We start from the raw sequence: 288,358 nt of genomic DNA on the forward strand, positions 1-288,358 counted from the left end.
GAGGAGTGCGGTCAATTTGATCAAGCAGCGCATTCTGCAGATATCATCCCCTCTAACACCACCACTCCCGTCACCTTCATCACCTCCGACTTCGCCCACACCACCTCCACTGAACCAACAGTTTAGCATGACGAGTGTGATCAAGTTGCCTGTATTCAGAGGGGTAGGAAACGAAGACCCAGATCAGTTTTGGTTCGTAGTAAGAGCAGTGTGGGAAGCACACGAAGTTACGGATGATAACATTAAGAAGGTCACATTGGTAAGTGCACCACAGGATCGCGCACTGACTTGCTATATCAAGCACTCGAATGATCATTCGAATGTCGGAATAGCCGAAATCCAGATTTCATTAAACAAAGAATTTAGCCGGCCAAAATCGGAGACGCATTCGATCATCGGATTCAAGGAGATCGCATTGCTTCCAGGCAAAACCCCCTGGGATCTGGTTTAGAGACTAAAGAGCACGATCCACGAGGCTAACATGACACTGACGAATACGCAACACCATGCGTGGTTTGTGGCATCTTTGACACCACATCTGAGGACGACGCTATCATAGCAGAAGCTTTCAACCCAGGCAGAAGCATTGGAAATAGCAATGAGGTTGCATGAAACTCCGATACAGGATCCTGGGTTGGGAGTCCAACAGATCCACGTGTAACTACAAAACCTATGCTTGGAGATGCAGAGTTTGAAACAGGATAGGGCGCCCCAGCCAAAAGCGCGAGAAGAGGTGTGGTGCATAAAATGTAAAAGCTAGGGACACGATAAGGATCATTGTCCGGTATTCATGAACCATCTAGCAGGGGGGGGCCAATGCCATAAAACCAGAGGCACAGGCAGGGCCAAGTGCGGCACCCGCGCTCTGGTGCGTGATCTGTCAAGTGGGGGGAAAGCACACGACGGACAACTGTCATCTATTGCAGAAGTTTACACAGACCCCCCAGCAGCTATTTTGCAATTTTTGTAGATCGGTGGGCCACGATGAACGAAACTGTCGAAGTTATGAATTGTTGATGGATCGAACACCTGCCTACAAGATGCAGACTGAGGCACGAGGTCAGAATCCAGCCGCAACAATAGTGCATGGTGGGTTCTAGGGACGAGGACGGGGACGAGGAGGAATGGGACCCAGACGAGGTTGTGGATAATTAATCTGCTACAATTGTGGAGGACCTAGGCACTACGCGGGTGACTGTACGAACCCGACCAAAATATCTTGTCTGTATTGTGAGCAGTTTGATCACAAGATGGTAGACTGTCCTACACTGATCACTCAGATGCGTGAGAAATGGGTACTGCAGCCTACTCTGACCAAGAACATCCAAATGATGAGGGTTGAACCTCGCGAAGAAGACCCCAGCATAAACATGGTACTCAGAAGTGGCGCGACTAGAAGGGGAGATAAGAGGAAGCAGCTCGGAGAAGATTCGTGGCTTCGCGAGGCTCCTACAAAGAAACCTGAGTCTGAGTTGGAACGCGTGAAGGAAACGTTTAAGGAAGCTAAGAAGAGCTTCACGGAGGCCTCTACTTCAGCTATTAAGGGTCAACCTGAGCCGGGAATGGATCCTTTTATGCTTACTACCTTTTTAGAGACATGTATGAAGCTGCTACGTGACAATAAGGCAGTTAAGGGATTACAAGAGCTGATCACTAGGTGCACGGGGTTAGGTGAGCCATGCGTGGTCCGGGAACTTGGAAAGCATGCTTTGCGCACCAAGCGGGAAATGCGATTGATAGCGCAAATTGGTGAATATGAGATGGATCAGGTCATCCTGGACTTGGGGTCAGATGCGAATGTGTTACCAAACAGACGTGGGAACGCATGGGCAGGCCCGTGCTGCAGTGGTCTCCTATTCAATTACGGATGGAAAACCAACAAAAGATCTTACCCATGGGAAGGTTGCAAGGGGTGACAATGGAAATTGAAGGTGTAAGTACGCAGACGAACTTTGAGGTAATAAAAATTGTTGATGACAGTAATTCATACCCCGCGTTGCTAGGAATAGATTGGGCCACGGACATGAAAGGGGTCATCAACTTAAAAATACCGAAGATGATATTCGAGAAAAAGTCGCTCCGTGTAATAGTTCCACTGGACCCAGTCGAAGGAGCGCGCTACACTGAACCTGTGTGCGATGAGGACAATGACAATGAATTAGACTGCATCTACCAGATAATGGTGCAAGACCAGGATCGGGTGAATCCGACAACAGACGAGAGAATCTCATGGGAGCGCGACAGTTCCTGCACGTCGGATTCAGATGAAGAAATAGAGTGATGGCAAAACCAATTGCATGAAGTAACAATGCTAAATTGTAATATGATGATTAGATCACTGCGACGCATGATGACCGAAGTAAGGAAACTGCTAGCAAATGATGGCGCAACAAACGGGAAGGAATTCGTAGACCACTGTGGAAATACAATAACGAAGCAGAAGCGGCACAACGCGCAAAAAGGGGCACTGCGCGCGACAACTACACAAGGGTGGAGTACACCTCAGAAGACTAGGTGGAACTGGCACGAATGTAGAAGGTGGTTGCATGTACGGTTTGGAGGTCCCCAGCGGCGAACGCGATCTGGGCAGCAAGGAAGAAGCGGATTGGGTACCCACCTGTGGCGAAGGATGCAGCCGTATGTTGTGCAACCACATCCCCAACTAAGAATAAAAAATCAGAACCCGACGCAACAGCAGGGAAGGCGCCCCACTCCATCAATAGTTCGCAACAAAGAAATCGATAAAACATGCGGGATCCTGAACAGAGTTCACCAGATAAAATGAACCCATTGGAATTTGTGCGTACCAATGGCTTGATGGTCCTATAGGACCATAAGAAAAAAGAGGAATGCGAAGGTAATTCTATCATTGATAAAACAAGATGAAACCAGGAGGCCAGAGAGAATTCCTGAGACCACAGCCCCCACAATTCGAACGGGACATGAGGACCTGGGTAAAGGAATTCGGCAGTTACAGGAAGCCATTCGACGCAGGAGCTTGAAACTTCACGAACTTGATGAACAATGGGTACAGATGAGGAGGAAAAGCGTGATATTGGATGAAGAAATCAGCAAACTGAAAACCGAAGTCGCACAAGTGGGCCGTGCGAATCTAAGAATAAGGGGACCAGGCCTGGCCGGACTTAGTACTGCATTGGAATGAGCTGCGACCTTGCTATCATGGCTACGACCGCACCTTACTAAACAGGGGAGCGCACCATACACAGAAGAGCGCGATGCACTACTGGATTCAAAGGTACTCGAAAGGTGCTCGTAGCCCGAGTTAGCAGTGAAATTGAAATCCTGCACCAGGGGTGTGACCACCTGACTATCCGTAGGAAGGCCAGTCTCAGCGCTCCAAGCAGTTGGAAGAGGGCGCGGGACTATAAAGGAGTTTGTAGCGGAGTTTCGTGGCCCGGATGCAGCGCGCCAAATCAGTATAAAGCATAGAATGCATCCACGTACAAGGGATTGCGCTACCGCGTGGGCAGGATGGAAAGTGACCGTTGCAAATACTGTTCATGACAAGATGTCAAATTTAAGACACCGAGGAGTGAACGACGGGCAATTAAGACACAGGGTCAGAACTAGGGTTGAAAGGATCTACCACCAAAATCGCATTAATGGGCCACGAAAGGGGGAACGATCGAATTTGAATTCAAAGAGGCCTATAAAGCACAGGTGGCCCATCACCAAACAACCCTTGGCATGTTTAACTTGTGGCGTTATCAAACAAGCAGGAACCTGATGAACTTGGAAACCGTAAAAGCAAGTCTGTGGTTTGAAGCATTGCCAAAGGATACCCAAGATTCCCTGATCAGAACAATGACAAGAACCAGGGGAGCTGCCCAGAGTTCTACACTGCCAGCGGGTGATACACCAGAAATCCCTAGATCACCCCGGACGCCGAGGCCCAAAAAGGATCCCCAGGCAGCAGGACCAGTGCGCATGTCTCCACGAAATCCCCGGTTTGTCAAACTGTCGATGGAAGAGAAAGGTAAAACGGTTAATATTAAGAGCGACGATGAGGAAAAGGACCCTCCAACCTCTGTCGAAGAAATAGAACTAGAGGAAGAGATAGAAGAAGACATCCAACCAGTACGCGCCACAGCGAAGCTACCCAAGTACATCCCTCCACGAAAAGGGAGGGTAAAGGTCCCTAAAGATTTGGACGTTGTGACGAGCACACTCAACACCTCGTTCCTCCCCGAAGGGGTTCTATTTTAGGGTACAGCTATAGGTCGCGTGCCCACTATAAAGTTCGAAGACTAGGACCTCGCGGATACTGAGAAGTTCCCACATTTTAGAAACTAGCGAGCTGATGGAACAAAGCACGGAAGGGGCGGTTACCACTCTGCAGCCATGGGCATGCTGCACGGGGTGGAGGAGGTCGGGCTACTCCATCTCCTATCAATTCCCCACTTCCATCGGCCCCCAATTACGATATTTGTTATCAGACAACTGCTTTGCCTGGTGCATGATGGGTAATTGTGGCTGGAGGAGCCCATTCCCATCACAATGGAGCTCATTCATAAGATTTCTCGACTTCCCTGTTTGGGAAGGGACCCTACGGAAATTGCCAGCACTGGTGGGGACTTGACACTTGTGGAGGCTATGAAAAAGAAATATAAGCTAGAAAAGAAGCGGAGGGGGTATGTTATTACTAGTATTCAGAAAAAAAAAAGGGTCCACATAGCTACCCAGTTATTGACAGGAAAGATGATAAGAAAATGCAGGGGCAACGAGGTACCAGCCACAGTCATCGCGCTGGCTGAGCAATGTGCAGAAGGGGTACAGTTCAATTGGGCATAATTCCTCTGCAACGAGTTTCTGACAAACTGCAGGGAGGCCCAAGAACAAGGTAAGAGCTTCCACTACACAGAGTTGCTCTTATCCATCCTGTTGGTTATCGGCGAATTACCTGAGGATAGTCAGTTTCCTTCCCTTGACCAAGACTGGCCAGAGGCAGCAAAATACGCGTCGCTGTGGGCAACGAAGGACGCTACGCGAATCAGAGAAACCAAGATCTTCTGGGTGCTAATGGAGGAAAGCATATGACTATGGATCAACAAACGGCCATGCTTGTCTACCTCAGTATACGATAGTCTAAAGAAATTTGTAGACTTTAAAGCGGATATGCACAATGTATATATCAAGGCGTGCAGGGATCCAGAGCAGAAGTGGACCACACTCCCCTTCATCACCATAGATGATGTTGTTTTTACAGTGATCGATACATGGCCACCAGAATGGCGCACACCATATGTGGTAGTGCGCGACAAAACAGAGATCCAGAAGCAAAAGGTTGTTGCCAAGCGGCTAGCCCAGCAGAAACGGAACGAATAACTAGCTGCGAAAGTATGGGCATCTCGGGAGGTAGCGAAGGCCACCACGGAAAATATTGCAGCAGCCAGAGCCACTACGACGTAGGAAGAAAGACGCCCAGACATAACAAAAGAACAACGGATAGAGGCGACAACGGAAGGCCTGGACCCAAGCACCACCTTGACACAATTGAAATGACCGCGTCTCCCAGAACGCACTAGGCCACAGAAGAAGACCAAGGCTTCCAAGTTGGAGGGGGAGCGACCGAGGGTGACCTATACGACATTGGCGACCCAGTTCATGAAGCCACTAGGGAAGTGATTCAAGAAGCAATGATGAAGCAACAGACTGTGTTGGGGGCGTTCAGGACGCAAATCCAAGATCTTCAAGTGTGGGCCCCACCGCAGGGAATGGTTACTGCCCAAGGGACCACAAGTACATCAGCAACCGAGCAGTTGCTACAAGCCAAAATGGCTAATATCGTCGTGCTGCCAGAGGGGGCACTGATAGCGGATAACGCGGAAGACAGAGCTGCGGTAGGCCGGCTCAAGGGCCTTGGAATAAACTTGTCCGCCCTTCCGCATGAGATATTATACCAGTTGCAGGATGGAGCCACAACAGAACTTTGCGCTAGGAAAGGACGCGCAGTACAGATGCTCAGTGAACAGCGGATCAATATTGAGCAGTTGAGCCTCTAACGTGGCGAAGTGGTAGCTCAGACTCAGCAGTTGGAGCAGATCATCGAGGATGCATGTCACTGCGTCCCCAAACTCAAGATTACAGTAGACTTACCAGTGGGTATACGGATCCACAAATTGTCCAGTGGATTCCACAAGGTGAAGGAAGAAGCAACAAGGATCCAGTGGACCTTGACTTGCAAATCACGGAGCTAAGACTGAAGGCGCAGCCCTCTACACCACCAGAGGTCAGAGAGCAGCGACAACGCGCCATTCAATCCGGGCGGGAAGCAATAGCACGTGCCATGCAGGAGTGCACTGGCTTGTTAGATCAATCACTTATCACGGTCATTTCACTACAGGAAGACCAAACATTACAACGGTTAGAGACAGAAGCACTGGAGTTGCACCAAGGCTATGATAATGTCTGGGGGACCCCACAAACATTTTCCATTACTCAGCGATTGGCCAAGATGAGGGAGGCCTAGGCTCTCAAGGCACAAGTCGATGTCGCTCGCCAGAAAGAAGCAGTGCTTAAAGAATGCATCCAACCTTGGCTTGATGAGGCATTCGCGGTCACCGCCAACATCGAGGGAAAGCTAGCACATATGCAGGCATTATACGAACTCAAACAAGCAAGTGAAACTGATTATGACGCATTGGAGGCTCGCACACAACAAGTACAACAGATGGTGGAAGAATGTGTTGCGAAGGTAAGCGAAGCGCAGAAGTTGTTGGATGACCTCCACGTGAAGATCACTGCACCAGCCGAGTGACTCGGGACGAGTCACGATGATTGTGTTGGGGGCCTTTTGGGCAGTGGATCTCCCGCGTAACGGTTTTGGGGCTTAAAGCCCACAATTTTGGGTATTGATGTAGTAAAAGTTCTGTGAAGTGCGCGGAGCGCGAATTGTAATGGGTCAAGTCAAAGGGTTGTCCACCCGAAAATAATGTAAAATAATAGAAAGCGAGTCGGCCTACCCATGGTCTGCGGACCATGGGAATGTATAAATAGAGCGAAGCTCTAAGGGTAGAAGGTATCTTTTTGGTTCTGATCTGAGTATTATGGGTTTATGAATGCAATATTCGATCTGAGTCTGTAAGTCCGAGTCAGGGTTGATAGTGGTTAGAGAAGGCTCTGCAGCTGTGTGCGCAGAGGCCTGGTAGAGTCCGCAGCTGTGTGCGCAGACCCCTGCAGCTGAGTGCGCAGGGCAGAATTGGATTGTACTGAAACAGAAGATTAATAAAGATAAGCGTTTCTGAATTATTGTGCATCTAGTCACAGATCTGTATGTTTATTCTTATGTTATGGTTTTATGCATATCTTTAAGATTTATGGTTGCGCGCGCTGGTTATAACTATTAAATGCTTGATTAAGACTCTAAGAATTAGATCAGATCTATAATAATTGCAATAATAATAAGGGATCTTTTTAGATCGACGTTTCAAACCAGCAATGGTGGTTCATCTTCAGGATGAGAAAGAATTAATTGAAACACTAGTCTTATTTGTCAAATATATATAGAGATGCATGAGATGCTTAGCCGACAGATCTTTAAATTATTTTTTAATTGTATTATTGTTAATTTTATTAGTACTAATTATTTCATGTTTTAATCCTATCTATTTTAATTATATTTTCTTTAATTAATTTTTAATTATATTTATTATTAAATTAATTGTTTCATTAATTAATTTTTAATTATTTTAATTTTAATTAAAAAAATATGTATATGTACATATACACATTAATTAATTTATTAATTAAAATTAAAATTAATTTTAATTAAAAAAATATGTATATGTACATATACACATTTAATTTTTAATTAATTAATAGATAAACATGAATATGTATTTTAATTTTAATTAATAAAATAATTAAAAGAAACAATTAATTTAATAATAAATATAATTAAAAATTAATTAAAGCAAATATAATTAAAATAGATAGAATTAAAACATGAAATAATTAGTACTAATAAAATTAACAATAAAACAATTAAAAAATAATTTAAAGATCTGTCGGCTAAGCATCTCATGCATCTCTATATATATTTGACAAATAAGACCAGTGTTTCAATTAATTCTTTCAAATCCTGAAGATGAACCACCGTTGCTGGTTCGAAACGTCGATCTAAAAAGAAATTGAATGCGATGGATCCGAAAGAAAATCTACACAAACATGTGACTCGCAGAAACCTCAAAGACAAAATAAGGGATCTAGGAAGTACCTTGTCGCCGAGCTACACGAGGGCCAGACAACGGAGCAGAGTAACGCGAGTGCGCAGATCGGTTCGCGACCCCTCCAAACCTCATCAAGACATCCCTAGGGTGCGGAAACCTGGTTCCAACACCCTCCCATACTACCTCAGGTGAGACTTCAGTCCGCGCTTCGCGGATTGTTGCCGAAAGGGCCGATAGTGCGGGATTTGTTTGGCTAAAACACTTCCGAACCTGGGTCAGGCCCCAATAAGCCAACATGCTTTATCTTCTTATGAATTTCCTTGCAGTTATATAAACATGAATCTTGAATTTAAGCTCTGTTTATGTGGAATTCATACTTGTGTTTCTTTTCTTCTAAAGCTAATGAATTCATGCTTTCACATGCTCATTAGGCTCTCTTAAACTCACGAATCTACACTGCATTGACAAACACTCTAAGTGCACCATAACACACTAATATCTAGCTCCTACTTATACTTGTCTCTGCATACTTCACTCCTAGACCTAATTACCTACTCTAAACCCTAGTCTGGCAAACTTAAAACCCTAAATACACAAGAATTCAAAGCAAAGTCATATATCTAGCCTAAAACCTGTCTCTTTGCATATTTTCATTGACAAATCCTTTGAGAGGTTTCTCTTTAGTTCAATAGGGCTAGCTACTAAGCTAAAAGTGGTTCAAGGTTACCTCTTTCGATCTCCTCCTCAACCTAGGAAATTGTAGAGGATAACAGGGTCTAAACTAAAGGTTTTTCAATTGGTTTAACACTTTCCTTAGCTCAACTCCTAAGTGGATTTCCTTGAACCCCTTCTTTGAATTCCATAGTCATTCCATACTCATGCACATGTCCCACCTCTACTTCTCAGGCACCTACACACGAGTATATCTCACCCCCTCAAATTCTCTCAAAGGGAAAAAATTCTAGAGGGTTATGGTACTCAACCTATTCCTCTCATAATTGTAGAAGGTGGTCCTTACACCAACTATATTTAGTGATTGGATTGTCAATTCATTGAGGGGAGGTACTTCCCAAAAGTTCTTTTTTCTTGAAAAAATAATTTGACAAATGTGGATAGGAATAGTTTGGCATATTGAAATGCCTTGTTTGCCCCCTCACTATTCCCTAGTCGTGGTATCATGGTTCATGTAGTCTCTCGTGCCTTAGTTAGTTGATTTGTGTCTTCAGTAAGTAAAACAAAATACATATACATTGCCTTGATTGATCCAGATCAACTTGGCATGGTAATGAAATATTCATGTTGAAATAAAACAATCCTAACATAGTTAATTACAAGTAATGAGGGTACCAAATAATTAAGGACATGACAATTGGTTCTATGAAAAGCTCGCGGTGTTGTTGTAGTTTTATAATCACAAAACACTCTAATAAATGATGATAACAAAGATGCCCATTTATTTTTCATCTTTAGTATCATTATGATGTGATGTGTTCTGATTATTTACTTTTCAACAGAGTTATATTAAATGGATGATGTATGTTTATGCTAATAATGTTTAAGACTTGCATAAATATAGTTGGTTTTATGTTGAATATATATGAGTTTAACAATGAACCACTTTCCATCCTGCAACTGCTCTTTTCATCATTAAACTTCTAAGTAGTGCTTTGGGTGAGATATTCCCTTTCGAGGGTTGAAATTGTTTGCATGCTTGAATACAATTTATTGGACACCTAGAAAGAACCTTCGGTCTCAAAAAGAGACAAAATATATCTCCAAGGTTTAGGTATAGATTAGGCGGTGGTGGCCTAACACCACCTCCCATGCTTGGTTGTGGATAGGGACACATATTAACTTCCTTGGATATTGACATTTTTAGGTTGTGTCATTTTTGTCGCGAGTACTTGTCAAGGAGGTTACGAGAAAGTTGAAGTGAATGATTGTCCCAGTGGTTGAGAGAAATATGGCATGTCTACTTGTCCTTGGGGAAATGTTGAGATATGTTCTTGTCCTTGTAGAAGCAATGCATATGTGATTATCTTTGGGGCATCATTGGGATGCGTACTTATTTTTATCAATTACATATAAGGCATGAGCACTTGTCTCACATTATGCACATTTGTTGTATGAACACATAACTAAGGATATAACCTTAAAAGGGTTGAGAATTTTGGGGTAAGATGTTTAGATTCCCTTGGCTTTTATTATAAGAGGTTTGAGGTTTTTGCTAATTCCATTATTTGTGTACTTTAATTGTCTACATATAGGTTTGTGGTAAGGTTTAGGGAGCTTATATGGGAGCACTTACACATGGAGATCCAAAGGAAAAAGGAATAGTTGTAGGAGGGACTTGAGACTTAATTGGATCCTAACTATTGATTAGAGCAGTCACCCAAGGTGAGGGTTGGAGGAGGGACATCCCCTCAACATGAGGGTCTATTCAAGATGTCAAGAGAGAATTGATAAAAAGGAAATACCCATTGGTTTGAGAGGAGTGGATTTCTTTGGAAGAGGGATGAGCTTTGACACAAAGAGGAGGGTGATAGTGCCACACGTGATAGCCTCATGAGAAATTAAATCCTTAGGGGAACTCTTGTTCACACCTTAAATACATGTTGAACAATGAAGTTGGGAAGAGGAATCATGATAAGCCACATAACCTACCATGTCAATGTTGCTAACATGTATGACCATCCAGAAAGGGGGCTAACCTCCATCTCTTAGGGTAAAATGATACAATACTCTCTATGGTAGGAGTGGGGGTTGACATGGAAGGTGAAAGGGGGTATTTTCTTAAGAGAGGAAAAACCTCATGAGAAGTCCTTAGTGGAGTTTTCAACATGCAGCGTAATACTAAGGATGGGAACCACCCTACCACAAACACCACCAACAAGAAGAAATGAGAGAGTGGAGTCACCAATCGATTTGAGGGAATAATAACGACATTGTGGGAAAGAGGAAAAAATGAAGAAAATATAAGGGGGAAATCCCTCTAGATTGATTATATTTTTAATCTTAATAAGTTATCAAGGGATATATGTTAATTAAGGTATTTCAATTAAGTTTATGCATAAGTAACTATAACAAATTAAGAAAGGAAATTTAAGTTAACATAGGTCTCATTCCCAATTTTTTGGGTGAACAAATCAAACTATTTGTTGGAAATAATAAAGAAAGGAAAGGGATAAAGATCACTTAGATGGGAATTGTCGTAGGTGTTGAAGCTTATGGGGATGGATATGAGAGTTGTGATAGACCTATAGGAAAGTTTTACACCTTTTAATGAACCTCCACACATAACTTATCCTCATGGAAAACAAACTTGCATTGATCTCTAATACAAATTAATGAAAACACTAGACCAAATAGTGATATAACAAAGTGCACTAAGATTTGTGTACCATGCCTTGGCGTGTGTGCACAGTGCCTCATGATATGTTTGCCTGCATTAGGATCAATGTACCTATATGCAACTATATTTGATTTCAATGAGATATGTGTTAGAGTTTTTTGGGATGTGTGGATTTGTTTTAGTTGACATGGATGCCACACCATCACCAAAGGTCTGCATCAACATTCATGTACACGTAGCATTATTTGAGCATAATTTTTACTCATTGTATATGTCTTATTTGTGCATATATGAGGGGATTCCCCATTTTCTCATATCCATGTTCATACATGAGAGATTATTTGATGTATTAGTGAACCAATGTGTCATATCCATGAGAGTGAACATAATTAGTCACCACTATTTCACTTCTAGATGCCTTTGGGAATTGGTTTGACCATTTATTCATGAGTATTTACTTATAAAACTTCTAAAAAGGGAGAACAACTTTAGGGGAAATTATGTTTTGACAAAGTGCCTAGAATTCCAATAGATCAGTGTCATTAGATGTGGAATGATTGCGAGACTTTGAAATGGGGTCATAATAGAAAAGGGATAAAAATTGACCAATTTACATATTTTTTTCATTGTAACTAGTGAATCGGTAATTTGGAGGTTGTTTTGGGAAAGACACATGATCAAATCACAATGACTGCCACTGTTCACCTCAATACCAAGATATTCAAATTTTCCTAACAGGTAAGGATTGTAGGATTACTCATCACAATTTTCAATTTGTTCAAATTTTTGCCACACAAGCTAATATGTCTCTCGATAGTAGAACCCGAGTGAAGGGCGAATTAAACTCGCTAGGTAACACTTGAGATATTGTCCTTTAACAACCAAGTTACTTTGTTGCATGAATTTTTGCGCACAAATTATCATGCATTTTTATTGTTTGACTTCAACACTTGTGGACCATTATTGAGGTCGTGCGCCACCATTTTTATTATTTTTTGACCTCATCCATCTTAAACATGTGGACAAAAATTGGTTGACTACTACTTGTATTGAGCATCTAGTTTTATTAAACACATGAATTATAATTAACCGTTTGAAGGCTTCCTTCTCCTATAAAAGGATGGCTCTCCCACCCATTTCATTAGTTGGAGATCAATAAAGATTTCCTTTGCACTACTATTTTAATTGGGGTTTTCTTATTTCCTTATGCTTTCAAGTAAATTTTAATGTGAGATCCCGATTTATTGTCTTAACAAGGAAAGAAGTATTGCGCTTTGATGTTAATTTTTCAAATGATATGTGTCACACTACTCTTTTCTTTATATTTTGAATTATTTTGAAGTTGTAGAGTAAATTGTCCATGTAGGAATTAGTTCCTTATTTCAAGTTATTTGATGGTTATTTTGCTTTTGAACTAACCCTCTTGTGAAGGCATATGTGATGGATGTTAAGCTTGAAGTGCTTCAACCATACATTTAGGTGGTGAAGAACTTTAACATGCAAATCCAAAAGATAACAAGGGAGAATAACATTTAAAATTTAACATTAAGAAATAAAAGATTAATCTTAAAACATTCTCGCTAACAACTTGAATTTTCCCTTCATTAATTTATATTCTATTTTATTTATTTATTTATTATTATTTTTATGTTTTATTTTAAATAAGTTAAATCTTTCAAGGATAAATCAATAAATAGCTTGTTTTCTTTAGTTTAAGTTAGTATGTATTCAATTTAGATTGTTAGTTGCTAAGTTGAATTAATTCAATTTCCAAGCTATAGATTTTCCAATGTTTTAAAATAATTCTTTTCAAAACGATCTGAAATATTCATTAATAATTTAATAACAAGAGTATTTCTATGGCTTAAACAAAGTTTTAATTTCATTTCAACACTTGGTTAAATTCAAATTTGAGGTAATCTTTAATCCAAAAATTGCATTTTTGTCAAATTAATATATTTCGCATTGTCTTGTAGATTAGATGAGATTTCTTGATAATGGTGTTATAGTCTCGAGCATTTTATTTATTTTAAGACATCGTTTTAATAAAAGCTTTCCTTTTATGAAATACATAAGATCAATTCTTTTAATATGCTAGCAATAATAAAATGAATGAATGCTCATGTGACATAGTTTAGCAATATAAGTTTAAAATTTTGCAATTTATATGCTTTTTGTCCACACATTTTATAAGTTAATTTATGAGTTATTTCATGGTGGTAATGTGTCTCTAAAATGGTTATCTTTGTTGTAGATTTATTTTGGCACATCAAATTTATTTCATATTAATATTAATAAAACATAAATTTAAGTGTTTGATTTCAAAATATTCTCTTTTACTTGCACTTTGATTTCTAGTTTATATAATTTTGGGTACTTCATTTCAAATGCAAGTTTTATGGGCATTATAGTGATGGCCATTTCTATGGGTAAGGCTCTTAGACATTTTGAGGCTAGACACATGTTCTGACATCTATAAATAACAAGAGGGAGTTGTCGTTAAGCATATATAATTGGGGCTATAGAGAAATACATGCAGGGATACTTAATATTTTAGAAGGCTTAAGCTTTGGTCTTGCCTTGTTGGAAGTCTCGGTAATCCCCGTTGGTATCCTTTCGAGTAGTATTGCAATAAAGAGCACCTAAACATTGACTTTTTTTGTGAAGTTAATTATATTGATTTGTCATAATATTACATTTTCAATTGGTACAAGTTGTTGTTCTACCATTGGGGAAAATAGATGATTGGTAGTGCATCAGGGCCTTTGTCCTTGAAAAGTGAAAAATCATAAATTTTGCAAAAAGCGATTATATTAAAAAGCCATGGTCTAAGAAAAATAAGAGTTCTTAAATGGTTGAACTTGCCTTTGCTATAAAATAAAATGGAACTAGAAAATAGAGAAGCCAAAGGCTTATAAGACATCAAACATTAAGAAGAATTCGAGAGCTCCACCTTGATAGGGGTGGTTCTAGCTTGACTAGTTGCTCTAGGGCCTACTCTTGGTGCTATGCTAGCCTTAATTCAGTCCATACGGTGCCCCAAGTATTGCATCCACAATTTCATTTCGTCCAACATGAGAAGTATTTCGTTTTTTAGATTGTTCCTATCAAGCAAAACTTTGCCCATTAAAGACTTTATGTTCCAATATAAATTGATGGTGTAAAGGTGTCGATTATGCTAGCCACAACTGTGGCCAATATCAGGCACCTAGGCTGCCATATCAACAATAATCTCATAGTCGTACTGAACACCATGCTCCTATATTATTTTCTCCTTAACTGCCTGCAAGCCTTGCTAAATGTCTTGTGGCGTCTTCTCCTGAAACTAGCGAGCTAAGGAATCAACTCGATACTTGGCTTGCGAGCCACCTATAGTACCACAACCACCATTTCCCTACAAACAAAATCCCTTTTCCCTAACCATGGCCAAGGTTGGAAGCACCAAATATGACTCGGAGAACAAGGTGACGGGAAAAGAGAGGCTTAAACTAAAACCAATATGGGAGAGGAGGTGGCAGAAAGAGGAATGCTTCTCAACCCCACTCTTTGCAAACCACCTTGGAAGCCAAAAATCCAAGTCTATCACCAAGTAAACAACTACAATCGTTTGTATAAAGGTTGATGAAAGTGAGGGAGTTGGAGGGAATTAATATATCACACTGAAATGACGAGAATAAAAGGCCAAAGTCCATCATGGAAAGCAGTGGAATGATAATTACAAGCACCCAATAGTAAATAGGCCTAGGCAGGCCACAACACAACATAATTGATGGGACTTCCTGGTTTTTTAATGGGCATTAATGAAGAATGATCTGACATTATATGACATGTATACGGTTGATGGGTGGGGGATGTCTGGCATGTCTCCTCCACTTGTTGTGTGCTGTGATGGAGGCCCTGTCTATTCTCCCTATGTATTCCCCCTTCTTATCCCATGGACAAAACCTAAACATGGACATTTCTTCCATGTACCCTCGAGTATATCGAAGGTCCCATAGGAATACTGAAACCAACCATTTGATTGTCAAACTATTATAGTGCACTGTGAACAACACTCAAGCAGAGTACTCTCTTGTACAATGGTGATCAGGTATACCTAAGTGTACAATTTATCCTTCTTGGTTGGTACTCTATAATATTAGGGTGAGTACTACTTTATGAGCTTGTCAGTATATTAGAGAGTTGTAACATAGGGCATACCTTAGATGGAAATCCATATTTTCTTATATTCTCATGCCCACAAATACTTTATTTTTAATAAGCACTTGCATAACCCTCAATGAATTAATCTTTTATGCATATAAAATCATTACAAACCATTTTTTGAAATACTTCACCATTTGGTATTTTGATATTTAAGTCATTAATCATTGAAGAAGCCTTCCAAGTATCCTTTGATTAACCTCATTTATATAATCTAATCCTATCCACCTTCACTCATCTGTGCTTAAACAACAGACTTAGGATTAGATATATGGAATCCCCCCTTAGGTGGGAGACCATCTTTTGAACCTAGAAGTGAGGGGCAAGGTTGTCAAGGTGACAATGGGTAGCTTGCCTAATTGTTTTGTTTGCTTTTACCCCCAAAGAGATTAGGACTTTTCCTTTGGGGAAAATCCAAGAGACAATAGAGACTATATATTCCCCAACAAGTCTATAAGGAATCTCATAGCATGAAGTCCATTGAAATGAGTCATTTTGACCATCTTAGTTATGTTGGGCATGTGGGAGAAGTATTATTTTTCATCAACTTTAGAACATGTGCATGAATGAGGATGTACGATGATGGTGGAAGGGGTATAAGGTCTAACTTGATGAATTCAATGTAGGGTGGTGTTGAGCCACTAACATGGTTCACCAAAGTGTGATGTATGATGCAATCATCAACTAGGTATCATGCATATGAAAATAAGAGGGAGGGGCAGTGCTAATTAACAAACACATTTGATAATGTGATGTTGAAGCAATGCCAAAGGGGGGGCTTTTCATAGCAAGTACCTATTGCCATAAGGGCATTCCTTGGTTGTTAACATGCTTCAACTAGAATTAGTAAACAATAATTATGCTTGTAAAAGTTATGAAAACATTCACTACAAATTTAAGACATGTAAGTGGGTATAGGTAATTATTGAAGATGTGTTGTAAAATAATCCTTACTGAATAGGATAAGTGCAAGGTTTGAATAACTCCCTTATATTTGCAAGACATCCATGAAACATAAAAAATGAAACTCTATTTTTTTCACAACACTATCCATTGCTTTTTTATTATTGGAAATGCACACTTAACTTCTTCGAAATCCCTCTAGCACCCATTATATAAATCTATTATCTATCAACATTGAGGTCAATTGGGGCTCGAGTTAACTGAGATATCACTTTTGGGACATGTCACTTTGGGGATTCTTAGGTAGAGGCTGAACAACAAAAGCCAAAAATTGATCTTGAGCTAGTTATGCTAAACTCTCATTGATCACATTGGACATAAAAGAGTTGATCTCAAGGAGAGAAGGAAGCTTGTCCACTATATGTGTGTCAAGAGTGTAATGCAAGCTTCACATGTTTGACCAATACTTCCATGTGCCCTCGTAACAAACTTAAGGTCGTTGGTCAAACTAATTGCTCAATAATTCCAACATAAATTATCAAATGGAGGTCATAGATCTAGAGATGCTACACTATATGTGCAGAGTTTAGGGCATTAGTAGGCTTTCTAACCTATACTACAAGATGAAAACATAAAGGAATTCATATAGAAAGTAACCTAGGAGATGTCCACTATATGAGGCATCAATGTAGGGTCTCTTCACCATAGGTTGCAATCTTTCACAATGACCAAATAGGGTGTTCATGTGGTTATGGAAGAAATACCATGCATATAATTTCCCTTCACAAATAAATCCCACTTCTACTAAACAACAATTTAAATGCAAGAAAGGAAAAGAAAAAGAAAAGAAAAAGATCCTAAAATCTATCATGGTCATCGAGGTTGTCTACAAAGCCCTTGATTGACATGCCATATGCTTGTCACATTGGCTGAACCAAATGGTTAAATAACCAGGAGGGTTGCAATGCTTGACATTTCCCTCCAATGCTCAATCTTCACACTCTACAATTCAAAAGTAAACTGGCAAGATAAAATGAACTCTATGGTAAACACACCAAACTATGCAAGGAAATGAAACCTATATACATTTGCATGTAAAGAATGTCCTGGCTTAGGCTTAGTCTCATGAATTCATAAATAGTTTGGTCATATGAGTTTCATACTTTGTTTTGGCAAGAGGCATGGGTTTATCTTGTTCACTTGTAGACACAACATGGTTAGCACTTATATTCATGCAAAATATCAATGATATGAGTGATGTTCCTCACCTGCAACACAAATGTTAGGACACATGTATCAATATGTGGCAATCATACAACAATATCAAAGCATACGACGACATCAATATCAATTAAGATGCACCAGACACATAATGATACCATAAGTGTTAACAATGCTTATCAATGATACACAACAAGCATACATGATCAATGTCAACAATGCTTAACAATAATATGCATCAGATACATGATAACATAAATATTGAGGACAATGTTCAATAATGAGACATAACAAGCATATAACAATATTGGTATAAAAAAATATGCCATATAGATACACAATGAGAGTAATATAAAAGACAATATATGCAATATATTAATATAAATCGCCAATCCAAAGACACTACACAACAAACATGTATCTCTATATTGCTATATATGTAGTTAAGTCAAAACAAGGTACATAAAACAACGTATTACCACACACATTCTACAAGAAATAATGCACAATAGATGCAAGGCATGCATGGCTGGGTTAGTGGGCCCTCCCAACTAGCCACACCATCTATGATATAAGATTAAATTGCATGCAAAGACCATAGATAAAAACACGAATCACATTGACATATTAAACTTTGATCCCTAACTTTTACATGTCAATAGAGCATTTATAGACCCCATAATGAGTTGATCTATGAAATAGTCCATGAATGTTTAAACTATCCTATTTCCCCACTCTCATTGATTAACCTTTATAGTGCACCCCCATCCATGTCTCATGCATAGACACCATCAACCAGCTCAAAACAACTAGAATATGGATTCCTTGACACTTAGGTTGAGATTTGAACCATACAAACTACAAATCATTGAGTCCAAGAAGATTTGACAAATTGTTGTGTAAGTGCTCCAAATTTGGGATGCGGCTTAGGAACGACCACAAAAAAATGCCTCTTAGAAGAACCACATGTAGTTCCCAAATCACGCACTTTCGAGGCAAACCAATAGTGGGTTACCTAATTGAGAATGTTTTGCACAAAACCCATGTCGCCAAATTTCTATATTCTTCTTTGTGGATTTGAAAATCATGTATGAAGTTAGTTAATCACTCATTTTTGTTTGACACAAGTTTATTGAAACATAGATCATGAGCTGGAGGCGCGTGGAATCGATCTAGGTACAACCTAGATAACATGAAACTATGCCATCAACTTTAGGAACAAGACCCATGTTCCAAAATTTCCCCTTGAGTTGCATATATATGCCAATCTTGGAGGTCGGTTTCAGGAACTACTTGAGAACTACAAGAACTAGGCATAATCGTCATTAGTAAAACCAAATTTAATCCTCTCTAATTCATTAGAAATAAATGACAATTAACTACTGTAATGCTTGTAGACTTGTTGCAGTATATTCATAAAGAAACACAGTAGAAATAACAATGAACAAGTGAAATGATAAGATAAAAGGATAAAAGTTAGATGTTTTGAATGGTGTAAGAGATGACAAAATGACAACTCAACAAAGGCATTAGAAGAGCCACATGCGATGTGAACCTTAATGAATGCTAGCCTTACCATTCGGTCCAAATTCTTTTGTCGACCACATCAATGTTTAGTCTCAAGGATGATAATGTAAAGGGGTTAGATTTGGTCTAACCCTCTAAGGTTGCCATGAAGATTTTCAAAGGTAATATTGGAAGATGTGAGATTTACATTGCACTCATTATATAGAGATAAATAGATCAAAACCCACTCTTAGATAATAGTGGAACAAGTGAGATTTGCATTGCACTCTCTCTACACTAAATAAAGCCATAGTCTGCCTTTTAGACATTTTGGAGTTTTTCTAGCTATATTTTGAGGTCCAAATTGCACAAAATCCAGCATAGATATTTTGAAATCACAAATTTAAATTGTGAATTCTCCATAATTCAAGTGACTTAGGAATTTTTCAAAATACATTACTAAACCCAGCAAAAATTCCCCAAAAAACCTCCCTAACGAGAAACTCCAAACTTTCTTATCATATTGCTAAATCGAACAAAAATTCCACAAAAACCTCCCAAACCTATAATAGTGAGAAAAACTCCCACCTTTCTTATCATATTTACATTCCGCGATCACTACTATGCTCGCAAATGCTCCCTAATAATTTACTTCAAAACAAATGGATTTTATTATTGAAATGGGATTGCACTTCAAAAAAATTAGAATAGCATATTTTGTTCTATGACTCAGCGGATTCTCACACGCCCATACAACACAGTCAATCCATGAGAGAGGTACGAGATAGGCATATTGCAACCAGGTAGGCACTCATATTTATGGTTGGGGTTGGGATGGGCGGTTTCTCAATGGCGTCTTTGTTGCTTCCCCCCTCTCCTTGTTGTTGGTCATCTGCAGGGATTTTATTTGAAATCACAAATTTAAATTGTGAATTCTCCATAATTCAAGTGACTTAGGAATTTTTCAAAATACATTACTAAATCCAGCAAAAATTCCCAAAAAAACCTCCCTAACGAAAAACTCCAAACTTTCTTATTATATTGCTAAATCGAACAAAAATTCCACAAAAACCTCCCAAACCTGAGAAAAACTCCCAACTTTCTCATCATATTTACATTCCGCGATCACTACTATGCTCACAAATGCTCCCTAATAATTTACTTCAAAACAAATGGATTTTATTATTGAAATGGGATTTTACTTAAAAAAATTAGAATAGCATTAGCATATTTTGTTCTATGACTCAGCGGATTCTCACACGCCCATACAACAGAGTCAATCCATGAGAGAGGTACGAGAGAGGTACGAGAGAGGCACTCATATTTATGGTTGGGGTTGGGATGGGCTGTTTCACAATGGCGTCTTTGTTGCTTCCCCCCTCTCCTTGTTGTTGGTCATCTGCAGGGATTTTATCATCACAACAATCTACACACTCGAGCGTTACACTGCCACCATCGCCATCAAATGCTCTTCGTTCACAACTCACGAGCTTTGGAACCCCTACCCTCTCCATTTTTCGAGCGCCACCCAACGTAAGTTTCTTTTTTCTCGTTTACTTTTGGCTCTTCTACGAGTTCAAATAATCAGCCTGAGCGGATTCTGGGATCCGAAACCGCGACCTCAATTGCCACCTCCCTTCAACATTTTTTCTTTTCTTTTCTTCCAGAGATCATATTTGAAATGCCCTTGGCTAGCTATGGTCAGGGCCGTTGAATGCAGAGCATTGGGAGCCACAAAGGACGCGGAGCCTAAGAACGAGAATCCGCAGAGAAAAGATGTTGGGAGTGGAAGGAAGAAGGTGGCCGTTTTTGTTTCCGGTGGTGGTTCGAATTTCAAGGCTCTGCACCAAGCTACTCTCAGAAATGACATCCCCGGCGATATTGTTGTTCTCGTCACCGATAAGCCTAGTAAGTCCTTTTCCAATAACTTTGTTCATGCAATGTTTGTTTAATATGTGCATTAGTTAGATGGATAAAACTGCGGCTTTCTATCTCATTTCACAGGGGTCACCTTCCACTGCCTTTAAAATGAAGATAAATTTCATCCGATTTAGAACATGATTCTGTCAAACGACAATGTAAGAAATTCGACTGGAATCTGTTCTCTTACCTTCTTTTAAAAGTAGTCGGAGATTTACTTTAAAGATTTTGCAGGTAGCATCTTCGTTTTAATCTATACAGAAATATCTAATGCAATTCATGGCCGCTTTGCACGGACTGTTACACTCGATACTAATCAAAACCGGTTTGGTGTTTCTGAGTCGGTTTAGCATGATGTGTTTGTGTAAGCTAGGTCTGGTCCTTATTTTGAAATACAGGGTATATGTAGAAATGGCATTACTAGCATAATTCAAATTTCATAGGGGAAGTTAGTCACCTTCTCAGCACCAAGATGCACATGCCAGAGGGATTCATTTCCATTGTCCGGAACCAAGATGGATGGTTTTTTTTCGAAAGTAAAATCAAATGTTTCTATTTCAAGTAGAAATGAAAGATACATTTTGTCCTTTAATATGTTATAAGGACATATTTTCAGACTGTAGTCAGCTATATTGCAGGTCTCTGCCCAAAGAGACATCAGCAAATCCATGTAATGAATCATTGCTTTGGTTGTCCCTATGATGGACTGGTTTTTCATCTGTTCAACCCCATTCTGCTGAGTGTTGTAAGGTACTGTCAGCTCTCTCCTCTCTTCTCTGCAAAATGCACGAAAGCCCTGGAGGTATACACCCCTCCATTTTCAGATTTCTAACACTTTGATCTTCCTGCCTTGTTTGATTCTCAACCAAGGCTTTGAATTTTCTGAACTTACTGAATACTTCATCCTTAGTCTTCATAAAATAATCCTAAGTCTTATAAGAGGAATCATCAATAAAAGAGACAGGGTACCGACTACTCTTCAAAGAAGCTGAAGTCATCGATTCACACACATTCTAATGAATCATATCAAGAATCTCCCTTGATTTATTCTCATTGCTTGAAAATGGCCCTTACAGACTCTAGTATCCTTGATCTTGAAGTTCAGCATGTTGAAATTTGGTACCGCAGGGCAGGTGGTTCCCTTAGGCTTTGATCTTTGGCCTAGGGAAAAGTGTCCAAAAGAATTTAATTTTTCTCCTAAAGTGACTTTATAATTTTATAAAGTTAAATCTAATTTAAAAGTGACTTTAAATGATAAAGTTACTAAGTTTAATTTTAAAGTGACTTTTATAAAGTCAATGAAAAATTAGAAAGGAAAAGTGACTTTGGAAATAAATGACTAAGTGGGTCTTTATTAAAGTGGGGTGAATTAAAAAATAGAAAGTGAGATTTAAATGAGCATTTAATCTCAGTCATTGATCTAAATCTATTTCAGCCATTGGATTTAGAGATCACCCAAAAGTCACTTGGATCACCCAAAAGTCACTTGGAGTTATATTAAAGGAGGAAAATGAGGAAAAGGTCATTCATTATTTCATGAGCAAATTGGGAGAAGGAGAGCAAGAGAGCAAGAGAGATTTCTGAGCAGGGAGGAGAAGGAGACAACAGCTTGGCACACATTCCAAGGCAGCAGTTGAGCAGATTTGTACAGCTGATTCAGCACATATTGAAAGACAGATTTTTGCACAAAATCGAGGAGCAGTTTGCTGATTTTTCTGCACATAAAACGGAGGCCGTACAACATTTATTGCTGTCCTGTTTGCTGTAATTTCCAGATTGCTGTGAGGCACGGGAAAGGAGATAAGTTGTAAATTTGCTTGCTGATTTTTTGCTGAATAATTCTCACTGTAAAAAGGCAATTTTCAGAAATAAAGAAGAGCTCTCAAACTGGTTTTCCCCAAGAGTTGTAGGGGGTTTTTCCAGGGTCAAGTTGACCAAAAATATCAGTATTTTAATGTGTTTTAATGGCTGTTTTTGATTGCTGATTTTTAATTCTGCAATTTCCAGCATTCTGAAAATTTTCCAGAATTTGTGTTTTCAGCAATATTTATTTTTCAGTCTGTTAAATGTATGGTTATGGGAATGGGCATTTAACTACATGGGAGAAATAAGGAGAAACTGAAAACCGGGGTGGGAAAACAGAAATTTCTACACAGCAATCCTTGCATCATGTCCTTTAAGAGTGGAGGTACTCCATAATGCAGGTGATCAAACTGCTGCACATGTTGTCATTGTAATGCACTGAAGCATTGTGCTTCCTCAAATCTAGCCGTGGCTTGTAAAAGGCTGCCTTCACATGCTTCCTTGCCCAAAACTTGAATAGGGCTAGTGCTGCATTTTCTAATGATCACTTGTTGATCGTCAAACTAAGCCACACACTATAGATTTGTCATGCAAGAAACCGAAAGGATATTCTCAGTCAAACTGAGAAGATACAAGACATAAGTGAACTCAAGAACATCACTTGAAGGCATGTTGAAAGAGATAGAGTCCAATTTGGTAATTGGATGAGGGTTGTCATTGCTCAACTCCACTTGTATGCCATCATCTTGTTTTGGAAGATCACATGTTAAAATTGGCAACTAGAGCCAAATTCCACCTTGGGACAACTCATTTGATGGAGGTGATGATTGCATTGAATTCCTCTTTTCGAGAGGACCAAAACTGATATAAAGATCATCTAATTTGGACAAGCAGAAGTGTGTTTTTAAATTTATGCCAACACATGTGCAAATTGTTTAGGTCGGCCACATCATCATGTAGGCTCATGAAGCCCAACGGTTGTGTCTCTTCACCCTCAACAACTTGTATAAATACAAGTGTCCTCTCACCTCATTTGGCATCATCATCACTCGCACATTCTTCTGTCTCCTTCTCTCATTGGTTCGTACAACTATAGGGCATTCTCTTTCTCTCACACGTGTGGCAAAGGAGGTCGAATTTCAAACAAATTACAGGGCAAAAATTTCAAAACTGTTGCAAGGTTTGACCAACGTTGACCGAGCACTTTGATTCATCCTTTGACTTTGATTTTTGTGGGAAAATTTCACTTTTGGCAGGCCGTACTGTTTGGCACAGAAACCCATAATTTCTGGGCACTTTGACCACAAGGATGACTGTAGGGTTGACCGTAGACTTGACTGCAAAGTTGATCGCAAAGTTGACTAAGTTTGACCATAGTTTTTAGGACTGTTTTGGGTTGACTTTGACCACCTTATCAAGCCGAGTTTGGCTGGGTATGATCGAGCTCCAAAGTGGAAGATTTGCCGCTGCGTTAACCATCTTTGACTTTCTTGTTAGGGTTGAATTTGACTGCAAATTTGACAGGGCTGTTTTGAGTCTTCACTGTGATTTTGCAAGTCAACTTTGACTTTTTGTACTCACTCTGTGCTAAACATTTGATATAATAATAGGAAGAATTGATCAAAGGGTTTTCCCCACATTGGGATTTTTCCTTGGCATCCGCCAAATCTAGTGTTCTCTTGTCTTGGCTTGTCTTCTGCATTTTGTTTCATGTTCTATCTACTTTTACTGTTTTAATGGTTAAAGTGATCGCAATTGGAAATCGTCATTGGGTTGCTAAAATACATTGAAGTAATTGTGCTAAGCATAGAACATACCATTGCTAACAAAATTTAACATGGTATTAGAGCCCAGGTGAAGACAAATCCCAAGCAAGAGAGAAAAAATCAATCACAAAGAGAGATCTGTTGGACAAGGACAAGCCTCAATGGCTTCTACATCTTACTTCAAGGTTGAGGATAGGCTGAATGACAAATCTGAGTATCATGCATGGAAGATGACTTTGGAATTGACTTTGGAAGAGCATGATGCAATGGACTATGTGCAGGGAAAAGTGGTGGAGCCTCCTTCAAATGCATCTGCTGCTACGAGGACAAATTATAAGAAAGGTGAGGTCAAAGCTAAGAAATCATAAACTCCATTCAAAAGCATTTGGTTGCCTATATTGCTGATTTGGGAACATCTAAGGAGATGTATGATAAGTTGGTTGGGATGTTCAAAGTGAACAATGCAAATCAAATCTTCTTTCTCAAAAACAAGTTGAAGGATATTGAAATGAATAAAGGGGAGTCAATCCAATCCTACTTCATGAGAATAACTCAAATCAAGAATGACTTGCTATCTATTGGAGAAGTTATTTCTGACAGGGAACTCACTCTCATTGCTCTTGGAGGTCTTCCAAGACCATGGGATGTCTTTGTCACCACCATTCTCAACAATGACATGATACCTGGTTTCGATGAATTATTGGCTAGAAGCACTTAAGAGGAGTCTAGGATGATTGATAGAGATAAGCGACAAGCCCTCCAATAGAAATGAACCTACTGCTTTCTCCGCTTATGCAAAGAAGAAAATTAATGCTGGTCTAAAGAGACAGGGTCATGGATCAAGCAGGGATTCAAAGAAGGAAGAAAAGGAAGGTGCTACAATTACAACAGGTTCAACCACTATGCTAGAGAGTGTTCTCACAAGAAAAATTCTCCAAGGGATGATGACAACAACAACCACAACAATTTCAAAGGCCATGGCAATCAAAGGAACAATAGGTTCAACAATAAAGGAAAGCGTAATGCTCCCGCTACTTGATATGGAAATTGTTGACCTCCCAAAAGAACGAGAAACTCCAGGTATGGGGATAGTAATGTTGTAGAAAAACAAAATGAATTTTATCTTATTTCGCTTTATCTACTGCCTCTCCTCTGGACACGTTGGATCATTGGTTGATTGATAGTGGAGCCTCAAGGCACTTCACTGGGTACAAGGAGGCCCTCTCAAATTTGGTTGAAAAGAAGACTAATTTGGAGATCATACTTGGAGACAATGCTACTTACTCCGTGAAAGGGATAGGTACTATCACTCTTCACTTGAATCAAGGTCAAATCATTCATCTACAAGAAGTGTTGTATGTCCCTGATTTGAAGAAGAAACTGGTGTCTATTTCTGCGATGGAAGATAAAGGCTTCAAGGTAGCATTCATTGATGGAAAGGTATGTATTTGGCAAAGAAACCCTAAAGATGCATTCACTCTTGGATTTAGGGTTGATGGTCTATATGAAGTTGGAGGAAGTCCTTTGGGAGCCTTGACTTGCGACACCTCTCTTCAATCTAAATTATGGTAACGAAGATTTTCCCACCTTCATTACAAAGCCTTACCCTAGGAAGATGGTCACAAGCATGCCCGAGTTCAACATGAATCATGAAGGAGTTTGTCAGGGTTGTGTAGCTGAGAAACTTACAAGGGGACCATTCCCTTCTAGTGAAAGCCAAACTGTTGATGTTCTTCAATTGGTCCATTCTGACCTATTTGGTATGTTGCCCGTGACATCATTGGGAGGATACTTATACTATGCAATCTTTGTGGAGGACTTCTCACTTAAAACATAGATCTATTTCTTAAAGAAGAAGGATGAAGTGTTCAAATGGTTCCGTTTTTTCAAAGCATTGGTGGAGAATGAAACAGGGAAGAAGATCAAGGTATTGAGGACCAACAATGAAACCGAATATGAATTCAATGATTTTTGCAGAGAGGCTGGCATTAAGAGGGAGACAACTGTTCCATACACTCCTGAGCAAAATGGAGTTGCTGAAAGGAAGAATCGAACAATCATAGAAGCCACTCGTGCCATGCTCCATGATTAAGGCCTACCGAAGTTCTTATGGGGAGAGGCTACCAACACTACGGTGTATGTTCAAAATAGGAGCCTGCATCAAGCACTGGATTTCAAGACACTCGAGGAAGTTTTCACTGGTAAGAAACCTGATGTTTCTCATTTTAGAATATCTAGTTGTCCTCTGTATTTTCATGTGCCTAAAAGAAAAGAAACAAGTTGCAAGCATTTGGGAAGAAAGGTATATTTGTTGGCTACAGTGAAAATTCAAAGGCATATAGAATTTATGTGCTTGGTCAAAGAGATGTGGAAGTAAGCCATGATGTCACCTTCGATGAAGATACTGCCCTTGGGAAAGCTAGTGATCTCCCTATCCCAAGGAAGGACAATGATGATGATGCGGAAAAACAGAATGAACCTCCTATAGATGAGCCTATGTGTGATGTTGAAGGTCCGATGGATCCCATTGATCCACCTCCTAGCGATCCCTTTGCCTCAAGGAAAAGACCTTTGTGGCTCAAAGATACTTTCAAAGATGTTGAAAGACATACTGCTCCAAGGGGGACATTTTGTGAAAGTAAGAAGCCGAACAGGTACCAAGGACATTTCGTTGTTATGAGTACTATTGTTCAAGCTAAACCATGCACGTTCAAAGAATTCGTAAAGCACCAAGTATGGAAGGATGCGATGAATGGGGAGTACAAATCAATCATGAAGAATGATGTCTGGGACGTGGTTCCTAGACCCAATGACAAGTTTGTGGTCACCTCTGAATGGCTTTACAAAATCAAACATGGAGCTGATGGGAGTGCGGAAAAATATAAGGCCAGGTTCGTTGCTAGAGGCTTCTCTCAACTATGACGAGATATTTGCACCTGTTGCCTAATATACCACTATCTGATCTATTATTGCTTTCGCTGCTACTCAAGGATGGAGCCTACATCAAATGGATGTTACGACTGCTTTCTTGCTTGGCTCGCTTAAGGAGGAAGTATACTTGGAACAAAATCAAGGGTTCGAAGTACAAGATCGAAGGACACACGTGTGCAGGTTGAAGAAATTCCTCTATGGGTTGAAGCAAGCTCGTAGGGCTTGGTATGAGAGGATTGATAGCTATCTTATGAAGTTGGGATTTACAAGGAGTGATGCTGATTCTAACCTATACTTCAAGGTTGAAAAGGACATGCGTCTTATTTTAGTCCTTTATGTAGATGATCTCTCTCTGATAGGTGTAGACCCTCTCATTTATTAATGCAAGAGGGAGTTGGCTTCCGAGTTCGAAATGAAAGACCTAGGACTGATGCATTACTTCCTAGGCCTGGAGGTTTGGCAAAAGCTAGGTAAGTTTTTCTTTTCTTAAGGAAAATACATTGTGAAGTTGCTCGAGAGATGTGGGATGGTGGATTGCAAGTCTGTGTCTACTCCAATGGAACTCAACTTCAAGAAGTTATGTGGTAGTGCTGCTGGGCTTGAATTGGCGAACCCTTCCGAATATAGACAACTTGTGGGGGCCTTGATGTTCTTGGTAAACTCTCGTCCTAACATATGCTTCGTTGTGAATACGATGAGTTAATTTATGGTCGAGCCTTATCACATTCATTGGATTGTTGCTAAGAATCTCTTGAGATATCTTCATGGCACAATCAACTACGGATTGAGATACATTGTCGGGAATTTGAGGCTACATGGATATACTGATGTTGACTGGGTTGGCAGTGTGGTTGATTGCAAAAGCACGTCTGGATGTTGCTTCTCATTGGGGCCTACTTCAATTTCTTGGATGAGCAAGAAGCATAAATCAATTGCTCTAAGCACCCCCGAGGTCGAATACATTGCAGCTAGTATGGCCTGTTGTTGTTGATTTGGGGTAGCATCGGATGTGTTGTAAGCCTCAAATTTTGCAGGGAGGCTTGGGAAATTCCAAAGAACCCAAAAAACATTTTGGGAAATTCCACCCAGAAGTGATTTTATTAAAATAATTAATATTTTTAATGGGGTTCCTGAGTCTAAACTTAGGAAAATTAAAATATTAATGGGTATTAATCTATTCAGGGGTGAAACTTCTAGAAAAAGCCATGGATCAAGTCAAAACGATATGAGGCTTTGATTATGTTTTAATCTAGGCCGTTGATTGCTCAACAAGAAGATATAAGAAGAGACTTGAGGGTCATTTGGAAAACACACCAGGCAGATACTCAGTTGCCCAAGAGAAATCGATTTTCTCACTGGTCAAAGTTCGACAAGAGAAAATCAATTCAAAGGGAGAGTTGCAGGTGGGGGAGAGACAAAGAGGGTTCAACATCAGTTAGGGAGACAGGGACAAAGACACATAGCAGCAGAAGGAACAACGTTGGGCGGATTGACCCTGGGTGAGGTAGCGCTGGCCTGAGTGACGCAGGCACTGCGCAGGCCAATCTAGAGGCCAGAGAAATTGACGGTGGGCAAGCCAGAGAGGCGCAGAGGGTCAAGGGACTTCTCTCTCGGGTTAGACACTTGTTCAGGAACGTCTATAAATATTTCTCAGTTCTATACTACTGGGTGAAATTTTGTACATGTTGATTTTTGCTGAAGAATAATAACACCCTCATCTGTTGCACCGATTTTCCCGCATTAGGTTTTTCCAGGGACAAGTGTCCAAAAATAACTGTGTTATTGTGTTTGTATATGTGCCGACATTTTACTTTCATTTAATTTCTGCAATGTATTAATTGTGAAGCCTGCAGTAGAATATGTTTCAATATCTGCTGTAAGAATACAGTAGATAACTTATCTCTGAAGTAATAAGTAGAAGAAGTCATATTAATCACTGCAGTAGGATTTCCATTTTAGAAATTTTCACATGGTATCAAAGCTACAGGGAAGCAGAAGAGAAAAGCCGGAAGATCCAATGCTGAGAAAGGAAGGGAATTCGAAATCCCTGCAAGAGTAGAAATTCGAATCTCCCAGAGGGTTGAGCAGTTCAAACCAAAGAGATTGGACTTCGTGTGAAAACTCTCTCTAAGTGAGCTGACAGAGAGGTAAGTCTTTTCCAGTCGAAATTTATTAGTGGTAGAAGGAATAACGCAACAGAAGACTCAGCAAGGAAGACGCAGTTTTTCCTACAGCAGTTGCTGGGATAGGTTAGTGTTAGAATTTGGACAATATGGATACTCAAAATATCCAAGATTTGTCTACCAGATTAGATGAACAATTCACGTGCTTAGCTAATTTGGCATCAGTGGATGTTTGGTACATTGATAGCGGGGCTTCAGCTCATATGACTAGAGTACGAGAACATTTCTCGAGCTATCAAGAAGAACATATGGACTTCCAAATAACTATGGGAAACAGAACGAAGTGTACTCCCATAGGGAGTGGCACCATAGCTTTTCAGACAGACGCAGGGACTGGAATCCGAGCCACAAATGTTCTACATGTGCCAGGATTAGGGATGAATCTAATTTCAGTGTCCCAGTTACAGGTCAAGGGATATGATGTATACTTCATCGGAAAGAAAGTATACGTTAAGCATCCAGGCTGGAAAAGGAAAAAGCAAATTGGGGTTCGTAGCAACAAGTTGTATAGGTTGCAGCTCGAATCACCAATGGCACTGATAGGTAGCAACTATAATGGTGAGAAGGAGCGGAATGAATTGTGGCACAGGGGAATGGGGCACTTACACCATGGAGCACTGAGGATGCTCAGAGAGATTGTTACAGGGGTACCATTCCTAAGCAATGAACATGATTACTCATGTAGAGGATGTGTACTAGGAAAGTACGCCAAAGCAGCTTTTCCCAGAAGTAACAATAGGGCAAGGGATGTATTTGGATTAATATACTCAGATATCTGTGGTCCCATGTCCACAAGGGCTCTTAGCGGTGGCGAATACTTCATCACTTTTATCGATGATCACTCTAGAAAAACCTGGATCTATTTCTTAAAGACCAAGGATGAGGTCTTTGATCGTTTATGAGAGTTCAAGGTTCGTGCTGAAAATATGACAGGGAAAAAGATAAAGGTATTGTGTTCAGATAACGGTGGAGAATATACAGACAAGGATTTCACAGATTTCTGCGCAAAGGAGGGCATCAAAAGAGAGTGGACAACTCCATATAATTCGGAGTAGAATGGAGTGGTAGAATGGAAAAACCGAACTATTGTTGGGGTAGCCAAAGCCATGTTGTATGATCATGATCTACCTAAGTATCTATGGGCAGAAGCTTGCAACACGACAATATATATTCATAATAGAACTCCTCATAAAGCATTGGGGAAGAGAATGCCCGAAGGAGTATTCACAGGGAAGAAGTCGGAAGTCAGTCATCTCAGGATATTCGGAAGCGTGGCTTATTGCCACATTCCAGATGAGAAGTGTAGCAAATTGGATCAAATTGCAGAGAAGAGCTATCTCGTAGGATACATCAAGACCTCAAAGGCATATAGAATCTACATTCTGGACAACAGGAAGATTGTAGAAAGACGAGATGCAAAGTTCATGGAAGATAGAGCTTTCAGGAAATCTCGTGAAATGTCTGTAGAAGATCAGTCAGGAGATGTTCTGTTAGTCCAAGAGCAGCAGGGGCGGCAAGAAGGACAGGCAGGAGAGCATATACCTGGGACAAGTACAATGACCAGTACAAGTATTTCCTCAGGGAGGAAATGGAGATGCTTCTCAACAGATGAAACAACGAAGTGAGGAGCAATACTTGGTTGAACCTCCCATCACCAGTGGTAGAACAAGCAAAGAAGTGTGGCAGACACTGAGGGATGCAGAGGAGTTTGTTGGAGCTCCTAGAGCTGAGAAAAGGTAACACAAACAACCAGATAGATACCAAGCATTGGTAGCTCAGGTTGGAGAACCCTCTGGCTTTCAGGAAGCTGTTCAACACTAAGTGTGGGTGGATGCCATGGTGGAAGAGTACAACTCCATCATGACAAATGATGTCTGGGAAGTAGTACCTAGACCGGAAAATAGATCTGTTGTAGGTTCGTGATGGATCTACAAGATCAAGTATGTCCCAGACGACAATATAGAGAAGTACAAGACAAGGTTCGTGGCAAATGGGCATGCTCAAAAAGAAGGGATAGACTATGAAGAGACCTTTGCCCCAGTTGCTCGTTACACCTCTATCAGATCTGTTATATCCCTAGCAACTCAAATGGGATGGGAGATTCTCCAGATGGACGTCAAGACAACATTCTTGAACGAGGTGATAGAAGAAGAGGTGTATATAGAACAACCCGAAGGCTTCAAAACTCATGAGAAGAAGTCTCATGTTTGCAGGTTAAAGAAAGCCCTGTACGGGCTCAAGCAGGGACCTAGAGCATGGTATGTTGGAATTGATAGTTACTTGTAGCAGTTGGGATTTGTCAAGAGTGATGCTGATCCCAATCTCTACTATTTACTGGTAGAGAATGAGCCACTTATTTTGGTACTATATGTAGATGACCTGTTTCTAACTGGATCATCTAGGCTCATCCAGGACTGCAAGAAGAATCTTGAAGTCGAATTCGACATGAAGGACTTGGGATTGATGCATTATTTTCTGGGGTTGGAAGTTTGGCAGAAGAATGGGGAGATCTTCCTTGGTCAAGGAAGATATGCTACAGAGATTTTGAAGAGATTCAGAATGCAGGATTGTCAACCCATGGCTACTCCTATGATCACCAACTGGAAGAAAATAGATGCATCAGAGGATAAAGAAGTAGATCCCACCTTGTACAGACAACTCATTGGGTCACTTATGTATCTGGTCAACACTAGGCCAGACATTTGTTTTGTGGTTAACACTCTTAGTCAGTTCATGGTGGAACCGAAAAGAGTGCATTGGGCAACAATTAGACACATACTTAGGGATGTACGAGGAACAATCAGATATCGGTTGAAGTACTCGAGAGGAGAGGATGTCAACTTGAATGGGTTCACTGATGCAGATTGGGCAGGTAATTCAGTAGACTGAAAAAGTACCTCTAGGTACTGCTTCAGTGTTGGATCAGGGATGATATCCTGGTGCAGCAGGAAGCAGAAATCGGTAGCACTGAGTTCAACAGAAGCAGAATATATGGTAGCCAACACAGCTACGTGCGAAGCCATATGGCTTAGAAAATTGCTTGTGAGCCTATTCAGGAAAAGGATGGAGGCGACCAAGGTTTACTGCGATAATCAGAGTTGCATCAAACTCTTTGAGAATCCAGTATTTCATGATTGGTCGAAACATATAGATATTCGTTATCACTTTATCAAAGATTGTGTTCAGCATGGGGCAGTACAACTACAATATGTTCCCATAGGAGAGTAGGTGGCTGATGTACTCACAAAGGCTCTCGGAAGAGCTAAGTTTGCTCAGTTCAGAGAGCAGTTGGGTATGATTGAAAATCCGTTTCAGTAGCAGGAGCAGGATGTAGTGCAGATGTAGTGTTGGGTGGCAGGACCAGCAGCAGCACAGATGCAGAGGGAGCTGCAGTACAGATGTAGCATTGACAGTAGCAGTGTCAAAGGTAGCAGTACAGTTGCAGCAGCAACGCAGTAGTTGATGGACAACATGACAGGCATCAATAGCGCAGATACGATGCTTTAGAGTCAGAGCAGTAGGATTTCCATTTTAGAAATTTTCACAGTTGTGAGGCTATTTGGTTGAGGAAGCTCTTTAGTGAGCTATTTGAGCACGCGCTGGATACCATCGTGATCTTCTGCGACAACCAAAGTGGGATTTGCCTTTCATAGAGTCTCGTGTACCACGACTGCTCCAAGCACATTGATATCAGGTACCACTTTATTCGGGATATGGTACAAGCTGGGAGCAATAAGACTCAACACATCAGGACTGATGAGCAGGTCGCAGACATCCTCACCAAGCCCCTAGGGAAGGTCAAATTCTTAGCATTTCGAGAAGGACTTTGAGTCCTTAAAAGTCTTTTCCATGAGGGTCCCGCTTGAGTTGGACATTGAGCTCCTGGGGGCTTGGGGTAATTCTTGGAGCTATGAGCAACCATAGGGTGAGTGGTTCACCTTCCCCTATTGGTGCGCTGTGTACAGGGTGAGTTGTTCAGTTTCCCCTGTGATACCCCATGATGGTTGACATGTGTGTAGGGTGAGCAATTCACCTTCCCCTATGATTGATGATATATGCATAGGATGAGTGGTTCACCTTTTCATATGGCATATGAGCAGGATGAGTGGTTCACCTTCTCCTACGAATGGCCCAACATACATCTTACCCATGTAGTCCGAGATTCATGGGAAGTACCTCTCATCTAGCCAATGAGTTGGGAAAAGTGGAGAGGGACCATAACACTACTGATGGACGCATTGTGTATTGCTGTACTCCTTATGTCTAAGATGCATGATGTTCAAAAACTTGATTTGGGATCAAGTTTGATTGAGGTTCTACCTCTGGATTGACTTTTGTCAGTGGAGAGAGGTAAGGTCTTGTGATCTACTCTCGAACGATTCTTCTTCATTATTCATATTAGTGTTCAACAGAGCAGAGATGAGATGAGATACAGAGATGGTACATGACAACAGGATGGGATGGATTGGCAGGTGGAATTCTCCCTAGTTGAGAGGGAGTGTTAAAATTGGCAACTAGGGCCAAATTCCACCTTGGGACAACTCATTTGATGGAGATGATGATTGCATTGAATTCCTCTTTTCGAGAGGACCAAAATTGATATAAAGATCATCTAATTTGGACAAGCAGAAGTGCGTTTTTGAATTTATGCACACACATGTGCAAATTGTTCAGGTCGGCCACATCATCATGTAGGCTCATGAAGTCCAATGGTTGCGTCTCTTCACCTTTAACGACTTGTATAAATACAAATGTCCTCTCACCTCATTTGGCATCATCATCACTCACACATTTTTCTCTTGCCTTCTCTCGTTGGTTCGTACAACTATTGGGCATTCTCTTTCTCTCACACGTGTGGCAAAGGAGGTCTAATTTTAGATAAATTATAGGGCCAAAATTTCAAAACTGTTGCAGGGCTTGACCAGTGTTGACTGAGCACTTCCACTGCAATTTTTGTGGGAAAATTTCGTTACTGGCAGGCCATATTGTTCGGCACAGAAACCCATAATTTATGGGCACTTTGACTGCAAGGTTGATTGCAGGGTTGACCATAGAGTTGACCAAGTTTGATTGTAGTTTTCAAGACTGTTTTGGGCCGACTTTGACCAACTTATTAGGCTGAGTTTGACTGGGTATGACCGAGCTCCAAAGTGGAAGATTTGTTGATGCGTTGACCATCTTTGACTTTCTAGTTAGGGCTGAATTTGACTGCAGATTTGACAGGGCATTTTTTACTTTGATTTGGCAAGTCAACTTTGATTAGAAGAATTGATCAAAGGGTTTTCCCCACATTGGGGGTTTTCCCTGGCATCCGCCAAATCTGGTGTTCTCTTGTCTTGGTTTGTCTTATGCATTTTGTTTCATGTTCTATCTACTTTTACTGTTAATGTGATTAATGGTTAAAGTGATTGCTATTGGAAATTAAATTTGAAATTGTCATTGGGTTGCTAAAATACATTGAAGTAATTGTGCTAAGCATAGAACATACCATTGTTAACAAAATTTAACATCGCAAAAAGCCTTCTTGTTGAAGATCATGTTTTTGGATGCTCCATTATCCACATACCTTGTCAAAAATAATGTTAGTGAAAAGGCATGATACCATGGATAAACCTATGCCAAATTTGGATGCTAACTCATCCACTCCTTGCAAATTACTTTTGTTATTGCTTGTCTTTCTTCCTCTTAGCACCATGAGATGTGTATTGCCCCATTTGTGGCACTTGAAGCATTTCAGTTTACTCAAGTTTTTCTTGCACTTGAAGCATTTCATTTGACTCAAGTCTTTCTTCTCCTTATTTGAGGAATACGATTTTTTCTCCTCGCCCTTTCCTTAGTTACCTCCTTTCCTCAACTTTTGAGGGCTAGGTTTTGGATCTCCTCCACTTTGGCATAGACTCTCTCTAGCCTTGTCTCCTCTTGGATGAAAACATCTGAAAGCTTCCTTCCTAAAGGTCATAGACTCTCTCTAGCCTTGTCTCCTCTTGGATGAAAACATTCGAAAGCTTCCTTCCTAAAGGTTGGTAGTGTCTCATGAGCATAAACACCTTGTACATGTTGAGAAATCATTGCAAGCAGATTAGGGTTTGATTCCTCTTACTTGATAATTACTTGTGAGTTATGGTGGCTTCTTTTACTTCTTTATTATCTTATCTTTCATCAAGCAATTACCATATTATGTGTGTATGAAGATCACAAAAACACAAGACACAAGATGTAGGCACTATGCTAGGGCAGAACCCCCCTCGATGAGAAAACCCAGTAAAAAATTCTCTTCCTTTAATAGTATTCTTTGAGACTCTTCAACCTAGACATAGGCCAAACCTTCCCTCCACACCAAGTCAACCCTTCCAGATCTTTGGCCCCTTTGCAGCAACACTTCTACCCCAACAACTTTGACTATGCAACAACTTACGACATCAGGCAACAACTCACAACAACAACACTTGGAAGGCTTCAGTCTCCCAAACTAGGGCACGAGAGAGAGAGAGAGAGAGAGTAGCACCAAAACTTTGATTTCTTCCTTCTCCTTAGACTTGACCCAACTCGCATTTCCTTTAGACTTCTTTGACCCACTTCACACTTTTTCAGCTTCACTAGAGATATCGAACTTGCTTGAGATGAGATGCTCCAAATGAATTCAATGTCCTTCTATTTATAGACTTCAAGTGAGGTCAAATTGGTGTCCCTTAGGCTGACATGATCTCCTTTAGGCCGACTTGGCGTGGAGGTTACATAAATTATATTTGACTCAATAATAAACCTTTTACATGATTCTAAAGCCCAAGAAGGGTATCTTTAAATGTATAATGACTCTATTGACTTAATATTAATCCTAAGATTCCACAATGGGGACTTTAACTAATATAATGATGACCCAAGCATGAAACCCATGCTTTAATAAGTCATTGATGCAATAATAAAAATTCTTTTCTTTATTCTTTTGACAAGTACATTTCATGATGACTCAAATACATTAATGAAGACCGAACCTAGTTACATTTTCCAACACTCCCTCTTAACTAGGGAGGTATTCATAATATACAAATACAATGGAAGATCTCAAACTATATGAACAATGAAGAGTTTAGGCACTGCAATGCCATGGACTAGATCCCTGACGAGGGCAATCTATCCATTCGTCTCTCAACAGTTTAGGAACCACAATGCCACCGACTAGATTCTTGATCAGGGCAATCTATCCAAGTGGGAATAAGGTGGACTCAAGCTTTCAGCCTATCTAGGTACCATCAGGCTTACTTGCTAACCACCAACCGAGGGACCTAAGTGCGTATCCATGGTCAAAGCTCTACGACCCACACCACCCTCCCTACTTTGGGACTTAGACATCAACACAAAGTGCCGACCAGATGTCCTCCCAGGCAATACTTCATTCGCATAGCCTGAACAAATCTCTTTCAATCTCTTATCATCAATACAATCAACAACATCTACTAAACCAAGCATGTTCCTTAGATATTCAAACTTCTTATTAGGAAGAGCCTTTGTTAGTATGTTTGCTACTTGTTCATCTGTCGAGACATACTCCAACTTCACGATCCCATCCTGCACCAGGTTCCTAATAAAGTGGAACTTATTGTTGATATGCTTCGTTCTAGCATGAAACATGAGATCTCCAAACATCTTGATACAACTTTGATTGTCACAATTAATCACAGTAGGACCCAAAGACTTCTCAAACAAATCTGTCAAAAGCTTCCTTAACCAAACAACCTCCTTTCCTACTTCACATGCAACCACATATTCTGCCTCAACACTACTTAAAGCAACGAGATCTTGCTTCCTACTCATCCATGAGATCATAGCAACTCCCAGACTAAAACATCCTCCGGTAGTGCTCCTTCCATCGGTCTCACTGCCACCCCAATCAGAGTCTATGAAGCCAATTAGCTTGACTTCCTTACTATCATACTTTAGGCAGTGATGTATAGTGCCACAAAGATACCTCAATATGTGTTTGGCAGCTATCCAGTGATCATGACAAGGCTCCTACTGAAGCTGACTAAGAATGTTTACTACAAAACATATATCTGGCCTAGTATTTACCAGATACATTAGGGAGCCCATCAACTAACGATAGGAGGTAGGATCCATGAGACTAGAGTCAGAGCCCCTCAACTTTTTGAGATTGGTAATCATAGGAGTAGTCATCTGCTTGGAATCCATCATCCCGAATTTTTGCAATAACTTAATGATGTACTTTCCTTGCCCCAAATATATCTCCCGAGATCTCTGCCATACTTCTAGACCCAGGGAATAGTGCATCAATCCTATATCCTTCATTTTAAATTTAGCTGCCAACATCTTCTTGCATTCTTGAATTCTTCATTCCACACCGGTGATGAATAATGACGAGCTTATGATTCACGACCTTGATGTAGAGATTTGGATCAACATAACTCTTTATGAACCCAATTCTAATTAGATATGCATCCATTCTTGCATACCATGCCCTAGGTGCTTGCTTCAAACCATACAAGGCCTTCTTTGAGTCTGCAAACATGAGAGTTCCTGCTATTAACTTCAAAGCCTTCGGGTTGTTCGATATATACTTCTTCATCAATGGTCCCATTCAGAAATGTGGCCTTCACATCCATTTGATGGATATTCCAACCCATTGTAGCAACCAATGAAACCAAAGATCTAATGGTAGTGTACCTTGCTGTGGGTGCAAAGGTTTCTTCATAATCAATGCCTTCCTTTTGAGAGAAACCCCTTGCAACGAATCTAGCTTTGCACTTGTCTATACTTCCATCAACAATATGTTTGATCTTATATATCCATTTGGAGGTGACTACCGATTTGTCACTAGGTCTAGGAATTATTTCCCAAATCCCATTCTTCATAATGGATTGATATTATTCTTGCATTGCTTTCTTCCAAATCTCTTGATGAGCAACTTCCTTGAATGTAGATGCTTCAGATTCAATTAACTTCGTCATATATGTAGAATAACCAGAGTACTCTTCGGTCTTTTACTTCCCCTGAAGGTTCCTTTCGTAGCTTCATGTCCTTCATGTTATAGACATTTTTGTGCCTCGCAGCATGGAGCATGAAATGTCGATAATTACAGGGATCCTCAGTCCCTAAACATGTTGTTCTTACCCCTAGAGGAACAAGGTCAGCAAACCACAACACTTCCAATCAGTTCTCCACCTGAAAACACTCAAAAACAGGCAATTTTAAGTTCATGTCAACTGCTCCACTGAGCATCTGCGCTGAATGTCAACTGTCCCACTCTGTACCTGCGCTGAAATGCAAAAGAGCTGAAGGCTACCTGCGCTGGGTGAGATTGGCCAAGTGGCACAGTCATTCTGCAAGGTGTCAGATGCCCAGGAAGCTTCCAGAAGACACTTGGATCAGCAAATTCGCCCTATGATGAGTAAGAGGTACTTGATCTCCATGTGGAAGCAAGGATCTCCAAGTGGACTCAAGAACTGAAGTTTAACTGAAGAGGGAGAGGACACAAGGCAGCTTCATGTCAGTCTCAAGCTGACTCATCCTTTCTCCATTTACCCTATATATAGAGCTCTCTTATGAGGTCTAGGGGGGCTGGAATTTTGTGCAAGTAAGGAGGTGCTGTTGGTTTACAGTTAGAGCTATTGGGTGATTGCTTTTAAAGAGGAGAAGAGGAGATTTCTTGCTGCTGGGGAGGTGCTGCTGGATTGGGGCCTTTATGGTTGTAACCTTCTCAGAACCTTTTTTTTCTATCAATAAAGCTTTTGAGGTTCTTCTATATACTTGTATTGCAATGATGTATTGTTTCTATTTGTATATTTGATCCATCCTAATCCATGAATCAGTTATGAGTACATGTTTCTTGTAGTTTCCCTCTCTTGTTTTGCAGGATCTTTGTGTAGCTGGGCCGGCAAAAGAGTAAGGAGCTAGGAGCAAGAAACCAAGAGAGAAGACATGATCGACAATAGCGAAAGACATCGGTTGGTCAATCTTTTCTTCCTTCTCTGTACTTTCATAAAGAAGAAACATCAAAGTTTTACTTTCTGTTGTTGCTAAGGAACTATCACCCTTAGAGTCGGGATAGGGTCATTCCGAGTCGGATACTTTTCCCCACAACAAATTGGCGACTCCGCTGGGGAGGAGCTGTATCTTGTTGGTTAGTTGTGTTTCTTGCTATTCATCTCATAAACAAGGAGAGCACCAAATCGAACTGCAATTGAATCCTTCAATTGCAAAGTAGAGGGCAGCTGCTCTGGCTCAGTTTCTGGGCAAGTTTATGATTTGAAGAGCTAATCCACAAGGACTCTTGAGCTCTTTGTGATAGCTGTTCATCCTCTTGATCATCCCTTAGCTTGTACTTGACCTATAGCTTTTGATTTCAGCAAAAACTGTGAATTTTTGAGCTTTTTATAACCCGGAAACTGTTGTAAACGCAACTCTCGTTCATCAGTGCAGGCTGCCCAAAGGCAGTCTGCATTTCAGCGCAGGTCGCCCCTTCGGGAACTGCGCTGAATGTCAACCTGACAGACCAGAGCCTGTGCTGAACCAGTTAGGCAGTGTCCTACTGAGGTTTCCCACTGTGTCTTTGCCCTGTTTTCACTGTTGTTTTGCTGCTGTTGCTTGTCATTGTACCTTGCTATAAATCAACTGTCCTTACCATTATTCCGCCTCAGTTGTGTGATGAAACTGTGATTGTTCTTTCAGTATTTCTTGTTTCATTTACAGTTTCCCATTGTAAAAAGCAAACTAGTCTAGCTGTGGCCTCTTAGATCCATAACTGTTAAAGTGTCTTAGTGGTCTTAAGAGCTAGTTTTATTGTTGTTCATAGTTGTTTGAGTTTGTTTGCTTTCATCTTATGGTTTGGATCTATACATTTCCAGTATCGAAACAAGTCGATCTTAAGGTGTCTTTTGATTTTGGACAAACTTGTTTATTTTCACTTGAAATTAGATTCAGAATTATACAACAGCTTCTTTGTGTAATACATCAACATTAAAGAAGAAGAAAAGAAATACCTGCATTGTGCATGTGCATTATTGACAATTTGCATGTTGATTTAGGAAAAAGTGCATTTAGTGTGTGTTCTATGATCTGTGTGAAAAGTTGATGTCTTTCTTTTCCCTCAGTAGATTAAGGTTTTCAAAGTTGAAAGATTGAAAAGCTTGCTTCTCATCTTAGATTGCATCTAGGAAGTTGTATATACATCTCGTGGTGATCCTTAAAGGCAAACTGCTAAACAAGATCAACATTAAAATGAATTGAATTTACATAACAACGCATTGAAACATAACGCAAACACATAGAGGTCTAAGCTAGAGACGTGTTCCGGCGTCGTTAAACGTGATATCTTAGCGTTGAGTGGTTGGGTGATTCCTCCACGGTGAAGCGATAAGTATCAATACGGACTTGTGCTCCCGTGTATCGTCGCGTATATTGGGAGACCCCTATAGGAAAAAGCCTTTATCCTTAGGAAGCCGTGTCGGCCGCCCTACTGATCGCGATGCAGTGAACACAGCATTCACGAAGATTGACCACCCGTACCGTAAAACGTATTCTGTGGTTTCGCGAAAGGTTTGGCACACCCTCTGCCTAGATCTCCAGAGCAGTTTCTTTTGGCCTTTTTCAAACTCTATAACTGAAAAAGTCCAACCGAGCATTTGTCACTTCGGGCTCGTTAAAACATCGAAGGAGACTAGAGTCATCTTTAGCTTTTTCTCGACTCTTAAAAAGTGAAAAAGCAAGTTGTGTCTAAAAAGCGTCGTTATAAAATTCATTTTAAACGGAACATAATCACCTCTTATTCCCACGTTGATCTGTAGGTTGAGAACATGGAATGCCCCAACCAAGGAAGTCCACAAGATGGAAGTCCTAGTCCTTTCTCCTCTTGGGGAGAAGTTGGTGCGCCCCATATGGCCACATTGTCGCTTCCAGGACTGACAATTGGCCTGCCAGTTTGGCTTTTCTCAACCAATGTAGTTCAGGCCACCATGGTTCCTGATCAATCGAGTCAACTGTTAGATCAGTCTAGAGCTGCCCACCAGCCTTCTACTTCCAAAAGCTCTTCCTCCAATCCTTCATCTTCGTAAGGTAGAGCCGGCAAAAGCCAGCCTCCCAAGGAGAAGAAGGAAAAGAAGAAGAGAGAGAAGAAGAAGAAGGAGCCTAAGGCGACTGGGGGCAAGCAAAAGACATCTGACAAAAACCCACACACCGCACAGACCGGGCCTAAATCGCCATGTGTCATATGTAGAGGAGACCATTTCCATAGAGATTGTCCCTGTATTCCCCGGATACTAAGGGACTGGTCCCCTCGTCTGCACAATTCGGGGGCATCAACCTCTGACAGTCAGGTTGATTGCTTACCGTCAACCAGCGAAAGTGAAGGATCAAGACAAAAGGGGGGAGTAAAATTCCCCTGTAGATTGTGTGAAGGCGGTCACGCCATCCACCGTTGTCCCTTCTTAGACGAAGCGAAGAGAGTTTTGGAAGATCGTCCGGTTTCACCGGTAAGACTTCCTCCTGGATACAAAAAACTCGTACCGAGTCCTTCGTTGGTTGAAAACACAGCTGGCCCGCTCAAGTGGTCAGCTGAAGCGTCAGTCACTGAAAATGAACCTACTGAATCCAGACCGGACGAAAGTCCAAAGGTCGATACAGCAGTTGACTCGGTTCTACCTTCAGAAGTTTCATCTTCAAATGACACCGTCACCGAAGAGTCATCTTCAAGTGACACCCTCACTGAAGAGAATAAGGATGACACCATCCAGGTTCTTTTCATCAGCACCGACTCTGATGAGCGTTAGGGCAATGCGCCCATTCCTTTATCGCAGGAAGGAACATCATCAGGGTCATATCCGGCCGTATATTCGGTCCCACCACCAAGCAACCTGGTTGTATCCTTTGATTGGAATCAACTAGGCAGACCCCGGTTACCAGCCAGTATACCATTCAGAATCATTGTCCAGATCTATAGAATGATTATGACTGGTACTATCATTGATGAAGGGGCGTCTGTGAGTATCCTTTCCTCTGTTGCTTGGAAAGCACTGGGTTCCCCGACGCTTTTACCTGAGTTAAGAAATCTCTCAGGTTTTGATAAAGGAACCAGTCGACCATTAGGGATCCTCCCCAATGTGCCTATTACATTGAAAGGGAAGACCGTTAATATGAACGTGATGGTCGTCCAAGGACCCTTGGATTATAACCTACTCCTTGGACGTGACTATATTTATTGCATGGGAGCGATAGTCTCCTCACTCTTTAGAGTAATGTGTTTTCCACGCGAAGGAAGGGTGGTCAAGCTCGTAGACCAACTTTCATTTCCGGGATCTCGCATAGCAAATAGTCAAATACCAATCCTAAATGGTCTATTCACTCAAGAAATGTCTCCACCCCCAGTCCTCCTTCCCGATGAGTGCGAGTGATTCGGAAAGAGGGACTGGAACCCAGGGGGCATGCATCCTGGTCTGCTTCGGGCAGAAGAAACCCTGGGTATAAGGTAGAATTTCCGCAGAAGAATATGACTAGTCCGTACCCCGTCCGTGGATGGAAGAGGGGTTGTTTTAGAACAGGATTCTTTTGTTAAAGTTATGTGTTTGACGATTTTTAGTCATTCACCTTTGTCTAAATAGGTAGGCAATACCAAAGAAGGCCATTCCCTTATTGCAACGATCTTTGGGAAAAAGGCAAGCCTCACCCATTAAAACAAATGTTTTAAAGGATAAGTAGGGGCAGCCTCCAAAGAAAGGGGTTCCTTTGTTGCAACAGAGGGTAACCATCTTTGAGTAACCTAATGATAGACATCGCCGAAGAAAGAGATTGATTTGCGGCAGCAAATAGAACCGTCTTTGGATAATAAGAAAGAGGCAAGCCTCCCTCAATAACACCAATGTTTTGTCTTTGAGTAGTGTTCTTCTCTTGCCACAAATTGATGTTCATTAAAGTTTAAAAATAACGAGAAGACTAGTATCGTTAACATTAGATTGACAAGGTGACAAGTAGCTGGGAACACCCAAAGAAAAGCAGAAGTGGGGGAGAGGAGGGGCAGCCTCGAAATTCTATCCTATACCTGGGGGCATGCAAGCCTTTTTGGAGTGTAAGCTAGGGGCGGTTATTTATCTGGTTTTAAGATTAACCGTTTTCCAAACTTACATAAAGGAAGGGTGAGTTGGAGCATAGCTTTGGTAAGGCGCAAGCTCTATAAAAGATGGAATCTTACAGGAGACATTCTTATTTCATGACTGGTATATCGAGCAGTTTTAGCACATAGTTCATGCTCGTTAAAAAATAAACGCAAGATTCGAGCAGTTTTACCGCGGAATTTATGCTCGTTAAAAAATAGAAAAGCGTGAGCAAGAGTTTCCACCAGAGTTCAAGCTCATTAAAAAATGAACCTATCCCGGTAAATAACCATTGCGATCGTAAATTTGTTAGCCTTAAAAGCCTTGGTCGTGTTTTCATCCACCACCTCCACCGTCATTTGGCCGATCGTTCACCCCCATATGATTGTTTACCCATTTTGAGGAACATCTGCGAAGAGTGATTTCACCTAGCCATCCTTGTGACGCTGCCGTGATTGGAAAATTCCAACTTGTACCTGGAATCAGTTGCTATCCCTGTTTATCACTCGTTCCTCAAAAGACGAGTCCTCTTTGAGCTCTTTTCAGACTCGTAAAATATGAAAAGTTTGCCGAGTTTCGGCCTTCCAGCTCGTTAAAGGGACCGGGAGAGCTATCCCTCACTTAGACTTTAATCTTTTTGGACCTGAGGGATTATTACACAAAAAGATCGAGCGCTTGTCTTGTTCGGCTCGTTAAAAGTACCGAACACCCATCCCTTCTGTATTGTTTTATACTTTTTCGGACTTAAGGGATTAGATGACGAAAAAGGAATTTTGGAGTTAACTTTCTGTACCTTTTCAGACTCTCTAAAAATGAAAAGGACCGAGTTTTCCTTGTCGTTAGACTCGTTAAAATGATTAAATAGCGACAAACTTGTCTTTAGACGAGAACGAGTTTCCCTATCACTAAGCTCGTTAAATCATAGTGATGGGCTTGCCCGAAGGGCAGGTTATAGAACAAGCATATGTTATCCTCCTCAAGCTTGACAAAAATAAAGAGGTACTGGTCAGAAATGACTGGGGAAAAATTGGGAGAACCTCAAAGCTTTCAATGGTAGCAAGTCGCTCTTGAACATGACACTTTTCCTCCGTACCACATCGGGTTGGGTTGATTCATTCACCGGTCTCATCACCATGGTCCTCGCCAAACCATCCACATCTGGGGTAATGCTACCGATCCATCGCATCAGTGTCGTTATATGTTCAAGAGAGGTCATTCTGAAAGTGTCAACCGTGTCCCATCCACTGCCATACATTATCCTTCATCCGTTCATGATCGCCACCCTGAATCATATGTCACAGTTTGTTCTCACCTCCACTAAAATCATTAGCTCCGTTCCGTGTCATCGATGTGGGATTCATTAAGGCCCTCCTTTGACGGATCGCTTCTTGTCGACTTCAGCTCATTATCCAAGAAGTTGATCTAGGAACACCCCCTTCAGTACTTTGAAGCTTGCATGCCTCAATGGCAAGTTTCTCACTTCCAGCGACAGGTATACATCAATGACCTTCGACCAGAAGATTTTGCGTGGCGTTCGACGCCAAGTCCTTTATTCACGCCACGTGAATTGTACTGCAGTACCTTGAGGGTCATTATCATTATCGGTGATTCCTCTCGCGCTTGTTAACGGTTTTCATCATTGACCGGTAATCAAGCGATGTCTTTCCATGTTCGACTTCAGCGCAATTCTCACATGGATTGACTTGTACTTAGAGTGAAGATCGAACGAGTTTTGAAGACCCCGGATCTAGTTTCATCCATCCGGGCTGCGATATATATTCAGGAAATATAAAAGCATTTGTCATGTACATCATGGCAGCAGATGATCATCCTATTCAAAAGGATGATAATTTCAGCAGAGAATTATCAGTCTATCATCAGACGATCATCTGTTCTATGTACCAAAATGTATTTATAAAGCTGAGCATGGGAATGCCCGCCTCAGCTAGATCATGAAAACAGAATGAAAAATAATATATTGTATTGTATTGTATTACAGGGCACCTCTCAGCACTTGAATGAACTTCGGACCCTCTGGATAAAGCATTTCACCCGATAAACGACCTCATACTTTAGGGGGCAACTGTTATAGACATTTTTGTGCCTCGCAGCATGGAGCATGAAATGTCGATAATTACAGGGATCCTCAGTCCCTAAACATGTTGTTCTTACCCCTAGAGGAACAAGGTCAGCAAACCACAGCACTTCCAATCAGTTCTCCACCTGAAAACACTCAAAAACAGGCAATTTTAAGTTCATGTCAACTGCTCCACTAGCATCTGCGCTGAATGTCAACTGTCCCACTCTGTACCTGTGCTGAAATGCAAAAGAGCTGAAGGCTACCTGTGCTGGGCGAGATTGGCCAAGTGGCACAGTCATTCTGCAAGGTGTCAGATGCCCAAGAAGCTTCCAGAAGACACTTGGATCAACAAATTCGCCCTATGATGAGTAAGAGGTACTTGATCTCCATGTGGAAGCAAGGATCTCCAAGTGGACTCAAGAACTGAAGTTTAACTGAAGAGGGAGAGGACACAAGGCAGCTTCATGTCAGTCTCAAGCTGACTCATCCTTTCTCCATTTACCCTATATATAGAGCTCTCTTATGAGGTCTAGGGGGGCTGGAATTTTGTGCAAGTAAGGAGGTGCTGTTGGTTTACAGTTAGAGCTATTGGGTGATTGCTTTTAAAGAGGAGAAGAGGAGATTTCTTGCTGCTGGGGAGGTGCTGCTGGATTGGGGCCTTTATGGTTGTAACCTTCTCAGAACCTTTTTCTTCTATCAATAAAGCTTTTGAGGTTCTTCTATATACTTGTATTGCAATGATGTATTGTTTCTATTTGTATATTTGATCCATCCTAATCCATGAATCAGTTATGAGTACATGTTTCTTGTAGTTTCCCTCTCTTGTTTTGCAGGATCTTTGTGTAGCTGGGCCGGCAAAAGAGTAAGGAGCTAGGAGCAAGAAACCAAGAGAGAAGACAGGATCGACAATAGCGAAAGACATCGGTTGGTCAATCTTTTCTTCCTTCTCTGTACTTTCATAAAGAAGAAACATCAAAGTTTTACTTTCTGTTGTTGCTAAGGAACTATCACCCTTAGAGTCGGGATAGGGTCATTCCGAGTCGGATACTTTTCCCCACAACACTTCAACATCTTTTAATGTAGCTTTTAACCAATTTGGCCTTTTCCTTATGGCTGGGATGACCACAGATTGAATAGGCTCACTTGGTCCTTCTTCTTCTTCTTGATTTGTAGTAAGGTTTTCATGATGATATTGGAACTTCTTCGTCATCAGAATCAATAGGAATATCCTTTGATTTCTTGTAGGCTTGATTTTCATCGAATATGACATGCCTGCTTACTTCGATATGTTTTTCTTCCTTAATGTAGATTCTATATGCTTTTGAGGAGAGACTATATATAATGAATATTCCCTTGAGACTTGTCCTTTCGCTTGTCCTTTGGAACATGGATATATGCTGGACTTCCAAAGATTCAGAGGTGATCCACACTTGGCTTCTTTCCTGTGAATACTTCTTTGGGTGTTATATTATTAAGACTTCTATGAGGACTTCTATTTTGAATGTACACAACTGTCATTGCTGCTTCTCCCCATAAGAATTTTGGTAGGTCTTGATCAAGGAGCATTGTTCGAATGCCTTCTTCAATTGACCTATTCTTCCTTTCGGCCACTCCATTTTGTTCAGGATAATAGGGAACAATGAGCTCCCTCTTAATTCCTGCTTCCTTACAATATGCAATCAATTCCTTAGAAGTGTATTCCCCACCATTGTTAGACCTTAGAGTTTTTATCTTTCTTTCGGTTAGGGTTTCCACTTCAGACCTAAACTCCTTGAACTTTTCAAATACTTCATCTTTTGTTTTGAGAAGGTAGAGCCATGTCTTTCTAGAATGGTCATCAATGAATGTTACATAGTAGAGATGACCTCCAAGTGATTTGTCAGACATGGGCCCACACACATCAGAATGGATGAGGTCTAATATCTCTTTAGACCTAGTTTCACTATTCGGAAATGGCTTTCTTGTATGTTTTCCCAAAGAGCATCCCTTGCACACACCTTCATGATCTAACTTCATATTGGGGATACCATGAACCAATTGACTAAGAGTAGGGATGACCTTATAATGTAGATGACCATACCTCCTATGCCATAGCTCAATGGGATTGATCTCCATATGAACCAAAGCTTGAGGAGGTGGTGTAGTAACTCTCGAAAGGCTTCCTTCACGAACTCCAATAACCCTAGCTTTATCAATGCTAGAGTCTTTTCCCCAATCCAATACTTTTCCATCAACAAAAGCAACTCTATCCCCTTTATCTTCGAAGCAAGAAATAGAAAGCAAATTCTTTTTCAAACCTGGAACATATAGAATGTTGTTGAGGTGCAACTTCGATCCATTTTCTAGCTTCAACGATGTTGATCCCAGACCTCTAACAACATAGATTTTGTTGTTATCCAATTCCACTGCATGAGAAGATGGCTACTTTGATAGTGTATGAAGTTGTTTACTTTCTCCTGTCATGTGCCTTGATGCTCCAATATCAATGATCCATGCATTGTCATCACTAAGAGAACCTGTAAGAGCAGCTAAGAACCCTTGAATTTTGACCTTGTTAAATAAGTAGTAGATGACCTTCTTGATCCAACTTTTAGTAGTGTTGATACCCATTCTCATGTAGTTCATCAAAGAGGGAGAATCCATGCCAACAAATTGATCTTCAACTTTTCCTGAGCTTAACTTTGATACCATGTTGAGAAATCAATGCAAGTAGATTAGGGTTTGATTCCTCTTACTTGATAATTACTTGTGAGTTATGTTGGCTTCTTTTACTTCTTTATTATCTTACCTTTCATGAAGCAATTACCATATTATGTGTGTATGAAGATCACAAAAACACAAGACAACAAGATGTAGGCACTATGCCAGGGCAAAACCCCCTTGAGGGGAAAACCCAGTAAAAAATTCTCTTCCTTAAATAGTATTCTTTGAGACTCTTCAACCTAGACATAGACCAAACCTTCCCTCCACACCAAGTCAGCGCTTCCAGATCTTCGACCCCTTTGCAGTAACACTTCCACCCCAACAAATTTGACTATGCAACAAATTATGGCATCAGGCAACAACTGGCAACAACAACACTTGAAAGACTTCGATCTCCCAAACTAGGCACGACAGAGAGAGAAAGTAGCACCAAAACTTCGATTTCTTCCTTTTCCTTAGACTTGACCTACTCGCACTTCCTTTAGACTTCTTTGACCCACTTCACACTTCTCCAACTTCACTAGAGATATTGAACTTGCTTGAGATGAGATGCTCCAAATGAATTTGATCTCCCTCTTTATAGGCTTCAAGTGATCTCAAATTGGTGCCCCTTACGCTGACTTGATCTGCTTTAGGCCGACTTGGTGTGGAGGTTACATAAATTATATTTGACTCAATAATAAACATTTTTACATGATTCCAAAGCCCAAGAAGGGTCTCTTTAAATGTATAATGACTCTATTGACTCAATATTAATCCTAGAAGTCCACAATGGGGACTTTGAATAATATAATGATGACCCAAGCATGAAACCCATGCTTTAATAAGTCATTGATACAATAATAAAAATTCTTTTCTTTATTCTGACAAGTACATTTCATTATGACTCAAATACATTAATGAAGACTGAACCTAGTTATATTTTCCAACAGTAGAAAGTGTCCCCAATGTGAAAAGAAACCATTTAGTGTTATGGGCACCAACTTCTCATTCGTGGCAATAATTTCAATAGCCATAAGTTGGTCTCTCCACTCATGTGCGTGCTAGTAAGCTTGTTCTTTAGAACCCTCTCTTAGGAAATATTCATAATGGAATATAAAGTAATCCATGTTTGATTTCCTGCGAACCTAGCACCTGGTATTTAATTCCTAGTAGAAAAGTGATTCATCAAATAAACAACAATTAGGTTCCTAACAAATTCAATAGGAGCAAATATAATGATCTCAATCATAATGACATACGCAAATTCTGCCCAATAAGTTTTTCATTAAAAGAATCCAAAGTTACGTGGGCTCCTATCTTGGGATAATGGCCCGATGAAGAAATAGAGAATAAAATAACTTGGATCTGATCCAGTAGATCTGCCCTAGATCAGTGCTCGATCTCTCTTGCAAATACAGATCTCCAGCCTCTCGACACTCTCTCGGACCCAACACACCGCTCACTGAGATGCATCTCTCAATTTTGTGTTGTAGTGTGTCTTTCGCCTCTCCTTAGTCTTGCTTTTAGGCTTTAGCTATATCCCTAAGCATAACCCCAATCTCAAAGTAATTAATGACCGAGACTAGATCTCGCCCCACTTCAGATCAATGACTAAGATGAAACTTACTAAAGTAAATTACTTTACTTTTTCTAAGTTTCTTTTAGCTCAATAAGCCAATATATTAATATGTGCCAATTTCTAAGCTAGACTCAGGCTAAGTTACATTAGCAACTTGCTCACACTAGAGCAAGTGTTCTAAGGAGAATGTGGGTGTCTTCTGCACACCTAAACACAAGGCTTGTGCAGAAGTACCTATCTGAGCTACAAAAATCAACACTCCCTCTTAGTGAGGGAGGTACTTCTGGAAGAACCTCCTCCACTTGGATCTGTCTCCAATCCCACCACATCATCTGTTGCTGTAGCTACTCCCTCTAAATTGGAATACTTCCTTGCTACTTGCTTTGGAATCTACACCGAAGACCTGTTTCTCCCAACCATGCTCCTAAGAGGCTGCTCCTGAGCATCCATCAATGTTAGCTCATACCAATTGCTCCTAACAGATTTGGAAGAGGCCCCTTGCCCATCTTCCATATTAGAAAACCGAGTCAACAACATCAACTCAATCTTCAGAGCCTCCTATTCATTCTCTGTCACTAACATCGATCCCTAATCCAAGATCCCCTTGGATTTACTTACAGCTGGCCCAACAATTGGACAACTTACCCTTCTTGATTCCAAGCCTTACTGTTGTGTCATGGGTAACTCCCTTTTAACTTATGAATACTTGTCCTTTCTGGAACACAACATCATACCTTTCGTCCTCCAGAGCTGAGACTGAGAGCAAGTTTGTCTTCAGATCTGGGACATATAACACCTTTGCCACCTCCAGAGATCCTCTTAATTCTAGATGGAATAACACTGTTCCAACCCATTTCTTTGTATGTATGGTATTCATACCAACTTTCACACGCATGTTTGAATCTGTCTTTGAAACACTAAGGAAACACTTCCCTCATTTGCATCATATGACGAGATGCTCCACTATCCAACCATTGTTATGCAACGACTCACAAAAAGATAGATCAACGACTTAAAAATTATCCTCTTCGAGGGGGAATCCTCCTTTACATTACATAAATGAACAATTTTTGGATGATACAAATGACAAGAACTCCTTTGTATATATAGGAGTCTAATGGGTCACAATATAATCAGAGCCTACATAACAATAATAATGTAAGGGCACAACAATAACAATAGTGGGCTTCTATGGGGCACAACAATAACAATATGGGGGCTACATGGGCACAACAATAACAATAAGGGGGATACACTAGTATTATAGGGACCTAACATGCCCCTCTCCTTCAAAAAAGTGTTGTCCTCAACGCTTGAGTAGTTATGGATGCTTTTGTATAAAATTCTCATCCTCCCATGTGGAATCTTCAGCGGGTAAGTTCTTCCACTTAATGAGATACTCTGAAATTGATCGATTCCGTAGCTGTCGGGTTCTTGTTTCCGTGACTGCTTTAGGCTCAAATATGATTTTTCCTTCTTCGTCAAGTTCTAGAAACACTGTTTGAATTGGAAGCTTGTCATCGATAACCTTCTTTAAGCATGAAACATGGAAAACTGGGTGTACTCGAGAAGATGCAGGCAACTCCAATTTGTATGCCATAGTACCAATATTTTGCAATACCTTGTAAGGATCGTAGTACTTGGGTGATAATTTATTATCCTTCTTAGCTTGCTTGAGAGACATTTGTTTGTATGGTTGTAGCTGTAAAAATACCCAGTTACCTACATCAAAACTTCTTTCATTACGATGCTGATCTGCCTGTTGTTTCATTTGATTTTGCACCAGAGTGAGGTTATCCTTTAAGAGTTGGAGAACTTGTTGTTGATGCTCGATGTGATCTTCCACTGCTTGAACTTTAGAATTTTCTCTTAAAGATGATGTGATGGATGGTGGATGGTATCCATAAAGTGCCATAAATGGGGTCATTTTTGCTGCAGTATGAAAGGAAGTGTTATATCACCATTCAGCGAGAGGTAACCACTTGACCCATTGTGTTTGTTTATCAGATACAAAGCAACAAAGATATCCTTCCAAACATTTGTTCACTATCTCAGTTTTCCCATCAGATTGAGGATGATAAGATGAGCTATGAGCTAATTGAGTACCAAGACAAGAAAATAATTCTGTCCAAAAATTTCCAGTGAAAATGGGATCTCTGTCACTTACTATAATCTTTGGATTTCCATGAAGCTTTTGAATTGTTTCCATAAATGCAGTAACAACTGTACTGGCTTTAAAAGGATGAGATAATGCACAAAAGTGTGCATACTTGGTAAGTCTATCAACTACCACCATGATGACACTCTTTCCTTTAGACTTGGGTAAACCTGTGATAAAATCCATTGAGATCTCCTCCCAACGCTGACTTGGAATGGATAAAGGTTGTAACAAACCCGAGGTCTTAATTGTCTCAACTTTATTTTGTTGGCAAACCAAACATTCTGCCACAAACATATGAATATCGATTTTAAGGCCATCCCAAAAAAATTCCCTCTTGACTCTATGGTAAGTTTTTAAAAATCCCGAGCGCCTTCCTAAGGGAGAGGTGCGCAATTCCAAAAGAATCTTTTGTTTGAGTTGGGAATTCTTACAAAGATACAAGTGATCTTTGTATCATAATGAATCATTTTTCCAGCTAAATGTATCATATGTTCTGGGATCTTGCTGCAACTTTTGAATGAGTGACCACACCTCTTCATCATTCTTCCATTCATCTCTTGCTTCGGTTATCCACTCAGGTTGGATAATAGAAATGACACAAAGCAATGCTTCCACATCCTCATCCTTTCTTGAGAGTGCATCTGCAACAACATTTTACTTATCTTTTTTGTAGATGATTTCAAAGTCATAACCTAACATCTTTTTCCCCATCTTTGTTCCAAAAAGTATTTAAGACTATCATGATCTGTTTTTACCTTGAAGTGTCTTCTCATTAGGTAAGGTTGCCATTGCTTTAGTGCATGCAATATTTCCAACATTTCCTTCTCATAAAAAGGTTTGTGTAAATACTTTCCTTTGATTGGATGACTTTCAAAAGCAACGGGTCTTCCTTCTTGCATTAAAACAACACCAATTCCATTTCCTGAAGCATCACATTCCACAATAAAAGTTTTTGTGAAGTCTGGTGTAGCTAAGACTGGTGCTTGGCACATTGTCTCTTTAAGATGTTCAAAGGCCTTCGTTGCTTCTGGAGTCCAAGAAAATGCATCTTTCTTTGTAATGATGTTAGAGGTGCCGCTATTCTCCCATAATTCTTAACAAACTTGCAATAATACCTTGTCAACCCGAGAAATCCTCGAAGATGCTTTATGGTTGTGGGGATTTTCCATTCCTTAATGGCTTTAATTTTGTTAGGGTCTACCTTAACACCTTTATGAGATACATGACCCAAATATTCCAGCTCCTTTACTCCAAAGAAACATTTGGAGGTTTTTGCATATAATTGTTTCTCCTCCAATAGTTTGAGCACCCTCTCAACCTGTTGAACATGATTCTTCCAAGACTTGTTGTACATTAACCTGTTGAACATGATTCTTCCAAGACTTGCTGTACATTAGTATATCATCAAAAAATACTAACACAAATTTTCTAAGGAAGGGTTTGAAAATGGAATTCGTCAAACCTTGAAATGTGGAAGGTGCATTAGTAAGGCCAAAATGCATGACCAAAAATTCATAATGACCCTCATGAGTTATGAATGTTGTTTTTAGAATGTCTTCAGTCTTCATTCTAATTTGATGATATCCAAAACGAAGATCCAGCTTGGTGAAGTAAATTGCTCCATGTAATTCATCCAACAATTCATCAATGACAGGAATGAGAAATTTATTTTTAATAGTGAGCTTGTTGAGCTCCCTATAATTGGGACACATATGCCATGATCCATCCTTCTTGTGCACCAATACTACTGGAGCAAAGAAAGAACTCTAACTAGGTTGAATTATGCTGACCTCTAACATTTCTGCAACCATACGTTCAATTTCACTTTTTTGGGCATAAGGATATCCGTAAGGCTTGATGTTTGGAGGAACACTTCCTGGGATCAAGTGAATTGCACGATCATGATCACGAATATGTGGGAGGCTTATGGGAGTCTCAAACACTTTGGAATGATTGTCCAAGACATTTTGGAGATTTGGAGAAATAGATGATTTTGATGTTTGAACCCTTAGTGAGCATAATTGTGCAATTACGCCCCATTGTTCTTTCTTCAAAAGCTTTGTCATGCCATTAGAGATGATTATCTTTCCTGGTTTCCCTGCGATACTCCTTAATTCAACTTCCTTTCCCTCCCAAAAAAAATTCAAGAAAAGTTCTTGAAAATTGAAAGCTATTGTCCCCAAAGATTGTAACCATTGGACCCCTAGTACACTAGGCTGAATTATACTAACCTCTAACATTTCTGCAACCATACGTTCAATTTCACTCTTTTGGGCATAAGGATATCTATAAGGCCTGATGTTTGGAGGAACACTTCCTGGGATCAAGTGAATTGCACGATCATGATCACAAATAGGTGGGAGGCCTATGGGAGTCTCAAACACTTTGGAATGATTGTCCAAGACATTTTGGAGGTCTGGAGAAATAGATGATTTTGATGTTTGAACCCTTAGTGAGCATAATTGTGCAATTACGCCCCATTGTTCTTTCTTCAAAAGCTTTGTCATGCTATTAGAGATGATTATCTTTCCCGGTTTCCCTGCGATACCCCTTATTTCAACTTCCTTTCCTTCCCAAAAAAAATTCAAGAAAAGTTCTTGAAAATTGAAAGTTATCGTCCCCAAAGATTGTAACCATTGGACTCCTAGTACAACATCAACACCACCTATTGGAATGGAAAAATGATTGGACTATTCAATACATATTCTCCCATGGTTAGCTTGATATTATGATACTTTCCAGAGCAATTTATAGTTCCTCCATTTGCAACCATCACTTGACACTCTGGTGTTGGATATAGGAAACAATTCAATTCTTTGACTATCTTACAATGAATAAAATTATGGGTACTACCTGAATCAATCGACACTATTACCTTTTTCTTCTTGATATATTATTTTATCTTGAAAGTTTGAGGATTGGTAATTCTTGCAAATGCATTACAAGATATGGTCGGATTCATTTCTTCTTTCTCTAGGGTTGGTTCCTGGTGTATATCCTCTTCTTTTGATGTTTCTTGTTCCTTTTCTTCCTCCTCTTCACAACCTATGTAGAATAATTTCTTATCAGTACACTTATGACCTTTAGTGTATTTGCTATCACAACTGTAACAAAGCCCTTTTGCTTTTTTTTCCTCAAATCGTTGTGGTGTCAACCTTGTAGGTTCTGGAATACTAACACTTCCATCTTTATAATTGTGAGTGGTAGACTTCCTTGTTGCCATAATTTTGCTTTCAACTTTTATTGCCACCCTGAATGCTTTTCCTAATGAATCGGATTCTCGAAGGCGAACCTCGTGTTGGATGTTATCTTTTAAAGTCCCTATGAAGACACCAATCCTATGCTCCTCTAGAATATTGGTTACCCTAGTATTCAATTTTTGGAAGTCTTCAATGTGCTTCGCCATTGAACCCTTTTGTTTGAGATTTATCAATTGGCTAAAAAAGGTGTTTCTTTTTGTATCTTCATAATATGCTATCATTTCCTCCGTAAAAATTGATCAGGTAACATGTGGTTTACGAGAACAAACCCATCTATACCAAAAAACTGATTGAATTCTAAATATAAAGATGCAATGCGTACCTTTTTGAGGGTTGCACATCCTGTAGATCAAAATATTGCTCCATTTGTAGCATCCATGTTATCAGATCCTTGCCATCAAACTTCCTCATATCTATCTTTGGAATGTGGTGGTTCTTAAACTTCACATTGGAGTCTCTAAAATTGTAATTCATATTCCTTTTGTCCTCATGATTTTCATGGATTACCTTGTGTTAAAATTGGCAACTAGGGCCAAACTCCACATGAGTCATCTTATTTATGATAGCTGATATTTTCCTCGGATTCCTCTCTCCGAGAGGTGTAGGATTGATCCAAAGATCATCCAATTCTGACATTTACAAATGAAGTTATGAATTTATTTTGATTATGGTCAAATTGTCAAGGTTGGCCAACAAATTTATGTAGGCTCAGAAGCCCAACAGTCATGTCTATTCATCCTCAACGTTGCATATAAATAGAAGGTGACTTAGCCTCATTTGGACACACTCATCTTCACACTTCTTTCTCTCTCTCTTCATTGATTGGGTACGGATTTCTGGGCCTCTCTCTCTCCACACATCTGAAATTTTAGGAGTTCGAAATTTCAAGAGGTCAAAATTTCAGGAGAGCGAAATTTCAAGAGGCCGAAATTTCAGGAGAGCGAAATTTCAGGAGGTCGAAATTTCAGGAGACTAAATTTCTGGACAGTTTGACCAAGCGTTGACCAGCATGCGTTGACCTCCTTTGACTGCGTTTTTGGGAGGGCTATCTCTGTATGGGTAGACCGCATTTATGGCCACAGAAATCGAGGCTAAACTTTGATTGTCGAATATAGTTGACTGCAGCTAGGGCTGACCGCGGGTGGGTTGTTTGAACAAACTATCACTGTTTTAAGGGCTATTTTACCTTGCTGTTTGGAGGCCGAAGTTGACTGATTTGCTGAGGGTCAAATCTGCGCTGTTGACTAGCGTTGACTTTTCTTGTTAGGGCTCTTTTGTTTCTGTTATAAATTATCAGATTTGTAAATTGTACTATCTCTCTTTGTTGAATTATTGAAGACTAAAAGAAGATTTGATCAAGGGTTTCCCCACATTGGGGTTTGTCCCTGGCTGGTGCCACATCTTGTGCCCTCTTGTCTTGGCTTGTCTTCTACTTTTTATGTTTATGTTCTATCTGCATTTTACTATCATGTTGATGTGATTGCTAATTTGAATATTGATATTGGGCTAGTAAAGAAATTGAAGTAAAATTGCTCTAAAGCATAGAACATACCATTGTTGCCTAAAATTAACATGGTATCAGAGCTAAGGTGAAGACAAAGCCCAAGCAAGAGTGAAAGAGAAATCACCAAAGACAGTTGGACAAGGACAAAAGGTTCAATGGGTTCTTCATCCTACTTCTCGGCTGAAGACAAGCTCCATGATAAATTTGACTATCATGGATGGAAGATGTCTCTTGATTTGACCTTGGAAGAAAAATGAGTGATGGACTATGTGTTGGGTAAAATCCCTAAACCTCCTTCAAATGCACTGGTTGCTGCGAAGACCAAGTACAATAGGGCTGAAGTCAAAGCAAAGAAGATTATTAGGGATTCCATTGAAAAGCATCTGGTCGTCTACATTTCCGAATTGAAGGCCTCCAAGGAGATCTATGACAGGTTGGTCGGCATGTTCAAGGTTAGTAATGCTAATCAAATTCTATTTCTCAAGAATAAGTTGAAGGATATTAAGAAGGGTAAGGACGAGGATATTCAATCCTATTTCTTGAGGATTACTGAGGTCAAGAATGATCTACTCTCGATTGGAGAAGTCATTCCTGACAGGGAACTTACTCTCACCACCCTTGGAGGACTCTCACCTGAGTGGTATGTATTTAGGACCACTATACTTAATAATGATCGAATTTCAGGGTTTGAAGTATTGATGTCGAGATGCATTCAAGAAGAAACAAGAATGGTGGAGCAAGAAATGCCTTCTAATAGAAGCAACCCCACTGCATTCTCCGCTCATGCCAAGAGGAAGAACAATGCAGGTTCAAAGAAGCAAAGTCAAGGAAGACTGGGATTCAAAAATGGAAGAAAGGAAAGATGCTTTGTTTGCAATATGTTTGGGCACTATGCAAGGGAGTGTCCTAATAGAAGGGATACACCTTGAGATGATGACTATCATAACAACTCCAGGGGAAACTTCAACAACAACGATCAAAGGAATGGCAGGTCAAATGGCAAAGGAAAAAGGAATGCGGGACATCAAGGAAATGGTCGACCCTCCAAGAAATCAAGGAACTCCAGGTATGAAGAATCAAATGTTGTTAACAATAAGCAAAAATAGTATTATCTTATATTGACCCTCTCCACTACCTCTCCTCCAGACACTTTGAGAAATTGGCTTATTGATAGTGGTGCTTCAAGGCACTTCATCGGATACAAGGAAGCCCTCTCTAATCTGATAGAAAAGGAGACAAACTTGGAGATCATCCTTGGAAACGATGCCACCTATCCCGTAAAGGGAGTAGGGAATGTTACCCTTCAATTGAATCAAGGTAACACTATTCATTTGCAAGAAGTACTATATGTACTTGATCTCAAGAAGAACCCGATGTCCATTTCAACAATGGAAGACAAAGGATTCAAGGTGGCTTTTATCGATGGAAAGGTACGTGTTTGGAAAAGAAATTTTAAAGATGCTTTTACTCTTGGGTTCAGGGTTGACACTTTGTATCAATTTGGAGGAAGTCTATTGGGAGCCATGTCTTGCGACACATCTCTACAATTTGGACTATGGCATCGACGGTTTGCCCATCTTCATTATAAGGCCCTACCCAATGTGAGACAGATGGTGATAGGTATGCCCGAGTTCAAAGTAGAGCATGAAGGTGTATGTCCGGAATGTGTTGAAGGAAAACTTACAAGGGGACCATTAATCAGAGATCGCACAGTTAAACACATAAACACAGAACTTGTTTTCATTCGATGGCTTGAACAGGTTTTTATACACAATAAAGAACCTTTTGGAGTCTTTCTGGAGTCGGTGGCTTCTCCAGGAAGCTATCCAGCTCCGCCGAATTCTAGAAGAAGCTAGACGCAACATTAATGGTGGTGGTTGGAATTACTAATATTTTCCAACACTCCCCCTTAATTCCAACCATATGACAAATATACTATAGCACAATTTATAAAACATTGTAAACATACTCTTAATTGTCATGCCTGCTGATCTAAGTCTCAGCTAGGCTTACAATATAATCTTGATTTTCTACAGCACATAACTTCTACAAAACTCAAATTTTGCCTTTCCAAGAGGCTTAGTGAATATGTCAGCTACATTCTCATTTGTATTACAGTACATTAGAGAAATTTCTTTTGATTGGACCTTTTCTCTTACAAAATGATATTGTGTGTCTATATGTTTTGACCTTGCATGACATACAGGATTGTTCTCCAGTTTGATGGTTCTTTGATTATCACATCTGATCACGGTAGGTTCTTGTTGACCTTCACCAACATCTTCAAGTATTTTTCTAAGCCATATAGCTGCACAGGTGCCACTACATAATGCTTTATATTCTGCTTCAGTTGATGACAAGGGAACTGTTGCCTGTTTCTTACTGCTCCATGATATAGCTCCCGATCCTATGTTGAAGGTGTATCCAGTGGTGGATTTCCTGTTATCTGGATTTCCAACCCAGTGAGAATCAGAATGACCTGTCAATTCAACATTACAAGCATTAGTATATTCAATACCAAAATTGATAGTTCCCTTTAAGTATCGAAGGACCCTTTTTGCAACTATCCAATGGCTTTCATGAGGCTTAGCCATGAATTGACTAAGTTTGCTTACTGCATAAGCAATGTCTGGTCTAGTGGTAGTGAGATAATTCAGACTTCCCACTAATTGTTGATACAATGTTCCATTCACCTTTTTTGTTCCATCATCACTTCTTAATTTGATATTTTGTTCCAATGGAGTACTCACTGCTTTACATCCATTCATATGAAATCTCTTTAGTACTTCGTTTGTATATTTGCTTTGTGTTATTAAGGTTCTTCCATCATTTCTCCATACTTCAAGACCGAGACAATAGTGCATCTCACCAAGATCCTTCATCTCAAATTCCTGTGATAACTTCATTTTTATATCTGTCATTAATTTATCAGCACTCCCTGATATTATTAGATCATCAACATATATAGAAAGTAATGCTATATCCCCATTTCTATCTGTCTTGACATACAAATTAGGATCATTTTTACTCTTCTTAAATCCTTGCTGAAAGAAGAATTTGTCAATTTTCTCATACTAATATCTAGGGGCCTGTTTTAGTCCATATAAGACCTTTTTTAACTTGCATACAAGATGTTCTTGACCCTTTTTTACAAATCCTTCTGGTGAACAAGATAAATCTCTTCTTTTAAGTCACCATTTAGAAAAGCTGACTTTGCATCTAATTGATGTAGCTTCCAATCATATGTAGTTGCCAATGCTATCATTATTCTGATTGTATTCATTTTTGCAACCGGAGCAAAGGTATCTTCATAATCTATTCCTTCTTTTTGTGAATAACCTTTTGCAACCAATCTTGCCTTATACTTGTCTATGCTACCATCTGCATTAAATTTTGTCTTGTACAACCATTTTGATCCTATAGGGACTTTATTTTCTGGTAGTTCTGTTAATTCCCAAGTTTCATTTTTCATTATAGAATCATATTCTTCTTTCATAGCTTCCATCCATTCTTTATGATTTTTGGCTTGTTCATAATTTAAGGGCTCAAAAACAGTGATTACTTGAGACATTAAGGCATTAAGGCTTCAGAAGGAGATTCCACATATTGATCTAGGATAGGGATCGCCCCTTCAAGATGTGGAGAATCTCATTATCAAATTCTTGAAAAGATTTTGCATGCTCGAATCCGTCTAAGCGATCACTCTGCTGCTTAACAACATTGTCAGTGTTGGAAGATTCAAGAAAAATTACATCCCTAGATAGTGTAAATTTCTTATTTACTTCATCGTAGAGATGATATGCTTTGGAGGTATTTGAGTACCCCAAGAAGATACACTTTCAGCTCCTTGCACCACCAAGTTTGTTTCTCTGTTCCTTAGGAATCAAGACATAGTAAGTGGAATCAAAAACCCTGAGATGCCTCACCGAAGGAATGTGGCCATACCACATTTCATAAGGAGTCTTGTTTTTGAGAGCATGAGATGAGCATCTGTTTTAATATAAAGTGCATGTAGAACTACATCAGCGCAGAACATCTACTTAACATTTTTGAAATTTATCATTGAGTGAACCATATTTAAGATTGTCCTGTTCATTTTGTTAGCTACACCATTTTGTTGAGCATTATAAGGCACGATTGTTTGATGTTGAATCCCATGCTGGCGAAGATAGTTTTCAAATTCATTTGAAGTATATTCTTTCCATTATTAGCATGAATAGAGCCTATGCGAGATTGTGTATCGTTTTCAATCCATGCATGAAACTTTTTCAAAGTTTCAAAAACTCCAAATTTGTTCTTCAACATATATACCTAACACATTTTGGTGTAGTCATAAATTAAAGTCATTATGTATTTATTTCCATTTGCAGAAGGGATAGGCGTAGGGCCACACAAGTCAAAATGAATCAGTTCAAGCTTTCTACGTGCTCTGGAAAGAGAATCAAGAAATGGTTGTTTGCTATATCACATTGCTTCAGTTTCCTAGGAATGGTTGGCAAACTAGTAACACCATTTCTCTTCAATAAATGAAGACCATCATAGTTCAAATGTCCAAATCTAGCATGCCATAAGAGACAGGATGTCAATGTATCTTCATCATACTGAGAACTGTATGCATAGTTTTGTGCACGAGCTGAGGTCCCTTGCAGCGTCAAGAGTCTTTCTTCTTCTATCTCGGTCAGGACAGTTGAGTTGTCTGATGCTTTTCTCACCTCAACTTTGCCATCAAACATGTGAATGGAGTGCTCTTGATGGCGGACGTGAACCAAGGACAACGAGTTTCTCTGCAACTCCCAAAGGTAGAGTACATCACGCAGAAGAAAGTCAGGGAGACTAGGTGAGCTTGATGGTGCTAAGTCTGGATGGCTTGAGTTTTGATTTGTCTGCTAAGTACACTGCTCCATCTACATTGTAACTGAAATCTTCAAAGAAGTAGTTTCGAAAGGTCATGTGGCAGGTTGCTCCTGTATCAAGCAACCCTGCATCTTTCCACGAAGCAAGTGAAGTATTGAACAAGTCTTCAGTCCAATATTGCAATGGGCCACAATATAATGCGCGGATTCAGGTGCTTTACCTTCCTTGGATCTGGTGATTTTCCTTTCTTACTTGATTCTGCCCCATGAGAGCTTGCATGTGGAAGCATCATGTCCATTTTTGTTGCAACATATACAATGAAGATCAGGGCTTCCTCCTTGGTAATGTTTTCCCCCCTGCCTCTGTTATTCTTCTTTCCACGACCTCTTATAAGTTTTCCACCTCTTCCTCTAGAAGAATCTCGTGTCTAATTCTTCTCTTTCTATGCAAGGCACACATCTTCTTCGGAAAACTGAGCAACTATCTACCTCTTCCTAAAAGCTCTCTCTCTTTTTGCAAACTTTTCCACAAGAGAGTCAAAAGTAATTTCTTTAAGTTTGCCACTATTCAAGGTAGTGAGAATATGACGAAAGTTGTGAAGAGGAACATCCATTTTAACAACAGTGGCTTCAACATCATGCATAATAACTCTGATTTCAGAGGCTAGGGGAAGGGGATCATCATTTTTCAATTCTAGATTGAAGACTTTGATCATTAGTTGAACTACCTCAAGCTTTGAGTGTGAGTCATATAAGTCTTCCAACTTCTTTAAAGCACTAAAGGCATTAATAAATGGTGCAATGTGACGACTCACCTCTTCATTTACTGATGCATCAATCAAGGCATAGGCCTTGCTATTCTTATTCTCCCATACGGTGAGCTCTTTGTCTGATTTGGGCTTTTCTGGTGGATTCTGATTTTGTCCTTCACATACTCCTTTCCATAGTTCATTGAAAATGAGTGTATGCTTTATCTTTTTGGACCATTCATGGTAGTTCTCTTTGCGAATGAGAACTACTCCAACAATGGAAATAAGATAATGCATTTTCAAAAGGAACTACTTGTTGACAATTCTTCTGAATGGCCAACGTAAAAGCTTTGGCTATAAGAAGCAGTGTGGAAAAAGTCCTGAAAAAATCGCAATTTATTCCTAAAATTCCATTTTTTTGTGCAAAACGATTAAATCGCATGATTTTTTGGCGACTTTTTGGTAAACGAAAAAATTGCGAATCGGGAGTCGACCCAAAAAGTCTGCCTCCCTTCCCAACGCGTGGATAAAAAGCTGGCAAAGGTTAATTTCGCTTCATTTTCGCTGTGTATTTTGGCATTTGGCGCTGTGGAGATACAAGGGTTTCTGTTTGCCATTGCGTTAAGAGGAGCCCGCTTTATTAAGGACGAAGGTATGTTTCTAATTAACTCGAGACACCTGTTTCTTAAATCTTTCAGCAGATTGTATCATTGTAATATGTATAATATATATGGCTATGCGGAACATAGCCATATATGTATAATATGTATAATATATGTATTATGTATAATATGTAATATGTATTATAATCTATGCAATTGTGGTTTGTTGCCTTCAAACTCAGACATAAACTTATATCTACTCTCTGTGGCATGAACAGAAAATAGTTGGATCAAAGGCAAACTTAGTGAAAGATTGTCAAGACTGCAAAGCATCACAACACTTGATAACAGAGGCAATGATAGTCCCTCTCATATTCATATTTTTCAAGTTCATTGAATCAGTTCTAAACGTGTCAAATGTCACAAAAGTTTCATGTGGTGCAGTAGTCTAGACTCTAAACCAGTCGTGGTAACAATAATTCCACACTAAATGATAGAACTGAACTCAGTCGACTACAAGTAATTGACACCTATGTTATAATTATGTATAATATATATAATATATATGGCCTTGCTGCTCCAAAACTCTGGCCAAAAGGGATAGTCAAAAGGGAAGTCTCAAAACCAACACTCACTGCCAGTGAATCTACACAGTACACAGTCACACTGCACAGAGCCTAAAAATCTGTGGGCTGTAGCATATAATTTCATAATCATAAATGATAAAAGTTTTATCATAAAACAGTGACATGTCACATAATCATAAATGATAAAACAGTGACCTTATAATGACTGTATATTGACTTGATAATGACAGTGTTCATGTGATGATAGCTGCAGTGTTCATGTGACTTCAAAATAGCTACTATGTATTGTAAATTTGTAATTTAAATTTACTAATTTGTTTTTGAGTGCAATACAAATTATATTTTGCTGATTTGAAGGCTGAAGCAATTTAATTTGTTTCAATTTTTTGTTGTGCCCAGGTTTAAATTCAAGTTCAAAGTTTAAAACAAAATGCCAAGGATTTTGGACGCTATGTGGGAGTTTGGTGAACCTGATACTACACCCGAAACTGGGGGGGTCAATAAAATGTATTTGACTTGCAAGTTGTGTGGCAAGCATATGCCAGGGGGTAACAACAGATTAAAATTCCATTTGGGGCAAATTCCGGGGCAAAATGTTGACCTTTGCACAAATACAACTCCAGAAATCATCTGACGGGCCATTCAATCATTGATGGATAAAGAGGACAGAAAGGACACCAGGGCAGCACTAAAAAGCCAACTTGTAGGGGCCTCAAGAGTGGGGGGAATTGAGAGTGGCAGTGCTTCTTCAACAGCATCACCTTCCTTACCCATAGGTCCTAGCCCCCCATCTATCTCATCTTTTTTTGTTCTTAAAACCACAGCTGGTGCACAACCTGGGATCAAATCAGCAATGAAAAAAAAGGAAAAGGCAGAAGCTGACAGGTTGGTCAGTAAGTGTATTCTATAAAGTGATGTTCCTTTCAACATTGCCAAGACAAACCCATTCTACCAGCCTATGTTTGATGCTGTTGCTGTCATTGGCCCGGGGTACAAAGCCCCCACCTTTGCAGAATTGAGAGGGCCTCTTCTTCAAGTTGAAAAGAATGATTGCATTGCTAGATTGGCGGAGTTTAGGGCATCATGGGAACACACTGGATGCATAGTCATGTCAGATGGTTGGACTGACCAAAAGGGTAGGACCCTTCTTAACTTCTTGGTAAGTTATCCCAGGGGGACAATGTTTATGAAGTCTGTTGATGCATCTGCATACATTAAAGACGCACGTACATTATGTGAGTTGTTGGACATCTTCATTCAAGAAGTAGGCCCAAGCAATGTTGTCCAAGTCATAACGGACAACGCTGCAAATTATGTTGCAGCTGGCAAGATGCTTATGGAGAGGTATCCTAACTTATTTTGGACACCTTGTGCTGCTCATTGCATTGACTTGATGTTGGAGGATATAGATAAGATTCCTATTGTGAGGGATATTGTTGAATCATCCAAGAGCATAACAAAATTATATATAATCATGCATCTGTGCTTAGCTTGATGAGAAAATACACCAAAAACAAAGAGTTGGTGCGTCCTGCCATTACACGATTTGCCACTACTTTGATATCTTTTCAGTCTCTATTGAATTCTATGTGGGATGTGAAGACCATGTTTCTCTCAGCGGATTGGCATTCTTTATCTAGTAGCAGCAAACCAGAGGGAGAGGGCATATGCAGACTAGTTTCATATGATCAAAGCTTTTGGGAAGGAGTAGAGGAGGTGTGTGCCATTTTAGAACCTTTGGTAAGGGTTCTTCGGTTGGTTGATGTAGACAAGCTCACAATGGGCTACTTGTATGAGGCCATGGATAGGGCCAAAGAAGCCATTCGTGCTTATTATGCAGATAAGGGAGACGAGGGGTTAGAGAAACAACAGGTCATATGGAGAGTGATTGATCAGCGATGGAACAATACCCTCCATCGCCCCATTCATGCTGCAGGTATCTACCTCAACCCTGCATTTTCTTACGCCTGTGGTTTCAGATTTGATGCCGAGGTGATGGATGGATTCTTCACTTGTGTCGAGAGGATGGTGTCATCTGAGCAAGAATGTGAAGATATTTCTAAAGAAATGGAGGTCTATAGGATGGGAGGTGGCACATTTGGTTTTAACATGGCTATTAAGAATAGGACGACCAAAATGTCAGGTAAGCTTCAGTTTGTTTCAAACTTTCAAGTTTAGAATTTCAATGTTTTTTTTATGTTTCTCATTTTTCTTTTAACTTGTAGATGCTTGGTGGACAAGCTATGGTGCCAGAGTACCCCATCTCCAAAAGCTTGCCATTCGAGTGCTCAGCCAAACATGCAGTTCCTCTGGGTGTGAGCGCAACTGGAGTGTATTTGACAAAATACACAACAAAAAGCGCAACAGGTAAAAAGATTTCAAATTAAATTTTTTGAATTCATTTGATTAATTTTAATATTTAAATTTTCTAAGTACTAATTTACAATCTATGACCCTAATACAGATTGGAGTCCCAACGCCTTAATGACATGGTCTACGTTTATACAATGTTTGATTGTGGGTGAGACAGCTTCAGAAACCTATTGATGTGGAAGCCATCTCATTGGACAATATTGATACAACCTCTTCATGGAGAGTCGAGACTGAGAGGCCGATCATGGACTCGATCCCGGATTGGTTAGGTGTGGATCTAGAGGATGTAGCAGTTGCAGGGGAGGGAGGCTAGAGGTAGAGGAGGAGGAGCAACATCAAGGTCAGGAGGCACTAGCAGAGCTGGATGAGGATGATGAGGAGGAGCTGACACCATCTAGGATGGGCAGCAACAGCAGTGGCATAAGACAGAGGCCACCTCTTCCATCAACTTCTAGAGGACGATTGAGTCCATTTGTATCCCCAGGGGCATGGCCTTCTTCCTCTAGAGGAAAAGGCAAAGCCGTTCCCTATCTCTGTAAAAGGGGAAGAGGATCTCAGTGACTGTTTACTTGATGAATTTTAGATGACTCATGATATACATTTATTATATTTTTTGTTGATATTTTGACTCTTGAGATTTGAGGCTTAGACAAGACTCAAAATTCAGGAGTTGATTCACTATTTTGATATGTGATGTAGCACTAGACTTCATATACATATTATATATTAGCTTTCTTTACATGTTTATGTGGAAATGCATTTATTTGATGTTGTGGATACTCTAGATGTTAAAAAAAATAAAAAAAATTGAATAATATTGTGTTTTTTTAATTTTGCCGACTTTTTCAAAAAACTCCCGACTTTGCCGAGTTTTTCAACTTTTGGACCCTTGCCGAATTAATCCCGACTTCGACCTTTTCCACATTGATAAGAATAGCTTTCAGTTATTGACTGAAAAGAAAGCCTTATTCTCTGCCTCCTTTTTTGTTTTTGTTATTATATGAACAACATTCTTGATACCCTTTCATTAAAATACCAATCCAATACAATATGCGTAGATGCCAATCCTTATATAACAAACTAATTCAATACAATATGTGCAAATGCCAACACTTATACAACAAACTAATTGGCATATAACCAACGGATATGAATATAGTTCATAGCGAATATGATCCAACATATATGAACTTAAACGTTCAATGCACATATAAGGTTAATAACAATGCACATACCATTAACTATGAACGAATTTCAAAGCACAACACATAGAGACTGTGAACTGAGAATAGACACTTTAATACATAACCAATTCCAATAGAACACCAATCGCATAGATTCGCATAGAATAGCATGCGATTCAACTCACTACTTTGACATTCAATATAGTGCACATATAATCCAACACACATAATTCAACACATAAATGAATCAATGCTAGAGCTTTGGTAAGGCCAAACAAAGATTCAACGCATATATGTTTAGATAAACCCACTGCTTCATACTAGAGATTCAACGCATATATACCAGAGATAAACTCACTGCTTCATAACCAACACACAAACTGTTGAAAAGTGTAATTAGGTTTGGCCTTCATAATGACATCTAATTGTGACTTTTGTAAATGATGTAATAAAGGAAATAAAATTATTTTTATAAGCCTTGCTTCATGGGTTTCATGAGCAAGTGATTTTATTTTAGATGGCTCCCATTGACAGCGTTAGGATTTGTCATTAAGGTCAAAGGATTAATGTCATGCATGAAGAGCTCTTCTTGAGCGTATGTAAAATGTATATGAGTCAACTTAGTGTCTAGAAAGCCCTCCAAAAATACAAGCACAGTCCTCTTGACTTAATGTTGGCCTACAATATGAAGAAAATAAACTTATGTCGGCTCACCCAAATGGCACCCATTCGGATGATCAAGTCGGCTTAATATATGGTCGAATTACTATATAAAGGAGGCTAGGCTCCTCGCATAAAGACAATGAATAGACTTCGTAGATCTGAGTCCTTCGATGGAAGAGACAGAGAACAAACTTCGCATGTCCGATTCTTCCGGTGGAGAAGACAAAACAAAGTTTGCAAAGGTTTCAGATGGGTACATTATATTGGATGAAATCACAGTCAAAAGACAATTCGGATCCCTCTGTGATTTCAGAGAACTAGGGCAAAAAACAGTTCAGATCTATCCATTTAGATGGACTAGAAGACAATTTCAAACATCTCTATATTGGAGTGACAATGTTTCGATGTTGAGAAGAGTCTACAGTTCGATGATCTAAGAAGACTATGGTTCGGTGTAATTTCTAGATAAAGGAACCTCGGTGCTGCCAAGGAAGAAGGATCCAGTGCTAAACACAATCTCAATAATGATGCAATTCAAACATTATTGCAGTACAGTGATAAAGTCTTTACAGTGATGGATTTCAGAGCTCTCTCATTGCTATCTCAGTGAAGGTCTCTAGTGGTGTAGTCTCAGCGGTGGAAGAAGAATCTAGAAGACAAAAGCAGAAGATGACTCGTGTCTTGATCATAGAGTGGATAATAGGTTAAGGGTCTTGGTCTTGGCATTCGTCAGTTGGAATCTCTAAGAAGAATTTGTGTGGGCTTTCCTCTCAAAGAGTGGGAGGTTTTGGCCCTGGCTTATAGCCTACATGCTGTGTTTCTTGTCTATTTATGTTCTTGCATTGGTTAGTGTTTGATGAAGAAAAACACTAAGAATCTAACGTAAAGAATATCCTAACCTAATCATGTAAAAATCATTCACAAGCAGTCAACAAAGTAGAGAAGTCATCTAATTCTAATGCCCGAGATTTCTCAACATGGTATCAGAGCTAAGGTGATGAAGTCAAAGGAAGGGCATCTAGTCAAAGAGACATTCAAGGATTGAGTTTCAAGAAGGGCATCAGAGAAAGTTGAAGGTTGTCACAACAAAAGATCAAGATCTACATTGAAGAATCAAACCCTAGATCGAAGAAGCAATCTACAACAACAATAGATTTTGTTTCTATAGTTATCATCAAAAGGCCACAAAGACCCTCATCAAGTTGTCTACAAGGCAAGATAGCTCGAAGGACTTTAAAGATGAAGATCACATCATCTTGGAGAAAGTCGAAACCCTAGAAGCATTTCTGATCTACACTACAAGAGAAGTCGAAGTATATTGAAGGCGAGAAGGCATTGTCATCATCTTCAAGGTTATAAAGCAAGCAAGGATCCTCTCCTTGTCCTTGAAGAAGTTCATTCGAAGAAGCAACAAATCATCCTCATCAAAAGGAGCAACCTTCTCTATTGAAGAAAGGCTTTTTCATTTGGAAGATCATCCAAGAGGGAGCACTAATACATCTTCTTCAACCATCATCAAAGTGATCAGGGTGAAGATTTCATCTTCACTTGTCAGGTAAGTATCTTTCATTCTTTAATCAATTTGGTAAAATGACTTCGTGTTTGCAAGGAGATCTATAAGTTGGATGGGTCATCGAAATTCCTTGCATGAAAAAGGAGGATAGACATAGTCCTCTAAGAAGGTGAAGTCATTGAACATATTAAAAGGTCTCCTCTGAATTCATGGAAAGAGATTCTTATGAAAGATCCCCTCATATAGCAATATTGGAGACATCAAAGAGATGTATATGATAAACTCTCTGAAGATGTGGTAAAGAAGGTCACATGACTTAGATCTGATCTACACAAAAAGTAAAGGTATCGAAGGATGAAGGATATCTTCATAAGATCTCATCTACGAGATCTAGGAAAGAAGATAATCATCATTGATCTATAATGCACTAACTGATAATCAAGGTAACAGATATCCATGGGGATAAGAAAGTTACCTCATTCGACAACTTGTGATTTCTATGCAAGATAGAAGAAGACAAGTTGAAGGCAAAAGTGTTGAAGGTCAAGAACTCAAACATTTGCTGGAAGGAAAGGAAGTTTGGAAAATTCTTGTCCTCAGAAAAAGGAAGAAGAGCATAACTGAGATTCAATGCTATGGAAGTAAAACACTGTACTTTACAGGAAAGATTGTCCTAAAGGGATTGTTGACCACACCATGCCAACTACCCCATAGCTATATATCTTTTTGCGCATGGATTTCCATCATGTTCGAGCATCCAGATGATCCACAGATTCATCATTATCAACTATATGTACATTGGAGTTTTGTAAACCCATTCTGCATTTTGTAATGTAAATGATCCTAGTAAGACAAATGTATGTAACAACCTTGGTAAATTTATTTTTCTGATGATGATTTCAGTATTCCTAGGAGGTTTTTACTCTCACCGATTCATGTGTGTTTCTAAACACAGATGATTGGCAAAGTTTTTCCCTTTAGCCTCACCCTAAAGCTAGGGTGGATTTTGTCATCAGGATTTTAAATGAGTCCTAGTGTTATTTATCGAGTCTCTGTAAAAGTGATTTGGGAATAATTCTAATTATTTGGTTAGATTATTTTATTACAAGTCACTTAGTCTACTAGATCATATTTTGTGTTGCAAAAATGGGTAATTATTGAGGGTCTATAACGAATGGGTGTTCCCCCTTCATGGGTTAAAAATGTAATATTTCATGTAAAAAAATATTTAGTGCGTGGTCTCTCATAGTTAGACACCATGGCTAAATATTAGAGGGTTGGAAAAAATAATAATCCCCTCACGAGTCAATTAATTAAAATTTCTGGTTAAAATAAATTAAAATGTTAAAGCAAGAAATTTAATTAATTTAGGTCCTAAGAAAAATTAAATTCTCCAACATTTAAAATTCGTGGGTTTTAAAAGTTTTTAATTTTTGGAGGTCCCGTGCCAAGGGAATATTGAAAATTTCAAGATATTTTGAACCCTTTGGCCATAGTAGTTAAGTCAAAGTCAACGTTTTGCGATAATTAATTCAAAATAATCATTTTTGAGTTAATTAAAAGTGAAATTTGAATTTTCTCAAAAATTAACTTTATTTCAACGGTGATAATTAAAAGATCATTTGATCTTCATCGACGATTGAGATTGCTTTGACGGGGATCAAGCCAACTAGTCATTGGAGATTTTTTCTATAAATGAGAGCCCTCTCTCCATTATTTGGATCCGATTTCTGAATTCTATACTTGCTTTAAGAAAGCTCTTGTAACTTTTTATGGTTAAATTAAACGCAAAGACTTTGGGGTTTCAGATCGTGGTGTTTCTCTTTCAGATTTATGTGGTAATATTGTTCTTAATACCTGCTGCTTTTATTGCATTTGCTGGTTAATAGCCTTTGAGGATTACTCTATGTACAGGTATCTTGCACAGATTTCTGGGTTTTTAGAATATCATTTTAATTTGATAGAAGTAGCAGGTATCTCTATTTTTTGATAATATTATGATCATTTTTTAGATCTCTATTAATCTAACAAGCAGATTTAAGTATGCAGAAGTTATCATTCAGAATTGGGCGTTTGGGAAGTCCTCAGCTGGACCGACTCTCAATTTACAGAACCTAAAAGAGCCTACTATCTTTTTAATTTCTGAAGTCATTTTATAAAATATTTTACTTGCGGGGTTTTTCTTGGGCTTGTGCCTCTTTAAAATTTCACATTTATTTCTAAATATTGTGCAAAAATTTATTTAAATTTGGCTAATAGAGGGCTTTGATCTGCAGATCTGTTAGATCTGTAGAATATTATTGTAGCTGTGTAAATAGCAATTTTCTAATTCATTGGTGTTCTGGGTATTTCAATTTTTGTATATACATGCCTTGGGGTTTTTTGTCTTTTATTTGTGCAGGAAAAAATTTGAAATCGCAGGTGATTTTAGTGGATTTTGGAGAGAGATCTAAGCCCTAGAGTGCATCTCCATTTTGTTTGCAGGTTGAGGAAAAATTCCAAGAAGATAGTGGGCAAATTTTTTTAGGGCCTTCAGGCCCTGCGTTGGCCATCTCCCACCTCCTTACGACCTCTCATCATTCTCCTTTCAGCCTCCCTTTCTTCACCCTCCTTCATCACTAAATTTTCTCCATAAATTTCCCTTAAAAAATTTAACAAATTTTAACAATTTTTTTTTGAGTTTGGCATTTGCATAGGAGAATTTTCAGTGACTTGGGCAGCCCATCTACATGTGTCTTCAAGCCCCTAGGGGCTGACTGCTGCACATCCTCTAAACCCTTACCTCTTTCATTAATCTAATTGAAAGCAAGATTAACACTGACATAAACTTTTAGTTATTTGAAATTTATCAGCAAATTAGTTTGCATCTTTCACTGCATTACATTTCAGAATTATAATTACTTTCAGAAACTTTTGCATGCTATTTTCTGAATATTATTTCACTGTTTTTTAGTAATTTTTTGAGTTTTTAGATCAAATACATCAATAGATCAGAAAGGATTAAACTCAATTTTTTTTTGAATTTAGCAACAAATTTAATTTACATTTTTACTATTGTTTAATTGCAGAAATAGAAGTTAGTTTTAGTAACGTTTGCAAACAAATTTCTGAAAATTGTTTTACTGCTTTTCAGTAGTTTATTTATGAGTTTTTTAGATCAAATACATCAATAGATTGGAAATAATTAAATTCAGAAATTTTCTGAATTATAGTTATCAGTTTGTCATTTAAAATTTTCTGCTCTTATACATAGAAATTTTTGAATATTTCATGGTCATTGGATTGCTGATTTAAAATATATTGCTGGTATTAACACTTGTGAGTGGATTTCTAGACTAATATTTCATTGATGTAATTTGAGTTTAAGCACTTAGTTTAATTTCTGGAGTTCATTTGTTTTTTACATGCCTATGCAAGTAGGACCAATCTAGTTTTACTTATGCATCTAATCATCTTGATTGAGTATTTCATACAAATGAATTTTTGAATTTAAAGGTTTTTTATTTCATCATTTTACATTTTAGTCCGTTGTGCATTTCTGTAATTATTTGTGCAGATTTTACATTTTACAGTGCTGGTATAAGTATCTGCGTTCACATTTAGATTACCACCTTTCTGAGCCTTAGGTAACATTTAAGACATATTTCAGAAATAATTTTAGGCCCTCATTTAACTAAAATTAACCAAGTCGCTGCATTTCACATAGTTTTAAATTTTGCATTTGCATATGAGACGGTTGAATCTTTTCAGCAGCAGTTTCCCATCCTTTACTTGAACTTTATTTTCTTTGCAAGATAGTTGACTTCACAAGGCATTGGTGTCACTTTCTTCAAATCATTTTGAATCTTTAAAATCTTGCGCAATCTAAAACAGTATTGGTTGCTTAGTTGTGTCTCCCAGGTTGGTTGGTTCCCAAGTTACAACTAATATTTCATTTTTCCATTTCCATAGGGTCTATCCCCCTTAGTTTTCTATTGGGAGACAAATCAAATGGACTGATTGGGGATCAGTGTGACAGCCCCCGATCTAAGCCGTTGTCGCGGTGCCTAGACATTCTGCGCGAGAACATTTTTTGGCGTCGTTGCCGGGGACAGAGTTTTTCTGTCCTTGGTCCTCACGAAATTTTTGTAATCATCTAATCTTACATCATTTCTTATCCCATCAACGCCATGTTTTCTAGCGGCATTTCATCTCTTCGTTGCCTTATCTTTTTCCTCTCACTAATCCTTTTATCTTCTCTATATGCATCTTTAGCACTTGGACATTTGGGTTGGTTTCTTGTTTGGGTGGCGACTCCACTTATCCATCCATTATTTCTCAGACAAGAAGCCCTCTTTGGTATCCATTTGCTTCTTCCTGACTAACCTTTCGGTTTTTGCCTTTTTGAAGCTTGGAGATGGATTCATGTTCAAGTGGTGTCTCTACTTCTTTCATTTTTTTCAAGAATTTTTGCTAGAAGCTCGCTTCTTGTGGATCTATTGATTTTCTTGAGCAAGGATCTCTCTCTTTAGCATCCATTTGGCTCCTCCTTTTCCCTTTGAGCAAGAAATCATGGACTTGTTCACCCCTTGTAACTTTGCAAACATTCAAGGTTATCCAAATAACCTTCCTAATAATGGACTTGACAAGTTGCCTTCTTTCCATGGAAACAATGCAGTTAGTGCTACGGCTCATCTAAAAGCTTTTAGCTCTTGGTTGGGTAGATACGCTGGAGGTGCTGACTATAATCATGAAGATGTGAAAATGAGCCTCTTTGTTCTTTCCTTAGAGAAAGATGCTCTGGATTGGTTTTTAGAAAAGCCGGATAATTCGTTTAATTCATTGCAATCGATTATTAATGCCTTTAAGACAAGTATGGAGACAAAACAGAAGAAAGACATCTCGTTAAAGCTATCAACGTCATAGAGAAGAAAGAAAATGAGATCGTAGAGGAATTTAATAAGAGGTTTAATTCTATTATTAAAGAATTACCTCAAGATTATAGACCTCCTGCTAGGTCTCTTTTGGATTTTTATATTGATGCCTTTGATGCTGATACTTCTTATGAGTTGAGGCGAGCTAAAACTAATGATTATAAGGTTGCCTAGGTTTTAGCTGAGGAAATTGAAAAGGATAAGAAAGCATATGGGAAGATTGAAATTTCAGGTTTTGATGAGGGTCCAAGTAAATCAAAAGAATCCAATGAATCCGATGATGACCCTATGCAAAAACTTGAAAGCATGGAACTTAATCAAACAAAGTTAATATCTAATCATGCTAAGGAAATGAGTGCCATGCAGGCTAGGTTGGTCCAAATGGAAAGATCTCAAGCACAAAGTTTCCAACCTAGAAATAATAATAATGTCTGGCATAAGAAAGGCCCATCTAATGAGCAGAGACCACCAAATCCACTTGAGTTTGCCAATATTCTGGATGAGGCTCCACCTTATTGTAGGGCTTGTGATGCTCTTCATGAAGAGGCTACTTGCCATGTTTTCAAAAGAATCATAGATAGTAGAATGGCAGGGGCGGGCAATCAAATCAATGTTGTTGGTAAGGAATACCATTTGCCTATAGAAGATCATGAACATCCTTAGACGATTAAGGACATGCAACTCAATTATACACGAATGATTCAGAACATTGAAGTTAACCAGATCAATCTTCAAAATAGGATAAAAGCCATGGAAGCAGATCATGGCAAAGAAAGGACTTCCATGCAAAATTGTTTACTTGTCATGAGAGCAAAACATGCTTAGGAAATGGAAACCATAAAAGCTAATCATGACAAAGAAATGAGCTCTATGCAAAATTGCTTGATGACCATAAAAACAGATAATGATAAAGTAATAAAAGATATGGAAGCTGGTCAGATATGTCTTCAGAATAAGTTATTGACCATGGAGGAAAACCATGCCAAGGAAGTCAGTGCTATGAAGGTTGAACACTCTAACTAGATGGATGCCATAACAATTGAAAAGATCATTCTTCAGAATAAGTTGCAAGTAATGGAAAAGATACAGATACAGGGATTTCAGCATGGGTTAGAGGATGAAAGAAACAAGGAAACGTCAATAGATCATAAGCTTCTCTGTCTGCTGCAACAAGCTCCATCTTACTATGAGGAGGTCATTTGTTCCATTGAAAAGTGGCTAATTGAAGGTGACCTAGATAAAAGGGAAATTGATAAGAATCAGGTTGATGCTTACGAGGTTGATCCACTAGTCATAACAGATCAGGTTCATGAAAATAAAGAAGCGCAGGTCACAGAAGTCTTGAACATTCCAAATTTTCCATATGAGCGTTTTTCGGATCAAGAAGGAAGTTGTGCGCCGACCACATCATCATCAACATCACATCCTAACGAAAGCAAATGTATAAAGCGGAAGAGAAGAAGGAAGAGGTTTGATACATCTGATGGCCGAGAACAACACAACATTGGGATAAGTCGGAGTCCTTCGATACGTAGGATTGGGTATGGCACATCAGAGAAACAACCCATTGATCTGCCTAAAAGTCGGCAGATGCTCAGTATGCACTATATTGAACACATCTGATGCCACAAGGGCATCCTTTGTATTGTATCTCTAACCTTACACCTTGTCATTTTAGCATTTATTTGTTCTTAGATTAAGTTTACATTTCATGTTTGTAGAATTGTTAAAGAGCTTCTATTTTATATAATGTTATATGATGATTTTTGGATTATATTTGGATGGACGCTACTTATGTCATTCTGTGTTTTCTTTGGGTGTAGATTCTGGGTTTTCACATTCCTTCGATGAAGCAACATGTCCCCAAGTAGGGCCAGAGGTTGACTACTCCATGTCAACTACCCCATAACTATACATCTTTTCGCGCATGGATTTCCATCATGTCCGAGCACTTAGATGATCCACAGATTCATCATTATTAGCTATATGTACACTGGAGTTTTGTAAACCCCTTTTGCATTTTGTAATGTAAATGATCCTAGTAAGACAAATGTATGTAACAACCTAGGTAAATTTATTTTTCTGATGATGATTTCTATCCTAGGAGGTTTTTAGTCTCATCGATTCATGTGTGTTTCTAAACACGTATGATTGATAGAGTTTTTCCCTTCAGCCTCACCCCAAAAGCTAGGGTGGATTTTGTCGTCAGTATTTTAAATGAGTCATAGTGTTATTTATCGAGTCTTTGTAAAAGTAATTTGAGAATAATTCTAACTATTTGGCTAGATTATTTTATTATAAGTCACTTAGTGTACTAGATCATATTTTGTGTCGCAGAAATGGGTAATTATTGAGGGTTTATAACGAACGGGTGTTCCCCTTTCATGGGTTAGAAATGTAATATTTCATGTAAAAAAAATTTGGTGTATGGTCCCTCATAGTTAGACACCATGGCTAAATATTAGAGGGTTGGAAAAATTAATAATCCCCTCATGAGTCAATTTATTAAAATTTCTGGCTAAAATAAATTAAAATGCTAAAGCTAGAAATTTAATTAATTTAGGTCCTAGGAAAAATTAAATTCTCCAACATTTAAAATTCGTGGGTTTTAAAGTTTTCAATTTTTGGAGGTTCCCGGCCAAGGGAATATTGAAAATTTCAAGATATTTTGAACCCTTAGGCCATAGTAGTTAAGTCAAAGTCAATTTTTTTGCAGCAATTAACTCAAAATAATCATTTTTGAGTTAATTAAAAGGAAATTAAAAGTGAAATTCGAATATCCTCAAAAAGTAACTTTATTTCAATGGTGATGATGAAAAGATCATTTGATCTTCATGAAGCCGACTAGCCGTTGCAGAAATTTTCTATAAATGAGAGGCCTCTCTCCATTATTTGGATCCGATTTCTGAATCGTGTACTTGCTCTAAGAAAGCTCTTGTAACTTTTTCTAGTTAATAAAACACAAAGACTTTGGGGTTTCAGATCGTGGTGTTCCTATTTTAGATTTATGTGGTAATATTGTTCTTAATGCCTATTGCTTTTATTTGCATTTGCTGGTTAATAGCCTTTAAGGATTGATCTGTGTACATGTATCTTGCATAGATTTCTAGGTTTTTTTGAATATCATTTTAATTTGATAGAAGTAGCAGGTATCTCTATTGCTTGATAATATTATGATCATTTTTTAGATCTTTATTAATCTAACCAAAAAATTTAAGTGTGCAGAAGTTATCATTCAGAATTTGAGTGTTTGGGGAAGTCCTCAGCTGGACCAACAGACTCTCAGTTCACAAAATCTAAAAGAGCCCACTATCTTTTTAATTTCTGAAGTCATTTTATAGAATATTTTACTTGTAGGGTTTTTCTTGGGCTTGTGCCTCTTTAAAATTTCAAATTTATTTCTAAATATTGTGCAAAAATTTGATTAAATCTGGCTAATAGAGGGTTTTGATTTGCAGATCGGTTAGATCTATAGAATATTATTGTAGATTTGTAAATAACAATTTTCTAATTCTTTGGGGTTCTGGGTATTTCATATTTTTGTATATACATGCTTTGGGATTTTCTGTCTTTTATTTGTGCAGGAAAATATTTGAAAATTGCAGGTGATTTTTGTGGATTTTGGAGAGAGATCTAAGCTTCAGAGTGTATCTCCATTATGTTTGCAGGTTGAAGAAAAATTGCAAGAAGATCGTGGACAAATTTTTTTAGGGCCTTGAGGTTCTGCGCTGGCCATCTCCCACCTCCTTACGACTTTCCGTCATTCTCCTTTCAGCCTCCCTTTCTTCACCCTCCATCACTAAATTTTCTCCATAAATTTCCCTAAAAAAATTTAACAAATTTTAACAAAAAATTTATGAGTTTGGCATTTGCATTGGAGAATTTTCAGTGACTTGGGCAGCTCATCTTTAAGTGTTTTTGAGCTCCTAGGCGCTGACTGATGCACATCCTCTAAACCCTTACCTCTTTCATTGATCTAATTGAAAGCAAGATTAATACTAGCATAACATTTTAGTTATCCGAAATTTAGTAGCAAATTAGTTTGCATCTTTCACTGTATTACATTTCAGAATTATAATTACTTTCAGAAACTTTTGCATGCTATTTTCTGAATGTTATTTCACTGTTTTTTTTAGTAATTTTTTGAGTTTTAAAATCAAATACATCAATAGATCAGAAAGAATTAAAACTCAGAAATTTTCTGAATTTAGCAGCATATTTAATTTACATTTTTACTATTGTTTAATTGCAGAAATAGAAGTTAGTTTTAGTAACGTTTGCAAAAAAATTTCTGAAAATTGTTTTATTAATGTTCAATAGTTTATTTCTGAGTTTTTTTAGATCAAATACGTCAATGGATCAGAAATAATTAAACTCAGAAATTTTTTGAATTGTAGTTATTAGTTTGTCATTTAAAATTTTCTGCTCTTATACATATAAATTTCTGAATATTTCATGGTTACTAGATTGTTGATTTAAAATATATTGTTGGTATTAACACTTGTTTTAAGAGTAGATTTCTAGACTGATATTTCATTGATGTAATCTGAGTTTAAGCACTTAGTTTAATTTCTAAAGTTCATTTGTTTTTTACATGCTTATGCAAGTAGAACTAATCTAGTTTTACTTATGCATCTAATGATCTTAATTGAGTATTTCATGCAAATGAATTTTTGAATTTAAAGGTGTTTTATTCCATCATTTTACATTTCAGCGCATTGTGCATTTCAATAATTATTTGTGCAGATTTTACATTTTATAGTGCTGGTATAAGTACCTAGTTCCCAACTAATATTTCATTTTTCTATTTCCATAGGGTCTATCCCCCTTAGTCTGCTATTGGGAGACAACTTATACGGAGTGATTGGGAATCAGTGTGACAACCCCCGATCTGAACCATTGTCGCGGTGCCTAGACATTCTGTGCGACAACAGGGACAATATCAAAAGAAGAGAAGAAGCCCATATCACCAAAGAAGTGAAGGACGCTGAAAAGAAGAAGTCCAAGAAAAGAGGAATTAAGAGATCTCTTCTAGGTCTAATATAGTCTCCCTCTCAAAGCGACCTGACATAGCTTCTAAATCTTATGTTATAGGATATGGCTATAAAGATGCATCGTGGCATCATGGAAGCATTAGAAACAAGAGCTCATGACATCACCATAGGAAACATGAAGGATGTATGATAGTCAACTTTGTAAGATATATCTCTTGGTGACCTCATTGAAAGATCAAAGGAAGAAGTCATCTAGGACAAGTCTCATCATACCTCTGTTTAAAAGGGAAACATTTGCCGAATAAGGATATGCGAGATGAAATCCTCATTGCAGAATTCACTGATCGATAGAGGAAGCAAGTGTTTCATTAGGAACTCCAAACTTGTGGAGTTCATGGGATGATGGTATGATGACATGAGAGATGAAGTAGATCAAGGGCTTGAAGATCTTTTCAATCAAGGAAGCTACTGAAAGAAACCTAGATGACCTAAAGGTAAATAAGGTATGTATGCTTGTATTTAATATTATAAAGTCGTGTCGTATGGTTGCAAGTAACAAGGATCACTACTTCTATTTTGAAGCATGATCAATGGAAAGGAATCTCCTCCTATGAAAGAATGTCTGATTGACTATGAACGAAGGTGGCTGACTACGATTGAGGAACTCTGATTGGAAGCTCCTGGGAATAAAGTGTGTGGAAAGATAGGGAGAGGTCGTGATAATATGCAACGAAGGTAGAAGACATTCAACATCCGAAATCCAAGAAGATTTGACTAGAATATCTCCCTGAAGGATGTGAAGACTCTGATGGAAGTCAGAAACAGATAGAGACCTCTGACACTGAATATCTGTGGGAGATGTGTCAATCTGAACGCAGGATGCTGATACTTACAGGAAGATGTCATGGTGAAAGATCATCACAAAGGTAATTTTGATTTGAAGTGTTCATTGATTATTTTTGAACTAACATCTGGTTGGGCTTATGTAGGATTGTCAAAGGGAAGATCTGTGTATGACTTCCAAGCAGACCATATAGAAGGATGTAATGTCCTTCCGAAAAATATGGTAGGAAAGTAGAATAACATGAAGCAAAGCTAGATGGAAAATTTGATGATCACTTTCTAATGAGTTGAAGACATGACTGACTCATGGACAAAAGTGATGGATGATATGTGCCCCATGTAGAAGTCCCCCAGAAATGAAGACTCATTGACAAAAAAGAAATTCATGACATCGAAGAAAGGAGATCTTCAAGTAGCTGATTGTTTGAGGATCTAAACATGAGGACCTGCGATAGGTCCCTAGTTAGGAGGGAGATGGAAAATGAAGTTTCTTACTTGGAAGAAACTTGGGAAAATTCCTAAGCAAGAAGCTTAGGTATATTCCTCTATGATATGAATGAGTACATTCTCTAATGGAATAAAACCTCTTGGTTTAAAAGGAGTGATAGACATTTTGTTATGATCTTCACCTGGGAAGACAAAATGGAGGATTGTGTAATCATTTGGCATCCGATACTTTTTGGAGATGAGATAGGGCATCCTGTGAAAGAGTAGTTGTGGAGAATTGATATTCTTTGAGGACTAGGGAGTCCAAGATAAGAATAGTTCTCATGGAGCATATCTTGAGTGAACCCGGGTAGGGCATGCTCCTAGAGAGACAATGATGAGTGTGTCTATAAATCATAGGTCTCGCCAGCATTGGGCTCAATATCTTGTGGAGAGATGGAGATGATAGTCAAGGCCTTGCTATATAGCAATGTTGGTTGATATGATGCTATACAAATGAGTTACAAATCCGAATTCTTCTTATGAGAAATTCTCCAGATTGAGAATGACCAAGTACCATTATGAATACCTCCCTAGTTAAGAGGGAGTGTTGAAAAGTGTAACTAGGTTCGATCTTCATAATGACATGTAATTGCGACTTTTGTAAATGATGTAATAAAGGAAATAAAATTATTTTTATAAGCTTTGCTTCATGGGTTTCATGAGCAAGTGATTTTATTTTAGATGGCTCCCATTGAGAGCCGTAGGATTTGTCATTAAGGTCAAAGGATTAATGTCATGCATGAAGAGCTCTTCTTGAGCGTATGTAAAATGTATATGAGTCAACCTAGTGTCTAGAAAGCCCTCCAAAAAGACAAGCACAGTCCTCTTGACTTAATGTCGGCCTACAATATGAAGAAAATAAACTTATGTTGGCTCACCTGAATGACACACTTATTCGGATGATCATGTCGGCTTAATATATGGTCGAATTACTATATAAGGGAGGCTAGGCTCTTCGCATAAAGACAGTGAATAGACTTCGCAAATCTGAGTCCTCTGATGGAGTAGACAAAGAACAAACTTCGCATGTCTGAGTCTTTCGATGGAGAAGACAGAACAAAGTTTGGAAAGGTTTTGGATGGGTACATTATATTGGATGAAATCACAGTCAAAAGACAATTCAGATCCCTCTGTGATTTCAGAGAACTATGGCAGAAAATAGTTCGGATCTATCTATTCAGATGGACTAGAAGACAATTTCGGATACCTCTATATTGGAGTGACATTGTTTCGATGTTGAGAAGAGTCTACTGTTCGGTGATCTAAGAAGACTATGGTTCGGTGTAATTTCTAGATGAAGGAACCTCGGTGCTGCCATTGGAAGAAGGATCCAGTGCTAAACACAGTCTCAATAATGATGCAATTTAGACATGATTGCAGTACAGAGATGAAGTCTTTACAGTGATGGATTTCAGAGCTCTCTCATTGCTATCTTGGTGAAGGTCTCTAGTGATGTAGTCTCAGCGGTGGAAGAAGAATCTAGAAGACAGAAGCAGAAGAGGACTCGTGTCTTGATCATGGAGTGGCTAATAGGTTAAGCGTCTTGGTCTTGGCATTCGTCAATTGGAATCTCTAAGAAGAATTTGTGCAGGTTTTCCTCTCAAAGAGTGAGAGGTTTTGGCCCTGGCTTATAGCCTACATGTTATGTCTCTTGTCTATTTATGTTCTTGCATTGGTTATTGTTTGATGAAGAAAAACACTAAGAATCTAACGTAAAGAAGATCCTAACCTAATCATGTAAAAAGCATTCGCAAGCAGTCACCAAAGAAGAGAAATCATCTAATTCTAATGCTCTGATTTCTCAACACGAACCTTCAACGAGAATCATCCTTCTCACGAATTGATTGAAACTTCGCTTAGAGGAATTGAATTGATGCACAAAGAAAAAGAATGGAACATGTACACCAAAATCAAAATAGATTCAACTATCCCTATGTTAGTCGCATACAGAGAAAACACTTAAGTTCTGACAGGCGTTAGGGCAAAACTGACAGGAGTTATAGTGGCAAAAGAATGCCAAATTGAGACCTGCGGACCTGTGCTTTGATACCATGTCAAGCTAGGTTTGGTAACTCCACGAAATGTTGAATTTCTATTAAGAATGACTTTAGTATATACACATTGAGGAGAGACTCTTGGGATTCATATTTCAATGTCTATTCATCTTATTTTCATATTTACAATATTTGCCCAATCCTGGAGAATTAGGTGTCAACATTGAGCTTGGAGATCACGCCAAGTATGCAGTGAGGGGATAGGGGAAAATTCATTTCTAGCTTGAGCCAGGAGGGTCCTTTGACGTGCAAGAGGGACTCTATGTACTAGTTTAAAGAAGAACCTTTTGTCCATCTCAGTCATGGAGGAGAAAGGTTATGAAGTTAACTTTCAGAGGGGGCAAGCATTCCTCTTCCTAGAGGGAACTAGTCCAGACATTGTAGTGAGGATTGGAGTCCGAGAGGGGAACCTTTATAGACTTCAGTGTCAGCCTGCTCAGGCACTAGTGCACACCAATGAGAGCACGAACTTTGGCACAAGAGGATGAGGCATCTCCATCACAAAGCTTTACCATTCCTTGGATGGATGGTCACTGGGCTTCTCGACTATAGTCTGGACCAACAAGGGGTGTGCACTTTGCAAGAATGTCAAGGCATCTTTCTCTAGTTAAGAGACTAAATCCAAAGGCATTTTGGATCTGATCCATTATGATTTAACAGGTCCTATGTTAGTATCTTCAGTAAAGGGCACATCTTACTATGTGACCTTCATTGATAACTTCTCTAGGAAGACCTAGACTCCTTCATGATGACCAAGAGTGAGGTCTCTCCAGTCATTTAGTGCTCCTCCTAATAGTGGAAGGAAAGGGTCTTAGGGGAGGTTACACCGAACTTGGGGAAAATGGTAATATTCCCTAGGTGAAGTATGGGAACAAGGGTATAATCAAGAGCAGTTAATCATTCAACTTCGCTTGTGATTCATATTAGTATGCTCCAAACATTAAATGAAAGCACTTGATTACAAAAATGGTTACTGTACCTTTTGATAGATGACTCACCTTCCTTAGAGAAGTATACTAGATGGGAGAGAGCACTGATCGGAGCATAGGTGCAAAGCTCTAAAGTAAAGCTATCAATGGGTCATCACAGGGTTGCTACTTGGCTGGTTGACCAATGGGGGGGATTTTTTTTCCTAGGGGTTACCCACTTTTGATGGGTAACAGGACCAATTAGGTATTAAGCTATGGATCAAGTGCCCTTAGTATTGAGGAGAAGATGAATTGTTGGATCACTTTATGTCTATAACATCACTGTGATCGTTGGTTTAGTTAGTTACAAAAGGTCACTAGAGAAAGACACTTCATCTAAAGAGACATCATACTGAGTTGAACTAAACTTGTAAGTGTCTACAGATCCTATTAGCGTTTCGTCATGAACCCGAGTGTTTAGTGTCTAGGGTTTTCTTATGTACCCTTATGTCTCCAAGACAAGTACAAGGAAGAGTACAATGATGATTATGAATGTAATAGCTCTCTTCTCGCTTATATATACCAGTGGTTGAGAGAGGCTAACATAAATTGAGGACACAAGTCCACACAAATAACCAATAAGGCAACCCCACATGGGGCACTCTACAATACAAGGATATACATATCTCAAACTAGGATTTATCTAACCCCCAAAATGAAATGGCTTCCAAATCACGATATTGGGCTCAACACCCCTCCTCTAGGCAGGTATACTTTCCAACAAGATGTTAGGTCCATTTCTCCCTCTTCCATCATGGTCTACTATCTCATTTCCTCATGCAAGGCTTTCGTCTAACTATCATTACTATGTGCTACAAGTCCTCACATGTGTCTAGTGCTACTCTAATGTGTGCCGATTTGGTTAGAAGGCTCCGTTGTTCCTCTTGAACCTGTGTTTGGGTCCATCACCAACCTCCATAAAATATGCTCCTTGTTGACCACTACGTGTCAACTACCCATTAGCAGTACACCCCCTTTTTCGCAAAAGGGATAGCGTTTGAGCGACGTGTCCGTGCCTATCATCATCAGCCCAATCATATTGTTTTGTAAACCTAGTCTGCATGTGTAAACTGTAAATAATCTTAGCAGATCTGAGTCATGTATGTAAATTGCCTAGGTGGACCTAATTTTCTAGTGATATTCTACGTTCCGAAAGGTTTTTTGTCTCACCGATCCATGATCGGCAGAATTTTCCTTCAGCCTAACCCCAAAGCCGGAATGAATTTTGTCATTAGAATCTTTGAGGAATCCTAGTGTGTTAATCTGCTAGATTATATTTGGTCACAGAATTGGTTGGTCTATGAGGGTCTATGTCAAATGGGTTTTCCCCCTTGAGATGTAAAATTGTAAAAGTTATGATGTAAAGTGTCTTGAAGGTTAGAAAATGTTTTAATCCCCTCTTAAGTCCTAAGCCCTAGGTCCTAGGTGATTTTTCCAAAGGCTAAGTTCGAGGATCCAAAAATAAAAAAAAAAGAAAAAAAAACAATAAAAAAATATATATCTATAAATAAATAAATAAATAAATTAAAAATTAAAAATAATTAAAAAAATAAATAAAAATTTGAAAAATAAAATAAAATAATAAAATAATAATAAGTCAAATTTTTGAGTAAATAAATGCACAATTTTAATTGTTTAATATATTAAAATGCATTTAAAATTTCGACGGATGAGATTAAAAGAGATCTTGATCCTCATCGACGGTCGAGATTAGTTTGACATGGATCACTCGAACTAGCCGTTGGGAATTTTTCCTTTAAATAGGGTGTTAGGGGTCACTTGAGATCAGATTGGATTTGAGAGTCTGGTGTTAAAGAAAGCTCTCTTGTAGTCATTTTTTGTGCAATAAAGAAAGACTTTGGGGTTAAAAATCTCGATGTTGTTACTCTTCTGGAAGTGCTGTAAGATGATTTATTTTTCTGCATAATTTTATTTTTAGCCATTGATATAGCTTGATGAAGATAGATTTAGGCACAGGTATCTTCTCTGATCTTTGGGGTTTGAATGATAGTTTAGATTCTGAAATATAATGGCAGGTATCTCCATTTGATCTGGATTTCACTGTTGTTTTCTCCCTCTATGTTAATGGTTGATTTTAAGCTGTGCAGGAAATCTTAGTTTTGAGTTTACTGGGCGTTAGGGGAAGTTCTCGGCTGAACCAACCAACTCCCGGACTGCGTTTTCTGAAAGAGCCCAACTAGTTTTAATCTCGGGCTTATCATCTGATTTTTTTTTTTTTATGAATGCATGCAGGGTTTTCTAAAGTTTCTCACATTAAGTTTAAAATTCTAAAAATATTACTGTGGATTATTGAAAAATCTGGCTGCTTAGAGTCATTAATCTGTAAATACTGTAATTATTCAGCTGATTTAGGGTTTTTAGTTTTGTTTCCTGCACATTATTTTTGGGTGTTCCATTTCTTGCCATTGCAGGTTGCAGGGACAGATCTTAATTTTTTTTTTTCGGGGTTTTCATTAGACAAAACTGAGTGCAGGGCAATTTAAAACTTACTGGAGAATTTGCAAGTTTTTCTGAAGAAATTCGAGGGTTTTTCCAGGCTATCTGTTTGCTGCCTCAGATTTCATTTTGACAGAAATTTTCGATTTTTTTTTTTTTTTTATGCTGTGGCATCCTGGGGTTTCTGGGCCGTTAGTTTCAGTTTCAGCCGTTGCTTGGGGTTTTATTTTTGCAGGAAATTTTTTGAAAAAACTGCTGCCAAGCCCTCTTCTTAGCAATCTAAATCACACAGTCAGCCAGCTCCTTTCAATCTTCTGCTATCCCATTCTGCGTCCATTCAACTTCAAAACCTGCAAAAAATCGCAGCCATCCCTGTGGCTTTCCCATCAAGCCCTCTGCGTGATCCCTTTTCCCATCTACGTGCTGCCAACAAACCCTCATTCCCCACGCTGCATTTTGTTGTCTATTCTAGTGTCACGCAGCTCTTCGCTCCAACCTGCAGATATCTCCCCGCAGCTGCCTTTTTTCAAAATCAGTCCACTAGACCCGTGGCTCTCTACACTTTAACGTTTTTTGTTTTTGTTTTATTTCTCCCAGCTGCTGCAAACTGTCATGCCCATTGTTGTTTGCACCTGCAAAATAATTTACCTGCGTCTAGCTTTCCCTTGCTGCCGTCTTGCCTGCAGATACTCCAAAACAGAAGTGAAAATCCGATTTTGGTAGCATATTTTGATGTTTAAGCCATCCGCTTCTCCAAACGTTGCTACACCCTTCCTCCATCGGCCATCAACCTGCGTATTACAACAACAAAAAAAACAAAAAACTCAAAAAATTCGATTTTCTATTATATGCGGATGGGTAAGTTAGCGTGAGTTTTTTCTTTGTTCTTTTTTCTATTTGCTTTGGTTAGTTTTAGCTTAGATTTTTTATTTTTATTTTTTAATTTAGATTTGAGTTTTGTTAAATTTTAGATTTTATAAATTTCAGCCTTTTTATATACATACGAAATTGGCATTTTAATTTTTGTAAAGTTTAGATTTCAGATTTGATTTTTTATTTTTATTTTTTTTATTAGAGTTCATTTAGAATTTAGGTTTGATTTTTTCAATTAAAAAATAAAAATAAAAATTGGAATTTCCCTTTTCGTTTGTTTTATTTAGTTTTCATTTACATTAACATTCATAGTTTGTTCATATGGTTATGGTAGAGTTAGATTAGTTTAATAATTTGATTTTAAATTTTATTTTAATTTTAGATTTATTTAATTTTGTTTAGTTTTTTTTATTTAACTAAAAAAAATTAGAAAATTATTAAAAGCAATAAGAGTTTCTTTTAGTTTATTAGATTTTAATTTTATTTAGGTTTTTAGATTTATTTAGTTTTGTTTAATTTTTGACATAAAATAATAATAATAATAAAATAAAAATAAAAAAAATAAAAAAATTTCATAAAACATAAAAAGTTCATTTTTTTAATTTTTGTTTTTCATAAAAGATAAAAAGTTCATTTTTTTATTTTTATTTTTGTTAGACTTTAGTTTAGTTCACGTATTAAAATTTTTGATTGGTTTAACATTTTGTTTAGGATTTGTTAGGTTCTATTTTCACTTAGATTTTAGTTTAGTTTTATATTAGTTTTAAATTTAGAATTTTAAAATTATAAAAAATAAAAAAATCATAAAATCATAAAAAAGGTTTCTTTTTATTTAGTTTAGATTTTAGTATTATTTAGATTTTAGATTTAAAAGTTTCATTTATTTGGTCTTTAGTTAGTTTAATTTAGTTTTATTTGAAAATACAAAATTATTTTGGAAATATTTTACCAGATTTAGTCCTGGCTCAAGGCTTCGCCATTTTTGCGATATATCTTTCCTGCTGAAGCTAAATTTTTTATGTAAGATTAATATTTATTATTTCTTTATGTGGTTAAACATGCTTAAATGTTCATTTGAAGATTAGCTACATGAATGTGATCTCTGGATAGCATTTAAAATTACGTGGTTATTTAAAGTATTTAATCTTTCGAAATTTTAATTGCTGGAATATTGTTAAGCCATTGAGCGTTTGTCGATTATCTCACATTTGGTAAAAGTTAATCTTTGATTGAGTTATTTGATGGTAAACGATTGTTAATGAGTTCATGTTTCTGCAACATTTGATAAATAATCGTTTAATCATTAATTTCATAAGGCATTGGTCTATTAACTTAATAAATCAATCAAGTGCTTGTTTCTCCTCGTGTCTCCCAACCCAACTGATCCACAGTTGGTCATCCATTGTCCCAAAGGGTCTACCCCCCTTAGCCGTGGGAGACAGGCTTAAACGGAGAGATCGGGGATCAGGGTGACAGCCCCCGATCTGAGCGTTGTCGTGACAATCTGTGCGACAACACTCCTCAACCCAAGTGTCCTCAAGTTGGGTGTCCGAACTCCAACGAATGTATACCATGGTCCCAAGCTCCAAGGACTAAGTTCTCTCCTCCTCCTAGGTAGGTACCTCCCCTAATAAAGAAGTGGACTTTCTCATTGTGTACACGCAATGGGTTAGTCAACATGTTGATCAGGGTAACAACCTTCTAGGCAAGGTTACCATGTCAACACTTTAACCAAGGTCAAACATCCATCCAAATTGAGCCATCCATATGTTCAAGAAGCATTGCATAGGGGCTAGGTGACCTAGCGCTCTCCTAGAAAGTAAAAACACATTTGGACTCTGGAGTAACCCCAAAAGTCAACATCCTAGTGTTTTGCTAGGTATTAAAACCTATATGGGTCTCTTGACTTACATAATGTTTTCTGTTCATTTTCAACACGAGTATCCCAAACTAAAGGAAGGGGTTTGAGTGAACCTAAGTAGCACTGAAACAGATACGAGAATGGATACAGATACGGGGTTTAAAATGGATACGACAAATTTTCAAAAAATCCGGATACGATATGGCAAGGAAACGACACACACACACACACATATAACAAAATAATAATTTCATATTACTATTTATGTTTTAGAATCTAGATTCTATATCTAAAAACACATAATCATCTAAAAATACTCAGTTGGCCCGCTATGCGTTGGGTGTATCTCCCTTCGGCTCCAAGTTCCAACTTTCGGTCAGTGCTTGGTCATCTAAGTCTAGTGTCCAAGTCATACTTGTTAAATTTTTAACTGATAAAAATACTGTCTTGGGCCTCTCTCAAGCACACCAATACTCGTGCTAGAGAAATTTTCATTGAGTTTTTGGGTCTCTTGTTTTTTTAATATAATGGTGTGTGTATATTTGTCATTTCGCCGCAGTTGTTCCAGTGCAACTTAGGTTGTTAATTGAGAGAAATCCAAAGCACTTGAAAACACTCTTCATAAACATAAATTGCTCTTAGATACATGCTTTACTTGAATTCTATATAACCATCACTTGTTAGTAAAAGCTAGGAAGGTTTAGTATTCATAAATTCTAGGTGGTCACCAAATTCATGTATCCTAGAGGAACACTCATAATTATAATACTGAAAATTGGAATAGAATCGAATCAATTTGAATCATCTATGCATCATTTGGACAAATCACAAAATGTATACAAGGTTAAAGCACTGTTACGTAATTTCACATAAAATAATGGCAATGACAATTTTAAAAGAGAATCTGTCTTCATATATAGGAAGGAGCATGCTAGTAGTGATGTTTTTTTTTTCCATTAGCGATGTCATCGATGGCCATACAACACCCAACTTCCCAACCATTAATGATGTCATCAGTGGTTGGACAACACATCATATTGAACCTTGTTATTCTTAACAAGATGGTTCCAGAATTGTGCGGTGATTCTAGAATCCAACTCCAGTCTCCAAGACAATGCTTTTAATTGTCGAGCCCTCAACTCAAAAAATCGCGGTCTGTTCCCAGCAGTTGGCCTTTTTTGCGGTGGAACTGTTTCTGAAAATCCAGAAATAGTTCCAAAAAAAATTGCATCCTAAAAAACTATTTCCAGAATGGATTTGTTGTTTCCGAATTGTTGGCATGGTTAGAAACGTTTTTCTGGCGTTTCCAAGGGGATCGTACGAGAATCATACCCTTTTCTGTTTCAAAAACGGGGAACAGTGTTTGAGGCAAAATCTGTAATATTCCTAATGGAAATATACAATGATAAACAAAGCAAACATAACCAAAAACACAGAAAAATACTCAAGCATCAGAACACCATTTTAAAGCTAGAAACTGCATTGTTGAGCCATTTTATTAATAAAAAAGAGGTAAATGAGGTGTTGGAAAGAGTGCACTTGGGCTTGCTCAAGGCAAGCTAGCTAAGCCCAAACGAATAATAAGAAGTCCCCCTCAAATATGTTGTTGCTCTATCTCTTGGCTCTATGCTGAACTACCCATAAATACGCTACTGGCTGAATGGATCTGCTGCTAGGGCCCTCTCCGGTGCTCAGAAAATTTTGGGAAATTAATCTCGGCCTCTCCACCAAATACTCATAATAACCCACTAAGGAAAAGGAATTGGCCAATGCTTGACTTCGGAAATTCGGCCCTATTTCCCCTAGCTCCTCTAGCTGCTGGCTAAATCGGGACCCTTTTTTGACACCTCAAATCTACCCAGAAAATTCTGCCAAGTTATGTCTGAAGTCCTTGTCTAAAACCTAGAATAAACCTAGAAAGGGTTTGTCCTAGTTTTGACGCTCCAAAATTGACCCCAAATGCTTGGCCCTCCTCCACAAGCAAAAGATGTAGCCTGTAGCAGATGCTGTATTTGTTGCTCTGCCAAAATGGTGGAAAAACCCCTACAACACTTCCTCGGACTCCACTTCAAGTTTTAGGCCCAAAATCTCTTCACTCCTCAACTCCCAAGTGGGTCTCCTCCAAGCACTGCGCAGTCCCTGCACTGCTACAACTTTCCTTGCTGCTGTAACTCGACCTCCTTGCTGCTACTTTCCCTGTTGTTGTAACTCGACCTCCCTGTTGCTACTCTCTCTGCTGCTGTAACTTGGCCTCCCTACTGCTGGTACGATTTGGGACTAAGTCGAACTCACTCCTTGGATTGGCACTCGAAGTCCACCGAAGCAAGGGTTGAGATCTCCGCTCGGAGACACTCGTGTGCTAAACAACACTTGTAGACTTGGCTTCCGCTCAAGCGTGCTATGTCAAAGAAAAGTTTCAGAATAGATGAATGAATGCCCAAAATGGGTGCCTCTTGCTCTATTTATAATTCATGGCTCCTCTCCTTGTGGTCCCCACTCTCTCTCTCTCTTCCTAATTCGTACTCCCTTCTCTTTCCTCTCCCTTCCAAGAGTTTGAGTTCCCTCCTTGGGTCAAATTTCTCTTTCTTGTGGTCCCCACTTTCCACTAGAGCCGCAATATTCTCTTTTCCTCCTAAGTCCCAATGCCGGAATTGTGTCCTATCTCCAAACTCATCTCTAATGCTGAAAATCAAAATTGGGGATATTACAAAATCCCTAGCCGTTTCCAGGAACTTAGGAGTGAACCTCAAATCATCAGCAGAAAACAAGTCTCACACAACATGACTCCAAAGTGCATATCAACATTAATTATTTGCCATTATCCCGGAGAGAAGGTTCCCCATGTGTCGACGCAAATTTGGTTTGATAGTCAAAGCAGGTGAACACCAGCATCCACATCATGTGCGAGTCCACAATGGCAAGGAAAAACTTAAATAGCACATCAAGGCATTAACTACCTACTAGGCTAATTAAGATTATTTTATTGAAACTAAAAATAAAACAAAAATGACAACTATACTAATTGGTCATGGAATGGGGGCATTACACTAACATCAGTTTGGTCGCTTCCATTATTTGAGTAGTAGTTCTCATATCATCTTGGGCTGAAGTCCCCATTATGGAATAATTAGTGATAACTTGATAAGTGTTGAATGTCTTGTTCGGAGGATTTGATGCTTATAGCTTTGCTGGTACCTCCTGGTATCCATGCATCCTGCCTCTGTCTAGCATAAATCTTTGGACAATGTCCAACATCCTTTTGGATACCAAATATGTTTCAGAAATGCTTGTTGTTTTCTGATGGCACCATTGATTAAAACAAAGATGTGATAAGTTCCTTCTTTTCTGCCAAGTCCTTTCTCTCTACAGTTGCTTTCTATGAAGGAACACATCCTTAGGTGGATTCCACATCACTGATCTGCATATGAAGGAATGGTTCAGAAGGATCCCTTTGGTTCCTTAAAGCAGGTAGTTCTGTTGGTTTCCAATCTTGTAGGAAGCTGGGCACTGGTGGATTAAATGCTCCACAATTTTATTTCAGATGAGCCTAGTTGATAAATATAATTGTCTCATTTTATAAATATTCATTCTCCAATTGTCCTCTCTAAGGTAATGTATTGGTATATAAAGCAATGCATATTGGATGAATTTATCAGGATAAAATTGTATGAATTTGTATATCAAGTGATGCATGTGGGATCAGTTTTTCAGATAAAATTGTATTTTTACAGCTTTGTGGTCCTTAAGGAGTATGAGGTTATATACATATCAATCAGCTCCATCCTTGGGCAGCAACTTTTGTTCTGTACATGTAACCAAATTGTATCATCTGAATATTACTTGATTTCTCCGTTGGTTACAATTAGTTTGTTTTCAGTGAATTGACATGACACCTTTCCTTTTGGCGGGAATGTCATGGGAAATTGTATTTATAACATTGTATTAATGGGATGCTAGTAGTAACCTTAATTTTCCACAGCTGGTATAATCTGATTTCTGTTTTCTTAACTGGCGTCAGAGTTTTCCATTCTGGAGTAATTCTTGCCTCTCGATTTTGCAGGATGTAGAAGCTGTGATTATGCAAGGGAAAACAATATTCCAATTGTCATCTTTCCCAAGAGTATCTCTGAACCTTCTGGACAATCTTCGATGGATCTTATAACCACTCTCAGGTGCAATTTTTTTCATAATATTTTCTTCTGAAGGGTATGCACAATGTTTAGAGAAGGATCTTCTATATTGGGAAACTATGTTCGATCTGTAAAGCAAGGGAAATGGGAAAAATCTGCATGATTTTACCACGGGACAAGAATGCCAGAGCATTGGCATGTTTCACATGAACAAACATGTTTTGGTAAATCTGATGACTTCATCAGAGGGAACAGGTTTCCTCCGATGTTTGATATAATATGGGAGATGTCCCATAGGGAACATTTGTTGTAAAATGTAACTAGGTTCGGTCTTCATAATGACATGTAATTATGATTTTTGTAAATGATGTAATAAGGGAAATAAAATTATTTTTGTAAGCCTTGCTTCATGGGTTTCATGAGCAAGTGATTTTATTTTAGAAGGCTCCCATTGAGAGCCTTAGGATTTGTCATTAAAGGTCAAAGAGTCAATGTCATGTATGAAGAGCCCTTCTTGGGCATGTGTCAAATGTATTTGAGTCATAAGCATTGTCAAATAGCCCTCCAATGACAAGCACACAGTCCTCTTCTTATGTCGGCCTCTAAATGCATAAAGGAACTCATGTCCGCTCATATAATGAAGACACAACGGTTCACTTTCTCATGTCGGCTTATTATGGAGACAAACTACTATAAATACCCAGCTAGGATCTTCGCATAAGTTCAGTTCAGGAATTTGGATCCTCTGCAGTTTCGGTGGGTGATTACAGTGAACAGAACTCAGGCCAGATTACAGAGAACATGTTTCGGATGGCCTCAGACAGGAAGCTCGGATACACTACAGTCAATTACACTTGGATTCGGATCACAGTCATTACAGTCAATTAAGCTTGGATTCGGATCTCAGAAAGGAAGGCAAGTTTATGAAAAGGAAGGGAACTCGGATAAGGATAGCGAAGGTCTGTCATATAAAAGGAATGACAGTTCGGATGAGTCAAGGGACAGCAAGAAGTGATGAAGGAACAGCGAAGCTGTGCCAAGTTAAGAAACTACTGTTCAGTGTTGTATCACTGTGTTTTGGTGATACTGCAGAGGTCATATTTTAATGACAATACATTGTCAAGTTTCAGTACCAAGACTAGTATATCTACAGTTCGTTGAAGAGATAATCTCAGACCAAAGAAGGTCGAAGAAAAGGAGAAATTGAGAAGAAGAACAGAGGACTAGTGTCTTGGTCTTGGAGTGGCTAATAGGTCAAGGGTCTTAATCTTGGCATTCATCAATTGGAATCTCTATAAGAAGAATTTGTGCGGGTTTTCCTCTCAAAGAGTGAGAGGGTCAGGCCCTGGCTGAGAAGCCTACATACTGTGTCACTTGTCTCTTTTATTATGCATGTTGGTAATTGTCTTGATGAAAGAACACATTAATAAGCTAAGACAAGAAGTAAAAGTGCATCACAAGCAATTGTCAAGCAGAGAAATTGTTAACTTTTAAATGCCCTAGATTTCTCAACAACATTCTGTTGGGAAACGTGCTTCCTAAAAAGAGGAAGTAGCTATTTGTAGTGTTATTAATGCAATCACAAGTTGCTGCTTCTTTGTTCAGGTTTCCCAGTTTTTATAGAATGCAAAATGCAGAGGTATCTTGCTTCTCTAGAAATTTTCAGATACAAAAGCATGCCGATAGCATCATTTTGAATAGAAATATATGCAAGTTCTTCCTCCAGGATAAAACTCAATGGTACAATGCTGATGAAATTAGAGCCCTTTGACATGTGATGAACAATCTTGAACCTTTAGAGAAAGCGAAACTATTTGTGTCGATTTGACATAGCTCAACTATCTGTCTGAAATTTGAATAGGCAATTTTGCAATTGTGTATCAGAAAAAGACTTAAAAGCTACGTTAATTGACACCATAAATGAGGGGAAACTTGTTATGTGCCCAATGTGCCTGCTTTACAAGTTTACATCAACAAATCCCATATAATTTTTTTTACATAAGACTCTTGAATTTTTGTTTGTCTAGCTTGTTTCATATTCTATTATAAGCCTGCAAAGATCTCTATACAAACCTATCAATGAAAAACTGATGGAAATGAGAAGAATTGTATTGTCCCCAATTTTTGGATTGCCTTGTGGTGAGCATAGTTTTTAAAACCGGAACCGGTGACCGGACCGGTCCACCTAATGAACCGGTTTACCGACCGGAACCGGTCTAACCGGGACTGGTTTGGTCTAAACGAACCGGTTTTAAAAAAAACATTAAATAATTAATTTTTAATGAAACAAAACTATTTTTAAGATGTAAAACCATGATTCCAAGCCAATAGAGACAAAATATGCAAAGTTTGCTCATTTATATACCATGTAAAGGTGAATATATCAAAATGGCACCGAGTGCAATACATATCATCGACAAAATAGCAAAATACATAAGAAATGAGGCTCTAAATGGCCTATAAAGTCCAAAAACAATGGTGCAAGCTATATGAGGCCATTGGCCTACAGTCCTTCCAATTTCACAAGTTCCTTTTTCACACCCAAATGTCAAAACCCTAGAGCCTTTGCTCATGTGATGAAGTCCATCACTGCTTCCAAATCACTGTAGCAACATTTTGTGCAAATAATGATCTTCATTATTCAGGCCTTAGCATTAGATTTCAGAACCTAAGTGTTCATAGTAGTAAATGCATATGGCATCAATCTTCAATCCAACATGTCCTTTATGTCTTTGGCCTGCTGCAAAAGATTTGACCTGTTCAAGGGAGGACCTTTGATTTCTCAAGTTTCAACTGAAGAAGTACTTGGTCTCATTTCCACTGTGATAGAACTCCCTTTACCACAATGTGCTTTCTCCAAAGGCATGCTAGTGAAAGTGATCCATTTTCTATTTCAAGGGTGAGCATCACAGATACAGTTCTTCAAATACCCATCAGTAATCATATGCAATGCAAGATTCACAGTATAATATTTCCACACTTCAGTCTTTCAGTATATGAGTAAAGATCTCACATTTCTTATATGTGGCTATGACTTGCTTTGAGCCACAATCCATATTGTACTTCTTGTCATTTCTTCTTGCTTTAGCACTATTTCATTTGGCATGATTGAAGACTGTTCATCGTTGTCCTTAAGGATTTAAGGATACCTTACAGTCCCTGATTAATCTATAATGAGTCTTCAAGTTCAAACTTCAAGATATACTGAGACCAATAGTTCTGATTTTCTGCAGACCTATACCGGTCCACGGACAGTCTACAAGAATGAAAAATCACTGATAGCAAATTCAGTGATTGCTTCATATGTTTTACTTTGCAGACACATACTGTTGATGTAGATCAGGCCTCATATTCATCATAGAACTGTAGATCAATCCTTCTTAGACAATGCAAATTGTATCATCCAGAATACTCATATAGGGTCCATGAAACACTTACGAGATATTAGTCCAAACTGTGACATCAACCCAAACTCTTATTTAATGTATAATGTCTCACAAAGGATGACTTGTTCACAATGCGTTTGTCTTCAGACAGAAATCCTTTCAAGCATCTTTTGGATGTTATCTCCAAGGTGATACTAGCTTGGCTTCTGAAAATGCTTTCAAATTTCAGACTTTGTAGCAATTGTTTTTCTTCATAGATATTTCATTGTGGAGTGATTTAAAACTAAAAGGTATAGTCCTTTAGCTGCTGGCTTTTGTATCTGAGCCTTAGAATGATAGTGTTAGTACACCTTTCAGACTTCATTGTAATTTTGATCTCTGGCTTCCTGGTTCTCATTATTGTACATGAAAGACAACGATTTAGCTTGCTTGTCTTCAGACTGAGATCTTCTTTTGGCTGCTTCCTCCACAGAGACACCAGCTGAGCTCCTTGGCTTTGTGTTCACAGATCTCATCACCTTTTTGCTGGCATGACTTCAAACTTCAAGGTGGCATTAGATCAGCTTCTCAATGAATTAAAGACTTGGCTTCTTCAGTCACCAGTGGTATTTTATATGATCAGTAAACTGTTTCGTAACTCGTTTGAAGAGCATGCCTAAAACCGGCCGGTTTAGAACGGAACCGGCCGGTTTTTCACCGGTTAGGGCAAAAACTGGGCGAAGGGGGCCTTCCAACCGGGTTTTTTGGCCGGTCTAGACCGGCGGCCTTGCTAACCGGCCGGTTAGACCGGTAACCGGTTTTTTAAAACGGTTTTGAAAACTATGGTGGTGAGGTTAGGAGGGATTTCTAGAGCTTATGTTGTTGAAAAGTGTAACCAGGTTTGGTCTTCATAATGACCTGTAATTGTGATTTTATGTAATTGATGAAAAGAAGAAAATAAAAGTGTTTTTGTAGTACTTGAATCATGGGTTTCATGATCAAGGAAGTTTATTTTAGTTAAGGTTCCCATTGTGAACCTTGAGGTTTTGTTATCAAGTCATAAAAGTCAAATTGAGTCAATGTCATGTATGAAGGACCCTTCTTGGGCATGTTACATTTTTGTACGAGTCATTAAATAAATAAGAAGACCCTCCAAGACCAAGCAAAGGCATCTCCTTCAAGTCGGCTACAAGATAGAATGAATGATCTTCACCAAGGACATGTCGGCTCACCCTCGAACAAGTTGGCTTATAAGCATGGGAAAATCATTATATATAGGCAGCTCGTATCTCATTTGAAGACAAGTAATTCGGTGAGGGATAAGTCTGCAATAAAGAAGTGTGAAGATCCTAGAAGGAGACCTATATCCATGCGAAGGAAGGAGTAACATCATTAAGATAATTTCTGATTTGCTTTTGGGATAGTCTACTTCACACGTGTGAGAAAAGAGTGTTGTCCATTGTAGAAGAAGTCGAGTTCTTGTTGTGATACTTGTAGGTCATAATAAGGAGAAGATCAAGGTGCATTACAAGCCGAGTTACCAAGGAAGAGACCTCCAACTAAAGTGAAGGAAATCAAGGCACAAGAGAAGGTCATTTGCATGAGTTAGGGTTTTCAAATTAGGGTCGAAAAGGGTTGCAGGTTTGAAGCAGTGTCAAGGAAGACGAAATTCTAAAGAGTAGTCGAGAAGAAGGAAGGAGCAGAGGTTTGACTACTATTAACTAAAGCAAGAAGGATCTCATCAAGGAAGCTTTGTGACTTGGTCTTGGAGTGGCAAATAGGTCAAGGGTTTTGGTCTTGGTATTCGTCAATTTAAGTCTTTATAAGAAGAAGAATTTGTTCGGGTTTTCCTCTCAAGTGGGAGAGGTTTTGGCCCTTGCTGATAACGTATATTTTGTGTCTCTTGTCTCTTTATGGTTTATGCATTGGTAGATGTTTGATGAAGAAGAACGCTATAATAATCTAAGTAAAAGAAGATCCTAATCTAAGAAGTAAAAAGCATTCACAAGTAGTTATCTAAAGAAGAGAAATCACCTAATTGTTTTGCCCTAGATTTCTCAACATATGTAAGCCAGGTCACAGGAGCAAGATTATATTATTGGTGGGCCTAGAGGGTTTTGAGGAGTTTTATGGGGGGTGACTAGATCGCTTCCCATTTTTAATCATCAGGATCAATTCCGCATAGTTCGATTTTTGTTCCATTGTATTCTGACGATTTTCATAAAACAAAGTTATTAACGGGCATATTTTAATTAATTACGCTTAAGGTGTTGTTTCAGGCTGATTACTTGGAGAAATGCCTTAGTGTAATAGCTTGTTGGTATTGGGGCGAAAAGATCTATAGGCAGGATGATGATAAGGGGCTTTGGGTTGCTGGTGTGATCATGGAGGCGAATTAAGCATTTTCGGGGTTAAAAGTGGCTTTAATTAGTTAATAAAAGTCACTTTATTAAATAAAGAAAGGAAAAGTGCTTTTATTATTTAATTGGAGGGAAAAGGTAAAAAGGGTGGCAAAAAAGTCAAGTGTGTTATAAAAATGGAAATGAGGGGGCCTCTCTTCATTCTTGCATTCACTCACATGGAAAATAGAAATTTTGAGAGCTCTTGAGGAACAGTCTAGGGTTTTTGGAAACCCTCTCGCTGGTTGCTAGTTTCGGTGTTGAAACTATACACCTTAGCTAGTTTGGGAGCGAGATCACTCAGATTCCGATATTATGCTTCAGTGGAGAAGAAGATTTGGGGCAAATGTGTGAGTTCTCAGTGTTATCAATTGATTTTATCTTCTAATATTGGGCATTCTGTTATATTTTGTAGGCTGAGCTATCTATGGTGGTTGAAGGCCAAACCTAGGTTATATTGAAGAGGCCAAAGCCATTTCCTTTGTTGTTCAGAGTCTTTGCTTGAAGAGGCCGAGTTCTGTACCAAGTGACTGAGTTTCCATTGTCAATAAGAGGCCAATTTCATTATTTCCCCTTATCTTTGCTGGAAGAGTTCTGTACCAAAACTGTGGGCTGCAGTGCATATTTTGTCAGTTATCTTGGCATTATAGGAAAGGGTTTAAGTGCTGTTCAAAGGGCACATTTATGGGCTGATAATCGTGTGTTGAAGGCTGATATTCACTATTTTGAAGAGCTGATTACCATCTTATATCAGATTGAGTTTGCTGTTATAGTAATCACTATTATGGGGCCGAGGTGCACTCTTTGCTGAATATTACTTGGCATTATATACCAGAGGTTGAGTGGCTGTTCAATAATACTATTTCTGGGTTGTATTCATGTTGGGATGCAAATTTTCTGTGTCAAAGAAGCTGTGTGTGGGACTGCTGTGTGGTGACTATGATTTCTGAGTTTTCTATACATCTTAAGCCTAACTGTTTGATGAAAGGTCGATGCCATATCTTCACATAGTTCTCTCTATTATTACTGTAACATGCTCCTATCAGTGGTATGTGTAATTCTTGAGCTTAATACCAAATACATACTGTTGTTTTGAAGTGTTTCTTTGAGATATGTTTGACATTGTGTATATTTAATTGAAATAAAATACAAGAAAAAAACACACCTACAGCCATATGCATGAAAAATGTCTGACGAAAGAAGGTTTGCAGGTTTAAAAGTGTCCAAGGTTGCAGTCATCAGGTAAGATTGTGGACAGCAGTATGAACAACGTGACAGAATAAGCGGTTGAATCAATCACTGGCGAGAGGATCGAAGGCTCTGATACCAATGTAATGAACAAAGTTCGTATACTCAGAGGAATGCTCTAATACCAATGTAACGACCAAAAGTCGTATACGCAGCGGAGCGGAAATCTTTAAAATACTTCAAAGATGTAAATGTCCATTGTAAGACATGTAACTGTATATTGAATTGATGTAAGATATGAGGTGATTACAATGAGGTTGGGGGCCTGCTTCTATACCTTATGCAGGTACATTTTCACCAACGGTTATGTCCTTAGGCACATACCTTTTCATTAACTAGTTACTAATTAATCATTATCTATTATTATTATAGTTTTACATCATTTATATTATTTTATATATATTTTTATTCATAACAATCCACTATCGCTTTGGTAGCTCTTCCTCTTTAGTTAGGTTGGCTTTCTCCAACACAAGGGGGGTATCCCTAAGTAGGATTTGCCGATGCTATGTAGTGGAGTCTAGGGGTGCCATTCTTAAGCATTTGTTGTGAAGGTGATTTCATGTTACTATAGCAACAACTAGGTTTATTAGATGCAATCTTAACACAATAACAATAGATATAAGAGGAATTAAATTCTCGTATTACACCATCCAAATGATAGATGCTCCACTATATAGGATACTACAAGGGTTTCCAACATCAATAATCAACCCGTGAAAAAGTTGCAAATAGAAAAAGGCCTCACATAAAGTAGAATCAATATCTCCAATCTTTCATAAAGCTTTCCAATAAGATGTACAATGTAGCCTAAGGGGATAGCTCTTCAATCCCCAAATTCTCAACAACCTTTTCAAATGGAGAGAACACTCCTCTTTATAGAGAATGTTTCTTTTGTCTTACAATAAAATCTATAATTTGTTAACTAACTCCATGACAAGTCAAAGAAATAATATAGTAATGGAGTAGTTAGATCCCTCCGCAATCAATGGTTGACCATATAAAATGGTATGTGGACTCAAGCCTCTCCAAGAAAGCTCACATTCATCTAAAAAAGGAGAGGATGTACTTCTTAAATAGGTTTTACTACATAAAAAATGCTAGATGGTCCATAGAGAATGTGCCCTCCAATGTGCTATATAAAAAATACACATAAAATTATCCTTTACATAAGAGAATGTGCTCCAAGGTCCACTTATAGGAGCTTACTAAGTGCGCCCTCCAAGATGCAAGGGTGAGAAATGTTGAAAACAATATAGTGATCTTCCTAGGGGAATGCTTCATAACCACCACCCCAAAATAGCAAGTACTCCAGAAGATGCATGCAAGCAACCCACACTTGTGAATCCCAAAGTACTCAACTCCATGAGACTAGTCAAACAAATGATAAAATAATGAAGTGGCTACAACGTCCAACATGTAAGGCTCCATGAAATAATAAAATATCCTCCATATGTGTACCCTCCAAGAAAGGAGTAAAATAATCAATGGGTGCACCACTCCAATATAAATTCTCCACAACTAGGAAAAAGAATGTCTCCATGTGTGCCCTCTAAGGAAATGCTCTAAATATAGAAGTAAGACCAAGGAAGTAAATGCAACAACCACTCATGTGGCCTTCCAAGTGCAACACATCCCTCAAGAAAACTCCTCCAAGGTGTGCCTGCCAAGATGTATGTGCAAGAAAATGATAAAATACTCTCCCTAGTAGAGTGCTCCTCAATAACCTCCTCCAAAAATAACAATGTGGTCCATAATCAACACGAGAAATTGTGCAAGAACTCCACGAGTGAATCCCAAGGCGGGGCGCTCCAACTAATTCCATGAATAAATGTGCATTGTGCCCACAAAGTGGAGTGCTCCATAAGAAAAAGAAGTGGTCAACCTCCCAACATAGCAAGTATCTTGATGGGATCCTCCAGGCTCCACCAATGTGCAACGACCTCTATAATTGCTTCGACAAACTTCCTCAAGGTGGACAATGGTGGAAAAATAAGGGGTTGACCATGTAAACCCTTTCAAATGGCACCTCCCATAAAACATGCACTTGTGTGTAATAAATGATCCATACTAGAAAGAGAGGTGGAGAAAATTAATGATTTGACCATATGTCAAAATAACAACTATGGTAGGTTGCCCTCATAATACAACCTCCAATACATAACAACCGTCTAGAAATGTGCACGCAAGGTGTCAACAATAATAAAGTGATCATCCTCAACTAACTTCTCATGGGTGCATCCTAGAGAATGTGCCCATCTCCAAAATAAAAAAAAATAGTCTCCAACATGCCATAGATCCATGTGCAACCCACCAAACTCCAAGATCAAGGGGATGGCGCCTTTACTAAAGCCAAATGGCAATAAAATAATGTGATTTGCCTCAACATGTGTTCCAATAAGCGGTTGCACTCCATCAAAGTGTTGTACCATGTAAATAAAAATTACATCTCCTTGCAAAGCTCCACTGGGCCACCATGATAACTACAAATATAAGATTTACTGAGGCTTAGAGTTAGGGCATGCCACCATCAATGGAATAAAACCTCAAATACATTATCCAACCTTAGGAAAAGTTGAAATCATCAAGTACCCCCCTCCCCTCTAACTAAACTTAAGGAAAAACTACATCAACAAGGGTACTAACATCATTAAACAAATTTCTCCCTGGTGATGTCTAATATCACAATGTTATATCACCTAGGAAAATCACACCAAAGGAACATGCATTACCCCATCATATGATATATCAACATCGTAAGAGAAAGGGACATAAGAAAGTGCTAAACCCATCCAGTCAAAGTGTGCCTGCCATTACACATCTGACCTAAGGATTGTTCATGTGCTAAGTTAGTTTATTTGGTATTTGCTTCATTGCCCCTTGTTAAGCTAAACCTTTTTTCCAAGTATTTGAGGAATAGAGATAGCTTTTTCTTTCCCTTAATCATCTAGAAAAATTGAGAACATTTATTTCAAACCCTAGGGCAGTTTACTTTATTTGTTGTAGTTTTTTTGTATCTTGTTATCACTCCAAGGAAACCCTAGAATTGTTTGAATCCTAGACTCCATATGCCCTAGATTGAGAAGGTACTAGTCCATCTCTCTTGTGGTAATGTCCTAAATTATAGTGTCTTTTTCTTTTTGTTTTATGGTAACTTAGGATTTTAACAAAATATAATATTTTCAGCATTTAATGGACCTTTTGATCCATGTCCTAGGGTTATACATTATTGAAAAGTGTGTTGGATAAGTAAAATTGTTGTTTAGATGCATTTTCAGCCATTTTGTAGGGCTAATGCTAAGGATTTATTTGTTGTTATAAACTTATATGCCTTATCAACTAAGTCACAAGACATGACCCTTAGTGGTCCTGTGTCTTGTATCCCACGTGTCGTACACAACACGACCCTTAAAACGTGTCTGACACGTTTTTCAAGGTGTCCTAAAACCAGGACACATGTTTGGGCCATGTCGGACACGTGCCCTAATGTGTCTCTATTTTAGGATGTGTGTCCCACTAAAATCCCAAAGTAAAAAGTGCCACGTCTTGATTGTGTTTCATTTTTTCTGTCAATTTCATCCCTGTTTGTGAGAGGAATATTGCTGAATGTGCAACTATCATCGATTCGTAGGTGGACGAAGGGATTTGTGGGCGGATTTTCACACAGTAAAATAGATCTGGACGCTACATACTTAATCATGGCACATGGGTTCACATTGGTGTCTGGCAGTGTGACCACTTGTAGCACTACAACCTACAAGGAGATTGCTCAAATAAGTAAAATAATAATTTAATAAATTATAACAACAACCTTCAAGTGATTGGCAGCTCCAAACTTTTGGCTGCTCGACACCCCTATTCTGAGATATCATTTTCGGGATTCAACTGTGTTAAGTAAGTCATTCATCTATGACCATTTCCATGAGACGTAGTCGTAACTGACTAATTTCTCATGATTTTTGAATAGTCCACTTAGCGCTCATTGCATCGGGTGATGCTCACAGGGGTGAAAACCCCCAATACTTAATTAACCCTATTCTCGATCACTGGTAGCAACTATAGTGATGGATGGGCTCCACCTAAGCGTATGTTGCCTGTAATATGAACATGAACCATAAATTTGCCCCCATTAAAATTTTGATAGCTCCAAGTATGAGTTTAAGTTACCAGAACTATCAGGATTCGTTTTTATGACATGGAGGAGGACTTGGTCTATTGATAGAGTTGTGACTAGTGAGTCATGACCTGTGCCACTGATGAGCTATGATATTCCTACCTATTTTGTATCCACTCTATTTTGTATTTTCCAGTGGCATTCACTTGGTATCTATGTAATACATTTTGATTTTGATGATTTAATGAAAAATTTGCAATTTATGGTTTTAATATCTATGTTCTACTTCTAAATTTCTAGTTTTATTTTATCAATCATGATAATTCTAAATTTCTAGTGTCTATTGTGCTTGAAAAATTGTTAATAACATGAACAATGAACTTTGAACTGTAAACAACATTGATGTAGTAAATTAATAAACTAACTAGTTCTAAAATTATAAAATTTTAAATAGTAAATACTAAATTGGTAACTTACTAAATAGATATCATCATGATTCATATCTGTAGATGTTCTAATTTCTAAAAAATATGGATCCGACACTATATATATATAGTGTCCCCCGTGTCCTGTTTTTAGAGTTGCTGTGCCTCATGTCGAATACTTGTATTTATGTGTCCTCCATGCCCCATGTCCTCGTGTCATGTGACTTAGCTTATCAACCATCAAAATTTGCTGCAACTTGGTCCTTTGTTTACTCTTTAATTTAGCCTTCATTTTACATTGCTTACTCATAATTTAAATGGCTAAATTTGCTGTTTCCTTGATTTGGTGTGTTCGGGAACCCTATATAGTTCTCTTTAGTTCAACCATAGCCTTTAGATTGAGCCATTGCTATCTTTGAATCCAAATTTGGAATTTACTCTTTTGTCCACCTCAAACCATAATTTGTTATTCCTTTATCCAGTGGATTTTCATTGCAGGATCCTTAATGGGCACTTAGCTTAAGATCTCTGGGTTATTTGATCCCTAAGCCCTACAAGGGAAGCTTCTCTTATGTTGGATTGTCTTCATCACTAAAGAGAAGGGAGTGGTTGCAGTGGTGACAATGGTGACACTTGTGTTGCACATTGTCTAGGTCATGTATTGAGGCTTTACACTAGGTGCTAGATTTTGCTGTAACGAGGACCATGCAGAACATCTCCTAGTGTCAAACCAACATCATGGCATCAACACACCTAGCCATTAGGATGCTTCATGAAGAAGACAGCACATGAAATAACAAGCATCCATGTGTCAAGAGAGTGATCCAAAGGCATGAAAATAGCATCCTCAGCCATGACCATCCACATAAGAAAAGTGTCGTCTCCAACCCAAATATTTTGGATATGGAGAAGAGAAGAGGCTCCATGAAGGTGTATCTCCCCCACATGCATCAATAAATCTAAGTTAGCAGCAGAAAACTCTAGCAATATGATTGAAAATCACAATATGGAACCTCATACAATATGAGGTATGAAAAAACACAATGGTCATGAGATCAAATCTCATTGAGTTGCGTATTGTATATCTTGTGGGTGACTGGCATATGTTGTTAATTAAATAATACTTGTTACACATAATTATATTTTATCTCAATTGGTTAAATCATTTGATTGTTAAGAGAGAGGTTGGAGTGTCAAAGCATGTGGAGTCAAAAGGAATTTTTGTCTCTTTGGACCAAGAAAGGTTACAAAGAGGGTGAAGGCTTTTTTATTTGCATATATTTAAAACTGATGCTCTATGACAATTGGTAAAGCATTTTGGGTGCTATAGACAAGACCCAAGTTGAAATTCCTTTGGGTCTTTTTTTTCAAAAGAAAAGCGACCTATTTTTAAAATTGAAAAAGTGGGGAGCATTACATTTTCACATTTTATTTTTAAGGTATCAATGAAAATTGCTCATATGGTTTACTTAATTTTCTGCAAAGTAATATATTCTCAAAACTCTTTTCAAAATGCTGACTTGCTTAACTTCTCTGTAGGAAGTTTGAGATCAACTTTCTTCTACTGGCTGGTTACCTGAAACTGTTACCTATTGAACTTATTCAAGCATTTCCAAGATCAATTTTGAACATTCATCCATCTCTTCTTCCTGCTTTTGGAGGCAAAGGTTATTATGGGATGAACGTGCATAAAGCTGTTATTGCATCTGGAGCCAGGTTATAGATTTTTTGATAGCTTTTAGCATTTTTTTTTTTTTTTCTTCTGTTTCCAAATTTCTTTGTGATTTTGTAAAGGGACTGCCTTATGATATAATGTTTGAGACGTTAATCTTATGTCTAGATGCCTTTCTAATATTTGTGTCTTTTTTTTCCTTCAAGTATAGGCAATAAAACGTTTGTTCTTTTGCAAGAATAATCCAAGATTTGCGGGGTGACAAGACAGAACAAAACACATTAAGTTGGTGTTTCATAAAGTGTGATTTAGCAATGATTGTGTATAGCACAGAGGATTAAGAAATATAATATTATAGACCATGACAGATATTCTGATCACATAATCGAAGAAAAAGTATAATTCAATGCTGTAGTATTCATCAAATGTCTTGGTTTTATGAAGAGTGCAATTTAGCAATGATTGAAGATGGCACACCATATAATGAAACAAAGTATTATTGTATACCATAAGAGATATTCTGATCACATAATTCAAAGAAAGAGTAGAATTTAAAGCTGTACTATTCACTAAATATTTTTACTTTTATGAAGAGTGCATTTTAGCAATGGTTACAACTTACAATGGCACAGCGGATTATGAAACAAAGTATTATTATATAACATTAGAGCAACTTTAATCAAGTATTTGCAAGAAAATATTATATTTGAAACCTTCAGTTTCACCAATAATATCTAAATATGGTCTACCGTCTACCTCTTTTTTCAAAATAACAATTATATTTTGTATTAGAAAGGGCTGTTCTGAACCATACAATGGTGTAATAAAAATGAAATGAAAGGGCTACAAACTATTGTCAAAATAGCACAGGTTTTCATTCAAAATTTTCTAGTTGATTCTACCTGAAACCAACAAGGGAACTCTGGCAGGTATACTGCCTTACAAACTAGTATCTGAGAAAACATTACTACTAACAAAAGAGGAAAACTTGAAACTTCTGCCCATTCAGGCCCGCTGCCCACCTGAAAATTCATGTTTGGCTCCACAGAGGCACCTCAACTTCAGCATGCTCCATTTGGTTAGCAGCTTCAGATAAATCTTCCATTGCTTGTGAAGAACACACAGCGTGCCCCTCTTCATAAAAGGACTTTGACCATCCATTTGCTGAAGGGTTCCCTCTTGACATCAATGTCATGGGGCAGCAAGAGCAAACCACTTTAGGAGGAATTTGCAAATGGGACACAATTTCGTGGATGAAGGTAGAGAGATCCCCAGTTTGGAGTCCAGTTCCAAATAGTGTCAGCATGAGATAACCATGAATGCAGGGAATTCCTTGTCCCTTCCCCTCATTTCAACCTGCTGCACCATTGTTTCTATTTCACAACTGTCTCAAACTTTGTGGTTTGCCCTTTGCTTCCAGTCACTTTGTTCTTGCCAGCGGCTCCACCTCATTTTGGCATTTGCCACACTACCTTGTGTTGATTTTTCTAGGTATCCTCTACACTGATAATTACTTATGATTTACTTAGGTCTACCTTTTCTTGCTTTTCATTATTCATCATCTCGCATTCATTATCCATCATAAAGCAATTACACAGAATATCAACAGTAAAACTAAAATGCCAGTAGGATCATGTAGAGACAGCCACACAAGAACACAACAATTTACCCTGGGAAAACCCACATGGGGTAAAAACCCAGCAATCCTTTCCTTAGAGAATCTATTCAACAAGAGACATCAAAGTCATAGACAAACTGACCAGCATAAGATGGCAATCCACCAAGAGCTAAGTCAACCCTCCACCAAATTCCAAGTCAAAACGTCCTCAATCTGTCCACAAGTGCTTACAGTCAAGGTCTGCTACAGGTCTGTACTAGGGCCGAATTTTGGCCTCCTCTGCACAGATTCCAGAAAGCTCGGTTTGATCACAGCCACAGAAAACTTAGGATCCACCTCAGAAAAGCATCACAGAAACTCAGACTGATCTTGGCCTCCTGTATTCACTTGAGCGAGGGCAGAAAGATGACTTGTTCTTCTTCTTTTCAGCCTCCTTATCTTCTTGTCTTCCTTCGTTGATTGCAGAGATATACTTGTGATTTCATACGATACAAATTACCTTGAGGGAGTACGAGTTACTCCAATCTATAGTCTTCTTAAGGACTGAATGGGTGTCTCCTTTGGCAGGCTGACATGATCATAGGAGGGCCGACTTGGTCAACTTGTGGAGCCAAAAATATAATTCAAAAATTCAAAATTTCTTTTGCAAAGGTCATGAAGAACATGTCTTTCGGAAATTTTCTTTTGACAAATACATGAATAATAAAATTTTCTTTTGAGCATGAAGAACATGCTTTGCATAAATATCAATGATAAAAATATCTTATGAAGACTACCAGAGCTACAAAATTCAACACCTTGCACCTCAACCACCTTCTCCTCACACCTTTGCAATCCATGCTGAACCTCTTTGAGGTTGCATAAAACACGACAATAATTCATACAATGGCAATTCCTTGCAGCTTTTGAGTGTGAAGTGTTAATTTTAGATAACAATGGTATGTTCTATGCTTGCAACAATTATTTCAATATCTTTTATTAGCCCAATGTCAATTTCACTTTAATTTCCAATAGCGATCACATAAACCATTAATTCACATTGACAGTAACTATAGATAGAACATAAACAATAAATGCAGAAGACAAGTCAAGACAAGAGAACATCAATATTTGGCTAAAGCCAGGGAAAAACCCCAAAATGGAGAAAACCCTTAATCCAATAGAGTACAATGATGAGAGTCAAAGTCAATGTAACTTGACTTTTGTAAATTACCCAAACCAATGAAAATCTGATCAGCTTGATGAAGGACTGCAATTATGAAAAGTCAACAGTAGTCAACTTTCCCTAACCAGTCAATAGTCAACGGTCAAAACAACACTCAAACCTGCCTTCTTGAGCTTGGCCAGCCTTAGTCAAACTCGACCTTCCTTGGTGGTCAAACAACAGTAAAAACAGTCAACAAATCAGCGGTCAAACCCAGTGAAATGATGAAGTCAACCTGTGGTCAAAACAGTCCTGCAACTCTGTGGTCAACTCTGGTTAAACAACTCCTTTTGCCTCGGTTTCTGTGCTAGATAATGCGGCTTGCTTGGACAGACCTATCCCTGGTCAAAACGCAGTCAAACAGTCCCTTAAGGTCCAAAATCAATTGTTACGAATACAATTTATATAAAAATAATAAAAATGTAAACAATAATAAACATAAATAATGATTAATTAACTAGTAGTTAATAATGAAGAGGCATGTCTCTAAGGACATGATTGTACGTGAAAAGGTACCTGCCTATGGTATATAAGCAGACCCTCACTCTCATTTGTATCATCATTCTCATTCATACATTTTAATATATATTCTTGTATCCTCAATGAAGATCTTCATATTCCAAGTCTTCTAGAGTATTTAACTTTTGAGTATACAAACCTTGTTCGTTACATTGGTATTAGATCATTCATCTGAGTATACAAACTTTGTTCGTTACATTGGTATTAGAGCATTCATCTGAGTATACGAACTTTGTTCGTTGCATTGGTATCAATGCTGTTCGCTCCTCTGGCCGCTCAACCGCTCACAGGTTCAGTCTGATTTGACCTTTGGCCATCAACCTTTTGTCAACCTTGTTGTCATGCAATTGAAGCGTGTTGCTACACAGAGCTTGGAATTTCTCCATTTCGCCGTCAAGCCTTTGGCCATTAAAAAAAGAAAAAAAGAAAGATTAAAAAAAGAAAAATAAATTATATACCAAAAAAAAGAAGAAATATATATATATATATATATATATATAAAGAGAATTAAAAAGGGGTCATAAAAAAGAAAAAAGAAAAAAGAAAAAAAAAAAAAGAAACAGAGTAAAAAAATGAGTATATAAAAAAAAGTAACAAAAAAAGAAGTTGTACTTAAAAAATACAATAAAAGTTATATTTAAAACTAAAAAAAAAGAAAAATGACGACTTACCTGGCTGTGGCCCCCACTACCGGTAGTTGCAGTCGCCACCGCTCCTCTACTATCTCGCTGACCGCACGGTGTAGCGAAGGCCCTCCATATACTTTTTTCACCACTGTAGACAGTGTTCATCCTTCCTTGTTGCCTGACGTCTTCCAACCGCAAAACTGCTGCTGCAAATTCTTTCCCATCACATTGTACCCAATACACATTGCTAGCAATTGATCACAATTGCATCAATCGCCTAGTCTAAGTGTACAACTGTCGTACCATTTCTGCATTTGTATAAAGTCTCAACCATCAAGTAGTCGTCGGGAAAAACAGAGAAGGGCGTTGACCACATGTCATAAAGACGTGCCTTTTGAAATCTCGTAAAGCATTGTGCCATATGAAGTTGTGTAATATAAATATTCGAAAGAGAACACTATTAATTAAATCTTCGACAAGGCTATTGTATAAATCTAGGAAAGCGCTTAAATAAAAGTGAAGCCTAAGTATTCTACTTCTTGGCGTATTAAAAGAATTTAGAGTTCTAAGTGCTAAGGCACTTTTAAGATCGAGGAAAAAAATGTCAAGCATAATTTTATGAAATTATAAAATAAATATATAAAGAAAAAGAAAGAAGGAGGTTATAAAGGTGGTATTAAAGTTCAATTAGGAAAACAAAAAAAAGGTATTGTTATTAAATATATATATATATTTAAAAAAAAAAGAGAAGTTATAAAGGTTAAGTGAATTATATATATATATATATATATATAAAGGGAGTGCTCGAGTTAAGTTATAAAAGAAAAATATAAGTCGCCTATTGTTGACATCGTAGTATTGTTAAACTAAAATTATTAATAAGGCAAAATAGAGTCAATTATTAAAGAGAAAAAAGGAATGGAGTCTAACTTGAAAATAAAGGAAGGAAGATTTTTAGGAACCTCACGTAGCGCTGCTCTGGTGCTATTTAAAATTAAAGGGACTCTTGTAGGAAAAGATGTTATTATTTCTATCTCTCCCACCGAAGGAAAAAATTATATAAGCTCTAAACTTGTTAACCAATTGGTGATTCTCGAGTCAAATGTAATTGAAAAGTTAGACTGTTGGGATAGAAAACAATATGACATAACCAATTTATAATTAAACATTGGGGATTATACTTTTATATCACAATTATCTGTTCGATCCCTGTGGGAGTATCAAGGTGATATTATTCTGGGATCACCTTGGATGGAATTACTAGGATCTTTTATCCTAAACTTTTCCCTACATGAAGAAAAAAAATAACTACTCTCGGTCGCACCGTGTACTTGCCTGGTCCTTTGGCTCCCGGTTTTCAGTTTCTCCTTATTTCTCCCATGTAGTTAAATGCCCATTCCCATAACCATACATTTAACAGACTGAAAAAATAAATATTGCTGAAAACACAAATTCTGGAAATTTTTCAGAATGCTGGAAATTGCAGAATTAAAAAATCAGCAATCAAAAACAGCCATTAAAACACATTAAAACACTGAAATTTTTGGTCAACTTGACCCTGGAAAAACCCCCTACAACTCTTGGGGAAAACCAGTTTGAGAGCTCTTCTTTATTTCTGAAAATTGCCTTTTTACAGTGAGAATTATTCAGCAAAAAAATCAGCAAGCAAATTTACAACTTATCTCCTTTCCCGTGCCTCACAGCAATCTGGAAATTACAGCAAACAGGACAGCAATAAATGCTGTACGGCCTCCGTTTTGTGTGCAGAAAAATCAGCAAACTGCTCCTCGATTTTTGTGCAAAAATCTGCCTTTCACTATGTGCTGAATCAGCTGTACAAATCTGCTCAACTGCTGCCTTGGAATGTGTGCCAAGCTGCTGTCTCCTTCTCCTCTCTGCTCAGAAATCTCTCTTGCTCTCTTGCTCTCCTTCTCCCAATCTGCTCATGAAAGAATGAATGACCTTTTCCTCATTTTCCTCCTTTAATATAACTCCAAGTGACTTTTGGGTGATCCAAGTGACTTTTGGGTGATCTCTAAATCCAATGGCTGAAATAGATTTAGATCAATGGCTGAGATTAAATGCTCATTTAAATCTCACTTTCTATTTTTTAATTCACCCCACTTTAATAAAGACCCACTTAGTCATTTATTTCCAAAGTCACTTTTCCTTTCTAATTTTTCATTGACTTTATAAAAGTCACTTTAAAATTAGACTTAATAACTTTATCACTTAAAGTCACTTTTAAATTAGATTTAACTTTATAAAATTATAAAGTCACTTTAGGAGAAAAATTAAATTCTTTTGGACACTTTTCCCTAGGCCAAAGATCAAAGCCTAAGGGAACCACCTGTCCTCCGGTACCAAATTTCAACACTCCCTCTTACCGAGGAAGGTGTTCCTCACCACACCCATCTTGTCTCTGAAGTAGACATGCTTGCCCCGTGGTAAGGCTTTGGTAAGGATATCTGCAACCTGCTCATCAGTGGAAATATACTCAAGCTTCACAACTCCCTTCTGAACATAGTCTCTGATGAAATGATATCTGATCCCGATATGCTTTGACCTGTCATGAAATACTGGATTCTCCGTGAGTTTAATGCAACTCTAATTATCACAGTAAATCACTGAAGGTCTCAATGGCTGACCAAATAAGCCAAACAACATTTTGCGAAGCCAGATAGCCTCACAACTAGCTAGACTGGCTGCCATATACTCTGCTTCCGCTGAACTCAGTGCTACTGACTGCTGCTTCCGGCTGAACCATGACACTACTGCTGAACCCAACCCAAAACAGCACCCTGAAGTGCTCTTCCTATCAGAAGCACAACCTGCCCAATCAGAATCAGTGTATCCTGCCAATCTCACTCCATCTCCCTGCCTATAGTCCAGACCATAATCCACTGTCCCCTGCAAGTACCGCAAAATGTGTTTTGCAGCCACCCAATGAACCTTCCTAGGCTCACACATAAACTGACTCATCGTGTTGACTGCAAAACAGATATCTGGTCTAGTGTTGACCAAATACATCAAGGAACCAATCAGCTGCTTGTACAATGTGGGATCCACCAACTCGGAATCCGAAGCATGAAGCTTCTTCCAGTTGGTGATCATCGGTGTCGACATGGGTCTACAATCCTCCATGTGGAATCTGCTAAGGATGTCCACAATATACTTCCCCTGCCCCAGGAAGAAATGCCCCTCCTCCTGCCACACCTCCAAACCCAAAAAGTAATGCATCAAGCCGATGTCCTTCATCTCAAACTCCGCCGCAAGATCTCTCTTGCAGTGCTCTATGAGTCTCTCTGCACCTGTAATGATCAAGTCATCCACATACAGCACCAGAATGAGAGGCTCCTCACCAATCACAATAAAGTAAAGGTTCGGATCTGTCTCACTCTTTGTGAAACCCATCCCCTGCAAGTATGCATCTATCCTGGAGTACCAAGCTCTGGGAGCTTGCTTCAGGCCATAAAGGGCCTTCTTCAGTCTGCACACATGGGACTCCTTCCCATGCACCTCAAAGCCCTGTGGCTGCTCAATGTACACCTCCTCCTGTATGAAGCCATTGAGAAATGCGGTCTTCACATCCATCTGGTGGATCTTCCAACCCATCTCTGCTGCTATCGATATAATGGAGCGGATCGAAGTATATCGAGCCACGGGAGCGAAGGTCTCCTCATAATCAACTCCCTCTACCTGGGAGAACCCTCTAGCCACAAACCTCGCTTTGAATTTCTCAATGCTGCCATCTGCAGCATGCTTTACCTTGTAAAGCCATCTGGAAGTAACCACGGATTTTCCCTTAGGCCTCGGCACCACCTCCCAAACATCATTCTTCATGATAGAAGAATACTCCTCCTGCATGGCCTCTCTCCAGACCTGATGGCTAGCTGCCTCCTCATAGCTAGAAGGCTCAGAGTCAAGGATGCTGGTAACCATCGCCATATAGCTACAAAACCTCTCAGGTGGTCTACTCTCTCTGATCGGCTTCTTCGGCTCAGCAACAGATGTGGCATCTCTCAAGGTGTCCAAAAGCCACTTGGGCTTCCTCTTCCCTGAGCGCACTTCTCCCACCGGAGAATGAAACTCCTCCTCCTCATCATCATCAGTAGCCTGAACTCCTGACTGTCTGTCTGCTGTCCTCCTGCCTGCACCTGAACCTGTAGAAGCTGAGGTACCGTGTGAACTGTCCATCAATGGACTCCCTAGTGAACTGCTCTGTGAACTGCTCTGCATGCTGCCCGGAGCACCACCCCTCTGGCTCGGCGAGCCACTGCTCACTGACGGACCTGACATCCTCATAGATGTACCTCCGGATCCTCCTGATCCCTGCCCACTGGATCCCTGCGACTGACTCAACTGCTGCTGAGGGTCTGGCTGATCCAGATACTCTAACTCCCGTGACCTCCTAAAGGCCCTGTCCTCCTCGAACTTCACATCCCGTCTGACAACAACTCTCCTCTGTGCAGGAATGTAAATCCGAAAGGCCTTTGAGGTCTCACTGTAGCCCACAAAGATACCCTTCTCTGCGGTGGGCTCTAGTTTGGTCCTCTTCTCCTTGGGTATATAGGAGTATGTAATGCATCCAAAGATATGAAGATGACCAAGATCAGGCTTCTTCCCAGAGAAAGCCTCCTCCGGAGTCATGTGCCCCAAGGCACGATGCGGAATCCTGTTCTGCAAGTAAACAGCTGTGTTGCAGGCCTCTGCCCACAAGAACAATGGCAACCCCTGATCATGTAACATGGATTTGGCAGCCCCTATGATGGATCTGTTCTTCCTCTCCGCAACCCCGTTCTGCTGGGGGTTGTAAGGAACAGTGAACTCCCTCCTAATGCCTGCCTCCGCACAATAGTCAACAAACTCTCCAAGGGTGTACTCTCTTCCATTGTCCGACCTCAAGGACTTGATCTTTCGACCTGTCTGAGTCTCCACAAGAGCTCTGAACTCCTGAAACCGCTTGAAGACCTCACTCTTGGTCTTCAAGAAATAAATCCAGGTCCTCCTGGAGTGATCATCAATGAATAAGACATAGTACTCATATCCACTCAAGGAAACATGAGACATCCGACCGCTCACATCGGAATGAATCAAATCAAGTATCCCCGTCGCTCTGCTGTCACTGCTGGGAAAAGGGGATTTGGCAAACTTGCCCATTGCACAACCTCTGCAAGTATCAAAGTGATCAATACTGAAATCTGGCACACCTGTGGTGATCTCCCGCAATGTCCTCAAGGCTCCATGATACATGTGTCCCATCCTGCGGTGCCAAATCTTACATAGCTCAGAACTGCTAGCTCTGCTGTCGGTACTACTGCTCAATGCAAAAAGGGGTTGGAATGCAAACTTGTACACCTTTGCATGGCGTACACCTATCACTCTAGCTGAATCAGCTGGAGTGTCCCTGGGATACATCAACACTTGTCCTCCCCTGAACAATACGTCATATCCTCTGTCCTCCAAAGCTGAGACGGATATGAGGTTCTTCCTCATCCCTGGCACATAAAGAACCTCTGACACCTTCAAGGGAGGTTTGGACTCCCTCTGAAATGTCACTGTCCCCACCCCGACTGCTCTAACAACTCTGTCATCACCGAGTACTACCTCAATATCAGTGCCACTCTCTGAAAGCTCTGAGAAGTACTCACGGACTCCTGTCATGTGACGTGAAGCCCCGCTGTCCACATACCAAATACCTGTAGATGCTCCACTAATCGAGGGAAAAGCATGCTCCCTCTGAACCTGTGTGGCAGGTGATCCTGCACTAGAGGACTCACATGTAGTGAATGCAAACTCCCGGTCAAAACGACCTGCAAAGTCCTCAATCTCAGCTGAAGCTGCCACATCCTGGTTCTTCCCCTTCTTCTTCTTCTCCGGACACACAACTGCATAGTGTCCCATCTTCTGACAATTCCAACACTTCACCTTGGAATAGTCCTTCTGTGTGTTCCCCTGTTTACCTTTACCTTTGCCTTTGCCCCCACCACTGCTTGTGGAAGCCTGCTTCTTCCCTTTGCCTTTCTTGCCTCCTGCCACCAGTGCTACATCCTCATCCTGCTCAACTGGCTTGGCTGCCCCAAGCTGTCCTTTCCTGATCTCTGTCTGAATGCAATCATCCCAAAACCTCTCCCATGTGGGAAGGGTCTCACGTGCACAAACCCCATCAGCAAAGTTCAACCATGAACGGGGGAGGCCATTCACTGCAATACGCACCAACTCAGTGGATGGAATGGCCTCTCCAATCGCTGCCAACTCATCTCTCACATTAGTAATCTTTGTGAGATATCCAGCTGCACTATCATTACCCATCTTAATGTTCTTCAGCTTCTCCTTCAGGACCATCTTCCGGTTCTCATTGGTACTCTGGTAGAGATTGGACAATACTGTCCACATCTCATGGGCATTGCTCTTTCCTCTCACATGAGGAATGCAATGGTCTTTGATTCCGTCTAGAATCAGCCTCTTACCCTTATTGTTCTTCTTTTTATACTCAGCCAACTGAGTAACATCAGTGGGCACAACAACAGGGTTCTGTGCGGTATGCACCATGATATCCCAGACTTCTGCCTCCTCAAAGATACTCTGCGTTCTCTCCTTCCAAACACTGTAATTTGTATGCCCATCCAACCTATCCTCCACCCTCAATCCCAATGACATCCTGCTGTCCTAAAACTGAAAAATAGCACTGCTGTAGTAAAGATAAAACTGCTGTTTATGAAAAAATCAGCTTGCTGGAATTTTCTGAGTGAAAAATCAGCAACTGTAATTTTTCCTTTTGCTGTCCCAAACTGCCCTTCAGCACTCAAGCTCCGATACCATGAAGAAATTTCTGTTTTCCCACCCCGGTTTTCAGTTTCTCCTTATTTCTCCCATGTAGTTAAATGCCCATTCCCATAACCATACATTTAACAGACTGAAAAAATAAATATTGCTGAAAACACAAATTCTGGAAATTTTTCAGAATGCTGGAAATTGCAGAATTAAAAAATCAGCAATCAAAAACAGCCATTAAAACACATTAAAACACTGAAATTTTTGGTCAACTTGACCCTGGAAAACCCCCCTACAACTCTTGGGGAAAACCAGTTTGAGAGCTCTTCTTTATTTCTGAAAATTGCCTTTTTACAGTGAGAATTATTCAGCAAAAAAATCAGCAAGAAAATTTACAACTTATCTCCTTTCTCGTGCCTCACAACAATCTGGAAATTACAGCAAACAGGACAGCAATAAATGCTGTACGGCCTCCGTTTTGTGTGCAGAAAAATCAGCAAACTGCTCCTCGATTTTTGTGCAAAAATCTGCCTTTCACTATGTGCTGAATCAGCTGTACAAATCTGCTCAACTGCTGCCTTGGAATGTGTGCCAAGCTGCTGTCTCCTTCTCCTCCCTGCTCAGAAATCTCTCTTGCTCTCTTGCTCTCCTTCTCCCAATCTGCTCATGAAAGAATGAATGACCTTTTCCTCCTTTAATATAACTCCAAGTGACTTTTGGGTGATCTCTAAATCCAATGGCTGAAATAGATTTAGATCAATGGCTGAGATTAAATGCTCATTTAAATCTCACTTTCTATTTTTTAATTCACCCCACTTTAATAAAGACCCACTTAGTCATTTATTTCCAAAGTCACTTTTCCTTTCTAATTTTTCATTGACTTTATAAAAGTCACTTTAAAATTAGACTTAATAACTTTATCACTTAAAGTCACTTTTAAATTAGATTTAACTTTATAAAATTATAAAGTCACTTTAGGAGAAAAATTAAATTCTTTTGGACACTTTTCCCTAGGCCAAAGATCAAAGCCTAAGGGAACCACCTGTCCTCCGGTACCAAATTTCAACATAATTAACTAGTAATTAATAATGAAGAGGCATGTCTCTAAGGACATGATTGTACGTGAAAAAGTACTCGCCTAGAGTATATAAGCAGGCACTCACTCTCATTTGTATCATCATTCTCATTCATAAATTTTAATATATATTCTTGTATCCTCAATGGAGATCTTCATATTCCAAGTCTTCTGGAGTATTTAACTTCTAAGTATACAAACCTTGTTCGTTACATTGGTATCAAAGCATTGCTCTGAGTATATGAACTTTGTTCGTTAAATTGGTATTAGAGCATTCCTCTGAGTATACGAACTTTGTTCGTTACATCAACACTGGTCAAACTCTTCTTATGAATAGAAATTCAATGCAGGTCAAATCAACTCCAAAACTCGCACGTGTGGAAGAATAGGCTGCCTCAGACTTGTACGACCCAATCAATGAAGGAGAGAGAATAATATGTTGTGTTGTTGATGTGCCAAATGAGGATGAGAGTCTCCTATATTTATATGCAATGATAGGCGTTCACTGTTGTTTTTCCACGATCTTGGTGTCTGAGATAGAATATTAAATCTCTGACGCTACCAAACCAAGAATCACAACGAAGCTACTTTGCACAGTGGAATATAAATAACAATAAATCTACTATTGCACAAAATATAGACAACTTTTTACAATTTTCAACCCAACTTCTTTATATTAATCAAACTGAATAATACAACAGTCTAGGGCTCCTGTACCAGGGATAATGGCCCAACCCCTCATGCATTAGTACAAGAATACAAAACTGGGGCTTGGTGTCAGTCCATCGACAACCAATCTACCCTCAACAAGATACTCTGACCATCTGGCTGTAGCGTGCTCTCTCAGCTACTCTCGGTCGCACCGTGTACTTGCCTGGTCCTTTGGCTCCCGATCTGCAACACCTACCTCTATCAATGCTCTAAGGCCATTTGGCCACTGAATCTTGGCTCAACAATCTTCTCTCTCATTGATCTGTTGAAATTTGGTACCGGAGGATAGGTGGTTCCCTAAGGCTTTGATCTTTGGCCTAGGGAAAAGTGTCCAAAAGAATTTAATTTTTATCCTAAAGTGACTTTATAATTTTTTATAAAGTCAAATCTATTTTAAAGTGACTTTAATTGATAAAGTTACTAAAGTCTAATTTTAAAGTGACTTTATTAAAATCAATGTAAAATTAGAAAGGAAAAGTGACTTTGGAAATAAATGACTAAGTGGGTCTTTATTAAAGTGGGGTGAATTAAAAAATAAAAAGTGAGATTTAAATGAGCATTTAATCTCAGCCCTAGATCTCAATCTATTTTAGCCATTGGATTTAGGGATCACCCAAAAGTCACTTAGGGTTGGATTAAGGGAGGAGAAGGAGGAAAAGGTCATTCATTCTTTCATGAGCAGATTGAGAGAAGGAGAGCAAGAGAGCAGGGGAGATTTCTGAACAGGGAGGAGAAGGAGACAGCAGCTTGGCACACATTCCAAAGCAACAGTTTAGCAAATCCGTACAACTGAGTTAGCACACAGTGAAAGACAGATTTTGGCACGATTTTCTAGAAATCCGTACTACAGAAATCGAGGAGAAGTTTGCATAGAAATCGAGGAGCAGTTTGCTGGCACATTTTCCAAGGAAATCTGTACAGCGTATTGCTGTTTTTCGGCACGCAAATCGAGGTCTGTACAATGTATTTATTGCAGGCCGTACAACAGCATTTAAGGCTGAAAGTGGGCACGAAAATCGAGAAGGCCGTACAACATTTATTGCTGTCTTGTTTCGCTGTTTGCTGGTGTTTTTCAGTTGGCTGTGAGGCACGAAAACGAGATAAGTTGTGAAGTTTGCTCGCTGATTTTTTGCTGAATATTTCTCACTGTAAAAAGCATTTTTTAGAAATAAGAAGGAGCTCTCGAACTGGTTTTCCCCAAGAGTTGTAGGGGGTTTTTCCAGGGTCACCTTGACAAAAAATTACTGTGTTTAAATGTGTTGAATGGCTGTTTATATGTGCTGATTTTTATATTTCTGCATTTTCCAGCATTCTGTAAAATTTCCAGAATTTGTGTTTTCAGCAAAATTTATTTTTCAGTTGTTAAATGTATGGATATGGGAAAGGACATTTAACTATTTTGGAGAAATAATGTGAAACTGAAAACTAGGGTGGGAAATGAGATCCCAAACCTCACTTAGGATTGCTCTCTCTGAGGTTAGACTCCCTCTATTGGAAATACTGAGAGGGGGGGTTGAATCAATATTTCTTTTCCATTGTTATTTTTACTAGTTAGATCACTTATAATTAGAACACAAAATGAACAATAAGAATAAATACTTTTATTAATCTATTCTTTACAATAAATTCAATACAATAATGTGTAGGGCTCCAACCCTAGATAAGACACCAATCTTCAATCTCCCAGGCTCCAACCTGTAGTTTGCCAAGCACTGGCTTGGAGTTCCCAAGGCTCCAACCTTGTCACTTTGAGGCACCAACCTCTAGGGCTCGAACCCTATCTCTGGTACAAGCTCCAACCTGGTCTCTTGAGGACTCCTATCCTCTAGGGCTCCAACCCTAAGCTTCAATTTATCAAGATAGGTTTAATGATTCTTCACGGCTTCCAATATCTTATTCAACGAGCCCTGTCTATCTTCAGCAAAGCCGCCTCCAAATCACTTCATCAATGACAACCTTGTCTTCTCAGAAGATGTCACCACTGCTCTTCATATTACCCAAGCAAAGATCTCCAAGGGTCGCCTCATGATGGCTTCAATGCATCATTATCTCCAAGGGTGTCTCCAAGACTTCAATTAATGCTTGGTCTTGCCTCAAGATGTCTTCAATCAGTTGTTCCAAGAAATGCCTTCAATAGTTTGCGCAAGTTTGCATCTATCAACAAGTCTTCCCAAAATCTACATACTGGATTTAAAGAGACCTCCAACAATACTAGAGATTTTCCAAGATTCTTAAGTCATCAATGCTCTTAAGAAGTTGTCTCAAAAAGACTTGAAGGATCCTTCCACTCTCCATTCTGAGCTGAGCCTTAACTCCAGCAAGTCCGAGTACTGTGGTAGGTTCAAGGTTGCAATAATAAAAGGTCCGAATTGTAATGTAACTGAGCCAACCGTGATGTAGTAGAATCCCTTAACAAAAGATCCGAACTAACTGTAGTATAGTTCAGTCCTTAAAAAAATTTGAATTGACACTGGTGTAGTTCAGTTTCTAAACATGAGATCCGAACTGACTGTGATATACTTCAGGCCCTTAACAAGAAGATCCAAACTAACAGAGGGAACAGGTCCTAGTCTGAGCCTCCAAACAGGTGGCTACCTCTGTCAATGCAGCTTTAAATGAGGACTCTTATTTCTGCACTAAAACAGGTCCGAATTGCTGTAGCTATCACTCAACAGATCCGAGGTTTGGTTCAGAGGTATTGTCACATATATAGCCCCTTGTCAATCTGAGCCTTAACATCCCAAGTGCAGGTTCGAGAAGAGGTGTCACGGCTGTAGGTGATCCAATCTCCACCAACCACAGATCTGAAGTGTTGACTGTTCCAATGGATCCGAAATCGTAAAACTGTGGTTAGGTCCGAGTTATGTTCACTGGCTCACTGTAGTTCCGAGAAGAGTGCAACTCACCTACAGATCAACAAGTCTGAGCTAGAAGAGATGGTATACCATAAAAAATTGCTCAACCAGTGATATCCCTATTCTCTAAATCCACAGATCTTCTCAAGCTGTTCGGAAATTTGCCTCTGCAATCGGAGTTCTGAAGATGACAGTCCACCACTGTAAAATTAATTAACCCAAACAATAAATCTTCAAGTTCTCCTCGGCTTCCTGTAGTTTCTATCTGAATTTCTGTGTCTTTCACCGAAAATTGCTTAGTCAAATGGATAGTCCGAACCTCCTATTTATATGAGTTTGACATTAGAATGAATGGACATGTCTTGAGGGAGGCCGACTAGATTAAAAAATAGGATATGTCAACTTAAAAATTCGATTTCTCTTAGACTATTGGAAGTTAGTGGCTAAGTGAGGGCTCATTGGAAAGAGGGAAGAGTCCTCTACAAGATAGTCAAGGAATCATTATGATATGATGTTTTCAAGATGTCAAATAATAATTTTCTTTATGGCGGTTTGGAATTTTTAGTGCAGGCCTTAGGATGACTGTTTTGGAATTTTTAGTGCAGACCTTAGGGATTTAGGATTCTTCATGTATAAGGGTGAGGGTTAGGGTATTTTTATTAGGGCTTCAAGTATGGTCTTCCATCATCATCCATTGTCATCAAGTGTGCCATTATGTGGTATCCAACCGTCATCCATCTCATCAAGTCCATATCATCAAGTGTGTCATCATTCATGTCATCATCTTGTTAAATGTCTATGATAGAGTTTAGGGCTTCTTCATCAAGAGCAAGGATATGACATTAGGTCTTCAAGAAACCTTGATTCATAATATACACGAGGTTATGGCATCTTCATATTCCGACAACAAGGTTAGTTCTAGGGCTTGCATCACTAGGATATCATGCATCACAAAAATTTGTCATCACAAACAATTCCATATTGACATCAATGACAACCTTGACTAACACCCTCTTCGCCTACACGATATCCACTGGCTCAGTTTGTAAGCACTCATCCTCCTGAATCAAATACCACTCGTGCAAATCCCTCCAATCTCGGATATGCAACATCATGATCTGATGAAGACTCTAGCCTGCCAATCTGTAATCCATCACATGAAGCAATCTCGATCAAGCCAATCTCGTCCATGCCAAACAAATCCTCGAGCTGTCCCAACGATCCATGACAAATCAACGGAAGTTCATGATCAACAATCCGCCCTACAACAAACTATTATTCACCAGGCTCTCCGCCAATCCTCCAAAACTCCCAGCCAACCTCGTTGCCAAGCCAATCAAGACCACATCTCCATGTCTTTAGCTGAACCCTTTGCTCCATGATCTAGACACCCACAACTCTGTCTGAGTTGCTTTGTTGTGCACACTCTGATTCATTGTCCCTCAAAGTAGCTCAGACACGCTTTGATACCGTGTTGCTTTTCCACGATCTTGGTGTCTAGGATAGAATCTTAAATCTCCGACGCTACCAAACCAAGAATCACAATGAAGCTACTTTGCACAACAAAATATAAACAACAATAAAACTACTAGTGCACAAAATATAGACAACTTTTTACAATTTTTAACCCAACTTTATATTAATCAAATTGAATAATGCAACAGTCTAGGGCTCCCATACCAAGGATAATGGCCCTCATACATCCACTAGTACAAGAATACAAAACTGGGGATTGGTGTCAGTCCATCGACAACCAATCTACGCTCAACAAGATACTCGACCATCTGGCTGTAGCACGCTCTCTCAGCTACTCTCGGTAGTACTGTATACCTGCTCGGTCCTTCGGCTTCCGATCTACAACACTGCCTCTATCAATGCTTCAAGTCCATCTGGCCACTGAATCTCGGCTCAACAATTTGCTCTCTCGTTGATCGTTCATCCATCAATGCATCAACACATCGAGACTCTTGTTGAGTTGTTCAGAACTCTGTTTGTGAACAACTCACAACTGCCCACTGCTTCTCCTCAGCTACTCAGGGACTTCAACCCAATATTGTCTTCTTGCGCTGCTTCGATGAAGGCTAACATAGGGCAGAGAGGGTTGCCACCTATCACTGCAAGATGTCCATCTCCCACAATGAACACGGGCTAGTAGGACTACCATCATCTGTTGTAGAAGTGCTTCTCCACACACAAGTCTAGGGCTGCTCAACTGCTCCTCTGGCTCTTCAAACCTTGAGCTCAGCAACTGCCACTCTTGCAACCACCTAAATCCATGAAGATGGTGCACATCGGGCTCCAATCTTGGACACTAGCACGCTGTCCTCCAACAGATAAAAAATGCCATTCTTTTTCCACACTTGGTCCACTCTCACGCTACCCTCCAACAGACCACGAGTGACCAATCCTCGCTGTAGCATCTGCTCCTAGTTAGGGCATCCAACACCTATGAAGCCCTTCCTCTTGGCTGCCAACAGACTTCTCCAACACTTCCTTACCTCCCACACAAAGTGCCCTAGAGCTGCGGCTTTCCATCACAGAGAAACTCATCCTAAAAACAGAACTAATCCTCCCAAAGTCTTGTGTTCTAGCCCTTGTGTACTTGCTGCCTCCTTCTCTGTCCGATTTCAGAGCTCTTCCTTTGATTTTGATGCACTTGGATTTCACAATGAGGTCTCACAAGGTCTCTATTTATATGTTTCATGTGGGAATCAAAAAACCCTCCAAAGGGCAACTCTAACACAAGGCCGACTTGCCTTCATGTCCCTCCAAGCCCACCATAACACATAAAAACTAATATCTTCACTTGTAGACCTTGGAATTTGATGATTTTCATTGCGTTGGATTCGTCTCAATGTCCTCTATCATCTCCATCCATCACATGCCAAATCTTGTCATGGTTTTGGCCCAACAACTTTGGGTGCAAAACACCAAGCTTGGGTTTCAAGCCCACAAGGGCACTTGTGGAGCTCCTTCCTCCAAACCCTTGACCCTCAAGGCTTGGAGTACCTCCCAAGTTACAAAAATCAACATTCAATTTGTCTAATTGACCCCAAGCCAACCTTGACCAATTGTACTCTTGTGGGCTTGACTTCAAAAACATATTTTTCCTTGTCCGAATTTAGTGCTTCCAAGGTTGATTTGGTCCTCTCGAAAAGAGGAATATCGTCCAATAATCATCTTTGGCCAATGAGCTTCCCAAAGTGGAATTTGGCCCTAGTTGCACATTTTAACATGAAGACTAGACTAAAGGGGATATAACAACAAGATTTCCGAAACTAGATGGACCCACAAAGTTTGGGCACCCTTTGCTTTGCTTGTGAACCCCCCAAATGAAGGCCAAAGGTGTTGAAATTGTAACTAGGTTTGGTCTTCATAATTATGATTATACTTGTATCAATATGTATTTCATGTAAAAACAAAAAGATGAAAAAAATATTATTATTATTTTTATTGTCAGGCATGTTCTTCATGCTTTGTTTTGGTCAAAAGAAAATATAAATGGGCATGTTCTTCGTGGCCAAAAGAAGAAAATTCAAATTTTTCTAAGTGTCATTTGTCCCTCCAAGTCGCCAAGTCAACCCTCCAAAAAGACAAGTCGGCCTGCCCAAAGGACGTGACTCTTCATATGAACGGACAACTATATATTGGCGCATATCCTCCATCATTTGGCATTCAACTAGGGTCTCTTCTATGGATAGCAATTTGGATCTGTGGCATGGATTCTAAGGCACCTTCTTCTGTGGTATTAGATCAAAGTGTTGAAAATGTAACTAGTATCGGTCTTCACAATTGTTGTTTGGCTCATGACATGATGTAATTCTTATGTATTTGTAAAAAGAAGAAAATAAAATCATTGTAAAAATCAAAGAAAATTATTTTTGTAAGCATGGGTTTCATGCTCTATTTATTATGTTTATAGGAGGTCTAAGCAGCCATTGAATGCTTTGAGGGTTGTGTCATGAGTCATTATACTTGTCATCATGTTCTAGACCCTTATTGGGCTTTTTGTATCAAAGAAGAAAAAATATTTTTATGTATAATGGTGATTCATACCTCCTGCACCAAGTTGGCCTACCCTTCCTTCATGTCAGCCTCATAAGGATGATTCAACCACACAAAGAAGACTATATATAGGTCAACATTTGACCTATTATGGACAAGCTATTCAATCTGCTATTCTAAGATAAGAAGAAAGTGCAAGGAGCCTAGAAAAAGGAATTCATATAATTGCAAAGAACATAGCGAAGGAAGAGACTCTTATCTAGCAAAAGGGCCGAATTTTTTTGTGTATTTTGCCACATGTACGAGAGCACTGAGATAAATTGTAGTGCCAAAGGTATAGGCCGAATTTTAGGAGTTGCAGAGAGGGGCGAGACCCTTGTTGACTTGCTTTGGAAGGATGGACTTGCGTTGGCTTTTGGAGAACTTGACTAAAGTTTGACTCATCTTCTTCGAAGGCTGACTTGGTGGATTGGAGGTGGTCTTGTTGGGTCTTGGTTGTCTCATTTGATTTGGTTCTTGAAGAAGAGAAGAGAATTTTGTTGGGTTTTCCCCTAGGGGAGCGGTTTTTCCCTGGTTGAGAGCTTACATCCCATGTCCTTGTCGTTTTGATCTTCATGTATTTATGTTTTGGTAGTTGCTTGATGATAAGAAGATAAAAGAAGACATAAAGAAGATCTAAAGAAGATACCGATACATCACAAGTAATTATCAAGATAAGAAAATCTTTCTGCCTTTCTGATTTTCTAACATGGTATCAGAGCTAAGATGAAGTAAGAAGGGACAAGGCAGCTTGAAGATCAAGTACTCCCATCATCTTTTGAAGTATTCCAATTGCAAGGAAGAAATAAGTCTTGGTGGTTTTTAAAAGGATCTCTTTTATGGCAAGATGATTTGGCTTTGTGGTATAAGTCTAAAATTCTTTAGAGAAGTATCCCTATAAGCAAGCAGAGAAGTAACCTTATAGGAGGAATTGGACCGTACCTAGTAAAGGAAGCTATAAATCTAATCTAAAGGTCTTTTACAGTGAAAATCAATACCCTAACAAGAAGACCGAAGTTGCAAAATATGTGCTCAAACCAACAATCATAAGAAAGGCACCAAATGCATTTTTAAGGATAGCAAATCAAGGGAATGATCTTTTAAGGGAACTATGAAGCTAGCAACAACATAAAAGGTATAGTTTGAAGTCTTGTAGCAGCACCTATAGAAGTCAAGCAGCTTCTTGTCATCTTGGAAAAGGAATCTTAGTTTGAAGTGTCATCTTTTAAGATATTATAAGAGCATCTTGAAAGCAGCAAGAAGATCATGACATCTTGAAGAAGCCTTTGTAGCAGACTTTTTGTGATCTTGGAGGACTTAGGTATGTAGTTCTTAAGGTACATATAATTGTTTTTATTTATATAAGGTCTAACTCAAATTGGATTAGGGTTTTGAGATCTCATTTTTGGTTCTAGGGTTTGTAGCCTTCATATTGTTGGAGGTTGTTGGCATCTAAGTTATTCTAATCCCTAGTTGGTATTTGGAAACCCTAATCAAAAGAGAAACCTTGACCCTATTCTATTTTGTTCCCTCATAGGAACCCTAGCTTTTGGTCACGAGGGTTTGTAGGTAGTCTAGGGAGAAATGACAAACCCTAGTGAGGATAGAATTGGATTTGAAATTCAAACCCTAAGGTTTACGTTTTGAAAGGTAACATCAAGAAACTTAGGGTTTGGATTTGGAAACCCTAGGAACTCTCCCTCTCCAAAGATTCCATGAAACCCCTAGATTGTGAAAGTCATAATCATGCTCTTGTACTTGTATACTTTTGGTGGTAATTGTCAGTGAATGTTGCAGGTACATAAAGAAATGCTGAAGAGCATGATGAATGAAGAGAATAATAACTTGGTAATCAAATTGGATCCTTGGGCACTCTGACAAAGGTAGACTCATATGAAGATGGACCATGAGGATGTTGATGCTTCGTTGAAGAAGACTGTCATGGTGAGAGGGAGCCCTTCAAGGTTTGTAGAAGGAGCAACTCAAGGTATGTTTAAGAGTATAAGAGTTGTAGCAGGTCTCCATCATAAAAGCAGGTATGATGATTTTTTCTTTAAAGTTTTTCTTTATGACTCTCATTTCTAGGATTTTGCTATAGAATCATGAAGATTCTAATACTGTTAGGATACTTGATCTCTAGATCAAATCAACCCTTGTAATATTATCTTTTTCTATTTATTCACTTTGATAAAACCCAAACTTTTTTAGGGTGTGATGATAATATCTAGTGGTTATGACAAAACCCTAGTAGAGGTTGATATAAGATCCTAGGGCATGAAAGTGAAACCCTAGATGTAAATGTTTCCGTACGATTGAAACCCTAACAAGGTTTAGATTTTGGATATTTAAGGTTTAATTTCTTATTTGAAGTTTTGATAACTCCAGATGCTCTCCTTGTGAGAACATGATAACCCTAGATTGATAAAGTTAATTTCATGCTCTTGTACACATATATTTGTGCTTGGTTGTACTTGTTGATGAGATTTGCAGGTACATAGTTTTCAAGAGGTTGTATGTTTGCCTCATACTTGATGATGACCTTTTGATGATGTTGAGCATAATAGAAAGAGGGAGTTGTAACTTGTAAGAACCAAGAACCCTAATGAAGTTTACACTAATGATTAAAAAATGACCTTGTTGCCACACGAAGATAAAAATGATGTTATTGAAGGTCGAAGTTCTCCGATGACATGATGATGCAAAAGTAAGAGCTTGCGTAGCTAGAAGAATAAAGTTGATGATGATGGACTTATCTCCCGAGTTGAGAGGGAGCTTAGATGTATTTCCTTTATGAAGGAAAGTGTATATCCTCCCTAGTTGAGAGGGAGCTTGGATGTATTTCTTTTATGAAGGAAAGTGTATATCCTCCCTAGTTGAGAGGGAGGACATGATTCTTTACTTCATGTGTCATGCACTAGGCCAGTACTAATAACCATACGTCTAGTGAAGGCCATGATGAGAGAATAAGGTCGAAGAATGGGTAAAGCACTACTGATGGGTATTCTTGTTTGATGAGTTGTGAACAAGACTCAGTTGTTTTGAGTAGTGCTGAGGCTAAGTTTGGTGCTCCTTGAGAAGTTGGAAAAGGAAGCTTCTGTCAAGATTTGTTTGGATATTGTGATAACCTAAGCAACATCAGAATGGTTGTAGACCTCAGATTTTATGCTAGCATATTGATAATAAGAACCAATATATTGGAAGTTTGATACTGGTTGGGGTCGTGAAGCTACATTATGTTTCGATAGTTGAACAAGTAGCTGATGTGTTGATCTCTCCCTAGGAAGTTTGAATATTTGATAAGCATGCTTGGATTGATAGAGGTCTCTGATTTGAGGGAGAGATGAGCACCTTAGGCCGCGAGTGTGTATATGGTACTGGGGAGGACATCTTGTTGATATTTAAATCCTTTTCAAGGGTGGTATCCCTTTCTAGGGTGGTTGATGATGTCTAGATCCCCTGTTGTGTTGGTGTCTTGGCCTAGATGATGTACAAAGCTTTGTTGGAATTGATATATTGGCCTAGATGACACCAAGGGATCTATGATAAGTAGGTGCCTTGGATCACACCAGGGCCTTTGATGAGTAAGTGTCTTGGTAATTGATACTTGGATGAGTTAGTGTCCTGACACTTGGATCCTTGAATTAGTGTCTTGGCACTTGGATCCTTGAATTAGTTTCTTGACACTTGGATCTTTGATATGTTGAGTTGGTACCTTGGCAAAAATCATAGATGGTACCTTGGTGGATTGATACCTTGGCAGTTTTGGCCTAGATGGTATCTAGCATTGCATATGTTGTTGTGCTCTTCTTGGAACATTTCCAATTGAGGCCATCCTTGTACCGGTTGAACAATTATGACTACCTCCCTAGTTAAGAGGGAGTGTCGAAAATGTAACTAGTATCGGTTTTCATAATTGTTGTTTGGCTCATGACATGATGTAATTCTTATGTATTTTGTAAAAAGAAGAAAAGAAAATCACTGTAAAAATCAAACAAAATTATTTTTGCAAGCATGAGTTTCATGCTCTATTTATTATGTCTATAGGTCTAAGCACCCATTGAGTGCTTCTAGGGTTGTGTCATGAGCCACTGTACCTGTCATCATGTTCTAGACCCTTATTGGGCTTTTTGTATCAAAGAAGAAAAATTAAATCTATGTAATATGGTCATTCATACCTCCTCCAGCAAATCGGCCTCATAAGGATGATTCAACCTCACAAAGAAGACTATATATAGGCCAACATTCAACCTATTGTGGACAAAGTATTCGATCTACATTTCTAAGGTAAGAAGAAAATGCGAGGAGCCTAGAAAAAGGAATTCATATCATTGCAAAGAACTATAACGAAGAAGGAAGAGACTCTTATCTAGCAAAAGGGCTGAATTTTTTTGTGTATTCTGCCATGCTTGCGAGAGGACTGAGATAAATTGCAAGGCCGAAGGTATAGGGCGAATTTCAGGAGTTGCAGAGAGGGGTGAGACCCGTGTTGACTTGTTTTGGAAGGATGGACTTGTGTTGACTTTTGGAGAACTTGACTAAAGTTTGACTAATCTTTTTGGGAGGTTGACGTGGTGGATTGGAGGAGGTCTTGTTGGGTCTTGGTTGTCTCATTTGATTTGGTTCTTGAAGAAGAGGAGAATTTTGTTGGGTTTTCCCCTAGGAGAGGGGTTTTGCCCTGGCTGAGAGCCTACATCCTGTGTCCTTGTTGTTTTGATCTTCATATATTTATGTTTTGGTAGTTGCTTGATGATGAGAAGATAAAAGAAGACATAAAGAAGTTAAAGAAGATCTAAAGAAGATAACAATACATCACAAGTAATTATCAAGGTAAGAAAATATTTTTGCCTTTTTAATTCTCTAACACGAAGTTGTGGCACCTTTTATTTCTATAAATGCAACCAAAAACACATAAATATTCAATTTTTAAAGGAATATATATATGTGCGTCCATATAAATCCAAACCATTTATACACAAATAAGCAAAAGTTCTCATTTATATAGCATGTAAGGATACATAGCCAAAATAGCATTGAGTACATTCCATCCCTAAATCGAAAATAGATCAACAAATAGGCTCTATATGGCCTTTAGCATTAAAAAATTCATGCTACAACAAATACCTACATATCATCAAAATCATTGCCTATATTGGGATCTTCGTCACCAAAATAACCCTCTAAGCATTGAAATAAGATAGAAAAAACGTAGCATGTCAAGTCAATATTTTGTTTGAGTGATGGGTACATTTTTAGTAGAGTCATGATAGAGGAGTTCGACAACCAATGTCACTAACATCAAAGTACATAGAGGGATTGGTGCTCTTTGTATACTAGTTCCTTACCCTCATGCATGACAAAATTCAATGGAAACATTGCAATTTCCACAATCCTGAAATCTTGAAATTTTTTTAAGTCTGCTAAATTTTGAGTGAAATCTAAAATTCTACTTTCTCCATATGAAATCCAATGAGGTTGGAACCACTTTCAAACATCTAGAGTCATTTCATGGTAATGTTAAAAATTTAAGTAAAATGATGGAAATGAAACTTTTACTTTAAGAATTTAACATTATCATGAATTACATAGCAATACTAGGACCATAAGCTTGAGTTTAGGTTGAGGGCCATAGGCTTGAGTATTAGGCTGGCCTAGGAGAGAATTAGAAGTGGGCCAACCAAATGAAAAAATCAAAATGTCAAAAAAATAGGCAATTTTTTTTTTACGCTGGCCTGGGAAGGTACAAAACACACAAAACTGGTCCTGAACTGGCTGGTTCGGTACTGAACCGACCAATTCTGGTTCTGATGCCCTGATTGGACTGGTTTTGGGCCCAAACCGGTTGGACCGACCGATTTTGATAACACTGATAGGAAGACACCGAATTCTATGATGATGATAATGCAGTTCTGTTATGAAACCAGCTCAAGAAAAGATAGAAAAGAAAGATCAACGCCTTAGAATTCAGCCTCTTCGAGGGGGCAACCTCCTTTACATTACATAAATGAACAATTCTTGGATGATACAAATGACAAAACCTCCTTTCTATATATAGGAGTCTAAGGAGTCACAATATAATCCAGCCGACCTAACAATAATAATATAAAGCCACAAAAATAACAATAGAGGGATTCTATGGGGCACAGAAATAACAATATGGGGGTAATAGGGGCACAACAATATAAATAAGGGGTATAACTACAATAGTAATGGGGTAATCACTAGTATTATAGGGACCCAACATGCGCCTCTCCTTAAAAAAAGTGTTGTCCTCAACGCTTGAGCAGTTCTGGATACTTCAGCATAAAATTCTCATCCTCCCATGTGGAATCTTCAGCGGATAAGTTCTTCCACTTGATAAGATACTCTGAAATTGATCGATTTCGTAGCTGTCGAGTTCTTGTTTCTGTGACGGCTTCCGGTTCCAATATAATTTTTCCTTCCTCGTCAAGTTCTGGCAATATTGTTTGAACTGGGAGCTTGTCGCCTATAACCTTCTTTAAACATGAAACATGGAAAACTAGGTGCAATCGAGAAGCTGCAGGAAGCTCCAATTTGTATGCCATAGTACCAATCTTTTCCAACACCTTGTACGGACCATAATACTTTGGTGATAATTTATTATCCTTCTTAGCTTGCTTTAGGGACATTTGCTTATATGGTTGTAGCCGTAGGAATACCCAATCACCTACATCAAAACTTCTTTCACTACGATGTTGATCTGCCTGTTGTTTCATTCTATTATGTGCCAACAGGAGGTTATCCTTTAAGAGTTGGAGGACTTGTTGTTGATGTTCGATGTGATGTTCCACTGCCTGAACCTTAGAATTTTCTCTTAAATATGATGATGTGATTGATGGTGGTTGGTACCCATAAAGTGCCATAAACGGGGTCATTTTTGTTGCTGTATGGAAGGAAGTGTTATACCACCATTCAGCCAGAGGCAACCATTTGACCCATTGTGTCTGTTTATCAGATACAAAGCAACGAAGATATCCTTCCAAACATTTGTTTACTATCTCAGTTTGCCCATCAGATTGAGGATGATAAGATGAGCTATGAGCTAACTGAGTACCAAGACAAGAAAATAATTCTGTCCAAAAATTTCCAGTGAAAATGGGATCTCTGTCACGTACAATAATCTTTGGATTTCCATGTAGCTTTTGAACTGTTTCCATAAATGCAGTAGAAACTGTACTGGCTTTAAATGGATGTGATAATGCACAAAAGTGTGCATACTTGGTAAGTCTGTCAACTACCACCATGATGACACTCTTTCCATCAGACTTGGGTAAACCTGTGATAAAATCCATTGAAACCTCCTCCCAACGTTGGCTTGGAATGGATAAAGGTTGTAATAGACCCGGTGTCTTAATTGTTTCAACTTTATTTTGTTGGCAAACCAAACATTTCGCCACAAACTTTTGAATATCTGATTTAAGGCCATCCCAAAAAAATTCCTTCTTAACCCTGTGGTAAGTTTTTAAAAATCCTGAGTGCCCTCCTAAGGGAGAAGTGTGCAATTCCATAAGAATCTTTTGTTTTAGCTGGGAATTCTTACAGAGGTATAAGCGATCTTTGTACCATAACGAATCATTTTTTCAGCTAAAATTTAAATGTATCAGAAGTACTGGAATCTTGTTGTAGCTTTCGAATAAGTGCCCACACTTCTTCGTCATTCTTCCATTCCTCCTTTGCTTCGTTTATCCAATCTGGTTGGATAATAGAAATGGCACACAACAATGCTTCCATATCCTCATCCTTTCTTGAGAGTGCATCTGCCACCACATTTTGCTTCCCTTTTTTGTAGATGATTTCAAAGTCATAACCCAACATCTTTGTGACCCACTTTTGTTGCTCTTCAGAGGATAATCTTTGTTCTAAAAAGTATTTAAGGCTATCATGATCCGTTTTTACCTTGAAGTGTCTTCCCATTAGGTAGGGTCGCCATTTCTTAAGTGCATGGAGTATTGCCAACATTTCCTTCTCATAAATAGCTTTGCTTAAAAACTTTCCCTTGATTGGACGACTTTCAAAAGCAATGGGTCTTTCATCTTGCATTAGAACAGCACCAATTCCATTTCTTGAAGCATCACATTCCACAATAAAGGTTTTTGTGAAGTCCGGTGCTTGGCACATTGCCTCTTTAAGATGTTTAAAGGCCTTTGTTGCTTCCGGAGTCCATGAAAATGAATCTTTCTTCAATAATGTTGTTAGAGGTGCTGCTATTCTACCATAATTCTTAACGAACTTGCGATAATACCCTGTCAACCCAAGAAATCCTCGTAGATGCTTTATGGATGTGGGGATTTTCCATTCCTTAATGGCTTTAATTTTGCTAGGGTCTACCTTAACTCCTTCATGAGATACAATATGACCCAAATATTCCACCTCCTGGACTCCAAAGAAACATTTGGATCTTTTTGCATATAATTGTTTCTCCTCCAATAGTTGTAGCACCTTGTCAACATGTTCAACATGATCCTTCCAAGACTTGCTGTAGATTAGTATATCATCAAAAAATACCAACACAAATTTTCTAAGGAATGGTTTGAAAATTGAATTCATCAAACCTTGAAATGTTGAAGGTGCATTGGTAAGGCCAAAAGACATGACCAAAAATTCATAATGACCCTCATGAGTTCTAAATGCCGTTTTTGGAATGTCTTCAATCTTCATTCTGATTTGATGATATCTCGAACGAAGATCCAACTTGGTGAAGTAAATTGATCCATGCAATTCATCCAGTAATTCATCAATGATAGGAATGGGGAACTTATCTTTAATAGTGAGCTTGTTGAGCTCCCTATAATATGGACACATGCGCCATGATCCATCCTTCTTGTGCACCAATACTACTGGAGCTGAGAAAGAACTTTGACTGGGTTGAATTATACCAGCCTCTAGCATTTCTGCAACCATACGTTCAATTTCACTTTTTTGGACATATGGATATCTGTACGGCCTGATGTTTGGCGGAACACTTCCTGGAATCAGATGAATAGCATGATCATGATCACGCATAGGTAGGAGATCTTTGGGAGTCTCAAATACCTTGGAATGATTGTCCAGGACTTTTTGGAGATCTGGAGAAATAGATGATTCCAATGTGGAAACATCTAGCGAACATAATTGTGCAATTACACCTCTTTGCTCATTTTTTAGAAGCTTTGTCATGCCATTAGAGCTGATTATCTTTCTTGGTTTCCCTGCAATACCCCTTAATTCAACTCCCTTTCCTTCCACAAAAAATTTCATGAAAAGTTCTTGAAAATTAAAAGCTATCGTACACAACGATTGTAGCCATTGGACTCCTAGTACAACATCAACACCTCCCATTGGAATGGAAAGCATTGGGCTAGTCAATACATATTCTCCCATTGATAGCTTGATATTATGGCACTTTCCAGAACAATTTATTGTTCCTCCATTTGCAATCATCACTTGACACTCTGGTGCTGGATATAGGGAGCAATTCAATTCTTTTGCTACCCTACAATGAATAAAATTGTGGGTGCTTCCTGAATCAATCAACACTATTACCTTTTTCTTCTTGATTTGTCCTTCTATCTTGATGGTTTGAGGAGTGGTAATTCCCGCCAATGCATTACAAGATATGGTCGGATTTATTTGTTCTTCATCTAGGCTTTGTTCCTGGAATATATCCTCTTCTTTTGACCTTTCTTGCTCCTTTTCTTCTTCCTCTTCACAATCTATGTAGAATAATTTCTTCTCAGCACACTTATGACCTTTTGTGTATTTGCTATCACAATTGTAACAAAGCCCTTTTGCTCTTTTTTCTTCCAATTGTTGTGGTGTCAACCTTGTAGGTTGTGGAAGACTATGGGCAACAACACTTCCGTCTTTATAGTTGTGAATGGTATGCTTCCTAGTTGCCATAATTTTGCTTTCCATTTTTCTTGCTAACCTGAATGCCTTTTCTAATGAATCAGGTTCCCAAAGGCGCGCATCATGTTGGATATTATCCTTTAAAGACCCTATGAACACATCAATCCTATGCTCCTCTGGAATATCTTTTACCCTTATGTTCATTTTTTGGAACTCCTCAATGTGCTCCATTATTGAACCCTTTTGTTTGAGACTTATCAATTGGCTAAAAAAAGTGTTGCTTTTTGTATCCTCATAATGTGCTATCAATTCTTCCGTAAAAATTGCCCAAGTGATAAAATGTTTACGAGAACAAAGCCATTGATACCATACAAACTGATTTGGTTCCAAATATAAAGTTGCCATACGTACCTTTTGTGTGTTTTGCACATTATTGAGATCAAAGAATTGCTCCATCTGTAATATCCATGTGGTGGGATCCTTGCCATCAAACTTCCTCATATCGATTTTTGGAATATGGTGGGTCTTCGATCCAACATTAGAGTCTATGGAATCATGATTAACATTTCTTTTGTTCACATCATGAGTTTCCTTTACAACCTTTTCACCATTAGTAAGTATTTCTTGTAGAAAATTTGTCAAATCTGTCTTCAAATCTGCCATGTCTGTCTTCAAATCTGTCCTCAAATCTGTCTTCAGATCATCCATCTTAGCTTCCATGCCCTTTATCTTAGATTCCACGCCATTTATCTTAGATTCCACGCCATTTATCTTAGCATCTGTTAGCTTTTGTGAGTGTGACATTTGTTGCACTTGTTCTTGTAATTTTGATATATCATGTAGCATTTCTTCCTCTTCTTCATGAGTCATGCTAGAGCTTTCAGGTTCCTTACTAGGTGTTTGCATTTTCTTTCCTCGGGGCATCAGTTACCGATAATAATGCTTTACTATGCCCTTTGAATTCCTTCAAACCAAGCTTATGCAAAAATTTAAAAAAAAAACTACACACCTTTTTTTACTTTGTAGAAGCCTGATATTGAATCTGATGTGTCTCTGTAATTTCGAATCATCCAGTTCTGAAATTGTGACCTGTAGTAGCCTTGTATGTCCTCTTTCCAATGCCACTAGTCTGATCCAAATTGGGTTCTCCAAGAAAGAGTTATGCACAATCTCCCGCAGTGACCTGATTATAGACTATTTCAGTAGAGCGAACTTGTATGAAGTGCCACATGTCACGGCTTCAACCTTTGATTATGAAAAATATATAAAAGAAAACTACAGTCCATCCTCTTTCTGTACCTTCTTACAAAATTTCAATCCGATGCTCAGAAAGAAAGTTATGACGATTTTCCCTAGGTCACCTGTTTTGAGTGTAATTCAGGAGTCTGCAAAAAGACCAACTTCCTCAGATCATATCTTCAAAAATATCGCGCTAAAAGCTCTGAAATTCGGACCCAAGGTTCAGCGCGATTTCTTCTCAAATGGGTTTTTTTTGCGACTTTTGAAACGTCACAGAAAAAAAGTTATAGCGAAAATGCCACGATGACCTGTTTGGAGCAGCGAAACCCTAGAATCCAAAGCTCTGATACCAAATGTTATGAAACCAGCTCAATAAAAGATAGAAAAGAAAGATCAATGCCTTAGAATTCAGCCTCTTCGAGGGGGCAACCTCCTTTACATTACATAAATGAACAATTCTTGGATGATACAAATGACAAAACCTCCTTTCTATATATAGGAGTCTAAGGAGTCACAATATAATCCAGCCGACCTAACAATAATAATATAAAGCCACAAAAATAACAATAGAGGGATTCTATGGGGCACAGAAATAACAATATGGGGGTAATAGGGGCACAACAATATAAATAAGGGGTATAACTACAATAGTAATGGGGTAATCACTAGTATTATAGGGACCCAACAAGTTCTCTGTGATATATCTCTCCTTGATAATGTGAATTTTTGTGATGATGATAATGTGACTCTGTGTGATATGTATCTTCTTGATGATGTGAGTTTCTACCTCTCTGTGATGCGAGTTTTAGAATTTCAGAGATACATAGATAAGTGAATTTTAGAGTTTCAAAGATACATAGATATGCGAGTTTCAAAGTTTCAGAGATACATAGAGATGCGAGTTTCAAAGATTTAGAGGTGCATGATAATGCAAGATTCAGAGGCATCTAAGGACAAGTATATGGCATATTGGTCAACTATCTCATGGACAAAACATGCATAGTTTGGAGGGCTGACTTGGCACTTGGATCACTGGTTAGTTTGACCTGGATTTCTGTTGAAGTTGAGTTCCATCGGAGTGGACACAAACTGGCAATCCACAATCCCACATTTTTCGAGCAACTTCACAATGTATTTTCCTTGAGAAAGGAAAATCTCACCTGGATTTTGCTAGACCTCCAGGCCTAGGAAGTAGTGCATAAGACCTGGGTCCTTCATTTCGAACTTGGAAGCCAACTCCCTCTTGCATTGATAAATGAGATGGTTTGCACCTGTCAAAAAAAGATAATCTACATAAAGGACCAAAATGAGAGGCATGCTCTTTTAAACCTTGAAGTATAGGTTAGGATCAACATCACTCCTTGTAAATTCCAGCTTCATAAGATAGCTATCAATCCTTTCATACCAAGCCCTAGGGGCTTGCTTTAACCCATAGAGGGCTTTGTTCAACCTACATATGTGTGTCCTTCGATCTTGTACTTCGAACCCCTGAGGTTGTTCCAAGTAGACTTCCTCTTGAAGCGAGCCATGCAAGAAAGGAGTCTTAACGTCCATTCGATGTAGGCTCCATTCTTAAGAGGCAGCGAGAGCAGTAATCGATCAGATCGTGGTATATTGGGCAAATGGTGCAATTATCTTGTTATAGTCCACTCCTTCCTTTTGAGAGAAGCCTCGAGCAACGAACTTGGCCTTATATTTTTCAACACTCCCATCAACTCCATGTTTAATTTTGTATAGCCATTTTGAGGTGACTACAGACTTGTCCTTGGGTCTAGGCACCACTTCCCAGACATCATTCTTCATGATAGATTCATATTCCTCATTCATCGCTTCCTTCCAGACTTGGTGCTTTATGGCTTCTTCGAACGTACATGGCTCAACTTGAACTATAATACTCATAACAGCTAAGTACCCTTGATACCTGTTCAGCTTCTTACTTTTGCTAAATGTTCCTCTTGGAGCAGTATGTTTTTCAGCATCTTTGAGAGTATCTTTGAGCCACAAAGGTCTTTTCCTTGAGGTAGAGGGATCAATAGGAGGTGGATCAGTGGGATCCATCAGGCCTTCAACATTGGGCATAGGCTCATCCTATTTTTCTGCAACAACATTTTTGTCCTTCCTTGGGATAGGGAGACCTCGGCTTTCCCAAGAGTGGTATCTTCATCGAAGATGACATCATGGCTTAATTCCAAATCTCTTTGACCAACCACACAGATTCTATATGCCTTTGAATTTTCACTGTAGCCAACAAATATACCTTTCTTCTCGAATGTTTCCAACTTGTTTATTTTCTCTTTAAGCACATGAAAGTATACAGGACAACCAAAAATTCTAAAATGAGAAACATCAGGTTTCTTACTAGTGAAAACTTCCTCAGGTGTCTTGAAATCTAATGCTTGATGTAGGCTCCTATTTTGAACATACACGACAGTGTTGGCGCTTCTCCCCATAAAAACTTTGGTAGGCTTTGATCATGGAGCATGGCATGAGTGGCTTCCATGATTGTTCGATTCTTCCTTTCAGCAACTCCATTTTGCTCAGGAGTGTATGGAACACTTGTCTCCCTCATAATGCCAACCTCTTTGTAAAATTCATTGAATTCATTTGATTCATATTCGGTTCCATTGTCGGTCTTCAGTATCTTGATTTTCTTCCTTGTTTGATTTTCCACCAAAACTTTGAAAGAATGGAACCATTTGAACACTTCATCCTTCTTTTTCAAAAAATAGATCCATGTTTTGTGTGAGAAGTCATCCACAAAGATTGCATAGTTTAAGTATCCTCCCAATGATGTTATAGGCAACATACCAGATAGGTCAGAATAGACCAATTGAAGAACATTGGTTGTTTGGCTTTCACTAGAAGGGAATGGTGCCCTTGTAAGTTTCTCAACTGCACAACCCTAACAAACTCCTTCATGGTTCACGTTGAACTCGGGCATACCTGTGACCATCTTCCTTACCCCAGGTAAGGCTTTGTAATGAAGGTGAGAAAATCTCCGTTGCCATAATTCAGATTGAAGAGAAGTATCGCAAGTCAAGGCTCCCAAAGGACTTCCTCCAACTTGATAGAGACCATCAACCCTAAATCCAAGAGTGAATGCTTCTTTAGGGTTTCTTTGCCAAATATGTACCTTTCCATCAATGAATGTTACCTTGAAGCCTTTATCTTCCTGTTGTCGCATAGAATGTCTAGGCACCGCGACAACGACTCAGATCGGGGGCTGTCACCCTAATCCCCAATCTCTTCGTTTAAGCTATCTCCTTACAGCAGGTTAAGGGGGGTAGACCCTATGGAAAAATGGAATGAAGAAGAACTAGTTGGGAACCAACCAGTTCGGGAGACACAGTGAAGCGATCACTTGATTAAGATTTAGCAAGACTTATAGGATTTGATTAGATTTTAAACGATTGATACCAGTGCCTTATGGAGTCAATGATCTTGCTAGGGAAATTAAGACTAAGTAATCGATTAGCAATTGCTGCTTAGATGAATGACTATTTTATATGAAATGCAGATCCTAAAACTAATGTGAGATGCAAGAATCTTGGTTAATTTTAGTTAAATGCCTATTTAAATGTGAACCCTTCAATCCTTTCTGTGTTGAGCCTGATTTCGTAGTAATTGGCAAAGAGAAGATCAGGAGAAGCACACTAAGGTGTGATTAACGATACCTCTCTTGAAATTCTAACATACCCGGTGCCTACAGCGTTGCAGAGCGCTGTGGCTCTGACGACTGTAAGGTCACCATTTTAAGTACTATTAAAACAGGCTTCTCAAGAAAAGACGGATGGAGATCTATCTGTCTATCGACCAAGCTTATGCTTGGAAGTAAATTTTATCTATGCAAAGTTAACTTATATGCAAATGCACTGGAAGATGAGATGAAGTTAGACTCGAGAATGGGAAAACACTTATGCCGCAAAAGTCCTCAATTACCCAAATGAAATGCTCGCCTTTTTTTAGATGAAGACTCAAAATTAAACCCCTGAAGATATTACGATTAGAACACAAGCTTATTTCCTATGTTGCACGGGTTCCCGAACCCAGGGGTGGGGTTCTCGAACTCGTCCCGGGTTCCCGTCCCCATGTTCTGGGTGCTGGAACGGGTACCTCTGAGAAGAACCCTGAAGAACTCGGTTCTTCTTGAAAGAACCTGAGACTTCAAAATCATAAACAGGGTTCTTTTGATACATCGGAAAGGATTGCAAAGTGTCGATGTAGATGTAATATTCCAACTCAAATATACTCACTTTTCTCTTAAAATTTCTGAGTTTTCAATTGAGTTTCAATGAGTCTTAATTGAGGTATTTTATCAAATAGTTGAAGGACAACTTCTGTAGATGTTGGTTTTATATTTTCTCTCAAGTGACGTGGATAGGGGTCATTGCAGCAATGGGAAAATGCTTCAAATAACTAGACAACTTATTTATAAACTCAGAATTAGACTTTCACTGCTGTTACAACTTAAAATGATGAAAATTTCTAAGCATAAACAACCATGCAATTAACTAGACACCAATAGATGTAGTGAAGGTCAAAACGATGGAACCTGGAAGTATTACAACAAGTATATAAATGGAATATCAACCTTTAAATAATAGATCTTCAGCCATTAAAATCAGTCTTCTACAGTAGAAATGGATCAACAATAAACATAGCTTGTTCTCTGAAAAATTGTTGTTTAACAAGGCAAACCTTGATATTGTTTAAGAGCAAATTTCCCAAATTTTACAATGCCATTGCGAAGGACACACCTGGAACATGCTCCATCTGATAAGAACCTAAACTTACTGATTGTCAGAGCTTTTGCAATTAACTTGATTTCTTGAGTAGGCAAGTTGCTACAGGATTTGGCAAAAATCTTGAAATTTGGACAGTGAATAAGGAGACATAAATTGGGCTCTATTATCCCTTGAAAGAGGATATTCGATCAGCCTTTAACCTCTGAAACCAATACGGTTAAATCATAAATATTTTAGTTTTCTTGTTTAAAGTTGAAAAATATGCAAATTCATATATATTATAATTTATAAAATATAGTATTTATATATTATATATATAAATTATAATATACCCCCGACGAACCCACACACCTTGTTTCAAAAAATGACGTCCTCGTCCCCGTCCCCAAATCCACGTTTCCTGGAACCGTAGCTTATTTCAAATCTTTCTGATACAGTTATAGCTCAAAGAGAATGAAAACTTCTTTGCAATTAATATCAACAAATGCTAAAAAAATACTCAGTTTATGAAACAAAAGATATGCATTTTATCACAATTCCATGACAGAGCACTTAATTTTTCAGAAATTAGTTTTTAGGACAGTAGTAAGAAAAACTTTATGACAACAACAATATGTCAATGAAAACAGTAAGCTATCAATGATATCTTTATGCCAAAGATTTACCGAAATTTTTCCAAGGTTGCCCACATGAATTATAAAAAAATTTCAGCCTGTTATGATGTGATTTCCGGAATTATATCAGATCTAATATACTTATTACAACCAACAATTAAAACATGAAATAAGTCTAATGATGAATGCCCAGCTCAAGAAATTAATTCCTTAATGTATTAAACAATTTAGGAACTGATTTTAGGCTAACCCACATGAAATTTTTCCACTGTTATATTTCAGAGTTCAGAACCAGAATTATTCAGAGGTAACAGTGACCCAAAATGTAGATCTAGGCCAAATTCTTGATACACATCAAACATAAATGACTTATTAATGTATTTAACAATTTTTTAGTTAATTTCAAACCACTTAGATGTGTTTTTCACCACTATTAGAAAGGTATATGACTGCTGTAGCAAACAGTGAGGAAAAAGATGGTTTAGAGATCAAACTTTTAGGCCCTAGGCCTTGAAGATCACTTGCCAAAGTTGCCCAAAAAAAATTTCAATACCTGAAACACAAATTTTTACCAAATTTTCTGCAAAAACCCACCAATGATTAGCTTCAAAAAATTAAATATTCAAATTAGAAATGGAGCAAGGGAATCTAGGGCCAATGAGAGCTAGCAAAGGGCCAATAGAACTAGCGTTGGGCTAGGAAAAAGCAGATCTGGGCTTAGGAGCCCCAAAACTTGAAACCTTTGTTCTGAAAAAAATTATTGTGCTTCAGATCTTCAGGTTTATTGCAAAATCTTTAATGGATGGCTTTGTAAAAAGATTTGGGATAAGATATTGCCCTCCAGGGCCTAGATCTGTCTCAAAACCCCCAGATCTGCTTGAAAAATCTCAGATCTGAAGATTTACTTGGTTGATTTCTCAGATCTATTCTTGCAAACAATCTTTGAGCCCAGATCTTGCCCTCCATAGTCTAGACCTAGCTTAGATATGAAAATTTACTTGGCTGATTTCTCAGATCTTTTCCTACAAACAATCTTTGAGCCCAGATCTTGCCCTCCAATTTCTAGATCTAGCTCAGATCTGAAGATTTACTTGGCGGATTTCTCAGATATATTCCCGCACAAGTGAAAAGAGAAAAACCCAATACTCAATATGTACAAAAATAGAGAAAATCCAAAAAACCCAAGTGTTAAAATTCAAAATTATGTTATAAAAATTTCAGATCTACACAAGTAAATAACAGATTTATACAAATAAAATACAGATCTATACAAATAATTTACAGATCTATCAGATCTGAGGACTATGAGTCCAACTCTACTCCCAGATCTGATATCTAAGGCTCTTAATAGCCAAATCTATCAAAATTTTCACGAAATATTTAAAAGTTTTTGAAATTTTAGAGAGATACTAGCCCAAAAACACCCTGCAGAAAAAAATTATCGTTAGATAAATCCTGAGGCTTATATGAAGTAGGTTCTTCAGAAAATATGTGTTGAGAGTTGGCTGGTCCAACCGAGGACTATCCCCAAACGCTGAATGAGAACTTGAGAGATCTTCTGCAAACACTAGATCAACCATCAAATCCATTAGAGAAATAGAACAACAATAAAATTCTGAAGAAATAGAGATACCTGCTACTTCAATCAAAATTAAAAATGTTACCCTAGATCCAACAAACTGAATAAGATACCTGTATTCAGATTATTCTAAGAGAGCTATTGATTGATAGTTTTCACATAATATTAAGCAAAATTAAAACAATGTTACCATAAATTCATGAAGAGGAACACTACAGCACGTTGAAACCCCAAAGACTTTTGCATTAATTCAAAAAGGTATATAAGAGAGCTTGAGAGCTTAGTACACGATCCAGAGATCAGATCATCTCAACTGACAAATGACCTCCTATTTAAATATAAATCTTCCAACGGCTAGTTCGAGTGATCTTCGTCAAAACAATCTCAACCGTTGATGAGAATCAAAATTTCTTTTAATTTCATCAGTCAAAATTTTAAATTATTGAGGAAATTTCGAATTTTTCAATTAAATGCATTTTAATTAATTCAAAGATTAAATTTTTGAATTAATTTCCTCAAAATTTTGACTTTGACTTAACCCCAGGGACCAAAGGTGTAAAATTTAACAAAATAATTAATTAACCTTAGTCCCTAGATCTCGTTAAAATTTAATTTTTAAAGGACCCATGAATTTTTCCTTTGGAAAATTTAAATTTACCTAGGACCTATAATTAATTAAATTTCTGGTTTAGGATTTTAATTAATTTTGGCCAGAAAATTTAATTAATTAACCTATGGGGAGATAAATTATTTTTCTAATCCTCAAGACTCTTTACGTCATGATTTTTACATTTTTTACATCAAGGGGGAAAACCCATTTGAAATAGACCCTCACAAACTACCCATTTTTGTGACACAAATATAATCCAGCAAACTAAGCAATTTGTAATAAAATAACCTAACCAAATAGTTAGGATTATTCCCAAATCACTTTTACAGAGACTCGATCTATAACACTAGGACTCCCCTAAGATCTCAGTGACAAAATCCACTCCGGCTTTGGGGTAAGGCTGAAGGAAAACTTTGCCGACCATCCGAGAATGGATCGGTGAGACAAAAAACCTCCTGGAATGTAGATCGTCACCAAAAAAGTAGGTTTACCTAGGTGATTACATACACGACACAGATGTGCTGAGATTATTTACATTATATACATGCAGAACGGATTTACATTATAACATGATCCTCAGGCTGACGATGATAGCTAGCAGGAACACATCAATCAGGGGCTATCCCTTTTGCGAAAAAGGGGGTGTACTGCTATGGGTCATTGACACGTAGTGGTCAACCTCTGGCTCTACTTGGGGACACGTTGCTGCACTGGAGGAATGTGAGAATCCAAAATCTGCATCCACGCAACACACAACAAAACATAAGTAGCGTCTATCCAAAAATGATCATATAATGTGAAGCACAGGAAAGATATAAGTTGTTCATTTATTAACTAGTCTAACAACATGAAAAACCAAATCTAACTACAAAATGAAACACTGAAATAACAGGGCATAAGGTTAGAAATACAATACAAAGATGTCCCATGGCATCAGATGTATTCAATATAGTGCATACTGAGCATTTGCCTGCTTTCAGGCAAATCCGTCGGCTGTTTCTCGGATGTGCCATGTCCAATTCTGCATACGGTAGGACTTTTTCCTATCCGAAAATCAAGCTGCTTGCGACCATCTGATGCATCAAATCGCTTTCTCATTCTCTTTCTCTTGCGTTTTTTCTTTGTGGCAGGCTGTATCACTAATGATGTGGAACATTCTGTTTCAAAACTCTCAGATGAAGTATGTAAGATATGCATGACATGTCTCTCTTCATTCTGCATCTGCTCTGTCAAGAATGGTGGATCAGTCTCACAGGTGTCATAAGTTATAACTTGATCCTCTATGATTGGAGGATTAACCATGTGAGCATCAGCGTGATTATTAATTTCCATTTTATCCAGGTCACCTTCAATTAGCCACTTTTCAATGGAACACAGGACCTCATAATAAGATGGAGCTTGCTACAGCAGATAGGGAGGCTTATGATTTGTTGATGTTTCCTTGCTTCTTTCATTCTCTGACTGACGCTGAAGTTTCTGTACCTGTATTGTTATGGCATCCATCTGGTTAGAGTGTTCAACCTTCATAGCACTGACTTCCTTGGCATAGTCTTCCTGTATGCTCAATAACTTATTCTGAAGACATCTCTGACTAGCTTCCATATCTTTTATTACTTTGTCACTATCTGCTTTTATGGTCATCAAGCAATGTTGCATAGAGTTTAGCTCTTTATCATGATTTGCTTGTATGATAGCTAACTGATTATTATAATCGAATCTCATGATGGTCATTTCTTCATCCATAGTTGACAACTTGTTTTGAATCACACTTATTTCTTCCTGATAACTTGCTTCCATGGCAGTCACTTGATTTGAATGATTGAATTCCATGATCGTCATATTTTCCTCTAGGGCTAATAACTTGTTTTGCATAGAATTAATTTCCCTGTCATGATTAGCTTTCATGGTTTCCATTTCCTTAGTATGTTGACTTTGTATGTTGGTTATGTGATCAAAGTGTTTAATTTTCATGATTTCCATCTCCTTATCACGTTTTTCCAGGTGGGTGTATAAAGTTCTCATATCTTTGACGTAAACAGTTACAAATTTTTCTTGATTAAGCTCCATATTTTTTACCAGCTGCGTTTGACTGAACTGCATGTCTCTAACGAACTGCTTTAGTTCTTCTATAATTTGTTTATCATTTTCCCTTTCATTGTCGACACTGATTTCATAACTTGTTCCTGCTTTTCCACTATCATGGATTTGTCTTGCAACGATACAAGTGGATGGCACATTCTGATATGGAGAATTTTCTTGAAATTTTTCATTGACAGTTGGATATGGAGAATTGTCTTGAAATTTTTCATTGACAGTTGGATCCTCTACAAGATCACTCTCATTCTGTTGCATAATTTTAGGGGCACAAGGTGAGCTACCTTGATCACCATATCTATCTGTAAAAGCATTGACAATGTCTTGTAAAGAAACGAACGAATTTTCAGGACAATTATTAAACCAATACAAAGCATCACCCTCTAAAGAAAAGGAAAATAGACACATTTTGACATCTTCATGATTATACTGGGGAGAACTACAATATTTGATTATTGTATGAGAAACCCTGCGTAGATGCTTTATAACAGCGACTGAATCACCACCTGAGAACAAAGGCAATTTATGAATGGCCGCTTCCGGTATATCATGGAGAAAATCAGTAAAATGACACGAGGTAAACGAATCATCCATGATGACTTGCTTGAAGGGATAAGGAGGGACCAAATGGATGCTAGAGAGAGACCCCTGCTCAAGAAAATCAAGAGATCTATAAGAAGTGAGCTTCTAATAGAAATTATTGTAAGAAATGGAAGAAGTGGAGTCACCACTTGAACATGAATCTAGCTCTAGGATCCAAAAGGAAAAAAAATTGGATATAAGGGAGGGTTTCTTGTCTGAGAAATAATGGATGAATAAGTGGAGTCGCCACCCAAACAAGAAACGAACCGATATGTCTAGGTGCTAAAAGTGTAGATGAAACGATTAATGAGATGACGAAAGATAGGGCGATGAAAAGATCAAATAATGCCAGGAAATGTTGTGCCGCTTGACAGGCTAATGAATGGCGGAAAAGATGAGATGATTGAAATGATGAATGTCTTAAAGTCAAGGCCTAATAAATTGGTCCCTGGAGGCAATGCCAAGATGTGTTGGTTTTGTCGGCTCGAACGAGAGATGAGAAAGATGAAAGATGAATGTCGAAGAGCCAAGGCCCAATAAATCGTTCCCCGACAACAACGCAAAAAAATGTTGGCATTGTCGGTAAAAATGATAAAGATGATATGAGGAGAATGAAGATAAAATGTCGTTGAAGCGCTGAGAATAAAATATCCCCGGCAACAGTGCCAAAAAATGTTGGCATTGCCGGTAAAAATGATAAAGATGATATGAGGAGAATGAAGATAAAATGTCGTTGAAGCGCCGAGAATAAAATATCCCCGGCAACGACGCAAAAAATGTTGTCGCATAGAATGTCTAGGCACTGCGACAACGACTCAGATCGGGGGCTGTTACCTTGATCCAATGTTTTAAAACTTCGATTCGGACTCCGACTCGGCCGAGGGTCGACTTCGACTCAGTATTGACTTGACCGGCTCGATTTCAATGACTTGGTCGTTGTAAAAAATACATTAAATATTTATTTTTTATAAAAACACATAATTTTAAAGATTTTCATTCATGTTTCCAAACACACAGCGTTAGAATATAGATAGAAGACAACATATGATCAAAGTAGGCTCATGAATATATCCATTATATTAAAATTGGCGCCCAGTGCACTGTTCAATACATACACGATGATGATATAGAGATCAAAACAAAAACACATAACCAAGGAGGCTAGAAATGGCCTTTACAACAAAAGTCTGTGACCAGTACTACTGGCTACTGCTAGAGTTGCCAACATCATCTGGCTCAATGTTACTTGGGAGCGGGAGTGAAAGCTGGGAGCGGGAATGAAAACTGGAGCGGGAACTACATTTTTGGAAGCTCCCGGTTTGGGAGCGAATCCCAAAGGAGTTTGACAACCAATGTCACTAACATTAAGGTACATAGAGGGATTGGTGCTCTTGATTAAATACGAGTTCCATACCCTAATACATGACAAAATTCAATGGAAACATTGCAATCCCCCAATCCTGAAATCCTGAAAAACCGATAAGTCTGCTGGATTTTGAATGAAATCTAAAATTCTACTTTCTCCATATGAAATCCAATGAGGCCGAAACCACTCTCAAACATCCTGAGTCATTTCATGGTAATGTTAAAAATTTAAGTAAAATGATGAAAATGAAGATTAAGGAGAATGTCACTTTTACTTTAAGAATTTAACATTACCATGAATAGCATAGCTTTAGTAGGGCAATATGATCAAATACTAGGGTTTGGGAGAGGGGAATGGACCCCAAAGACCGACAAACTAATTCATAAACCCCTTTGGAGTCCCCCACACTTAGAAAAATTAAAAATAAATTTAAAAAAGGCGTGTTTTTATGGTTCACTAGCCATAGTTAGCTACTCGGCCGAGTAGTTACAGATCCAGCTGCGTCGGCCGAGTTATGATCGACTCGGCCAAGTCATGCTATGACTCGGCTGAGTTAGTCATAACTCCGCCGATCGAACCGAATTTTCTGCCGGGTTGAAATTTTTTTCCGGCTCAGACCAACTCAGCCGAGTCGGTTCCAAGCCGGCCGGATCTTAAAACAATGCCCTGATCCCCAATCTTTCCGTTTACTTAGGACCTATAATTAATTAAATTTCTGGCTTAGGATTTTAATTAATTTTGGCTAGAAAATTTAATTAATTAACCTATGAGGGAATAAATTATTTTTCTAACCCTCAAGACACTTTACATCATGATTTTTACATTTTTTACATCTCAAGGGGGAAAACCCATTTGAAATAGACCCTCACAGACTACCCATTTTTGTGACACAAATATAATCCAGCAGACTAAGCAATTTGTAGTAAAATAACCTAACCAAATAGTTAGAATTATTCCCAAATCATTTTTACAGAGACTCGATCTATAACACTAGGACTCCCTTAAGATCCCAGTGACAAAATCCACTGTGGCTTTGGGGTAAGGCTGAAGGAAAACTTTGTTGACCATCCAATAATGGATTGGTGAGACAAAAAACCTTATGGAATGTAGATCGTCACCAGAAAAGTAGGTTTACTTAGGTGATTACCTAAGTCACAGGACACGTCCTCCAAGGTCCTGTGTCTCGTATTTTATGTGCCAGACACGAAAACGGCCCTAAAACATGTCGAAAACGTTTTTCATCGTGTCTTGTAAAATGTAAAATGTATTCGCCGATTTTCGTCGTGTCTTGCATCTGGAAAACACGTATTCTGTTGATAGAAAACGTTGCCTGCATAAGCTGCAATTTTTTTTGAAATAAACAAATAATTTTTGAGTGGGGCAGCTTAATGATCAAGTCTAGGCCCTAGTATTGATATGCTATTCATGGTAATGTTAAATTCTTAAAGTAAAAGTGACATTATCCTTAATCTTCATTTTCATCCTTTTACTTAAATTTTTAACATTACCATGAAATGACTCAGGATGTTTGAGAGTGGTTCTGGCCTCATTGGATTTCATATGGAGAAAGTAGAATTTTAGATTTCATTTAAAATGCAGCAGACTTATCAGTTTTTCAAGATTTCAGGATTGGGAGATTGTAATGTTTGTAGGTGACACCACCTGCCCGGGCTACCCCTGCCACTAGTAGAGGACGTGGTCTACCTCCTATAGCTCCTACTTCTAGTTCTTCAGCTTCTAGAGCATAACAAACTTCACTGCCAACTCCACCAGTACCAGCATCTACATCTAGAGGGAAAGGGAAAGCTGTGGCATTTTCTTGCAAGAGGGGCAGAGGAAATCAATAGGATTAGACTTTAGTTATTTTCTTATGTGCTTGTAAGTTGTACATGAACAATGAACATTGAATATTCAAGAATCAAGACCAAGCATATCACATTCTAATTTCTAAATAGTAAATTTTGATTCTATTTATTTTTTTAAAGTGAACTATGAACTTTGAGAAGTAATTATATTTTAATTTGATTAGATAAGCTGCAACCTGCAATTTAATATGGATAAAAAACTATATTTCGGTATATATATATATTTTATTAAATATATATAAAACGTGTCCCCCGTGTCCTGTTTCCAGGTCGCTGCGTTTTGTATTGAATACTCGTATTTACGTGTCCTCCGTGTCTCGTGTCGTCATGTCATGTGACTTAGGTGATTACATACACGACACATATCTGCTGAGATTATTTACATTATACACATGCATAATGGGTTTATATTGTAACATGATCCTCAGGCTGACGATGATAGCTGGATGGTAGGAACACATCGATCAGGCGCTATCCCTTTTGCGAAAAGGGGGGTGTACTGCTATGGGTCATTGACACGTAGTGGTCAACACTTCCATCGCAGAAATAAACACCAGGTTCTTCTTCAAATCGGGCACATACAACACTTCTAGTAGATGAATGCTTTGACTTTGATTCATGTGAAGAGTGACAATACCTATCCCTTTCGCGGGGTAGGTGGCATTATTTCCAAGTATGATCTCCAAATTAGTTTTCTTTTCAACCAAATTTGAGAGGGCCTCCTTGAACCCAGTGAAGTGCCTTGAGGCTCCACTGTCAATCAACCAATGATTCAAGGTATTCAAAGGAGAGGTAGTAGATAGATTGGAAATAAGATAAAATTCATTTTTTTTTTTACAATATTACTTTCCTCATACTTGGATTTCTTGTCCTTTTGGGAGGTTGACCATTTCCATATCGAGCAGCGAGAGCATTCCTTTCCTTTATTGTTGAACATGTTGTTCCTTTAATTCCTATTGCCTTTGAAATTGTTGTTGTCGTCATCCCTTGGAGAATTCTTCTTGTGAGGGCACTCTCTAGCATAGTGGCTGAACTTGTTACAATTGTAGCACCTTTCTTTTCTTCCTTCTTTGAAATCCTGCTTGAATCCTTGACCCTGTCTCCTCGGACCAACATTTTTTTCCTTTTAGCATGAACGGGGAAAGCAGTAGGTTCATTTCCATTTGAAGGCTTGTCTCTCTCCATCATCCTCGTCTCCTCTTGAGTGCATCTAGCCAATAATTCATTGAAACGACCTTTGCAGCAACAGGTGTATTTGAAGGAAGGTCCACCACTCTTCCCTGCACATAGTCCATGGCATCATGCTCTTCCAAAGTCGAGTCCAAAGTCATCTTCCATGTGCGATAGTCAGATTTGTCCTTGAGCTTATCCTCAGACTTGAAGTAAGATGTAGAAGCCATTGAAATTTGTCCGATAGATCTCTCTTAATGATTGCTTTTCTCTCTCTTGCTTGGGCTTTGTCTTCACCTGGGCTCTGATACCATATTAATTTTAGTTAACAATGGTATGTTCTATGTTTAGCACAATTACTTCAAAGTACTTTAGCAGCCTACCAATTTAATTTCCAATAGAAATCACTTTAACCATTAATCACATTGACAGTAAAAGTAGATAAAACATGAAACAAAATGCAGAAGACAAGCCAAGACAAAAGAACACCAAATTTGGCAGATGGCAGGGAAAAACCCTAATGTGGGGAAAACCTTTTGATCAGTTCTTCTTATTATTATATCAAATGTTCAACAGAGAGAGAGTACAAAAAGTCAAAGTTGACTTGTCAAATCAAAGTCAAAGCCACCTTGTCAAATCTGTAGTCAAATTCAACCCTAACCAGAAAGTCAACAATGGTCAAATCAACAACAAAATGTCTCCTTTGAAGCTCGGCCTGAATAGGAGGTCAAAATCAACCCAAAATAGTCAACGGATCAACAATGAAACTTGGTCAAACTCAGCCCTAAAGTCTGCGGTCAACCTGCAATTTTATGTTGTAATCAAAGTTTCCAGAATACCTTAGTTTCTGTGCCAAGGTGTATGACTTGCCCAAACATAAATCTGCCCAGAAAATCGAAGTCAAAATCTTTCTGGAAAGTCAAAGTCAACACTGGTCAGATTGCAGGATAGTCTGAAATTTTTGGCCCTGTAATTCTGTTTGAATTTCGTCCTCCTTTGCCACACATGTAAGTGAGAGAGAATGCCCAATAGTTGTAGGAACCAATGAGAGAGAGAGAGGAGAATATGTGAGTGATGATGTTGCCAAATGAGGTGAGAGGTCACTTATATTTATACAAGTTGTTGAGGGTGAAGTGACATGTCTCTTGGGCTTCATGAGTCTACATGATGATGTGGTCGACTTTGACAATTTAGACGTGTGGGCATAATTTTGAAAACACTTTTTTGCTTGTTCAAATTTGATGATCTTTAGATCAGTTTTGGTCCTCTCGAAAAGAGGAATTCAACACAATCATCTCCATCAAATGAGCTGTCTAAAGTGGAATTTGACCCTAGTTGCCAATTTTAACAACTTTTCAATGCTCCCATCTGCTTCGTGCTTCATTTTTATAACCATTTTGAAGTTGCATTAGACTTTCCTTGAGGTCTCGGAACAACACCATTCCTCATAATTGATTTTTTGGCCTTAGCATCCTTCCAAACCTGTTTTCTCACAACCACTTCATTCTGTTCGATATTATGATTGGTCTTGATTCTGCTAGAGGGGAGTGGTCCCATTGACTTCTTTTTATTGCAGTGCTATAGCTCACTTTGATGATTAATGTCATGGACCACTGCGAGAAGAGGTCTTCCAGTGACCCTATAGAACAAATCTAGATCCCAATGTGAAAGCATCTCTCATAGGGGATCCCATAGGCTAGGTAAGTACTTTTGCTTTCATAAAGGCAACCTTCATTCCTTTGTCCTCCAAGGCAAATATAGATACTAAATTCTTCTTTAACACTGACACATACATCACATAATGAAGCAAAATATATTCTCCATAGTCTAAATTAAATTTGACAGTACCAAAGCCCTTAACTGGATATGAAGTGTGTTCCCAAGAATAATCTTCAAACTTGTCTCTCTCTCAACCAGATTTCAGAGGACTTCCTTATACATGGAGAGGTGTTTAGAAGCCCCACTATGTACCAACCAACTATTATATGAATCCGGAGGAGAAGAACCAAAAAGGGCTGAAATAAGAATGTATTTAGATTGACTAGTAGCTGTGTTACTTTCATACCTGGAGTTTCTTGACTTCTTTTAGGATGAGGACTTTCTTCTTCATCATCCGAAGTATCTCTTCTTCTTCGATCGTCTCTCCCTCTTCTATCATCACTTCTTCTTTTATCATTGTACCAGTTGTTGTTGTAGCTTTGGTTGGATCTTGGAGCATCTCTCTTTATGGGACAGTCTTGGGCATAACGACCATGCTTGTGACAATTGTAACATTCAATATCCCTTGATCTTCTATTAGAGTCCTTTGACTTGAGAGAGGGCCATGGTCTTCGTTTTCCCTTTTTCTTGTCTTTAGTAACAATTGTAGCAGGCTCCCCTTCTCCATGTTTTTGAATTCTCCCGCTTGAAATCATCTTGGATTCTTCTTGAGTGAGTTTTCCAACAAGCTCATCAAATGACAGGAAACTGTTGTTATTGCTTATGCTGGTAATGAATGTTTCCCAAATAGGAGGGAGACCTATAGATAGATCAGCTACAACACTCTATGCGGCCTTCCTAGGACATGAAAAACACCTTGGATAAGCCTTTGCTACCTCTGTATATATGCGGCTTGCTGTAGGTTGACTACGACTAGGGAAAACACCCCTAGACTAAGTCTCTCGACTCTCACATCAACCCTTAAATGTGCTGCTAAGGTAGCACTATCCTGCGGCCCATTGAACAAAGATAATGATCAATAAAACAAGCCCACAACTACACTTAACTCACCTCTGCTCCTGCTGATCTAGCTAGAAGTCCGCTTCCTTAAACCATCTTGAATCAGCCCTAAGACACCTCCTGTTGACTGTTTCAAGCCCAAACATCTGCGGCCTCTTGCTGCAAGATCCACACCTAAGAGGGAGACCACCTTTACCACAAACTCGTGCTAGATGCCTCCTTACCCTAGCCTCATATCCATTGCCCTATTTGAGATATTCGATGCCCATAGGATGTGTCTCCAAATGAGGTTGGTGGACACATATATATACAAGTAGACATGACGATTTGTCCTTATGGAGGTGAAGCCGACCTTGACAATTGTAGAGGCAAATTTAAATTTCAAATTTTTAATTTTCTCGCCTTGATAAGGTCATGCCTTATAAAATTTCTTTTTTATAAATGAATATTTTTCCTTATCCAAATTTACTGATCTTTAGGTCAATTTTGGTCCTCTCGAAAAGAGGAATTCAATGCCCTAATTATCTTCTCCAAAAGACCTGCGCAAAGTGGAATTTGGCCCTAGTTGCCAATTTTAACACTCCCTTTCAACTAGGGAGAATTCCACCTGTTAATCCATTCATTATCATGCCATCCTGTTGTCATGAACGATCTCTGCATGTCGTCTCATCTTTGCCGAACATTGATATAGATAATGAAGAAGAATTGATTGAGAGTGAGTCATAAGACCTTGCCACTCTCCTTTGACAAAAGTTAGTTCACATAACCAGGGGTTGAACCCCAATCGGACTTGATCCCAAGTGATCAAGTTTTTGAACATCATGCATCCTAGACATAGGGAGTACGACAGTACACAATGCATCCATCGGTAGTGCTATGGTCCCTATCCACTTTTCCCAACTCATTGGCCAGATGAGAGGTACTTCCCATGTGTCCCGAACTACATGGGTAGGATGATACTAGAGCAATAGCAGGGAAAGAATAAATCACATCCTGCTCACAACCACACGTAGGGAAAGGATGAACCACATCCTACAGTCACATATCACAATCATCATAGGGAAAGAATAACCCACATCCTACGCAAATTCACTGAGAGTAGGGAAAGGATGAACCACATCCTACATGCATGCCAACCAATAATCATAGGAGGGAACCTACACGTGGGGAAAGGATGAACCACATCCTACTAACATGTCAACCATTGATCGTAGGGAATGAGCTTCCTACATGTGGGGAAAGGATGAACAACATCCCATTAACATGTCCACATGTGACAACCAGCAGATATCTATATGCATCTCTCACTGGGGTGCCCGCAGGAGAAGGTGAACCACTCATCCTACTTACATGCCATAGGAGAACGTGAACCACTCATTCTATGCATATATCATCAGCTATAGGGGAAGGTGAACCACTCATTCTATGCATATATCATCAGCTATAGGGGAAGGTGAACCACTCAGCCTATTCTCTCATATATCGTCATGGAGTATCACGGGGGAAGGTGAACCACTCAGCCTGTACACAATGTACCTATAGGGGAAGGTGAACCACTCACCCTATGGTCGCACATAGCATCAAGAAGTACCCAAGGCCCTCATGAGCTCCTAGAGCTCAATGTTCGATCGAGACCCTCTTTGTAGGGTCTGTCCATGACTCCTCACCTTTCCCTGAAGGAAGATAAACTTGAACATATCAAGAGGCTTTGTGGGGATGTCTGTAATTGCACTCCATCTTCCAATGATGGAGCTTGATTGCTTCCTGTTGTATCATATCCCAAATAAAGTAGTACCTGATGCCAACATGCTTGGAATGGTCGTGAAACATGGGATTCTATGAAATGCAAATCACATTCTGCAATATAAAATGGTGGTTACGTTCTCAAATGGCTCACTGATGAGCTTTCTCTCAATCAAATGGTTTCATAATAAGCCATGCTTGCTGCTTTCTACAATCAACCTCAATGGTGCTCTCAAAGCAACAGACTTTTAGCCTTTGATTCTCAGGGGCTACAACACTTAGATGTGCTCTTTCCATTCTTCATACTGCCAGCACAGTTTACGTCAGAAAATCCATGAAATCTTAAATTCTTGGTGGAGTACATCAGATCATAGATAGACAGGTAGCCATAGCAAGGTATAATCTGATCAGGTAGAACATCAGGATCCCCACAAGTTGTCCATATCTGAAGCAGTAGCTACACCATCTTATCAGACCTTTAGTCTTAGGAAGTAATGTACCGAAGCTAGATCTTTGATCATGGCTCCCTCTAAGTATCAAGAAGGTGACTTTGCCCAGATCATAATCATTGAGCTATCTGCAACTGGCTACTTTTCCTGTTCTTTTCCTTTAGGTCCATGTGTCAAAGTCATCCATATAGCTCCCTCTGAATTCTGCTTCAGTTGGATATCAACCTTTATCAATCTGCTCCTTATCTTTAAGATGGGAGATTATCATGCTGAACCTGAATCATCAATGTACTGATTACCAGACCTCAGTAATGCACAGTTAAAGACTTTCACATGCTCTGCCCATTCAATATATCAATAGATATCTCAAATATGACTGCCTGTATGATGTTGCCAAGGGACTTGCTCTGAATTTGCTTTGTTCCAAGATTGATTATGCCAAGCTGTCTTATACATCACGGATCCAGAATCCTAGACCTAGTTAGAACTTAGCATGGATCTTAACATTTTCTGCCATACTCTTGGTAGACCAAAGGGAATCCAAACAATGGATGTCTTAGGCCAAATTATGCCAAGTTATTTCTCAGCTGTACTGAATTTCTTCTAAGATTCAGAGTTATTACAAAAAATGTGGCAAACAGTCATGTACTTTCTTTAAAGTACTTCTGTTTTCATGCTGTTAGGGGTTGATACAAAGAACTGTTCCAAAGTGTCATGCATTTCTTCTCCTTTTTACTCCTTGGTTGACTGGTTATAACAGGTGTTGTGAGAGCAGACTTGATAAGGTCAACTACTTATCTCTCACAAGAGCATTATCATAATTCCAACCCAGACACCATCCAAGATAGTACTCAAGTAGCTCTTCAAATACCAAAGATAACCTGCAAATTCGCTTCTGATGAATCAGAGTGTTGTATGTGCAGTCTTCCCAGGCCTAAAAACGGCCTCATATATTGGTTCCATAATCATAAGCAACATTTCATGGACAAACTTGTTGTGGAAGGGAGATGGCTATGAACTTAACATCAATATTTTCAATTTCCTGTTGGACATGAGGTTAGATGCAGTCTTGTCCGTGGGAGACTTGATATACTGATTGAGGTGCTTGACCTATATGAACTTAAGATTCCAGCATTGCATTTCTCAGAGCCAGAAGCTGTTCCAAATCACTTATATGGAATTCATTATGGTGCAGAAATGAGCCAATCTCATCAGCACAGACCTTTCGATAAGTCAACACTTATAATTTGAATCTCTTGAGATAACCAGTCACGCTGGTTATCACCTTCTGGGGTCATCGGAAGCTGTTGATCCACAAACTGGAGCATATCTTAACACCACCTTCTTTAGCCAATGAGTAGATATCTTCTGAATTAAACCCTGGATTGCTTCGCTCTGTGATAGAAACCCTAGGAGGAGGAGAAGGAGGGTGATTATGATATACCCTAAACCCTACATCAGCCAAGCTTGCATTTGGTTGCAGAAAGTCTAACAAGGCATTAAGTGGTCTCCATGAAAGGCTTCAGTAAGGATGAATAAGATGATACTTAATATAAGTCCAGTGCAGATGGACCAATGCCAAATGGCCCTGCATATGCATTTGGTCAGTGTAGGATAAACACTATATAGGTTGTCATTTGCCTTCGTCTGCAGGTATCTTGATTTCGACTGGGGTATACTTAGAGAAATTAATCTGTAACATGCGAGTCTCAAGCAAAGAATCGAATTATGGAGTTCAGCAGACTGCTAGAAAAGATACATATCAAACTGATTTGAAGACATAATGAGTCACTGACACACCACTGTAGTAATTCATGATGATGAACCATTGAGCGGAGTAGAATGAATATATTGATGTTCCTGTGGACAGTGAAATAACACGGCAATGCTGATATAAAGATGCCATTGTAAAAATATAGCTATGCCTGTTGCAACTCTGTGGGAATATATAGATGCTTGTAGCAATGCCTCTGAATACCAAGCTGCCAGATATCATCAAATGCGAGGCTGAAACACTTCGGTAATATTGTGCCAAGATCATACCAATTTCCGAGCCAGAACAACTCTGCCGAGAATGCATGTATATATATGGATGCCAAGAAAGGTGTATATAAGGTGCAAAGATTAATCATTAAATCAGGATTACTTTACATATACGATGCTACATTAAACTGGAATCAATGTATTCAACAGTGCTGGAATACTGCGGAGACTATACACAGAGGAGATTTATATGAAGTAAAAACTATAACTCAGAAACACAGATACCATATCTATAAAGATGTGTCAATGTAGATCTAAAACATCTGCGTGAGACAGAGAGAGGTCCTGAAAAGTCTGTGAGAGAGTAGAGTTAAAAATAGTTTACACCTGTAATGATTGTGAAGGAGTATAGTCCATACGTAGATTCCAAACCAAGCTGAGCTATACAAAGAATTGCAAATTGTGCCATCATCCAAAGGGCTGGTTGTGCTCCAGGGCAGGAATACGAACTTCAGATAGGCCATTTCTTGCTAAGACTAGTATGATCTTTGAAGAAGAAGGAGGGCACAAAGAATTGTTAACAAATCCTTCTGAGGTTTCTTTTTACTCTTGCTTGGGCTTGACCTGTCCTGAGCTCTGATACCATGTTAATTTTAAGTAAACATGTTCTTTGCTTAGGATGGTTACTTCAATGATCCATATTATCCCATTTATCAATCTATTTCACTTCCATTAGTAATCACATAAATCATTGACAGTAACTGAAGAAAGAACATCAACAATAAATGTAGAAGACAAACCAAGACAAGAGAACACAAGAATATGGCTCAAGCCAGGGAAAAACCCCAAGATGGGGAAAACCCTTGATCAATTCTTCTTATTATTCAAATCAAATGTTCCGCAGAGAGAGAGAGAGAAAATACCAGTGTTGCGAACATCTCGATAACATCCCGATTTTATCTTAAATCACGATTTTTTGGCCTAGCCGATGTTTGACGATTTTTAAAGATATTTTTATGGTATCTTAATTTTTCTGATGTTTGCTGATTTTTAACCGATATTTTCCTGATTTTTACGATTTTTTGGTTTTCCGGACCCTTGCTGATTTTTTATCCCGATGCCGATATTATCAACATTGAAAAATACATTAATTCAAAGTCAAAACTGACTTTCCAATCTATGTCTTTAGAGAAACAGATGGTCTGTTCAGAGATGCAATTCTGAAGTAGTCAAATGATGTCTTCTGAAGCTGGTGACATACGCTGCTGCTGCTCAAGGGTTCTGAGCAGTGTTGCGAACATCTCGATAACATCCCGATTTTATCTCAAAATCATGATTTTTTGGCCTAGCTGATTGACAATTTTTAAAGATATTTTTATGGTATTTTTTTCCGATGTTTGCCGACTTTTTACTGATATTTTCCCGATTTTTACGTTTTTTTGGTTTTCCGGACCCTTGCTGATTTTATCCTGATGCCGATATTCGCAACATTGGTTCTGAGCAAAGTTCTGAGCTTCAGTTAGGGTAACACAATGACCCTAATCCTGCTTCAAGACACAGTGATACTTACTGCCCTTCAACACTGCCTTCCTGCACTATTGTAGGCCTTGGAACCTTCACAGGTCACCTAATAATAGATAGATCAGATACAGCACTATATGCAGCCTTCCTGGGACATGAAAAACACCTTGGATAAGCCTCTGCTGCCTCTGTATATCTGCGACTTGATGTAGGTTGATTGCGGCTAGGGAAAACACCCCTAGACTAGGTCTCTTGGCTCTCACAACAGTCCTTGAACGTGCTGCTAAGTTAGCACTATCTTGTGGCCCACTGAACAGAGATAATGATCCATAAAACAAGCCCACAACTACACTTAACTCACTTCTGCTCCTGCGTCCTGATCTGGCCAGATGTCCGCTGCCTTAAACCATCTTGAATCAGCCCTATGACACCTCCTTGTGACTGTTTCAAGCCCAGACATCTGTGGCCTCTCGCTGTAAGACATCCACACCTAAGAGGGAGACCACCTTTACCACAAACTTGTGCTAGCTGCATCCTTACCCTAGCCTCATATCCGCTGCCCTAGTTCAGATATTTGATGCCCATAGGATGCGTCTCCAAATGAGGTTGGAGACACATATATATACAAATAGACATGCCGATTTGTCCTTATGGAGGTGAAGCTGACCTTGACAATTGTGGAGGCAAATTTAAATTTCAAATTTTCAATTTTCCTGCCTTGATAAGGTCATATCTTATAAAATTTCTTTTTAATAAATAAATATTTTTTCTTATTCAAATTTAGCGATCTTTAGGTCAATTTTGGTCGGAAAAGGGGAATTCAATGCCATACTTATCTTCTTCAAAAGACTTGCTCAAAGTGGAATTTGTCCCTAGTTGCCAATTTTAACAATCCTTCATTAAACAATCTTTACAATAACACTTGATTCTTCCAATAATCAACAATAATTGAAGATAGACCAATATATGCAATGACAATAGGAGACAATGAAAACAACAACAAGAGACACCGATTTGGTCAAAGACCAGAGAAAAACCCCACAAGGGGGAAATCATAAAATGTTCAACAGAGAGTACAATGAGCCCAAATCCATAAATAAAAGTCAAAGTCAAAGTTTGACTTGTCCAACAAATCAACCATCCAAAAATCAATATGCCAATGAAGAAATAGTCAAATCTAGTCAACTGTCATAATCTGCAATTCTGGTCAACGGTCAACAACAATCAACGTGCCTTAAGTGCTCCAATCAAACTCTGTCAAAGGTCAAATAGTGCGGCCTCAAGAGCTGGTCAAACAGAGCCAAAAACAGTCCACAAACACCCAGTCAAACTCGGTCAAATGAGAGAGAAACCTCTGCAGTCAAGTCTGCAATTTTTCCTGCAGTCAACACAAGTCAAACTACTCTAATTGCCTTGGTTTTCGTGCCAAAAATATGCGGCCTGATGAGACCGAGATACCCCAGAAAATTCAAAGTCAAACTCTCCTTCAAAGGTTGAAGCTAATGCTGGACAAAGTTGCAGAAAAATTCAGATTTTCGGCTACCTGTAATTTCGTCCTCCTTTCTGCCCACACGTGTGAAAAAGACTCCTGCAATTATCAGTTGAATCCAACCCAAGAAGAAAAGAGAGATATGTGATGATTGATGTCCAAATGAGCTTGAGGTGTCATGAATTTATAGGCATTGGAGGAGGGCTAATTTGCCTCTTAGGCCGACCTTGACAATTTGTGTACCTGTGGGCTTGACTTCAAAAATACATTTTTCCTTATCCAAATTCAGTGCTTCAAAGGTCAATTTTGGTCCTCTTGGAAACAGGAATCTAGGCCAATGATTGGAATTTGTCACTGAGTTGCCAAATTAACACCATATGCTTCTCACTGTTGAGAAATCTAGTGTATGAATAGTTAAAAGATTTCTCTACTTGATAATTGCTTGTGATATACTTTTACTTCTTAGCTTATAGTCTTTTCTTCGTTATGTTATTACTATGTTCCTTTCTTCAAGACAATTACCAATATGCAAAATAAAAGACAAGTGACACAGTATGTAGGTTTGTCAGCCAGGGCCAAAACCTCTCACCTCTTGAGAGGAAAACCCGATCAAAATCCTTCTTCTAGATCTTCAATCGATGAGTACGAAGACCATGACAAAGACCCTTGACTCTAGTATCCTCCCAACAACCTTGTCACTAACCTTGATGCTTTGCCTCTTCCCTTTCTCGACTTTCTTCTTGATCTTGAACTGCTCTCCTTTGCTTCCTCTAGAGAAACTTGGTTTCTATCCTTCACACTGCTTCTTCTCGGCTCCCCCTAGAGAATCTTAGTCTCTAGTCTCTAGCTCGGTCACCCAGAACAAGTACCCTAGACGAACCCTTCCTTCGTTATCTCCAGAAGAAACTTCTCCTTTGCTGACCCCAGAAGAAACTCTCCTTCGTTGACCCTAGAAGAATCTCTCCTTCGCTGACCCAAAAGAAACTCTCCTTCGCTATGCCCAGAAGAAACTCTTCTTCGCTTGCCCAGAAGAAACTCTCCTTCGCTATGCCCAGAAGAAACTCTTCTTCGCTTGCCCAGAAGAAACTCTCCCTTATTATCACTTCTTCACACTTCTTCTTTGTGGCCTCTTCTTTGTACTTCTTCACCGAATGCTTGTTGAGTTGCTTGCCTCTAAGTGAGGTCGAGTGTGGCTACTTATACACCTCACCTCATGTCCCTTAGGCCGACATGATCTCAAGTAGGTAGGCCAACTTCTTCTAGCAAGTTCTTCCATCGTTGTAGGCCGACTTGAAGAGGATAAGTGACAAGGTCTTGGAGGATACTTTACATAGACATGTTTGACCTTTCACAAAGTGTAACATGACTTCATTACATGACAATGACTTAATATTTTATGACTAGATGACAAATAATTCCTAAAGACTCTCACTGGGAATCTCGACTCAAAAATAAAATCTCTTGCTCATGAAACCCGTGAAGCAAGCAATACAATAATTTTATTTTTCTTCTTTACATTTCATTACATAAAATCATAATTACATGTCATTATGAAGACCGAACCTAGTTACACTTTTCTGGACTCCCTCTTAACTGGGGAGGTATTCATAATGGTACTTGGTCATTCTCAATCTTAAGAATTTCTCATAAGAAGAATTCGGATTGGTAACTCATTTGTATAGCATCATATCAACCAACATTGTCACATAGCAAGGCCTTGACTAACAACTCCATCTCTCCACAAGATTTGAGCTCAATGCTGGCAAGACCAATGATTTATAGACACTCTCATCATTGTCTCTCTTGGAACATCCCCTACCCGGGTACTCAGGGTGTGTTCCATGAGGACTATTCTTATTTTGGACTCCCCAGCCCTAAAAGAATATCGGTTCTCCACGATTACTCTTCTATTGGATGCCCTATCTCATCCTCAAAGAGTATCAGATGCCAAATAATTACCCAATCCTCCATTCTGTCTTCCTAGGTGAAGACCAAAATGATGTGTCTTTCTCTTCCTCTCAGATAGGGAGGGCATATTCCAATAAAGGAATGTACTCATTCCTACAAAAGGAATGTACGTAAGCTCCCTCTTGGCTTAGGAATTTTCAAGTTTCTTCTAAGTAAGAAACTTTTTTTCAGGTTCCCTTTTAACTAGGGACCTACAATAGCTCCTCATGTGGAGATCATAGAATAACTAGTTGCTTGAAGAGCTTCTTCCTTTGATGTCACGAATTCATCTTTTCAGACTTCTTCATAGGGCACAGACCATCCATCACTTTCGTTCACGAGTCAGTCATGTCCTCATTCCTTTCATCAGAAAGTGATTCATTAGTTTTTCCATCTGGTTTTGCTTCATGTCATGCTGCTTTCTTCATGCCTATTTTTGGAAGGATCTTACATCCTTCTATATGGTCTTCTTGGAATTCATCCACAGATCTTCCCTTTGGCAGGGCTACATAAGCCCATCTAGATATTAGTTCAAAAATACAGAATGAACACTTAAATCAAATTACCTCTGTGATGGTCTCTTATCATGACATCTTCTTGTAGGTATCAACATCCTGCATACATGTTGACACATCTCCCAAAGATATCCATTGTCAAGGGTCTCCATCTTTTTCTGACTCTCATCAGAGTCTTCAGATCTTTCTGGGAGATATTTCAATGAACTCTTCATGGTCTCAGATGTTGAATGCCTTCTACCTTTGTTGCATATTTTACGATCTCTTCCTTTCTTTCCACACTTCATTCCGAGGAGCATCCAATCAGAGTTTCTTAATTGTAGTCAGCTTCCTCATGATTCATATGAGAACATATTATATTGATTTCATCTAGTGCGACTTATGCTTTTCTGCAATCTTTAGGAGGAGGAGATAGCCTTTTTCTTTGATCATGTTTCCCAAGATGGAACTAGTGATCCATATTATCTGCAACCATATGACATGACTTTCATAATAATCTATGTAGCAGCTTCCTTTGAACGAACGAGTTTTATTCCACTTCACTGTTATGTCACCATACCATCATCCCTTGAATCCCATGAGTTGGAATTCTTGATGAAACACTTGCTTTCTTGCTAGATCAGTGAATCTTTTGATAAGGATTCTCTCAGAGAAACTTGAGGATCTTTCATATCCTCACCCAACATATGTTTCCTTATTGACTATTGTATGATGATCCCATTCGATGATGGCCTCTACTTCTTTCTATAAGTATTATTTGAGATTTCAGTGAGGTTTCTAAGAGCCCTTATTCTTTGTAATCAATAGAATTTATTCTAGACATTCTTTCTGCTTCTCATGTCAAGAGCTCTTACTTCTAATGCTTCTACCATGATGCTATAATATGATGCATCCTATCTTATTTACATTGCTTCCTATCTATAAATTACAAGTGGAAAGTACCTTCTAGTGAATAAGATCATCTCAGTTATAGTAGAGATCTTTTACTTCTTCCTTCTTCAAGTTCTTTCACTTCCTCAGTAATATGGGTTTCTTCCTTATCCCTTTTGTCCTTATTACGTTTAGGACAATCTCTTCTATAGTGCCCAAGTTTCTGACATCCATAGCATCTTACCTTAGCCATGGTCTTCCTTTCCTTTTGAGGGCCAAACTTTCCAAATTTCCCTTTTCTTCTTGCCATAGCAGCGTATTCTTGATTCTGCTCAAGCATAAGGAACCAACATCAACCTTTGCCTTACGTTTGGTTTCTTCGATCTTACAGAGTGACCATAGATCTTGAAATGGAGTAGTCTCTTTCTTCCCATATAAACTTGAAGTGAAGTTACCCCATTCTTCAGGTAGTGCATTCAGTACCACTGTGGTCATCTCTCTATCAGACATGACTTTTCCTAGCTATTGACGTTGATCTCGAATTTTTGATATCCTCATGAAGTATGAGGCTATTCCATCTTCCTTGGACATCTTAATTTGTAGAGTTCTTGCCTTAATGAGATTACTTCTCCTGTAGTACTTATAGAAAACAACTCTACTAATTTGTCATATATAGCTTTTGCAGTCTCCAACTTTGATACATATGGGATTAGAGAGTCTTTTATAGATTCTATAAGAATCCTTTGGGCTCTCACTTCTCCCTTCATGAATCTAGCATATGCTTGAGTATCTTCCTTTGGACGCTGGGTTATCGATCCTTTGATGTGATCCATGACCTCATTCTCAATAAGATTTAGGTCTGTCCTTTTCTTCCATGCAAGGAAATTTGCAATGCCAACCAATTTATTGCTTTCCTTGCAAAAAGACATTTTGTTATTATCAGATATAGTCATAGACTTGAGAAATCGATGCTTGTTTCCTCCTTTATCTTGATGTTGATAGAGGATTTTCTTCTTGAGAGATTGATGAGAGAGATCTTGATTCACGATCCTTCTTGAATGTTTTAGTCTTCCTTCTTTCTTGAAGATGGTTTCAAGACTCTTGTTGGTGTAGATTTCTTCAATCTAGGGTTTTGAAGAGATTGACCTTGGTAGCCCATGAATCTGCTACGATCCTTCTTGATTGAATGCCCCTTCTTGACTTTAGCACCTAAGCTCTGATACCATGTTGAGAAATCTAGGGTATGAATAGTTAAAAGATTTCTCTGTTTGATAATTGCTTGTGGTATACTTTTACTTCTTAGCTTATAGTATTTTCTTCATTATGTTACTATTGTGTTCTTTTCATCAAGACAATTACCAATATGCACAATAAAAGACAAGTGACACAGTATGTAGGCTTGTCAGTTAGGGCCAAAACCTCTCACCTCTTGAGAGGAAAACCCGATCAAAATTCTTCTTCTAGATCTTCAATTGATGAGTACCAAGATCATGACAAAGACCCTTGACCCAGGTATCCTCCCAAGAACCTTGTCACTAACCTTGATGCTCTGCCTCTTCCCTTTCTCGACTTTCTTCTTGATCTTGAACTGCTCTCCTTGGCTTCCCCTAGAGAAACTTGGTCTCTATCCTTCACACTACTTCTTCTTGGCTTCCCCTAGAAAATCTCGGTCTTTAGTCTCTAGCTCAGTCACCCAGAACATGTACCTTAGAAGAACCCTTCGTTTGCTATCTCCAGAAGGAACTTCTCCTTCGCTGACCCAAAAGAAACTCTCCTTCGTTGACCCAGAAGAATCTCTCCTTCGCTGACCCAGAAGAAACTCTCATTTGCTGACCCAGAAGAATCTCTCCTTCATTGACCCAGAAGAACCTCTCCTTCGCTAACCCTAGAAGAAACTTCTCCTTTGCTATGCCCAGAAGAAACTCTTCTTTGCTTGCCTAGAGGAAACTCTCCTTCAATTGCCCATAAGAAACTCTCCTTCGCTATGTCCAGAAGAATCCTTCTTATCACTTCTTTGCACTTCTTCTTTGTGGCCTCTTCTTTGTACTTCTTCTTCACCGAATGCTTGTTGGGTTGCTTGCCTCTAAGTGAGGCTGATTGTGGCTACTTATACACCTCACCTCATGTCCCTTAGGCCGACATGATCTCAAGTAGGTAGGCTGACTTCTTATAGCAAGTTCTTCCATTGTTGTAGGCCGACTTGAAGAGGATAAGTGACAAGGTCTTGGAGGATACTTTACATAGACAAGTTTGACCTTTTACAAAGTGTAACATGACTTCATTAGATGACAACGACTCTAATATTTTATGACTAGATGACAAATAATTCCTAAAGACTCTCAATGGGAGTCTTGACTCAAGAATAAAATCTCTTGCTCATGAAACCCATGAAGCAAGAAATACAATAATTTTATTTTTCTTCTTTACATCTCATTACATAAAATCATAATTACATGTCATCATGAAGACCGAACCTAGTTACACTTTTCAACACTTATCATCCAACATTGGTGCTTGGATGAAGGTGGGTTGCTATTGAAAAGGTACTTTGATCATTTTGTAATCAGGTTGGGCATTTAGTATCAATGACGAGGTGATCTGGAAGATTCACAAACCTTGAATGTAATTTTGTTCTCTCACCTTATCAGGGGGGTTAATCTTTGACCCTAGTCTAGTGGGACCTCCCTTAAGACCCTTTGGGTTATAGGAGGGGCACTGCTTGGAAAGCCATGACTGAGATAGCATGTTCCATTCTCTCTATACCATAAGCAACCTTTTCCATGCCACATTACAAGCCTCATATCTCACCTTCATTCTTCGGGTACAACTAGTAGGGCCTTGAAACTCTGCCTTGGGAGGTTGATGCAACTAAAAGAAAAGGAAAAGCATAGCATGGGCACAACAAAACAATAGAAAGAAAAATCAAAATGTAAAAGATGGTTGGGACATAAAGATTAGCACGTGGGCAAAAGCCTAGCATGAGCTCTAACTACCTCATATGGCCATCACTTGGTTCATGATTACATGATGCTCCATTACATAAAAAAGGAACCCTTGCATGTCCCAATTCTGATTAGTGATAGACCGACTCACCTTAAAGGGGTAATAAAATTGTTACATCATACGAAGCAAGCTCTAATCCTTGAGCTATAAGTTGTAAGACAAGGAATAATCAAGAAGAAGTAAAAGACGCACAAGAAGGGTGGAAAATTTAGTCTGGGCTAGCAGCTCATGCATCCATGAATACTCCCTCCTCACATCTATACACTTAGGATGTGGACACCCCCATCAACTGGTCCCTTTGACCATGGCACTTGACCATGAAGCATTCTCCCCTCCATTAACACATTAGTTTTTTTTAACCACATGGTGAATCGGTAATTGTCAGGCCTAATCTATGGGAGACCCAGGATCAAACCTCATAGCTGCCACTATAACACCAAGAGCATAACCAACCACCTGCAAGTCGGGTATACTAAGTTCCTACGATTTTAGCAAGAGCAGACTCACGGGAAAGGGAATCCACCCCTCTAGCTGCCACCATAACACATTATTATTATACACTAACACCTAAAATTGAAGGGTGGACCAATGAACTGTTACTTCCCCTTAGGGGCTCGAAGCACTTAATAGGGTTGACCATTAGCCACTCCTACCAAGGGAGAAAACACTTTTGGGAGAACTTGTTCCCAATTTTGGAAGGGGATCTTTGTTCGAAGTATTAAACTGCCCTTAACATTCAAGTTTGGTTCACTTAGATGCATTATTGATCTTAGTTTCTAATGGATGGTTGCTTTCACTAGAATCCATGTTGTTCTTGTCTGGTGGTTTAACGACCCAGGCTTTGGGCACCCACTCCACAGATACCCAGGCTTTCTTGAGGAGTACATGGTGTAAACAGGTGCAGTGTTGAGAGACTGAAGGCTTCTAACAACATTAACAGATGACACATGTCCCAGAGTACCTCCATGACCTAGGATGTTGGTCTACTTTGACCTAGTTTTGAAGATGCTTCATGATGACACCACTGGACCTAGTATGCCCCCAGGATGGCCTTGACACAACTTGATGGGATGGAGTTGATTTAGAGCCTAGTTGAGGATGTGCTCCTATTAAGAGACTAGGGAGGTCTTGTTGCACTAGAGGAAGCCCTAACACTGGAGAGGAGGAGGCCTCTTTTGACAGTTGGAGACCCATGGAGACCAATTGATGGCACCTCAATTGGATCTTGGGATCTCATAGGAGATATTGAGGTGAATTTGAGGGCCAACCCTCGAATTTTGGATTATACAGGCCTCTACACAGATTTGGACTCCTGATCACTCTTTTGCATGGCATTGGAGCCTAAATGAGGCACGACGTCAACAATTTAGAGGTTACGACTCACGTGTGGGCTAATTAGGCATATTTTAATGTTAGCTAATGGGTTGGCTTGTAACCCAAGTAATTTAATGATAAAACATGTTTTTAGGGGCTTTGTAGGCGAAATTAGGAGACCTAATCCTCGTAAATAGAGGATAGGCTCATTCATTTATCATCATCACTTGTGACTAATTCGGCCTTCTTAGAGAATTCAACTTAGCTAAATTTGTGACTATCTTGTGGTGATGTGATCTATGGTGGATTTTTGCTTACAGAGCTATTCTTTGGCTCTGGAGAGGTCATTTTGGAGTAATAAAGGACTTGTTCATGCATTCTATTTTGTAAGTGTACCTTGTATTTGATAAATCTTTGTATCTAATGGTTGATTATCTAGGGTTTCTATGTGCAAGTTATTGTTGAAAATTATTCTATGGATTCTAATGATAATATTGCATGCTTTACCCACTTATAGGATTTGAATGACAATCCCATGGGTGAATCTTTCAACTAGCTCTCCCTATTGACTTTGCTCCCTCACAAAAATGGTAGCTAGGGTTTCACTATTCCTTGATTCTTTTGCTAAGGTTTAGTCATTTTAAAACCTCCCATAGACTCCATCACCCAAGGTCAAGGCACTGGCCCTGGTTACATGGTTGATCACCTGGAAAGCTTTGATAAAATCACTCTTCTCTCCCCTAAACTTGGAATTTCGACTTCTTAAGGTAAGCTAGTAGCCAGGGCTAGGGCATCTTTTCCAAATAGGGTTTTAAAAAGTTCCCTGGCAAAGGGATTCAACACGCGGAGGTAAGGTATTTGTCTCAAAATCAAGTCATTCCCGTGGCTAATCTCTTTATTTTAGGGCTAACATCTCTTTCCCTAGGCAAATTGTGCCCTACAAATGCCCTAGTTCGCCCTAGGCTTCAACTTTGGGCTTGTAGAAGGCTTCGTGTTGTTGAAAAATGTGCCGAGGTGTTTCTTAGTGCTTTTTTCCTAAGCCTAGGAAAACAAGTGAGCCCACCTTTTTAGTGTGACTTTATGAGATCATTAAAGTCATGTGACTTTTTAGTCACTTTATGAGGTCTAAATGTACATTGTGCTTTTATAATATTAAAGTGACTTTATGAGGCAAAAAATACATGGTACAATAAGTTATTAAAGTGACTAGAGGGTGCCATTAATGAAGGGGGAGACATAAGGGGGGGTCAATGTGAGTTTAGATCTCCACCCTTGATTAAGAGAAGCTGAGATCTAATCTCAACCCTTGATCTTAGGGATAGGTCTTGCTGTCCTTATGGAGACTAAAAAAGGGGAAAAAGGAAAATGGAGGCTCATTTATTCTTCATGTGTAGATTTGGAGAAGAGGTGCAGAGGAGAGGAGGTGCTGAAGGAGATGGCTGAGATAGCAAGCATTTGCAGCAAGGAGAGACATATAACAACCCGAAATTCTAGGATGGAAGTGTGACATGCAAACCAATAAGGTACAAGAGGTATAATAGCCCGAAAATTGAGGAGAAGATTTAGTGCTTATTTCGAGGGAGTCAGGTCACATTTATTGCTGCTCACAACACAGAGTTCAAGGGAAAAGTCGATCTGAGGCATGGATTTCGAGGGAAGAAAAGTCAGATTGAGGCTCGAATTTCGAGGGCCAAAAGTGCTGAACTGTGGCACGAAATTCAAGGGCTTGAAGTCTGGACAGTGGCATGAATTTCAAGGGCAAAGGTGCTGGATTGTGGCAAAAATTTCTAGGTAGCAACACGGTTTTCAAGGAGCTGGCCCAAATTTATAGGAGGGAGATAAGTACCCCTGTTGTGTAATTAATGCTGTAAATTTCTCTGAGAAAAAACAAATAAAAATCCTCTTCCTACTGGTTTTCCCTTCGGGGTTTTTCTAGGATCTGATTGACCAAATATCAATGTCTAATTTTTTATCATGCTTGTGAAATTTATCAACTGATTTGTGAAAAAGTAGTGTTAGCTTCTAGTGTTTTAATTGCATTTACATTCAAATATAAATGTCAACAATGAACAATGGGGTTTGGGCATTAAAGTTGATGTGAAAAGCAACTTGAAACTGGGTGGGGCTACATGACACAAATTTTCTACACTTGTTCCATAAATTGATTATATACATCTATTTTAAGCCTTTTCTTGGCCTTGTGATCCTAGACAAGCCTATTAACCTTGCTTATTTGAAGCCTTTATTTGGCCTTGTGATCCTAGACAAGCCTATTAACCTTGCTTATTCTTGAGCCCTAGATCATGTTGTGCCCTAATTAGGATTTTTGGAGGATGCACATTGTGTTGTCGTGCTAGCTAATCCCTCTTCTTAAGAAGAGAAACCCTCCTCAAGCCTATTTTTGTCACCTTACCCTTGGTACTTGACAAATCCTTTTGATGACATACTATAGGGAAGCCTCCCCTTTGGTGAAGTCCACTAAAAAGCAGGAGGTAGTCGCTGTGGTGGCAGTGGGCCACACCTCATATTGTTTTCCCTTGGTCTAGTGCTTGCCTTGTGAGCTTCCCTCACAAGGCCTACTAAATTCTGAGGCAACAATGCATAGAGGGCTTTAATGCTAAGTTACCAGGATTCAGATACGGATACAGATACAGATACAAATCTGCTAGTTTTTTGAAAATCCAGGATCTGGATACGGCAAGGATACGTCAAGTACAAAAAGAATAAAATATAATAATATTTTTTAAATTTAAAAGAACACTTTAGAGTTCAAAAATCAAATACTCCTTGAAACCATCAAACACTTTTTGAATTGAAACCATTAGATATATTATAAATATGAAAACTGAAACATTGAAATGATGCATCCTCCCTCATCCAAAGTAACAAAAAATATCATAATATCATAAATGATAATAGTAAATACATTTACATATTCTCAAATGGATCTACATTATCTTCTGCATATTGCAACTCTACAACATGAATAGATGATGGGGGTCCTGGAATGTAGGAAGTTGCATCAGTAGGCTGGACTGGTGGTGGAACAATATCCTCAAGTAGGTTGAGGTGAGTCATGGCATTCAGTTTCAGGTTCAAGTCAGAGATCTCAGGCTCCATATCCTACATCCTGCTCGGACCTTTTTTATACTCTGGTTCAACATGTGATAGAAGACGAAGGTTGGAATGAACATACACAAGATCCTCAACGTTTGTCGCTCCCAGCTTGTCCGCTCTTCATTGAATGGATGAAGCGATATGTACTCCAATTCCTCTAGGCTAATGAGGAACTAGCAACCTGTGATAACACCCTGGTGGCTAGAGTGGAGAGATGAATGCTATCCCCACCATGGAAGCCCCACCAAGTAATAGGATCAAGATGCCCTTCATCATCCATAACTATTGGCTCTGAAAAGCTACCAGTAGATTGTACAAATCCTCCAAATTCTTGGCGTATTTCCGTTGCAACTCCCATATCTCTATAAATTTTCCTCAAAACTGTCTTGTATCCTTGTACCACTTCAAAATCCTTGTTTGGCACTGTTCTACTAGGCAAAGACAAAATTTTGGAACGATAATATTTAGGGTCCAATGCATAGGCCAAAAGTTGTAACGGTGTGGTCATTTTGTTCCACCTTTATGTAACTGCAACTATATCCTTCACTTCATAATAGAATGTTTCAAAAGGGTCATTTTCACTTGCCCTGATAATTTTTCTTATTCTCCAACATACTATCAATGTTTTCATAAACTTCCCCAAGCAAGGTGTATCTGTGTCAAATGCTCTGATCAAGGTCAAGATTAGTACAGTAAACCATAGAAGGTATTGGACCTTGTCCCACCACACATCATCAAGAATGATGGACTTGATGTTTTTCCCTCTATCAGAAGTGGAAGTCCTCCATGATTCATAAAGAGGGTCAATGACCATTGCTTGTAACGCTTGTCTCACCTCCACAAGCCTCTTTATGACAAGAGTGTGGGAGGTAAAATGAGTTTCAACAACCTACAAGTTTCAAAAAGTGAAATCTTAAATGAGAAATCATATATAAATTTGTAATTAAAATTAAGAATTTCCAACACAAATTTGAAATAATATTGATTAAAAAAAGTACCTTTAATAGCTCCAACTTTGCAAAACCTCAATATATGGCCTGGGACATTGAATGATTGGTTATGAACATTTGGATTTCTTTTGCTGCTCCATATATTTCATCAATCCATTCAATCTCACCAATCTTGGCAAGCATAAGATTCAATAAATGTACTGCACATGGAGTCCAAAAGATGTGATCATATCGACCCTCCACAATCAAACCTACAACTTTATAAACATGTACGTTGTCCGTAATGATTTGGACAACATTATGTGGCCCCACACTTTCTATTGCATCAATAAGAATTGTGGATATGAAAGATGCATCTTTCTCTATTCCACTACAATTAACAACCTTAAAAAATGTTGCCCCTTGGGGGCATACTGCAAAAACATTAATTAATGGACGGTTTCTTTGGTCTCTCCATCCATCAGAAATGATGGACACCCTTGTTTCTGCCCATGTATCCTAGATTGTTTGTCGCTGTCTATCCACGAATTGTCTTTCTGATACCAACAAAGAAGTGCAAACTTTTTCATATCCAGGGATTTTGTACCCTTTTGGTGCTTCATTATCTGCCTTAATCATTTGTTGCCAACAAGGGGAACACACCAAATTGAATGCTAACCCATTTGCATAGATGCAACGAGCTACATGTTCATTGGCTATGTCTCTACCTTGATTATTGAAAGCTGCTTCAAGAGGGCCTAAAGTGGGGCTTTTATTAGTTGTGGCAGCAGGCTTAGATGGCAATAGACGCCTAGTTGTAGAGCTTTGCACAGGGTGTTTTCCCTTGCAAGTTTCCTATCTGCAGCTTCTCACAAAGATGCATAGAATTTCATTTTTCCAGGACTCAAACCTTGGCCAGGTTTTCCATTTGCATATTTTGGCCTGGTGCATACTTGCACCCCTGTGTTAGTTTGACCAGTGAGATGGGCCTTCACTCTAGTATATGAGCCATTTTTGATATCTTGGCATTCATTGCACTTCCATTTAAATGAACCACCTCCGGGATTTTTTCCAATAATCCCTACATACTACCATAGAGGAGATTTTGGGTCTCTTTTGATGATTTCCCCTTCACTTTGTTCATGCTGTGATGGTTCTATAATGATAATGGTCTATAGGTTACCTTATTGCATATAAAATTTAAATTATAATATATTATCAATACACAATTAAAAATTAAAATACACTTCATCTAACACATGATATAAGGTCATGATATAGTATACTTTCAATAAGACTTTAAAATTTAATATACCATGTTCTTAATGGCTAAATTGAAAATAGGAGTAAATACATCAAAAATACAAAAAAAAAAAAAAACAATGAAAAAATAAAAACAAACTATTAGAATAATTTAATTTATTAATAGTAAAACACTACTATCCCTAAAATGACTAGTGACTTTTTGTTCTACCGATTTAAAACAAAGTGATTCTCTTCTATTGACAAAGTCATTCTTAAACATATTCTCTGAAAATGAACTCTTTTTCCCTACAGAGAGCCATACTTGAACATTTTCTTTAAAAACATGGTGACTTGTCTTCTATAAACAATCTCTTGCTTAGGCATTTCTCCAAAAATAGAAGTGGTTAGCTTTAATAAATGAAGTCATATTTGATTTTTCATTGAAAACAATATGATTCTTTTCATTGGACAGGGTCATAGACTTTCTCTAAAGATGGAGTGATTCTCTTCACCAGACTAAGTCGTATTTATACTTTTCTCTGACCACCGAGTAAGCTATTCACTAGAGATTAATCATATATCAATATGATATAAGGACCAAGCCTCAAGGTTTAAAGTTTAAACTGTAATATATATATATATATATATATATATATATATATAATTGTGTCGTGTGACGATACCTTGGCAAGCGCGGAATGCCGAACTGTGGTCCTTTGCCTCTATATTATTGCGACGATACTGTGGTCCTCTGCAGAACGTTGAGCCGGTGAGGAATAAGTCGCCCGAACGGTGAGAGGAATAGCCGGTGAGGAATAAGGCTTAAGCCGCTCGAACTGTTCATGCCGCTGATTGCAACTTCTGCCTGTTCACTGCCTGGAGTCGGTGAAACGGTAAAGCACATTCCGGTTACGGTGATGCTTTAACGAAAAGTCTTTAACCTAGAACCTAAAAGGCAAACCTAGAAGTGCGGCTGATGTTTTTTACTTTGGAAGGTTCTGGCAAAAGCACATAGGATCCGTTTCTGTTGACAGGGATCCGTTTCTTAATTTCGCTGATCCGCCTGCATCCTGTATTTTCCGCATATTTAGGCTGATTGGATCCGCAGATCTGGGGTCTTGGCCCTCACCCTGCTGGATCCGGTAACTTAGCTTTAATGCCACCAACATCAAGGTACATAGAGGACTTGATGCTCTAGATTAAATCCTAGGTCCATACCCTTATTCATGGCATAATCCAATGTAAACATTGCACTCCCCCAATCTTGAAATTCTAAAAACTGTTAAGTCTACTGGGTTTTAAGTGGAATCTAATATTCTACTTTTTCTCCATATGAAATCCAATGAGGTTGGAACTTGGAACCACTTTTAAACACTCTGAAACAATTAATGGTAATGTTAAAATTTTATGTAAAAGTGTCATTCTCTTTTATCTTTCATTATGACATTCTCCTTTATTTTTAATAATTTAACATTATGATTAATTTCATAGCATTAGTAGTGCACCAGGGTTAAGTATTAGGTTGACCCATTCATCAATTATTGTTTATTTAAAAAAATTGAGTTCCCAGAGTCCTTAGTTGCATTGTACAAACCAGCTTGTTTGGTGAAAAATGACTGGTTCAGCAGAACCGGCTCTGTATAGGAACTGGCCTGTTTGATGCTGAACTGGCTTTTTATGGTTCAGGGCAACTAGTTGCACTGAATCCACTGATTTTGCCTCCAAACCAGTCAAACTGTCTGATTCCTCTGTTTCCGGTCCAGTTATGATAACAATGGTTTCCAGCTATCCAAATATTGTGTACTTGCAGATTTAATTTTCATGCTAATTTGACATGGTGTAGTTTCCAGCACTTGTTCATGCTGATTTTACATAACATATCGCTGAATTGGTTAGGTGATTTAACACATATCTTGAAGATAAAATATCAGATTTGTTTCTGGTGTAGTTTGCTGTGATAAGAAAATTCATATCTGTTATATGCCTGGCAAAGCGTGTTCCATGGGCTGTAGCATTATGGTATTGAACTGCACTTTATTTATTCTCTTGTAAGTCCAGGTGAAATTAGGTTGAAGAGAATTGAAATATTACTTCTGTAGTGTAATATTTGAGATCAGGCCCAAGGCTGAAAGTTCATAGAGATTGGATCAAGTAAGCCTCACGATTTAGTTGAAATTTCAGAAGTGGTATTTCAAAAAATTTCTACATGGCATCAGAGCTGATTGGATTGAAATTCCCCTCTTGCTGATTTGAAGTCCAGATATTAATAAATTTGGCGGTTTATAGTTGGATTATAAAATAAATATTTGTTTTACACGATCTCAGAATAAATATGTCATCACATAATCAGTTAGAGAAACTATATTTTTTTGTTGATTTATCAGCTTGCGCTAACCATTGGAAGTCCATATCTGATTTGAAGGCCAGATATTAATTAATCTGGTAGTTTATAGCGGGATTATAAAAATAAATGGTTGTTTTACATGAATCTCAGCGTAAATATGTTATCACATAATCAGTTAGCGAAGCCATATTTTTGTTGATTTATCAGCTTGCACAAAACCAGCGGAAGGCCATATCTGACTCTGCCATTCTCCAGAAATTTCTGTAAAGGATGTTTGTAAATGAGTGTAGATGGCTTGGTTTGGTTCTTATTATATCTTACCAAGTGACTGGCCCTGGTGAACAAGCTGTCAGCCTTCTTTTCAGACTCATATAACTTTCGAATCTTTTACAAATGCTTGGAAATGAATGTCTTCAGATGTACAATAATCTCAACTCTCAATTATAATGAGACTTAGGGACAACAATATTAGTCATGTCTTACAATGCATATGACATTTCTTTAAAGTCATGTAATATTAGTCATTAGATAAATTTTGAGGTCTAAAATAGGCTTCTTAACGAATATTATAAAATAATAGTGGAAATAATAAAATAAGATTAGATTACTTCATTAAGTTTTGGAGGAAAAAAAGGGATTTTTTTTTACTTGTATTTTTATTTTATCTCCCTATAATTTTACTCAAATTTTGAGCAGGAGCACTCATTGGATGCAAAATTTAATTTTGCGTCCAAGGAGTACTCATGTTGCATATTTTCGATGGACCCTACACGAAAAATGTGATTGCAATCACATTTTTTCATGTATTTCGCATTTTTTGACTTTACTTCACAAAAAATGTGATTGTAATCACATTTTTTCATGTATTTCACATTTTTCGTGTAGTAGGGTCTATCGAAAGTATGCACAACATGGGTACTCCTTGGATGCAAAATTAAATTCTGCATCCAATAAGTGCTCCTACTCGAAGTTTGAGTAAAATCATAGGGAGATAAGTTGAAAATACAAGTCGAAAAATAGTTTTTTTTTTTTTAAACTCAAAAAATGGTGAATTCATGGTTGACATCACCATATTGAATCTTATTGGTTTTTATAAAGTTGATTTTTGCTGTGCATTTTTGTTTTGAGGCCCATTTTTTACCTCAAAATTTCTCTAATGCATGCCTTACAATGCATATGCCATTACTTTGAAGTCATGTTAGAAGTTCCATTATGTTAAAGATGCATTGGTGGTGGTATGCATGAGTGTATCTATTTTTTTTACATCCTATCTTCCTTAAATACCCTGCAAAGTCTCTCTAATGTTGTTGTCCGATTTCCTTTTACAGATTTTCAGGCCCTACAGTCCACTTTGTAGATGAAAAGTATGATACTGGTAGAATCCTCGCTCAACGAGTTGTTCCTGTTCTAGCAAATGACACAGCAGAGGACTTGGCTGCAAGGGTCTTGCAAGAGGTATGGGAAAAGCTTACCCTCTGTGTTATATTTGTCTCATCATTCTTTCAACTGGCAACAAAATAGCCAGATTCCAGAGTAGAAGTGTGTTCTTTTAATTTTGTACTTGTAGTTCCGCAATCTCTGCTTAGGTAATATTTTGCTTTCCCTTTGAATCACAACATTTCTTTAATCATGAGTGAGAAATTTCAATTATATCAGAAATATTACAAGCATTATACAACAAAAATGAGACCTTGGGAGTCTTAGGTAATATTTTGCTTTCCCAGTGAATCACAACATTTCTTTAATCGTGAGTGAGAAATTTCAATTATATCAGAAATATTACAAGCATTATACAACAAAAATGAGACCTTGGGAGTCATGATGACATGACCCAAAAGGCAACTTTACTAATTACACCTCTTAATGCAAACATAAATAGTATTAAAGGGGGTTCACATCCTGGCTATATTATACTCGAGTTCTCAAAATAAATGATTACTTTTCTCTATTTTTCATTGCCATTATATTATTGTGGAGTATTGTGATCAGTGTTGCAGGAAGCGCCCCCCCCCGCGGATCCTAGGCCGGAATCGCGTCCCGTACGGAAGCGTTCCGGAAGCGCCCCAGGAAGCGCGATTCCAAATTTTTCGAAGCGCGATTCCGGTTTTTTTATGTGCTTCCTGGTTTTTGAGAAGCGTGGGCCCCGAAGCGCGCTTCGGATGGCGCTTCGGGCCTCCGGAAGCGCCACGCTTCGGGCCCGGAAGCGTACGCTTCACGAGCGCTTCGGAGCGCTTCCGAAAAAACTGCGCGGGCTAAGGAAAAACACTTAATTTTTTTTAATTTTTTTTTAAAGTTAACTTAACTTAGCAATGAGGGGGTGGGTTAGGGTGAGTTTAGGGTGAGGAATGAAAAGCATAAAGCTCCCATTCATTCCTCATTTTCTCACTTTGAGTTTATGAGAGTTGGAGAAGAGAAGAGAGGAGAGGAGAAGAAAGGAGAGGAGAAGAGAGGAGAGCTTGGAGGAGTGAAGAAGGAGGAGCTAGGAGAAGGAGGAGGAGCTTGGAGCAAGAGCTTGGAGGACTTCATCTACAAGAGCTAAAGAGGTAAGTTCAAACCCCAAACTCCCTTGTTTTTTTGAAAAAAAATTTGTATTTTTCTCCTCCCTCTCCTACTCTTTCCCATTGTTTCTACTTGCTCCTTTATTTACAGGTTGTCCACCACCTATATCCATATTCCAAGATGGTGTTCTTTTGGCTTCTATGTATCATTCCACTCTTGGTTTTAATGATGGCAAGGGTGAGGAATAGAAGGGAAGAGGAAGGGGATGAACTTGGTCCTAATAGTAGTGACCCAATGTATGATGAGGAGGAAGGGTTTGAAGAGGAAGGGGATGAACTTGAAGGGGACACTGAAGCACAAGATGGGAAAGGTACATCAACACCCTTGTGGAACTATGTGACCAAACTTGATGGGGGAAAGGGTGGTGGATCTTACAAATTTGTGTGCCCTCATGGTTGTCATGGAGGAAAACCATATTGTGGTTCATATACCCGTCTGAGGAGGCATCTTTGTGGGGTGCTGGACAGTGATGAAAAAAAGGGTTCTGTGGGGGTACAAATTTGCCCAAACATTTCAACTGAAGAAAGAAGAAAATACATCGAAATAGAGATGGCTGCACAACAAAAAAACAAGAAACAAAAAACTCATTCTGAATCAAGTGCAACCTCTAAATTTGGTAGTTGCCCATCTCCTCATGGTACTTCTGCAACCTCTGGAGGTAGAAGAACAATAGGGGATTTCCTTAATGTTGCTGGGAGGGATGATGTGGATGGAAAGATAGTCCGTTTTCTTTGTGCTTGCGGTGTACCATTCAATGTGCTTCGCTCTCCCTATTGGCATGACATGGTAAAGGCCATCAATGAAGCCCCAAAAGGATACAAGGCCCCCAACTATGAGAAAGCTAGAACAGTGTTATTAGAAAGAGAAAAAGCTAAGGTTCAAAGAGCTTTGACACGTTTTACACATGAGTGGGTGGATTCTGGGGTATCCATTGTATCAGATGGGTGGACAAATATTAGAAACCAACATTTGATAAATGTTCTTGGTGTTTCTTCTAGTGGTGCAGTATTTATTGCATGTCATGACTCCTCCTCCATCAGTGCAACTGCACAAAACATTGCAGATCTCCTATTGAAATCAATCAAAGATGTTGGTCCGAATAATGTGGTTCAAGTGATCACAGATAATGCAGCAAATTGTAAGGCAGCAGGAAAAATTATTGAGCGTACTCATCCACACATCTTTTGGTCTGGGTGCCTGGTTCACACATTGAACCTTTTGATGCATGATATTGTGAAACACAAAGATTGTGGGTGGATTGCTGAGGTTTACAGGAAAGGGAAGCAGCTCATTAAATTCATCACAGGGCATACAAGGGTAAACTACTTCTATGGCACTTACTCCAAGTTGCAATTGCTTAAAATTGCAAAGACAAGATTTGCTAGTTATTACCTCACCTTTAGGCGGCTAGTGAGGGTGAGACAAGCTTTAACTAATCTGGTGTGTGTTGAAACATGGGATGAAATTAACACTGACACAGATGGTGCTAATGCAGTCAAGGACACTGTTCTTGACAGTTACTTTTGGTCACAGGTTAAATATGTTTTGCAATTCACCAAACCAATTTATTACATGATCAAGTTTGTAGATTCAGATCGACCAGTAATTGGGGAGGTGTATGAGCAAATGGATAGCATGTTGGGGCAGATTAAAGACATTGTTGAGCCTAGAGATACCACCTTGTACAATTATATTCGTGTAGAGGTGCAAAACCGATGGGAAATGCTAAATATTCCATTGCATGCATTAGCATATGTTTTGACACCTAAATACTATCATCCATCATGGCTTTCAACACCAGCACCTGGGGGGGGAAGCAGGAAAAAACCACACCAAGATAGAGAGGTTCACGAAAAATATATGGCTGCATTGAGTAAATTAATCCCTGATGAGGAGGAGGCTGCATTGGTACGGAGACAGGTGAGCAACTATACGCTCAACACTGGTCCATTTGGGAGCATGCATGCAATTCAAGATCGAGAGACTTTTTCTGCTCTTGAGTGGTGGAACATGCATGGAGGGGGTACTCCACTTCTACAGAGTTTGGCATTGCGGGTGCTATCACAGGTGGTAAACACTTCTTCTGCAGAGAGGTGTTGGAGCTCTTATTCTTTCATCCACAGTGTTAAAAGGAACAGGTTGAATTTAGACCGGGCAGAGAGCTTGGTTTATGTTCATTACAACTTGCGATTGTTGTCCCATTACTGTGAAGATGCAAAGTCTAATAAAGACTTGTTGCTTTGGGACAAGAATCCAGAGGAGCCCAATTTGGAGGATGGAGTGTTGCGACTAGAGCAATTAGAGGATGCTCTTATCCAGGTATGTCCATTGTGGTATGAATTTTCCAATTTTCCCTTATAAAGCATTTCTCTAATTCATGTTTTTAATTTTTTTGTTAACTAGTGTTTTTTTTTTTGCATGAATTTTTTGAGCGATTCTAGGATGATGATGACCGTGTTGATATGCCACCACCCCCACCCCCATCTGGTCCCTTGGTTCCTAGGTTCCATGGTTCAACACCAACAGCAGTGGGTTCTTCTTCATCAGTTTCAGTGCCACGACTTACACTGACACAGGCACCATCTTCTTCATTGCCACCACGTGGAGGCCCGCCACCACGTTCTATTTGTGGTGGAAGGAGGAGAGATTAGTAGATATATTCACAATCTACTACTTTTTGTCATAGATTACTCATTAGACTTGTAGACTTGTGAATTTGAATTTTGAACCTTTTTGGCTTGGCGGTGACCAAGTGACATATTTTGTAAACATTATTATTTGAATTTTGGACATGACAAATGTTGACAGTTGCTCACTTGCTAGATAAATCATAATATGCTCTATGTTTTATGTTTTATAATATGCTTGAATGTTTTATGTTTTATAATATGCTTAAAAATTTGATGTATGTTTGTAATAGCTAGAATATAGATGATTGTTGTACATACTAGTAACTACAATGGAATCATGGATGCCATATCTATCTTGATTTATGCAAAAATATGCATGTTTTCATGTCTTCTACAATTAATTTGGTATTTGGGATGTTTGTTTTGAGTATAAATGCAAAAATATATATATATATATAGCAGACGCTTCCGCGGACGCTTCGCTTCCTAGATTTTTGGAAAATGACGCTTCCGCGCTCCCGCTTCCGCTTCCGCGCTCCCGCTTCGCTCCCGCTTCGTGCAACATTGATTGTGATGCAGTGTCAAAGCATTGACTGCAGCCTTTAAGTGGGCAACTCAAGATTTATTGCATTAATTTTATTATGTTATTTAGGATCTTGGAATTTTATCATGTATTAATCCCTATCCCCAAACTTTCCTTTCAAATTGTTGAATGTTATTTCTAATATTATCTTAGAGATTTCATTCTTTTATTATATGTTTATGTTTGTATTTTTGAGTATGGCCCTGAAATTTTCAAGAATGCCATATTTTTATTATAATTTAGGATGCACTTTGATGATTATTTGAAAATTGATCTAGTTTGTAACTATTATTCATAGTAATTCCTTCCCCTACCACACTGCAATCAACAAATACAAAGTAATATTTTTGGCCTTAGAGGGTAGAGAGAATGAGTCAACATGGAATTCAAATGTCTAGTATCAAGCATTAACTACTGCACTTCTGGTTGGATGGGAATCTTATTTGCCTTGTTTCACCATTCAGGAAGTAGTAGGAGGATCTCTTTTAATTAGTAGATTCCACTCCTCTATACCCTTGTTAGTATTCTTTTGTTTTCTCCCAACATGCTAGAGTTATAACCTAAGTTGCACTAAAACGGATATGGGAATGGATACAGATACAACAAATTTTCAAAAAATTTGGATATGATACAACAAGGAAACAACACACACACACACACACACACACAAAATAAGAATTTCATATTACCATTCATTTTTTAGAATCCAGATTCTATATCTAAAAATACATAATCAATTATCATCTGTCATCATCATCAATTCAGCATAAACATTGTTGTCATCATTAATGATTATATAACATTCTTGATTCAACATATCATCAAGTTTCTGTTTCAAATTTCAATCATCAACATGACAAGTTACAACATCATCAACAAAATTAATAATGCACACTACATAATACAAAGTACAAAATGAACTATGACTGACAATCTACTATCATTATTTGTAATTCATATGGCATATTATGGTATTCAATATTCATTGTTCAAAAGTTTAAAACACCATCATAAATTACATTTACATATCATCAAATATGTCTTCATTCTTATCAATAAGAACCACATCTTCAACAAAGTTAATAATGCATACTACATAATACAAAGTACAAAATGAACTATGACTGACAGTCTACTATCATTATTCATATGGCATATTATGGTATTCAATATTCATTGTTCAAAAGTTTAAAACACCATCATAAATTACATTTACATATCATCAAATATGTCTTCATTCTCATCACTAAGAACCACATCCTCTCAGAAGTGGGAGCATTACTTCCATGTCCACTTGAAGGTCCAACTATTGATGCCCCCTCATCAAACAAAGTCATATGAGACGTGCCATTCAACATCATATCCAAGTCAGGCAACTCTGGTTCCACATCCCATAGTTTGGCAACCCCAAATTTGTATTCGTCTCCTGTGTGATAGAAGGTGATGGTTTGAATGAACATACACTAGGTCCTTAGCCTTCTTAGAGCCCAATTTGTTACGCTTCATTGAATGGATGAAGCCATATGTACTTTAGTTCCTTTCTTCCGAAGAGGAACTAGCAACCTGTGACAAGATCCTGATGGCCATTTTTTTGATGTAGGAGCATCTCCTATTTTGTATTTATTTAGTTTGGAGAAGTTTAGAAAATTCTAGACTTTATGGAGACTTCTAGAATTTGCTGGAGATTAAGGAGTTATGATAGATTCCTAGAATTGAGAGGATTTCTCTCAACCTCCTCCAAATATCTAGGAAGGAGTTCTCTCTTTGAGGAATTCGAGTTTTCCTCCTCTAGAATAAATAGCCATGTAATTCATTTGTAAAACCAAGTTTTGAGAGAAATTAATTTAATTAATTGTATGTTTGTTTTTTTGAGCAATTTGTTCCTCTGCTTTGCATAATTTTTGGATACGTGGAAGTTCTCCACCACAGTAGTTCCACCAGTCAATTGGACTTAATTTGGTCTTGCCCTGCATACAATCAGTATCAGAACCCCAACCCTTTGATCTCACAAAATGAGCAAACTTTGAACAAATCGAATCCAATTTCAGGATCTACAAAAAGATTTCTATAAGCTTTTAAAAATCCTTCTGAGACTTCTAGGTCTTTGTTTGGTGTGGTTCTTTCTGGATCACTTAGCAACTCTACAACATAATATTTTGGATTCACTGCATAGGCCAAAAGGTGCAATGGGGCGGTCATCTTGTTCCACCTTTTGGTCAATATATCTTTGATTCCTCTGTAAAATAATTCCTTTGTGTCCTTAGCATTTATAACCACTCTTATCTTCCCTATCATGGAATCAATGCCCTCATACACCTCTCCCAAATTAGGCATATTTGTGTCAAATAGGGGGAGCAAATCCACAATTGGTTTAGCAAATGTCAAGAGGTGCTCCACCCTATCCCACCATTCATCATCAACAACCAACCTTTTCACTGCTTGTGCTCCATCAAATTGATATTGCCTCCATTGATTTCAAAGAGAATTGCATACCATTGATTATAATGCTTCCCTTTGATCCCACAAAATGAGCAAAATCTGAATCCCAATTTCAGGATTTACAAAAAGCTTTCTAAAAGCTTTTTTAAATCCTTGTGAGACTTCTAGGTCTTTGTTTGGTGTGGTTCTCTTTGGATCACTTAGTAACTCTGCAACATAATATTTTGGATTCACTGCATAGGCCAAAAGGTGCAATGGGGTGGTCATCTTGTTCCACTTTTTGGTCAATATATCTTTTACTTCTCTGTAAAAGAATTCATCTGTGTCCCTCTCCTTGGAATTTATAACCACCCTTATCTTCTCTTTCATGGAATCAATGTCCTCATACACCTCTCCCAAATTAGGCATATTTGTGTCTAACAGGCGGAGCAAATCCACAATTAGCTTAGTAAATACCAAGAGGTACTCCACGCTATCCCACCATTCATCATCAACAACCAACCTTTTCACTGCTTGTGCTCTATCAAATTGGGATTGCCTCCATTGATTCCAAAGAGATCTGCTTGTGCTCTATCAAATTGGGATTTCCTCCATTGATTCCAAAGAGATCTGCATACCATTGATTGTAATGCTTCTTTCACTTGCATAAGCCTTGTTAAGACTATGATGTGAGAAGCAAAAGGAGTCTCGACAACCTGCAAGTGCCAAATTCAATGATTCAATAAATTAAAAATCGTAATTTGATTGAATAACTTTTATGATTCACGAATCATGACATTTGAGAATCCAATTTACATATTTGAATTTAGAATCATAGAAATTAGAATTTATGAAATAAACTTTAAAGTTTATGTACCTTAAGGAGCTCCAACTTCACGAATTTCTTGTAGATGCCTTGGGACATGTGGTGGTTTGTGATGCAGACTTTGAATTTCTTTTGCCTTTTCAAAAATAATTCGAATCCACTCAATTTGCTTCCCCATCTTGCTCAACATGAGGTTCAGTGAATATTCAACACAAGGGGTCCAAAAGATGTGCTGATATTTGCCTTCAATAATTAAGCCTGCTGCTCTACACACTGTTGCATTGTTACTTATTACCTGGACAACATTTTCTGCCCCCACCAAGTCAATTGTTTCAACCAAGATGTCAACAATGAATTGAGAATCTTTCATCTGCCCCTCACAATCCACTGCCTTCAAAAACATTGCCCACTCTGGGCTCTGAGCAATCACATTGATCAAAGGCCTATTCCTTTGATCTTTCCTTGCTTAAACCTTTTCCCTATGTCCCATTCTCTTTAGGTGGGCCAGTGCATATTCGAATCCCATTGCCTCTTAAGTAAATGTACTTTAACCCGGGGGTATGATCCCTTAAACTCCTTTTGACACTCATTGCAAACCCATGCCAATGATCCCCCTCCTTAGATCTTCCCTACAACAATTACATATTTCCAAAATGGTGACTTTGGATCAACTTTAGAAATAGAGACATATTCAATTTCATGTTCCCTTGCCTCACGAATCACTGAACTTGAAGTTGCCATGATGATGATGTAAATGAAATTGCAAAATAAATTTGACGATTACAAATTCAAACTCAATGTCTCAAACCCTTGCAAAATTTAAAAGTTTTCCAGGTTGCCATTGCAGGTCAGCTAAGCACATCGGCCTATATATATGCGTGGGCCCACAGAATTGTTCATATTGGTTAGCAGTCCCCCCCTCGGCCTATATTACGTATACAAACTACACTTACCTTTACTAAGTTTTTTTGCAGGGATCAGCCAACACCTATTGCGTACGAGAGCTGGTTGTCGAGCGAGACAGAAATGAGCCGGTACCACAGCGAGGTACCACAGCGAGATTAATGGAGAGAGAGCTGGTCCAACTGCGAGATTAGAGCACTTGGTTTCTGTCTGCGAACTTCCTATGGCGAACAGAAAACGAACCTCATACTGACTTATCATACGGGCTCCAGAAAGCTAGACAGACAGATGACCGTAGACTGGTTCTTCCGTTGGATAACTGGTATTGGGATGTAGCACCTGGTGAATAAGGATCAGAATGTATTATTGGAATTGGTCCTTGACTTTATTATTTTTGCAAAACATAGTTCCAACATAAGTTCCCATGTATTAAATTTTAATCATTGGGAATTTCCACTTGAAAAGCAATAGTCCTACAATGATGAGAATGAAACTTGGCCCATGTCTTCGGGATATACTAATCAACTTTTCTGACATTTGAATATAAGCCTCTAATAACCAAACTTTAATTTGACCTGATAACTACAGTCCAACCAACTTATTTATTTTTATAATGATTGGGTTCAAATCTAAGCTGTTTAGATGTAACATATGCAAGATTCATAAAGCAAGTTCTCCAATCAACCTTTTACTTTTAAGTTTTTATAATGATTGGCTTCAAATCAAAGTTTTTCATTTGCGACATCTGCCTAGATTCATGAAGCAAGTTCTATGTACATGTAACAATTGCTATATAAGTTCATAAGCCAGAGCATTATGCATTGTTGGACGCAAATGTGTAGTGGCAAATTAGATTGTGTGAAGAGATGAAATCTCAAAATCCTATCTCAATAGAGGACACCAAGAGGAGCCAATATGTTCTTATTTTTCAAGTTATAACAATAGTGTCACTTGCAATATCGATCTAAGTTCCAATTTTATCAGATGTCCCTAAAGAATTTGAAGTCATGCTGAGAGACATGATATAAGCAGGTTGTATGTGTAAACTGTAAAGTTGTAAACTGCCCACTTATCAACCTATGTCACTCAAACCATGAGGGTCTGTCAGAAGGCAACAAATTAATGGTAAATCAATTGATGTTGAAAAAACCTACGTGTTTCACATATTGTAGTTGTAATTTTTCACAAAGAATGAAAATGACCATTTTTCCAAAGCTGTATGCCACTGTAGCTCTACAATGGTGATATCTTTGTCGATGCTGAGGTGCTCAAACAAAACAATGAAATAAAATTTAAAGGTCTTTATACCAACAAACATGGAATATAATTATCGACTTCCTATCACTAGACTTGAACTGGCTACAAGGTGTACAAGCTCTCATTTCCTTCCCCTAACTTCTTTACTTACCTCGTCCGACATCTGCTCAATGCTTGCAAGTTGCAAGTTGCTTAGAAATGGAAGTTGGATGGTGGACAAATGGCTCCAAGTTCCAATCTCCAGACGACTATCTAGTGTCATGGCTCCAGAGTCCAACCTCCAACAAGTGCCAAGCGGCTGTCAGTGTGTCCAACAAACTTACTCGGCCAACATCTCAATTTTCCAACAAGCGTGGCAACTTGAACAATGGATTTCGATCACAATGGAAATGAGGCGGGTTAGGTTTTATGTTAAACACCATTTTACTCCACCGACAATTAAGAAATTCAATTAGACAACCCTTAAAAAAAATTGTCCATTCTCGACAATTAGTAAAAATGCCCGACCATTCCCGGCTTGTCGAGCTTTCAAAATCGGATCCGTTCCAAAAATCCATGATCTGTATCACGATTTTCAATTTTGTATCATGATTTTCGTGATACAGAATCGTAATTTCAAAAAAGTTTTTAAAATCCCGTAAAATGCCAAGGACCTGCTTTCGACCGAAAATTGCACATTTCCAAAAAATTGAAACGAGACTAATACAGATCCATGCTGTTTCCAAGCCAGATCGTACAAGTTTCCCTACCAGAAACGGGGATTGGCGTTTACATAAATTTTGTTCCATGAAACGACATGTATCGCGGCTCACAACCATGAGAATGTGAAAGTCAGAACAAAATCAGTATTATCATTCACGTCATCAAGTCAATATTGACAAATTTGGGACCCAACATCATTGCTGCACTAATATAGGGTCCTTTCCTATCCATGATCTGAGAAAATTAACTGTCTATCACTTTTAACAACTTAGATTAAATCCACGTACATATATGTTTACATAAATACCAGCGTGTTTGAGTGGTCAGCTGAAGCATCGATGGTGTATTGAGAGCTAGCAAGCTGGAATATCCAAAGGAGGAGGAGGCAGAGATTGTTTTGGGGTATTTCCATCTAGCACAACCCATGCCATTTTCAATCCCCATGATCCATTTTTACCTTGAAGTGTGTTCCCATTAGGTAGGGTTGCCATTTCTTAAGTGCATGTAGTATTGCCAACATTTCCTTCTCATAAATAGCTTTGTGTAAATACTTTTCTTTGATTGGACGACTTTCGAAAGCAATGGGTCTTTCTTCTTGTATTAAAACAACACCAATTCCATTTCCTGAGGCATCACATTCCACAATAAAGGTTTTTGTGAAGTCCGACGTAGCTGAGACTGGTGTTTGGCACATTGCCTCCTTAAGATGTTCAAAGGCCTTCATTGCTTCTGGAGTCCATGAAGATGCATATTTCTTCAATAATGTTGTTAGAGGTGCTGTTATTCTCCCATAATTCTTAACAAACTTGCGATAATACCTTGTCAACACGAGAAATCCTCACAGATGCTTTATGGATGTGGGGATTTTCCATTCCTTAATGGCTTTAATTTTGCTAGGGTCTACCTTAACACCTTCATGAGATACAATATGACTAAAATATTCTACCTCTTGTACTCCAAAGAAACATTTGGAGCTTTTTGCATATAATTGTTTCTCCTCCAATAGTTTGAGCACCTTGTCAACATGTTGAACATGATCCTTCCAAGACTTGCTGTAGATTAATATATCATCAAAAAATACTAACAAAAAGTTTCTAAGGGTGGGTTTGAAAATGGAATTCATCAAACCTTGAAATGTAGAAGGTGCATTGGTAAGGCCAAAAGACACGACCAAAAATTCATAATGACCCTCATGAGTTCTAAATTCTATTTTCAGAATGTCTTCAGTCTTCATTCTGATTTGATGATATCCTGAACGAAGATCCAACTTGGTGAAGTAAATTGATCGATGCAATTCATCCAATAATTCATCAATGACATGAATGGGAAATTTATCTTTAATAGTGAGCTTGTTGAGCTCCCTATAATTCGGACACATGCACCATGATCCATCCTTCTTGTGCACCAATACTACTGGAGCAGAGAAAGAACTTTGACTAGGTTGAATTATACCAAACTCTAGCATTTCTGCAACCATACGTTCAATTTCACTCTTTTGGGCTTAGGGATATTTGTAAGGCTTGATGTTTGGAGGAGCACTTCCTGAAATCAAATGAATAGCATGATCATGATCACGAATAGGTGGGAGGCCTTTGGGAGTCTCAAATACCTTGAAATGATTGTCCAAGACTTTTTGGAGATCTTGAGAAATAGATGATTTCGATGTGGGAGCCTCTAGCAAACATAATTGTGCAATTACGCCTTGTTATTCTTTCTTTAAAAGATTTGTTGTTTCGTTAGCGCTGATTATCTTTCCTGGTTTCCTTGCGATACCCCTTAATTCAACTTTCTTTCCTTCCGGAAAAAAATTCATGAAAAGTTCTTAGAAATTAAAAGATATTGTACCCAACGATTGTAGCCATTGGACTCTTAGTACAACATCAACACCACCCATTGGAATGGAAAGCATTGGGCTATTCAATACATATTCTCCCATGGATAGCTTGATATTATGGCACTTTACAGAGCAATTTATGGTTCCTCCACTTGCAACCATCACTTGACACTCTGGTGCTCGATATAGGAAGCAATTCAATTCCTTGGCTATCTTACAATGAATAAAATTATGGGTACTGCCAGAATCAATCAACACTATTACCTTTTTCTTCTTGATATGTCCTTCTATCTTGATAGTTTGAGGAGTGGTAATTCCGATCAATGCATTACAAGATATGGTCGGATTCATTTCTTCTTTATCTAGGGTTTGTTCCTATTGTATATCCTCTTCTTTCGACGTTTCTTGTTCCTTTTCTTCCTTCTCTTCACAATCTATGTAAAATAATTTCTTTTCAACACACTTATGACCTTCAGTGTATTTGCTATCACAATTTTAACAAAGTCCTGTTGATTTTTTTTTCTTCCAATTGTTGTGGTGTCATCCTTGTAGGTTGTGGAAGGCTCGGAGCAACAATACTTCCATCTTTATAGTTGTGAGTGGTAGGCTTCCTTGTTGCCTTAATTTTGCTTTCCATTTTTCTTGCCAACCTGAATGCCTTCTCCAATGAATCAGGTTCCCAAAGGCGAACCTCATGTTGGATGTTATCTTTTAAAGTCCCCATGAACACATCAATCCTATGCTCCTTTGGAATATCTTTTACCCTTATATTCAATTTTTGGAAGTCCTCAATGTGCTCCATCATTGAACCTTTTTGTTTGAGATTTATCAATTGGCTAAAAAAGGTGTCGCTTTTTGTATCCTCATAATGTGCTATCATTTCTTCCGTAAAAGTTAGCCAACTGACAATTTGTTTACGAGAGCAAAGCCATCGATACCATACAAACTGATTTGGTTCCAAATATAATGTTGCAATGCGTACCTTTTTTGTGTTTTGCACATTATGGAGATCGAAATATTGCTCCATCTGTCCATGTTACGAGATTCTTTCCATCAAACTTCCTCATATTGATCTTTGGAACATGGTGGATCTTCAATCCAATGTTAGAGTCTATGAAATCATGATTAACATTTCTTTTGTTCTCAACATGAATTTCCTTTACTACCCTTTCGCCATTAGTAAGCATTTATTGTAGCAATTTTGTCAAATTTGTCTTCAAATCTTCCATGTTGCCTTTAAGTGTTTCTTCTATACCATTCATCTTAGCTTCCACGCCTTTCTTTAAACCATCCATCTTAGCTTCCACGCCTTTCTTTAAACCATCCATCTTAGGTTCTGTTACTTTTTGTGAGAGTGAATTTTGTTGCACTTGGGCTTGTAATTTTGATATATCATGTTGCATTTCTTCCTCTTCTTCATGAGTCATGCTACAGAGTTCAGGTTGCTTACTAGGTGTTTCCATTATTTATTTATTTATTATTATTATTATTATTATATATATATATATATATATATATATATATATTTTTTTTTTTTTTCTGGGCATCAATTAATGAAATTGTGTCCTGCGGTAGCCCTCTGAGTCCTCTTTCCAACCCCACAACTCTGATCAAGATTGGATTCTCCAAGGAAAAGTTATGCCAAATCTCCCACGATGACCTAATTATAGACTGGTTCAGTAGAGCAAACTTTTACGAAGTGCCACGTGTCACTATTTCAACCTTAGGACCTGAAACCGGTACACAGAAAACTAAAGGTCGTCCTCTTTCTGTAAATTTTTACCAAATTTCAATTTGATGCTCAGAGAGAAAGTTATGACGACTTTCCCCAGGTCACGTGTTTGAGATATAATTTGGGAGCATGCAAAAACCCTAGCTTCCTTGAATCCTATCTGCGAAAATATAGCGAGAAAAAATCTGAAATTCGGACCCAAGGTTCATTGAGATTTTGGCTCAAATGGGTTTTAATTTCAGCGTCTGAAATGTCGTAGAAAACAAGTTATAGCGGAAATTCCGCAATAACTTGTTTGGAGCAACAAAACTCTAGAATTCAAATCTCTGATACCAAATGCTATGTAACCAACTCAAAAAATAGAAAAAAAGATAGATCAATGACTTCAAAATCAACCTCTTCGAGGGGGCAAACTGCTTTACATTACACAAATGAACAATTCTTGGATGATACAAATGACAAAACCTCCTTTCTATATATAGGAGTCTAAGGGCACAATATAATCAAAGCCGACGTAACAATAATAATATAAGGGCACAACAATAACAATAGTGGGCTTCTATGGGGCACAATAATAACAATATGGGGACAATAGGGGCACAATACTAACAATAAGGGCTACAATGACAATAGTAATGGGGGAATCACTAGTATTATAGGGACCTAATAGAACCTCCAAGTGACAATGCATGAACCAAATGCCTGCAAAATACCAAATAAAAGTTGAACAATAGAATTTGTTGTCTTAGATCATTGCGACCAAGATTGTAAGAGGGGAATAGATTGAATAAATGTAAATAATATTACTTGGGTTGTGAGCTCATAATCGACCCCTTGTTTTGAGGAAACAACCCCTTTTTTTGAGGAAATGACTCCCTTTGGTGTTTTCGTGTGTACTCTTTTTTTGGGAGCATCAGGAAACAACCCCTAGACGACCCCAAATCCCCAGAGCGCGAGAGAGCGAGGAATCACGATTCCTAGGTAGGGGGATACATTCCCGTGGAACACTGGCTACAATGTGCCCAATGGGGTCTTTTTCATATGACAATGACTATTGACTTCTTGACACTAGGACAAACTCTAGAGGCACTCAATGGGTGTTTGACCTCTAAATAAAATGACCTTGAGCATGAAACCCATGCTACAAAAGTAACAATAATAATTTTTCTTTCTTTTTACAATATACAAGAATCAAGAGTACATTTCATATTTATGAACACCGAACCTAGTTACACATTTCAACACCAGGTTTGAAATTATGTAGCCATGAGTTATGAGAGGGATCTCATGAATAAGATTACGAGAACATCTTGGTGAACCACTTCAACCTTTCAACACCAGGGTTGAAATTATGTAGCCATGAGTTATGAGAGGGATCTGATGAATAAGATTACGAGAACATCTTGGTGAACCACTTCAACCTTTGAGGTATATGCAACAAATCTCACTACATGTTTAATCGCAGAAAGTGGATCACCATCAAACTTGGGTGTCCCACGTATGGTATTTTAGGTGACATGATTAGGGTGTCTAAGATTGCTAGCGACAGGGAATACATCAAATACATCAAAGAAAGACATCCTATTAGGATACACATATAAATCATGTAGGAGTCGCCATGGTGAATTTAGAGATGCCTTGATAGATGCTTGCTTCACCGTACAAGCATTGCCTTTGAAGTTTAATGAAGAGCTAGGGCTTCTTCTTCCAATGGAGACACCGAAAATATGATATATTAGTGATGTCGTAGAAGAACAAGACACATGTCTCATGTCCCTGACAACAACACCAATAATGTTGCTACACAAACTAACATGCCTAGTAAATAGGGTAAAGCTATAGGGAAAAACAACACTTTGGGACATAGGTTGTGGTGACAGTGGGCCTTTGTCCCAAAGTGTTGTTGTGCTCTCTAGCTTTAGCCTATTTACTAGGCCTGCTAGTTTGTGCAACAAAAAGCCCTTTGCTGCACACCCAATTGGCTTCACAACTGGATACTAGATATATATGGATGCATTGGTTGCTTCTGGATATTCGGGGGTGCACCAAAGTAACATCATAAAAAAGACCTAGTTTCAAATTTCCTTGCCTTAGCTAGCAAGTGCACTCCAGCTGACATGGCGATACAGGTGGGATGACAGGGGGTGCCCAGTGGTAGAAATTATCGATGTGGTAGTTGAAGGTGATGACATGTGGCACTCATTTTTGACACTTTTTGGTGGACAATTGGACACATGACAGATGACATGTGGCAAAAACAGAGAATGGCACATGGCAATGTGTTGTTTTGGTAGATGATGTGGTGGTGACATGGTAGAGATGACATGGCAAGAGAACCACGTGGCAAGCTCTAATTGGTTCTGAAAGTTTTGACGTGGTAGCTTCTTAAGTTTTGGGATTCACGCTAGGAACTGGTTTGACAGAGTTTTCCTTTTTTTTTTTTTCAATTTTCTCGAAGTGGTTGACAAATTGTATTGTTTTTCCAAATGGCAGATCAAGAAGGGAGGAACCATTATGGTCCCTTACATCCGAGGTTGTATAGTTTATCCGGGCATCTGCCCCTATGGGGTTGTAGCAAACAAGTATGCAGTGATAAGCTTGGACCCAGATTGAGAGAGTTGGTCAAGTTTTTGGTGTGGTTGCGTTTCCGTGTGAGGAGTTATTTGACTATTCAGGTCTTTGAGTGTGGAGCGAGTTAGCATGTTAAAGCTTAAGTTTAGATTCATATATGAGTGAAGCAAAGAAGTCAAATCTCCATTGAGTCAAGGTTTCGTATATAGTTGAAAAGGTATCTTGGCATTTGGGGATCTGCCCATGCAAATAACACTGCCAAGCACTGAAGAGTCGAATGCTAGATACAATGAACATGTGAATTAGTCATTAAAAATGTGGTCCCATCACTCAAACATATGGGGTGACAATGGAGCCCCTGGAGCTGGAGTTTGTGTTAAGCAAACTGGGTAAACGAAATATCGGGGGTTTAGTACTATACGTGGACTTGGATTCTGATTTGTTAAGATGCTTGTTTAAGTCAATTATATCTTGTGGTTTCGTAGAAGTAAAGTTAAGCCCCTGAGGAGCTAAGGAGCCATTAACTTAAATCTTATCTGGGTCCTCCGAACCAAATTTCCAGTGATAGAAATAAAATGAATATTCCATGTTTTCCGGATGGTCCTCCATGAAGTGCTGGCCTTTCCAGGTTTTGTTGTTGTAGTAAAGTATGAACCAGAAAATGTTGGAATCATTGTAGTTGTGATTGTGCCGTGGACACAAGGGGGTCTTGCAATAAGAGAACGAATATCTTTTCAGTTTGGTTGTGTAAAGAACGAGAGATACATAAAAGTAAAAAGGAAGTGTGTGTGACTGAAAGTTCAAAGAGCCCGAGAAATGAAGTCAATGAAAGAGGTATGATCCCAGAAAAGGTCAGAGGATAAGTCAAGAAATACCTATGAAGCCATCCAATCTAAAGTGTAATAGAGAGAAAACATGGATCAAGATCACATTTTTGTATATGTTGTTGATTGATGTAGTCGTGGCTTTGTTGTGCGATAAACAATCATTTGTAATAGTTCTGGCATGCAAAGTACCAAAGAAGTCTGGAAATGAAATCCAATGAAAACATGTGAAGTTTTTTAATCTGAGTGTGGAGTATGCTGTGAAATCTGTAAGTGTGATATGCTAAAATATTATTTGAATTATGAGTTGTAAAGGAAAGAAACAAAATATGGCCTCCAAGGAAATAGTGTCTATAAATACATAATAGAGGAATAACATATAAGGACTGTTGGTAAAACAAAGCCGAAGATATAGAGCAAGGATTGATAGACAGAAACAAACGAGAGCTTGAGGAGAAACAAATTATATTTGAAATCAAGAAAAAATGTATAGACAAGAACCCCTGCGGATCTGAGTTTTAAAATGTATGAAAAAGGGATCTAACAAGCAACCCTGATTGGTGCTTACATTTCTCATGGGGTTGGTGTGAAAATTCCTAAACTGGAATACCTACTGCAGCAACTGGTGATATTTCTCTCTGAGGGTTTTATTATTATGAAGCAGTAGAAAATTTTGAATACGTCTTTGAATACCTTACGGGTTATTCAGTTACAGAGAGAGAAATAGTGGCAAAAAGATTTGTGAGATTACCTCACACGATCACTGAGAAAAATCCTGGCTGATCCGGTCACTGGATGAGGTGCCTCTGGCAAGATTTGCGCTGCCCAATGTTACCAGACTCGGAATCGGCAATAAATCGGCGAGGCAAAAGAGCAAAGAGTTTTAATCGGATTGGGAAAAAATCGGGAAAAAATCGGCAAAAAATCGGCAAAAAATCGTTGAATTCATTAAATAAAAATATACACATATATTGAATTAAAAAAACCATTTTTTATTAATATTGGGTAAAGGCATCTCCAAAAAATGCATAATATCAATAGATTTCCAAAATATCATGAATAAATAAGTATCTCATATATGTTATGAGTCCAAACATGATCCAAAGCACTGAGTCTTGAGTCCTTAGAAGCATATGCTTCTAAAAGTTTACAAAAAACTGCATACTAATCAGAAAAAAATCAGCAACTAAGAGTCTAAGACTCTTAAGAGTGAGAACTAGAAGCGATTCCTTCCACTCCTTCGCTTGCTTGACTCTCAAAGTTCTCCAAGTCATGAAGGCTTAAAAGAGGAGGCTCATCTAATTGAACCCAGTCTACCGCATTTGTAGCTTGCAAATCTATCTCTTCAAGGTCGATTGGTGAATGATCCATACCTGTCATTATCATGAGACATTGAAATGTGAATTAAAGTTTCACTTTGAAGTTTGAAGTTTGAACTTTAAAGTACCTTGGAAGTGGGTCCCTTGTCCCACAAGCAAGGAGTCTCATACACCAATGACTTGGCCTTGACCGTAAAATTAGATAATAATAATAATAATAATTAGTAGGTGCAAAATGTTAAACTTTTCATGAATTTATACTTAGTAAATATGTATATTTATTAATTGGAATAAGTTATATATTTGGTATTTGGTGAATATTGGTTATTTTACGTATTTAAATTTTTTAAATTAATGAAAATTTTAAATTAAAATTAATAAAATTATTATTAATTTAAAATTATATAGTTACATTATGTTTATAAAAGGAAAAACATATGATAACTGTTAAAAAATCTTATATCTTATATATATATATATATATCTCTCTCTCTCTTAAAGCTTAAAACTTTTCAACAGATTCTTAAAATTTAAAACAAATTTAATTTAAAAGTTTTATGAATTTATTTTCTTAAAAATTCTCCATTTATGTTTTTTTATAAAAAAATTATATTTTATAAATTTATAATAAATTAATAAATTATTATTATTTAAATTAATAATATATTAAATAAATATTGTTTTTAATTAATGATATTAAAAAATTATATTATTAATATAGTTATATAGATTAAATGGTTGATAAAATTTTATAACCATGAAAATATTTATGTGCCATTTAATTTATATAATACTTTTAATTTATAATTCATATAATACTCATAAGTTTTAAAACTAAAAAACCATAACAATTATAAACGATTATTAAATATTTTTAATTATTATATTTGGACTATCTATACAAGTTTATTTTTTAATTGCATTGTTTCGGTCCGTTACACTTGTTGCCTCATCGTTTTCAATAAAAGGAATTGCCTATACGAAGGTTACTTATTGTTAATTATTTCACTGGTTCATTGTTACATATATGTAACTATTTTGAACATTGCATTAACCAAAAAAGTTATTTTTAATGCTCACGCGTGACGCAGGCTCTGCGGCTTCGAAGTTCGAATGCTGCAGCCTGCTCTGTGGTGCCCGTGCTGCGGTGGATGCTGCTCTGTGGTGCCCGTGCTGCGGTCGAATGCTGTGCTTATTGTGCTCACTCTGCGGCTCTGCCTCTGGAGTCTGCGCTATCCAACCAATGTATCACCGTTACACTCTGCCAACGCGCTATCAACCAATGTATCACGGTCACCGTTAAACAATCGACGCATGTTATAAACGCAAACCGGAACCGAACGGCGAAAACCCTATTTGAAATTGGCGGGACTCGCTAACAAATCGCAGAGTCGCGTAAATCGGAGGAATCGCGAGTCAAACTCGCGTTGACCACGAGTGAAACTCGGTCAACGCGAGTTGACACGCCGAGTTTCAAATTGGGACTTTCTGTCGCCGAGCCGATTCAAAGTCACGATTAATCGCCGAAATCGGCGATTCCTGTTTCATTGGCGCTGCCTTTGCGCAACCCTCACGTAGTCCCTGCGTCAACCCATCTAGGCATTGCGTCACCCAGCCAGCTGATCGATTCGCTGCCTGGAGTCATTGCTCTCCGCCTCCTGGTCTCACACCTCGACTCCCGGCGTCTGAAACTGACTCTGCTGCAAAATTGCGGACTCTCTCTCACCCTCTGCGTTGCCGTGGCCCCGCGTCAGCCTTTGCGTGAGAGCTGCTGGATCACTCACTGCCTCTCTCTGCTGATGATTCTCTGGCTAAGAAAATCTCTCTCTCCGGATGCTATCCATGCCCCTCAACTACAAGAAATCTACTCAATCAGAATTTCCTCTTGAGAACTTCTCACTTTAGAAATTCTATCTCTTGATCTCTCGTTGTGTTCTCTAAGTGCCCATCAAGCTTCGTCTTATAATCCTCTCTTTGATCAATCAACGACTCAGTTTAGATCCTAATCAATGGCTAGGATCATATTGACTTGATTTCTGCCTTCTTTTAGAAGTTTCACCCACATTTTATATTAATACCCTTTAATTATTTTAATTTCCTAAGTTTAGACTCAGGGTCCCATTAAAAATAATTAATTATTTTAATAAAACTGTCTCCAGGTGGAATTTCCCAAAATGATTTTTGGGTATTGGAGAATGCATGTGTCTAAGCCTTCTTGCGAATTTTGAGGCCTAGAACACATCCGATGCTACCCCAAATCAACACTCCCTCTTATTGAGGAATGTGCTCTAGCAATATACACTGCTACACACTGCTCTGACTCTGAAGCATCGTCCTACGCCTTGTTGATGTTTGACATGCTGCCCACCAACTACTATGCTACTGTTGCAACCGTACCGCTGTTGGCACTGCCACTATCAATGATCCAGGTCCGGGTGTGACGAAGGACCCTTCTAAGACCTCTTACTTTCGTGATGTGTTAAATTGCATTTTTAAAAGAACATAAATGAATACATCTGCATGCTGTAAAGAAGAGGAACATGAAATTCATCAACACATGAAAACATAAGCCGTTGATAACGAAGTTCGTCTAGGAGGGACTACGTCTCCGGGCCCTGGTGTCAAGATGGTGTAAGCCGTTGCATTAAGCGCTGCCAATAGTGATGTACATAAGAGGTGATGTTATTATCATACAAGGAAAAGTGCCCTCACACAGGAGTGGCTCCAAGAGATGTTCCGCTATAGGAACTCTCAGTCAAAAGACTCCTATCAATATGACACAAACTCATGCATGATGAGCATCCCACCAACATGGCATAAAAGGGATCTCAATGCAAACATGCATGACGACAACCTGAATATCCCATCAACACACAACAAAGGGATCTCAAAACACAACATGAAGAATCGTGACAACAAGTACATCACATAGACGATTCTGCGTCACATCAAGCAGGAACCATGAAAACAAGTAATAAACAAGATCCCTCATCAACATCAAACAGGGATCTGTGCAGCACAATGCATAGCAAAAGAAATACATGAACACACTACATATACCTCACAACCAAGGGCCATCTGAAGAAGTGAATGTCAAACTGCTGACGTTGTTTGGACCATTGATCTAACGACATCAATCGCATGACGGCTCGCACATGGATGTTGACACCTGCATTCCACTTAGAAAAGTGGCTGAAGAATAGAATGAGAGAATGAGAAATCTGAACGCACCATCATATTTATGACGTCGAATAGTGCAAAATTAACTGTCCAATTTTTGAATTTTGAGAAGTTGAGAATCTGGGGCTCAAGGAATCTTTTAGATTCCCCCTAGATTCCTCAAAGATTCTGCTCCATGGGTGCACTGGAAATCTGCAACTCCAAAGGTGAATATGACTTCGCCATTGCGATCCCTGCGAAAAAACCATGAAAAACGACTGTAAACTTGACTATATTCCGACATGGAGAAAAATTACCTCCTCAGGAAAATTGCAAGGATCATGGTTCTGCTCCATGTTTTTGCAGCAATCATGGTTCCATCCTCATACTGAAAATGGCCGAAAAATGCAGAACTCTGATGGAGACACGAACATCACCATTGTGTTCGTGGCGTCAAGAAGCGCTGAAACCATATAAAATTTGTCAAAATTTGACAAAGTCAATTTTCACCCCTCCTACAAAACGCTGCCTCGCACTGCGAGCCAAGATTCTGCCTCCTCTCTCTCAAATTCCGTGCCCACTCCTGGTTCCTCCATCTGTCTGGGCGCACTGAGCAAATAGGTTTATTTATAAAATCGTGGGCGGATTAACCAACAAATTCGTTGTGGCACATTGGTAAGATTGGTAAATAGTTGAGGAGGGATCGGGTGGGCAAACCCTGCCCCTCCTTTTTTAAACATATTATAGTTTGTTGTTTAACTGAAACAATTTTGAATAGGGGGTCGGGTCCGCATCGGGCGGCTCGCCCCCATAATTCCCTTCGCTCCTCGTATCAATCTTTGGGCGTATAAGATTTGGTGGTATGCATATTAATGGGCTGCGTTATTTTTATGGGGCCGCCCGGTGGGGCCCGACCCACGTGGCCCGGCGGGTTCAACTCCCGTCGGCCTCACCTTAATGTGCGTATGATTAATGGAGAGGCATGGGTGGTGGGGGTGGTGGCCCACCATCGCCCTCTTTTTTTTAATATTTATTTATTTATTTATTTTTATATAATTAAGAAGGCATGTTCAAAAATTTGAATTTTAGGCCGAAGGAGTCTTTTTAACGAGGCCAGGATTTTGCTCGGAATCTGGCCGGAGTTGGCTGGATTCTGTCCACTGGAAAAGTCAAAATTGTGGCCTCCTTAAGCTTGCCCAGTGAGCAAAAGTCAACCCAACTTTCACTACTTCTAACTTTCGCATACGGACTCGGTTTGACGAACCGTTCACACCACCGTGATCACGACGACGAGATCTTCGACATGAATTTGGTTCGAGCATAATCCAAGCACTTTGATTTTTGAGCTTTCTTGAGTCCTCTTTGTCCTGTGTGTGTCTCTGGAGTCACCTGGATCAATCAACACTGCATCTGTACATCTCCCTCTCAAGTGCTACATCTCTGCTGTTGCTAGCACTGCCACTGCCAACTGCAACTGCCAACTGCCACTGCACTGCACTACAAACTGTTGCTGCTACTCCATCAACAACGAAAAGACATCCAAAATTACTGAACTAACTGTGCTTTGTATGATGCCACGTGAATGTTGAAGCCTGACTGCTGTTAGCCTCTGCGCTGACCCTCTGAATCTACTGCGCTGCTGTTGACCTCCGCTCTTTGCCATCTGCATTGCTGCCAACTCTGCTTTGCGCTGTCCAGTCTCTGGCGCTCTTAGCCACTGCAACTGTCTCCTCGACACTCCTCTTCACCATCCGACAATAGTCCATCATGCTACTTCTGATTGTTGATTTGGGGTAGCATCGAATGTCCGTTAGGCCTCAAATTTTGCAGGGAGGCTTGGGCACATGTATTCCAAAGAACCCAGAAAGCTTTTTGGGAAATTCCACTGAGAAACGATTTTATTAAAATAATTAATATTTTTTAATGGGCCTCGAAGTCTAAACTTAGGAAATTAAAAATATTAATGGGTATTAATCTAATTGTGGGTGTAACTTCTAGAAGAAGATGAAGATCAAGCCAAAATGACCTGAGCCTTTGATTAGGAGTTGATCTAGGCCGTTGGTTGTCCAAAAAAATATATAAGAAGAGGCTTGAGGGTCATTTGAAAAACACACTGAGAGATCAAGAGATCGAATTTTTGAAGTGAGAAGTTCTCATCGAGGAGATTTCTTGTAGTTGAGGGGTAGGGATAACATCTAGAGAGAGATTTTCTCAGCCGGAGAATCATCAACAGAGAGAGGCAGAGAGTGAATCCAGTAGCCTAGATGCAGAGGCTGACGAAGGGCCACAAAGGGCCATGCAGAGGCAGCGTAGAGGGTGAGAGAGAGTCTGAGATTTTGCTGAGGAGAATCAGTTTCAGAAGTCGGGAGTCGAGGTGTGAGACCAGGAGGTTGAGAGCAGAGACTCTGGGCAGCAAATCGATTAACAAACTGGGTGACGCAGAGCCTAGAGAGGTTGACGCAGAGACTGTGTGAGGACTGCGTAGAGTAGCGTAGGGCCTACTAGAGGCACTTCATTCAGTATCCATATTAGCTAGGATTTTCTCAGTGATTGTGTGAGGTAATCTCACATATCTTTCTGCCAGTATTTCTCTCTGTAACTGAATAACCGGAGATGTATTCAGATTTTGCTATTGCTTAATAATAATAAACCCTTAGATCTGTTACACCAGTTTTCCCGCATTGGGTTTTTCCAGGGACATTTGTCCAAAAATAATGGTGTCTATTGTGTTGTATTTTCTTTCTTGCTCAATCTCGTGTTTCCACATAATATTTAATTAAGTGAAGGCTGCAGTGTATGTATTACGATATTTGTCGTAGGAAAATGCAAGTAATTTGTTTAAAGGAATTTAACAAATAGGAGTAATATCATTAGTTGTTGTAGTATGGGTTCTTGTTGAGGATTTTTCACATGGTACTAGAGTTGTAGGTGAAGCAAGAAGCGCATAGCTGGTAGATCCAACGCTGAGTAGAAGAAGGGAGTTCGAAAAAGCTACAGGAGGAAGCAGTTCGAAACTCGAGAGGGTTTGCGCAGTCCAAGCGGCGAGGGCATATTTTCGAGGCAGTCTCTCTCCGAGTGAGTCGACATATGGAAGGAATTCCAGTTTGAATTTTCGCCGGGGCAGAGGGAGCAACACTGAAGCCTCAACGTGAGGAGAGCTGGTGGGACGCAGATTTTTCTGCAGGCAGTTTGTTGGGTGGAAGATCGTCAGAAGAAAGAGGAGAAGCATAACTGAGGGAATTTCTTCCTTAGAGAATTCCTAGCCAAGGAATTCGAATTCTCTAGAGCTGAGCAACAGCAAGGGGCAATAGTTCTACTAGCTCCAGCAGGGAGTGTGTAGGCTAGCCGAGCAACAACACAGAGGAGAGAGGAGGTCATTCGACTTTCTATTTTTTGGCAGAAATGGCAACCAATGGCTTGAGGGATCAGGACAGGTTGGATGGAGCATCCAACTATGTTATCTGGAAGGCTAGAATGTCATTCCTTCTAGATGAGCATGCCCTTAAGACATACGTCGACAGCGTGGTGGTTGTACCAGCAGATCCAAACCTGCTAAAGAAGTGCAAGGTAGAGATGGCGAAGGCCAAGAGGATGATCTTGGATGGAGTCAAGGATCACGTGGTGTGTCACGTTGCTAGCAGAGGCATTGTTAAGGAGATGTGGGATGCCTTGGCCACGTTATATCAGGGATCTTCTGAACAACATAAGATGTACTTAGAGCAGAAGCTGAGATTTGCTCAGATGCATAAGGGGGATTGTGTGGATTCATTCCTCACGAAGCTGAAGGAACGCTGTGATGAGTTCTCTGCTGCGGGGCATACACCTCAGGATTCAGAGTTGGTTAGACTAGCCCTTAATTCTATCTCAGATGAGTGGCAAGTCTTTGTCTAGAGCATCCTGGGCAGAGCGGCATTGCCGAATTGGGATGAGATGTGGGCAACTCTAAAACAAGAGGAGCTGAGGAGAGACTTGGTCAAGGTCAAACTTGACGGAAGCAACAACAACAGTGGGTCGAAGCCTAAGGAGGAGGATAATGCAGCTTTTGCAGCAAGAGCAATGATGACGTAAGAAAAATGTCTCGAAGATCAAGTGTTTCAGGTGTGGTGAGATGGGTCACTATGCTACTCAATGTCCTCTCAAGAAGAAGGACAAGGATGAGAAACACGATCCGAAGGTTGCCCCCACGAAGATCGAAGAGGAGGAGTTCGCCATGACAATCGAGATACCTCCAGGAGGGAGGTGGGCTGATTTGGAGCATTATAGTTCGAAAGAGCTACAGATGGGCAGGATCCTTGAGGAGTCCACCTTTAGGATCATTTCCTTGCTACAAGAGCCCAGATTAGAAGTAGCAAGATGGACTAGTGTCAGATGGTGCCGAGGAGTGTCGGGGAGACAATTGCAGTGGCTAGGAGCGTCAGAGACTAAACAACGCAGAGCAAAGTTGGCAGCAGTGCATATGGCACAGAGCAGAGGTCAACAGCAATGTAGTAGATTCAGAGGGTCAGTGCAGAGACTAGCAACATTTAGGCTTCAACGTTCACGTGGTATCATACTAAACACAGTTAGTTCAATAATTTTGGATGTTTTTCCGTTGTTGATAGAGTAGCAGTAACAATTTGCAGTGTAGTGGCAGTGCTAGCAACAACACAAATGCAACACTTGAGAGGGAGCTGTTGTACGAATGTAGTGTTGACAGTGGAAGTGTCAGCAACAGTATAGTTGTAGCAGTGTAGTAGTTGGTGGACAACATGTCAGACATCAACAACGCAAAGGATGATGCTTCAGAGTCAGAGCAGTATGCAACAATGTATATTGCTAGAGCACATTCCTCGCTAAGAGGGAGTGTTGATTTGGGGTAGCATTGGATGTTGTTCTCTAGGCCTCAAATTTTGCAGGGAGGCTTGGACACATGTATTCCAAAGAACCCAAAAAGCGTTTTGGGAAATTCCACCTAGAAACGATTTTATTAAAATAATTAATATTTTTTAATGGGCCCCTAAGTCTAAACTTTGGAAATTAAAAATATTAATGGGTATTAATCTAATTGTGGGTGTAACTTCTAGAAGAAAACATAGATCAAGCCAAAATTATCTGAGCCTTTGATTAGGAGTTAATCTAGGCCGTTGGTTGTCCAACAAAAAGATATAAGAAGAGGCTTGAGGGTCATTTGGAAACACACCGAGAGATCAAGAGATCAAATTTCTAAAGTGAGATGTTCTCAGGAGGAAGATTTGATCGAGGAGATTTCTTGTAGTTGAGGGGCAGGGATAGCATCTAGAGAGAGAGAGATTTTCTTAGCCGGAGAATCATCAACATAGAGAGGCAAAGAGTGATCTAGTAGCCTAGACGCAGAGGCTGACGTAGGGCCACAAAGGGCCATGCAGAGGCACCTTAGAGGGTGAGAGAGAGTCCGAGATTTTTCTTAGGAGAATTAGTTTTAGAAGACGAGAGCCGGGGTGTGAGATCGAGAGGCTGAGAGTAGAGACTCCGGGAAACAAATCAATCAGCAGACTGGGTGATGCAGAGCCTAGAGAGGTTGACACAGAGATTGCGTGAGGACTATACAGAGTAGCGTAGGGCCTGCCAGAGGCACTTCATTTAGTATTCGGATCAACCGAGATTTTCTCAGTGATTGTATGAGGTAATCTCACAAATCTTTATGCTAGTATTTCTCTCTATAACTGAATAACCAGAGATGTATTCAGAGATGTACTCAGTTTTTGCTACTGCTTAATAATAATAAATCCTCAGATCTACTGCATCGGTTTTCCCGCATTGGGTTTTTTTGGGGACATTTGTCCAAAAATAACGGTGTCTATTGTGTTGTATTTTCTTTCTTGCTCAGTCTCTTGTTTCCGCATAATATTTAATTAGCTGAACGTTGTAGTGTATGCATTACGATATTTGTTGTAGGAAATTGCAAGAAATTTGTTTAAAGGAATTTAACAAATAGGAGTAATATCATCTAATGCTGCAGTAGGGGTTCCTATTGAGGAATTTTCACATGATCTGGGCTCCCATAGCAAGGAAATGATCCTAGAGGTGGGCTCCTCAAGGATCCTGCCCATTTGTAGTTCTTTTGAACTACAGTTCCAAATCAGCCCACCTCCCACCTAGAGGTATCTCGGCTGTCATGGCGAACTCCTCCTCTTCGATCTTCGTGGGCGCAGCCTTCAGATCGTGCTTCTCATCCTTTTCCTTTTTCTTAAGAGGACGTTGAGTAGCGTAGTGACCCATCTCACCACACTTGAAACACTTGATCTTCGAGACATCCTTCTTACGTCTCACTGCACCTGTTGTCCCTTCGATGCGAGGGCTGCATTCTCCTCCTCCTCCTTGGGCTTCAACCCATTGCTGCTACTTCTGTCAAGTTTAACCTTGACTAAGTCTCTCCTTAGCTCCTCTTGTTTTAGAGCTGCCCACATCTCATCCCAATTCGGCAAAGCTGCTCTGCCTAGGATACTCTGGACAAAGACTTGCCACTCATCTGAGACATAATTGAGGGCTAGTCTAACCAACTCTGAACCTTGAGGTGTATGCCCCACAACAGACAATTCATCACGGGTCTCCTGAAGCTTCGTGAGGAATGGATCCACACGCTCCCCTTTTTGCATCTGAGCAGATCTTAGCTTCTGTTCAAGGTACATCTTTCGCTGCTCAGAAGATCTCTGATATAACGTAGAAAAAACATCCCACAACTCCTTAGCAGTCCCTCTACTAACGATGTGACATACCACATGATCCTTCACTTCGTCGAGGATCATTCTTTTCGCCTTCGCCATCTCAACATTGTATTTCTTCAACGAATCTGCATTTGCTGGGACAACCACCACATTGTCGATGTATGTCTTGAGGGCATGCTCATTTAGAAGGAATGGAATTCTTAAATTCCAGATGACGTAGTTGGATGCCCCATCCAACCTGTCTTGATCCTTCAAGCCACTGGTTGCCATTTCTTCCACAAATGTCGAAAATATCCTCTCTTCTCTGCGCCACTGCTAGGCTAGCCTACGCACTCCATGTTGGAGCTAGTAAAACCGCCACCCCTTGTTGGTGCTCAACTCTAGAGAATTTAAATTCCTTGGCTAGGAATTCTCCGAGGAAGAAATTCCCTCAACTGTGCTTCTCCTCTCTCTTCTGACGATTTTTTGACTAGCAAATTGTCTACAGAAAAATTTTCATCCCACCAGCTTCTCCTCATGCTGAGGCTTCAACGCTACTCCCTCTGCCTTGGCAAAAACTTGATCTGGAAGCTCTTCTCTTCGTTGACTCACTTGGAGAGAGACTGCCTCGAAATTTCAACCTTCCAGTTAGAACTGCGCAAACCGTATGGGGTTTCGAATTGCTGCCTCCTAAAAATTTTCGATCTCCCTCTTCTGCTCAACGTCGAGTTCTATGTCATTGCTCTTCTTGTTCCACCTGCAGCTCCGATACCATGTGAAATTTCCTAAACTGGAATTCTTACTGCAGTAATTGATGATATTTCTCCTACTTGTTAGTTTTACATGAATAAGCTATTTGCAGTTTCCTACGACAAATATTGATATACTACAACGTTCACTTAATTAATTTATATGCGAGAACAAGAGACTGAGCAAGAAAGAAAATACAACACAATAACACCGTTATTTTTGGACAAATGTCCTTGGAAAAACCTAATGCAGGAAAACAGGTGCAACAGATCTGAGGGTTTATTATTATTAAGCAGTAGCAAATTCTGAATACATCTCTGAATACCTCACGAGTTATTTAGTTACAGAGAGAGAAATACTAGCAAAAAGATTTGTGAGATTACCTCACACAATCACTGAGAAAAATCCTGGCTGATCTGGTCACTGGATGAGGTGCCTCTGGCAGGCCCTGCGTTGCCTCTCCGCAGTCCTCACACAGTCCCTGTGTCAACCCCTCTAGGCACTGCGTCATCCAACCAACTGATTGATTTGCTGCTCGAAGTCACTGCTCTCAGCCTCCCGGTCTCACACCCCGACTTCCGGCGTCTGAAATTGACTCTGCTCCAAAATTTCAAACTCTCTCTCACCCTTTGCGCTGCCTCTGCGTGGCCCTGCGTCAGCCTTTGCATGAGAGCTACTGGATCACTTTTCCTCTCTCCGTTGATGATTCTCCGGCTAAGAAAATCTCTCTCTCCGGATGCTATCCATGCCCCTCAACTGCAAGAAATCTACTCGATCAAAATTTCCTCCTGAGAACTTCTCACTTCAGAAAGTCAATCTCTTGATCTCCCGGCGTGTTCTCCAAGTGCCCATGAAGCTTCCTCTTACAATCCTCTCGTTGATCAATCAACGACCCAGATTAGATCCTAATCAATGGCTATGATCATATTGACTTGATCTCCGCTGCCTTCTAGAAGTTTCACCCACAATTTATATTAATACCCTGTAATTATTTTAATTTCCTAAGTTTAGACTTAGGGTCCCATTAAAAATAATTAATTATTTTAATAAAACCGTCTCCGGTGGAATTTCCCAAAACGATTTTTGAGTATTGGAGAATGCATGTGTCTAAGCCTCCCTGCAAATTTTGAGGCCTAGAGCACATCTGATGGTACCCCATATCAACAGTTGGTGTCTCCTCCTGGATGGTGCTAGTAAAGCATTTCAAGTTGGTGCCTATATTTCTCAGGGGATTGGTGTCTCCTTCTAGTTAGTTCCAGTAAAGCATTTTTGGTTGGTGCCAGTAATGCATTTTAGGGGGTTGGTGCCAGTAAATCAATGTAACACTGGGTTGGTGCCTACAAGGTCATTCAGTAATAAAAGAAGTTTCACACATATATATATATATATGTGTGTGTTGTGTGTGTGTGTGTGTGTTTGACTAGTTAAGGTTGACTATTACACTGATTCACCCCTCGCCTCTTAGTATACTCATATTTCCAACAAATTTGTTGCTTTCATTAGCTTTAGTACAATTGAGACTCTTTAATTTGATTATGTTGGAGTGTTGTTGTTTGAGGAGGTAAGGAGGAAATCTAGTATTGAAACCTCCACATTAAAAGCAATGGTGGCTAGAGGTTGGTCCAGAGAAAAAGAAGAGAAGTTGAGAGGTACATTCAGATCAATATCGAAAGGCAATAAGAACAAACTTAAATGTTGGTACTGTAACAAGTTGGGGCATCTCATGAAAGGATTGTTTGAAGAGATTGGGATCCAAGGAATACTCCAAAAGTAGGCAAATCCGGTTGAATTGGGTCCAGGTATGATTGATGAAGTTTTTTCTAGGTGTAATGTTGCTCAATACTATCAAGAATGGTTGTTAGATTCTAGTGCTTCTCATCATATGTGTCCACATATAAACTGGTCTTCTTCATATGAAGTTGTTGATGGTAGATTTGTTATTATGGAAAATAACATTTTTTAAGGTTGTCGAGGTTGTGACAGAGGTTGAACATGTGCTTGAACTAAAAACGTATGATTTTTTTGGGAGCTTTGGACTTTGGAGGTCATAAATTAACAAGTCAAGGTGGAGCACTAAAGGTGTCCAAGGATGCTTTAGTGGTTATGAAGTCTACAAAGATAGGAAACCTTTACAAGCTGAGTGGAAGTACTTAGATCAATTAAACAATAGTGGTATTTGAGGAGGCTATTGAATTCAATTGTTTATGGCATCAACAATTGGGTCATATGAGCGAGAAAGGGCTACAGGTACTAATAAATTGTAAAATACTTCCAAATTTTAAATCTCTGAATTTGAATTTCTGCAAGCATTGTATATTTAGAAAGCAGTGTACACACGTTTAAAGCAAACAATCATATTAGTGATGGTCTTGATTATATCTAATCAGATGTTTGGGGCCATCGTGTATTGTTTCTTTCGAAGGATCTGTTAGAAAATCAGAAAGGCAGAAATATTTTCTTATTCTTGATAATTGCTTGTGACATTTCTTGTCATTACGATTCTTTATAACTTCTTTCTTTTAGTTCATCAAGCAATTACCAGAGCAACAACACATAAAACAATAGACACTAGATGTAGGCACTATGCCAGGACAAAACCCCCCTCGAGGGGAAAACTTGTCAATAAATTCTTCCTTTCAATAGTATTCTTTGAGACTCTGCACCTTAGACCAAGACCAGACCTTCCCTCCACTCCAAGTCAGCGTCCCAGAATTTCGACCCCTTTCCAGCGACTTCGACTAGGCAACAACTTCTGGCAACTGGCAGCTTCCAACAATAGTAAAACTTGGAAGACTTCGATCTCCCAATCTAGGGCACGAAACAAAGACGGAAGGTACCAAAATTTCTATTTTCTTCTTCTTAGGCTCCACCCAATTCGCACTTCCTTTGGCTTCTCAACAATAGACTTCACACTTTTCCCAGCTACAAGAGATATGGAACTTCTTGTGAGAGTGTGTGTTCCAAATGAATTCAATGTGCTTGTATTGATTATTGGGCTTTTAAAAGTAGCAAACTAGATGTGTTTTAATGTATAGGATAAATAAAACAGATTTTATTAATCAATAGTTTCTTATTCTTAAAATCATTGTAATAATATGATTTCTCTAAATCAATTTTAATTTTAGTATCATTAAAAACAATATAGTTTATCTGGAAGGTTGGTTCTCTAAGAAAAGTTTATGTAACCTAATTATGTTCAAATGGTCATGTGAACTTATTTAGCTTTGTCTTTACGTCTTTTGTATTTTGAAAAAGACTAGGTAAATGTTACAATGATGATTCTTTAACATCTTTGGACAAGTTTCAATTGACATATTGTTAAATATACCTTTCACTCATTCCTTACCTTTCATTATTATTTCAAGTATTCTTCATACTTTCTTATCTATAACTAGAACTAAACATGGTACAAATTAACAAAAATGTGACCAATGTCTATTAAGTTACATGGATAGTTATCTACTCCATTCAGTACAAATTATTTCAATTATCTTTGCTGTAAATTAATCTATTATTAATTTCAACCATGGTTTTATTTATTTGGATTCCTAATAAACATGGAAATTTCTGGGGCATGTCTCTTCCTATGTCTAAACAAATTACCCTAAGTGGAAAAAAACTTTTCAATAATTTTGCAACGTTACTTGAATGAAGATGATAATTAAATTCCTGAATAGTAAAAATATTTTATATTAGAATATTATGATACATCATTTACAATCTGCCATCTCAATAACTATACATTAATTGTGCAAAATATTTTAAGTTTTCATTGTTATGACCACCTTAAGGTGGGATAACTCGATGATAATACATGCAAGATTTCCTTGTAGTATGTCTTATAGACATATATAGATATGACATCACCTGTGATTTCTAAGCAAAGAGGTTATATACTAACATGGATATGGCCCACGTCCATTAATTTTAAGTGGAGTGGGATTTCATTTGTTGTAGAGACCCTTTGTTATTAGTTTCAATATCTTATTTTTTTATAGTATTTGTTAAGAATTTCAAATGAGAGATTTTGTTCTTTTTGAATTTTTTTAGTCGTGTTGAATAGCATAACAAGGGGGAATTTTAGAATTAGATTTTTCTTTGTCCCTTCTATTTGTTTGGTGATTTTGAGTAAAGTGTAAGATATATTAATGTGTCATAATGATATATATAAGCTATTAATTAAACATGACTTTTGTATTTTATATTCACCTAATATTCTATAAGAAGTTTGGTGACATGAGTTAACTACACATTCAATATTGAGATGTTGCAAATTTGCCTCATATTTATATATGGAAAGCATGCACATTATGTTGATATGTGGGAAGAGTGATCAATTCCCTTGAGATGAGACTATTTTAAATTGAAAATAATTGAAGATAAGTTTAGACATTGAGGGACATCTTGATTTTGTTTCTCCACATGAATGAATGTCTTCTTTGTAAGGTAAGAAGAAGGCACCTTGAAATAATTTCATCCTAAAATACACATTAAATTGCACATCTAATTTATTTTATAGAATATGATTTCATGGATCATTATTATTCAATAACAATAGGCAAGTGGTAGTTGTTATTAGAGAATATAAATGCATTCATCATTATTATTCATCAAAAATAAGGAAGTGGTAATGTTTAAGGATTTAGATTTAAGAGTGAAAGCTTCCTCTCAACCCAAGTGAGTTCTTCCTAGATAAGTTGTGGTGTAAAATCACCATAACACATAGCAAAATCAAGTTATTATTTAAATTAAAAAAAAAAATTCATGGCCAAATTAAAAAAATAGATAATAAAAGTAAAAAATTTAACATTATAAACTATGAAATAATCCTTACTTAAAAACAAAGCATCCTATACTAATTATCTTTTTATTTTTGAATACTCATTAAACCATAAATAATTTTATTATTTTATTTAAAAAATTATTCATGGGAAATTTATCATTTTATTTAAAAAATAAAATACTAAATTCAAATTAAGATTTAACGTCACTCAAAATCATTTTATTTAAAAAATAATAATAATAACTTCAAATTAAGATTTAATGTTACTCGAAATCATTTTATTTAAAAAATAATAATAATAAATTCAAATTAAGATATAAGGTTAGTCAAAATTTTAAGTATGCATGATTTCTTAAGATACAAGTTGTTGGTATGGTTTTGGAGGCTCACATATTCTTAAGCATACAAAAATCAAGATATTATTTAAGTTAAAATTATTTTTTAATTTAATGAATAAAAAATTTATAACCAAATTAAAAAAAATAGATAGTAAAACTACATAATAAAAGTAAAAGTTTAACATTATTAATTATAAAATAGTTTTTACTTCAAAACAACAAAGCAACCAAGACCAATTATTCTGTCTTTAAAATAAAAATAAAAATAATGTTTTAAATAGAAAAAAAATGTTAGCTATAATTTAAAAAAATGAATGTGCTCTAAAGTAATTAGAAGTAAAAAAAATGTGTGAATCAGATGTTCAAATCTTATACTTTTCAAAAATATTTCAACAAGAGATTTAAATAAATTATTTGAAGATCTATGTTAACTAATTTACGTTGATATCAACTTCATATATATCTATATAGAAATAAAATTTAAGTTTTTATGGTTAAAATTTTTATTTGGTCCTCTATATACTTTATTTAGCATTCAAAAATACAATTTAAACAATTAGAAATAACATATTGTATTTTGCACTCTAAAAAAGTTTATACATGAAGAAAACTTTGTACATGAAATTTGAAATGGATAATTTTATCCTTTAAAGTGTTTCACAAAAGTAGTAGAATCAAATCTTTACAATTCCTCCATTGAAAACAATTTAATTGTCTTATAACCTACCAAATTTAGATTAATATAAATTATTTGAAAAAAAATAAAAACATGTTTTTTCCAAAATAATTTCATATAAAAAAATTATTCCAAGATTATTCCATAAGTTTTCATAATATTATTCCATAATATTAAAATCAATGGATTGTGAATACGTTATTACATTGTTTAAGTTTTTAAATAATAAAATAAAATAATTAAAAATATAATTTTTATGGTTCAATGTAATGTTTATTGAAATGAAACAAGGTATATATATATATATATATATATATTTTTTTTTTTTTCGTCGTTATATACTTTTTCACTTTTATATAAGGTATTTTAGTCATTACTAAAAACATTCGTGGATGCATGTGGAATTTTTATTTTATTTAATGGGTAGACTTTTATATATATATATATTTTGGGATTGTATTATATATATTTTTTCACACTTTTATATATACACAAGGTATTTTAGTATTATAAAAAAATATAATCTGCTAATGCATGTGGGATTATTTTAATTTAATTTTAATTTTAAATAGATAATATATATATATATATATATATATATATTATATATATATATGATATTTTGTGTATTTTGATTTTTTATAATAATATTTAGTGATACAAATAAGGAGAAATGAAATAGATTAATTTGCGAATGCATGTGGATTTTTTTATTTTATTTTATTATAAATATGTAGTGTAATTTATATATATATTTTGGAGTTGTACTTAACATTTACATAAATGGTGTGTATTTTGATTTTTTATAACATTTGACTTGGTACATAATATTTAGTGATACAAATAAAATGGATTAGGAAAAATGGAATAGATATTGAAAATGCAAGATAACTATTAATTGTGAATGATATTGATTTTTCAATTTCAAGAATTTTTTAAGAAAGACAAGAAGATTGACATTAACATTATAAGGGAAGATATAATAAATCAATAATATTATTGAAATATAAAATATTAATGAATTAAAAGTAGTGTTAAATTTTTTAAAATAATATAATACAATATTAGGTAAAAATTATTTTATGAAGAGAAGACCATAAAAATAGATGCTTTTACATGAGAAACTATATATAAATGATGGTATTACATGCGTTTATGTAATTTAAGTGACACTTTTACAAGGAGGAATAATGGTTAAGATGTTTGAAAACTTTTTGCACATGTTATTATCATGTCATGTTTTGGGGGAGACCTAAGTGGATACATGATCAAGTTAGGAGTCCCAAAGTCAAGGGAGATTCGAGGTATAATGGACCCAAATCAAGTGGTCAACTTGAGTTCAAGAAGTATTGGACCTAAGAATGTATCATCCTAAGGAGTATCAGAACCAAGAGGGCGCTATTTATTTCATTAAACATTCTGCAATGGATTCCTTTCCTTGTTTTTGTAGGTTTATACACGCTTTTTTGTTGCCCAATAGTATGTCTAAACTAATGTGTACTGCAAATTTTCTCCATGAAACATTTTCACTATTTTTTGATACCATAGAATAATAGTTGTTCACTTATGCCTCATGTAGAGCATTGATTAGTTTATTTAGAAACCTAACTTGCCCAGATTAGTTGGCTTGAGCTTATTAAATTTATCCAACTGACAGGAGCATGCAATATATGTCGAGGCTGCTGCTGCTTTATGTGATGGCAGAATTCATTGGAGGGAAGATGAAGTGCCTATAATTCGAAAATCTTGGGATATCGAGCAATATTACTGACACTTTTACCAATTTTGTTGCGAGGATTTTTCTGCAAGCAACAAGTATATATTTCGACTATAGAAGCTTGATGGTTCACAGTTGAGTAAAATCTATCTAAACTCAAACCTTATTTCCAACACTAACTGTTTTCAAGAATGATGTATTCAAATATGATTTCACAGGAGCACTTGGCATATGTGGAGGTTGTCGCTGGCTTATGTGAAGGTCTAATCATTAGAGTTAATATGAGTACCTATTCTAATATGAATATCATAGGTACTTCCTTTGTCTTGTTTGCCTACGACTATCACAATTTGTGAATGTAGTTCATACGTCAGTTTTTTGGATGGTATAAACCTTCCTCTCTTATAAGGGGCATGTGAATCTACAGGGGAAAACATTTTTGTTTACATTGTTTTCTTTAGACAAGTTTATTTAACTTTTATAGATTGTATGCAAGTTTATTTAATTTATGAGGTTCTAACATTTGGTTTGATGATGGGAGCCTCTAAATTACTAATATGCTTATAATACCTTTAATGTCACTAGCTTTGCATTCACGATTTATATTTTTGTTAGGCTATTATACAGGGGGATTTTAATTATATGAATATTCTATAGTTGAAGTTTATTTAGAAGACTTTAATGTGTGTTAATTATTAAGAATGAGTTTGACTTTCCATTTTCGATGTAATCTTTACATAAGACTTTTATTGTGTAGTTGAGGACTTCGTTTATAATTTAGTGTTTAGGTATTTATTGAAAATGATTATGTTCGTGAGTATGACATTGCATTTAATGTAATTTGTGTTTAGGTATTTATTGAAAATGATTAAGTTTGAGAGGATGACATTGCATTAATGACATAATTTTTATCCTAATTATATTTGAGGTTTTTAATTATGCAATAAATATAAAGTAAATTATATATTTTGTAGTTAGGCACTTTATTTAGAAAAAAATAAATTATATTGTTTTTTTTTTAAACTAATTAACATATGAATAGAATTGTTGTTTTATAAGTTTTTTAATTAATTAAATCAATTAGTGAAAAACCCAAATTTAACATAAATATAAAATGAATTTATATATATATATATATATATAGAGAGAGAGAGAGAGAGAGAGATTCATGACACGGTACTAATTAACATATGATAGAATTGTTGTTTTATAAGTTTTTTAATTAATTAAATCAATTAATGAAAAACCAAAATTTAACATAATTTTTATCCTAATTATATTTGAGGTTTTTAATTATGCAATAAATATAAAGTAAATTAGATATTTTGTAGTTAGGCACTTTATTTAGAAAAAAATAAATTATATTGTTTTTTTTTTTAACTAATTAACATATGAATAGAATTGTTGTTTTATAAGTTTTTTAATTAATTAAATCAATTAATGAAAAACCCAAATTTAACATAAATATAAAATGAAATTATATATATATATATATATATATATATATATAGAGTTCACGAGAGGGTGATTCATAACACGGTGATTGCTAATGAATTTCATTAGTAAGAAAATAACATAATTTTAATATAAATTATCTTATTAAAAATATGTTAGATTTTTAATATAAATATATATTATATATATATATATATATATATATATATATATATTTTAATATAAATTATTTTATTAAAAATATAACTTCTATTTTTTATGTAATGTTTATTCATATATATAAAATTAATATACATATTTTAATATAAATTGTTTTATTAAAAATATTATTTCTATTGTTTAATGTAATGTTTATTGATGTATATAAAACTAATATACATAATGTTTATTGATAGGAAACAAAGGCACATAATTTTAATATAAACATTAAATTAATTAAAAATATAATTTCTATGGTTTAATGTAATGTTTATTGATATGAAAGAGGGCACATATATGGGAGATTATATATTTCTCACACTTATATAAGGTAATTTAGTCATTATTAAAAACTTATGTAAGGTATTTTAGTCATTATTGAAAAACATTTGTGGATGCATATGTAATTTTTATATTATTGAAAAACAATTGTGGATGCATGTGTAATTTTTATATTATTGAAAAACATTTGTGGATGCATGTGTAATTTATATTTTATTGAACATGTAGTGTAACTCATTCATATATATATGGATGTATGTGTAATTTTTATTTTATTTAATAGATAGTGTTATATATATATATATATATTACATTTTTATAAATATTCATAAGGTATTTTAGTCATTATTATAAAACATAATTTGTGGATGTATGTAGGATTTTATTTTTGGATATATATATATATTATTATATATATTATATATATATATATATATATATATATATAATTGGTGTGTATTTTGGTTTTTTATAATATTTTACTTGATACATAATATTTAGTGATACAAATAAAATAGATGAGGAGAAATGAAATAAATATGGAAAATGAAAGAGAACTATTACTTGTGAATCATATTGATACTTTCAATTTCAAGAATCTTTTAAGAAAGACAAGAAGTTCGACGTTAACATTATAAGGGAAGATATAATAAATCAACAATATTATTGAAATATAAAATATTAATGAATTAAAAGTAGCGTTAAATTTTTTAAAATAATATAATATAATATTAGGTAAAAATTATTTTATGAAGAGAAGACCATAAAAGTAGACACTTCTATATGAGAAGTTATATATAATGATGGGATTATATGTGTTTATGTAATTTACGTGGCACTATTACGAGGGGGAATAATGGTTAGGATGCTTGAAAACTTTTTCCACATGTTATCATTTATGTCAAGTTTTGGGGGAGATCTAAGTGGATATGTGATTAAGTTAGAAGTCCCAAAGTCAAGGGAGATTTGAGGTATAGTGAACCCAAATCAAGTGGTCAACTTGAGTTCAAGAAGTATTGGACCCAAGAATGCATCATCTTAAGGAGTATCAAAACCAAGAACCTAACTTGCCTAGATTAGTTGGTTTGAGCTTATTACATTTAACCAATTGACAGGAGCACATAATATATGTTGAGGCTGTTGCTACTTTATGTTATGGCAGAATTCATTGGGGGAGATATGGAGTGCCTATAATTCGAAAATCTTGGGATATCGAGGAATATTATTGACACTTTTACCAATTTTGTTTCGAGGAATTTTCTGCAAGCAACAATTAGATATTTTGACTATAGAAGCTTAATGGTTCGCAGTTGATTAGTTTCTATCTAAACTCAAACCTTATTTCCAACACTAGCTGTTTTTAGGAATGTTGCATGCAAATATGATTTCATAGGAGCACTTGGCATATGTGGAGGTTGTTGCTGGCTTATGTGAAGGTATAATCATTAGAGTAAAGATGAGTACCTATTTTAATATGAAGATCATAGGTACTGCCTTGGTCCTGTTTGTCTACAACTATCACAATTTGTGAATCTAGTTCAAACTTCAGTTTTTTCGATGGTATAAACCTTCCTCTCTTATAAGGGCATGCGAATCTATAGGGGAAAACATTTTTGTTTACATTGTTTTCTTTAGACAAGTTTATTTAACTTTTATAGATTGCATGCAAGTTTATTTAATTTCTAAGGTTTGTTGATGGGAGCCTCTAAATCATTAATATGCTTACAATACCTTTTCTGTCACTCGCTTTGCATTCACGACTTATTTTTTTGTTAGGCTATTATACAAGGGGATTTTAATTATGAATATTCTGTAGTTGAAGTTTATTTAGAAGACTTTAGTGTGTGTTAATTATTAAAAATGAGTTTGGTTTTGCATTTATGATGTAATCTTTACAAGAGACTTTTATTGTGAAGTTGAGTACTTCGTTTATAATTTAGTATTTAGGTATTTATTGAAAATTATTAAGTTCGAGAGGATGGTATTGCATTTGTGATGTAATTTGTGTTTAGGTATTTATTGAAAATGATTAAGTTCGAGAGGATGAAATTGCATTAATGATGTAATTTTTACCCCAATTATATATGGGGTTTTTAATTATGCATTAAATCTAGGTTAAGTTAGATATTTTGTAGGTAGGAAATTTGTTTAGAAATAAATAATTTATATATTTTTTTCTAACCAATTAAGAAATGAATGGAATTATTGTTTTGTAATTTTTTTAATTAATTAAATCAATTAATGAAAAACCAAATTTTAATATATATATATATATATAATTTGATCCATGGAGAATTGAATCTTGGATTTTTTTTATTCACATCATATTTCATGACACAATGATTGCCAATTGAAATTTCTTTGTAAAAAAAATATAATTTTAATATAAACATAAAATAAAATTTTAAATAATATAATAATTTAATTAAAAATATAATTTCAATTTTTTAACGTATTGTTTATTAATATGAAACAAGGGGACATAATTTTAATATAAACATAAAATAAATTTTTAAATAATAAAATTAATTAATTCAAAATAGAATTTCTATTGTTTAATGTAATGTTTGTATATATATATATATATATATATATATATAGTCATTATTAAAAATATTAAAAATATTTGTGGATGCATGTGGATTTTTTATTTTATTTTATTTTATTTTTAAACTTAATGGGTAGTGTAACTCATATATATATCAGGGTTATGATGATGATGATGGTGGTGGTGGTGGTTAACGTCTGCTAAGACCAAACATTGGTCTATCGGACCTAAAGAAACAAATTATTTATTTGGATTTAAAATTTTATTCCTATGCTCAAAAAGCTTGGAGAGAAGCCTCCCGAGCTCACCATAATTTTGACATTGTAAAAGGCTAGGAAGGTCAGTATTGTAACAAAGATTATGAAACTGAGATCTAATGTGGTTGTACGTGGGGCACTCTAAGAGGAAGTGGTTTTCATCCTCGATGTTCCTATTCTCACATATATGGCAGATCCTTTCCATCCATGGCGTTTTAGGAACTGCCCAACGGCTTGATTCACTATGGAGCTCATGAGAATTCGTTCTAATCTTTGCTATATTAATTTTCTTCTTTGAGCTAGTTAAAATAGAGAGATACTTTTGATCTTCTAGGGTGGGGTTGATGACCTTCTTATAATAACTTAATTTTTTTTAGCCGCTAAATCTTTCTCACACCACATTTTTTCTTTGAACTTAGAAGTAACAATATCTTTAATGTTATTTATGTTTTGCAATGCATCATTCTCGTTGATCTCCCAATAGTTTAGCCAGGCCCTTGTGTCTTTATGCCACCCCCGATTGAGCCTTATGTGGTTTTGGCTGGAATTTAAAGCTAGCTTAGGAAGTCTATGATCGTCTATGTTATTGAGTTTGTGCTTGTACAACAGAAACCTAATCATAGCTAGGCTCTCAATAGGGGAAAGACCTGTTTCTATAAGGAGAATAGAATATGGTGTATTACTTTTAATTTTCAGGTTATAAGTTATAAAACGCTTCTGGATTTGCTCAATCTTTCTCCATGATTCTCTGGAGATGCTGCAACCCCAAACCTCACAACCATATAATATAATAGCAGTGACTAAAGTTTCAAAGAGGAACTTCTTTTTATCCCACATTACGAGATTCGCTGTTTTATAATTATAAAAAATCAAAATACACACCATTGTTAAGTACAACTCATATATATATATATATATATTAAAATTATTTGTGGATGCATGTGGATTTTTTTTTATAAATTTTTATTTTAAATTTAATGGGTAGTGTAACTCATATATATATATATATATATATATATATATATATATATATATATAAAGTATTTTAGTCATTATTATAAAACATAATAATTTGCAGATGCACGTGGGATTTATTTTATTTTTATTTTTATTTTAAATAGGTAGTGTAATATATATATATATATATAATATTTTTTTTTTTTTTTTTGAATTGTACTTAACAATGGTGTGTATTTAGATTTTTTATAATATTTTACTTGGTACATAATATTTAGTGATACAAATAAAATAGATGAGGAGAAATGAAATAGATATGGAAAATGAAAGAGAACTATTACTTGTGAATCATATTGATACTTTCAATTTCAAGAATCTTTTAAGAAAGACAAGAAGATTGACATTAACATTATAAGGGAAGATATAATAAACCAACAATATTATTGAAATATAAAATATTAATGATTAAAAGTAGTGTTAATTTTTTTAAAATAATATAATAAAATATTAAGTAAAAATTATTTTATGAAGAGAAGACCATAAAAGTACACACTTTTACATGAGAAACTATATATAAATGATGGGATTATATGTGTTTATGTAATATAAGTGGTGCTTTTACAAGGAGGAATAATGGTTAGGATGTTTGAAAGCTTTTTGCACATGTTATCATTGATGTCGAGTTTGGGGTGACCTAAGTGGATACGTGATCAAGTTAGGATTCTTAATGTCAAGGGAGATTCGAGGTATAATGGACCCAAATCAAGTGGTCACCTTGAGTTCAAGAAGTATTGGACCCAAGAATGTATCATCCCAAGGAGTATCAGAGCCAAGAGAAATCTGATGATGGACCAAGCCCAATTAGTGTCAGAGTTGCCAAGATTAAGTATTGATCCAAGTATCCATCATTGGACAAGTCCACCTAGCTTCAATGTGCCAAATCCTATAAATAGCTAGGTTGGGTGTGAAATTGTGCATGTACATCATGTGTTGTAGCGAGCACGGTGTTGTGTGATTTGGAGCAGTTATATCTAATGTGTGTCAGTGATGTAGTGGTGTGATTTTAGTCTGCCTTTGTCAGTGTTCAGGATGTAGAAATATTTGTCATCTATTAGTTGGTCATATCATACCCTTAGCATACCAAAGCTTTCTAAATGTATGCATTGCTATTTTTCTCAATATTCGATATGTTATCGCTCTTGGTCATAGCCCCTAGTCACAAGGCGCTGAGATGTAGCACCAAAGGGTCGAAAAGCCTCAATATACCAACTTATTGACCTTTTTATTAAGGTGAGGCGTACCTTTTCTTTGATATTTGATATATGGTAGATTTTGGTCACAACCCTCGGTCGTGTGGTGCTTATGTATAACACCTAAGGGCTAACTCTAAAAACTCTGCCTTCTAACCAAAATGCGGGTATGGCAATATGTTGGGGACTTAAGCCCTTAACATATTGGCATACCAATATTTTGGTTAGAAGGCACAATTTTGGGGGATATTCTAGTAACCTTGTTCCTTGGTGCCATTAGTTAACGGTCTCGTGCAACATAATGTTTTCCGTCTAGTGGCAACTGTTACACCGAAGCCTTGTCATACTAGAGATTTTTGTTGCAGTGCATTTCTATTTCCTTGATATGCGATATGTCAATATATGTTATTCGAAGGGCTTGGTAGTCAGAAATGGAGCCACACCTAGTGAAAAGTTTTACAATCAGTGGACCTGAAAAGCATTGGTTTTGCAACTGTTTTTAGTGTTAAAGGTTTTTAGGGTTTTTCTCGATATCATGGTATAAGTTGCGAATATGAGGCTTGAGTCTTGTTGCCCATGGTCATGACTCTTAATGAAGAATCTGTCATCAAGTGCCATTCATTACTCAAAACATTGCCATACTGGGAGTTCACAAAGAAAATGCTTCACATATCTTCCCATATACGATACCCTAGTGGATCAAATTGTCAACTGACACATAGGTTGGCATTTCTTATCAAAAAGGTTTCCCATCAAAGAGGTAAAAGAACTCTTGTTTTGCAAACATTTCCTGTGTTAAATATTTTCTAGTCTTTTATGGATACATTGTTATAATGTAAAATTTGGAGTTTGATGTTGTTAGTGCTCTAGGTTGACGTAAAGTGTTTTATAGGCTTTTGAGAACTCGATAAACATTTGAAGGGCATATAATATAGTGTTTGGTCATCACACTAAGTCTTATATGAAGTGCGACGGTGCTAAACCTCAATGACATCACATTATGATTAACCACTTGGTATTAGGAGCGCCAAGCTTGAATCATTGGGATTGAAGGAAACACTAGTTCAAATGGCATTAGAAGGGGTGATTGCATAGAGTCATAAGTTACATGGTAGAATTATAAGAAGTAAAGTGGACAATGGTAGGACATATCACAAAGCATACTGAGTAGACCAATGACTAGTGCAAAACATATTACAAGCATACTATTTGACCATTGAAGCACATATTATAGTGCAGATCAGTGACTAGTACAAGACATACTAGTTGGCCATTAAAGAACACGTTAGGGAGAAAATCTTGTAGCAGAGGGGATTGGTGTTTCCTATAGGTCGGTGTCTACTAATCTTGCAACAAAGGAGATTTGTGTCTCATGTAGGTTTATTCTTACAAAGCTGAGGGGATTGGCATTTCCTGTAGGTTTGTACCTACAAAGCTAAGGGGATTGGTGTCTCATATAGGTTGGTGCCTAGAAAGAAGTGGGGGATTGGTATCTCTAGCAGGTAGGACCTGTTCCTCTATAGAAGGTAAGACCTGTTCCTCTTCCCAATCTAACGTGTAAGGATCATAGAGTTTCAAATTATATACATTCACCACTGAGTAAATACGCATGTATGGGGGTAGAATGAGTCTATAAGCGTTATCTCCCACTTTTTCTAGTATCTCAAGGGGATCATATCACAAAGCCTTGATTTTCTTACCAGGACCTTATGATAACTCCTTTTGTCTCCCACCTTGAAGGACTCCTCTGTACTGTGCTAACCATGCATGGACTTGTATTTTTCCGATGACTTTTATAGTGTTTCTTGTACCTATAGATGGATCTAATTGATCTTTTGAACAATTTTTTTTGCCCTTAAGGGATCCCATGTAAGATCCTCACTCACTTCTCCTTGTTATCGATATGCAATATCTAAAGGTGGATGTGGCAAATATCCAAAACAAGTTTTAAATGGGGACTTAACCAATAGAAGTGTGGACTACTATATTATAAGAGTGCTGTATATATACCATATTTTTGTCCCAAGACTTTAGATACTTTTGATTGTAACCCCGCAAAATCTGCACCAAAATCTTGTTGACTACTTTTTTTTGCCCATCTGTCTGTGGACAAAATGCTGTATACCTATTCAATGCCGTGTCCATCATGTCCCTCAATGTAGCTCAAAATGAACTGAGAAATATTGTGTCATTATCTGAAATGATGCTTGTTGGTATCCCAAAGTGCAACCAAACCCGTCCAAAAAACAAGTTCGCTACTTCTTGCCCACTAATTGTCTTTTTATAGGGCATTAGAACACACATCTTGTAGATAAAGGAATATGATTTTCCACAGTAGAATTCGAATATTGTCGACGTTTCAAATCTCAAAGAAGATCCATCATCAAGACTATGCTTGAGGAAAGAAGAGTCAATGCAGATGATGAGGAATAAATAAAGAAAATATATAAAATTAAAATGAAAAACCGTAAATGGTCAGCTAAAAAATTAAAGTATAACCTAAACTATTATTATACTTGAAATAAATTACAAATGATAATATATATTAATGATTATAATATATATTAATAAAGACAGATAATATTTAAATGATACGAATGATGTTTAATTAATGGATGCTAAATTAATGTTACTTTTTGAATATTGATTAAATATTAATTAATTAAATGATTGATTAATAAATATTCATTAGATTATTGTTACATATGTTAATTGCAATAAAATGAATATTAATTATATTAATTAATAATGTAATTAATGAATCTATTGTCCTATAGTTCTACAAATGTAAATATATGAAAATAATGTTTTTAATAATATAGTGCTATCAATCATATCTTATATTATATTATGTCATAAAGTTTTTATATAATATAAGGATATTGATTGATGATCCATAGCAATTGATATATTTGGAGGAGCGATGAATAATAGACTAGGATAGGAGGAAAACATCAGGAAGGGAGATGGCTAGCAAGGAGGGCTGTATGCATGATAGTAGGTGGCAGAGACCAACGAGTGCATGGGCCGTACCTGGCAACAAAGGAAGCCACTTAGGGAAAGGAGCTGCTTGGAAATGACGTAAAAATGATGGACAATTTCAAAGGAAGGGTTTACAACATATTCTGTTTTCTTTACTAGTGCTCTCCCTCACTTGCACGCGCTTGGCTCAGGAGGTTAACAACATGAAGATTTACGATTGTGGTTTCACCCTTCAGACAAAGGCAATAGGAATGGTCAACTCCCGGGTCTGGGTCGACCTAAAGCCCAAACTAGAGGATATTCTTTCGGTTTGGGGTTTGGAGCTTACTCAACAAAACTTAGCAAAGGTGATTCGTCTAGGTAGATCTCTGTAAAGTGTCGGTCATTATGAATTGGCCAATACCCAAATTAGTCACAGAAGTAAGGAGTTTTCTAGGAGAAACGCAATATTGGAGGAATTTCATTTCCAATTTCTCTTCCTTTGTAGCTCCACTACATGTTTTGACCAGCGTGAAGGTTGTCTTCCAATGGGGAGGCAAACAACAAAAATCATTTGATGCTTTACAACAAAAGATCAGTTCAACCCCAGTTTTAGCATTACCGGATTTGAAACAACCATTTGAAATACAAACAGATGCAAATGACTATGCCATGGGTGCAGTTATTTTACAACATGCAATAAAGGCACTTTCGTTGGATGTGATTCTTACAACAATTACACTTGGTAATCAGGGAGAGAGAGTAAATGTCACAAGGGAAGCACATACTTCTCTTATTGCTGGACATTTCGATGTAAGTAAAACAATGACAAATCTTCAGAGGTATTTTTACTGGCCTCGTATGTGTGAAAGTGTGTCACATTTTATCAAAGGTTGTTCATTGTGCGTAGTCAGTAAGCCTAGTAATAGGAACCTAGGAGTGTATACACCACTTCCAATGCCTTTGCATCCATGGGAAAGTTTTTCTATGGATTTTGTAGGAGGTCTTCCTTTATCAAGAAAAGGTCATGATTATTTGTATGTATTTGTGGATTTGTTCAACAAGATGTGCATATTAATGCCTTGTAAAAAAAATTACAGCGGAACGAACAACTCAATTTTTCTTTCAAAATGTATGGGTTCATTTTGGATGATCTACTTCTATTGTAAGTGACCGTGATTCCCGATTTGTTGGGAATTTTATGGAACTTGATAGACACCAAGTTGAAGAAAAGTACAACCTTCCATCCGCAAATAGATGGTCAAACTGAAGTGGTTAATAGGACAATTATTCATTTTCTAAGAGGATATTGCAGTGAACATCCTAAGTTGTGGGATGAACAATTGCATTATATTCAACATGCTTACAACCGAGCAAAACACTCTTCTACTCTAACTTCGCCTTTTGAGGCATGTCTTGGTTATTTGCCTAAATCACCTTTGGATTTCATCTTTGAGAAAGATGTAGATGTAGATGGACATAGCGACATAGACATAGCAAAGAAATTCATTGAGAAAATTAAGTTGATTCACCAAACAATTCAAGAACAACTTAAAAAGAGTCAAGGCAAGTATAATACAAGGCATGATAAGCATCATGTGGATCCTAAGTTTCAAGTAGGTGATGAAGTTTGGCTATACATTAGCAAGGAAAGGCTTCAAGGTGAAGGTAAAAAGCTAAAACCAATTTGTTATGGTCCATTTAAAATTCTGGAAAAGATTGGTAATAATGATTTCAAGCTTGATTTTCCTTCATATATGCAAATTTATTTCGTTGTTAATGTTGAAAATTTGAGATTGTATGAACCTCCTTTGATTGAAGATCAAGGAGAAAGTGTAAAGATTCCATCAATTGAATATTTTTCTCCAGAATTTCTTGATGAGCTTCAACAAGACACCATACTTGACAGAAGAACGAGGTCATCAAAGGGGAAATTTTGATTATCTTCGAGTGGGTCTCAAAGGAAAAATGGATTGAAGAGGGGAAGGTGAGGGAAAAATACCCTCATCTGTTCAATAACTGAATATAATATTTTGGGGTCCAAAATGCTTCTAGTGGGGAGGAGTGATAAGGTGCTCAAGTTTATTTTCAAAAATCAAAGTTTCAGAATTTTATCAAACTTGGCTTTATATTGAAGAGCTTGTCATTCTAAATCCAACTATGTGAACGAAAATCAAATTGGAGCTCGTATGCAAAAGTTAGCGCAAGTCAAAGTTCAAGTTTGACTTGTACTCATGGCAGGATTGGATGACGTGGAAAAGGTCCTAGTGAATGAGGAGGTACCAAGTGGCAGACTGCCATTAGCCCTCGCATATCGCATATCGTAGTCGCAAGCAGAAAGGTGTTAAGAATCAACCCTGATGCATACAAGTTGCGATGCGATCTAATCACAATCACATATCGCAAAGGGACGAGTATTACAGAAATTGGCCACCGACAAGTTGTGTTGCGATGTGCTATCGCAATTGCATATCGCAGGAAACACAAGTTCAGCTTAAGACTGCCATTGATTCTTCACCAATTGTGATGAACGATAAGACTCCAGATGCGTATGTTACATGTTACAATTTATATGCTGTCGGATCTGCCGATACCGCTGATTAATGTTCCCACGCCGATTATCGATTAAAAAATGTGATAGTTCCTAGACACGATACATTTATGAGCCACAATTTAAGTTCCCGTCAGGTCCACCGATATCGCATCACACAATCACACATTTCCACCATGTTCACAGACTTTAAGCCGTCGGTCCTTGCCGATTATGATTTGCGATATGAACGAAAAGTTATGGCCCACGACGCAGCCAAATTCTCGCTCAGTGAGTAGATTTTGGAGTGAATTTGTAGGATTATGTTGGTTATGGAGCAATTTGTGGGAGAACTAGGAGAAGTCATAACTTCTTTAGTTCTTATCCAAATGGGTTGCAAAAAGAGGCTATATAGCCATTTTTGAGCATTTTGAACTCATTGAGACAATTTTTAGAGGCATTTGAGCATTTAACACACTTTTGTTGTAATTTTGAGCATAATAGAGAGGCCCATGCATTGGAAGCTGGACCAAGGAGACGTAGCCCAAGAAAGGTGAACTCCTCATCAAATCTCTATGTTGTGTATTGTATTTTAATGTTCCTTGCTGTTGTTCAGCATATGTTTTATGTTAAATTGTTTATAGCATTTACATAAGAAACTCTCACGAGAATCAATTAACTAAGAAAACATGGTGAATCGTTAAGCACTTGATAAGCAAATGATAAGCATCTTGGGTTTTATTCTTAATGGGGAATTAGCACAACATTACTAATCTGCTCCAGTTCAGATCAGTGAAAGATATTTTCAGGTGTGTAGTTGATAGTTGAATGATGCTCATGAGTGAAAAAGTGTTAGTATAGCTGTAGCTTTTATTTCTTATCATCAATGTGAAAACCTTGTAAATCTATGAGGTTAGAAGTATTTAATTATATTGTTGAGTGGATTTGTGTATGCAACTGATTGAATTATACTTTTGTAGCCACTTGTCATGACCTTTGTATTGTTGTAAGACTTGATAGAGTCGTCCTTGTATATGCTGTTACAAAAAAGGCAGATTGTCTTGTATGGTAGGGTTTGATGTATAGAGAAGAGAAAGTTGGCCAGTTAAGGCAAGCTAAGGTAGGGTATAATGTGTGGCATTTATATTGTCTAATTGTGTGAGAGAGAATATGATTTTGTATAGCCTTTTATATGTTGTTGCTAAATAATGGAAAGATGGATATTGAAAATACCCTAGAAGAACTCAAAAACACCCTTAATAACTTTGAAAGAAGATGGAATCAACAACAATTCAAGATGGAATCACTAATTGGTGCTTTGGGATGCAATGCTTCTTTGGACCAAAAAACAAAACAAAACAACAAACCCTTCTTGAAATGAGTCCATGTAATTCTACAGCTGGAGAAACTGATGGATTTGCGGAAAGAACAAGAAATAGGGAAATGGATTTTTGCACTTCGGTAAGATTTGAAGAACATGAAGGTGACCTAAAAATATGTCCTTAATATATAAAAATTAGATTCACAACTTTCTAAAGTGAGCCAATTAGATTTGGGGATTCTAAATTGTGCTCTAAAACTAACAATGTTTGCCTTGATATCGGAGAAATTCTTGGAGCAACTTTGTGAGGCGGTCAAACTTATTATTGCCTCTTATCTTAGTGATATCATGTGGATAACTTCACCCATGTCTCCTTACAATGATGACATTATGGGGGAAGTTTTTCAGCTGATGGAAGAAATTTTTCAAGGGTTGCATGAAACCTTGGGTCCTACATGTGGAAAGACATTCAAGATAGTATAGATCATGGTTGGAGTTATGGGTAACCATGATGCCATTGGAAAGACGTTGCAATCCAATTTGTTGGCCATTTGGAGGAAGGAACAAGTTTGTAGAATTTCCTTGTATATTCAAACTACTTATCTAATTTACTAAAACATAAAACTTGAATCTACTCGACTCATCAACCAAAAGAAATTTATCGATTGTGAAATCACAACATAAACATGAGACACAATTGAACACACATACTCAGAAATTTATCTAGGGGAAACAAACTACTCAAAATCCCTTCCTATCTATATTGCATTAATCAGAAAATAGAGAAGAAATACAATGCTTTCTCAAGCTTGAGCAACCTCTATGTTGAAAATGAAACAAGATGATGGAGCTTAGTGAAAAGAAGTCGCCTTCACTAAGTGGGCTCGCAGGCTATTTTTGGCGCAAAGTCTATTTTTAGACATATGGATCATGGTCTATGAGTTGCAGGATGCTATTTGTGGATGATTGGTCATGTTGGTAAAAATAGATGGACTTATATTTTTAGACATATGGGCGAAGTCTATTTTTAGACTGCCAGGCTAAAAATAGAACAGTCGAATATTATTAGCTCTTAATAATATTTGGACTATAAACATTATCTTATCCTCTTGGAGCACTTCAGTTCGAGCTACGGATGTGGCACATGAAACTGCCAGAAGGAAATACGCTTTTCTTATGGGTTAGTTGAGTTATTGCATGATGGACTTCAGTAAGAACTCAAGTGATTGAGTTTGGTGGAGTTGATTGAGGAGTTGATGGAGTTGGGTTCAGTTTGACTTAGTTGAACTAGTTGTATTTAGTCTAACGGCAAATACACTAGTGATGAGTGATGTGAATTAATTATTAATTAATTCACTAATTATTAACTCATAAAGCAACTAAAGAATACGTCAGTTAACTTAGTGCATGGACAGTTCAGTGGAGACAGGTGTTAGAGGTGGAGACTACTATTAGTTGTGACTATAGCTGTGCATGAGATTTGCACAATCAATGATGGAGATTGCCAATGAGGATTGCACAGTACAAGCCAAGGAAAACGAGCTTGGATCATTACTATTCTCACTTTGGATTGCGCAGTAGAGGCAGGCAAACAGTGGAGGAGATTTGAACCTGTGACTTGATTCAGATCTGAGCTAGTTTGTGTGTAGCAGGTGGAGATAGTACTGAGTACTTGTGAGGAGTATTGTACTATGTATTGTTACATGTTCTCTATCATTATAATATATAGATAGTTGGGGGTTTTTAGCTGTATGCTTTCCCCAGTACATACTGTGTTGATATGTGTGATTGATGTTTCAATGTGCGCATGCGATTGTTTCTTAATTCTGCAAAATTGATGATCAACGTAGAGGAGGTTATGTATTATGCATGCATTCCACAAATAATGTATAAGCAGGATAATCTCTGTGAATAAGTGTTATATTATTCAAAATTTCTACACTCTACACTAGTATAGTCTATCTCTCTGCCTCATAGACTAACTCTCGACAACACTTAACCAATTTACCTGCCTTCCAAGCTCCTATTTACTTGCATTGTTTAATGAGGAATTAGACTACTATTAATTAGGATTTTATCATTGAGAATTTTGCAATTCCTTTAGGCCCTTGTTTGATTGCATGCACCACCTGTAAAACTTGGATTAGTCTACAACTGATAGTACACTACCCTTGAACTCCAATCTCAACTGGGTAACTTGAATTCTCTGCATGCATCAATTAATTTAGGTTGATTGATGAGTTATCTGAATGATCACTGAAGATGACTGAAGTCACACCCCACTATTGGACACTCCATTAGTTTCTCCATCAGTTGGAACTAGTTTAACTCATAATAACTTAATTTAACTGAACCTGATTGATAGAAATTAGAAATCAATCATACTGTAGTGAAATCAAGTGTCTCCAACTCGAATTAATTGAGTTATCTGAGTGAAAAATTCCATGTCACCTTAGTTAACTACCTCCAAGTATTCTGCTGAAATTGAAATTCGAATTCTAATCTAGTTTGACCAAGGGAAAGTCAAAACTAGATTTTCTTGCTACATTTTCAACACTCCCTCTCTGCAAGAAAGGGATTATTAGATACCCCAATCTCGTCCCTATGGAACTCAAATTTGCTTCTCGACAAAGCCTTTGTCAAAATATTTTCATCTTGTTCCTCTGTTGGAATGTATTCCAACAACATGATCCACCTTTGCACACAATCTCGTATATGGTGATACCGATGTCAATATGCTTGGATCAATTGTGAAATACTAGATTATCAGAGAATTTGATACAACTCTTATTGTCATAGTAAATCATAGTAGGACCCATATTCTAACCAAACAACCCAACAATAATCTTTCTCATTCAGATAGCCTCACATGCTTCTTGACTTGCAACCATGTACTCTTCTTCTGCTGAGCTGAGTGCCACAAATCTCTACTTCTTGCTAGGGAAAAATTTAGGGATGGAAATTCTTCTTAAATATTAGAAAATTTGGCGAATTTTACTAATACAAATATGCAAACTATAAAATGCTTGGTGACATTTTAGTAAAAATATTCAAACTTCTAATGATTTTATATAGTCTCTATAAAATTTTGGTGATTTTTAAGGTAAAATATTTTTTCTTATAAAATTTGGGGGAATCTTTTTTAGGAAAAATTTGGAATTGGTGAATCTTTTTTTTGGAAAAATCTTTGAGAAATAGCCCATTTGAGAATATTAGCCCCTAAATTTTTCCCTGCTTCCTGATGTACCATGAAACCACTGCTAACCAAACACTGAAAATTACTCCCAATGTTCTCTTCCTGTCTAATGGACTCCCCTCCCAATCTGCAATTGTGAAGCCTTGAAACTTCACTCCCTCTATCCATCTGTACAAAAGACCAAAATCATTAGTGCCTCTGAGGTATCTCAACACATGCTTTGCTGCCTTCCAATATAGTTTGGTTGGCTTAACCATTACTTGACTAAGATGGTTAACTGCATAACACATGTTTGTTATGTGTTCACCAAATACATAAGTAAACCCATAAGCTGCTTGTAAATGGTAGCATCCACTACTTCACTTGAAGTAGCATCCTCCTTCTTCCAGTTTCCTGCTAGAGGAGTTGCTCTTCTCCATATGGAACTTCTGCAGTATCTCATTGTGATACTTTCCTTGAGAGACAAACAATTCCCCATCTCCTTGCCATACTTCCAAACCAAGAAAGTAATGCATGAGTCCCACGTCCTTCATCTAGAACTCTCTTGCAATATCCTCTTTGTAAGAAATGATTAGTTTCTCATCACATGTTAAAATTGAATCATCGACATACAACATAATAATCAATCATTTACCTTCAACCATAATGTGATAAAGGTTTGCATCTGCTTCACTTTTGGTGAAGCCCAACGTGGTGAGATAGTTGTCGATCCTGATGTACCAAGCATAGGGTGATTGCTTGAGTTGATACAACGCTCACTTGAGTCTGCACACATGTTACTCTCTGTCGAAGGTCTCAACCCATCTGGCTGCTCAATATACACATCCTCCTCAATAAATCCATTGAGGAATGTTGTATTCACATCCATTTGGTGGATCTTCCACCCGATTTTCACTGACAATGCTAGAATTGACCTGATGGATGAGTACCTTCCTACTGGAGAAAATGTCTCCTCATAGTAAATTCCCTCCACAGGAGAGAACCCCTTGGCCACAAATCTGGCCTTGTGTTTCTCGATGCTTCCATCTACTGCATGCTTTACCTTCTAAATCCATATCGAACCAACCAATGCTTTGTCTGCTGGTCTTAAGACCACTTCCCAAACATTGTTTCTAACGATGGAATCAGATTCCTCTACCATAGCATCAAAACGTACTGGTTTCTCTATAGCTTCCTCAAATAAGGATGTTTTAGTCTCTACAAGCTCACTCATGAGAGCCATGTAGCCAGTGTACGTATCTGATGAACTCCTCTGCCTGTGTTGTGATGTGGGTGCTCCCACATTCTCTCTAACATCATGCAATAATCTATCAGCTGCCCTAATTCGCCTCCTTCCTTCTCTTGATGTCTATACTTGAGTGGTTTTCTCCACTCTCTGCTCCTTTGCTTATGGTTTCTCCACAACTTCTTGAGGTTCTTCCTTTGGATCCAAAATCTCCCGATTAGGCTGCAACTAAAGCTCCCTCTCAAGAGAACAACTCATTTCCTTATCCTCATCAAATTTCACATTTCTTCTGACCACTGTCATCTTGAGAGATGGAAAGTACACATGATAGTTGTGAGGTGTATCAGTTTATCCCCAAAATATCCACAAATCTGTTGTAGGCTCTAGATTTTTCCTTGCATCCTAGGAAACATGAAAGAAAATTGATGATCCAAAGATCCTGAAGTGTGACACATCTAGTTTCTTCTCGGAAAAAGCTTCCTCTGGGTACTCATGCCAAGAATCTTGTGAGGAATCATGTTCTACAAATATACCGTTGTGTTGCATGCTTCAACCCATAAGTGCAATGGTAGGCCTTGGTCATGCAACATTGCCCTTCTTTCTCTCACCATACTTATGTTCTTCCTCTCAGCGACCCCATTTTGTTGTGGGTTATGAGGTGCTGTCAAATCTTGTCGAATGCCTTCTTTTTCAAAGAAGTTCTTGAACTCATTCGACACATATTCACCGTTGTTATCTCTCCTAAGAGCCTTCACTTTCCTGCTAGTTTATTTCTCAAAAAGTGTATTAAATTAAAAAAACTTGGAGAATGTATGGTCTTTCGTATGCATGAAGAAGATCCAACACTTCCATGAGAAATCATCTATAAATATTACATAATACATGTGCTTGGTAGTGGAGGTTATCGAGAAAGGTCCACACACATATGAGTGAATCCTTTTGAGAAAAACTTGCTCTTTACTATCCCGATCATTGAAGGTGGCTTTTATGTACTTCCCAAATATACACCGTTTGCATGTATCCCGCCCCTCTAGTGGTTATTTGGGGAGGCCTATAGAAATAGACTGCATGATCTTCAAAGAACCATGATGAAAATGACCAAGTATTCTATGCCATAATTAGTTGATGTCTCAGCTCTGCACCTTCTTTGCTTTTGTGCTCAATGTTGCACAATATTCCACATCTAATTTCTAGTGGTTCTTCACTCAAACCTCAACCTGCTTCACTTGTCCCATGACGATGTGTCGTAGGAAAGCCTTCCCTTTGCTGAATATCACATCGTAGCCACGTGTTGGGACAAGGTCCCCTGGGGTAAATTTTGTAACTAATTTTGTTATATGTATAAAGTCTCCGCATTTAGAGGGAGCAGAGCGTAAAGGTCATAGGAGTCAAAAGGGACTTTAGTCCCTTAGTTTGTTAGAGGATATGATGTTTCATGACCTGCACATGGTATGCGAACCATGGAATTGTAATGAAAGAAGCTATATAAAGAAGTCATAGCGAGTGATAGGAGGTCAACTAATAATTGAAGATCATTGTATGGGCCAGTAGTATGAGGTGGAAAAGTCTGTTTTTTGTACTTAGGCGAAGGGGAAGGCTCTTGCAGTTGTGTGCGCGAAGACCTTTCTAAGTCCGCAAGATAAGTGCACGGGCCCCTACAGCTGTGTGCACAGGGAAGAAGAGTCTGTAACAGAAGGATTATATCTAATAAAGACTATTTTGGAGCAATAATTGTGTATATGTGCCTTTATATTTACTTATGCAATTTATGTGTATTCGCTTTATTTTCTGCATTTATCTGAAGAAACACTTAATTGATGCACAAAAGTGGTAGATCTACATGTTTACTTGATATTATGAATGTTTAAAGTGTTCCGCGAAGGGTTAGATTTTGTTTTCTGTAAGTTACTGTGATTTCTACATTTTAAGGGTTAGGGTTCATGAAGTCCATGATAAAGCCCTAGAAGTAACATAAACCCATCACACAGACCTCTGGATGCAGAAACCTGGTTCTGTCATCCCCCAATACTGCTTTGGGTGAGACTGTAGCCTGCGCTACCTGGGTTGTTTTCGAAAGGGCCAGTAGTTAGGGTTTTGTTGGTTGGCGTAGCTAACTCTGAACCTGGGTCAGGACCCCTCAAGCCAACACCACGGTCTTCCAATAATGTGACGGAAATTAGATTCTTCCTTAGACTCGGTACATGCATCACATCCTTGAGCCTGAGAGGGGATCTAAACTCCCTCTGAAAGGTGACTATACCGATATCGATCACATTGTACCTATCATCTCCCATATCGATGTGCATTTGGAGATCCTTCTCCTACAAGTCACTTGTTACACATATTTTGTCACACCTCCCCTTCACTTCCTATTCCATATCACGAAGTGTGAAAACATTGACAACTGTGCAACATATCCATCATGATATACATACCAAAACTCCCTCAAGAATAAAAGGAAAACTGCCCTGAATCTATTCTGAAGAAGGTTAACTAAAAACCTAATTTTTAGGGCCAACGCATTTTACTACATTGCCTGCCCATGCTGATGGGAGGTTCCAAAGTTCTACCATAGCGCTGCTAGCATGGGTTTTGATATGAAAAGCCACGTTGAACCTCTTTTGGCAGGTTTTCCCAAATTGGAGGAGAAGCTTCGTGCACTACAGCCTCTGATAATAATGAGCTGAATATTGGTTGTTGTTGATATGGTCGAGCTCTCCCATTTGGACCTCTTGATCTTATCATCATGAGATTTCCCCTTGAGATGTGGACCTTCCTCCCTCTTTTGTGGATCCATAAATCCCTCTTCCTTCCTATAAATCCACTCTCTTCCATCCCTAAAGGATTGGTGATTGATTGTTGCATCCCTATGCTGAGATTATGCTTACATGCTACCCATTCTAGCTTGGAGAAGGAGTGCTTGAAGAGTCTTTTCTTGGACTTGGAAATCCACCAAAAGGAGGTCTCCAAAATCAAGGAATAGGTTGCATGCTTCCCATTTTAGCTTATTAATATATACAACTGATGTTCACTTTCCATAATTGTGTAAATGTTTATGTTTTTAGCTTAATACTCCTTGATCTATTAAGTAGTTTATGTTTGATGTATGCCATATATGCTCTTGTATCTTGCATAGCTCTTTGATCTTCCTTGCAGGTACTCGGACGTGAAGAAAAAGTAAGGAGCGAGGCCTGGAATGAAAGAATCAAAGTCATCTCCAAAGGACTGAGTGATTAGCATCAGAGCGAGATATGCCACTCTCTTTCTCAGCATTTGTTAAACATAAGCTAGGAAAGTGTATGTTAGTTAGTTTAGTTTGTTTCTAGACGCACTCATTGGGCTAGAGGGATCACCTCTTTCCGCAGAGGGGATTTACCTTCACAAAAAATGGCGACTTCGCTAGGGAAGATATAGCCTCTTCATCCTATTTTCTCATATGATCCCTTTATCAGTTTAACTGACCATCGAGTTCTAATTTAGTTTGAGTCTGTATAGGTTTGCACAATCATTGATTTCTACCTTAGAGTGCTAAGTCTAGAATGTTTGTGGAAATATTTTTTATTTTTTGCCTTATTCCTCGCCCAACGTGCTTTTTGCTCTAACAAGCGTTCTGCCAACATGCTTTATTTTGAAATAGTTGCGTTGATCCTTTTTTAGTGCCAGTTTGGCCATAACAGCCGTGTTGATCTCAGAGATTGGAAAAAATTTAGGGTTTCTCTGTCAAACTCCAATGTGTCTAAGACCTTGAGGTCTTGTCTTGTCCTGTATGATTGGATTTATTTATGTTTTGTCTGATTACTTGATTTGATTAGAAAATTCTTGTCTTTTTGAGCATTCAAGTGTTTGAGTGAAATTGGATTGGTTTTAGGGTTTATAGGTCATTTTATTGTCACTTGCTGATTGTAAGTGTCATTTAGTTTTTGGTTTGCTGATTGTTTAGGTCTGATTCTATGGTAAAATCATTCAAAACATTGGTTTGCATTAGTTTCAGTTTGTCTTTTGCAAAGTTGTTTTTCGATTGTATTAGGTCATCCTGCATTTGAGATCCATCTTTGTTATTTATTATGCATAGATTACATTGCTTGGTTTACAAACTTAAAAGAGTGCATTTGTTTATCCATTCAAAAGAGAAAGTGAAAGACATTTTCATTGAGTGCTTTTGGATTTGATTTGATTGGTGCATCGTTTGCATTAGGAGCAATTTGAATCAAAAAATTCATTTTTTTCTTTAGTTTAAGCTTAATTGCATTAGAGCATCTGAAATCAAAGAGAACATGATTTAGTTAAAGTGTATCTTAGTGAAGTAAAAGTCATTTTTTCTTTCAACAGATTGCATGTTGGATAGTGAAAGTGAAGTTTAAGTTTTGCTTTTTCATATTTCATTTGGAAAAGAAAAAGTTAGTGGAGTCATGTTTTTGATTCATTAATTGATTGAATTCTCTTCTCGTGCTAGTATAACATTCATCGAAGTGAAACGTTTCCTTTTCTCATATAATTCAATTTTAGGATTCAAGGGACATTGTTTGAGCCAAAAATTGAGACATTATTCAAGAACAACATTAAATTTTACTGAATTAACCTAAGGATCATTTGAAACTTAAGAAAACATTTAGAGGTCTAGGCTAGAGACGTGTTGTGGAATCTATAAATCTAGCAGTTGTCCTTAACTGCCTGCATTGTATCCCGGGGGTGAAATCTTGTTCCAGTATGGAAGTATATCGGAGGTTCTCTAGTACTCTTGGGTATAGCGGAGGCATTCTAGTATGGCAAGTATATGGGAATTCTCTCACCGAACGATTTTGCATTATACTATGCTAATACAGACTTGTGCTCCCCGTACCATCACGTATATATTGGGAGACCCCACTAGGTTGTTATCCTTTAGCCATAGATAACTAAGCCAACCGCCTTGTAGACGTGATACACTGAACACAACATTCAGGGAGATCGATTACCGTACGTTAAATCCTTGGTTTTGGCTAAGGTGTATATAGCGGTTCAAGGATACTTGGTAAACCCTCTTGCCTAGTACACCCTTTTCAATTTATTTCTTATTTTTAAGTTCTAAAATTTAACTGCCCACGATAACATGACTTACATATGTATTTATCCTTGGCCTCACAATGCCTGATTAATAGTAAATTTTAATTGTAGGCTCGAATCAACCACCCGCTATTGTTTTTGATAGAAGGTCATCGTGGCTGAACCACCGCGTTCACCTTACATATCCCCTTCATCATCTGACACTAGATGGTCATCACAAGGAGTCCATCCTAAGATTTCATAGTCACATGAAGCCCAAGGTCTTGAACTTGGAATTGTCCCAAGTATTCAACCCCTTGCTTCTCTTCCTTCCCTTCGAGATTCATCATCTTAGGAATCTGACCCAGAAACTCCTGAGAGTCTGCAGATGTTTTTATTATTCCCTCCAAATCCAATTTTTGATGCATTTGTCATATCTCCTCAACGACCGTACAATCCATACGATAATCCTAGTGTGACTTTGGAGCTTTCTCCACCATCATCTCATATTCTCCCTTGCCAACCGTTTCCATCCATGGCATTAGAAGGTGAGCTTCCAACCTCTCCTCGAGGTCCTCCTCCAGAAGTCTCAGCCACTCACACTCCTGATGTTGGTGATGATTATGAATATAAATTTCCACCTTAAGACTTTCCATATGTGGGAAGTGTTCCACGTCCACCATCGCCTGAAAGCAATGAACCTTTGTTTCCACCTGGTTATACCTCTTTGGCTCAATTGGTTTCAGGTACTCCAAGTGCGTCTTCACTTTATCACAATCCTATTTGGTCGTCGCGTGCCGTGCCTATTTTTGGTTCATTTGTTTCAAGTGTGGCCTCTCAAATTCCTGTACCAACTATAGTTTATTCAGTTCCTATACAACTGATAGTTACAATTGGGAAAGTTAATGTCCCTATAGGTTCCTTAGGTCCTCCATTAAGTGGACAATATGTGCCCCACCTATCCCACCACATGGGGGACAATAACGACCTCCTCCATATGTACCTCCTGTTTCGGGTGGAACTTATGTGAGTGGATCCCAAACTCACGCTACCAGAGTTAGTCAAAATGTTGGCAATGTACCTTATCCTAGTGGATCATCTATTCCATCCAGATCAAGCCAAATCCCATATCAACAGCCTCTTTCAGTCCAACTACCCTACCAACAACCATACCCTTTGTATGGCTCACAAAAACCTCAAAATCCACCTTTTACTCAATAGGAAAGACCCAAAATACATCGTGGTTCAAATCCCTTGTTTGGGACATCTAGTCAATTTCAAACTGGAACCTATCAATACCAACCTAGAACTCAAAAAATTCCACAAGGAACTTTCAAACAACAAGAACCTTATGTACAATAAGGACCTTATGTGAAATAAGGGATTTATCAACAACCATTACAGTAGCAAGGTCAACCCTTGCAACAACAATACCAACCCTTGTATCAACAAGGCCAACCCTTACAAAAACAAGGTCAACCCTTGCAGTAGCATGGTCGACAATTTTATCACCAGGGTCAACAATTGCAACAAAAAACTTATACTCCATACTGTTTGCAAGTTGTTATCCACCTTATGGTTCTCAGTGGCCTATGATGGGTCAATATCAACCTTACCCTGGTCAAAATCCTACTTTGTGGGGGAAAAATACACCTTTGTATGGTCAGGATGCCTCTTAGTGGGGGCAATATCAAGGTCCTTATGGTAAAATTCCACCACTTTGGGGACAAAACCCATACCAACAAAGTTGGAATCCACAAGTTGGGCCTTATCAAAGGCCTCCTATGCCTTTCAATCCACAATTGTTATTTCTAGAAATGTTGGAACTATCAGATGTGTCAAGGATCACAAATGATCCAATACTCCATTTGTTGTATTTTCCTCCGGTTCCTACTAAGATTCCTGGTGATTGTCTGAAATTCAAAGGAAAGTCTGGAGAAGACCCCCAGGCCCACATTATGACTTACCATTATGGTGTTCATCCAATTCCTAGGTTGACGACTCCATTCATCTATGTCTTTTCCAACGAACCTTGACAGGTGCTGCTGTGAAATGGTACATCGAGTTACCTCAAGGTGCCTATCATGACTTCAAATATTTGGAAATCACCTTCCTTAATCACTTCCAGTTACCAGTTAGATATGAAACTGATACCCATATTCTTACGTCTTTGAAACATAATACTTCTACCCACATCTCTGATCACATCCATGAGTGGAGACGTCGGTGTCACCTTATCAAGTTTGATATATCTGATGAGATCTTAACTGAATGGTTTACCAAATCATTCGTTAACAAAATTTCCAAGGAAATAACTATGGGTGGTTGTGTGACTGAAGATTAAGACATTGCCCATGCCCAATATTTAGATTTGGTATATTCCCAATCTCGCACGTTATATGATCTCTTGCCTGATGCTTAGAAACTGTCTACGGATCCAACATCTTATAAACCTCCAGAAGTACCACCTGTCGACGGTATTATTGGTTCAGTGACTCAAACTTCCAGGAAATATTCTTTGAAGAAGAAATCCATTTCGACTACTACATCCAACCCTCCTTCGAATCGATCTCCAAAACCTGGTAAAACCTCTGAGGTTAACATTCAATGTACTATAGCAGACAAAAACTCAAAAGGTAAAAAGAAGGGTAAAGGAAAATCCAAATCTGATACCCCAAGCCATGATCCTCCAAAATCGTCTGCTGATGATGCATATAAACGTAAGCCCAAATATCCTTGCCTCATTTGTGAGGAAGATCAATATACCAAGGATTGTCCCCATCGTGTTGAAGTCAATCGTTTGTTGAAAGGTACTCAAGGGACACCGGTTGTATTAAAAGAACCTTTTCCATCACAACAAACCCAATTGGTAGAACAACCACAATTTTCTACATCTTCGGGTTCTCAGGTTTATATGAGTGGAATGACACCTATTCCTGTTTCCACTTGGTCAAAAGACTATCCGACTCCTCCTAAATAGGTTGTGGAGAAAGAAGTTACTGATACACCTTCCACTTCTACTCCACCCAGTTCTAGTCCTCTTCATATTGAGAGACCTAGTAGTGACTCCGTTATCTGACCACCTCCCAAGGGCATTCTTCAGAAATCATCTTATAATCAAAATGCGCGAGCTGCACAACATTACAATATTGTCAAATATTTAGCTCAAGCTCCCTCAACAATGTCTGCCTTGGAAGTTCTCCAAAGTTGTCCATCGCAGTGGAAAGCATTACTATTTGCTATAGGAGGAATTGACCCTACTGATTCGAGTCTGATTACTTTTTACCTTGAAAATCATGTTCCATGTCTTCCACATCAACTTTCCTTTTTAATCCAAGTCATTATTAAAGGGAAGATGATTCACCTGACTGTGGTTGATGAGGGTGCTTCCGCCTGCATCATGTCTATCTCATGTTGGAAATCCATTGGATCTCCACCTATCAACTAGTCTCCTAACACGTTAGAAGCCTTCTTTGGCAAAGGATCTCGTCCTTACGGTATTCTCACGAACTTTCCCATAATGTTCGAAGGCAAAACCATTAACTTAGAAGTAGAATTCGTTGATGCCAATTTGAATTATAGCCTTTACTTGGTTGGATTTGGACTGATCTAGGTGGATGTTAGTGGCCACCCTCCTATCCCACTTGGACCTCCACAATTGTCTCTTTCGGTTTTTTAGTTTCCTTAATTGTAGCACAATGTACTATTTTCTGCAGTTTTCGGGTCCTGAACTTTCGAAGCCGTTTTGAGGCCCTAAATGACATTTTTTGGCCCATAGTTTGGCACTTCATCTCCTAGGGTTAGGTTTTTGGATGTTTAGGGTTTTCCATTGTTTCTCAGCCATAAATAGGCCTTCGAGCCTCATTGTAACATAGTTAAGAGACATGCATCTACCACATCTCTCCTCATAGATAAGCTACCATTGCCCGAGCTAGTTTATTTCCATTTCTGTTTGTATGCATATTTCAATATTTTACATTAATGAAATGAAGTATTATTTCTGTTGCATCTTTGTATTTATGTTTATTTTTGTACTTTATTGTGTTCGTACATAAATCTGGATCAGTGGTATCAGAGTCTCTTTCTCTTTTTTTCTTTTCATGTCCCCAATGAGGTCGAGATATAAGGAGTTAGGGATCGATTTGGTTGACCCTTTGCAAGATTAGCCTCGCAAACCCCGAAAGCCTCCCATGGCGGAAGAAAATAAAGACGAGGGGGCAAGAGATACTATCAAAATCTTGCTCGAAGAATCCCTCGAGCGACAAAGGAATGGATGATGGAAAACTTTGCCCAGATCCTTCAGCGGCTACCCAGGGGTGACAAATCTACTTCCAGCAGCTACTCTAGAAGTGTCACACGCTTTAAGGTACAAGTTAATTTTGACATTCCCATATTTGAGGGTCAGATAGATCCGGATGCTGTAGATAAATGGCTAAATCTGCTAGAAGGATATTTTTGTTTTCATGATTTTTCCAGTCAGGAAAAGATAAATTTTTCACTTCTCAAAGTCGCCCCCCACTCAAGTACTGGTGGGAAACCTACTACGAGCAGAAGGATGAAATTATGGCCTCATTATTTTCAGCCGCATCCACTTGGAATTCATTCCGGGATGCCATCAAGGAGCAATACTACCATTTTGGAAGCTATGAGGATAAATACATAAAGTGGACCACGCTGCGGCAGGGAAGGGACCAAGACGTGCCAAAGTTTACCAATATTTTTCATACCCTTCGCACAAAGCTTGGTATCAAGGATTCTGAGCTGAATTTGGTACTCAAATACCACGACTGCCTACATAGGTATATCTAGGAGAAGATGGAGTTCTTGGACATCTCCTCGCTCGACATGTCATACCGATACAATGTCAAGATCGAGCAAAAGTTTAAACAAATAAGCAAGACTTTGGATCCACAAATATGAAGAAAGGGAAAGGCTTTCCCCAAATCACATAACCAAGGACAAAGCTAAGATTGTGTGACCCAAGTCAACCAGTCAAAGCCGCAAGGAAAGAAAAACACCACGAAGTAAAATAAGGACACAGGAAAGTGGTGTGAGTTCCATAAGAGCCCCACTCATAACATAAGTGAGTATCGGGCCAAGCAGTCGCTAGTGACCAAGTTGAAGGCTTCCGAGTCAGATGCATGTTCCGAACCTGAGTCAGAACCTGACAAGAGGAATGAAAAAGGGAAATAATCATTGATGCGGAGCCCAATGCCACTATTTCCACCACTAAGATCTAGAAGAATGAGCCCAAAGATCCAGAGGAGGGGGAGCGTCTTTTCCACTCACAAATGTGGGTGAAGGGTTCGCTGCTGCAATTGATTGTCGACAGTGGCAGCCAAAAGAACCTCATTTCAGTAGAGGTCGTGAAGCGGCTGGGCCTACTGACCATAACAAACCCACAACTGTACAACATCTGGTGGCTTCACCAAGGATGAGATCTCTAAATCCGCCAGCAGTGTCGCCTTCCCTACAGCATCAAGCCCTTCATAGATGAGGTATTATGTGATGTTGAACCTCTTGATGTTTGTGATGTATTATTAGGCCAACCATACTTGTGGAAGCAACATGCTGTGTATGAGTCAAGGCCTCGCGTTGTGATTATTTCTTTCGGTAATACGTTATACAGGATACTGGAGGTAGCCGCACCTACCGCCACTTATTTGATCTCTGCTAAGAAATGCAGTAAGATCATCTCCTAGACTAGGAAATTCAATTTCTTTCTGGTTCACTCTCAAAGTAAGGGAAAGGTCATAGCCACATCCATGGCCCCCATGAAGGGTTCCTCCATGTAGTAGAAGCAGGTGGATAGGGTCATGAAAGAATACAGGAACATCTTCTCCTCACCCACAGGGGTACCGTTGTACTATCAGGTCAAGCATTCATTCGATATGACTCCCGGAGAACCTCTACCCAATAGGTCGATATATCACCACTCCATTGTGGAAAATTCCAAGTACAAGCAGTGACATGATCAACATCGGGTGCCACACAAGTTTCAAGTGGGCAACAAAGCCTTGTTGCATCTGCAGAAAGAACACCTTACAAGAGCCCATCAGAAGCTCAGACCATGTGATATGGTACTTAGAACATTACCAAGGTTGTGGGAAACAATGCTTTGGAGCAAATAATTCCCCCATTCCTTGGCTTGCACCTAGAGTTCAATGTGGACCGCCCTTGACCATGCTTCCCACTATTATTGGACACATCAGAGATTGCAGAACAACTCACCAGGGACCAAGTTCAACAGAAGTTTCCCCATCTCATGGAGGCACTCAACACAATGGGGACCATTGCTTCCTAAAGAGGGCAGAATGATCTAGGTGGATGTTGGTGGCCACCCACCTATCGCACTTGGACCCCCACAACTATCTCTTTCAGTTTTTCAGTTTCTTTAATTGTAGCACAATTTACTATTTTTGGCAGTTTTTCGGGTCTGAACTTCAAGAGCCATTTTAAGGCCCTAAAAGATGTTTTTTTTGGGAAAAGGGGGCCAACATGGATTTTGGATAGATGTTGGCCATTCAAAAGTTGTATTCCTCAGATAGATCTTTCTAATGAGGTATTTTTCACGTCAAACAAAGATCGTATGCCAAAGTTATGACCCCGGGAAGTTGATGTACCAATTTACTCAAACGAGTCCCATAGTTTGGCGCTTCATCTCCTAGGGTTAGGTTTTTGGATGTTTAGGGTTTTCCATTATTTCTCAGCAATAAATAGGCCTTAAAGCCTCATTGTAACACAGTTCAGAGGCATGTAGCTGCCACTCCTTAGAGATAAGATACCATCGCCCGAGCTAGTTTATTTCCATTTTTGTTTGTAAGCATATTTCAGTATTTAACATTAATGAAATGAAGTATTATTTATGCTGCATCTCGGTATTTATGTTTATTTATATACTTTATTACGTTCCTGCATAAATCCAGATCAGTGGTATCAAAGCGGTCTGCTCTTTCTCTGTTTTTCTTTGCATGTCCCCAACGAGGTTGGGATATAAGGAGTTAAGGCTCGATCTGGTTGAACCTTTGCAAGGTTAGCCTTTTCAAACCTTGACGACCTCCCATGGCGGAAGAAAAGAAAGACGAGGGGGCAGGAGATCCTATCAAAATCTTGCTCGAAGAATCCCTCGAGTGACAAAGGAACGCGATGATGGAAAACTTTACCCAGATCCTTCAATGGCTACCCAGGGGTGACACATCTACTTCCAACAGCTACTTTGGAAGCGCCACACCCTTTAAGGTACAAGTTAATTTTGGCATTCCCATATTTGAGGGTCAGATAGATGTGGATGCCGTAGATAAATGGTTAAATCTGCTAGAAGGATATTTTTTTGTTAATGATTTTTGCAGCTGGGAAAAGATCACTTTTTCACTTCTCAACGCCGCCCCCCACATCAAGGATTGGTGGGAAACCTATGGCGAGCATAGGGATGAAAGTATGGCCTCACTGTTTTCAGCCGCACCCACTTGGAATTCATTCCCGGATGCCATCAAGGAGCAGTACTACCCTGCCGGAAGCTATGAGGATAAATACATAAAGTGGACCACGCTATGGTAGGGAAGGGACCAAGACGTGTTGGAGTTACCATACCCTTCACACAAAGCTGGGTATAATGGATTCTGAGCAGCATTTGGTACTCAAATACCACGACTACCTACACAGGTATATCCAGGATGAGATGGAGTTCCTGGACATCTCCTCGCTCGGCACGACGTACCGATATGCTGTCAAGATCGAGTAGAAGTTTAAACAAAAGAAACGAGACTTTGGATCCATGAATATGAAGCAAGGGAAAGGCTTCCCCAAACTGCAAAACCAAGGACAAAGCCAAGGCAGTGTGACCCAAGACAACCCGTCGAAGCCGCAAGAAAAGAACAACACTGCGAAGTCAAAGAAGGAAACAGGAAAGTGGTGTGAGTTCCATAAGAACCCCACTCATAACACAAGTGAGTGTTGGGCCAAGCAGTCGTTGGTGGCCGAGTTGAAGGCTTCCAAATTAGATGCATGTTCCAACCCTGAGTCAGAACCTGACAAGAGGAATGACAAAGGGAAATAATCATTTATGCGGAGCCCGAAGTCACTGTTGCCACCACTAAGATCTAGAAGAATGAGCCCAAAGATCCAGAGGAGGGGGAGCATCTTTTGCACTCACAAATGTGGGTGAAGGGTACACCGCTGCAATTCATTGTTGACAGTGGTAGCCAAAAGAACCTCATTTGAGTAGAGGTAGTGAAGCAGTTGGGCTTACTGATCATAACACAACCACAACCATACAACATCGGGTGGCTTCACCAAGGACGAGATCTCTGAGTCCATTAGCAGTGTCGCCTTCCTTACAACATCAATCCCTTCACAAATGAGTTATTATGTGATGTTGTACCTCTTGATGTTTGTGATGTATTATTAGGCCAACCATACTTGTGGAAGTGACATGTTGTGTATGATTCAAGGCCTCGCACTGTGATTATTTCTTTGGGTAATATGTTATACAGGATACCGAAGGTATCCCCACCTACTGCCACCTCTTTTATCTCTGCTAAGAAATGTGATCTTTGCTAAGAAATGCAGTAATATCATCTCCCAAAAAATCCATTTTCTTTCTGGTTCACTCTCAAAGTAAGGGAACGACTGTAGCCACATCCATGGGTCCCAGGAAGGGTTCCTCCATGCAGCAGAAGCAAGTGGATACGATCATGAAAGAATACAGGAACATCTTCTCCTCACCCACAGGGGTACCGTTGCACTGTCAGGTCAAGCATTCATTCAATCTGACTCTCGGAGCACCTGTACCCAACAGGCCGATATATCACCGCTCCATTGTGGAAAAGGCCAAGAAAAGTAGTGAGATGATCAACATCACGTGCCATGCAAGTTTCAAGTGGGCGACAAAGTCTTGTTGCATCTGCAGAAAGAACACCTTACAAGAGCCCGTCGGAAGCTCAAACCACTCCGATATGGTCCTTACAACATTACCAAGGTTGTGGGAAACAATGATTTGGAGCACAACGTTCCCCCATTCCTTGGCTTGCACTGAGTGTTCAATGTGGACCGCCCTCAACTATGCTTCCCACCATTATTGGACACATCATAGATTGCAGAACAACTCACCAGGGACCAAGTTCAGTAGAAGTTTCCCCATCTCAGGGAGGCACTCAACGCAAATGGGACCATTGGTTCCTAAGAGGGGAGGAATGATCTAGGTGGATGTTGGTGGCCACCCGCCTATTCCACTTGGACCTGCACAACTATCTCTTTTAGTTTTTCAGTTTCCTTAATTGTAACACAATTTACTATTTTTGGTAGTTTTTCTGGTCCTGAACTTCCTGAGCCGTTTTGAGGCCCTAAACAACATTTTTTTGGGAAAACGAGGGCCAACATGGAATTGTTCCTAATATTGTCCATTTGAAAGTTGTAGTCTTCGAATAGATATCTATAATGAGGTATTGTGTGCGTCAAATGAAGATCGTATGCCAAAGTTACGACCCCGGGAAGTTGATGTATCAATTTACCCAAACGGGGCCCATTGTTTGGCGCTTCATCTCCTAGGGTTAGGTTTTTGGATGTTTAGCATTTTCCATTATTTCTCAACAATAAATATGCCTTCGAGCCTCATTGTAGCACAGTTCAGAGGCATGTAGCTGCCACATATCTCCTCAGAGATAAGCTACCATTGCTTGAGCTAGTTTATTTCCATTTCTGTTTGTAAGCATATTTCAGTATTTTTCATTAATGAAATGAAGTATTATTTCCGCTGCACCTCTGTATTTATGTTTATTTTTGTACTTTATTGCGTTCCTGCATAAATCCGAATCAGTAGTATTAGAGCTATCTTCTCTTTCTCTTTTTTTCTTTGCATGTCCCCAATGAGGTTGGGATATAAGGAGTTAGGGATTGATCTGTTGAACCTTTGGAAGAACAGCCTTGAAAACCTTGATGATCTCCCATGGCAGAAGAAAAGAAAGATGAGGGGGAAGGAGATCTTATCAAAATCTTGCTCGAAGAAGCCCTCGAGCGACAAAGGAACGCGATGATGGAAAACATTGCCCATATCCTTCAACGGCTACCCAGGGGTGACACATCTACTTCCAGTAGCTACTCTGGAAGCGCCACACCCTTTGAGGTAAAGTTAATTTTGACATTCCCATATTTGAGGGTCAGATAGATGTGGATGTCGTAGATAAATGGTTAAATCTCATAGAAGGATATTTTTCTGTTAATGATTTTTCCAGCCGGGAAAATATCACTTTTTCACTTCTCAAAGCTGCCCCCCACGTCAAGGACTGGTGGGAAACCTACTGCGAGCAGAAGGATGAAAGTACGGTCTCACTGTTTTCAGTCGCACCCACTTGGAATTCACTCTGGGATGCCATCAAGAAGTAGTACTACCATGTCGGAAGCTATGAGGATAAATACAAATGGTGGACAATGATACAGCAAGGAAGGGACCAAGACGTGTTGGAGTTTACCAATATTTTTCTTACCCTTCGCACAAAACTAGGTATCAAGGATTCTGAGGCGCATTTGGTACTCAAATACCATGGCTGCCTACACAAGTATATCCAGGACGAGATGGAGTTCTTGGACATCTCCTCACTCAACACGATGTATCGATATGTTGTCAAGATCGGGTAGAAGTTTAAACAAAAGAAGCGAGACTTTGGATCCATGAATATGAAGCAAGGGAAAGGCTTCCCCAGACCACAGAACCAAGGACAAAGCCAAGACGGTGTGACCCAAGACAACCCGTCGAATCCGCAAGAAAAGAGCAACACCACGAAGTTAAAGAAGGACACAGGAAAGTTGTGTGAGTTCCATAAGAGCCCCACTCATAACACAAGTGAGTGTCGGGCCAAGCAATTGTTGGTGGCCGAGTTGAAGGCTTCTGAATTAGATGCATGTTCCGACTCTGAGTTAGAATTTGACAAGAGGAATGACAAAGGGAAATAATCATTGATGCGGAGCTTGATGCCACTATTGCCACCTCCAAGATCTAGAAGAATGAGTCCAAAGATCAAGAGGAGGGGGAGCGTCTTTTCCACTCACAAATGTGGGTGAAGGGTTCGCCATTGCAATTCACTGTCGACAGTGGTAGCCAAAAGAACCTCATTTCAACAGAGGTCGTGAATCAATTGAGCTTACTGGATGTTTTCCATTATTTCTCAAAAATAAATATTCCTTTGAGCCTCATTCTAACATAGTTCAGAGGCATGTAGCCACCACATCTCTCCTCAGAGATAAGCTACCATCGCTCGAGCTATTTTATTTCCATTTCTGTTTGTAAGCATATTTCAGTATTTTTCATCGATGAAATGAAGTATTATTTCTACTGCATTTCTGTATTTATGTTTACTTCTGTACTTTATTGTGTTCCTGCATAAATCTAGATCAGTGGTGTCGGAGTGGTCTTCTCTTTCTCTTCTTTTCTTTTCATGTCCCCAACGAGGTCGGGATATAATGAGTTAGGGCTCGATCTGGTTGAACCTTTGCAAGATCAGCCTTGCAAACCTCGACGACCTCCCATGGCGGAAGAAAAGAAAGACAAGGGGGCAAGAGATCTTATCAAAATCGTGCTCAAAGAAGCCCTCGAGTGACAAAGGAACGCGATGATGGAAAACTTTGCCTAGATTCTTCAATGGCTACCCAGGGGCGACACATCTACTTCTAGTAGCTACTATGGAAGTGCCACACCCTTTAAGGTACAAGTTAATTTTGACATTCCCATATTTGAGGGTCAGATAGATGTGGATAAATGGTTAAATCTGATAGAAGGATATTTTTCTGTTAATGATTTTTCCAGCCGGGAAAATATCACTTTTTCACTTCTCAAAGCCGCCCCCCACGTCAAGGACTGGTGGGAAACCTACTGCGAGTAGAACGATGAAAGTACGGTCTCACTGTTTTCAGTCGCACCCACTTTGAATTCATTATGGGATGACATCAAGGAGCAGTACTACCCTTTCGGAAGCTATGAGGATAAATACAAAAGGTGGACCATGCTACGGTAGGGAAGGGACCAAGACGTGTTGGAGTTTACCAATATTTTTCATACCCTTCGCACAAAACTAGGTATCAAGAATTCTGAGGCGCATTTGGTACTCAAATACCACGGCTGCCTACACAGGTATATCTAGGACGAGATGGAGTTCCTGGACATCTCCTCGCTTGACACAACGTACCGATATGCTGTCAAGATCGAGTAGAAGTTTAAACAAAAGAAGCGAGACTTTGGATCCACAAATATGAAGCAAGGGAAAGGCTTCCCCAAACCACAGAACCAAGGACAAAGCCAAGACGGTGTGACCCAAGACAGCCCATCCAATCCACAAGAAAAGAGCAACACCACGAAGTCAAAGAAGGACATAGGAAAGTGGTGTGAGTTCCATAAGAGCCCCACTCATAACACAAGTGAGTGTCGGGCCAAGATCTCACTGGTGGCCGAGTTGACGGCTTCCGAATTAGATGCATGTTCCAACTCTAAGTCAGAACCCGACAAGAGGAATGACAAAGGGAAATAATCATTGATGCGGAGCCTGGTGCCACTATTTCCACTGCCAAGATATAGAAGAATGAGCCCAAATATCAAGAGTAGTGGGAGTGTCTTTTCCACTCACAAATGTAGGTGACGGGTTTGTCGCTGCAATTCATTGTCGACAGTGGTAGCCAAAGAGCCTCATTTCAACAAAGGTTGTGAAGCGGCTGGGCTTACTGACCATACCACACCCACAACCATACAACATCGGGTGGCTTCACCAAAGACGAGATCTCTGAGTCCACCAACAGTGTCGCCTTCCCTGCAACATCAAGTCCTTCACAGATGAGGTATTATGTGATGTTGCACGTCTTGATGTTTGTGATGTATTATTAGGCCAACCATACTTATGGAAGCGACATGCTGTGTATGAGTCAAGGCCTCGCACTGTGATTATTTCTTTGGGTAATACGTTATACAGGATACCAGAGGTAGCCCCACCTACCACCACCTCTTTGATCTCTGCTAAGAAAAGCAGTAAGATCATCTTCAAGACTAGGAAATTCATTTTCTTTCTGGTTCTCTCTCAAAGTAAGGGAAAGATCGTAGCCACATCCATGGCCCCCGGGAAGAGTTCCTCCACGTAGCAAAAGAAGGTGGATACGGTCATGAAAGAATACATGAACATCTTATCCTCACCCAAAGGGGTACTTTTGCACTGTCAGTTCAAGCACTTGTTCGATTTGACTTCTGGAGCACCTCTACCCAACGGGCTGATATATCACCATTCCGTTGTGGAAAATTCCAAGTAAAAGCAGCAGCATGATCAACATCAGGTGCCATGCAAGTTTCAGGTGGCCGAAAAATTAGGGTTGCATCTACAGAAAGAACACCTTACAAGAGCCCGTCGGAAGCTCAGACCACTCCGATATGGCCCTTACAACATTACCAAGGCTATGGGAAAAATGATTTGGAGTAGAGCATTCCCAAATTCCTTGGCTTGCACTGAGTGTTCAATGTGGACCGCCCTCGACCATGCTTCCCACCATTACTGGACACATTAGAGATTGTAGAATAGCTCACCAGGGACTAAGTCTAGCATAAGTTTCACCATCTCATGGAGGCACTCAATGCAATCGGGACTATTGCATCCTAAGGGGGGAGGGATGATCTAGGTGGATGTTGGTGGCCACCCGCCTATCCCACTTGGATCCCCACAACTGTCTCTTTTAGTTTTTCAGTTTCCTTAATTGTAACACAATTTACTATTTTTGGTAGTTTTTCGGGTCCTGAACTTCCGGAGCCGTTTTGAGAACCTAAACAACGTTTTTTTTGGGAAAATGGGGGCCAACATGGAAGTTTTTGAAGTTTTGCATTCTAAAGTTGCAGTCCTTGGATATATATTTCTAACGAGGTATTGTGCGCGTCAAATGGAGATCGTATGCCAAAGTTACGACCTCGGGAAGTTGATGTACCAATTTACACAAACGGGGCCCATAGTTTGGCGCTTCATCTCCTATGGTTAGGTTTTTGGATGTTTAGGGTTTTTCATTGTTTCTCAACAATAAATATTCCTTCGAGCCTCATTGTAACATAGTTCAAATGCATGTATCCTCCACATCTCTCGTGGGAGATAAGCTACCATCGCCCGAGCTAGTTTATTTCCATTTCTATTTGTAAGCATATTTCAGTATTTTACATTAATGAAATGAAGTATTCTTTCTGCTACATCTTTGTATTTATGTTTATTTCTGTACTTTATTGCATTCTGCATAAATCTGGATGAGTGGTATCAGAGCGGTCTGATATTTCTCTTTTTTTATTTGCATGTCCCCAACGAGGCCGAGATATAAGGAGTTAGGCATCGATTTGGTTGAACCTTTGCAAGATTAGCCTCGCAAACCCCAACGACCTCCCATGGCAGAAGAAAATAAAGACAAGGGCGCAAGAGATCCTATCAATATATTTCTTTAAGAATCCCTTGAGTGACAAAGGAATGCGATGATGGAAAACTTTGCCCAGATCCTTAAGCGTCTACCCAGGGGCAACACATTTACTTCCAACAGCTACTCTAAAAGCACCTCACTCGTTAAGGTACAAGTTAATTTTGACATTCCAATATTTGAGTTTCAAATATATGCAGATGCCATAGATAAATGGTTAAATTTGCTAGAAGTATATTTTTTGTTCTTGATTTTTCCAGCTGGGAAAATATCACTTTTGCACTTCACAAAGCCGCCCCCCACGTCAAGGACTGGTGGAAAACCTACTGCAAGCAGAAGGATGAAAGTACGAACTCATTATTTTTAGCCGCACCCACTTGAAATTCATTCCGAGATGCCATCAAGGAGTAGTGCTACCTGTCGAAAGCTATGAGGATAAATACATAAAGTGGACCACGCTGTGGCAGGGAAGAAACCAAGACATGCCGGAGTTTACCGACATTTTTCATGCCCTTCGCACAAAGTTTGGTATCAAGGATTCTGAACGGAATTTGGTACTCAAAGACCACGACTTCCTACACAGGTATATCCAGGATGAGATGGAGTTCCTGGACATCTCCTCGCTTGGCACGACGTACCGATACGCTGTCAATATTGAGCAGAAGTTTAAACAGAAGAAGTGAGACTTTGGATCTGTTATCACTGAGAACTGCAGTCACATGTATATAAGTTGAGTCCAAAATTTCATGGGTAAAAATAAATGTCAAATGGTTGTTATCCTATGTTTACCACTTAGGGGTCATGCTCTTCAATGATATTGTTGAGAATCATTTTCAAAACCGTTAGTCATCCTCCATCATGATTTATTAAGACATGTCTTATCTCGTATATGTCATTTGTCCTTTTCGCAGTTTCGCAGCACCGTTTGATTGGCTCATTTTGAAGCGCAGTAATGTTTTAGCCTTTTCGTAGCGCCAGCCATTTCGCAGCACATGTTGCTAAGTTATAACTGTCTGCGCTACGAAATCACGGATTCGGGGATTTTGCAGCGCAGATCCTTGAAATGTCATGTCCGGGGATGAGTCATTGTGTCCGGTCAGTTGGTGTCAGTTAGTGTACCTTCCAAGCACTTACGAGCCATCATTCCACCAATAGGTTCATAGTCATGCACATTAAGTTCATTCAAATGTTTTTGTCATGCATGGTTGTGTCATGATGTTCTGTTATTATTACATGAAGTGGCCAGCTTATATGTTGAGATATTTGAATTGAAATGAGCCCGAGTTTCTTCTTCAAGAGAGCTGCATTGCAAGCGAGCCTGTGTTCTAAAGTTTGAACTTGCTTTTCGAGTTGAAGCTGCTGGTGTTTCTCTGTGCAAAAGTTTTCAAGGCATAATGGAGAAGAAGGAGCATCGGTCCGGAAGGTGTCAAAGGGCAGAGCCCGAAGGATTGGACTTGAAATTGAGGGAGGAAGGTGTTAAAAAGGCCTTCAAAGACACTGGTTGCTGGAGTTTTTGTGAAAAGCTGAAGGGAGGACACACTCAGGTAACAAAAGAATTTGCCTTGAATTTTACAGGCTTAAGTTCCAAGGTATCTATGTTAGAATTCCCAGTATCTCCAGAAGCTATTGCTAGGGTAACCGAGATTCCTAGAGGAGGGCAGGAGTGGTTCAAAAATTTCAAATTTGATATGAGCCCCTGTAAAGTATTCTTGAAGGAAGCCTATGTGAATGAAGATTTAACCAAGGCTGTACCTAGAAGTTATGTTAAGGAGAGTTATGCTATGCTTCTTACTTGTATTCAAAAATATCTAACTTGTGAGGGCAGATATAACAAAGTTTATTCCTATCATTTCAAGTTGTTGCTGCATTTCACGGGTAAAGCATCTATAGACCTCCCATTTTACTTGTTTCGAAGCCTCAGTAAGATGTGTGATAAAATTCAATTGAGGAAGGATGATTGTGAGACATCATTGTTTCATCATGGCCTAGTTAAACTGTTAGTGATGGATGGTTTGCAGAAGATTGGTAGGGATTGGGATTCTTTCATCTATATGGCCGGTTTCCAGAGTAAGACAGGCCTCACCCCACAACCACTTAGAGAAAGAGAAGAATCAATGGAGGAACCTACTATTGCTGAGCTTAGAAACGAGGCTAGGGAGAAAAAGAAGGTTAAATCTCAGTTGAACAAACCAGTCAAACCCTTGGTTATTAAAGAGCCACTTCAGCCACCTCAGTCATCATCAAAGGAAAAGGTCAAGCAAAAGAAGGATGTTCATGGATCAGCTGAATCTGAAAAAGCATCAAGAGTTAAAACTAGGGGTCAACTAAGCAAGGAGAAAGGTAAATCAGTAGCTGTGGAAGAAAGTCCAATTTCAAAGGCCAGCCTAAGTGACCTACTTGAGGCTATTGAATTTGAGCAGGAAGAACCAGTGCATCTTGAACCCATGCATATTGATTTGACCCAATCTTCTCTTGAGAGCACTAAGAAATCAAAAGCTTCGAAAAGATTAAGGTTTGATAAGCCTAGTGAGGAGTTTATGTTCAAGCCAAGAAGGCCAGTTACAAGGAAACAAATTAAAGAGGTTGAGAAAGTGCATAAAGGAGAAGAAGCTGTAAAGGAGAAAGTGCATAAAGCAAAGAAAGCTGTAAAGTCACCCAGAACAGAGGTAATTGAAGTATTGACAAAAACAGTGGAGGCAGTCAAACATAAAGACAAGAATAGAAAGGTCATCATCACCCAAGGAGGAAATGTGATTGCCATAAAGAGTCAAGTGGAAACAGCCATAAAGAGTCAAGTGGAACCAGCCATAAAGGATCAGGAGGGAGCAACTAAAGAAGAAATTGTCAAAGCCAAGAAGGTGATTAAGGAGCGTGCAGTTAGGTATGCCAACTATAAAAGAGCTGTGTTAAAGGGCAGCAAAAACCTAGTGGGTCAGACAGATTCCGTGGCTGATGTATATACCTGGACGGTCCCAGCCCTCAAGCAAGCTAAACTCATCAGAAAGATGAACATGACCCTGAGAGCTAAAAACAAAGCTTTAAAGAAGGAGATTGCAAATTTGAAGATACAGCTAGGTCAGCTAGCTCATTGATTTGAGGAAAATGTGATATTTTCAGTTTTGGTCAATTTTGTTTGAGTTCCACTATTTTGAAATCATCTAAGTCTTTGACACCTGTAGAGGAAGTTTGAAAAGTCAAAAGTTCAAGTAAAGGAAGCTTTAGTGCAAATGCATTCTGTTTTAGCAAAAACAACAGTTTCGTAGCGCGCTACGAAACTGCTGTAGGTGCTGTTTTATAAGAAAAACAAGGAGTTTAATGATGAGGTCAGCAAATTTTTGAAGGAAAAGTCTCAAGGACATAAGGGAAACCATAAAAGACTCTCCTAGCTATTCAGAGAATGTCAGATGTGCATTTTGAAAAAGGTGAAATATTTTGTTTCTAGCTAAAGTCTCGTTAAAGGCACTTTATGACCGAATTGTTAGGGTTCCTGTTAAGGTTATCGGAGATTGTTGTGTGTACACTTGTTCAGCTCATAAGGCTTCCAGCTCATTGGAGAGTATGGTGATATGCGTTGTTTGGGAAGAATTAAAGAGCAGGGGACATGTTCTTAAAGTAATGAAGAATGATGGGAGACAGGGACCGTGAAAACAGAGCACTTCTCTTGGTTAATTAATGAGCCATCTACGCAACTAGAATCCAAAGCCAGCTCGTTCAGTGTATTCTCCTTCAAGATACCTCAACCAAAACAGTAAGAGGACATGTGTCAAGAGTCAGAAAAGCATCATGCTACGAGGAGGACAGATTTTGAGTTTTGAATAAATTAAGACCATTTGTAATTACAGTTCAGCAATTATGTAATTAATGAATTAGTTATACAGTAGATAAGGATAGTTAATAGCAACCTTCGATGCTCCCCTCATGCTGGAGGAGGAAGCTCAAGGTGGTTAAGCATGTATTCCTATATATGGATCAAACTTGGATGTAATAGGGGTTGGATACTTTGATAGAAGACAAGCTATTTTGGTTTATGTAAAGCATATTTCAGGAATACAAATGACTGTTGTTTTTGCCTCAGGATTCTCAATAGATCTCATTGTTCAAATGTATGGTGGCTTGTTGTTTTAGTGTTCTTTTACAGTTCTGTTATTGCATAATCACTCAGAACTCATGCTTACATGCTCTGACTTCCTGTATGTTATGGCAGACTGTGTTTTATGTTAGTTATGTTTGAACATTAGATGTAAAGAGCCCTGACTTCCATGAAAAATGGTATTTTGGTTTGCTGAGATGTGTGAGACTCCATAAGCCCAATGGGAATCAATCTGATATTTGTCCAGCCAGCGTATTTTCATGTGTTTGTTAAAGAGTTAGCCATCTTTCCTTGTTAGTAATCAACATTCATAATCTGTGAGAGAGCCCTCTCAGACTAAGGAGGCTAAGCCTTAGTCGAAAGCTAGGTTTGAAATAGTTACACATTATCTTGCTGATAGGCAGCCTTCAGTGTGTGATTTTGTGATAACAGGATCCATGGATATGAAGCAACGGAAAGGCTTCCCCAAGCCACAGAACCAAGGACAAAGCCAAGACGCTGTGACCCAAGACAACCCGTCAAAGCCGCAAGAAAAGAACAACACCGCAAAGTCAAAGAAGGACATAAGAAAGTGGTGTGAGTTCCATAAGAGCCCCAATCATAACACAAGTGAGTGTCAGGCCAAGCAGTCGTTGGTGGCTAAGTTTAAGGCTTCCGAATCAGATGAATGTTTTGACCCTGAGTCAGAGCCCGACAAGAGGAATGAAAAAGGGAAGCAGATCATTGATGTAGAGCATGACGCTACTATTGCCACCACCAAAATCCAAAAGAATGAGCCCTAAGATCCAAAGGAGGGGGCGCATATTTTCCACTCACAAAAGTGGGTGAAGAGTTCGCCACTGCAATTCATTGTTGACAATGGCAGCCAAAAGAACATTATTTCAGTAGAGGTCATGAAGCGACTAGGCCTACTAACCATAACACACCCACAAACGTACAACAACGGGTGACTTCACCAAGGATGAGATCTCCGAGTATGCCAATAGTGCTGCCTTCCCTACATCATCAAGCCCTTCACATATGCGGTATTATGTGATGTTGCACCTCTTGATGTTTGTGATGTATTATTAGGCCAACCATACTTGTGGAAGCTACATGCTATGTATGAGTCAAGGCCTCGTGATGTGATTATTTCTTTGGGTAATACGTTATACAGGATACCGCAGGTAGCCCCACCTACCGCCACCTCTTTTATCTCTTTTAAGAAACGCAGTAATATCATCTCCCAGACTAGGAAATTCATTTTATTTCTAGTTTTCTCTCAAAGTAAAGGAAAGATCGTAGCCACATCCATGGCCCTCGGGAAGGGTTCCTCCATGCAGCAGAAGTAGGTGGATATGGTCATGAAAGAATACAGGAACATCTTCTCCTCACCCACAGAGGTATCGTTGCACTGTCAGGTCAAGCATTCATTCAATTTGACTCCTAGAGCATCTCTACCCAATGGGTCGATATATCACCGCTCCATTCTGGAAAATTCCAAGTACAAGCAGTGAAATGATCAACATTAGGTGCCATGCAAATTTCAGGTGGGTGACAAAGTCTAGTTGCATATGCAGAAAGAACACCTTACAAGAGCCCATTGGAAGCTCAGACCACTCCAATATGGTCCTTATAACATTATCAAGACTGTGGGAAGCAATGCTTTGAAGCATAACATTCCCCCATTCCTTGGCTTTCACCGAGTTTTCAATGTGGACCGCCTCAACCATGCTTCCCACCATTACTGGACACATCAGAGATTGCATAATAGCTCACCAAGGACCAAGTTCAACAGAAGTTTTCCCATCTCATAAAGGCACTCATCGCAATGGGGACCATTGCTTCCTAAGGGGGGAGGAATGATCCAGGTGGATGTTGGTGGCCACCCATCTATCCCACTTGGACCCCCACAACTATTTCTTTCAGTTTTTCAATTTACTAATTTTGGCAGTTTGTTCAGGTTCTGAAATTCCGGAGTCATTTTGAGGCCCTAAATGACGTGTTTTTTGGGAAACAGGGGCCAACATGATATAAAAGCTGATTTTTTCCATTTGAAAGTTGTATTCCTCGGATATATCTTTCTAACGAGGTATTATGCACGTCAAACGAAGATCGTATGCCAAAGTTACGACCCTGGGTAGTTGATGTACCAATTTACCCAAACAAGGCCCATAGTTTGTCGCTTCATCTCCTAGGGTTAGGTTTTTGGATGTTTAGGGTTTTCCATTATTTCTCAACAATAAATAGGCCTTCAAGCCTCATTGTAGCATAGTTCAGAGGCATGTAGCCGCCACATCTCTCCTCAGAGATAAGCTACCATCACCCGAGTTAGTTTATTTCCATTTCTGTTTGTAAGCATATTTCAATATTTTACATTAATGAAATGAAATATTATTTCTACTGCATATCTGTATTTATGTTTATTTCTGTGCTTTATTGTGTTCCTGCGTAAATTTGTATCAATGGCATCAGAGCGGCCTGATCTTTCTCTTTTTTCTTTGCATGTCCCCAACAAGGTCGAGATATAAGGAGTTAGGGCTCGATCTGGTTAAACCTTTGCAAGAACACCTCGCAAACCTTGACGACCTCCCATGGTGGAAGAAAAGAAGGACGAGGGGGTAGGAGATCCTATCAAAATCTTGCTCGAAGAAGCCCTCGAGCGACAAAGGAACACGATGATGGACAAAATTGCCCAGATCCTTCAGTAGCTACCCAGAGGCAACACATCAACTTCTAGCAGCTACTCTTGAAGCGCCACACGCTTTAAGGTACAAGTTAATTTTGACATCCCCATTTTTGAGGGTCAGATAGATGCGGATGCCATAGGTAAATGGTTAAATCTGCTAGAAGGATATTTTTCTATTCATGATTTTTCCAGCCGGGAAAAGATCAATTTTGTACTTCTCAAAGTCGCCCCCCACATCAAGGACTGGTGGGAAACCTATTGCGAGCAGAAGGATGAAAGTACGACCTCACTATTTTTAGCCACACCCACTTGAAATTCATTCCAGGATGCCATCAAGGAGTAGTACTGTCCTGTCAGAAGCCCGGAGTTTACCAATATTTTTCATACCCTTCGTACAAAGTTGGGTATCAAGGATTCTGAGTGGAATTTGGTACTTAAATACCATGGCTGCCTACACAGGTATATCTAGGACACGATGGAGTTCCTGGACATCTCCTCGCTCGGCATGACATACCGATATGCTGTCAAGATTGAGTAGAAGTTTAAACAAAAGAAGCGAGACTTTGGATCCATGAATAGGAAGCAAGGGAAAGGCTTCCCCAAACGGCAAAACCAAGGAAAAAGCCAAGACGGTGTGACCCAAGACAACCCGTCAAAGCCGCAAGAAAAGAATAACACCACGAAGTCAAAGAAGGACACAGGAAAGTGGTGTGAGTTTCATGGGAGCCCCACTCATAACACAAGTGAGTGTCGGGCCAAGCAGTCACCGGTGGCTGAGTTGAAGGATTCTCAATTAGATGCATGTTCCAACCCTGAGTTAGAACTTGACAAGAGGAATGAAAAAGGGAAATAATCATTTATGCGGATCCCGACGCCATTGTTGCCACCACCAAGATCTAGAAGAATGAGCCTGAAGTCCAGAGGAGGGGCAACATCTTTTCCACTCACCAATGTGGGTGAAGGGTACGCTGCTGCAATTCATTGTCGACACTGGTAGCCAAAAGAACCTCATTTGAGCAGAGGTCATGAAGCGACTGAACTTACTGACCATACGACACCCACAATTGTACAACATCGGGTGGCTTCACCAAGGACGAGATCTCTGAGTCTGCCAACAGTGCCGTTTTCCCTACAACATCAAGCCCTTCATAGATGAGGTATTATGTGATGTTGCACCTCTTGATGTTTGTGATATATTATTAAGCCAAACATACTTGTGGAAGTGACACGCTATGTATGAGTTAAGGGCTGACGTTGTGATTCTTTCTTTGGGTAATACGTTATACAAGATACTAGAGGTAGCCCCACCTACTGCCACCTCTTTGATCTCTGCTAAGAAATGCAGTAAGATCATCTCCCAAACTAGCAAATTCATTTTCTTTCTCGTTTGCTCTTAAAGTAAGGGAAAGATCGTAGTCACATCCATGGCCTCCGGGAAGGGTTCCTCCACGCAGTAGAAGTAGGTGGATATGGTTATGAAATAATACAAGAACATCTTCTCCTCACCCACAGGGGTACTGTTGCATTGTGAGTTCAAACGTTCGTTTGATCTGACTCCCAGAGCACCTCTACCCAACGGGCCGATATATCACCACTCCATTGTGGAAAATGCCAAGTACAAGAAGCAACATGATCAACATCGGGTGCCACAAAAGTTTCAGGTGGGCGACAAAGTCTAGTTGCATATGCAAAAAAAACACCTTACAAGAGCCCATCGGAAGCTCAGACCACTCCGATATGGTCCTTACAATATTAACAAGGTTGTGGGAAACAATTCCTTGGAGCAAAAAATCCCCCCATTCCTTGGCTTGCACTGAGTGTTCAATGTGGACCGCCCTCGACCATGCTTCCCACCATTACTGCACACATCAAAGATTGCAAAACAGCTCACTAGGGACCAAGTTCAGTAGAAGTTTCCCCATCTCATGGAGGCACTGAACACAATGGGGACCATTGCTTCCTAAGGGGGGAGAAATGATCTAGGTGGATGTTTGTGGCCACCCGCCTATCCCTTTTGGACCCCCACAACAATCTCTTTCAGTTTTTTTGTTTCCTTAATTGTAGCACAATTTACTATTTTTGGCAATTTTTTGGGTCCTGAACTTCAGGAGCCATTTTGAGGCCCTAAATGACGTTTTTTTGGGGAAAACGGGGATGAACATGGACTTTAAACCAATATTGGTCATTTGAAAGTTGTATTCCCCGAATAGATATTTCTAACGAGGTATTGTGCGCGTCAAACGGAGATCGTATGCCAAAGTTACGACCTTAGGAAGTTGACGTACCAATTTACCCAAACAGGGCCCATAGTTTGGTGCCTCATCTCCTAGGGTTAGGTTTTTGGATGTTTAGGGTTTTCCATTTTTTCTCAACAATAAATATGCCTTCGAGCCTCATTTTAACACAGTTTAAAGGCATGTAGCCTCCACATCTCTCCTTATAGATAAGCTACCATCACCTGAGCTAGTTTATTTCCATTACTATTTGTAAGCATATTTCAGTATTTTACATTAATGAAATGAAGTATTATTTCCGTTGCATCTCTGTATTTATGTTTATTTATGTACTTTATTGCGCTCTTGCATAAATCTAGATCAGTGGTATCAGAGCGGTCTACTCTTTCTCTTTTTTTCTTTGCATGTCCCCAACGAGGTCGGGATATAAGGAGTTAAGGCTTGATCTAGTTGAACCTTTGCAAGACCAGTCTCGCAAACACCCCGACGACCTCCCATGGCAGAAGAAAAGAAAGATGAGGGGGTAGGAGATCCTATCAAAATCTTGCTCGAAGAAGCCCTCGAGCGATAAAGGAACGCGATGATGGACAATTTGCCCAGATCCTTTAGCGATTACCCATGGGCAACACATCTTCTTCCAGCAGCTACTCTAGAAGCACCACACCCTTTAAGGTACAAGTTAATTTTGACATTCCCATATTTGGGGGTTAGATAGATATGGATGTCATAGATAGATGGTTAAATTTCCTAAAAGGATATTTTTCTGTTCATGATTTTTCCAGCTGGGAAAAGATCACTTTTGCACTTCTCAAAGCTGCCTCCCAAGTCAAGGACTGGTGGGAAACCTATTGCGAGTAGAAGGATGAACGTACGGCCTCACTGTTTTCATCCGCACCCACTTGGAATTCATTCTGGGATGCCATCAAGGAGCAGTACTACCCTATTAGAAGCTATGAAGATAAATACATAAAGTGGACCACATTGCGGCAAGGAAGGGACCAAGAAGTGTCGAAGTTTACCAATATTTTTCATACCCTTCGTACAAAGTTGGGTATTAATGATTCTGAGTGGAATTTGGTACTTAAATACCGCGACTGCCTACACAGGTATATCTAGGATGAGATGGAGTTCCTAGACACCTCCTCGCTCGGCACGATGTACCAATACGCTGAAAGATCGAGCAGAAGTTTAAACAGAAGAAGCGAGACTTTTGATCCACGAATACAAAGCAAGGGAAAGGCTTCCCCAAATAGTAGAACCAAGGACAAAGCCAAGACGGTGTGACCCAAGACAACCCGTCGAAGCTGCAAGAAAAGAACAACACCACGAAGTCAAAGAAGGACACAATAAAGTGGTGTGTGTTCCATAAGAGCCCCACTCATAACATAAGTGAGTTTCGGGCCAAGCAGTTGCTGTGGCCGAGTTGAAGGCTTCCGAGTCAGATGCATGTTCCGACCCTGAGTCAGAACCCGACAAGAGGAATGACAAAGGGAAGTAGATCATTGATGCAGATCTCGGTGCCACTAATGCCATTACTAAGATCCAGAAGAATAAGCCCGAAGATCCAAAGGAGGGGGAGCGTCTTTTCCACTCACAAATGTGGGTGAAGGGTTCGCTGCTGCAATTCATTGTCGATAGTGGCATCTAAAAGAACCTCATTTCACTAGAGGTCGTGAAGTGACTGGGCCTACTGACCATACCACACCCACAACTGTACAACATCGGGTGGCTTCACCAAGGATGAGATCTCTGAGTCTGCTAGCAGTTCTGCCTTCTCTACAACATCAAGCCCTTCACAGATGAGGTATTATGTGATGTTGCACCTCTTAATGTTTGTGATGTAGTATTAGACCAACCATACTTGTGGAAGCGACATGTTGTGTATGAGTCAAGGCCTTGCACCGTGATTATTTATTTGGGTAATATGTTATACAGAATACTGGAGGTAGCCCCACCTATAGCCACCTCTTTGATCTCTGCTAAGAAATGCAGTAAGATCATCTCCCAGACTAGGAAATTCATTTTCTTTCTGGTTCACTCTCCAAGTGAGGGAAAGGTCGTAGCCACATCCATGGCCCCCGAGAAGGGTTCCTCCACGCAGCAGAAGCAGGTGGATACGGTCATGAAAGAATACAGGAACATCTTCTCCTCACCCACAGGGGTGTCGTTGCACTGTTAGGTCAAGCATTCGTTCGATTTGACACCCGGAGCACCTCTACCCAACGGGTCAATATATCACCGCTCCATTGTGGAAAATTCCAAGTACAAGAAGTGACATGATCAACATTGGGTGCCTCGCAAGTTTTAGGTGGAAGACAAAGTTTGGTTGCATCTACAGAAAGAACACCTTACAAGAGCCCATCGGAAGCTCAGACCACTCCGATATGGTCCTTACAACATTACCAAGGCTGTGGGAAACAATGCTTTGGAGCAAAGCATTCCCCTATTCCTTAGCTTGCACCGAGTGTTCAATGTGGACCACCCTTGACCATGCTTCCCACCATTATAGAACACATCAGAGATTGCAGAACATCTCACCAGGGACCAAGTTCAACAGAAGTTTCCCTATCTCATGGAGGCACTCAACGCAATAGGGACCATTTCTTCCTAATGGGGGAGGAATGATCTAGGTGGATGTTGGTGGCCACCTGCCCATATCACTTGGACCCCCACAATTGTCTCTTCAACTTTTTCAGTTTCCTTAATTGTAGCACAATTTATCATTTTTGGTAGTTTTTCGGGTCCTAAACTTCTGGAGCCATTATGAGGCCCTAAACGACGTTTTTTGGTAAAATGGGGGCCAACATGGGTAGAAAAAAGTTGTTGGCCATTCGAAAGTTGTAGTCCTCAGATATATTTTTCTAACGAGGTATTTTGCATGTCAAACGAAGGTCGTATGCCAAAGTTACGACCCCGGGAAGTTGATGTACCAATTTACCTAAATGGGGCCCATAGTTTAGCGCTTCATCTCCTAGGGTTAGGTTTTTGGATGTTTATGGTTTTACATTATTTCTCAACAATAAATAGGCCTTCGAGCCTCATTGTAACATAGTTCAGAGGCATGTAGCCGCAACATCTCTCCTCAGAGATAAGCTACCATGGCCCGAGCTAGTTTATTTCCATTTCTGGTTGTAAGCATATTTCAGTATTTTACATTAATGAAATGAAGTATTATATCTACTGTATCTTTGTATTTATGTTTATTTTTGTACATTATTGCATTCGTGCATAAATCCGGTTCTGGACCCATGGTATGTTTTGTGTGGTTTCTACTTTTTTCTGCGTGCTCCGTTTTCCTCACGAGGGGAAAATAGTCACCATTGATCAGTTAGCCTTTTTCTCTTCTATCTCTTCGAATGACAATGTGCCATATGTGGGAAATACTGAAATCCCTTATGAGAGTGTTGGGGTGGACATTTTTAAAAACTCTTCTCTTATGGGAACTTTTTCCCTTCCACCTCCAAATGTTGCTTCTGTTAACATGATCTCCACTTCACACGATCCTTGGATCATTTCTCATACCGATCAAGTTGATTATTTTGGCGATGTCATGTCACTCAACCCAACAAAACAAGCTTTTCAAGCTGTTGTTTTGGCTTCAGCGGTCACTTCTAAAAGTCATACTACTCTTAGTATGCATCTATATGTGTATTCACAATCCCCTTGGCTTGGTTCTTTGGATTCTTTGGATCCCTTGAACAAGACATTTCTCACTGACGAGAGTATCGTTGAGATTATGTCTCTTGAAGAAACTGCTTGGAATGATGCCCATCATCGTTCCTCATTTCTCGCAAGTCTTGGAAAGATTTCATCATGTTTAGATACCTTTGTTTCCCGTACATTGACTCATCCACTTCAAATGCCTATTTTGGTACATGAAGTTTTGTCTGAGGGAAACATGGGGAACATTACTACTACCTTGCCCATTGACATTTCAGTCTAAGTTGAGATTGTCAAAATATTTCAACTAAGGGCCTCTTTTTCTCACAATGAGCTTAAGATTTTCTTTCCTTCTTTTATGATATCTTCTCACTGAGTGTTTACTGTTCGCCCATTATCACAATGAGGTATTCATCCTATGACTCGTAACCCTCACTCACCTGGGGGGCATGGGGGAATTTTCATTTATGTGTGTTATTCCACTATTTGGCTGAGTCGATGCTTACATGTCATGCCAACGATGAAACTCCAATTTTACTCTCTGTTGATTGATTACCCGAGTCTGCAAATGGGCTCCATCTGGAAATTTTTACGCGTTTTTCATGTAAATACTTTGTACATTAGTGTGTAGTGTGGTTTTGGTGTGTTTGCTTTTGCAAATGTTTTCCTCTGCTTACCTTGTGATCTATTTGGTTTGCAGATGTTATCCGACCGTTACGTCGGCTTCGCTGATGATGCTTGTCATAGTACACATAATCTATCTTTCGTTGCATGGGAAATCTATGACCGTAATGGTGAGTTAGTGAACTTACAAGGTATATTTTTAAGTCGTACGACTAATAACATTGCCGAATATAGTGTGGTCATCGAATTTTTGTCAGAAGCTATCGCTCTTGGCATTAGAGAGTTAATCGTGAATCTTGATTCATAGCTCATTGTAGTACAACTTCATGGACAATATTAAGTTAGAAACCCTCGAATTTTGAGAATGTATTTGTGAGTTCATCTCTTGGAACGAGACTTTGATTTCATTACTTATCATCGCATTCCAAGACGCATGAACACATTAACATATGCATTGGCTAATTATGTGTTAGATAGACATTTACAAAACATGTAAATCATAAAGCATCACATAATAGACATGGTAAATAGAAAAACATACATATATATAGAGAGAGAGTGTTTTCAAAAGAGTTTGCTACATCAAAATGAAAAAATCTGTGTTCTGAGACACATGGCTTTATAAGCCTACATTAGTGCATAAAATAAACTTGAGCTGGTTATTCACCCACATGGTGCTCATGGTAGCACGAAATAACCCTGATGACTCGGCCCAACAGCCAACGCAGTCTGGTGGAAACCCCTACTGTGTGTCTCTGGTACCGCAATGGCACCTCATGTATCAAGGCGTACTCTAGAATGCCCCTGGTTAAAGCTTCGAGGTTATGCTCTACCTCGACAATCGAACCTACTCCCTCCTCATAAGGAGCCTCCTCAATCTGGTGTGCCACTCACCTAGCTATCAGAGAAACCCTTGGAGGTCTATTTGGTCCCACATCTGCAAATCATCATAAGTCAAATCTCAGTTACATACAAAAAAATTAAAAACTTCAAAAACTTCAAAAATAGTTTTTACCTGAATCGGTCCACTGTGCGCCTAGTGGAAGTGGAAGATTTGGATCTCCTTAGAAATCCGTGCTTGCATATGCCCAATCATCAACCATGATTAGTTGTTGATGCAACCATCTAAAAAATGCTAGAGGGAATGAAATTTGTTGGCCGCCTCCATGTCGAGGCATCGACTCTCCCCATCTGAGTAATCATGGATCTCTGGGCACTGGTATATCCACTTTTAACCACTTATAACGAAACAATGGCACACGTTCCAGGAAGAACGTCACAAAAATGGATCTAAAACCAAATTGTTTTAGACTCCCTTACTTGCACTTGGTAAGTTGGTGATTCATGGAAACCAACAAACCCTCACTCCAATTGAAGGCCGTGGGATTCAGACACTCTATTGCGTACTGGAAATAAGATTTTGTTGCCTCATGCAACGTTTCAGCCCCAACTATTCAGGCCATAGTATGCAGGATTGTTTGTGGGAGGTTTGTGATGGTAATTATATTGATCTTCCCACTTTGGGTATTTTTGGTCCCTAGACAATGCCTTGTAATCAACATATTCATGGTTTCACCTCTAGTGCGCGAACCAGACAACTAAATCCGTTGTCCCTTTCTAGACAACCTGGTAATGAAATAATGGTCGATGACATCTATTTTGAGTTCCTAATCCTCTATCATGAATAGTTTGTGATCCACGTCCCACCAACTGATCAGATGCTGCAATAACTCAGGTTGGGATCTAATCCCAGGAATCCTGAAGAACTTGAGGAACCCACATGCTTGTAGGGCATCAACACAATCTTGATCTTGAGCTACTTGATGGTCTTCAACTTCATGTCCTCTTTATTTCGATTCAACCACCATTTTGGACTGATTATCCTGTGGAAAATCAATAAAACAACATTTCATAAGCTTCCATGGAGACAAAATAAAAAAAAAACCATTTAACATGGAGGATTTCACACAAAAAAATTTACCTCGACGCCAGCACCACTGTGTGTGAATTTTCTCACGCTACCAGTGCGAGGGCCTAATTGACCATAGGGTGAGCAACATGAGTTCGATGGGTAAAACCCGCTGGTCACCCTCGACATAAAATTTTTGTAAGTCCTCCTTGCAGCCTAATCTATGGATGAAAATGCATGAAATAAGTACCAAAATGAAGGGAAGAAACAGATCTCTAACTTGCAACAAGTGGCCGACGAATGGTGTACGGGATTGATCGTACTCCTTGCCTGAAAATCGAGGTAAAATGAGGTAAAAATCTCTCAAAATTGAAAATTAGTGAAATGGTAAAAATAATTTACTTTTTGCCTTTTTATAGGTTTAAAATAATATTTTTTTTACCAAATTAGGGAATATTTCACTCATTTTTTACCTCGAAATTGGTAATGTGCATTTCCTTGTGCAACAAAAAGTCATATATTCTTGGTGATGGTGATTTATCTTGATTGATTCAACAAGTTTTAGTTTATCAATTTTTTCAGACTTGTAAAAAAGAAATGAAAAAGCAACCCCCTAGAGTCATCTTTAAGCTTTTTTCTGACTCTTGAAAAATGAAAAGATTGTCGAGTACTTGTCATTTTGAACTCCTTAAATTAAATGAAATGGAATCTATTCAGTATAAGTTTAACCCTTTTCCGGACTGAGATAGACTATTTTACGAAAAAGGAATACTTTAGTCAAACATGGCTAAGAGGTTCTCTTGGATATTGTTTTCTACCTTTTCGGGTTCAAGAGACGATTTACAAAAATGGACCTTTGGAGTTTTCTTTTCCTCTTCTTTTTCAAACTCTCTAAACATGAAAAAGATGTCGAGTTTCCCCTTCACCGGACTCATAAAAATTAAATGACATAGGGCTTGTCACCATGACAAGACCGAGTTTCTCCTTCCTAGGGCCCGTAAAACTTACTAGGATGGATTCATCCGAAGGATGATTTATATGGAAAGCATATGCTATCCCCTTCAAGCTTGCGATAAAAAATATATGGGGTACTTGCCAGAAATGGTGGGGGAAAATGTGAAAGTGATCATCTCTTGTATTTTGTAAAGTCAGCATGTTACTCTTGAATATGACACTCTTCTGTTGCTTGTGTCGGGTTTGGGACATCCTCACTTAGTCACTTGCCTTCTTGGGTTTGGGAAATCCATTTTGCCTCTCATATGATTATACCATTTCATCATCATGACCTATGATCCTATGTTGAGTCAAATGATGCCAAACTCTAGAGTCATGTCACTGATATTTTCAAGAGGAGTCCTATTTGCAGTTATTTATTGCTTATACATTGTCTGACTTTTTTCCACAATCCTGGATCACACTTATATAATCTACTACATCCTTTTGTTTCATGTCGATGATGTGGGATTCATTATGACCCTCCTTCGACGGATCATTTCCTGTCAACTTCAGCTCATTATCTGGGAAGATGATCTAGAAACTCCATTCCAGTACCTTAGAGCTTGCATGCCTCAATGGAGATTTATTCACATTCGACGACAGGTTTACATTATTGACCTTCGATCAGATGATTCCACAAGTGTTCGACTTCAGCTCCATTATTCACATTCGTGGATTGTGTTGATTGTACATTGAGAGCCATTGTCATTATTAGTGGTTTATCTCATGCCTGTTAATGATTTACATAATTGACTATTAATCAGGTGGTTTTCTATCATGTTTGACTTCGATACCTCTATTCACATGTTAGAATTTGTACATTGACCGGGTCAAGACGGAGCACAAGACCCTTGATTTTGTCTGATAAAATCTAGGTTGCTTGCAGTTATGAGTTATTCATGATTGTATACATGTTTCCCCTAGACGGATGGTTACGACAATACTGTGGGTCCATATTCATGATCCTTTATATTCAGATGGCTGCGACCATACTATGGATCCATACACATGATCCCTTCTATTCAGATGGTTGTTTCCATACCCCAAATTCATGTATTATTAGATGCCTATTAATGTATCATTAGGCATGATCATCAGAGATGTCAGATATGTACATGTATATGTATATGCTTGATTTGCAGATCTCCTGGTGGTGTTGTTCTAGTCCTTGTATTGACTTGTAAAACATCTCATCCATCACTCCTTGTTCTTCTTTCATGATTTACGGGGCATCTGTTACACATTATTTTGTCACACCTCTTGTTCACTTCTTGTTCCATATACCGAAGTGCCAAAACATTGACAACTGTGCAACATATCCATCATGATATATAGACCAAAACGTCCCTGAATAATCAAACGAAAAATTCCCTAAATCCATTTTGAAGAAGGTTAACTAAAAACCTAGTTTTTAGGGCCAACGTGTTCTTCTACACTGCCTGCCCGTGCTGTGGCAAGTTGCATAGTTCTACCATAGTGCTGCTAGCACAGGTTTTGCTATGAAAACCCATGCTAAACCTCTTCTAAAAGGTTTTCCCAAACTGGAGGAGAATCTTCGTGCACTAGAACCTTCAAGAACATCGAGCTGAATATTGGTTATTGTTGATATGGTCGAGCTCTCCCATTTGTACCTCTTGATCTTATCATCATGGGATTTCCCCTTGAGATGTGGACCTTCCTCCCTCTTTTTTGGATCCCTAACTCCCTCCCCCTTCCTATAAATCCACTCCCTTCCATCCCCAAAGGGTTGGTGATTGATTGTTGCATCCCTATGTTGAGATTATGCTTAAATGCTACACATTCTAGCTTGGAGAAAGAGTGCTTGAAGAGTCTTTGCTTGGACTTGGACATCCACCAAAAGGAGGTCTCCAACATCAAGGCATAGGTTGTATGCTTCCATTTTTAGATTATTAATATATACATCCGATGTTCACTTTCCATAATTGTGTAAATGTTTATGCTTTTAGCTTAATACTCCTTGATCTATTAAGTAGTTTATGTTTGATGTATGCAATAGCTCTTTGATCTTCCTTGCAGGTACTCGAACATGAAGAACAAGTAAGGAGTGAGGCCTAGAACGAAAGAATCAAAGTCATCTCCAAAGGACTAAGCGATTAGCATCAGAGCGAGGTAAGCCACTCTCTCTCTCTCTCTCTCTACATTTGTTAAACATAAGCTAGGAAAGTGTATGTTAGTTTGTTGCTAGACCCACTCATTGGGCTAGAGGGATCACCTCTATCCGTAGAGGAGATTTACATTCACAACATCACTGAAAAATTATTCCTTGCCCGTCATATGGAATGAGGAACCACTATCTAGATACCACACCTTGCCCATCACTACGCTTTGCATGCATGCAATGAGGGTGAAGTCCAACTCAAATTGTGAAGCCAAAGCTTCACCTGGCACTCCTCCTGAGGGCTTCTTGCCTGCTTTCTTGTGTGGATACTTCGTGGCATAGTGTCCTAGTTCATGACAATGAAAGCACTTGATTTTGGACAAGTCTTTGCTCTTGCCCTCGTACTGTAATCTCCTTTGGATTGGGATTTGTTCCCTTTCCCCTTCTTTTCCTTTCCATCCAAGGCACAATTCTCCTGATTGTAACACTTGGATGAGGCTCCATATCTAGTTCTTCACCTTATTTATTCTTGCACCAAATCAGACCATATGCATTCCCAATTTGGTAGCTTCTCCCTCCCATTTAACGAATCCGGTAGTTGTGCCAGCTGTTGGGAAGGACTAGAAGTGCTAGGATTACGAGATCATCTTATGCCATAGTAACCCCAACCTTACCAAGTTCATAACGAAATTGTGTGAAAATATTGAGGTACTGTGGAATTTATGTCACCCTTCTACATCTTGATTTTCCGAAGCTTTTCCTTGAGTGCCAAATTCCTGTGGTCACTACTGTTATGGAATAAATCTGTCAAATCTTGCCACATTTCATATGGATTCTATTTCCACTGGACATTCTAGACAATATGATCTTGAGCTCCATCCAATATGATCCTCCTCGCCTTGGCTACACACTTCTTCTAATTTGATAGATCCTGGACATTAGTTGTTGTTGGTTTCGGGATATCATGATCAATGAATTCCTTTAACCCATTATCTTCCAACATTTCTTCCATGCGGTCTTTCCAAGAAACATAATTCTAGCTTCCCTTAAGGGCATACTCGAGTCTTAGTCCATAGAAGGCCATTTTGCTAGCTTTGAAGAAATATCCTGCAAATTTGATCCTCCTGCAATAACAACTTCGAATTGTCTTCTCTACTGTGATTCTTGCTCCGATACCATGTAGATTCAAACTTCTTTTGTAATTTACTAAAACATAAAACTTGAATCTACTCTACTCATCAACAAAAGGGAATTAATCAATCATGAAATCACAACATAGAAATGAGACAATATTCAACACACATACTCAAAAATTTATCTAGGGGAAAGGAACTTCTCAAAACCCCTTCCTATTTATATTGCATTAATTAGAAAATAGAGAAGAAATATAATGCTTGCTCAAGGCCGAGCAACCTCTGCACTAGTATAGTCTATCTCTCTACCTCACATACTGACACTATCCAACACTTAACCAATTTCCATGCCTTCCAAGCTCCTATTTCCTTGCACTGTTCAATGAGGAATTAGGCCACTATTAATTAGGAAATTCACCATTTAGAATTGTGCAATTCCTTTAGGCCCTTCTCTGATTGCATGCACCACCTGTACAACTTGGATTAGTCTACAACTGATAGTATACTGCCCTTGAACTCCAATCTCAACTGGGTAAATCGAATTCTCAGCATGCATCAACTAATTTAGGTTGATTGATGATTTAACTGAATGATCACTGAAGATGACTGAAGTCACACCCCACTAATGGACCCTCCACTAGTTCCTTCATCATGTGGAACTAATTTAAATAATAATAACTTAATTTCACTGAACTTGATTTCTAGAAATTAGCAATAAATCATATTGTAGTGAACTCAAGTGTCTCCAACTCAAATTAACCGAGTGACAAGTTCCATGTAACCTAAGTTAACTACCTCCAAGTATTCTGTTGAAATTGAAATTGAAATTCTAATCTAATTTGACCAAGGTAATGTCAAAACTAGATTTTTTTGTTGCATTTTCAACAAAGTTGTATCACTTATTTCCTATGAACCAACCAAAAGGTTGGTTGAGCAGAACATAAAACTATTCAGAAGGTAGTTGAACAAGAAAGAGTTGATGAGGATTTGTGGTGAAGACAAGGATGTAGAGGGTAAAACAAGCAACAAGAATGAACTAATGGGGAAAGGTTTATGATTTACATGTAAGGAACCTTGGTAACCTAACCACTCATGCTTGAGTGATATGGAGGAGATGATATAGGTAGAATAGGAGGAGATTCCTTATGATCATCTTGATGAGAGTGAGATGGGATCATGTACTACAGAGCATGACCAATACTATAGAGACATTGACAACAATCTAGCTATACATCCATGTTCAACGGTTGAGAATGGTGAGCAGTTGATTGTTTCCATGAGTAAAGAATGCCAAGAAGAAGACACTTCGGGGTATTTTAGGGATGGATGATATGTTATTGTATTTTAGCTTTTCTATGCTAATTTCAATTACAAATTTATAAACAAATGCTTGTCCATTACTTCCTGTGCATAGGTTTCCTTAGGTGGTTTGTGAATGTAAACAGGTAAATTTTATCAAGTCTAATGTGACATTCATGAGAAAAATAGCATAAAAGATAAGTGTTGAATAACAACAATAAAAAGTACATCAAACCATCAATTGAACACTTAACATAGTGTTTTGATGAAGGAGTTCACCCCTCCTGGGCTACATCTCCTTGGTCCAACTTCCATGGCTTGAGCCTTTGTATTAGCTCAATATGGAAAAAAAGTTGTTTACAAAGATCTACTGCTCCTGAGACCTGTTCCAATGTGTTAAGAATATCGAAATTAGCTAGGAACACCTTTTCCTGAGCTCAATATGGTCGAATTTTTCCAAAGTTATGACAAAAACAGTTTTCTCCTAGAAAACCTCCTCCAAAACTGGAGGAACTCCAGTTAAGCCCGCTATTTTGGATTTAAGGCCGAAATTGGTGGTATCAAAAAATGTGCCACCAAATTAAACTCAAGTTTAATTAATGATCAGCACAATTCACTGGGTGTTACTCCGATTTAATTAGCGCTAATCACGCAGTTTAAAGGCTAATTGTTTCCGTTTGTGCTAGCGGTTTAGGCGGAGGTGTCACATGGTGGCATTAAATGTCATGGGTCGTTGTTTATGTTGGTGCCATTAGTGCTAGCCTCTAGCCATTACATAGCTCAATGGTTATCATTTTCACATGGGAGGGTTGGCCCGCGCATTGGCCCTCCTAACCTCCAACTCCAAAACTGTTAAACAATAAATATGCGCAGAACATTATACATGTTAAGAACTAATGTATGGTATAGTGGTAAGTTTGGTGGTTTGTGTAGTGCAGGTCTCGGATTTGACCCCCCGGCCTGCCATATATTTTTTCTAAGCACTGTGTGCCCATCCGACCTTGGGGAAGGGACATGTGGCAACCTCCGAGCTTGCCACTTGTCCCCTCCTCATTGGTCTATTCTAAAGCAATCATAATATGCCACATCATCAAACCTTACAATGAACCAAAGCTTGACACTTGGTGAGCTCTGACTAGATGTTGACCACTATTGACCTTGCATAGTCACCTGCCACGTCAGCAGTATGGACTGCTAACTGTGCATTTGTTTTTAAATTTCTCCTGTTTGGCAAAATGGACAAAACTCAATAACTTCCTCATACAAATTCAGTTTTTAGTGAAACAAGTTACGTTAGGATCATTTTTTTGAGATGGACGTGGTCATTCAGGGTTCGAGCCATTCTGAGAACTTTTATTTTTGAGCTAAATACTGAGTGCCTAATCATTCCTCCCCACTAGAAGCCTTGTAAACCCCAAAATATACTATAAATTGTTCAGTAGGTGAGGGTACAACTCCCTCACCTTCTCAATCTGTAAACATTTGGATTTAGAAGGCTTTTGTCCCTTGAGTTCCACTCTAAGGTATTCGACATTCCCACTCTTCGAAGTTCTGATTCTTCTGTCAAGTATGAGATCCTGCTGAAGTTCATCTATTGATGGCAGCTAAACATGCTCTCCTTGATCATCAATCAAAGGAGGCTCAAACAATCTCAAATTATCAACATTAACAACAAAGTATATTTGCATATAAGGAGGAAAATCAAGCTTAAATGCATTGCTACCAATATTTTCCAGAATTTTAAAAGGACCATAATGGATTGGCTTAAGCTTTTTACCTTCCCCTTGAAGTCTCTCTTTGCTAATATATAACCAAACTTCGTCTCCAACTTGAAATTTGTGATCAATACGGTGTTTTTCATGCCTTGCCTTGTAGCTTCTTTGACTCTTTTCCAGTTGTTCCTGCACTGTGTGATGTATCAACTGAATTTGCTCTATGAACTTCCTTGCCTTATCGATGTCACTGTGACTATCGATGGTGACATCTTTATCAAAGATGAAGTCAAATGGAGATCTTGGAAAGTACCCAAAACATGCCTCAAATGGCGATGTATTTGTGGAAGAATGCTTTGCTTCTGTTGTATGCATGTTGTATGTAATGCAACTGCTCATCCCACAACTTGGGATGTTTGCTGCAATATCCTCTAAGAAGTTGAATGACTTTTCTGTTGACCACCTCAGTTTTTCCATTTGTTTGTGGATGAAAGGTTGTACTCTTCTTCAACTTTGTGTCCATCATGTCCCACAAATTTGACCAAAAATTCACAACAAATCGAGAATCTCGATCACTTATAATGGAAGTAGGAAGACCAAAAGGAACCCAAATGTTTTGGAAGAAAAGATGAGTTGTTTTTTCAGCTGTAATTTTCTTTTTACATGGTGTTAGTATACACATTTTGCTGAACCTGTCTACAACTACATACAAGTAATCATGACGTTTCCTTAACAATGGAATACCTCCTACAAAATCCATTGAGATACTCTCCCATGGACGTGAAGGTACCGGAAGTGGAGTGTACAATCCTAGTTTCCTATTGCTAGGTTTACTTGTTGCACTCAAATAACATCCTCTAATGAAACAAGATACATTATCAAACATGTGTGGCCAATAACAATACCTTTGGAGATTTGCTATTGTCTTTCCTACACCAAAGTGTCCACTAATCAATGATGTGTGCACCTCCCTTATGATATTGTTTCTTTCTCCTTGTGGAATACACAACTTACCCAAGTGATATAACAGACTGTTATGTACACGATAATCCAACTCTTCGATTTGGTTTCCTTGACTCAAGCTTGCATACACATCTCGAAATTCATTATCATATGCATATTGCTCAATATAACTTTCATGCAAAACAAAATTATGCTTGAGTATAATAGATGAATTTACAATAAGATTTGAAAGCATATCAACAACCTTATTGTAGATTCCCTTTTTGTACTTGATAACCAAATGAAATTGTTGTAGAAAACCCATCCATCTGAAGTGTTGTGACTGCTGCAACTTTGAATGTAATTGTACGTATTGCAATGGTTGATGGTTGGTATGGATACTGGTCTCCTTTCCCATCAAGTAGTGTTTCCATTTTTTGACACTTTGTACCAATGCGTAAAGTTATTTGTCATAAGTGGGATAGTTAGTCACAACTCCATTAAAATTTTTAGAATGAAATGAAATGGGCTTACCATGCTGCATAAGAACTGCTCCCATGTCGTAATCACTAGCATCCGTTTGAATCTAAAATGGCTGTCTAAGATCCGAAAGAGCCAATACCAGTGCTGAAATGATCTTTTGCTTCAAAGCATCAAATGCTATCTACTATACGTCTCCCCAGTGGAAGACTTTCTTGGCACTAGTCAATGCATGTAATGAAGCTGCCATGGAAGAAAAAATAGCAATAAATTTCCTCCAATATTGTGCTGCCCCTAAAAAGCTTCTTACCTTTGTAACTGTATTGGGCTTGGCCAATTCAAAATGACCTCAATCTTTGAGGGGTCGATCTTCCGCTCACCTCCTCCAACAATGTGTCCCGAATACACTAAATAAGTCTTGCCAAATTCGCACTTTGACATCTTTAAAACAACTGCTCTTTTCTCAAGACATCAAGTACTTTGTTTACATGCATGACATGTTCATCTATGGATTTGTTGAATATGAGAATATCATCTAAGTACACAATGAAAAAGTCATCTAGAAATGGTCTCAATAAATCATTCAAAACTCTCATGAAAGTAGTTGGAGCATTTGTAAGACCGAAAGACATAACAAGCCACTCAAACAATCCCTGTTTAATTTTAAATGCGGTTTTCCAAATGTCCTCTTCAACTATTCTAACTTGATGATAACCACTTCACAAGTCTAACTTAGTGAAATACTTTGCATATGTCAACTGATCAAGCAAATCATCAATTCTTGGGAGTGGATAACGATTCTTTACCGTGATTCTGTTCACTGCATGGAAATCCACACACATGCACCATGTCTCGTCCTTCTTTGGCACCAAAACAATGAGCGAACCACATGGAGAAGTAGATGGGCATATGATACCTTTGTTTAACAATTCTTGAATTTGCTTCTTGATTTCCATGCTCTCCATAATCGACATGTGATACATGCCAATGTTTGAAAGTGGAACATCCTGCTACAACTATATCTCATGCTAAATTCCCCTCTTGGGAGGTAACCCCTTTGATTCCTGAAACATCTCGCCATGCTTTCTTACCACATCAAACAAATTAGATTTCAATTTGTCATCACAACCTTCAAAATATTCATAATCAATATCATTCTTTTTCTTGATCATGAGAAGCACAAAATTTTTACTTGCATTTACTAGTCTCCTCATCTGCCTTGCATTAACCAAAGAAATGTTCAGATTTTTGTGATGGCCTCTCACAATGTTCTCCACCCCATGGTTGAGAAATAATTATTTGTTCTCATGGCGATAAAATACTGCTTTCCTATCATACAAATAAGGACTACCCAAAATGATTCCTGATATGTCAAGTGGAAATATCTAACTCAACTTCATCAATGAACTTTTCAGTAATGGCAAACTTGAATAAACACTTCCTTGTAACTTGTAAATTTGCATTATTGACTATCCAACCCAATGGATATGGCTTATGATGAGGTACAATTTCAAGGTTAAGATTTTTTACCAAGTCTTCTGAAATTAAGTTTGATTGTGACCCACTATCAAATAATGAATCAATCTTTGTATGATTTGAAATTACCCTTACATGGAACAATTCTATTATTGATTCTTCATTTGGAGTGTTGTTATGATTGTGTGAGGAACTAGTGCTTGCAACAACTTCTTTTCCTTCTATGACCATGGCTGAAATCTTGGTCTCATCACCAGAATCTGATCCAAGATCATGTTGTGTGGTAGTAGTCGTCTTTTGTTTTCCCTTATTGTTTTGTTTCTTAGGCCTTAGTTTGGGATGTAATTTCCAATAATGGGCTTCATCATCCCCAACTATGGAACAATGTGGGCCTATGGTTTTCTCCCCTTCTTTATTCACACTTTCATTCTTCTTTCCCTTCCATTTTCCTCCCTTTTCTTTCTCCTTACCCTTGAAAGGTTTCTTCTTACTACCCTCTTCTTGAATGTTCTTTCCCCTTGCTTCAAGGTTCATGGTTTTCACACATACCTCATCCAAATTTCTTGGATTGAACATAAGGATGGTATGTTTTAAATAGGAATGTAAACCCCCGATATATTTCAATAGTGTATCTTGGGAATTCAAGTTTACTCCTAACAACAAAGCCGTCTTTCTAAACTCCTGGGTATAGTCTTGAACTATTTGACCTTTGAGCTGCCTAAAATTCTGCCAAATCATAATGGATTTTTGCATATAGGCTAAAGGGTAAAACTATCTTTTAATTGTAGAAGCAAATTCAACCCAAGAAATGGACATCTTACCATGGATTCACATTTCCTCTTGAGTCTTTTCTTCCCACCATACTAATGCTGCTCCTTCTAGCCTCAATGAAGCCAACTAGATCTTTATGTCATCTTCTTGAAGGTTTTGAATTCTGTTGTATACCTCCAATTTTCGAATCCATTTGTCTAACTTTTCTGCATTCACTTCACCATTATACATGGGAAGTTCAAACTTAATGTCCAATTTGAGTAAGGGAGTTTTTCCTTTTGGGGTTTGGGAATGAGTATGAGTAGTTTTTGTGGTGGAAGTGGAAGATGTTGTTGTTTGGGATGTTGATGATGATGAGGAATATGAAGATGTATTTTTCATATAGGCTAAATGGTAAAACTATCTTTTAATTGCAGAAACAAATTCAACCCAAGAAATGGATATCTTACCATGAATTCACATTTCCTCTTGAGTCTTTGCTTCCCACCAGACTAATGCTGCTCCTTCTAGCCTCCAAGAATCCAACTGGATATTTATGTCATCTTCTTGAAGGTTCTGAATTTTGCAGTATACCTCCAATTGTCGAATCCAATTGTCTAACTTTTCTACATTCACTTCACGTACATGGGAAGTTCAAATTTAATGTCCAATTTGAGTAAGGGAGTTTTTCCTTTTGGGGTTTGGGAATGAGTATGAAACGTTTTTGTGGTGGAAGTGGAAGATTTTTTTATTTGAGATGTTGAGGATGATGAAGATGATGAGGAATATGAAGATGGATTTTTGCATATAGGCTAAAGGGTAAAACTATCTTTTAATTGCAGAAACAAATTCAACCCAAGAAATGGATATCTCGCCATGAATTCACATTTCCTCTTGAGTCTTTTCTTCCCACCAGACTAATGTTTCTCCTTCTAGCCTCAATGAAGCCAACTAGATCTTTATGTCATCTTCTTGAAGGTTTTGAATTCTGCAGTATACCTCCAATTGTCGAATCCAATTGTCTAACTTTTCTGCATTCACTTCACCATTGTACATGGGAAGTGCAAACTTAATGTCCTATTTGAGTAAGGGAGTTTTTCCTTTTGGGGTTTGGGAATGAGTATGAGAAGTTTTTGTGGTGGAAGTGGAATATGGTGTTGTTTGAGATGTTGAGGATGATGAATATGATGAGGAATATGAAGATGGTGGAGATGGAGGAGGCTTTCCTCCATTACCCTTTGAATCCTTCTTATCATCTTTTTTTATCTCTCGAGCTTCCTTCTTCATGTGGAAGCTGAGAACTCTCTCTAGCCATTCTAGTGTTCCTCTCTTCATAGAGGACTCCAACCATGTCATTCAAGTCATAAAAATCTTTCTTGAATGCTTCCTCTCTCGAAATACCTTTAGTCTCTCTTGCTCCTAACATGATGGTTGTGGATTAAAACTCAGTTTCTGGTACTGATTATACCTCTTCAATCTCAATTAAAGGAAAAACTTGTGGTGTTTCAAGTGCAGCTGGAATTGGAACTTTGGGTGTAGATTGTGGCCTTGTGGCTCTCCTTCTTCTGAGCATTACCTCAGGAATTCCAACCAACAATTTCCCTTTTCCTCTTTGCAGCGTTAACCTTGTAAGCATCACAAATTTTAAACCATTAAAACCCTACTTGCACAAAACTCAAGAAATCAAGCAAATAAACCTTTGATCTAATACCAACTTGATATGTTATTGAATGTTAGTTTTTTTTTGCTAATTTCAATTACATATTTATAAACAAATGCTTGTCCATTGCTTCCTATGCATAGGTTTCCTTAGGTTGTTTGTGAATGTAAACAGGTAAATTTTATCAAGTTTAATGTGACATTTATGAGAAAAATAACATAAAACAAAAGTGTTGAAAAACAACAATAAAAAATACAGTAAACCATCAATTGAACACTTAACACAATGTTTTGATGAAGGATTTCACCCCTCCTGGGCTACATCTCCTTGGTCCAACTTCCATGGCTTGGGCCTCTGTATTTGCTCAATATGGAAAAAAATGTTGTTTACACACCTCTAATTCTCCTAAGACCCATTTCAATGTGTTCAGAATGTCAAAATTAGCTAGGAACACCTTTCCCTGAGCTCAATTTGGTCGAATTTTGCCAAAGTTATGACAGAAACAATTTTCTCTTAGAAAACCTCCTCCAAACCTTGAGGAACTTCAGTTAAGCACACTATTTTTGGAGTTAAGACCTAAATTGGTGGTACTGCCAAATTTTCCACCGAATTAAACTCAAGTTTAATTAATGCTAAGCGCAATTAACTGGGAGTTAATCTAAATTAATTAGCGATAATTGTGCGGTTTAAAGGCTAACTGTTTTCGTTTGCGCTGGCAGTGTAGGCGGAGGTGTCACATGGTGGCATTAACCATCACGGGTCGTGGTTTATTTTGGCGTCGTTAGTGCTGGCTGCTAGGCATTATGTAGGTCGATGATTATCGTGTTCACATGGGAGGGCTAGTTCGTGGGCTAGCCCTCCTAACCCCCAACTCCAAAACTGTTAAACAATAAATATGCGCAAAATGCTATACATGTTAAGAACTAATGTATGGTATAGCGGTAAGTCTGGTGGTTTGTGTAGTGTAGGTCCCGGGTTCGATGCCCTAGCCTACCATATATTTTTGGTAAGCACTGCACGCCGAGCTGACCTTTGGGGAGGGACACGTGGTGGCCTTCGAGCTTACCACTTGTCCCCTCCTCATTGGTATGTTCTAAGCCAATCATATTATGCCAACCAACACACCTGAAAATGAACCAAAGCATGACACTTGGCGAGCTATGACTGGATGTTGACTACTGTTGACCTTGCATAGTCACCTGCCATGTCAGCAATACAGACTGCTGACTGTGCAGTGACTATGCATTTTTTTTTAATTTCTCTTGTTTGGCAAAGCGGACAAAACTCAATAACTTCCTCATATGAACTCAATTTTTAGTGAAATGAGTTCCATTAGGATCATTTTTCTGAGACGGACGCGGTCATTCGAGTTTCGAGCCATTCTGAGAACTTTTATTTTTGAGTTAAATACTGAGCACCTGATCAATGGACCACTAGTGATTATTGTTGTGGCGGAAAAAGTCGTTTGTGCGGACACAACTGACCTCCCTAGGAGTCTAAACTCTCTAGCGACAAACAAGACAAAATGGAGCGATCTTTCTCTAAATACACCTTTTAAAACATGAAAACTACAAGTGTTTAGGCTTACCTTATTCCAAAACGCTGTTGTTGTAGTCCGTCCTTGCCGATCCGGATGAGCTCCTCCTTCACATCAATTCCTGCAACCACAAACAATCAAACAATTACCAAGCACTTGCATCTCATATAATAAAACATATATTCAACATGCAGACCAAGGAACACATGAAATAACTCATTAACACAAGCTATTGAGAAAAATGAACCAGTTTGTATTAATAACGAAACAAAGAAACTCTTACAACCTGGCCTTGGTGTTGTGCAAGTTCCTCCCAGGGTCCATCAAGGGTTTTCCTCTACTTTGACAAAGCTCACCCACTTCCAAGTAGAATCAAGCAAAGACAATCTCTCCTCACAAGGTTCTAAATGGGAGTCCTAATTCCTGCAGCATTTACCCAAAGAAAATGTATAGCTTCAACCTCCTCTCCCTCTGGCTCAATGTCTTTATTTATAGTGCTGTAAAGAGGTTATTCAGGTCCACCATCAATGGGATAATCCCCCTCTTTGGGTGGGATAGCTCCCTTATTGATGGGATAAGTTCCTCCTTAATAGGGATACATGAACCAACTGGAGGCGCATCCATTTCATCAAACCGACCTCTAGAAAGTTCTAGAAGTAACCACAAGTAACTTTTTTAAGATGAAACTCGCGCATTTTGCCTTTTACAGAAGGACGCACCTGTCCCTTAACATACAGAGCGTCCAAGGACGCAACTTTTGTGAACATTGTGAGCGTCCCCGCAGGTAAGGCTAGAGAGAACCTGCGACCCCAGAGATAAACACATTTTTTACAAGACTTTCTCTCTTCTTTGAGTTTGAGATGGATAGCAGAGGCATAAGACTTGCCTAAGAGGGTAGCATGACTGTTGATTTGAGCCATACTAACTGTAAGTAGTCATGGTGACATTTTTTAGTGTAACAGATTGCCCCCTAAAGTGCGAAGCCTGGAATAGATTAGGGTTTTGTAATTCTAGGAAGGGTGAAGCGCTTTATCATTTCAAGGATTGTCTTGTGGATGACCTGGTTGGAACCTGCAATTTTCAACACAAAATACATGTATAAGATTATATCATCACTGAGGTAGGCATTCCCATACTCAGATTCAAAACTTTAACTAATGGACTAACTATTCTGATACAGGAATGATCTTGCAGTACATCATTTTTTTATAGACTTTTGTAGACATAGTATGGACATAGCCATCTGTTTATGATTAGTCTACATAGATAATGAATACAAAACTCCTCGCAGCCTGGATGGTAGAAACTAGATCCAGGGTCTTCACTTCTACTTCCCGAATTGGTACGATTCTAGCCATGTGATTAAATGATTTGATGTCGAACATGTTAGAAACCACTTGATTACCAGTCGATGATGTAAACTGTTAACAAGCGTGAGAGAGACCACCAGTAATGTCAATGGTTCTCAAAGTACCAAGCACAACCCGTGAAATGTGAATAGATGTTTTGATGTCGAACACTTCACGGAATCCTTTGATCGAAAGTCAATGATGTAAACTGACGTCAAAGGCGAGAAACCTGCCGTTGATGCATGCAGACTTCAAGGTACTGTCGATTCCTAAGTCATCTTTCTAGATAATGTGCTGATGTCGATAGAAAGCGACCCGTTGCAGGCAAGCCCGCAACACGAAATCATTGTTCAAGTTGAAGAAATGTTGCTGTAAGGACTGACTCAGGGATGGTCAAATGGATGACAAGTATTTTGCAGATGAAAGTTTTGCTTGCAGACCTCTTGAACACATAACGACACGACAGATGGCTTGGTGACGAATAACTCAAAGTTAATCCCCGGAACCCGGTTAAAGACTTTCAAAGTGGTTTGGTCAACTGTGAGGTAAAAGATTTCCCAACCCAGGTGAATGAAAAGTGTCGTGTTCAAGAGTGGTAATAAAGTTTCTTTTGAGACAAAAGGTAACAAACAGATTCATTCTTCTCTCTTTTCCCCCACCATTTCTGGCAAGTACCTCTTTATTTTTAACAAGCTTGAGGAGGATAACATATGCTTGATTATAAGCTCATCCTTCGGACGAGTCCAACCTAGTTTAAATTCGAACCCTAGGAAGGAGTGGTTCGTTCCTGTTTGTAATTGAACAGGTCCTCTACTGTAAAAGTTTAACGAGCCCGAGAAACTCGGCGTTTTTCAATTTTAGAGAGTCTGAAAAAACTAAAGGAGACTCCACGTTGAACTTTTTCGTACATTTGTGTCCCTCAAGCCCGAAAAAGTATAAAATAATACCTGGGGGAACCGCTTGATCTTGCGACCAAGGAGTACTTTCATAATTAGTGCCACTGACCTGAAAAGTAAAAAGCGATCAAGGACACGTCGTTTTATTTCCTTATCGAGTTTGAAACGACAAAAACCCGGCAATCTTTTCCTGATTTTACGGTCAGAAAAGAGCTATAAGGGGACCGTCTTTTAATTCCGTTTTAACGAGTGTAAAATAAACGCTCGGCAATCTTTTCATATTTTAGGAGTCAGAAAAGGGCTTAAAAGATGACTCTGAGGTTTCACTTTTTCGTAAGTTTTAACGAGTTCGAAAAAGGGATAAAAATGTACTCATGGTTTTCACTTTTTCGTAAGTTTTAACGAGTTCGAAAAAATGATAAAAATGTACTCATATGGCCGACTTTCAATTTAATTTACGAGCAGGAAAAGACGGAAAGAACTCGGCATTTTCATTTGTTTTACGAGAATGAAAGATAGCAAAATAATCTCGAGATTTTCATGAGTTTAACGAGTCTTGAAAATAACTGAAATTGACTCGAGATAGGTTTCATTTTTACAAAAGCTTGAAACAGATAAAAACTATGCTTCAAAGTAGTTTCATTTTTTCACAAGCTTGAAACAGAGAGAAAACTGTGCTTGATGCCCCCTAAGCGTAACTGCTAGAGCGCATGCCCCCCAGCTTCATTTCATTCAACCAACTGGATGAAATGAAGTTTGAGTTACGAGATCATTTGAAAGACTCGACCTAAACTGTAAGAAAATTATGCAAAAACTGAAATAACTAACCTAAATACTTAACATCTATGAGATCTAGTCAATCTCTCGACTCAAGTAGAGGAGGATTTGTTTCATTTTTTAACGAGCTTGACACAGGAAAAGAACTATGCTCGGATTCGGTTTCATGTTTACACAAGCTTGAAACGAAAAACTATGCTTGTTACAAGTTCACATGCCCCCGACATAATGATGCAAATCAAGGTACATGCCCCCCAAGCTTCATTGCATTCAATTAGGTGGATGGAATGAAGCTTTACTTTCAAAATCTTGGAAAGACTCGTAGGAGTTGTTTCATTTTTTTTAGTGAGGTTGACACAGGAAAAGAACTATCCTCAAAACCCTTGTTTCATTTTTTAAACGAGCTTGACACAAGATAAGGAACTATGCTCATAACTCCTCTCTACAATCTACCTAACAAAAACTTAACTCTAAAAACCTTGATTCATTTTTTAACGAGCTTGACACAAGACAAGGAACTATGCTCTAAAATCCTTGATTCATTTTTTAATGAGCTTGACACAAGACAAGGAACTATGCTCATGACTACTCTCTACAATCTACCTACTTAACCTACCCTTGTTTCATTTTTTAACGAGCTTGACACAAGACAAGGAACTATGCTCAAAAAGTTCGCATGCCCCCAGCATAATGATGCGAAATGAGGTACATGCCCCCCAGGCTTCATTGCATTCAACCGGCTGGATGAAATGAAGGTTTACTTTCAATATTTAACTTGAAAAGGGAGTTGTTTCATTTTTAAAGAGGTTGACACAAGAAAAGAACTATCCTCATACCTGATTCATTTTTAACGAGGTTGACTCAGTAACAGGAACTATCCTCAAACCTGATTCATTTTTTAATGAGGTTGACTCAGTAACAGGAACTGTCCTCAAACCTGATTCATTTTTTAATGAGGTTGACTCAGTAACAGGAACTGTCCTCAAACCCTACTTTCTACAATCTACCTACATATCCTAAAATCTAGCTGATTCATTTTTTAATGAGGTTGACTCAGTAAAAGAACTGTCCTCATGCTAGCCTATTTCATTTTTTAACGAGGTTGATACAGGAAAAAACTATCCTCGTACTCACTGATTCATTTTTTAATGAGGTTGACACAGTAAAAGGAACTTTCCTCGGACTCCTTGTTTCATTTTTTAACGAGGTTGATACAAGAAAAAACTATCCTCGCACACACTGATTCATTGTTTAACGAGGTTGACACAGTAAAAGGAACTTTCCTCGGACTCACTGATTCATTTTTTAACGAGGTTGACACAGTAAAAGGAACTTTCCTCACACCATCCAGTTTCATTTTTTTACGAGGTTGAGAGAGGAACAAACTATCCTCGTAACATTGATCATGGCTTCCAACTGGAAGAAAGACATGTCAATGGACACACCTTGATCATGGCTTCCAAAAGGTCTTCATCCGAAGGAAGAATAGTTTTTTGGAAGGAACACACGTCAAGGGACTCAAAAGGGATAAGAACATCGTGTTCAAATAATCCCATAGAGTTTTCCATGTCAATTACCGGATCTAAATCAACAGTGAGAGGCTCACTTACATCGGTAACTGAAAACATGGGACCAGTTGCCACATAATTAACCCGTGGCAGGGTAGATACCACTTTAGAATCAGGAACAAGGGGTGTCATATTATTGGTAGTTGAGACAAGACTAGGGAACGAAAGCTGGTCTACAGTCACAATACTGCCATTGTGAGGGAAAGACATCACGCGAAAGAGTGTCGATACGACAGCTTTCATTGCATAAACATAGTCTCGCCCAAGGAGTAAATTGAAATCCAAGGGACCTCGAACTACCATAAGATCAATACAGACAGTTTTACCTTCCAAGGTAATAGAAAACTTAGGAAGAATCCCTAAAGGTTCACTGATGGTTCTGTTAAAAGCTTTCAGATTCTGCGTAATAGGCGCAAGCTGAGGGGAACCCAAAGCTTTCCAAACAGTTGAGGATAAAATACTGACAGAAGCACCTTCATCTACCTGAGTACGATGTATGTCCCTACCACCAGCCTTGACAATGATTTGGAAAGGGATGGAGGAAGGAAGACGAGGTTCTGTCAGTCTATTCCAATCAAAGGAAAAGACCTCAGTGCTTGGAGGGGGTTCTGTAGAAACAGGTGAAATGCCCCCCGGCATAGAAGAATCTGATGTAACAAGAAGAACCTGAGCGGTATGAAGTTCACTTTCTAAAGGGAAAGTGGGATCGACTGAATGTGAAATTGAATCGACCACTTGATCAACTAACAGATCATCAACCTGAGTGACATGAGTTTCACTCTCCAATGGAAGAGTGTGATCGACTGTATTTGAATTTAGATCAATTACTCCGTCAGTTGACGTAGGTTGGGAGAAAGTTTACGGTAACCAGTTGGAAATTCTTGCTGTGGGACAGTAAGGTTTTCCAACAAAGTTGAGGCTTCATCCATGTGAGGGCAAATGTGAGTTTGATGACTCCCTTTGCATAACTTACAAGGAAACCTAACTTTACCCTTTTTCCCAGGAACCTGACTATCACTGGTTGATGGATCAATGGAAAGTTGATGAGATTTTTCTGACCATACTTCCAAGACCTTTGGAATGCCAGGACAATTGACAAGGAAGTGGTCACCCTTACAAAGCCTGCAAGGGTATTTGGGTTTACGATGCATGTCGGAATTTTCCTCAACACAACTAACACTTACAGCCATGGTTGGTTGGTTGACTTCTTTCTTATCTTGCTTCTTCTTCTTCCCTTTCTTCTTCTTCTTAGCCTCCTGGTTACTAGCATCAAGGCTTTTACCAGGCGAAGAGGAAGAAATGGAGGAAGAAAAATTAGGCGAAGAAGGTAAAGGGTCAACAGAAGGTTGGTGATGTTGAGATGGTGAACTCTGTTGAGGTGAAGCATCCGGTTGAGATGGAACAATTGGAGTATTTTGGGCCAACGAAGTTGAAAATAACCATATCGGTAAACCTATTGTAAATCCAGGTAATGACAAAGTAGCCATATAAGGAGGACCAACATTTCCAAAGTAAGGAAAAGTACTAGGATTCTCATTAGGAGGGGTTCCTAGGTTGATAAATTCCGGAACATTTGCCATTATATTCAACTTCAGTGAATTTTATTAACAATTTAAAACTAAAATTAA

General features: G+C 38.6%; 1 protein-coding gene across 4 annotated transcripts; it reads left to right on the forward strand.

Annotated features, from left to right (window-relative positions):
* The first annotated feature begins 20,629 nt into the window (after positions 1–20,629).
* LOC149152386 (phosphoribosylglycinamide formyltransferase, chloroplastic-like) lies at positions 20,630–215,759 on the forward strand. Of its 4 annotated transcripts, XR_016262724.1 has the most exons (7): positions 20,635–20,907; positions 21,042–21,282; positions 93,379–93,490; positions 106,539–106,715; positions 178,323–178,449; positions 215,178–215,371; positions 215,456–215,759. XR_016262724.1 is itself a non-coding variant. In XM_089440237.1 (6 exons), the coding sequence occupies exons 1-6, from the start codon at positions 20,701–20,703 to the stop codon at positions 182,202–182,204; spliced, it is 1,074 nt and encodes a 357-aa protein (XP_089296363.1). In that variant the 5' UTR covers positions 20,630–20,700; the 3' UTR covers positions 182,205–182,242. The 4 variants fall into 4 exon arrangements, 3 of the variants coding, with proteins under 3 accessions (XP_089296363.1, XP_089296364.1, XP_089296365.1); XM_089440237.1 differs by lacking the exons at positions 215,178–215,371; positions 215,456–215,759 and adding an exon at positions 181,995–182,242 and having other exon boundaries at positions 20,630–20,907; XM_089440238.1 differs by lacking the exons at positions 215,178–215,371; positions 215,456–215,759 and adding an exon at positions 186,985–187,122 and having other exon boundaries at positions 20,631–20,907.
* The last annotated feature ends 72,599 nt before the right edge of the window (positions 215,760–288,358 follow it).

The sequence above is a fragment of the Pinus tabuliformis genome, chromosome 9 (genome assembly GCF_031772625.1).
Source record: "Pinus tabuliformis cultivar Carrire ecotype Pingquan chromosome 9, CPIR1, whole genome shotgun sequence".
NCBI lineage: Eukaryota > Viridiplantae > Streptophyta > Pinopsida > Pinales > Pinaceae > Pinus > Pinus tabuliformis.

What these genes read in the sequence shown, in the direction of transcription:
- LOC149152386 (XM_089440237.1), top strand. Translation starts at nt 20,701, where the DNA reads ATGGTTGGGGTTGGGATGGGCTGTTTCACAATGGCGTCTTTGTTGCTT. An exon ending in GATCTTATAACCACTCTCAG is followed by an intron (nt 93,491 to 106,538) that starts GTGCAATTTTTT and finishes ACTTCTCTGTAG; the next exon opens with GAAGTTTGAGATCAACTTTC. An exon ending in CTGCAAGGGTCTTGCAAGAG is followed by an intron (nt 178,450 to 181,994) that starts GTATGGGAAAAG and finishes GAGCGATTCTAG; the next exon opens with GATGATGATGACCGTGTTGA.